Consider the following 288358-nt stretch of genomic DNA (forward strand, 5'->3'; position numbering starts at 1 on the left):
TTTTTTTCCAAATGTAAATATGTCTTCTAAACGATTGTTCGTAGAAGTGTCATAATCTTTTTGGTAGGGAATCTCTAATCTCATACAGCTGCTATTCGATTCAATTGGCTTTGAAAAACTTATCTTTTGATTGCAAAGCGTTATTTCCGGCAGTTTGCAAAATAGGTTTGGTAAACTTTAAAAAGACCGATATTTTCCGCCTTTCAGACATGCTTTTCGTTGCAGACATGGGATTGATGGGGACTTTTCGCAATACAAGGTTTCTACCAATTTATAAAATTTCACAATTATTTCTCCAACACTTTTCTTAATGTAAGAGTTACAGAAACCTACTTTAACTAAACTGATCAAATAGTTGATAACGAAAAACAGTTGCTCCTTTGAAAAAAAAAAAATCAAAGGACAGGAAATATGTAGGACTAAATAATTAAGTCTACGTCATGTTCTGGACGAAAACTTAGAAAGACGTGTAAAACAAGTAAGGGAAATTTTTCTAGGATGTAATAAAATCTATAAATTTGAAAGACTGTTTTTCCAGCTAACTAATCAGAGACTTGAAACTTGACACAAATTTTTAGTTCCACACGTTCTAAATCAAAAGTATGTATATCGTTTTACGAATGCATGGCTTACATACGATTTAGTTGTTCTAATGATGAATTCCAAAAACATTCACAAATATAAAAAAAAAACAGTCACAGATAGATTCTGTGCTGTTTTTTTTTTTTTTTTTGATTCGTAACAAGGCAACTACATGATGTAGGGTAGTACCTAGACCGCAAAACAGACTCAATAATTCGTGTATGACTCATTATATGGGGATCACTTTCACCTCGCAGCGAATTGAGAAAGTTTCTCCTCCCAGTTTGATGTCAGCCGTAGAGTTGCACAAGTTGAATGTCTGGTAGTATACACCGACTGGCAAAAGTAAAAATGTTTTAACTTTTTAAACTCTCCATAGTGAGACCTTTAAACTGAAAAAATACAAAATTACTCAAGACCTCCTTTTTTTTGAAACATTTACAAGTTAAATAATTAATTTTATTTTTTTTTTGTTTTAAAAGTTATTGTACACACTTACATTAGTTTAGTACATTGTACAATTTTTTTTTTTTATTTTTTTGTATATTTATTTATAAATATATACTTTTCAAATACAACTACATCTATATACTTGAATGCTGGAAAAAGTTAAAGAATAAAACAAGAAAAAAAAGGAAAGCAAAAAAAGAATACTTAAAAAGAACAAAAAATTAACAACAAAACAAACGAACAAAATTATGAAATAACCAAAAAAGAAATAAGAAAGTGTTTTTATGTAATAAATTAACACATTTATTTAATTATGGTTCTCAGTGTAAGGGCGAATAATATTTTATCTTGGTTTTTTTTTTTACAAAAAAATAAAAATAAAGTTTTAAAAAATAATAACATATTTCACAAATTTAAGAGAGGAATGCTTATTTTTTTTTTTTTAATTTTTCATAAATTGAGCAAATTCTCTCTTTCGTTTTTTTTCTTTTTCTCTTTGTTTTTTCTCTTTTCTTCTTTCTCAGCTGTGTACAAAAATATTATTATTAAAATAATAGATTAAACTCGAATTTAGGTAATATTTTTAATTTTAAAATGTGCTTATGCTGGTTTCTGTTTTTCTTTTTTTTATATTTTTTAATTTTTTTTTTTTTGCATTTCTTAAACACACACAAAAAGTTAAAAGTAAAAATAAATGAAAAAAAAATTGTATGGTTTTGTTTTCTTTTTTTCGGCTGCTTACATCGCCTACCTCGTCGTCTGTGTTCGGTTTTTGTTGGTATTTTGTTGCGATGGATTCGCTTTTGCGCACCTTATGCATATGTAGTCGTCGTCGGCTTTTATCTGACTTCGATTGAGACCAACGCAATACATGTGGAACCATTCGTTGCAGCCGCCATCACATTGCACCCAATCGACCTCACGGCCGGTGGGCTTGTGACAATTTTCTGCACGACACTCCTCCTCGTCGTCTTCTTGCTGTGCTTGTTGGGCACGTTGTGAGAGCTTTTTGTTGACGGCACGCTTCCGTTTCTTGGTATTGGTGGCACCACCTTTTGTCTGTGTTGGGGTATTGTTTTCTGTGTTGTCCTCTGTCGAAATTGTTGTTGTTGTTGTTTGTTTTGTTGGTTCCGATCGACGTCCGGCAATGGATTTCTTATTATTTGACTGTTGCAATTTATTTGGGGTGGCTGTTTTCTTCCTCGGCACCGGACACAGCGCCGCCGGATCTAGGGAACGCCGTTTTTTGATAGCATTCACCCCACCACTGCCACTACTGCTACTCGAATTATTATTTGTATGCTGGTGGACTAGACTGTCGTTGGATTCTTCTGAGGGGAAATTGAAAGTCTGTTGGTAGCGGGCGGCAAGGTCTGGTGAAGTATGTGGGTATGAGGCTTTTATTAGGCGCCACAGTTCTTGCGACACATCTAGAGAGACTTCGAGTAGATCACCTTCCATCATAAGTTCTTCCATGGCTTCACATTCCATGTCAGTCAATTTGAGGGTGGCGAAATTCTTGGTGTTTTCTTCTTCTCCAAGCAAATTCTGGGAGGAGTCTTCATCGTCACTAAAGCCATCCAAATCGATTCGCAGCCGACCCTCGTCGTCGTCATCATCTTCGTCCTCGTCTTCATGGTCGAGATCTTCACCATCCGAGATGCTGGACTGTTTTTCCGGATGAGCTATTGTTTTTCTTTGTTGTTGTTGCAGGTGGTGATTTCGGCGTACTGGTTTTTCTTGTTTTGACTTTGTTCGTGTTATGGACTCTAGCACCGAGGCAATTTCTGGATTGGACAAGGCTTTTTGAGCGCGATCTTGCCAATGCATTGCACGCTCTGCTAGACATCTCAGTGCTTCATCTTCGGGCAATCGTATTGGTAGTTTCTGTAGTGAAACCAACAATGGCAATATGGTCTCGAGGCGAGGCCTCTTCGATCGCACACACGATGAACACAAGAATTTCGGCTTAGTCAGATTGCCATTCAATGTTGGAGGAGGAGCTGGGCTACCCACTAGCGTTGGAGTGCTAGATGAAGATCTTGATTTTGATGATCCCTCCTTGACACAATCCTCATGAAACCAATCCTTGCACAGTTGACAGTTAAACATTACACCATGGAACTTGCTATTACAAATACAGTAGTCATCTTTCAATGGATTCTTGCCCATATTCAAGCGTCGTAGTTCTCTCATATTTCGTATTTCCTTCTCTTCGGCAATCTTAAACGAATCTAGAATCTGTGTTGGATTCATGTCCTTTAAGAAGTCTGCTTCGAATGGTATTTTGCTATGTGAATCAATAACAACTGGTTCGTCACGAGGCATAAGCACCTCGAGCAGGGTATAATACGTGTTCTTCTTGAGGAATGCCTTAGCTGTATTTTCTTTCCACTCCTTGGCACTCTTTAAATGTCCTTCCATGCGGAAGAGCTCTTCTAGTTGTATGGGAATGTTCCTGCCACGTTGCACAATCTCTTCGAGTGTATGGCAATAGGGAAAATGATCATTTGCCTGCAACGCTTCCACCGATCTTAGCCATTCCTTTGCCTTTTTGATGGCATCTTTGAGAGCTCCATACGAAGCTAGCTGTCCATTGATTTCATCGCCACTTTTTAAGAACATTTCGATTTCTTGCAAATCATGTTGAACACTGCCACGGAAATATTTAGCTGCCATTTTTTCCCATGCATCCACTTGTCCCAAAATCTGTTGCAATAATCTCATTTCGTTATCAACAGCCGGATCACTGTCTAGATCTTGTCCGGTTAGCAAGAGATTCTTAATCTCGGCGCATGTCATCTTGACTGTTGAATCGCGAAGCATTTCTGAGCGTTTGATCCATTTGATGGCCTTCAAACGACTACCCAGTTGAATAAGTTCCTGCATCTCGATCCGGAGTACACATCCGTCGTCAACTAAGGTCTCAATGGCTTTTTCATCAGCCACGTCTAAGGGCTTGGCTAGCATGACCTTGGCTCGTGACACAAAATCTTTACCAATAGCAAGAAGCTCTCGAACACTACGACCTTCTTCGATGATGCAGCAAAGATTGTCGATTTCTTGTGCGAATAATTCAAGCTCCTCCATTGTTAGCTTGTATTGAGCGGCGTCAATTGAGTGGTCAAGTCGAGTTCGAACCTGTTGGAGAACAATAAAAAAAAAAAAAACAAAAAAAAGGAAAAAGAGATTAAATTAAATCAAAAAAGATGCAAGCAAAGGAAATAACAATTAACTTACTTTGTTTATTCCCAATTGCTGTATAACAGTTACACATTTCTCTGCCTCTAAGACGGCAGCATTCAAGCGATCAATCAACATAGAACTAGGGAACTTCTTTAGTTCGGCTTCCTTCGTGAGTTCTTGGAGTTCAGCCAAGGTTACGACTGTTGGTGTATTTGTATCAATGATGTTGCGGCAACGCGATAACCATCTCTCGAAGCTCTGAGCTTTAGCTTTCAGTTTTTGCAACATCAACGGCATCTCATCTAATGTATAGCGATACTGTAGAGTGTGCTTCTCTGCGGCACAGAAACACAAAGCTGTATAATGCCTCAAACAGACAATGGAACTTTTGCATTCGCAAGAGACCGCAGACAAGAAGCAAGTAGTATTGCATTCCAAACAATGGCGTTCATCATCTGGAATTAACTCGAAAGCTTTACGTTCGGCTCTAGTAACACCCCATTCAAGCAATGATTTGCGTAGTTTCTTCTCAGAGTCAACCATTTCGGCCATGTCAATGTAGCAGGCAGTTGCAATGCCAAAAGTAAGCTTATTCGGTTCCAAAGCCATTTTGCAAACCAGTTCGTCATGCGAGAAAACACAGAAACGTCTCAGAATTGAGTAATGATTGACACATTCGCGACCCATTTTCAGCCAATCGGCTGGGGCAAAGTTAACTGCTTCGGCGAAATTGTAGCCTTGATTGAATCCAGCATGATAGGCTCGTGGGAAAGTGATAACAAATTCACCAGCATTTTGATCGGTGCGAAAGACAGGAACACCATTGTTCATTAGAATATTTGGATTCATAATTGTGACCAATTGATGCAGTAAGTCAGGTTGTGAGGCAAATAATTCTGGAGCTGCTTTCTTCATAGTTTCTTCAAAAGCTTCAGCACACGATCCGGGAACTCCATACCAAGTTTTAGGTTCACCCCAATGAAGATAGTTGATGGAGTAACTCCAATGATCTTCATTATGCCAGCAAAAAGCTGCAAAACACATTCCCACATACATCCAGGGGGCATTCATGCCACTGATATCGGCATTGATATGACCAAGTATTGAGTCCTCCAACAAGGGAAGATTATTCAAATTCCATGGTGATTCAGCGTATTCCTGATCACTGGGTAGAAGATATAAAGAACTCTTTGTCGGGAAACCCGATCCATGGTCCATGGTATGGAGATCAGCTCCATATTCAACTGTCACATCTTCATCAATCGACGAGACAATTCGCCAGAATTCTCGTTCAACCAAATCCGTTGACACCATGTGAACCGGTTTGCGGAAATAGTCTGCTTTAAATTGATCAGCCATTTCGCCGAATTGTTGGAGAGTGTACTCTCGCTCGGCTTGTTCAAAACCAAAAGCCTCTGTAGGCTTGCTCACCTCCTCGACCACACAGCGAGGACACAACCATTCGCCTTTGGGAATTGAACCCAATGCAGGAATCAAACAGAATGTGTGATAGCTATCATCACATCCATCACAGAGCAGCATGTTCTCTTCGGAATCACCACGATTGCAAATGTGACAAATGTATTTCATTAGAGGATCGACCAATTCGGTGCCACCTGTTTTTTTGCTTGCTGCTCCACCAGCAGCTATGTCGTTGAATGTGGCCATTAGATTGCGTTTGAAGTCTTCTTTTGTCTCGATATGGCCTGAGCCAGTCGATGATGATGTTGAAGAAGATGTTGTAGCTCCTAAGCCACATACTGCACCTTTGCCCAAGGCAAAACGTTTCGATCGACGAGCTGTTGTCTCATTCGGTGGGGTTATTTGTTGGCGCGATACTATCTCATGCGATTTATAGTCCTTGCCTGGAATTTTATAAATGTTTTCATATATCAATGGAAACGTTTATATGAGCAATATAAAATAAGTCTGATAAAAGTATGAATATAATTGGGAAGTAGGAAAATGAAAGAATGTACAGCAGAAGTCATTTAAACCGTACATGGCAATTGTTTTTTTAAATGTTTTTACATAATAATAGTAGATTTTCATATTTAACCATTCATTAGGCGCATGTACATAACAGGTGATTATTTTTTTTATTTTTAAGTTAAGTAATTAATATTTAAAAATACTTATAATAAACAATTATCAACACAAATATTGTTTTTTACTTTATTCACTTACAATACGACAAGGAGCTTATAATATTTTTTATTGGTAAATTTTGATATCTGAGGCTGAGCGGGCACCGAAAATAAAAAAATAAAAAAAAAAAACAAGTTTTCCAAGTTACATCGCTTTCAGTCTACCTACCTTCGGCACTTACTTACATAGAGTACCAGCACATTAAGATGACGATACAATCCTTTATGGATTTAGAACTCAACCAACCAGGTTCTGCAGCCAGCTACTTCCAGTTTGGCAAAGTAAGTTGATTAAGTTCCCCTTCCCCTTGCGTTCGCCACCTTAGTTCAGGCCTTCCTTTTACTGCGCCATCCCTCTGAGTTGGAGTCGAAAGCTTACCAAGACGGATTTTTGTTGTCTGTGCGCTCCATATCACGTAGCCATCTCAGTAGCTGTACGTCGGTGTTGAGAGTTCTTTTTTGAGGGCATCTATCGTTATGTCCTCATTAACCGTTTTTTGCATCAGAGGTATCGATAAGGTCTTTGCCGACAAAACGGAGCCCCGGGCATACACGAAAACTAAAGCTCGGTCGAAAGAAAGAGTAACCGATCAATTGAAACTTGGAATAATATTCTCTATTCGTAAGAAATGAGATGCTCCGAGTTTTCTTTTGTCTCGATATGCTCCAACCATATACAAAAATAAGTCTTCTCAACATGTCCTATAGATTTTCGTTAGCCATTTTGTGTGAATTGTTCGAATGAACAATGCGACTTATATGCGCAGGACACATAAAGCGTTCGAAAAGTGATGCAACTGCCAAAAGAGCCCTCGAATACAATCCAGATGAATCCGCAGAATTGAACACAAGTTGTAAGAAACTAGGCTGACTTGATAGACTTGTTGAGTAAGGTAAGTAAAACGTAACTAATGCTTTTTACAACATTTACCAAACTCCTTACCTTCCTTTTACCTCACTATCTTCTAGCGCAAAGGACCTACATTTGAATTGGAAATTAACACAAATAAGGTCAACATAGGTATTCCCATCGCAACTTGTAAACAAATGCTAAAACAAGATGCTGCAAGTAAAACAAACCTTGGAATAATATCCCCACATGCATAACGACTAAACAAATCTGGTCAGTACTACGAATCTGAAGCGCTCCAAATTTTTATTATTTCTAAGCTTATCACAAATCGGCTCCTTAATAGGTGTTATAACAGGATACTGTTTGATAGGCAACACGCCTTTAAATCCAAATGGTTCAACGACTTGGAAGAAAAGTCTTAGCGATAGCCAAGTTAACCTATCCTAACCCAATACTTACACAATACTTACTGTCGTAGTTGTTTGGAAGTAGAAAAAAAAAGACAGTCGTTCACTTTCTTTTTCCATGTCCTGCTCTGGGGAGGGAAATTTTCAGTGACATATGTAGATAAGCTCTCAGAATGCAACAAAGTGAATATAAAACTCTGTGAAAAAAATGGCACCATGTAGCATTTTGTACTTATCATACAAATTGCCTTCTTCGCTATTAATGATAACACAACGCAAGTATTTCTATTGCATTCAGTAGCATAATGAACAAAGAAATTTTAAGCCAGAAAGTTGAAGCCACAATACACCATTAAGACAATTAAGCACGGCGGCGCGCGGCGCAAAAATTAACACATGGGGATGTTTTTCATATAATGGTACTGGTCTTATAATATTTTGTAGTAAGCCCATAATGAACGCTCAAATTTATGTTGACATTATGATGGAAGTGCGCTGAATGGAATATGCCTCTCAAGTGGGTCCTGCAGCTGAATAATGATTATAAGCATACGAACAAATTAGCAAAAGATTTTTTCGCTTGAAATAGGGTTCAGGTTATGGAATTCCCGACTGAGTTGCAAGACCCGAACCCCATCGAAAATCTTTGAACAGATGTAAAAAAAAAACCGTATTATAAGCCAAGCCGAAAAACAATTTTTTGAAGTTGTGCAGGCTTCATGGAGAAATATTCCACTTCAGCGATGTCAAGCTTTAGTGGACTCTATGCAACGACGTTGCGCCGCTAGGGTGATAAGACCAAATATTAATCAATTGATATAATTCCAAATCAAAAACTTATTGATTTTACCAAGAAATTTTTTGTTTTTACGAATTTCCAATGCTGGTATTTTTTTTTATTTTGATAAGCATAGCCTATTTAATTTTAGTTATAATAGTAAAGTGTTTACGTTTTTGATTACCTACTTTAACTTCACTTCTGTTATTAATATATAAAATAAAATTCTAATTATTCATTGTTCAAAAAATCTTTTATTTAAAACTACAATAAGTAGTTGGTGCTATTTTTTTCACACAGCTTGTATTGGAAAGCTGGTCCCATTTCAATTTCATCCATTTTTGACTATAAAAAACCATACAACCAAGTTTCGATCCATTGAAGTCGGTTTTTTGTTTTTTTTTTTTTTTATAAAAAAGAATTATTGTTTTTAACCTTCCTTTAATCATACAAATTTTTTTATCACTCAAGGGTTCATGAGTTTCTGTATAAAAACGGCGAATTCCGAACTTATTTAGCCATCAAGTGAGTTGGCATGTGACCACCATTTTACCTATCTTCCTAGAAGTTCCATATGTTTGAACTCACTGCCCCCAATTTAAGCTTGGTTATATACCTACAGTACTACTAAGTAATAGTAGAAACCAAACGTTTGACATCATTATTTTCGATTTGTTAACACTTGTGAGGCAATAGGAGCCAATTCTGTAGAAGTCATCAAGAGTTGTTAGATTTTAGTTTATTTTTTTTGTTTCATAGGCAGATTCTATAGTAGGTATTTCTGTAGGAGCAGAATGTTTTGCTTGTCAAGAAAGACCATAGAAAGACATAAAAAGACGACGACTTTTATTCTGACTAAGTGACTTACGGCCAATTTCTTCACAAAAGTAACAAGTCAGCTTAGTACCCGACCTAGCTAGACCAGGTACTAGTACTAGTACTCGGTCCTAATGAAAAGTTAGGACCCGAGCATTTCTTCACACATATAGGACCCGATCTAAATTCACAAGAGAGTCCTAAGAACTAATACGTATAAAACTGGTCTAACTGTCATTCTGACTATATTTTGATAAATGAAAATTTTTATTTTGAAAAGAAAAAGAATAAAAAAGAAAAAAAGAAAAAAGTATAAAATAATAAAAAAGAAAAAATAATGTGATGAAACTAACAAGAAACCAACAAGAAAAAAAATTCAATGAGTTTTGTCAAGAATACATTCATGAATGCTGAATATCTGGTAAATGTAGACGAGGCTAAGAAACGCGGATCCGTCGATTTTAATGCAGCAGATCCATCTTAAGTTAAAGAGAGTTTTTTTTATAGACTTTTGCAACATAAATGTATTTTAATAAAAATAAAATAAAAAGACAAGTTTAAAAAACGCAGTCTTGTGATTATGTCTTTTTCTATTATAATGCGACTAGCATTATTTTATCATGGCATGTTGGCGAGCACGAGACAGCCGTAGGTTTTCTGACCACACGTTTCAAGACGTTGGTGTAAATTTAATTGTTAATGGCTTTCCGCAATATCCATAAACAGAATTCTTAAAGCAAGCATATTTTGTGCTGGAAGTTGGATGTCGGGTGTCGAGAAATGTAAATGTAGAATGTCTATGTAAAGAGGGCCTTTCCAGATTTAATTGTATTTTTTCGAAAGAATGAGAAATGTAGAAATACTTCTTTACTAAGCAGTGTACATTTGTTTGTTCTTCCCGTTCTGGCATAGCATTTGCCATTTTTGTTAAATATTAAAAAAAAATCAAGTCATTAAAATCTCCCAAAATGCTTGTCAAGCGAAACAACACTCAAAAAATTGAAAAAAAAAACTGCAATACCTCTTAAAAAATGAAATTCATTGCTTTGATTTCAGTATTACTGCCGCTAGACTACCGATTTTGAGGTCCTAAATATTACCGAGTCCTAACTAATACTCGGTACCAATTTGACAGTCCTATAGCTTAGTACTTGTGTGAAGAAATCACTTGGTACCGATTTGAGTACTAACGATTGGTATAATAACCTAATTTTGAGGAGCTAGCTAGTACCGAGTCCTAACTAGTACTCGGTCCTATATTGACAGTTCTAGGATTTAGAACCTGAGTGAAGAAATGAGTTGATACCGATTTGAGTACTAACTTTAGGACTAGGACCGGTATTAGCGCTAGGACTCTGTGAAGAAATCGGCCGTTAAAGAATTTATTTCTAATCTAAGACAAATGATGTCTTGACAGTCTCACTTGACCCAAGCCAATAAATAAAGTTCTCCCAATTCCAATTGAAAATCAACATCACTAGAAGCTTCCATATGTTTGCACTCACGATACCCCCGATAAAAAGAACTACCCAACCAATAAATAATTTATCTATTTACAAATTTATAATCTTGTTTAATTTATTATATAATGTATTATCAAAAAGCATATGGTTTTGTTTTTTGCCTTTTTTTTGTTTAGAAAAAAATAAAAAAAAAACCGCAACAAACAAAAAAAAAATCTAATTATGACGTAATAAAAAAAATTAAAAAAAAAATATATATACATAAAATTTAACTTACAATCATCTTGTCCAGCTGCATCTGCATCCAATTTCATATCAATTATCTTTCCCGATGTATAAACATTATACGGATGCAGCAATCTCTCATAATGCATTCTCAATGTTGCTCCAACACTCTTACTCGACGGATAAGACATTCGATTAGCAACTTTTGCCCATTTTCTTTCCCTAGTTGCTTGTTCCATTCCACCTTCCTCTTGTACAATTCTATGCAATGAATATAAATCCAATGCTTTCCTTTCAACCATTGGAATCTTTAATGAAGCACCTTGTAATTCCCAAAATTTTGCAATTTGATCAAGGAAATTTAATTTAACACGTGTCTTTGCTTCCAACTCATTTAAACGCTGAACGCGCGGAGTAAATTTAAGTTTATCAACATCCACTGCAAATGGTGGACGCCATTCAGCTGGTGGTAAGATTTTAGCTATCCCACATTTCTCAGCTATAGGTCGAATTTTTGAAATGTAAGCTAAAGGATTACGAAATTCGTCGGTAGTCGGACGAAAGACTGGACATTCACGTGGTGTATCAAAGTGAAATTCTTCGTTTTTATTTTGAGAGAAGGTCGACGAGGAATGTGGTTGGGTATGGGAAGAGGGTTTGTTGCTACTGTTTCTAACAAATTGCTGTTTCTTTTTGGAGGATTCTTCAAGATTTGTCGATGCAGATGACGATCCATTTGTGGAAACTATATTTGGATTGTTTGAAAGGGATATATTATTGGAATCGGAGGCAGATGTCATAGTCGTCGCCGAGGTGGTATTTGTCGTAGAGGACAGACGTTCGTTCTTTTTGTCACTGCCACTATTCGATTGGGACGTTCGAGTCCTCAATCGTCTCTGTGGTGTTCCATTTGTGTTTGTTGTTGTTGTTGGGGAGCCCCCCACAAACACATTTACACCACCACCAACTCCTGACGACGCTGTCGCTGAGGAAGTTGATGATGATGAAACTTCTGCTGCTGCTTTGTTAGCTTTCGTCGACATTTTTCTCATTTGGAAATAGTTTTTTAAATATTTTTTTTTTTTACAAAAATTTTCCTTCTAATTTTATTCAAGTTTTTTTTTTTCATTCATTCATTTGACTTAATCTTTCTAGTCTACATAGTTTTTTTTTTATCAATTTGTGTGCAATATTGGTTTTATAATAACTTTGACGACGTAAAATTGTGAGGGCATAATTTTGCCAACAACTTTTTTCCTTGGGAAATGGCCTCTTCGAGTAAAAAATAAAAAAGAAATTTTGTGAAAAACTTGTCTCGTTTTTTTTTTTTTTCTTTTTATTTAATCACACTCAGGTGGACCCAGTGTATTACAGTGGACCGAGAGAGGGTTGTGAAAATTATTTAAAAAAAAATTAGGAAAATCTTAAAAAAATTCTCACTTGATTTTCAACTGTTTTTGGGAAAGTTCTCGTGTCGAGATTTTGATAGTTTTTTTAGGGTTTTTTTTTTTGTGCAATTGCAATTTTCTGTTTTTTTTTTTTTATTTTTCTTCATCAACTTTTTCTTTCTTTTGTTTTACAAAAGGGATATCATCGAGTAGCACTTTGAGAGCTCTTTTTATTTTTTTAAGCCAAGGCGCGAGGGCTGGAGAGATTTTTACTTGACTACGACTTTTTTTTTTGTAAATTATACGAAATTTCTTATTTGATTTTGTGATTTCGTCGATTTCGTAAAGAACCTAATTTTTTTTTTTTTTGTAATAGTATTTTCTTCGTCTTTTTTCTATTTTTGTAAATAAATTCTTCACATATTTTTTCTGTAATTGTTTTTGTTTTTTAAATTCATTGTGGGAATTGGTAGGTTTTTTTGCGATATTTTAAAGTTTTGCTTAATAAATTTATATGTGGATATTATAAAAAAAAAATTATTATTCACATAAAAAATTCACTCCTCCATTCTTCGTCGCGATACAACACCACAAATAAAAATTTATTAAAAAAAAAAAAAAAAACACTCAAAGTATTTTTTTTTTTCGTACAGTAAAAATGGAATTATGGCGCATGTTCGTGGGGTGAGTGCGTTCAGTGAAGGTTTTTGCTATAAAAAAGTGATGGTTTTTTAGTACTTGGAGGGAGAGAGCTTTTTTTTTGGAGCTTTTGGTTTATGGAGATATAGGGTGGCATGAAATTTATTATAATATTCGATAGGGATTTACATTTGGCGATTAAAAAAAATAATCGCCGACGATTTTTGCTATTTTTGAAATTTTTTGTGATTTTTCACTCATCTGCGAAATTCGGTATTTTTTCTGAGACAAGAAAAAAATTGTCATTGACTAAGGGCCAGTTGTACAAATATTTAATCCGTGGTTCAGTAACTTTTATCTTCTGAAATCGGTGGTAAGGTTCCGGTTTAGCACTGGTGCATGGTCCACATATGTAAAAATAGCCACATCCATGCTTGATCCGAGGTTGACCCGCAGCTAATCCACCGAAATCGGTGGGTTAAATTTTTGATCCGAGGCTGAACCACGTTTGTACAACTGGCCCTAAGGGCCAGTTGTACAAATATTTAATCCGTGGTTCAGCAACTCCCAAGAAACAATTTGGCTTGCATAAAGCCATAACTACAATGACCTAAAAAGTGAAAAAGTGGGAAATTTACAAAAGTAAAAAATTTTTATTTCTTTCTAGCGCTATTTGTTTCTGGAAAAAACTACAAAAATTGTTTTTGTAACCAAAAAATAAGCTTTCTGCATCATTGTTTTTAATTTTGTGGTCAGAAAAACTGTCACAAAATGCGTTTGAAAATTTTCACTTTTTGACTTTTTGCAAAAAGTGGCCGTTGTAGTTATACATTAAGGTCCATTTCTTTCGATTCGACAAGCTATAGTTTGTATAGGTTTAGTTTAAGGCTTGATAACGCAAGTCAACCATTTTGAAAAGAAAGGAGATTGAAAAATCACATAAGGTGGCTACACACTGGTTGTGCCCAATCACGTTCCACTTTTACATTTTCTAGGAACAAACGTCAAAAAAAGGAAACATTTAGGAATGGAACTGTACTACCCTCAGAAAATTCAGTTCGCATCGTGAGCATCTTCCCCCTTCACTCCTCATTCCTCTTGCCTACAAACTCACTGCGTAGGCGATTGAAAAATCACCTTGTAGCCAGGCACAAAGAAAATCTTGTGAAATAAATTATTTTTTCTTTTAAATTCATGGCCTTTTCTTCCATACGTCATAGTTCTTCCTCTGCGTCTGAAAATCTATTCTTGTTTCTTTCTCTTTTTGAATAAAGAGAAGGACAAGGATAGTTTTAGTACACCCATTATGATTTTTAGAACACCGAAATAAAGAGCTGAATTGTTTCACTTTTTAGGTTTTGTGTTTTGGATGTGGTTTTTGGCTTTTTTCGCAAAACACCGGTTTTTGTTTGGTGTGAAAAGAGGCTATAAAGAAGATTTTAGAAAAGATTTTTAATAAACCGAAATCTTCTTCCGCATATTTTTTTTAAAGTTTTCCATTAAAAAAGTTTTTTTTTTTTATTTGAAATGACCGAAAAAGTGCCATTGTAAACTAATTCATTTCGTTTGACAGCTTATTTGCTGTTTTCAGGCTCTTTCTTACTCATACGCTTTTTTATTCGTTTCCTAGTGTCATCTCGAGTACGTAGCTCTATGATCAAAATTCAGAGATTATGGAAAGTTTTTACACATTTTCCCTCCAATTTTACTGTCCCGCACATTTTTCTTGGTTGAAAAGAGTATTAATAGCCTGTTTTCACTAGAACACAAATGAAATAATTTAGCAAAAATTAGATCTGTTCAAATTAAAAAAAAAATTCATATAGGCTTAGATATTCGAAATGAGATAATTTGCGAAATTAGCTCATTTGGGCTCTAGTGAAAACAGGCTATAAGACATTTTTTAAATTTTAGTTTCGCTTTCATTGAATTATTTATTAGCACATGCGACCATACCGTATCCGCCATTTTCTCTCATTTTGGAATGATATGCGCAGAACTGAACAAAAATAAAAACAATTTTTTTCGTGTTTTCCCTACATTATTTGTTATGCACATTGAAATAATTTTTTTTTTCGAGAATGTCCCAAAGCCTATTTGATTTTAAACTTCTTTTTGTGTGAAATTTTATTCATATAATTACCTTAGAGGATATAATATATGGAGTGCTTGTGCTGTTAGTTCCGTGAAGCTTTTATAGAGGGCTCTAGTTTCTTTAAGTTTTTCGATGAGTGCATGCCTCCATTTTATTTTCATTAGATGAAACAACAAGCGTGTGCATTTACAGCTGCGGAACCGGACTCGCACTGAAAAACGAAGGCAGCGACCCCTATCCATGTATATGGCGTTACAATGTATTAGGTATAGGAACAAGCACTCCATATATTATATCCTCTAAGTGCCTGGCTACACGGTGATTTTTCAATCGCCTAAGCAGTGAGTTTGTAGGCAAGAGGGATGAGGAGTGAAGGGGGAAGATGCTCACGAAGGGAACTGAATTTTCTGAGGGTAGTACAGTTCCATTGCTAAATTTTTCCTCTTTTTGACGTTTGTTCCTAGAAAATGTAAAAGTGGAACGTGATTGGGCACAACAGTGTGTAGCCACCGCATGTGATTTTTCAATCGATTGAAAAATCACTGTGTAGCCAGGCACTAAGATAATTACCCGTATCGTACCAATATCGCTACTGCAAACCTTTTCGGTGTGGTCAAGCCTTAATATTTTAACACCCCTGACTTTTTGTTTTCTTTTTATAAGCTTTTTTATCATTGTAACTTTTATTGCTGAACTCAGTTCCTATAAAAATCATGGTTTGTGTATTAACTAAACCAAAAAATTAGTAACCAAAGTTTAACACCACAAACAATTCGTTATTTTACACTCCTGCGTTTACATTTGTAGGTAAAAAGAATATTTATTTGTTTGCCAAACTCGAATTTAACAAAAAGGATCTACGTTTTAAATGTTAGAGGGGGATGTTGCATTGTAATATTTATAAGGCAAACATGGCAAAAAATGGGGTCCACAGGAAAAAGTGTAAATATGAGTAGCTAAACCTACTTTCCCTGTTGTTCAATGAATATGTGGAACTATACTGTAAAAAAACTTATTAATTTAATTTTTTAGAGCACCAAATCCTTTAATTAAAGATTTAAAACATACAATTTTGTTTGTCATTTCCAAGGTCATCAAGCCATGTTATTTTTCTTAAATGAAGCAATAACAATCATAGCCAGAACAATAACCACCGTAGTTAGAACCAAGAGTCATGCACGCAGCAGAACACCCGAGGTGATCATTTTGATTCCAATAACAAGGATCTGTGCAACAAAATTATTATCTATTTATTTAAACCAACATTTAATATTTCTTTGCTTTTTCTAACTTACCATACATTCCTTTTCCAGAATTTTTTTGAAGTTTGAAAAATTGAACAGATTTTTTAGGTTCTGATTTGGTTTCACCATTATCTTTAGCATCAACTTCAGCTTCAGCAATAACCTGCTGGCTGAAAATTGCTACAAATACAACAAATAAAGAAAAAACAATAATGAACTTCATTTTAGTGTGGTTTGATATTTGTCTTTCAAAGTTCTTCGCCTTTTATTCAATTTCAAAGTCATTAGTTATTTCCCTTTTGTTTACATATTAATGACGAAGAGGGCTAGAGAAATAATGATAAATTTGTTGATGATTCAAGGCATTAAGATAAAAATAGAATAATGTTAAAGAGATAAAATCAAGTTAGATGGGCTAGGGTTTAAAACAAATTTTAAACGCAAAACAAAATTCAAGAAAAACAATTTTTTGACGTGAAAACGTCTTATAAATCGATGAACCATGGCAGCCACCACAAAAAAGTGACGCCATTTTCTAACGTTACACTCTCGCACTTTTGCAGTGCGGCAAAAAAATTCAATTCAAAATTAAAAATAAACTATTAGAGATACAAAAATCTTCGATAGCTTATTTGAAAGATAATAACCTAAAGCTTAATCCATATGAAGAATTTTTAAAAATTCCGTCATTTAATAGGGTAAACAGGGGTAAAACGGAAAGATGAAATTTGGGCTAAAATCTAAACACGAAGTCGTAGAGAATTGATTTTTTTTGCTATAGATAGATGAGATTAATTTAAGAATTACTGCATTTAAGAAAAAATTATAAAAAAAATTGAAACTAAGCTATAACGTTTTGTTTGAACGTTGTACACGTGTTGGGGCTATGACAAAATGATGATTTTGGGTAAAGGAAATTTTTTTTGACAATTCTAAAGATGCCAGGTGAAAGATGAGGAAAAAAAATTAGCCACCTGATACGGATTTTTTTCCAACATTTTTCGAAATATGAATTTTTGAAAAACACCTTGTTTTTTAGGGGTATTTTTGGGGACATGTAGGTTTTGGCCTTATGCATACATGTGCAAAAAGTGGAATCGTTTCATGAGTTTTGACTGAATAACGGAAGAAACAAGTTTTTAAAAAACACGTTTTTTGACAGTTTTTAACCGATTTTCATCGTTTTTTATTTTTATCTTTTTTTCTTTAATAGATACAGGAATAAAGTATATGGAGTAATGATAGACCATGACTACGACTATATGTGTGCGAAGTTTCAATCATTTTCGTGAATACAATTTTGAGATAACGGTAAAATAAAATTTTAGAATTCAACAGGTTATAACTTTTGACCAAGAGCAGATAGAAATTTCATTAAACTTGTATTAGCATTCTGATACAATTACCTTTCATTTGGTATATCACACATAACGGTAGACTAACTACAAGTTACACAATGTTAAATCAAGAAACTTGCGAAAACCTCAAAACACCAGTGGAGATCTGTTGCCCCCCCAACAGCCACCAGTGTGGGAAGTACCGTAATCTCAATCTGGAAATTCGACATGGTTGACTTTAAAAAATTCTAACTTCTCTTGTAGGAAATGGTAACGGAGTTACGCGCGACAGAGTTACGGCCGTCAAAGTTACGCGAAACCGAAGTTACGAAAAACTAGAGTTACGAATTCTAAAGTTATGTTAAGCTATGACATGTGATTTTTGGGTTGGCAACAATTGCAACAACAGTTCACCACACCAAAATAACGTCTGTAAAAAAAAGGGGTGGTTTGGTTATTATTTTAATATAAATAATAACAAAGTGGGTATTACAAAATACGCTATGAATAATTATATTAATTAATAGAAAAAAAAATACGTATTTGCAATATTAGTTGGACAGATAAGAAGTTAAAGTCAATTATGTCCCCCAAACTTACATAAGTATACTCATGTTTTTTTTTCTATTTGAACGTTTTTGCGATCTTCTCACAAAAACAAAACCATATAATGTATAATATACATATATAATATATAATATATATAATAGTGTCAAAAATTTTACACGGTGTACTATTTAACGCAATTCACACACAGCCTTAGAATTCTGTTAAATGTTTCGTTTTTTTAAATAAAACAGTTTAAAAAAAAAGTTTCATTTTAAATCGAGTTTGCACTTCAGCTCTTTTTGAGGTAAGTACTGAAAATTTAAATTGATGACAAAATTTTTCTTTTTTAGTAAAACGAAGCAAATTTAGCATCTGAATTACGTGTAGCAACACTACCTTTAATTTAATATATAAAAAGTGAAAATAACCCGATTTGTTTGGGAGCTAGAGCTAATTTTCTTGGAAAAACAGTGAAAAAACAGAGATTTTTGATACTTTGAGCGAGTGTCGGCACCATTTAGAGTTATCCAATCGAGCTGAAATTTTGGCTATCTAAAAATCTGCAAAGGCGGAACATTTTATGGGGTTTCCCCGATTAAATTTCGAAAATCGATTTCTTGCGGTCACTCTAATGTATATCTATACCTATCCAATCAAAATTTTACAAGATAATCATTTTTAGCAAAAAACAAAACCGACTTCCATGGATCAAAACTGGGTTTTATGTTTTTAAACTCAGTCCAAAATTATGCGGTAACAAACATAAAAAAAAAAAAAAAAATACAGACGAATTGAATACCTCCTCATTTTTGGAAGTCGGTAATTAAATAACATCCATTTTCGCTTTACTCATTTAGTTCTGACCAATGAGAAAAATGTTAATCTCTTGTTTGTATTCCATAATTCCATGTCGTTCCTCGCAATTGTTGCCAACCCAAAAATCACATGTCATAGCTTAACATAACTTAAGAATTCGTAACTCTAGTTTTTCGTAACTTCGGTTTCGCGTAACTTTGACGCTCGTAACTCTGTCGCCCGTAACTCTGGTATTCGTAACTTCGTCGGTTTCCCCTCTTGTAGGCATCTTTTAAATGAGATTGATATGTCATTATAAAAGGTGAAATAATAAGCTTTCACATTGGGCAGGTTCAGAAACGTTAGGGCCTAAATATTGAGGTAATTTCTCGCTCTCTGATTGGTCAACTGTCAAAAAAAATCCTTCCAATTTAGGTAATTTTATTGGAAAGCTGACTGGAAAGTTAGGCAAGAAAATTTTACCTAAACATTTAGGAAAGTTTTTTTTGTCAACATGACAGGTGATTTTTTTTAATAAATGAATTACATATGTTAGCAAAATTAAATCTATTTCTTTGAAAAACGAGTAAAAAGTGCTTTATCAGTTATAATTAATATTATTTATTTATTTAAGAATAGTGAAATTTGGTGTCGATATTTGACAATAATGAAACATCCAAACAAATTTAGTCAATTTACCTTTATTTCCGTTCAGAAAATGACGTTGCCTAGATATCAAGTCCCTAATATTTCCTGAACGTGCCCATTGTATAAATTTTTGTATAGGTTGTCAAACAAAAAAATTGATTCCATAGCCTGAGAACATACAAATAAATGTTTTGCTTTTTTTAATGAAATTTGATCGAGTTCAAAAACTTCTAGCTCTTTTTGTAGATGTCTCATAGACCTGATCGATATATGTATTTTGAGCTAAGACAATAAGCTTTCAGATGGTATACAATTTTGTTTAGGTAGTTAGGGAAAAAAATAGAATTAATGACGTGAGAAGATAAAAATTCATGTTTTTTTTTGCTTTTTTTGATGAAAATGATTGTTTTCAATAAATTATTTTTATACTTTTTGCGCATTGTAAAAATTTAAAAATGGCTTTATTCTTAAGAAGAAATACTTGGCTTTTTAATTTGTATAATTTTTTTTTGTAAGCTTTTAAAATAAAAAAAATAATATAATGAGAAAATAAAAAAGGTACTTTTTTTTTTAGCTTTTTCTTGTAAATTATGATTGTTTGAAATAAGTAAACGCTTCAATTGACTCATTTTAAACAAAAGCACACAACCTGTTTTCTGTTTTCTTTTTTTGTTGAAATTGGAAATCCAGAAAAATAATTCCTGAATGTTACCGATTGGTATCGATGTAGGATAGTATAGTTCAAAAATTCAAAAAAATTTAGTATCGAATAAACTATCAAATAAACTAACGAATAAAAATGTAACAATTCAGTTATTTTATTTTAATTGAATTATTTTTTCCAGTTTTAATAAGTCTTTGTAGAATAATTAAAAACCTACTTTATTTCAGTTTCTGCAGTTCTTAAAGTATAATCGTTCTTTTCATGATCCTTTATAGTAGATTTTCATAAATTTCTCTGCTCTTAACTGATGTTTTTTTTTCAGAAGTACCTGCTGTGCCAATAGTTTTAAGTAAATAAGTAATAAAAAGTACTGAATTAGATGTCCAATAAAAACTCTTCTCAATTTCTAATAATAAAATTAATAATATGTAATTATTCATAATTATTCATTCATAACTAAATTAAGTTATCAAGGGAAAATATAAAATTATTACTGAATGAAAAAATCAATCGAATAGAATGAATAACTGGCTGGAAAAAAATATTAAAATGAAAAACTATCGAATGAAAAAATCATTCGAATGAAAAAACTTTTGAATAAAAAAAGTTATTCGAATGAAAATAGTAACTAAACTAATGAATGAATGATTTTGAACTATCGAATGAATGAATATTTTGGAACTATCGAGTAATCCTAAATTTGTGTAATGAATTAAAATGGAATTGATTTTCAGATAGTTTATAGGGACGGGCGTTATTTTCGAAATAAAGGTTTGCACTTCCCTATCCTTTATATAAACTACTTAAGTGTTGACTGGTGGAACTATAAAGTGGTGGAGAAACTTTGCGAAATATAAAGAAATTCAGTTTTTTGTATGAATTTCGTTCCGATTCAAAGCGTTTTGCGACAACTATTGACGATGTGAAAATGTGAAAGAGATTCGATACGAATACGGATCGAGTAGATTTTCGGATTTAATAGTTGCGTCTTGGGTAATAGACATTTTTACTTATATAGGTACTATTATATCAAGTTATGCATTCGTAAAAAAAAAAGTTGAGATGACATTTTTCCATGACATTACGATGGTAGAGAATGCCAAAAAAGTGGGTCCCGGAAGTCCGTCTGTCTGTCTGTCAGTCTGTCTGATTATGTTTTGACAGAAAATGGTTCGTTTCTTTGCTAATTTTTAACACTGTTTACAACAACAAAAAGCTATCCGATAGCTTTATGTTAACTGTTTGAACGTGCCCTGTCTGTCTGTATAAGGAGCTACAGCCTAAACGGATGTACCGATTGACTTCAAACTTTGTGTGTAGCATTTTTTGGAGACTCTCCAGAGCGGTTTTTGGAATTAATTTTTTTGGACTAAAAATAACGGTACTTGTCATATACCGATTTTAGTAAAGTTAAAATTGCTCAAAAACGGCTACAACGATTTTGCTTAAAAAATTCAAATGTAAGTTTTAAAACAAGGTCTATCTTCTAATGAAAAAATTTTTTTTTGAAAATCATTATTAACGGTACCTGCCATAGAACCGTTTTTTTTTTTAAATCCGATTATCTCTGAAACTGCTTATTCGATTTCAACGAAACTTTTTGTAAAGAAGCATTTATATAATTTTAATATAAGCCAAAAATAAAATTTCGAAAAAAATAATTTTTGGATTTTTTTTTGAAAAATCAAATTTTCGAAAAAAATTAAAAAAAACGGCTCTAACGATTTTGAATTTTTTTTTTCTAAAAATGCAGCTTAATATAGCAATCAAAACTGCATACTTGTTTTGGAGGGCAATTTTTAAAAAACGAATTTTATTTTTACTTGCGATATAGGTAGGTACTATAGGGCAAGTTTAGGATTCGTAAAAAAATCGAACTCGAGATAACAATTTTACGTGACATTACGATAATGGAGAATGCCAAAAAAGTGGGTCCGGCAATTCTGTCTGTCTGTCTGTCTGTGTGTCTGTCTCTATCTGGAGCTGCAGCCTAAACGAGTGCAGTGATTTTCTTCAAACTTGGTATTTAGCAGTTTTGGGTGATTCCCTAGAGGGGAAATTGGAATTTTATTTTTATGACTAAAACTAACGGTACCTGCCATATAACGCAAATAGAAAAGTTAATTTTTTTCAAAAACGGCTCTAACGATATTGATAAAAATTTTGTGTAAGAGCCAAGTTTTGAAATAAAAAAAATATTGTTTGTACCGTTATTAACGGTACCTGTCATAGAACGGTTTTTTTTGATTTATGAATAACTCGTACAAAACTAATCCGCTTTCAACGGAAATTTTTATAAAAGAGCGTTTTAGGAAAGGTAATATTAAAATTTAAGAAAATTTTCAAAAAACACACTATTGGATTTTTTAAAAATATTTCAAAAATTTTTTTTCGAAAAATCAATTTTTTGAAAACGGTTTGACGAAAAATCTTTAAATTTCGTTTTTATGTGTAAATTAATTATTTCTTCAAAATGTATAAACAACCTTTTTTTTGAAAAATGTTAGAAAATTTTTATTTATAAAAAATTATTTTTTTAAAAAACGGCTCCTACGATTTTCGAAATTTTTTTCTAAAAATACCTTTTTATACAAGAAATAAAATGGCATAGGTACTTGTTTTATTTTTGTAAGAGATCATTTAAAACGGTGTTTAATTAATTATAAAAACAGATTTAATTTTTTTATACTACTTTTGAAATTTCTTCAAAATATCAAATTTTAAATTTCTTGAATAAAAACAAAAAACTTTAACATTAGAGTTACTTTAAGCATAAGAGTACGTGCGACCCCAGTCGTGCAATTTATTTTTTTTTGTTTTGTACCTATGTACATATATAGTAGGTACCTACATTTTCCAAATTTCTATATAAAAAGTCTTAAAAATTTAAGCAACTTGAACTCTAAGAGCAAGTTCGTGCGATCCAGTCGTGCATTTTATTTATGTTCGCTTAGGGACAAGTTCCATTATTGTCTTTAAATAATAATTTAAATAACGCCCTGTTTTCGTGAAACTTGTACAAAGTAAATCAATCTGAATTTTAAGCTTTTTGTATGGATATTTCCATAGTTTCAAATCGTTCTAAAACAATTATCCCAACTCATTTTTATTGGAAGAAAAAAGTTGAAGTAATTTCCCATGTACCCACTTAAGTTTTTATTGTTTGACTCTGATAAATTTTAACTAACTGGTTTCCGAATCTCAAGGAAACAAGCTCCCAGGCAAAACCTTTGGAGTAGAAAAAAACTTCTGATTAAAAATATGAAATCCTTTCTATAACATTACTATCGTACTGATATTTTCCTGACCTTACCTTTCTACAATCTCATTTGACATAGGTTCATTATTTATTATTCAGTGATTCTATTTTTATATTTTTTGCTTGATAATAATCTTGCAACAAAACAGCTAATTGGAATTCTATTTATGTAAATCAACAATTTTGTACCTAATGCGTTTTTATTTTTATCTTAATGTCTTGAGTCATCAATAATTTTATTTATCATTATATTCCACCCCTACTTAATGCCTACCTACATACAATTTGTACATTTTCTGATTACAATGGGGAAGTAACTAATTATTATCAAAATATAAATAAAAGACGAAGAATTATTGAAGGAAAATATCAAACCAAACCAATATGAAGTTCCTTATTGTTCTTACGGTCTTTGTTGTTGTTGTAGCAGTTTTCAGTCAGCAAGTTAATGCTGAAGATGAAGTTGATGGTAAAAGTGAAGTGAAATCATTGGAACCTAAGAAATCTGTTCAATTTGGAAAATTGGACGAAAATGCTGGAAAAGCAAGAGTTTATGGTAAGGCTGCCTTAGTCCCTTACCCATTGTTCACATTCACATTTTCACAAACTTTTTGTTTTACAGATCCATGCAATTACAATCCCTATGATCATGCCGGGTGCTCTACTGCCTGCTGGTCCGTTGGTTATTACTGGGGTGGATTTTGTTCAGGCTATGATTGTTATTGTTACGTTTAAGACAAAAAAAAAGTGGGACAATTTTGGCTCAATGAACTTGGACATGGCAACAAAAATTGTATATTATTAAATTTAAAATAAAGGATATGGTATTGAAAAAAAATTAAATTAATGAGTCTTTCAAAGTAGTTTCACAAGACATATATATTGAAAAAAAAAACAATAAATGCATTCAAAATCTTTTAAAGATTAACATCTTAAATACCTATTTGAGAAAAATTAAGAAGGTAAGGAACACGTCTAATTTTTAAAGTATGAATAAGTGCTAATCTTTAAAACCAGAATAAAGTTAAAACACAATTGAAAACATCGTGAAATGAAAATAAATACGTTCCACAAGATTTACAACCCATCAGTTACTGAAAACGTGACTCAAATAAGAAATTAAACTTTTAAGTTTACATTCCACATAATAAAAATATACTTGATTCGCAAAGATTTAGGCTTCCCATATTATCTAAATTATTTTCTCTCGTGATCACCTCGTAGAAAATGATTTAAAAAGATTGAATCATATTGTGGAATATATTCATTTATCATTTCAGAAGAAGGTAGGTACTAGACCCTTAAGCGTTAAGCCATATTAAATTTAGAACACATTTCAAAACATCGTGAAATGAAAAATGAATGCGTTCCACAAGATTAACAAAACATCAGTGACAGAGTGTGTGAACCCAAAGAAGAAAATTAACATAGGCCGGATAGGAAATCCCTCAGGTGAAACTTTTATGTTTATATTCCACAAACTGCTATTTTGAATAAGATCTAATTGATTTTATTTTCCCTTGAATTACATTGCATAAACAAGCTATAAGGGTCGTAACATATTTTGGAACGGACTTATTTTTTATTTAACAGGAAGGTTTATTGCTCAAAACCAATGCTAGATCTCAGCCTCCAGTTCGGTCCCTATAGCTTACTGTCTCAAGCTGGACACAGTAATTTGGTTGAGGTTTTTCTGCACCACCTAAGAAGAGAAAAAGATTCATTTCATAATTTTGTTCACCTAAAGCTTTAAATTTTTTTTTAAGATCCACAAACTTTTATGTGATGTTTATATTTTAGAAATTTGTGACTTCTTGGAAAAAATGAATAGATTTATTTGTTAAGTTTAAATACATTACACGATATTTTTTCATACGATCATTTTAATTATTCAAAAAATTGGAAAAGAATAGAAAGTAGATAAAATTCGGTACGTTCCACACTATTTTTAGCTTTTTCCAATATCCCCTCCAATCACTTTATCATACATTTGAAATATAGCTTGTTTCATGTTTGGAACGCATTATTTTTTTCTGTTAAACCACAATTTAATATTGTTGTAAAACCGACCGAAATGTAACCTGTGTATGAACAACTTTGACATTTAGAAAACAAAAAAAAAATATATAAAATATGTGGAACGTAAGAAATGTCATTTTCCTTACACGTAAACGTTCTTGAACAAATATGAATTTTTCATTCAAATACTTAAGATTTGACATATTTTTGTCTGCAAAATTTAAGTGTAGCCTTGAAGTGATCTCAATAAAATGGAGACACTTTCTAAAAGAAATCTAGGCTGGCACTCCAATCAACATACTCTCGAGACTTTTCATATCTTTTAAAGAACTTACAACAACAACAACAACAACAAAAAAAAAAACAAACAAACTAAACAAACATTGTAAAAAATTGGATTAATTACAAAACTACTCAATCACTTTTACAGGTTTAAAACAAAAAAAAAATTATATAACTTCGATAAGATAGTTAAATTGAGGGTATTAAGAAATCTCAACAAGGCTATATGGACGTCATAAAATAGAATTGGAGCCAAGTGGCTTGTATTTTATTTTTTAAAACTAAGTCAATGTCGGAAAACTATCGACGAACGATAGGTATATAAACCCTTCATTGGTTTCTATTCGGCCACAAAGTTTCTTACTTCCCTTCACAATGTACCGTTTACTTGTACTCTGTTGCCTGTTGGCTGCTGCCCAAAGTGCTAGGTTTTTGCAAAAACCTATGCTCGATGGACGTATTGTTGGTGGAGAAGAAATCGATATCTCAGAAGCTCCCCATCAAATATCCTTACAACGTTATAGCAGCCACTCATGTGGAGGTTCGTTGATAAAGAAAAATATCGTTCTTACAGCGGCTCATTGTACAAGTGGAGCAAGTGCTTCCTCGCTCAAAGTACGCATTGGTTCATCCTTGTATGCCAGTGGTGGTGTTTTGGTTGCTGTTAAGAAAGTAACAATTCATCCCAAATACAATCCATCAACCATTGACTACGATTTCTCAATTTTGGAATTGGACGACTACGAATCGAAAGGATTAGTTTCAGGTAATGCTAAATTGCCAAAAGCTGGACAAGATGTTGCTGATGGAACTCTATTGAGAGTCACCGGATGGGGTAACACTCAAAATTCACAAGAATCCCGTTCTCGTCTTCGTGGTGCTACAGTTCCAAAGGCTAATCAATCGAAATGTAATAGTTCGTATTCTCGTTATGGTGGTGTTACCGATCGCATGATCTGTGCCGGTCTCGAACAAGGTGGTAAGGATGCTTGTCAAGGAGATTCTGGTGGTCCATTGATGGAGAAGAATGTTTTGATTGGTGTTGTTTCATGGGGATATGGATGTGCTGTACCAAACTATCCAGGTGTTTATTCGCGTGTTGCATCTGTTCGCGATTGGATTAAGACAGTTAGCAGTGTTTAATATAAAAAAACAACAACAACAACAACAACAACAAAATATTAAAATTGGTTGAAATAAAATAGTTTTGTGAAGCAATGTGATGTTTTTTTTTTCGTTTAAATATTGGGGATACCATTTTGAGCTAGAGGCTTAGTCTGCTAACAAGCTTTGGCTCAATTTTGGACCTGTCCATGGTGAATTTAAAAGAATATAAATACGTTCCACAAAAACTTTCCCATTATAGTTTGAGTTTCTTCGACATGTTATGTTCGACTCACCTGAAATTTAAAAACAAACGCATTCCACAACATGATAACACCCATAAAAAAAAACAGTTTTTGACTCATTTTTTGTTGAAGAAATTTCTAATCGAACCTCTTGTATTGAAAATTGAAGATGTGGAACGTAAGGCAGTACTTAGTTCGAATACAAATAAAATATTAATACAAAATCGTTTGCGTTGATAATTCAGTATTATATTAAACATAAATGAAGTTAAAATTCTCAGTTGCAAATTTCAAGTTAAAAAAATGTACGTTGTGGAACGTATTCGCATTTCATTTTAACAGGGGTAGCTGAAAACAGAAAATGTGGAATTTATTTCTGAAATTAACATTGTGGAACGTAAAGCATTACTCATTTCAAGTGCAAATGAAATATTCATACAAAACCGTTTGCGTGTAATTTTCAGTATTACATTCCACAAAGTTCCAATTCTCAGCTTTAGATGTTTTTTGGCAGGTTTTGCATTGAAAACTTTGTGGAACGCATTTTGAACAGAAGTAGCTAAAAACAGAAGTTATGGAATGTATTTCTGAAATTTACATTGTCGAACGTAAAGCATTACTCAGTTCAAGTGCAAATGAATAATATTAATAAAAATCGTTCGCGTGGAAATTTCAATAATTATACATTCCTAAGTTCCAATTCTAAGTAAAAGATGTTTATTTGTCAAATTTAAAGTTCAGAAATTTGTAAAACGGCTTGTTTGACGTTGTGGAACGTATTCATTTTTTATTTCAAGGAAGGGTAGTGAAAATAGAAGCTGTGGAATGTATTAATGAAATATCCACTCAAACTATTTTGTATGAATGTATCATTTTCATTCACACTGATAAGCAAAATAAACTTTTGAAGAAGCTCTCAATGCTGATGGGAGTGAACTCAAGGAGATCCACACACTTTCTAAATAGAATCTTAACTCTCCATTAAGAAACTCTCCCAGACATTTCATATCTTTTGAAGAACTTAAAAAAAAAAAAAAAAAAAATAAACACAAAATCTAGACAAACAATGTTATAAACCGTATTTATGTCAAAGCTACTTAAAATATGAACTCATATAAGAGCTCTATTGTACTTGTATAATATAAATCATAAAAATTCGATAAGATTGTTTTATTGGCAGTCTTAGGAAATCTCAACGAGGAATTTTATAAAGGTAACATAAAAACAAAAATCGATATCAAATGACTTGTATTTTTATTGGCTTGTGTTTGTTTTTTTTTTTTTTTTGTTTTTGTTCTAAATCAATGTCAATGTCGAAGTACAGAATGTCCAAATTATGGATCGATCGTATATAAACCGTTGTTTTGCCTCTGTTTAATCACAGTTTCTAAATTTCTTCTACTATGTACCGTTTGATTGTACTTTCTTGCCTGCTGGCTCTTGCTCAGAGCAGTGCTAGGTTTATGCAAAAACCTATGCTCGATGGACGTATTGTTGGTGGAGAAGCAATAACCATTGACGAAAATCCTATTCAGATTTCTTTACAACGATCCGGCAGCCACTCGTGTGGAGGATCATTGATAAGTGAACGTTACGTTCTTACAGCCGCTCATTGTGCTGTTGGAGTAAAAGCTTCCTCACTGACAATACGCATTGGTTCATCTTTCTATGCTAGCGGTGGTCGTAAGGTTCAAGTTACTAAAACTAATTGCCATCCCCAATACAATGCAGCAACTATTGATTATGATTTCTGCGTTTTGGAATTGGAAGACTGGGATCCCACTGGATTGACATATGGATTTGCTAAACTACCTGAAGCTGGACAAGACGTTGCCGATGGAACTTTATTGAGAGTTACTGGATGGGGAAATACCCAGAATTCATATGAATCTCGTTCTCAGCTTCGTAGCACCATAGTACCCAAGACTAATCAGGATGAATGCAGTAGGGCATATAAGAGTTATGGTGGAGTTACTCCTCGCATGATCTGTGCTGGTCTCAAAGAAGGTGGTAAGGATGCCTGTCAAGGAGATTCTGGTGGTCCATTGATGGAAGACGATATTTTGGTTGGAATTGTTTCATGGGGTTATGGATGTGCTGTAGCTAATTATCCAGGTGTACATTCTCGTGTGGCATCAGTTCGCGATTGGATTAAGTCTGTCAGCGGTATTTAAATCAGTATAAAGTTTTATTCAAATTTGAATAAAATAATTTGATCCATCAATTTGAGTTTTGTTTTTGTTGTTGTGTTTTATCACTAGGTTTTATTTAGTCTTCTACCAGCTTTAAAATTTGCATGTAAATTGAAGAGTTTCATTGTGAATTGAGAATTTCATTGATTTCTTTGAATGTGCATTCCATTCAAAATCGCTCATAGGCAGTCTACTACCTCCAAAGGAACACGGATATTATTTCCTTTCTCCTATCTCCTACGCGTGGATCACAGATGAATCTATTCCAAATCTTTAAAATTGAGGCCGAAACTGGTAAGACGCATTAAGACCTGGAATTTGGTTTTGAGGAGAACTTCATCATAAAAGTATGTTAGAATGGTAGTACTGGATTATCATTTTTATCTGTACTCAAGATTATTTCATAACCTTTAGGATAACGCGGATATAATTGCAAAATAGGAATAGTAATTGTAGGTATTTAGGTTTTCAGAACAATAAAAAGCAAAAACCACAAAAGATTCCTGGTTAAAACTCTTTTAATTCAAATAAATTTTAACAATTTTGTTTGCTAAACACCTGTGATGGACTTAGAAAAAAATTGCATACTTTTAACAAAAAACACTACATACTTACGTACAAGAAGAAAATTTTACATACTTAAAAGATAAAAACATTGCATACTTAAAAGAACCTCTTGGAACAGGTCTTTTAGAGGCCTTCTGTCACTTGAAAATACGAGGCTTCCTTAGAACGGTTCAAAAAGGTCTTGAAAAGGGCTTAAAAAGAGCCTTCTTTAACTAAAATTTACAAGGCTGTAAACACTTCTAGGAAGTCTTAAGACGATCTCTTTCTTTTCCAAAATGGTTGACTTGCGTAATCAATTCTTATACTAAACCAATACAAACTATTTCTTGTCGAATCAGCGGCGGTGTGTAGAGGTTCAAGGGAGTTCGATAAATCCACCAAAAGAACAAATTTTGCAATTGGAAAACTACAACTCGACCGGATTGACTGCGGAATATGCAAAGTTGCCTAAAGTGGGAGAAAATGTTCCCGATGGAATGCCACTGATGGGGATTTATAGGCGACCGGTACACCAGCAAAGTACATACTTTGTACCGTCACAGTTCCCAAGGTCTATCAGGTAAAATGCAAATCTGACTTTGGAAACAGGGCTTGCATCACCGATGACAAGATGTGTGCCGGTGGCAAAGATCCTTGTTTTGGAGATGACGATGGTGCATTAATGTATAAGGATGTCTTGGTCGGAGTTGCTTGGTTTAAAGAAGTGTGTGCTGTACCAAACGAACCAGATATCTACTCGCATGTTGCTTCAGTCTGCGATTGGATTAAGTCTGTCAGCGGTATTTAAATCAGTATAAAGTTTTATTCAAATTTGAATAAAATAATTTTATCCATCAATTTGAGTTTTGTTTTTGTTGTTGTGTTTTATCACTAGGTTTTATTTAGTCTTCTACCAGCTTAAAAATTTGCATGTAAATTGAAGAGTTTCATTGTGAATTGAGAATTTCATTGATTTCTTTGAATGTGCATTCCATTCAAAATCGCTCATAGGCAGTCTACTACCTCCAAAGGAACACGGATATTATTTCCTTTCTAATACCTGCTACGCGTGGATCACAGATGAATCTATTCCAAATCTTTAAAATTAAGGCCGAAACTGGTATGTTAGAATGGTAGTACTGGATTATCATTTTTATCTGTACTCAAGATTATTTCATAACCTTTAGGATAACGCGGGTATAATTGCAAAATAGGAATAGTAATTGTAGGTATTTAGGTTTTCAGAACAATAAAAAGCAAAAACCAAAAAGATTCCTGGTTAAAACTCTTTTAATTCAAATAAATTTTAACAATTTTGTTTGCTAAACACCGATGATGGACTTAGAAAAAAATTGCATACCTACTTTTAACAAAAAACATTACATACTTACAAGAAGAAAATATTACATACTTAAAAGATAAAAACATTGCATACTTAAAAGAACCTCTTGGAACAGGTCTTTTAGAGGCCTTCTGTCACTTGAAAATACGAGGCTTCCTTAGAACGGTTCAAAAAGGTCTTGAAAAGAGCTTAAAAAGGGCCTTCTTTAATAAAAATTTACAAGGCCCTAAACACTTCTAGGAAGTCGTAAGACGATCTCTTTCTTTTCCAAAATGGTTGACTTGCGTAATCAATTCTTATACTAAACCAATACAAACTATTTCTTGTCGAATCAGCGGCGGTGTGTAGAGGTTCAAGGGAGTTCGATAAATCCACCAAAAGAACAAATTTTGCAATTGGAAAACTACAACTCGAAGTGGGAGAAAATGTTCCCGATGGAATGCCACTGATGGGGATTTATAGGCGACCGGTACACCAGCAAAGAACATACTTTGTACCGTCACAGTTCCCAAGGTCTATCAGGTAAAATGCAAATCTGACTTTGGAAACAGGGCTTGCATCACCGATGACAAGATGTGTGCCGGTGGCAAAAATCCTTGTTTTGGAGATGGCAATGGTGCATTGATGTATAAGGATGTCTTGGTCGGAGTTGCTTCGTTTAAAGAAGTGTGTGCTGTACCAAACGAACCAGATATCTACTCGCATGTTGCTTCAATCCGCGATTGGATTAAGTCTATCAGCGATGTTTAATAAAAATAAATCGAAAATTGTTAAAAATTGATTAAAAATAAAATACACTTTTTGATCCAGCAAATTTGTGTTTTCTCACTAAATAATTCAGGAAGCGCTTTATAATGTTGATGGTGTGTTGCTTTCACTCATCGTATATAGTCTTTGTCTTTGATTGACCTCGATTTCATTTGAAAACTCATTCAATTGACCCAAAATCAAATGGCAAATATGACATCGTTTTCTATTTTATATGAGAGACCGAGTTGATAGACCCGCTCACACGAGACTCTATACATATGTGATGCCAAAAACTCATCATACCAGCCATATCAATGTTTATATAGTGCGGTGCATCGGGTCCGGTCCAGGTCTAGGAATTCATGGATCAGAGTTTACTCACAGTCTGTTTACACAAAGTTTGTATTTTTTTTTTATATAGGTACTTTGTTTGATGTTTGACTCCTCCCCCATACATTTTTCCGTGTTTTTTTTTTGGGCGAAAAAGCAGTTGAATCCTTTCAACTGGCAATGCAAGCCTGATGTTTGCAATCTCATATAGGAGGCACTTTTCATTCTTATCATCCCTTTAGCCCTCCACTTTTTTGATATAGCACGAGGTAAAGGTAGTTTGTATTTGCTCATTGAGAGTGGCTTTAATAATAGAAAGTGGATTCATTCTTTCACTCCTTCCATCATGTACAGTATTTAGGTGTAGGTGTATATATATTTACTCGTGCTTGGTCCTTGTGTGTCGGCTTTTATTGGGTCCGAGTGAATGTTTCATCCGTTTAGTTTAAAGCATTTGGATATAATTCAACTTCAACAACGTGTAGTATGCTTGTTGGTTACCTATAGGACTCTCTTCCTGTGGGTAGAAGGTGAGTGCTGATACCTACACACATTTCATCGAACGAAAATTATTGGAATATATTGGCCAACCTTGGTCATGTCTATATGTAGAAGTATCGTTCGTCGTTGACCAAATGTATACGTATAAATGTCAATTCAATGATATGTCTGGGACGAAATGGGATCAGTTTTAAATGGAGCCTTTAAGGCTATTTGTATTCAAAATGTATCGAAAATAATTTTATTTTTTTTTTAAACTTTTAAGCTTGAAGCTTATAATAACATGGTCTTAAGCCATATTATAACTGACAACATTTGTTGTGTGAAAATACCTGACAACTTATTCTTTGGGAAGACAGTTTTGATTTTAAATTTTTAAAAGCTTAAAAAACCTCTTTAACAGGATGAGTCTAATTCGTTTGTCTGTCATTTGTAAAAGTTCGTCTCAAACGGAATCAAAATAAATGTATTTTTATAAAGAATTTAGATTTCTCTTAATTAAAAGTTAAGTAAACAACCTGTTAAGTAGAAGGTTTTTAATAGATAGTTCAAAATTCATGTTAAAAAAAAATACATTTCAAGTTTTTCTTTTGGCTTAACTGTTAAAACATAGCCCCGTTTATTATAAAAGATATTTTGAACAACAAACGAAATTTTACCTCTCACAATACTCCAAATTGAAATCAATTTTATAGAATAAAAATATCCCTACCAACATTTTTTCAGAATAAATTTTATTTTTATAAAGAAAAAATTCAATATCATTTTTATGCATATCATATCTGCTCTGAAGTTTACCATCAAAATGGATGGATGAATGAAGGAAGGCAACGAAAGCCAACGGTGTTATATGCAACCTACCGGCCTTGATACATTACGAGCAATTAAAAGTGATGAATGAAATTTTTAAATGGAATTAAAAAGGTTCAAGATTCAAAATGAAAAGTTTGGTGTGGATGGGATGCCTCTTTGTGTATGGTGTAGGTATAATGCTGATATTTTTGGAAAAAAAAAAATGTTGAATTTAATTATGCACAATGTGTTAAAGGTATCCAGCTATCAGGTTTTTTAGAAGAACAACAAAAATAAAGGGTTCTTTGTTTTGAGCAAACCACTGGCAATGTGTTAAAACAACATGTCGCCTTGTCGTTATGTCACCATGTCGGCTTGTCGCCATTTCGCCTTGTCGCCATGTCGCCATGTCACCTTGTCGCCATGTCGCCAGGTACATTCTATCTATTGAGTTCTAAGGCCCATTTGCTGAAACGAGTCTTAAATATTTATGTGAAACATAAACCCTTAAGTTATACATAGCGGTTTGCACGAACTTCAAATTGTGTCATAAATTCCTCTAAGTTTAACATAACTTAGGGGCAAGAAATAGTAGAACTTAAGGATTTTATGATCAACTTAAAGTATTTAATTGACCAAAAAAGAAAGAACGCGGCTTAAAAAATTGATGTATGTGGGAAAAAAGGAAAAAAATTATCAATTTAATATAAATTCACTCACATTTATTAGCATTAACCATCTTCAAACGGTAAAATTTACGACACACATTTTTGAAACACTGTTCACTTTTTGTTTTTATATATCTCATATTATTTTTTGACAAACAAAAATATTTGCAAAACAAATTCTGTCAAATGAATAATTTTTTTTATTAAATTAAACACATTTTTATTGCCACTTTCACTATTTAACACTTTTTTCTGCAATCAAAATTGCCAAAATAATAAATTTGTTGAATTATTCCCGGTTAATTTCTCAAAAACAATTCAAATACACTGACGTTTGAGTCGTTTGACATTTTAATTTGAAGCTCTCAGCGATTTCTCGCATGAAAGTGAATCGTTGCTAGGTTTAACATAAATATTTTTTAGAAACTTAGAATAAACTAAGTAAAACATTAGAGCTATGTTCGACCTATCTAAGATTAGAATTTATGACTAGTATGAGCAAATGGGCCTAAATGAAATTAGCAATACTTAAAAACCAAAATTTTAAATAATCCAAGTTGTTTGACATGAGCTAATTACACTGGTTAACAAGGTTTTTGTTACAGAAACCAGGGTATACTTTTCTATAGGCTGAGCTCGAATCCGAAGTCAGAAAAATTCTATCACATCACGTTTTGGAGATATTCCCGTTAGAAAATCGAAAATGCCGATTTTTACCAGTTTTCAAAGTTATTTTTTAGCGTTTACTTATTTTTTTTTAAATTAAATTTGTAACAGTTTCTACAAGAATTGTGTCAAAATTTGAAAGCGATTGGTACAGAACTTTTCGATATTTGCTATTAAAAGCAAATAAATATGTGCCCTTGATTATGAAAGTGGACTAAGTCACTTTTTGCATTGTTTAAAGAAAAACTTACATAATAATTTTCTTATAACGATTTAATTATATTTTTTTTATGAAATCACTAGAGGAGCAATAAAGAAGTTTATTTACTGCAATTTCGCGTTCAAATAAACTTTACCCCTTAAATAATAACTATTTTTAGGCTAGATTTGATGCCATTTTTAGGAGTGACTTAGTCCACTTTCATAATTAAGGGCACATATGAGATGCCCCAAACACTTTGATTTCAAGTTATGATTTCTCGAGGAAGAAAATAGATATTTAAAAGATTTAAACGGATTTAGAGAGACAAAACTTAATTCTTTTAGAAACTGGTCCAAATTCAATTTAAAAAAAATAAGTAAACGCTAAAAAATAACCCTGAAAACTGGTAAAAAGCGGCATTTTCGATTTTCTAACGGGAATATCTCAAAAACGTGATGTGATCGAATTTTTCTGACTTCGTTTTCGAGCTCAGCACACAAAAAACCTATAGAAGAGTATACCCTGGTTTCTGTAACAAAAAAGAAGTTTAATTTTGTTGACCAGTGTTATACTTCACTTTGAAATTTAACAATAAACTGAAATTGTTTAATTTTATAATTTGAAACAAAAGAATAACGAAATGTTGTAAATACAGTGCTTTGCAAAAGTATAATCGCACCATATAAAAATGCTATTTATATAAAACCGAGTATTGCAGCGACACTCTACTATTTTTTTTATTAAAGGGGATCAAAAAACAAGAATATTGAGAAGAACAAAATGTCCCGTTACTTTCTCTTATAATTTTTAGAAATAAAAACAAGTTTTTCTTCCATTGCAAAAGTATAATCGCATTTTTTTTATTTTGAGTATGGCCAACAAGGTTTTTAACGAAGAAAAAAATAACAAAAATAATAAAAATTATTTAAATTATTTCTATTTTAAGTGGAGCGATTGAATATAATTCAATTTTAAAGTTCAAGTGACCTCAACTCCAAATTTATAAGGCGAAACGCTTTATAAATTTGGAGTTGAGGTCACTTGAACTTTAAAATTCAACAAGGTTTTTGTTACAGAAACCAAGATATACTTTTCTAAAGGTTTTTTATGTGTTGAGCTCGAATCCGAACTCAGAAAAATCAAAAATCACATCGCGTTTTTGAGATATTCTCGTTAGAAAATCGAAAATCCCGCTTTTTACCAGTTTTCGAGGTTATTTCCTAGCGTTGGTAGGTACTACAGTCTCTGAATAAATCGATACATTTATTTTCGCTTACATACTGGATTTAAGGTTAACATAGAACAAAAGTGGGTAATAAGCAACTGAAGATATCTCGGACAGTAGAAAAGATGCCTGAAAGATTTAAATAGATTTAAGGGTAATATTTCAAAAACGAGATGTGATCGAATAAGTCCGTCTTTGGATTCGAGTTCGGCCACCGAAACCCTTTGAAAAAGCATAGTTTAGTCCCGGCACCAAAAACCCTGCATAAGTACTTGTGGTATTTAAAGGGTTCTTAAAAGAGCATTTTAAGGTGTTAACATAGTGCTTAAGGAAATGGTCAAAGAGATAAAAACTCTTTGTAATGGACCAAACAATTTTTGTTTTCCTTTATACAAACTTCATCGACAGCTTCTGCAACGATGCAAAATTGGTAGTGATTTTAAGGGAGATTTTCGTATAGGTAATCAAATCACTAAAATACAAAAACAAATTATTTAGTGCTGCATATATTAGACTTGTATATGTTTATAATATAGGTATCTTTTGATTTTCTGAAAAAAAATTTCGGGGGGGGGTTAAACACCCAAACCCCCCCCCCCCCCCCTAAATACGGCTATGGTCTCATTCGATGGATTTGGTAGAATTTCTTTAAAATACTTTTTTTTAGACAATCGAAAATCCGAAAAAAATAAATTTTTAGTATATTTACTTTAATAGAAGAGCCTATTCATTGTGAATTTGGATCTCTAAACCAAAACTGGTTTCGAGATTGTAAGAAAAAAAAGTAAAAAAAAAAAAAACATTTCCATTGCAAATGTTTTTTAAATGTCTTTCCTTAGGCAAGGTTTTAACCGAAGGGGATTATAAATTTCGTACCTAAATCAGCTTTACTTACTAACTTATTATCTCTTAACCCCTTGTAGCCCCATGTGACATTTCTGTAACAAACCGAAAAAGATCGCCCAAAAGCTGTAAAAAACATATTTTTATTCTTTTAAAGCTTCTTACATAACCTTTAAGAATTGCTTTATCGAAATAATGCGCCATATTTCTAATAAATAGCACCAATAGTTTTTAATTGGCAGTTAATGTTGAAAGTTCGCCTTTTTTGGAAAACAAGCAAATTTATGTTAAAAGTTAAAACTACGAAATTCAGAAAAAATATTTTTCGTGCATAAACTAACGGGGTTTTATTTTTGGATTTTAGGAATGCGCCTAAAAATAAATATTAGATAGCTTTTTGTTTGAATTTTTGCAATTATATACAAAAATAAATTATTTAAACTTTTTTTTTTACTGCGTAAATTTCGAAATAACTAAGCAAATAATGAATTTATTGAGTTTTTAAAAAATACGTGTTTTATTATAGCTAAAGCCCTTTCGATTGACATTATTAATTTTAAAATTTACGATGTTGGGTTACAAGGGGTTAACATTTCAAAAGCTTTTAACAAACATCATTTTAACTTATCTTAGAAGAAGATCTCAACGTTTTAATTCTAAAACCATTAAATATATAAAATTTTGCTTCCTAGAAACGTTTAATTGCTTCCCTTTTCAAACATTCTAATATTTTACTTCTCAGAAAAGTTTTTTTTTTTGTTTAATAAATAGAAATACCTACTATTTCTATTATTTTTTTTCACATAACTTTTTTAAACTTACTCCTCAATTCGTCCAATTCACATTAAATCATTTCCCCGTATCAGATTTACTGACACAAAAACCAACAAAATCATATCCTTTATATTTCAAATGAGCCGTTATGACTAATGATATTTTGTATAAACCAGAAAAGCATTTTGGTGATAAACAAAGTTAACCCTCAGAGGAAAATGATATTATTGCTCATTATGTTTCAAAAAAAAAAAAAAAATCCACTCTGACTTTTGTCATATTTAATGACTCTACAAAAAAAAGTTTATCAAAATATTTCCATAACTGATGGGATGAATGGATAAATGTACATAATTTAAAAAAAATATAAACAAAAATAAATAAATTCCCATATCCTGCAGGCATTATGATATCAAAATCTACATTGAAATGTTGAATACGACACATAGATTTTTATATAAAAAAAAAAAACGACAGTAGTGAAGGCTGCAGATACAAATGTATTTCTAGATTCGCATGATATGTTTTTCCATCAACGAGAGACAAACGGCATCATGCAGACTTTTTTTTTGTGTTCATTTACAAAAAAAAAATATTTAACACAACCAACAGAAAAATGATACAAGAACAGAAAATAAAATACAAAAAAAAAAACAAATTGGAAACCAAAAGAGAAAGACTCATCCTGTTAATTTTCTAGTCACGTATTCTTTTTAATCCTGACAAGAATATTCCTTCCAACAAATTCCGTGTTCGTTCTAACATCTCTCCTTTGAATCTGTCTTTTTTTTTGTTTGAGTCTATATCTGCTTTTGCTGCTGTTGTGTGTTATCCTTCTGTGTTACCTCTAAACAACCAAGATGAACATAGTTCACATATTTACACACAGCTCCTGGACTGACAGTTTGGACAGAATTGAAACAAAAACAAAAAAAAAAAAAAAAAAACACCAACCACGGAAAAAAATATCCTTTATCCTCTAGTTTTTTGCCTTTTTGATATATTTTAACATCAAAAAAGAAAAAAAAATTATCATACCTACATGTTAGCTATTTATTTTATTCTATTTGCTGATATCATCAGGATATTTTTTTTTTGATATCCTGATGGTTGATGAATCTCAAGACAAGACTATAGACATAAAGCCTACAATTTTCAATAGTTATATCCTACTGTTATACACAAATTGGTTTAAATTTTTGGATCGGCAATATATTGGTCCAAACTCCAAAATCAACAATGTGCCTTTCTACTTCAATGAAAAGGTTCCAATTCACATTTGTTTTAGAATCTTAATATGTCATACCATGTTCTCGTATGTTTACATGACGGTTTTGTGTATTGTTTAAAACATGCCGAGGATAGATAGGGACGGGGTTTAATGCAGAGACTGTCATATCCTTTCTTCATGCACGCCCGATCTCACTCGTATTGAATTGAAGTAAAATATTTTTTTTCTTCGAACTTGTTCGCGATTGTGGATTTTTCGATGTTTTTGAAATAGGTACACGCCTCAGGTATTTTTTCTATCAAACTGTTTTTTTTTAGTGCATACTTGTATGTTTAAATTGATATTTTGGAGTGCAATTTTTGGCACTGCCTCGCTATTAAGTTTGATAGAATGCATCAAATTTCTTAGTTGTTTTTGAAATCTATTATATATATTAAAGTTTGGCTTTGTGTACGTTCGCTAACCGGCCACACCGACTGACTTATTTTCTTAATTTTTTTTTTAAATCAAAGAGACATAAGAGGAGAAGGTTTAAGGCAAAAAAAAATTTAAGATTTTATAGGGTAAAGAGGGGTAACACGACATTGAAAAAAGAGGCTATTTTCTAAACGGTAAGTCGTAAGGAGTTGACTTTTTTTTTTAATGATAGACAAATTTATTCAATAGTTAAAAACGGTATTGAAAAAAAAAATTTCAGAACCAAGTTGTGAAGGTTTTCTTGCACTCATAGACCTTCGACAAAAGACTAATTACAGGTACGCAAAATTTTGTACAGAAATTTGAGTTACACCATTAGAAAGATATTGAAAAAAAAATTAGGGGTCTAAAAGGGATTTTTTTCATAGGCCCTGTATTTTGAAATAAAAATGTTTGAAAAACAACCTAATTTTTAGGGACATTTTTGAGTAGTTTTTTATTTTTTTGGAATTTTTAAAAGTCTGCAAAAAATCTCAAATTTATAGGAAATATAGGTTTTAATCATGCGCATGCATAAGTATTTTGCATAGGCCATTTTTCTAAAAGTTATAAAGTTAACATTTTTAAACTCATTTCATGAATTTTTCAAGTTTTGATCCTCTTTTTCATTTGAAAATTAACTAATTACAGAGTCGAAAATTAGAAATAAATACAAGAAATGGCGGAACGAAGTCCGCCGGGTCAGCTAGTGTTTTAAAAATTTTGTTTGACTGTTTTCATTAAGCTTTTTTGTGATTCAATTTTTGCCTGCATAATGCTAGTTCAAGATGAGTTTTTTTTTTTTATTTTTCAAGTTTAAAAATCACTGATTTTTTTTGTTTGTATGCACCTACAATATACATGCTTAGTAAAATCTATCCAAACATTTTTCAAAAGTAAGAATAAATATAAAATGTTGTGAAGTGATTTTTTTTTACCAATTTTTACCGACTTCCAAAATGGAGGAGGTATTCAATTGGCCTGTATTTTTTTTACCGACTTCCAAAAAGGAGGAGGTATTCAATTGGCCTGTATTTTGTTTTTTTGTTTTTATATTTGTTACCTCATAACTTTGGACTGAGTGAACCAATTTTCATAATTCTTTTTGTCTAGAAAAGCTGGTGGCTGCAATGTGGTCCCTTTTCAATTTCGTTCAGTTATAGCCATAGGAACTATTAGAAAAACCATAAAACCCATGGAAGTCGGTTTTGTTTTTTTTTTTTTTTTGATAAAAAAGATTATTGTCATAATTTTTTTTTTTAAACAACAATGATTTTTACACTTGAAAAAATATTTTAATGTTGTGGTTTTATAGGTAAAATGAAGCAAATCAACTTGAGCTTCTTAACAGGAATGTTATATGGACTATATTCAATCAAGTAAAAATTCTAATAGCCGATTTCATAAACATTTAACAGGCTTTTAAAATTTGAAATGACGGTTTTTGTATGTGGCAAACGTCATTTTAGGATGTAAAAGCCTGATAAATATTTAAAAGGGCTTTATGAAATAGGCTATAAGCCAAATAAATAACATTTGAGGAGCAATGCAAACACCAGTGGATTTAATTTTTCTTAATTATAAATTTAAAAAAAAGGTCACTGTGGTGTATGCGTACTTTTTTTGTGTGGAGAATAAAAAATAATTCTTCTACAATTTTTAAACCAAGCGTAGTATAGGGAAAATAAAAGTTGGGCTATCCTGTGCTAACCTTGGGCGAACAAACCACGGTTTTAAACTAACGATTCTTTTCACAGGAAAAAAATCACAATTTTTTCGGTTTCTGAGTTTTTGAAAAATAGTAAAATAAAGAAAAAAAAAGTTGGGCTATCCTGGGCTAACGTTGGGCAAACGAACCACAGTGCAAAACCAACAATTTGTGCACTAATAATAATAAAAATAATTTTTTGTGATTTTTGAGGTGAAAAAAAAAATAATCCAGTTATAATTTTAGAACTAAGGGTGGGCTACCGAAAACAAATCTTGGGATATCCTGGGCTAACTTTAGGAAACCAGACTAGGTAGGTTTGAGAAAAAAAAAAAAAAATGGTGGTCTAGACCTCTAGAAGACCTGCACAGAAAAGCCAAATTAGTGCTTATTTGCAGTTTTGATGCCATAACTCTTGTGACCTTAATTGTTTGGAAAATTGTTAAGTGTGGTAATGGCTATAAATAAGACAAAAACAAACAAAGATTGAATATCAAATTTGAAATAACATCTACAAGCAGGTGGATTGGATATTTTATAAAAAAATACTCAGATAAGTATTCGAGTGCTAATATCGAGTAGAATCAATAATTTTATATCGATGAAGTGGCATTGATGTTGATTTAAAGTTTTTAAAGATAATTTAGTATAAATTAAAAAGTTATCGTCATTTTAGTAATTATTTAACAATTTAAAAAAGTTACATATCTCTATCTTTAAACAATTGATTTGATTTACCACATTGTGATTGAATTCGAAATAAATAAATAAATAAGTAAGTTACACATTTTGTTGAATTTATTTTTTTCAAATTCACTCTTAAGCAAACAAACCTAAAATAATAAGCAATAAATTATTCCTTTCAAAACATATAAGAAGGAAATATATTCTAAAATAATGATTTAATTACTTTCCTTTGCTGTTGTTTTCCAAAAAAAGGTAATAAAAGAAAACACAAACACATAGGAAATGATAATATGAAAAAAAAAAACATCAAAAACAAAAAAATAATAAAATTACCTATTATAAATTACACGATGGTAAAATAAATTCTTTTTTACAGAAAACCAACCTAATATATTCTATGAATAATAAATTGAACCTCATGCATATTCGCATTTTTGAATTTTAACACAAAACATAGACAAATAATGTGTTTGTTTACCTTTAACAATCTATGAAGGTATGTTGAGTGTATCATCTCTTCATGAACAATGATTTTAAAAATATTTTTGAGGAATTTTAAGACTTTTATTGTATCGAATGAACTTTTTCTTTCAGTGTGCTTACTGTGTTTGTGTCAATTTTTGTTGTAAGTTGTGAATTTTTATAGAGTTTTGAATCTGTAAGAAAAAAAATTGTTGAAAATATAAGTTTTTTTTTTAAGGTATAGAAAAATTATAATAAATTTAAATTATTGAAAAACTATTTTTGTAGTTGATAGTAGGAAATTTAAAAAAAAGTTGGATCTAAGACACAAATGTTATCTATTTTCTGCACAACTTCACTTTCCGAGCAAAAGAAATTAAATAAAAAAAAAAAAAAAATAGACGATTATCTATCAACATTTAATTTTTTACATCGATATTTTGTCAAATATGAATATTATTTCTTCATTCCTGTGCCATTTCTTCAAAATAAAAAAGGGTCACAATATTTAAAACAAAGAGCTTAATTTTTTTTAGCCAATTATTAAATGTTGGATAGTTTTTGAACAACTGGAAGCTGAACAACGAGTGAAATTAAAAAAAAAAAGTAGATTCAACCCCGCTTTATTCACCGAACTAACAATATTGCTTGTATAAGACCTTAAAGATGCTACTATTGATTCTGTGAGGCTTTAAAGAGCAAAGTTGTTAATTGAAACTTGGATTTCACATACCTAATCTAATTAGATGAAAGCTCCAAATACAAACAAATTTTTTGTCCTTCTAATGTCTAATGTCCGTTTGCTTTCAGAAAAAAATATTTGTTCGGTCTGAGCTAAGCCCCACCGAAACGAAATTATAGCTACTGGCTATGTAGTTTTGAGTAAAAACAATTGAAAAATAAATACATTTTTTTGCACAATACTGTTTGGCTACAGATAATAACAATTTAAAGATAATTTTACAACTAAAAAATTATCTCCTTGCTAAACAAAACCTATCTTATCAGAGTAAGAACATTTTTTCAATTGATTTACTTTCCTAACCCTTTGTGATTGAGTTTAAGAGAAATAAAGTAGTCATGTCCACATTAGGAGTATTTTGAATTTCGGGGATTTTTTATTTGAAAAAAAAAAAAAAAAATTCCTCTTTTATGTTTCAATAAAATGTCAAATGACTTTTATGATATGGATTTGAAATGATGACAGTAACCTAAAGCACAATGCACTTGTTAACGAATTGTAAAATGTGAATGGTTGCATATTTTGACTTATCATTTATATGAGTTAAAATTTCTATTCGCAGACCCAGGGATTGTAGTAGAATTCAATTAATTTTTTAAAAAGTGAGACTATTATTTGTCTATAGGACTTGACATTATGTAAATTCCTCACTTTTCAATACTTCAAACAAAATTTATTTTTAATATAATCTATCCTTGGTGCTTCTTATTCCAAACGAAAACAAAATACAGGAATGATATAATTTTTTGCAACTGAAAAATATTTGCATTAAAAAAATATTTATTGCAACTAAAAATATTTTGCATTGAGAAAAAAAATGTTACTGCAACAGAAAAATTTTTGCATTGAAAAAAAAAAAAATTAAAATCAATGCAAAATGTGTGCATTAAATATTTTTTTTTAATATTCGTCAAAATTCTTACAGTTTTGACTATTTCGCCTATTTTCAATGTTATAGTTAGTCAAATTTAGTCAAAATTGTAAGAAATTCGACAAATATTTAAAAAAAAAAAATATATTAAATGCTCACATTTTGCATTGATATTTTTTATTCAATGCAGAAAAATTTTTTTTGCATTTTTTTTTAATATTTTAGGTTGGAATAAATATTTTTCAGTTGCAACAAAGTTTTTTTTTAATGCATTTTTTTTTTTTTTTTCAGTTGCAAACAATATTTTATTTTCTAATGCAATTTTATTTTATTTGCATTATTTATTGTTTTTTACTTGCGATATAGGTACTATAGGGCAAGTTTAGGATTCGTAAAAAAAATCGAACTCGAGATAACAATTTTACATGACATAACGATGATGGAGAATGCCAAAAAAGTGGGTCCGGCAATTCTGTCTGTCTGTCTGTCTGTCTGTCTGTCTGTGTGTCTGTCTCTATCTGGAGCTGCAGCCTAAACGAGTGAAGTGATTTTCTTCAAACTTGGTAGTTAGCAGTTTTTGGTGATTCCCTAGAGGGGAAATTGAAATTTTTTTTTATGACCAAAACTAACGGTACCTGCCATATAACGGAAATAGAAAAGGTAATTTTTTTCAAAAACGGCTCTAACGATTTTGATTAAAATTTTTGTGTGTAGTACTACACATAAGGGCCAACTTTCTAAATAAAAAAATATTTTTTGTACCGTTATTATTGGTACCTGTCATAGAACGGTTTTTTTCGTTTCTGAATATCTCGTACAAAATTATCCCGATTTAAATGAAAATTTTTATACAAAAGTGTGTAAGTAAAGATAATATGTATTAAAATTTTAGAAAATTTTCAAAAAACGCATTTTTGGTTTTTTTAAAAATATTTCAAAATTTTTTTTTGAAAAATCAATTTTTTGAAAACGGATCAATGAAAAATTTTGAAATTTAGTTTTTATGTGTAAATTAATTATTTCTTCAAAATGGCATACCAACTTTTTTTTTTAAAAATGTTAAAAAAATTTTATATATAAAAAATTATTTTTTTAAAAAACGGCTCCTACAATTTTCAAAATTTTTTTTCTAAAAATACCTTTTTATACGAGAAATAAAATGACATATTTGTTTTTTTTTTTAAGATATTTTAAAACGGAGTTTTATTAATTATAAAAACAGATTTAATTTTTTTATACTCCTTATGAAATTTCTTCAAAATATCAAATTTTAAATTTCTTGAATAAAAAGCTTTAACATTATAGTTACTTTAAGCATAAGAGCAAGTACGTGCGACCCCAGTCGTGCAATTTATTTTTTTATGTATTTTATGTGGAAAGTAGAGCTCTTGAAACCCGGGTACCCGAAGACCCGCCCGGGTACCCGGGTACTCGAATATCCGGGTATTACCCGGGTAGCACCCGGGTACCCGAAATACCCGAGTACCCGGGTCCTTAAAATACTCGGGTACCCGGGTACCCGAGTGTTTTCAACAGCTAGTGGAACCAAGTAAATTCGCGTAAAACAAAACTTTTTTTTGTGTTTTTTTTTATTTTGCTATAATTTATTAACCTGGTTGACACTTTTTGGGAATTTGTTTGGCATTTAAAGAGTTTCCTGGTTGAACCAAAGTACAAAGATATGACCAATTTGGTCATGTACCAATTTTATAAAAGTTCCAATTTTAAAAGTGGCAGCCCTATATTTTTCATTATAGTTATCAACTAACAATTCCAAACAATCTTCTTAAAAGTGTCAACTAGGTTAATAAATTATAGCAAAATATGAAAAAATAAGAAAAAACAAAAAACTAAATTTTTTATTTGCGTATCTACTTGGTTACACGAGCTGTTGAATACACTCGGGTACTCGGGAACCCGGGTACCCGGGTATTTTCAGGACCCGGGTATTTCGAGTACCCGGGTGCTACCCGGGTAATACCCGGGTATTTTGGTACCCGGGTACCCGGGTAGCATTGGACCCGGGTATTACCCGGGTAGAATCAAGAGCCCTAGTGGAAAGCGACAATTCGTAACAAACACACTGAAATTCTTTACTACGAAATTCGTTACAACAAAATTGTTTTTACAAAATTATTTATTTTTTTATAGAGCTAAATCCAAATTTTGGTATCAATAAAAACCAATCTTATAATTTGTATCAGCTCGTCCACGAAAAAAAAAAAAACACCTTAAAACAAACAGACTCCCGATTTAAATTAAACGGAAATATCTTCTTAATATAATGAATGTGCTAATTGAAAAAAAAAATCCACTTAATTTAAGAGAAAAATCTTCTTATTTTTATCTGGAGACATTTTATTTAAAAAAAATTAGTAAAAAGTTCTAAATTTGTTTGATTTGTTTCAGAAAATTTCCACATTAATTTTTAAATGGTTTCCTTTTTTGTTTAAAAATCTTTTAACATTAACATATAACTACGATGGAATTCTTTTATTTTTAGTCTGTATTTTTAACATGAAAATTTTTATTAAAATTAAATGAAGTTCACTTTAAATTTAACAGAATTTAAGTGAATTCCACTTATTTGAAGCGGAAATCGTATTGTTGAAAAAGGGTAAGATTTAAAATGGGCATCAACTAATAAAGGTGCCCTTTTTCTTCTCCGTGTAGGAATAATCTATGTTAACTTTTTTAAAGTACTCCAGAGTATACCATGGTAATTCTGATTTACCAGAAATAAGTTACATACAAAATACTACATCACATCTTTAAATTTATTTTACCTACGCCCTTGGCTTATACCAACAAATTAATGCCACTTTCATCGATAAAAATTATCGACTCTGCTTGTTGTAGGTACTCGAACTCTTATCTAAGTTAACATACTTTGTATAAAATCCCAATCTACCTGTTTGCACAATGTTATTTTAAGTTCGATATTAAATCTAACAGGTTGTGTGGTTAAACATAAAAAAATACATAAATTATGTTCGTGAACATTTTTGGAACATTACTGCTGTTAGGATTCTTTTCCATTCAATTAAGTTAATATAAAATAATTCTTATTTGTGATCATTAATTAACAAAAAACAAAAAAAAAATTATCTTAAAGGTAACTCATTGGAATGCTACAGCTGTAATTCTCCACAAAGTTGCAGGTCTCCAGGCAAAACAACTTGCTCCAATTCTACAGCTAACGCAACAATTGCTCACTTGCAACAGAATTTCGTTGGAAATTTTAATAACCAAACTTCGCGAGATTATAAATGCATAAGCCAAAATTATACCTCTCGTAAGTTTGTATTCTTTAATTGAAGTTAAAACAAAAATGTGATAGATTATTTTGTATATAATTTCAGTTTATTCCAATATCACATACAAAGGTTGCGTATATAATCGCGTTGAAGTATGTAATCTATCACCAAAGAACACTGCCCTCAAAAGACAAAAATGTGTTCAATGTAGTTCAAAATTGTGCAATCCAGCAGGAACTTTCTCTTCCAGTGTACTTACCGTGTTTGTATCACTTTTTGTAGTGACTGTGTATAAAGTTTTAAATTTGTAAGCAAAAAAAAAAAAAAATTGTGTCGAAAATTCAAATTTAGTTTTAAAATTTAGAAAATTGTTAATAAATTTAAATTATAAAAAAATTTATATTGCATTTTTTTTTATTTTAAGTATGTTGTTGGGATTTTTAAGGTGTCCATTATCAAGGATAGTGGAATTTTGGATTTTATTCAGGTTTGCTACAGCTTTGCAAGATTTTTGGTATTTAAAGCATAAAGGTATTCAATATAAAAAAAATTTGAAATATTGGTTCACTTTGGATTCCATTCGGAAGATACAAGAGTTTTTCTGTATGGCAAATGTTTTGTTGCATTTGAAATTACATAAAATGAAACATATTAAGGTACTCATATGATACATTATTTCGAGGTATTTTTTAACACTTAATCTAATAAAATCAAAATTAAAATAATTTGTCATCATGTAAATACTAATTGGCCTTTTTTATAAATAGTCTTTTACTTTACGAAAAACAGTCAGAATATTACCATAAATCTTTTTTAAGTATTCCCTGAAAATTGAAAATAATGTGAAGGATGACTAATTTATTTGTTTTGAATTCAATCACAGAAAATGATAAAATAATTATTGTGTTGCGCAATAAATTATTTCCAAGAATGGACTAACTCTGATAAGATAGAATTTTTTTTTATCAAGCTAAGATGGAGATAACTTTTTAGTTAAAAAATTATTTATTAAACTCTATTGTCTTTAGGTAAACAGTATTGTGGAAAATACGAGTAGGTACTCTGAATTTACTTTGGAAATTTAGTGCCAAAATGTCAATTGTTTAGTTAGCAGTAGTGCAAGTTATTTTAACTGGAGACTTGGAGACTTTGTAAGAGTTACAGCTGTAGAATTCCAATGAGTTTCTTTAATACATTAAAAATATTTTGTTTGTGTTTGGTTACTTTTATGAACACATGGAAACTATTTGGTATTAACTTTGTTGAAGGGAAAAGAATCCTAAAAGCAGTAGGGTTCCAAAAATGTTCATAAACATAATTGAAGTTGTTTTTTTAATTTTTACCACAAAACTCTTAAGATTAAATTTCGAACTTGAAATAACATCTACAAACAGGTAGAATAAGATTTTATACAAAGTATGTTACCGCAGATAAGAGTATATCTGGTAGATCGATCATTTTTTTATCGATAATAGTGGTATTGATAGTTATATCTTTATTCAAAAAATTGAACAGTACACTAAGTCATTGAGGAAAAACTTGCATATTTTTAAGCATTAAATAATTATATTCTGTTTCAGTGGAAAAATTTCATAAATTTCACTTACAATCTTTTTTTTTGAGTGCGTAGATACAAAGTTCAATATATTAAGAAATTTCATACTTTAATCCAAGTAAAATAAAAAAGAATTTAATTTGATCAATTTGATCAGGTGACATCTGATTTTTAAAAAAATAGCGGCTATTGAACTCATTTAGATTTACATTAAAGATAATTAAGTATATTTAAATGTCCATCCATAGTAAAGAATACCTTTTGACTACTTCTAATGTTCTCCAAATTTTTATTTTTGTTTTTAAGTTTGTAAGTCTACCGAAGGGATATTAGAGTTTTTAAAAGTAATAGTGTTTAGTGAAAGTCCTTTTTTTAACACAAAATTTCTTTTAACATTTTTGGCCAGAAAAAGAAAATGTTTGTGGACAAAAGAGCACTTTTCATTATGAATTTAACCAAAACTATCTTAAATCCAGACCACAAATTTATTCAAACTTTTAATTTTTAAATTTGAGAGTATGTTATTTGATTTCTTCTATAACAAAGAAGTTTTGGATTTACTTCAAATTTCTTGAGCGGTTTCTTGAAAGTTTTTTTTTTTTATTCAAAAATTTTTTTTGTGTACAGAAATTTTTAAACATAAAAATTGGTATACCGTTGATTATGTTGATATTTTTAACTCATAAATAACTTTTTTGAAATGTTTCTTATGCCAAATTAGTTTTTGGTATTTCTATATTTGTCTTAAAAGACATAATATGCACAATATGGCTCTTATCAGGGACATGCAGTTGGATAGCCATTATCCGGTTGAAACAATTTCCCTAATGTTTTAAGATTTCCTTCCACTCCCGGATTTAACTTGAATTAACCATTTAATTAACCGTACTGCAGAAAATTTGTTTTTTCTTCTTCTTTTTAGAAAATGATTTTTTTGATTTATTTTTTTCGTTATATTGTTTAGTAGATTGTTTAAAATCAATTTTTTTTTTCTATTTAAACAATAGACGAGCAAGATCCGCTGATAGTTTTAAAAATATAATTCACACGATGCGGGATTTTGTCCACTATTGTCAAATGTACCCCTTTCAAAGTCAAATGTGACCCAGTCCCGGTGCACTTTTGACAAAATGACTTTTTTAGAAAACATTATTTTTTTTTAATGTTGAAATTTACTGTTAGTATAATCTTGAATAGTCAATAAATCATATACAAAACAAAACATTGGAAAACATTAACAGTTTCCGAAAATACAGACCTTTAAAAACTAAATGTACCCCCTTCTCCCCTACTGACGATATTCATGTCAAATAGTTCCTTTAATTTTTAAAAGTTATTTTAAATGGGGTATTCCATTGGACTCGTAGAAGACTAGGTAGTTGAAATAATAATCCGTCGCTATTTATAATTTATAATTGTCGCTATTTAGAACTAATTGAATTCCCTCCACTGTGGACCTAACCTTGCGCACAGAGGCACTGTCAATTTTTATTTCATGGATCGATAGGGGTATATTTATTTAGTTTAATAAAAAAATAATGTGCACCAAATCGATAGAAAATGTTGTACCTAATGAACAATTAATAGCTTTATTTTTTGTCGTGGGACATTCTGAAGCCGAGTTATTCCCAAAAGACGATATTTTTAGGTGGTTTCGCACCGTTTTTTTCGTGCGTTCATTTATCAATTGCTCGGTCATCTTTGGTGATAAAGAGTTGATTTTTTCTGTAAAATGCAGGAAATTAGGAGGGCTACAAAGTAGATTAGAAAAATGTTAGCTATAATATAAGCTTTTTTCGAAATAAAAACGAAAATGTGTTTTTTAACAACTAGAATTTGACTTTAACTGGCTGCCATTTTGTAGTAACTCACTTTAATAAAATGAAATTACATACAACGATAGAAAATATTATAAGGAAGAGAATGTATGTTTATTTTTTGGTCTACGACAAACTGGAGCAAAGATATTAGCTTAGAAGTAAAATATCCCAAAAAAATGCATTTTTGTGAATAACTCCGCTAAAAAGAATGATCAGGTGGTGAGAAATTGGATTTAAGCCTTTTATATATACCCCTATCAATCAATGAAATAAAAACTGACAGTTCCCTTGTGCGCAAGGTCAAATGACGCTTTAACTGGAGTATTTAAGTGTTTTAAATTTTTAGCTGACTTTATAGAAAATTGTACCCCCAGCCAAAAAGCGGGAGATAGACTACTCTACCATAACGTTTGTTTCCTTGATGATGCCTATTGATACGAATAATATTTTGTTTGTTTCTAAGTAGTATTAATACATGTAGGTTTTGGCCTTATGCATGCATGTGCAAGAACTTGGAATCGTTTAGTGAGTTTTGACTGAATAACGGAAGAAACAAGTTTTAAAAAAACACGTTTTTTTTACCGTTTTTAACCGATTTTCATCGCTTTTTATTTTTATCTTTTTTTCTTTAATAGATACAGAAATAAAATATGAAAAGTAATGATAGACCATGACTACGACTATATGTGTGCTAAGTTTAAATTATTTTCGTAAACGGTAAAATAAAATTTTAGAATTCAACAGGTTATAACTTTTGACCAAGACATTTTATTAAACTTTTATGAGCATCCTGATACAATTACCTTACATTTGGTATATCACACATAACGGTAGACTAACTACAAGCTACACAATGTTAAATCAAGAAACTTGAAAAAAACCTCAAAACACCAGTGGAAATCTGTTGCCACCAGTGTCGGAAGTACCGTAATCTCAGTCTGGAAATTCGACATGGTTGACTTTAAAAAATTCTAACTTCTCTTGTAGGCGTCTGAAATGAGATTGATACGTCATATGAAAGGTGAAATAAAAAGCTTTCACATGGTATGTATTTTTGTATAGGTTGTGAAACAAAAAAATTGATTTCATAGCCTGAGAACATAAAAAGAAATGTTTTTTTTTGCTTTTTTAAGGAAATTTGATCGAGTTCAAAAAATTCTAGCACTTTTTGTAGATGTCTCATAGACCTGATCGATATATATATTTTGAGCTAAGACAATAAGCTTATGGAATAAATGACGTTAAAAGATAAAAATTCATGTTATTTTTGCTTTTTTGATGAAAATGATTGTTTTCAATAAATTATTTTTATACTTTTTGCACATTGCAAAAATTTAAAAATGATTTTATTCTTAAGAAGAAATACTTGGCTTTTAAATTGCATAACTTTTTTTTGTTAGCTTTAAAAATAAAAAAATTAATATAATGAGAAAATAAAAAATGTATTTTTTTTTAGCTTTTTCTTGCAAATTATAATTGTTTGAAAAAAGTAAACGCCTCAATTGACTCATTTTAAACAAAAGCATACAACCTGTTTTCTGACGACGCACTGATTGTATGGAGATGTTGGAAAAAAATCAAATTTTTTAAAAAAAGTTGAGTTTGGAAAAAAAATTGTTTTTAAATGTAATAACAACACGTTTTACAAACTTTAGCGAAATTTCCACGCCCCCTGCCACGCCCACTTCTGAGTGTGCATATTTATATCTAGAAAACGGCTTGCACAATTTGAATAAAATTGAAGAAATTTGATTATCTAGGCGAGTTCAAAAATACAAAATAGTGTCGACCCTATTCGCCCCCTGCCACGCCTACTTTTGTATACATGATTCGATCCAGGAACTTGTATGTATGGGAATTCGGGAAAAAAATAAAAAAACAAGTGTTTTGCTAAGATTTCTTGATTTTCAGGCTCTAAATTTGATTGCATATTTAGTTTTGACTTCATTAACTGCAAAACACCACGCAATCGGGCTGTTGGGTTGGAAAAACAAACATCAAAAAGCTCCCTAGCTGAACACATTATGTAAAAAATACTCGTAAACAAACACTTGTTGCAAGAGAAAGCGCAAGTTTCTGCAGACAAAACTTACTTTTTTTAAAAGATATAATTGTTTTCTTTCTTTAAATAAAAACACTTTTTTCCCATCTGACCCCTCTCAAAATATATGGCTTATCACAGTTAGTACTTACCACGAACAAAGAAGCTTTGATTTGGACTCTCAAAAAAAATTTAAATGTAGAAAAAAAAATATGCAGTTAGAATAATTATATTTTCTCTCCTGAATGTGAACCTAGCAAAAAAAATATCATATGTTCCTTTTTTCTTCAGTAAATGGTCTTTTAACCGGTAACTACAAATCTTACTCTAATTGTTTTTACTTGCGATATAGGTACTATAGGGCAAGTTTAGGATTCGTAAAAAAAATCGAACTCGAGATAACAATTTTACATGACATTACGATGATAGAGAATGCCAAAAAAGTGGGTCCGGCAATTCTGTCTGTCTGTCTGTCTGTCTGTCTGTATGTCTGTCTGTCTGTCTGTCTGTCTGTCTGTCTGTCTGTCTGTCTGTCTGTCTGTCTGTGTGTGTGTCTGTCTCTATCTGGAGCTGCAGCCTAAACAAGTGAAGTGATTTTCTTCAAACTTGGTAGTTAGCAGTTTTTGGTGATTCCCTAGAGGGGAAATTGAAATTTTTTTTTATGACCAAAACTAACGGTACCTGCCATATAACGGAAATAGAAAAGTTAATTTTTTTCAAAAACGGCTCTAACGATTTTGATTAAAATTTTTGTGTGTAGTACTACACATAAGAGCCAACTTTTTAAATTAAAAAAAATATTTTTTGTACCGTTATTAACGGTACCTGTCATAGAACGGTTTTTTTCGTTTCTGAATATCTCGTACAACATTTACCCGATTTAAATGAAAATTTTTATACAAAAGTGTGTAAGTAAAGATAATATTAAAATTTTAGAAAATTTTCAAAAAACGCATTTTTGGTTTTTTAAAAAATATTTCAAAATTTTTTTTTGAAAAATCAATTTTTTTGAAAACGGATCAATGAAAAATTTTGGAATTTAGTTTTTATGTGTAAATTAATTATTTCTTCAAAATGGCATACCAACTTTTTTTTTGAAAAATGTTAAAAAATTTTTATACATAAAAAATTATTTTTTTAAAAAACGGCTCCTACAATTTTCGAAAATTTTTTTCTAAAAATACCTTTTTATACAAGAAATAAAATTTCATATTTATTTTTTTTTTAAGATAATTTAAAACGGAGTTTTATTAATTAATAAAACAGATTTAATTTTTTTATACTACTTATGAAATTTCTTCAAAATATCAAATTTTAAATTTCTTGTATAAAAAGCTTTAACATTCTAGTTACTTTAAGCATAAGAGCAAGTACGTGCGACCCCAGTCGTGCAATTTATTTTTTTTTTATTGATCTTCTGAGGATCTCTGACAACAGAAAATTGAACTTTATCATAAATTAATTGTCGATTTATTCATTCAGACTTATTACCTTGAATTTGGCAAACTTGCTTCACATTTTTGGCAAATTCTTTTTTTTGATTTTTTTCCACTTGTCGCCGCACTGTGCGACCTTATAACGTAAAATCATCATCCATAAACCGGCTTTACAGACAACTTCTTTTTTTTTTTGTATTAGCCTGAGTATAGGCAAAAAATTTCTTTGTTATAGGAAACCAATTCATATCAATACTGTAAGCAGGTCAATTTATATACTAAGCAAATTATTAAATATTGGTTCAAAAGGTGTTAAGGTTTGCGTCCTTAAAAAAAAACCATATTCACCCGAGTTAAAATGGAATTCTGAGTGCGGCGTTGGTGCGGCAGCCAAGAATTTTTTTTTTGTCTAAAAATTCAATTTCTATTTTTACTCGTGCAACTTGTAAAAATTTATAATGTATTTAGTATTAAGAAATAGATCAACATTGATGTTCTCCAACGATCGATTTTAGGGTCAATATTATTCTAAGTCTATGTTAATTCTCTTTTTTTGCAACCTCTAAAGGTTAAACTATAACAGCGTTTGTCGACGAAACTGCTTTGTCTTACAGTTGTATAAAGTCTTTTAATCTATTTTTGACTTTAACCCATGATTTGGAATTGCAGCGTGGTTGGTTTTGACTGCATAAATTGGGTTAAAAGTGGTATAAAACAAAATTCATAAGTGTCAATATTTAAGACAAAAGTTTAGAATTTATAAATTAAGATATTCGATTTTATTGGTTTTTCAAATTTTACACAGTTTCGATAAATATATATGAATTTTGAATAAAATCATTTCTACAAATTGAAAGAGACCATGTGCTGCCTATTATGTGTCCTAGCATTGCAAAAACTTTGTGTTGCAGAAACAAAAACCCATATGGTACACCAGATAAGAGAGAGTTTGCTATATAGGAAATTGAAATGCAAAGAAGGATATGATGTTTACAAAACTCATTATGTGGTTTGGTGATTTAATTTTTTTAGTTTGTTTCTATATTTTCAACAACACAACAACATTCTGTCAAAAGTTATAATGGTCATGTGTGTTATGTCATATTATATAGTAGGGTTATCGTTGCTTTGGTCCTTACTCTACACATATCATCTATCGTGTCGTCCTTATGCTATGCAGAAGAAGAAGAAAAAGTGCTTGAGATAATATTATGTAAGTGTTGTGTATGAATGCAATATGACATATTATGTGCCGACAGAAAAGGAACTAAATCTATGTATGAAGGAAGGAAACTATCAAAAGCATAGATTAAATTTGTCACACTAAAAGCTCCGGTTTGCTGTTGATGCTGCTGCATTCCATCCTTGTGGTGATGGGGATAGTAGTTTTGTGTTGGATTGTTGGATGCGGATGTGCGGAGATACAATTTGGATAGTGTGTATAGGGACAAATTATGCAGTAGACACTTAAGGGATTCCGTACCGTCGTCGTTGTCGTCATCATCGTTTGGTTTGGTCTAAGAAAGAGGATGATTTAGTGCATGATATTTAGATCAAAACGTCTCAACACATAAATTGGTCATGATTCTAAGGAATTTTCTATAATATCCTGCAGATGTACACACACACATAGATTTGTCTACATTTATAAACAAAATCTTTTGAAATTGTCTACATAAGCACTAGTGTCGTTGGGATGCATTATGAAGTGGATTTGATGACTTGATTTAGCAACAGAATGATTTATTTATTTTATTAGTTTGGCATCACTTTTATTATTTATTTCTGATACAAAAATGAAGTAAAGATAAGGACATAGTTTGGAGGTTCTTATTTGCTCTGGTTATGGTTTATGGACTATTAAGCTGGGTTCGAAACTAAATACTTTTTTTATTGCGATAGGTATAGGTAGGTAAAAAAAAATCGATCTCGAGGTATCAATCAAACAAAACATTAAGATGTTAGTGAACGCAAAAAAAAGGAGGTCTCGCAATTCTGTCTACTGTCGGTCTCTATATCGAACTGCACCCTAAACGACTTAGGCGATTTGCTTCAAACTTGATAGATAAAAGTTTTGGGTGATTCCCTAGAGGGGAATTTTTTAGGACCAAAATTAAAGTTAGGTCCTTCTTGCCATAGGTATGGCCAAAAAGAAAAAGTTTGCTTTTCTCAAAAACTACTGTAACGATTTTGATTACAAAAAATAAGTGTACATTAGGCAATAAAATAAAACGTTTGAAATAGAAAACATATTTTTGAACCGTTATTAACGGTAGGTACCTGCCGTGGTCATAAACGACCAAACCGATTTAAAAGATAATTTTTGTACAAAATAGTTTTATATAGCCTTAATGTTAAAACTAAGAAAAATTTTCAAAATTTCTTTTTTGTATTTTAAAAAAAAAGTTTAAAATTTTTGTTTTTTGAAAAATCAATTTTTTGAAAACGGGGAGATAATTTTTTTTTAAATTTTGTTTTAATGTGTTGAATAATAATTTTATTAGATGAGCATATCAATGTTTTTTTTGTTCTTATTTTTAAAAATTTTAATTAGGTACCTACCTAGTAGGTACTACCTACTAAAAACAATTTTTTTCAAACGGTTCATATAATTAAAAAAAAAATCCAAAGTTTCATAAAACCACTTAAAAGGGGGTTTTCGTTATTTAAAAAAAAACTATTCTTATTTCTTTTTTACATTTCTTATAAAATTAAAAAAAAAATTAAATTCAAGTTTTTATTACATTAATTCTATAAAAAAACTTGTAGGTACATTTAAAAAAAAACTATAAGAGCTAGTACGTTAGACCCAGTCGTGCGTTTTATTTATTCAAAGGAACTGCCTTTTACGAGGACTTTACGAAGCCATTTTCTGTATAATTTATATAAAAAAGTGCGCCTGCAAATAGCTATAAATTGTATAAGTCCTTTCCATTCTTGCGAATTAATTACACGTTAAAAGAATGGTTGACAGTTGTTAGTCACTATTCCTTGTTCCTTCTTGAGGTGCCGCTTCTTCAATTTTTTTTTTTTTTTATGAAACACCATAACTAAGTGAAGGTGCACTTTTTTTAACTGAGTTCTCAATAAACAATAAAAATAACAATCGATAATATTCCAAGAATTTTCGATAAATACCTAAATTGAAAAAAATGTCAATTCATAATGTAACACGATTGTTTTTGTAATCTATTTAGAATTTGATAGCTACTCGTAGATAAATTGATAAAGGTAATTAACTTTGTTTCACAATAGATTACAAATTGTTAATAATTAAGAATACGGAAATAGTTATTGGGTCGTGCGTCTCCCAAAACTCTTATGAGAACACTCTTATCAAATAAGTTAAACACTTTGATAAAAATTATTGAATTCTTTAGTATTTAAAACCTTATCTTAATAACAAAACTAATGACCGTGATTTTTTGTTTTAATTCTCAAGAATTTTCTAAGTTTAAAAAAATAAAATCAATAATTTTGATCGATAGGTAATTGAAATTAAGTACGAAATATAAATAATTTTAGATAAGGATTGTCAGAAGTAGGACATAGTAAAGATTTTGATGAGAAAATTCGATTAGATGGACTGTAAATTTAATTAAGATCGCGGTTCGGGAGCAATCAGACATTGAGACGCTGCTGGCTAAAAATGTTCCTTTGACGTAGGTAATTGTTTAAAAATATTTTTTTTTCAAAATATGAACAAAGTTTTGGTGAAGCAAGTAACTGCTGAAATGCTTTAATGCTTAAGTGTTGGTAGTTTCGTCAAGCTTTAATGTCTTTCTAATCTAGTACAAAATTTAACCAATTTAAAAGAAATTTTTTGTACAAAAACGTGTTGAAAAAATTTAATTTAAAAATTCAGAAAAAACTTCAAAAATATTAATTTTGGATTTTTAATAATTATTTTTTTTTAAATACATTTTTTATAAACGGATTATTGAATTTTCTTAAAATTTTGGTTCAATATATTCCAACTACTAACACTGGTCAACAAAATTTTGTTTTATGAAGATTCCTTACTTCTAAATTTTTACTAATTTAGCATCGCTGATTTAAAATCTGCCCTCAGTTTTTTTTCTAGCAGCTCTAGTTTTGGTAATACAGGTACTAGGGAAATGCTTAAAAAGTAGCAAATAACACGGTGTTACAAAAATGAGGTTTTAAAATATACGCGGGCGGAGACCTATCACGTTTTGTAGTGCTAGTCGCACTGATTACGAAACGGTATTTAAAACAGTCCCTAACACACCCAAAATCTGGAGTTAGGGGCAAAAAACGGTTTTTTTGACCTTCGCCCATCGAATTTTTTTTACAGTTTCTGATAGGAGATAAATATACCTTTTGAACAATGTATAAAACATGTAACTCGGTTAAACCACCTAGAATTTATAAGCTGTCAAAGTTCAAAAATTTCATTTTTTTCGTCATTTACCCAACTTCGACATCAAATTAAAGTATATATTTTCACAACAACATGCTATTTTAAAAATTTATTCTAAAATAGTATTTATTTCCAAATTAAACGAGGTATGAAAATCAGTTTAAAATTGGCTTAAAAAAAAATTTACGATTTCAACCCAGATACAGAAATTCGAACTTTTAGGGATAGAACAAAAATGTTGTTTTGACACGTAGTAGGATAACTTGGGCGCCAGGATTTGTTAAAGGGTTTTTGTAGAGGAGTTGAATACAAACATTTTTTTCTTTGGGAGGGGGCTCTATCTCCCCCTGTTTAGGTGGGAGCGGCAGTTTTCAAAAAAAAAAATTATCAAAATAAAAAAAAATTATTAAAAAACAACGGCAACACTTACAGTAATAAATGATACCATTACCGAAAGGCAAAATTGTACATTTAATTTTTAAATCAATATATTATAACCAATTGTTTTTGAAATAATCGAATTCAAAGTTAAAAATAGGCGAACAAAAATTTTTAAAAACTCATTTTATACTATTTTTTCCAGATTTGAATTTTAATAAAAAAAATTACTCACAGAGAAAACTGCCTCAATTGATTCCTTATCGAACCGTGAAAACTATATGTTTCTATGTCTTCTAGTTTTTGAGAAAATTGAAAAATTATTATATCAGATTTTTCTTGTTTCAAATTTTTTTTTTGTTTTTATTTGTTTTTATTTTTCCATTTTACTCAAAAATTTATAATCGATTATTGAGATTTTATAACAGGAGCACTCGTATTTTGAAAACGAAAGGTGATAGAAAAATTCTGATTTCCGATTCGAGTTAAGAACACTCAAAACCTTTAGAAAAGTATAAATTGGTTTCTGAAACAAGACGACTGTACCTATACTAAAAACCACTGTAGCCTAAAAAGTAGTAAAAAATCGATAATTTAGGCTTTATAACGGGAATATCTTGGAAATGAGAGCTGATAGATCATTTTTGACTTCGGATTTGAGTTCAGCATCACAAAAACCTTTGAAAAATTCAATCAAACATAACTTTTGTTACCCAGTGTAATATCTAACCGAGCAGTGCGACCCATTCATGCATTTTAATTTCAAAATTAAGTGCATTGATAGTTAATTTTTTTTTTTTTTAGATAACGATGATACCTAAAAACACTTTTGACTACCAAAACATGGTTTATGTAGATAGGAACTCTAAAAAATGGAGTTAGTACATTTTGTTCCTCCTTGAAAAATGTTTTTTTTTTTTCAAATGTGCTCTATTTTCAAAATAACTTTTCTATAAAAAATGTTATTTATTTCTAAGATTCTTTTAAACCAAATCCTTTCTTAAGATGTGGCTTCATTTTAGATATCGAATTTTTTTTAAGGTAGGCATCTTCAAACTTCGGCAATCTTAATATCAAGTCTCTTTAAAAGTAGGACAAAAAACAAAAAAAAAAGTGACAGGCAAATGTTTAATATAGGGTAGGATGGTATAAGAGTGCGCGGTTGATAAGAGTGCCTAAAGCGATTTTCTACGGTTTGAAAGGGAATATAAGACTGAATGCACTTATTTTGGAAAGATCTAAATGAGTTTGATCTGCTCTCAAAATTTTATGCAAATTTTTTTCCAATTTTTCTTGCCAAACAAATTAAATTTTCCGCTTAACAACAAAAAATAACAATAAACAAAGTATGGGACATTGAAAAGTGGACAAAAAGAAACATTTGAGGAACACGTAAGATTGGTCATAAAGTGCATTGTGAAATACATATATATTCTTCGATTACATGTCTGAACGTGTAAGAGTGCGCACCATGATGATGTATAAGAGTGCGCGGGTTATAAGAGCAGTAAATGCTATCCAAGGCTTAAAAATAACTGGTATTGTCCATATACCAGCAAACAGCAGCTAGAAAAAGCAATTCCAACCAAAAAGAAACCAAATACAAGTTTTACAAAAAACAAGCGAATGAAAGTAACTAGGAAATATTGAAATTTTCTGTTTATTTAAAAATAGGCAGTTTTATTTGCGACTTTTGTGCGAACTTACACCTGTGCGCAGCTGCGCACTCTTACAAACTAACTCTTACACAATAGTGTGTATAAGAGTGCGCAAATGACCTAATGTGGTATTTTGTTTATAACTATTGAATTAATACATTTTTGTTACCAGTTTTAAGTTTTTGTCGTTGCTTTGATTATAAACTAAAAACTTTTTATAAAAAAAGTAGTTAAATTCTTTTAGTTATTGTTTTATTTGGTGTTTTGTCTAAAATGCGCACTCTTATACCACATTACCCTACTATAAATATGTATACCAAATATATTAATCCACTAGTTTTTTAACTTTCCATTCTTCACTATAAAAATTACTCACAACTCCGAAAAATCTTACAGCAAAAATAAATCACATTCAATTTTTCCAACAATTTAATTACAGAGATAAAGTTACTTTTCTTCTATCACCTGAGTCACTAAAAAACATATTATTTATGTCAATTGATACAATATATTCCTTTTTACAACAATCAAACTTTCATTTTAATGTTATAAAGAAACTTAAATGAAGATATTCATCATTTCAATTCGAACTTCTTATAATTTACTGCTAAAACATCAATTCAAGGATGATAACCTTCATTTAAAAAAAAATCACCTATCCCAAGTTTTAAATGATTATAAAAGTCTCTACTCGTTCTCATTCGAATTTACTCATACTCATTCGACTGAATTATTTTGGAGAAAGTTTTTCTTTATTTTTTTTTTTTTCAAAAACAAAATTACTCATTTTCAGTTGATCCTTTTCAAGTCATAACCTTATCTAGTAGCATAAAATTTATGCAAAGGATAGCAAACGCATAAATCATCACTTTGAAACAGAAGAAATTTTTGTTTCAAATTTCAACACACAAGAATAGACAGTGTTGCCACACAAGGAAAATATTTTTACTAAATACAATTTAAAGGGATCCAGCATCAACCTAAGGATTTGCAGGAAATTTTTGAAAATATTTTTTTTTTTTTTAATCAAGGGATGTACCCCTGGTATTTTTTTTGAAAATCTTACAAAAAAAAAATGGAATAAAATGGGACTGCACTGGAAGCAGCAGCTTTGAAATAGAAATCATCAAAATCGTTTCACCTAGTCGAAAATTCTGAAATTACAAACATAAAAAAATACAATAAAATTGAGAATTTTCTTCTTTTTGAAAACCAATCACCCTCTTATAAATTTTAAGATAAGACCCAATCAAAAAAGTTTAGACTACTTCCATTTTCTGTTTGACCAATAACATATTCATTCTAACTGTCACCAGATCAATAGCTATAGCTACACATAGCAATGAGATTGCACAAAATTTTTATCACATATCGTTTTTATTCATATAATTCGGGGTTACTATTTTTAACTGACTACGGCAGAGCCAAAAAGGTGTTTTTAACCGGTATGTATGTATGTTCATCTGTGATATCATATCTCCTAAACTATTTATCGCAGTTTGGTAAATGAGGTATCGTTGTTAGCGTCTTGCTTGTTTGCTAGTTATTAGCTATGAAAGGTTGCACAAAATTGTCCTTATGGTGTCCTTAGAGGCAAAAGTTATAAACAATTTTGTTTTTTATTTTTTGTTTTGGAAAAATGATTTATATTATTGCAATGACTGATCAAGTGCATCTATTCTATCTAGGAAAACTTTCTTCGTCACAAGGAATTAAACTCAACTTAATTACAGTTGCATTAAAATAAATTAAAGTGGCATCACTGCAAAACAAAAAGACTTTCACCTCCTTATACGCACATGTTTCGAATATCTATACGAACGACGACGACGTGTACACTCTCTCAGGTGGAACACATTTTCGTGTACACATTTGTTAAGCAATTTGTAACACTAGACATAGACAGAGGTAAAACTTCTTCGGCTACATCATCAGCACTTTAGGTTTAAGAAAATTTCCAGGAATGAGGTTGTGAGAAGGGCGAGGATAGGTATACAGAAAATTGGATGCTAAGAGATGGGGTTTTCAAGATTATTGTCGAAAATTATCTCAAAAACGACAACAACTACTAGATACAACTTTCCAAAAATGGCAAACGGCAGCATGCCTAGGATACGAATAACGATATACTCAAAAAACATCTTATGGTGGTGGCAAAAAAGGGGTAAATTATTATGAAATCACTCGAGAGACTATAAGAAAGTTTTGTCACCGTTAACGTCATCACAACTTGTTTTAAAACTCATATATACCTGATCTGGGTACGACAACACCAGTGATAAAAAAATGAGTAGGGATACAGATTTTCCCCATGGTAAACCGCAATATACTCTAGGATATTTTTTTTTATATAAAAAAAAAACAAACTTCTTGACAAGAATAGGATGAAAAAAAAAAGAAGAAGTATAGTGGCGCAAACAGTGGCGCCTTGTGTCGTTATCAACTTGTGTGTGCTAAAGCTAACAACATGATCCTTAGAAGAAACTAATTAAATCTTTTGAGAGATTCTTTCGTAATTAGTTTCTGTTTGCAACTGTGAACGGAGAGAGAAATAAAGATGAGAGAGAGAGAGAGCGACTTTTCTAAGAAGAAGGTAAGTGACGGCGAATTTTGCCAGGATATATGTGTGTATGTGAAAACTATGATAAAAAGTGCATATATCCTTCTGCATCCTTTGGATATAAAATAAACTTTAAGATGAAAAAAAAAAACAGGTATTGAAAGATGTGACATAGTCACACATATTCGAAGGTATGAGTATGTAGTATCTATGTGTTAAGAAAGACTTCAGTGAAAGTCTAGAATGAGTTTTATTTATACATTTTTTTTTTATCTCTGATATTATATAATAATCTTGGATAAACATTTTATAAGTGTGTGTGTGTGAATTGATAAAATAATGTAGGGTAACTTGATAACTTGATTTTATGAAGAAAATTAATCTTCAGAGTCATCTTCTTCGTAATATAAATTGAATTGGATCATATGAAAGTTCATATACAAAAAGGTTTTCACAAGTTTAAGTGAGTTCATTGGAATTTAAAAGTAGGAAATTGATTTTATAGTGAGATTGGTAATTAAATAAGACGTTTTATTTAACTTGAACTTCTCACAATTTTAATATTGGACGAAATGCTTAACATTTCAAGCACAGGATTTTCTATAAATATTCTGTATTTTGCCTTACTTTTCATTTCTTGAAATGATAAAGTACATTCTGCCAATATTAAAATTACTTTGGCATTGGAATAAATTTATAAAAAACAAAGGCATTCAGGTCAAGTTTTTTTTAATTTAAAATCTCATTACTTTAATTTCAAATGATCAATAATTAAAAACATCATTTAATAGATCAGCGATACCGTCCTATAATAACTGCTAAAGTTTTTGACGTGATAACGTCTTATAAATCGATGAACCATGGCAGCCACCACAAAAAAGTGACGCCATTTTCTAACGTTACACTCTCGCACTTTCGCAGTGCGTCAAAAAATTTCAATTAAAAATTAAAAATAAACTATTAGAGATATAAAATTCTTCTATAGCTTATTTAAAAGATAATAACCTAAAGCTTAATCCAAATCATTTAATAGGGTAAACAGGGGTAAAACGGAAAGATGAAATTTGGGCTAAAATCTAAATGCGAAGTCGTAGAGAATTGATTTTTTTTTGCTATAGATAGATGAGATTAATTTAAGAATAACTGCATTTAAGAAAAAATTATAAAAAATTTTGAAACTAAGCTATAACGTTTTGTTTGAACGTTGTACACGTGTTGGGGCTGTGACAAATGATGATTTTGGGTAAAGGAAATTTTTTTTTTTTAACCGATTTTCATCGTTTTTTATTTTTATCTTTTTTTCTTTAATAGATACAGGAATAAAGTATATGCAGTAATGATAGACCATGACTACGACTATATGTGTGCGAAGTTTCAATCATTTTTGTAAATACAATTTTGAGATAACGGTAAATTAAATTTTAGAATTCAACAGGTTATAACTTTTGACCAAGAGCAGATAGAAATTTTATTAAACTTTTATGAGCATCCTGATACAATTACCTTTCATTTAGTATATCACACATAACGGTAGACTAACTACAAGCTACACAATGTTAAATCAAGAAACTTGCGATAAACCTTAAATCACCAGTGGAGATCTGTTGCCCCCCGAACAGCCACCAGTGTGGGAAGTACCGTAATCTCATTCTGGAAATTCGACATGGTTGACTTTAAAAAATTCTAACTTCTCTTGTAGGCATCTTTGAAATGAGATTGATACTTCATATGAAAGGTGAAATAATAAGCTTTCACTTGTTATAGGTTGTCACACAAAAAAATTGATTCCATAGCGTAAGAACATAAAAATAAATGTTTTTTTTTGCTTTTTTTAATGAAATTTGATCGAGTTCAAAAAATTCTAGCTCTTTTTGTAGATGTCTCATAGGCCTGATCGATATATGTATTTTGAGCTAAGACAATAAGCTTTCAGATGGTATAAAATTTTTATAGGTTGTTAGGGGGAAAAAATGAAATTAATGACGTGAGAAGATAAAAATTCATGTTTTTTTTTTGATGAAAACGATTGTTTTCAATAAATTATTTTTATACTTTTTGCGCATTGTAAAAATTAAAAAATAGTTTTATTCTTAAGAAGAAATACTTTTAATTTGTATAATTTTTTTTGTAAGCTTTTAAAATAAAAAAATTAATATAATGAGAAAATAAAAAAGCTATTTTTTTTTTTTTTTAGCTTTTTCTTGTAAATTATGATTGTTTGAAAAAAGTAAACGCTTCAATTGACTCATTTGAAACAAAAGCTTACAACCTGTTTTCTGACGACGTTATCACGTAAAATCATCGTCCGTAAACCGGCTTTACAGATAACCTCTTTTTTCTACTGAAAAAGGTTACGCATACAACTCAGTGAACCCTTCTAATATGTACAATAGAATGAAATTGAAACATCTTAAGCCTTCGATCTGCTCTAATTAAGCTGGCTTAATACAAGCATTCGTGTTAACAATTATTTAAAATTTCAATAAGGGCATATAAAAGTCCATTGTAGAATCTGAGACATGATTTTTACGGGTAATCTAAGTTTTGGCAGAATGTAAGTAATTTATCAGAAAATGATGTCATTTGTTATTTCAAAATTTTGAATATAAATTAAATATTAAATTATCGTTTGTATATTTAATTTCCATCTATCTTATCTCTTTACAGGCAATCAGTTTAATTTAATAGAAAACAAGAACATAATTTTTTAAGAAATTTGTTAAATTAAATAAAAAAAAATCTGATAGTCAAAATCCTGTCAATATGAATTAGAACATTAATACCAAACAAATTAAATGCTGGTATCTGTGATGATTTCTCAAACAATTTTGGTTAATGTTTCCTAGAAACTCTTGTCGGATTACTTTCATTACACCGGCACACAAAATAAAAAAAGTGTCATGTACCAGGAACCAGACCTATCTTTCTATATGTTTTTGGGCATGCTGAATCCGAATTTCAAGTCCGTTTGGCCCGGTCACCCTCCAGTTTTGAGCTGTGACTGCATTTTGTTTGGATTTTTATGACTTTTTTGGAGTTTTTTGCATTTTTCTCAAAACGGACTTCAAATTCGAATTCAGCGGGTCCAAAAACATATAGAAAGATGGGTCTTGTTCCTGGTACATACAACTTTTTTTTTGGTGTGCCGGGGATGAAAGCGACATTTCGCGACAGTGTCAGCACACCAAAAAAAAAGTTGTATGTACCAGGAACAAGACCCATCTTTCTATATGTTTTTGGACCCGCTGAATTTGAATTTGAAGTCCGTTTTGCCCGGTCACCCTCCAGTTTTGAGAAAAATGTAAAAAAGACCCAAAAAAAGGCAAAAAACTTCCTTTTTTTGAGTTTTTTGCATTTTACTCAAAACTGGAGGGTGACAGGGTCAAACGAACTTGAAATTCGGATTCAGCGTGCCCGAAAATATAAAGAAAGATAGGTCTTGTTCCTGGTACATGACACTTTTTTTATTTTGTGTGCCGGTGTTATTATTTAAGAGATAGCCCCCAAGTTATATTCAATAACATTTTAATCGAAAAAATTACCTCATAAGTTTTTCGACTTAAAATTACCTCATTAACCGATTTGTCGGATATTCAAGATTAAGGTCTTCAAGCTTAGAGAAAGGATAAATTTTGGTTATCTCGTAAATAAAGAGAAGTAATCTTTACCCACCTTATAAACACGAGTTTCTAGAAAAGATTGGCTTTAATTTATTATTTGTAAAATTATCAGGGATATCAGGATTTTTAAGGACATTAATGTTTTAATTAATAAAATTTACTTTCTTTTTTGCTTATTTTAATTCAATTTTGCGTTTTGCATTGCTTAATTTCAAATGAAAGCACAAATGTAAAATTAGACTTTTTTCATAAAAAAAAGACATACACTAGCCCAAAAAATTAAACGCACAAAAAAAAAAACATAAACTGCTTGACAAGAATAGGATGAAAAAAAAAAAGAAGTATAGTGCCGCAAACAGTGGCGCTTTGTGTCGTTATCAAAATCGTGATTTTTTTAGTGATTTTCGATAGGCTGTATCTCAGTAAAAAAATTAAGTTGCAGGATTTTAGTACTTAATATTTTATTCCAAATGGTAAAATATCTAAATCATTGGAACTGTTCAAAAACTAATATTTTCCAATTTTTTTTTAAAAAGTGGGAACATTTTTCTCTGATAAAATGATTATTAGAAAAATTTTTTACTAAGCTTCAAGATTCTTTTTGTTTCAAACTACTAAAAATTTTTTTAGACTGCAATATCAGTCATTTTGATCAAGAACACATTTATGATTTTCTTTTCTGAGGGTTTGAGATTTTGAGATGAAATAAAACACCACTTTTTTGCAGCTGTTAATGACTTAATTCTAATGACTTTTTTATGAGAAAAATCAAAACCTTTTGAGTTAATTTCAAAAATTTATTAATAAGTATCGTTTAAATTCTAGATTAACCAAAGAAAAATGAAAATTTTTTTTTTTTTTCAAAATTTAACTTTTTTTGAAAACTTTTAATTTAACCGATAAAATGTTCAAATAAACTCAAAATAATTTGATTTTGCTCATAAAAAAATGATAAGAATTTTTTTTTTATTTTTTTTTCATATAAATTTGATAAATTTCTGTATAAAAAGACATCAAAATTTTAGCAACTTGAACTTTAAGAGCAAGTTCGTGCCACCCAGTCATGCATTTTATTCGGATTGCTTTGATTTTTTGACATATAATTGACTAAATTTTTTTTAACATACAAAATACTCTCAAAACAGTGTTAACATTTTATAGTTTTTGGTAATATGTTTATCTTATGTTAAACTAAATAATATTAATATTATCCTCCTCCTCCGCCCCCTCCTTCACAATCTATAATTTTTAAAGCAAAGTTATTCCATCTGCTACGGACAACATTGATTTCCGACAAAATACCATTTAACTTAAAAAAAAAAAAAACGCGCCATTTCAATTTGTATTTTGAATTCGTGGAGAAAAGTCCGCACAAAATGCAAATCAAATATATATATTTCCTGTGACTCTTCTCTATTTCTATATAAAATAAATGTATCTCAAGCTTTGTTGAGATAAACGAAAAATGAAAATTTGTGTCTCCATTTTCGCATTCAAAGCAGGCACACACTCTATCGAAGAGGAGAGCTTTCTCGTGGTCAGACACTCTGTGAGACTGAGCCACCACAGAAAAGGGTCATTGGGATGCACAGACTGACAACTTAGTAGATGCCACCCATTTATCCTATCTCCCCTTCACTTTTCCTCACACCCAAAATCTCTCTCTATATCGACAAAAGTTTTCTAATTAAATTTTCCAATTTTCCTTGCGTTTTGCCTCAGCTGCTCTTACACTTTTTCCTATGACTATAGTACTCGAGTCGACTCGACTTGACTCAAACCCCCAGTTGTCCAATGTTATTACCGCACAAGAATACTCAGAGTAGTGAAATTGCAATCGAAATACACTTTTGGAAAACCCATGTTTTTTAACAATTTTTTTTTGTTTTTGATTTTGTTATTTTTTTTTTTTGAATTTTTTTTATAGATAGTTGGTCCTTATTCCATTTTCCAGATCGTTCCGGGTCGAATGGTTATGGTTTTGTGCATCCATTAGACATGAATGTCGATAAAAATGAAAAAGATTGTTGGTAGAGCCCCGTCCACCATCACGTAACGTAGGCCAAATTTTGACTTTTTTCTTTTTTTTTTATTTTTTTTTTCAAAAAAAAAAAAAAAACAAAAACTTTAGCCAGTTATGGTATTTTTCTTGCTTAGAAGTTGCGGTACTCTGCAAATAGCGAAAGTTGTCCTTTTACCAAGAAGAAAAAATATATGTATATATTTTTTTTGGATATAGAAAAATCCTCTTGCATGGGACATGTTTACATTCGCTTTCGAATAGACGCTGCCAACTGCCATTTCCTTGCTATATAGTTGTACCCCACAAAGAGAGGTCCATTCCAAGATGACATCGAGTTTATTTTCTTTCGTAAAGTAAAGCTAGTTACGGTCAAAGTATCTTAAGTTAGTTAAGAATTGAAAAATATTTGTCAAGAAGTTTTAGTTTTTTTTTTCCTATCTTTTTTTTTTTTTAGTTTTAAGACGAAAAGTTTTTAATTTTGTTTTTTTTTTTTTTTTTTGGTTCGTTATTTTGAAAGAATAACTTAAATGAAATTGCAGTAATATTGAAATGGTCCATCTTTTTGGTTGAGAAAATTTATATTCGTTTGATTAAGAAAAATATGCATGCATGCATTTAAAGTTTGTTTGTTTTGTTAAGAAAATAAAAATATATTGGGACACTGTGGCGTATGTGTAACAATTTTTTTTTTCGAAGAAAGTTTTAAATTTGAAGATTTTGTATGGGGTTGTGAAATTTTTAGGTTAAATAGAGCATGTAAAGCAGTAGCACAGGGAGAAAATGTAGAAAAAAATTAAAGTTAAAAAAAAAAATTTCAAAAACTTCCGAAATGAACATTTTTTTTTGTGGAATATAATGATACGACACATGTTTTCAAGGTATTATTTGATGCTGAATCTAATGACATAAAAATGAAGCCAATACGATTGGTTTTAGAAAAGTTGAAAACAAGGATGCTTGTCTATTATTGTCTTCAACAGGTAAAATATAACCGAAACCCATGTGAAAAACGTGATACACTTATGAAATTCGGTATAAAGGTTTAAGAGAAAGCAGAGACAAAGTACCCATGAAGTTCTTAAAAATATTTTTGAGTTATGTTTGAGAAATTAATCATAACAGCTGACATAAATTTTGCTCATTTTTTAAACTTGGTAAAAAAGTTTTATTTGTTATAAGAACTAAGAATCTCTAGAGTTTACAAAATTATCCTCAGTTTTTACTTGCGATATAGGTACTTGGTACTATATATCAAGTTATGCATTCGTACAAAAAAAAAAGTTGAGATAACATTTTTCCATGACATTACGATGGTAGAGAATGCCAAAAAATGTGTCCCGGAAGTCCGTCTGTCAGTCTGTATAAGGAGATACAGCGGATGAACCGATTGATGTCAAACTTGGTATGTAGCATTATTTGGCTACTCTCCAGAGGAGTTTTTGGAATTAATTTTTTTTGCACCAAAAATAACAGTACTTGTCATATACCGATTTTAGTAAAATTGAAATTGCTCAAAAATGGCTATAACGATTTTTTTTAAAAATATAAATGTTAGTTTTAAGACAAGGTCTATCTTTTAGTGAAAAATTTTTTTTTTTTTGAAAATCATTATTAACGATACCTGCCATAGAACCGTTTTTTTCAAATCCGATTATCTCCGAAACCGCTTATTCGATTTCAACTAAACTTTTTGTGAAGAAGCATTTATATAATTTAAATATAAGCCAAAAATAAAATTTTGAAAAAATAATTTTTGGATTTTTAAAAAAATTTTGAAAATTTTTTTTCAAAAATCAAATTTTCGAAAACGGGATGTTAAATTTTTTTTGGAATTTTGTGTTTAGATGTTGATCAGTTATTTCTAAAAAATGGCATACCAATTTTATTTTAAAACTTTTTTTCCCAAAAATGATTTATAAAAAACTAGTTTTTTAAAAAACGGCTCTAACGATTTTGATTTTTTTCTAAAAATGCATTTTAATATATCAATCAAAACTGAATATTTTTTTTTGGGGGGCAATTTGGTTTCAGATTTTATATTATTTTTTTAAAAAACGAATTTTATTTTTTTTTATTTATTTTTTTTTCTGTACCCATATAATAGTAGGTACCTACATTTTCCAAATCTATTATATATATTAAAGTTTGGTTTTGTGTACGTTCGCTAACCGGCCACACAGACTGACTCATTTTCTTAATTTTTTTTTGAAATCAAAGAGGCATAAGAGGAGAAGGTTTAAGGCAAAAAAAATTCAAGATTTTATAGGGTAAATAGGGGTAACACGACATTGAAAAAAGAGGCTATTTTCTAAACGGTAAGTCGTAAAGAGTTGACTTTTTTTTTTAAAGATAGACAAATTTATTCAATAGTTAAAAAAGGTATTGAAAAAATTCAAAAAAATTTCAAAACCAAGTTGTGAGGGTTTTTTTGCAGTCATAGACCTTCGACAAGAGACTAATTAGAGGTACGCAAAATTTTGCACAGAAATTTGAGTTACACCATGAGAAAGATATTTAAAAAAAAAAAATTAGGGGTCTAAAACGGATTTTTTTCATAGGCCCTGTATTTTGAAATAAAAATTTTTTAAAAACAACCTAATTTTTAGGGACATTTTTGAGTAGTCTTTTATTTTTTTGGAATTTTTAAAAGTCTGCAAAAAATCTCAAATTTATAGGAAATATAGGTTTTAATCATGCGCATGCATGTACAAACTTTTTAAATCGATTTTTGACCGAATAACGGGAAAAACAATTTTTTTTGTCCCAAGTTTTTTGGCCGTTTTTAACAGTTTTTTATTTTTATCTTTTTTTCTTCAATAGATAAATGAATGAAATTTACAGTGTAGATAGATAATGGGCAAGACTATATTTGTACAAAGTTTCAATTAATTTTGTAATGACAAATTTGAAATAACTGTAAAATAAAACTCTATTTTTCAACACGTTACATCTTTTGATCTGGAGCTTACAAAAATTTGATTTATCTTTATTGAGCATCCTGATAATATTACCTTTCATTTAATATATCACACATAACGCTACATTAACTACAAGCTTTACAATGGTAAATTAAAAAACTTAAAAAACGTTTTTAACATAGGCCACTTTTTTTTAAATTATAAAAGTGAATATTTTTAAATTAATTGGACGAACTTTTCAAGTTTTGATTTCCTTTTTGTATTGGGAATTATGACAAATTACAAAGTCGAAAATAGAAATAAATACAAGAAATGGCGGAACAAAGTCCGCCGGGTCAGCTAGTTTCTATATAAAAAGTCTTTAAAATTTAAGCAACTTGAACTCTAAGAGCAAGTTCGTGCGACCCAGTCGTGCATTTTATTTTTTAAAGAAATTATTGTAGGCTTTAATTTATGTAACCGAAGTGTTACTTTGGTTAAAAGTTATTTTATAACATCTTTTATTTATTTATCGTATGTATTAATGTTTTAATGTATTAATGTATGTATTAGTATTAGTGTATTTTCTAAATATTACAGTATGCCCTTTAATGTACTACGCTAGTTAAGCTTGACAATGTAATCTTTAAGAAAAATAAAAGTCAGTTCTTGTCTATCGTCTGAAGCGATAACATCGTGTTTTCTTTTAATTATGCAATATGTTTGGCCGTTTTACATTATGAAATTTGGAACTAGTACCACAAAAATGGGACAAAAATGTTACCCCAATAAAAATTGGAACAAATGTTTCATTTATAACAGAAATCAAGGATCTAAGCAGTCTATAAAAATATTTTAGGTGAAAGGGTGTTTTTTTTTTTTTTTGGCAAATAAGGAAAATCTGCGATATTTCCGATAAAAAAGAGGTTTATTAAAAATGTTGTCTTTCCAATGGGAATTACGGAAAAAAAAAAATAAGTCTAGGTATACATTTTTTTCATGTGAAAGGGTGTTGTTTTTATAGTTAATGTGGACATATTGGAAAAACTATGTAATAATAATGGTATCCTATTTAAATTCTGCAATTATGCTACTTTAAAGATTGGAAACAAGAATCTAAAGAGTCTACAAGAATATAACGGTTAAAAGGATATTTTTTTTGATGATTTTGTAAAATACGTTGCGTTTAAAAAGCAAGAAAAAAAAGTTTTCATAAAAAAAAATTAGGAACTATGTAGATTTTGCATGAAGGTTTTCATATCCATTATTAATAAGAATCAAAACAATGCAATGAAAAAAACATTCATATCTATGAAAAAATGGTATTTTTTGAGAAAAGGGAACATTTTGGTTTTTCGGTAGTAAGTTTGCAACTGTTATAATAATATAGGTTGACAGATGAAAAACAGTTACAACTTTTTTCAGAGACGTCAGATTGCTTTTTGATTTTTTGTACTCAGCATTAAAAATACCTTGACATCATGTATCATATGTGTTATAATACAATCATCTATTTTTGGAAATTTTGAAAATCTCCACGCTTCGCGCTTTGGCCTTGAAAATCGCGACTTGCGGACATGAGATTTTTCTAGACTTTTGAGGTATGTTATAGAATGCCAAAACGAAGGTATTGAGCAAAAAAATTCTATTAGCATTCAATCCGAGGTTTACCCCTTTTTTCACCTTATTTGACTGTATTAAAATTGAATTTAACACATTTCAAATATAGACCAGTGCCGAAGCCTTCAAAAACATTAAAAAGTAAAAAAAAAAATCATAGTAGAATGAAACCGATTGGAAAAGGAGGTGAATATGATACAAGTGAAAGGAAAAATAAATTAGGGGCGAGCCGAGTTCGGGAAGTGGGTGGGTTGAGTTTTTTATGGTAAAAAATGGTATATCTCGATTTCCGGCAAAACTACAAGTCCTATGGAAAAAAGTTGTCTGGCAAAGTTGTAGGTAATAAAAAGATCTATTACTTTTGTATCAACAATTTTTTCACATAACCTTAAAATTTAGGTGAAAAATTAAAAAAACCGAGTTTTTGGATTTTTATTTTTATCTTTTTCAAAAAAAAAGTTTTTTTTCTACGAAATTTGGTGACATCGTACCTTATTTAAAATATTTATTTATTCACCTTATTTTGACTAAATATCAAAAAAACACCCTAATTTTCAATCGAAAATTCACGTGTCAAAATATCAACTTTCTTCAAAAAGTCGATGGGCATTTTGTTCGTTGAAATATCTACTTTCGGATGATGAAAGAAAAAATTTACATTTGTACACTATAGTACATTTTATCGGAAAATGCAAAAAATTAAAAAAGCTTTAATTCGAAAATTTTTTTTTATCATTATTTAAAATTTTGGCCTATTTATTAAAATTAACACCTTAATTACTCAAAAACCATATAAAATTTTAAACGCAACATAAAATCTTACGGGTTTTCAGTAACTAAAGTGTAAATTATCGACCCTGGGCTAGTAAGAAGTTTCTGTATAACTTTGTAAATCTACATTCCACACAGTAACTTTTTCAAGACAAATTTTTTAATTTCCTTATAAAATTATTGAACTTGATTTAATTTATATACGAAATTTATAATATCATTACCTCTATGGATAAATTGTGAAATTTTATTTAGAAGAAAAATTGATTTCAAATGCGCCCTGTATGACAATATCATAAAAGTATCGACATCAATATAGCTATGAAAAATATTATAATAGACTCTCACCTAATTTGCATCCCATCATCATGCTACACTTACGTGATGCCATTTTGTTTTAAGGATATTATTCATCATATAAGAAAAAAAAAAAAAAAAACAAGAAAAAAAACATCACGACGAAGAAGCTATCGCAGGACGAGAAAACTCAGAACTTGCTTCGCGACAACGACGGGACATTTTCAATTTTGTATGCAATGTGAATACATTATATGATGATGAGATGCAAATTTCCTTGAGCAAATAATAATAATAAAACAAAAGGAACAAAACATAAAATCATGAGAGAGAAAAAAAAAATAGCAAAACAAAACAAAAATAGAAATGAAACAAAATTAATTAGCCTGCCACGATTTTATAGAAAAGCGCAACATGATGACTATGTCTTTTGTATCGAACAGCTGGAAAATTCTGATTTGTTTGATGGAAATAAGGAAATTGCATTCGCATTCTGTATATGTCAATTGTTTGATTTTCAATTCCCAGGGCCCTTACCGAAATGGTAAAGAAATAATAAAATTTGTTCTATTTCAATTGCAAATAATTCAGCAACCAGACCTCCAATAAAATTTTGGTTTTCACCTATGAATAGAGCTTAGAGAGACCTTTCTTTTGATATCTCACTCGATAGGTCTGTTCATAGTGAACTCATATCTGTAAACCAAAACTTGTTTCGAGACTTTGGTCCGCAGATATCCTCCTCCGAATGTAAAAAAATAAATTTTTGGATGCAAATATCTGAGCAACCAGAACTCCAATAAACTTTTGGTTTTCCCCTATGAATAGAGCTTAAATAGACTTTTCTTTTTATGATCACTCGATGGATTTGGAGGAATAACATTTTTAAGGCACCTTTAAATTACCTTCCAAATGAAAAAAAAAAAAATAAAAAAAATATGAAAATCTTTTTGCGTTTAACTTTTTATGCCTTTATAAACATCCAAAAAGATTTACAAATTTTTTAAACATAAAAATGTTAAATTGTTTTCATTCCACATGAACTAATTGTAATTGTTTTCTATTTTTATTTTTGTCATATTGTATCATTATCAGCTTCATAAAGTTAAAAAAATTAAATAAAAATCAAGACCCACCCTACCCCAGATCCATCGATAAATCCATTTATTTGCCATTCATCTCAATTTCATGTCAAAAAATTATTGAATAACAACCAACAAAAGGCTCACGAGATAACCCAACAATGATTCATTATGTCACTCTTCATACAATAATAGTATAACGTACCTATATCTATCTGTGTTTGTATGAGTATACTATATATATGTTAAAGCCATCAAAAGCCAAGCAACAACTCTAGAGCAATGTTAAATTACCCAAAGGACATCCAATGCGGGACTTATCCGATGGCAAATTTTAATTGATGGCATCGCCACAGAATTCGCACAGTGAAAAATATTGCTTCCGAACCCCGAAAAGCGTGTTGACTCAAAACCAACAATATGCACAATGGTATACACAAGCATCCACTCCACTGTATAGCAGCCAGCTTCTCTAAATATACATACATATATATGGAACCTGCATCCTTTCCCATCCAACCAACATACAGTAGCGAGCAAAAAAAATGCAAACGAAAAAGGTTAAAAGAGTTTTACATGATAACTAAGTCATTTTACATCGTTATGCTACCAAATTTGGCACACAATATTGAAAATGTTTTATTTTCACGAAACAGAGTCGATTTGTGGAATATCTTACTTCAAGACAATTATTTGGTCAAAAGTCTGCCTAAATATGCGTTTTTAGCCGAGCAAAAAAAATGCAAATGTGTAAAAAACAATAAAGTATAATGATTTATTCATATTTTTTGTTTATGTTTTTGGTTTTTTAGGTTCATATTTTATTAATATTTTGTTGGGAACTCTTTATTTAAAACAAAGGCGCGGATTTTTTTGGTATTGAGTCTATTAAAGACTATCATACATTTTATGGTATTTGTTCACATTCTGATCAAATTTGCTCCATCAGAACTTTGCAATTTGAATGCTTTCGCTTTCTAATCACCCGATCTACAAGATCCTACAAATTTTCTGTGGTATTGGGGTCTGAAGATCGCGTTAGACACTTCAGAACAGCGAAATTGGTCATTTTCAAAAAGCTTTTTTCTAACCGGCTGGTGTTTTTGGGGTCATTATCTTGTGTAAACAAGCTATTTTTGAGGCCAAACTTTGCGCAAGACGACCGGAAAAAAAAACCTTACAAAGTTTCAATTAATAGCAGAAAGCGGTTTGATTTCGCGAAGTGCCATATGCATTGGACAAGTGAAAAAGTGAGGTAGGATTTTTTTGAGCAATGAGAGCAAGTTCAACTTGTTCTTGTCAGATGGCTTTCACTGTCTGTGAAGGCCTCTAGGATACGATATAACCCTATTTATCAAGTTCCTGCTATTAAACACGGAGGAGGTGTGGGTTAAGTATAAAATACTCATGAAAAGAAATTAATAGTAAGTTTTTGTTTAGGGTTTGTTTTCTCGAGAAGTGTGTCACTTGTGCCAAATGAAAAGAATAAATCGGATGAATGCAGAAATGTGCAAGGACATTGTGGAAACCCATATGTTCCACATTTTTAGTCCAATATCCCCGAAAATAGCTTGTTTACACAAGATAATGACCCCAAAAACACCAGCCGGTTAGAAAAAAGCTTTTTGAAAATGACCAATTTCGCTGTTCTGAAGTGTCTAACGCGATCTTCAGACCCCAATACCACAGAAAATTTGTAGGATCTTGTAGATCGGGTGATTAGAAAGCGAAAGCATTCAAATTGCAAAGTTCTGATGGAGCAAATTTGATCAGAATGTGAACAAATACCATAAAATGTATGATAGTCTTTAATAGACTCAATACCAAAAAAATCCGCGCCTTTGTTTTAAATAAAGAGTTCCCAACAAAATATTAATAAAATATGAACCTAAAAAACCAAAAACATAAACAAAAAATATGAATAAATCATTATACTTTATTGTTTTTTACACATTTGCATTTTTTTTGCTCGACTAAAAACGCATATTTAGGCAGACTTTTGACCAAATAATTGTCTTGAAGTAAGATATTCCACAAATCGACTCTGTTTCGTGAAAATAAAACATTTTCAATATTGTGTGCCAAATTTGGTAGCATAACGATGTAAAATGACTTAGTTATCATGTAAAACTCTTTTAACCTTTTTCGTTTGCATTTTTTTTGCTCGCTACTGTATATGTATATAATACCGAAATTGTATTAATTCCACGGAAACACCGAATGTTATAAGCGTGATGCGAAGCCATCCGCATGGTTCCTGAAACAAACATACACACACACATATAAACAGGAATTCCTTTCTTGATTCTGTGTGATCCTGTGATGATGATGCCGGAAGATATGACATTGGTGGCGCTATAATCACGGATTTGTGCAACAACTTCATTAAAAATAATTTTTCGCTCTGAATCGAAATTGTATATCACATAACAACGCACTACCCCACTCTTGACTCTGGAGTCGCGTTCAGCAGGGTTCGCCAATGGATATTTGACATTTTGACAGCTCACCTTTCGCGATATATTGACAGCTGGTGATAATTGCATCTTTTATATGTGCAAAAATATGGTCTATATGGATGACATCGAAGATTGGTAACTCCAAAAAGTCCAAGGACATCCCACAGGAGGACTTAATTTTTGGTTGCATCGAGTTAAGATATTTTGGATTAAATGGATTTTTGTACGGGAATGAAAGATGAAGATGGAATAATTTCAAGATACGATTTTTTCTTGTTGAAATTTTGGTACACGGAGAAAAAAAGGGCAATTTTAAATAAGATGATGTCCACTTTAAATTCCGCAACCCGTTTAATTGCCGCTTAAAATAAGTGGTATCCACTTAAATTCTCTTAAATTTAAGGTGAACTTAATTTTAATGTGAATTTTTATATTAAAAAATCGACTAAAAATTAAAATGGCTACCAGTTTTTTTTTATTTTTTAAATGTTTTCACATAAAAATAGTATGATTTTCCTCTTAAATCAAGTGAAATTCTTTTAAATTAACGCATTCAAGAAATTAAGATGATTTGTCTACTTAATTTAAGATGGAAGTCATCTTGGCAAAAAATCATGCGGAAATCCGCTTGATTCAATGTGTAATCCGCTTGTTTTAAGGCAGTTTATCATACTTATTCCCAACGGTGAGATGGTCTGATGGTAAAGCATTCGCTTAGTTAGTTAGTTAGTGGCTGCCAGTTTGTTTTTTTTTTATTTAAATGTTTCCACGTAAAAATAAGATGATTTTCCGCTTAAATTAAGAGGATTCCTTTTAATTTTACGCATTCAAGGAATAAAGATGATTTGTCCGCTGAATTTAAGACGGAAGTCATCTAGGCGAAAACCATGCAGAAATCCGCTTAATTTAATGTGGAATCCGTTTGTTTTAAGGTATTTTATCATTCTTATTCCCAACGGTGAGATGGTCTGAGGGTAAAGTACTAGCCTAGTGACCCAACAGTTTTAGATTCGATCCTCAGTGGCTGCCAGTTTTTTTTTTTTTTAAATTAAAATGTTTCCACATAAAAATAAGATGATTTTCCGCTTAAATTAAGAGGATTCCTTTTAATTTTACGCATTCAAGGAATAAAGATGATTTGTCCGCTGAATTTAAGACGGAAGTCATCTAGGCGAAAACCATGCAGAAATCCGCTTAATTTAATGTGGAATCCGTTTGTTTTAAGGTATTTTATCATTCTTATTCCCAACGGTGAGATGGTCTGAGGGTAAAGTACTAGCCTAGTGACCCAACAGTTTTAGATTCGATCCTCAGTGGCTGCCAGTTTTTTTTTTTTTTTAATTAAAATGTTTCCACACAAAAATAAGATGATTTTCCGCTTGAATTAAGGGTATTTCTTTTAATTTTACTCATTCAAGAATAAATGATGATATGTCCGCTCAGTTTAAGAAGGAAGTCATCTTGGAAAAAAAATTAAGCAGAAATCCGCTTTATTTAATTTGGAATCCGCTTGTTTTTATGTGGTCTTTTTTCTCGTGCATGCTATAGAGACGTCTCAAATTCCGTTGATAATAAACAAACAAAACTATTCAGAAGCTCCAATGTTAACATATCATCCTTACCCCATTCTGTCGTGCGTCGCGTCGCCTTCATCGTCTGCAAGTAATTCAAACTACCAAGTTCTCTGGATGTGAACTTTCCCAGACGTGTACTTGCATTCGAGTAAAAATTATTTTAATTGGATGGAATTTTTTGTTGTTTTAAACACTTTGACGCAGAAAAAGCAATCAATTAGCAGAAGATAATAAATCACATTTTTAATTTCTTAATTTTTTTTTTCATATTAAATGTAAATTTTTGCAGCGTCTCTACTTTGTGTTTACATGAAGCGATAACGCAATTTCATTACTTAGAATTTTGTTACAAGAAACCAAACTATGTGACATTTGAATTTCCAGAAGTCGTAGAATGGGATTACAAGATCTAAGGAATCATTCGAGAATAGAACACTTGGAATTAATTAATTACGTATCCTTTATTCCTTTCACTTGAAAGTAAGTTTGCTCTAGATAAGGAATATCGCAAACGAAAAACACAAAAAACAAAAAACCTCTTGCTGACACTTAAAAAAATTTTCATAATTTTTTTGAAAAAAAAAACACCAACTTTTGGTTTATAATTGGTTGAACAAATAAAATCAAAGAAGAGTAGAAAAAAAAAACTTTTCTTCTGTTTTCTGAATCATATACCTTTCCAGGGTTAAAGTTCCTTTTTTTTATATTTTGTTTCATTTTATTTTTTTTTTAAGAGCCTGGGTAAGTAGAAGATTGTACATCTTCAGAATGGCAAACAAGATTCTTGGTGTAGATTTTAATATGCAAATGGATTTTCCAAACACAACCCGAAACAAGCAAAACCTCTTGACTATTTAGTAGCAGCCAGTAGAGTCATTCGTGGTGATTATGATGATGGTGATGGTAGCATTCAGCCATTCAGCAAATACATCGCAAAACCTCATCATTCATCATCTTTAACGGGTGCGACTTTCATGGTTTTTGTAGCGTTTTTTTTTTTCCTTCAACTTTTGTTATTCATTTTTATTTTATATACAAAATAAAAGAAGGAAAATGATAAGAGAAAAATTTCATAAATCCTTTAATAGAAATCCGTGCTCGTGAGTTTTTTTTTGTTTTTGTTGCCCTCTTCAAACTGGTGGAATAGAGTGTGAACAAGTCAGGGTTGGATGTGGATTAAGTGCCCTGAGAATTGTGAATAGTAACAAAACTAAGAGAAATTACATTAAAATTGTAAAGTTTAATGAAAATCCTAAGTGTGGATATTTATTAGTGCGGATGTACTATTTAAAACGAGAAGTGTAAACAGAACATAAAATGAACAAAAAACTAAAATAATATCTTTACCGTCGAAACAAACTGAGAAGCTCTCAAAACAACACAAACTTTTAAGAACAGTAGAAATCTCACAAGTTATAGCTTCTTATAGAAGTAATAACTTCTATAAAGCTTTCCTCAGATAAAATTTGCTTCTGGAAGTTATAACTTCGTTAAAAGCTTTTTTGAAGTTATTTTAAGAGGTTTTTCAAAAAGTTTTTGGAAATTTGGATAATCGTTACCCCTTAGTTAACTTAGGTGAAAAACTATTTTAAGAATCTTTTTTAACAGACTTACAAAATTCGAGTGATTTATGTTTTTGTTTTCTTAAAGATAGGTGCTCACGTTTCATTTCTGAGCATGTTTTCAAGAGCAAAAGTGCATAGCTTTTTAATAACCGCTGAAGCATCGCACAGCGATCAAAAATATTATGCTCGTTTAACGATCGAAACACCATTACCCAACTTACATACATTTCAGTTTCGGTTAAGGTATTACCGAAGCTACATTTCAGATTCTGGTAAGATTTAGTAAGGTTGTTGGGCATGGCAAAAACAGAATGTTATGCAAGTTGGAGCCTTTATAACAATGTCCTTAAAAGATCTATAAGAAGCTTTAAAGAAGCTTTACCGAAGTTGTAAGATTTGACATATTACTTGTTTAGTTCTTTAATACAAGGCTTATCAAAATTATAGAAACAAATACAACAAATAAAATTGTTGCTAGCGTCGTCAGTTTCTAAAACATCGGTACAGCCGGCAGTTAAAGAAATTGGCTAACAAAGTCTTTTCGAAGATCAAACTTCCCCTGGGGGGGGGGGGGGTCCGGTATCCAAATTATTTTGGGGGCCCCTCCCATCTTTATATAATTTTTTGGAAAAAAAAGTTTAAAGCTGTAATTTTTTAGCACGTGTTAATCAACTTCTAAAATAATAATTATCCCACTTTTAAAAATTTCATAGTTCAAAAAAATTTTTTTTTCCAAAATTTAATTTTTAATTTATATTAAAGCTATATAGTAAATACTCTTGTAATTAAAACTTCATTGAAATTGAATTTGTGGCTTGTAGCCACGTGAAAATAATTTTTGAAAAAAAATATTATTGGAAAATTCGATATCTTGGCAAGATAGGGGCAGTGTAGTGCTTGATTCAAATTCAGAATCCCAAAGACCATTAGAAAAGTAGATATAATTGAGTTTCTGTGTAAAATTTTTTCTCTCCAATATTACTGTCATTTATGGAAAAATCGATCCTAAAAATCGTATTTTTATTTTTTTTTTTATTTTTCTCAATGTTTTCTGAAATAAAAGTGTAATTTTTATACGTAACCTCAAAAAATATTTTAATCTAAATAACGAAATTCTAAACATTTCAAAGATCAAAAAATTTTTCGGTAACTTCTTTGATTGATAAATAATATTTTGATAAAACAACATTTAAAATAAATAAAAAACAATAAACCCAATAAATCTCATTTTTTAATTTTTCTCAATAATTCTGAGGTTATTTAAAAAAAGGTTAAAATTTTAGATCTTTTTACTACCCCGCAATTTGTTTGTGGGCAATTTATTTTTCCCTTTCAAATACCATTTATTCAAAATTTTCCCACCACCCTTATGTTGATAATAATTTTTTTCAACTTTAGTTCCTTATACAGACAGATAGACGAACTTGCGAGACCTACTTTTGTCCTGATTTGCGTGTCTTCAAATTGAAAAAAGTGATTACAATGTTGAAGTTGTCGTAGGGAAAAAAAAACTATCGATGCGAAGAAATATAGACGCGTCACGCGTGCACAAAAAACAATTATCTTAACAATTTTAATAATAAAATATTTTAAGTTTATAGTTTTTAGTGAATGTTTTTGCACGCGTCTTGTGCTCTGTATCTTTGGGGGCCCCTATATCCCGGGGGCCTTGTTACATGGATACAGCTGATACAGCGGTAGCTACGCCACTGAGGTTAACTAACCGAAGCTTATCCAAAAAACAAGCTTTCTTCTGTTTAAATTTTTAACAGTATGTATTTTAACAACTTCTAAGAAGTTGTTAAACAAGTTCGAACTTCTATAAGCAATTTGTTTCTGAAGAAAGCCTTATACAAGCTTCTACCTGCTGCGAGATCGTGTAAGTTATGTAAACTCTTGTATTTATCTGCAGTCACAGTCACTTTTTAAGCTTTTTATCAAACCAGGAGTTTCGTTGCAGTAACCTCTGACCTCTAATGGCCACTGGATTTCTATACTTGCTACTGACTACGTGGAATTTAAGAGGTTATTCCAGACGCGATGGGAAAAAGACGAAAATTGATAAATTAATTTTAATAGAATTACGTTCCACAATTTCTTCTTCTTCATTCTTATTGATCTACTTGAGAATTTCCAATAAAAAAACTGTGGAATATAGATTTCTGTTTGACAATTTTCCATAAAAGTTACTCTCTCAAAATTAAATCCCTTTTTATCCCTCAAAAAGAACTCCATGTACAATTTCATATGAATAGACATCCACTTTATTGCCCTTCAGATCAATTTCTATAGCCATTATTAATCCCTTCTGACTGACCAAACCAGACCAGACCAGACCAGACCAAAAAGCCTAACAGTCTTTCCTCATTTCATTATCTCAAAGTCTAAAGATGTTGATTACTCTGCAAATTTTCAACACAACCTCAAAATTCAAATTCAACCCACACCCTATAGCAGCCATACCATCCACAACATCCATCAATATTCCATCTCCTCTCTCTCTCTCTCTCTAAAAAAAAAAGCTAGAAAAGATTTGTTGCCTCATATGGTAGTGCTGATAGTGCCAAATCAAAGGTGTGGAAAAGATGAATTCATGTGTTGTGTGCTATCTAGTTTGGTGTTCCACAAATCTTTCCTGATGCTCTATGGCTATTATTTCCCTTCTTTTAGTAGAAAACTTCTATATAAACTTAGAGTGTTGGTTAGACCCTTGCCAACAACAACAACTGACACTTCCAACCACACCAACAACACCGCCAAGCAGATCTCAATTTCGGTTTGGTTTTCAACTCAGTGTTTCGTATGAATAATGAGCAACACCATAACTTCCCCGCATAAAAGAGGGGCGATGGTGGAAGTGTTGGTTTCCCTACAAAAAGTGCAGTGCAAAACAAATGAGGATACCCAAAGGAGTCAGGAATCAACTCACATAAATAAACCCAAAGTACAGAGAAGAGGTGTATTTTCTACGAAACAAAACGAACACTAGGTAACCTTAGAAGAATGGTTAGCATTACATTCACAATATGAAGGTGTACTGTTTGGTATATATGGATTTTTGTTCAGATTCCCAGAATTCCTGTTGAATCTCAAGTGCAAGGGCATCCTTTTGGGTTGAAAGTATAGGGATATGGCTTTGGTTTTTTGTTCTCCTTGTACATTGGAAAATATCCTAGAAGCAATGGAAGTGAGAGGTGAAGCTGAAGGTTGAGGTAATAAAGAACAAAGTACATTACCAATGCACTAGGACAGCATCCATATAAGACCAACCAACGCCAAACGACGACTACAAGGACGACGAGGAACCACTTTATTTTATTTAAATCGCGATTGAATACGGATTTATGGCTGCTACATGGAATGTTATAGCAACTTGTGGTTTTGAATTTATGCCTTTGGAATGCGTTTTTCACAGTTTTCATACAGTAGTTATTGCTGAATAAAAAAGTAATATGCATCAAGCACACATCCACACCTTTTGCCCGTCAATATGGTATCCGTTTTTATTATGTGCTTTTCATACGAATTTGAAAATTATTGTGTTGGCTGAGTTTTGGAATTTTGGACTTTGAAACTTATGGGGAAAAATGCAGCTGAGTATATTTTTAGTAACAGAAAATGATGGTCGAGGTCATCGTGGAATTTATCCATCAACTTTTTACACTCCACACAACCTAAGGTCAAGCATTATCTATACTTCTGAAATTCAGTTCTTCCAAGGTTCTAGGTACAAAAGTCCCAAACGTGTCCCGAACGTATTCCGAATGTGTCCTGAACGTGTCCCGAACATATCCCGACTGTGTCCCGAATTTGTCCCGAATGTGTCCCAAACGTGTCCCGAATGTGTCCCGAACGTGTCCCGAAAGTGTCCCGAACGCGTCCCGAACGTGTCCCGAATGTGTCCCGAATGTGTCTCTAACGTATCCTGAATGTGTCCCGAATGTGTCCCGAATGTATCCCGAATGTGTCCCGAACGTGTACCGAATGTGTCCCAAACGTGTCCCGAATGTGTCCCAAACGTGTCCCGAATGTGTCCCGAATGCGTTCCGAATGTGTTTAATCGCATTCTTCGTAGCAGTCCTGTTGAGAAAGAACAGTACCCTCACCTTTCGTGGCTGGGCTGTCCTCCCGCTCTCTATTTACCAAGTACGCTCACTATACCACTAAAAATATTTACGGTCATGGTTACATGGATTTTTTATCCTTTTCAAATTCCTATGTAATTTGACGAAACAGAATACTTTTTTTATTAGAATATCCTAATATACTTCTTCCAAAAATCCAAATCATATCATAATTGCATCAATTTAAATGCAAAAATAATAATAAAAACAAAAAAACAAAATTACAAATCATCTTTTTACATCCAAAAAATAGTCTCAAGAGGAATTTATATAAAGTGCAAGAAACACAGAGTCGAGAGAGAGAGATTACTGCAGCAAGATATCCTTAAACAATCAACGCAAAGTCTCATCCTAGAACCCAATTGACTGTGCGCCCTCAAGTGGAAATCGATATATTCAAAAGCTCCTCCAAGCAAAAATGCCTCTAGAAATGAAAGGATAAGGAATTTATGCAAAGTCTCGTCCTTTCAAACATCCTATCTATGTGTACGATGAGTATCTATATAACACCAAAAACAAAATCAAAATGTGTGTGGTATAAAATAGTATATATAGAAGTGTGGTATAGACGACCATCAAGGAAAATGAATGAAGAATATAGCAAATGTGCGTCAAGAGGATTGAAAAGAAGAACAAGAAGTTGAAGAGGAAGAAGTAATCATTCAAAGCCACTTCATCTATCATGATGATGGTAATTCAATGCGATAGATGCGGCTTTAAGCTTCGAATTTTGTGCATTTCAGCCGATTATAGCTTTTCATCTTGATTTGAAAATTTGCAATCTTCATTCGATTTGGTATTATGATTTTGAGATGAGCAATGTTGTTCTTTTAAAAGGATTTAAATGGATGTTTTTTTTTTTTTTTTTTTTTTTTTTTTTTTTTTTTTTTTGATTTCTCATATTAAAAAAGAAGCATCTTAAATGGTTGAAGAACTTTTATCTTCCATAATTATCAATCAAGAAAGGGAACAGGGAAAATTCCTTTTGTATTAGTATTTATCATTAAGGACGAAGAGAAAAATTCTTTTCTTATTTTTTCCTTCATAAAAAAAATTGTATCCGATCAATTTATGTTTGTTTTTTGTTGTTTGCTGAATAGCTGAATTGTTATATAAGACGGTCTCTTTTCTTCCCTTTTTAAACTATACAACAAGCCAAGTGTATTTCTTGATTGTTCAACATGGAGTTTTCACAGTGCATCCTTTATTTTTTGTCATTGAAGTTGTTAAATCATCCATTCATTGTCATTATATATAATGTGCTGCAACACAAAAGATGAATAGATCGTAGTTTGTTTTTTTTGCTGACTTATTTTTTGTTTTTTCTCTTGGAAGTTGTTTACATTCGAAGGATAATTTTATGCAGAGTAAAAAAATTGTATTGAAATGGAAGAATATTTTGTTTTTCTACAGTAAAATGCAACGAAATAAGATTTATGTATGCGCTGAATAGAGTGTTTGGCAGAATTAAGCTGGCATGTGGAAACTAATTTGCCATCAAACTTGAATGGTACAAGAATTCTTTTGTCTTGTAATGAAAATATCTTCAATCAAGCGATGCAGATGCAGTTCAATCTAGCGTTAAGGTCATTATGGTGGGTGAATGAGAAAACAATTTGATATTCTAATTAATGTAAATGTTATTGGTGAAAATATAAGCTTTGAGCATGAATAGATACGTTTGAAGTATTCTGCAGCTTATGATGAGAAATAATAATTACATAAAATTCGAGATAATCTTTAATTAGTAACGCGCTGAATGTAGCTGAATATAAGCTTTAATGTTCGAAATTTCCATTTGATATTACATGTGGTTACAATAGTGATCGTCTAAGTGATAACCTAAAAAAACTGGGACATAATATAACCAGCAACTGAATAATGCTGAATTGGGTCACTTATTAATCAGAAATGCTTTAAGTTTTGCTGAATATAGATGGAGATGGTTAGATTAGCCAACTGGTAGCTCGTGAAATGAAAATCAACTGATTAATCACCTTATTACTAAGTAATTCAGAACACTTCAAACTAGCAATGCGCTGAATACATTCTTAAATGATTAAATTTGTCAACTCACAACTTGTTTTACTCAAATCGTGATGAATCAAATGTTTTAAACAATATTTAAGCAGCAACTAACTGAATCCAAATCAAAATTGCTACAAACGCAATTTCCCCTTCTTGTAACTTGAAAACTTGAGACGTTGAATAATTCGAAAATGGCTGAATATGGACTGAAATTTACGGAAAAGAAAAGTGAAAGCTTTTGTGATTAAAGTCGTGATAACGCCCGTAGTCATTAAAAATTATGGACACTTTTTATTTAGCAACACGCTGAATATTGAATTAAATGGTCCAAATTGACAACCGATTACTCATGTAATAACTAACGAGTTAAACAAAGTGTTTGAATATTTGAAAATTCGTTATACTTTTTGATCATTAGTAAAAGTCGGTACATAGAAAATTTGTGTCATCATTTAATCAGCAATGTGCTGAATATAGGCTTAAATAATCAAAACTCATATTTTCATAATGTAAAAAACTTAGTGGAACATTATTGATTCGGAATTTCGGTTGACATTAAATCTTATGTAAATATTATCAACTGTGGAACGTATTTAATTTTGTTAAAACTAAATTCTTAATAGCGAAATTAAGTCAAATAAAAAATGAATATAGTGGATTGTATATATCGTAATTTGACATTGAATTGTGCAGTGATTCTTAAGTAAAGAGCTGAAATTGTGGATCGTATTCGTATGCATTCATATTTTTGAAAAAGTTAAAAAAAATAATATAATTATAAAATTCTCAAATAAATATTTCGCCGGTCTCATAAGAAAACCTCATAACTTTTTTTCAAAAATGACTTTTGAATGCCATTCTTTAGAAAATATGTCAGCTGAGCAACCCAGAAAATTTGGGGTCATTCCGAAAACTCAAAATAGACTAAAATTCAAATTTTGCACAGCCCGTTTCTTCCCAACTACTCTGTTGTTTATTTACTCTTTCGTCTCTCCTGTAAAATTTTGATTTTGGGAGTTACGAGGTTTTCTCATGAGACCGACGATTTGTAATAATTGTGCAACGTATCTACTTCTCATACAAATTATATGTTTAACGTGTTTATTTAGTGAAAAGCTCAAAATTGTGAATGAAGCCTTAGTTCCTTTGGATATTGAAGGGAGGTGGTAACGATAAACGTCTGCAGCCGCTTTCATCTGGAATTTCTCTAAGTTAGCGTTGGGCGCCATTTGATGCAAGAGGTTAATGGTAAGGAATGGGTAAGAAATAGAACAAGCCCTAATAGATACCAGAACATTATGGGGTTGGGTTCGATATCCCGCTTTTTATATTCCCGTTTTTTTAAATCCCGCTTTTAAAATCCCGTTTTTCATTATCCCGCTTTTTCTAATCCCGCTTTTTAAAATCCCGATTTTTATAATCCCGATTTTTTAAAATAAAACAACTAGTTTTGCTTGCAAAATCGGGATACTAAAACAAATTAAATAAATTGCACGACTGGGGTTGCACGTACTTGCTCTTATGCTTAAAGTAACTCTAATGTTAAAGTTTTTTGTTTTTATTCAAGAAATTTAAAATTTGATATTTTGAAGAAATTTCAAAAGTAGTATACAAAAATTAAATCTGTTTTTATAATTAATTAAACACCATTTTAAATGATCTCTTACAAAAAAAAAACAAGCATGCCATTTTATTTCTTATAAAAAGGTATTTTTAGAAAAAAAAATTTGAAAATCGTAGGAGCCGTAAAAAAATAATTTTTAATAAATAAAAATTTTCTAACATTTTTCAAAAAAAAGGTTGTTTAGCCATTTTGAAGAAATAATTAATTTACACATAAAAACGAAATTTAAAGATTTTTCGTCAAACCGTTTTCAAAAAATTGATTTTTCGAAAAAAAATTTTGAAATATTTTTAAAAAATCCAAAAGTTTGTTTTTTGAAAATTGTCTTAAATTTTAATATTACTTTTACTAAAACGCTCTTGTATAAAAATTTTCGTTGAAAGCGGATTAGTTTTGTACGAGTTATTCATAAATAAAAAAAAAAACCGTTCTATGACAGGTACCGTTAATAACGGTACAAACAATATTTTTTTTATTTCAAAACTTGGCTCTTATGTGTAATACTACACACAAAAATTTTAATCAATATCGTTAGAGCCGTTTTTGAAAAAAATTAACTTTTCTTTTTGCGTTATATGGCAGGTACCGTTAGTTTTAGTCATATAAATAAAATTCCAATTTCCCCTCTAGGGAATCACCCAAAACTGCTAAATACCAAGCTAAATACTGCACTCGTTAAGGCTGCAGCTCCAGATAGAGACAGACACACAGACAGACAGACAGACAGACAGACAGACAGCCAGAATTGCCGGACCCACTTTTTTGGCATTCTCCATTATCGTAATGTCACGTAAAATTGTTATCTCGAGTTCGATTTTTTTTACGCATCCTAAACTTGCCCTATAGTACCTTTATCGCAAGTAAAAATGAGAGATTGTTCTCAACGCATTTAATTAAAACCTTTAACAAAAAATATAATATATAAAAAAATAAGTAAAAGTAAGGAATGTGATATTAAAAAGAAATCAATTAACAAACTAATATTTACTTTAAAGTTTCAGAAGAACAATCAAATCGTGATAATCCCATAGATTAATAATAACATAAAATGATCACAACAACTTAAATTAAGTACACACTACATAATCAAAAGAAATTTAATTTAAATATATTTCAACTTATTTTTGGATGCATTTCAACAATTTTGATATTTAAATAAATGAAATTTCTTTTACTTGTGAACTCAATTTAAGGCTTTAATCATTTTATGTTTTTATATAAAAGAAATAGCGTTTTCATAATGTGTTGAAGGTACATATTGTGTACTGTGTAGGCTTTACAACGCAAAAAATCAGTTTTACTAATTTTTTGTCTATTTCTCATGATTTTTTTATTTGTGAATTAAGCATGTATTTTGTAAAAAAATCGGGATTTTCGGGATTTGAGGGGATTTTAAAATGCGGGATTTCAGAAAACGGGATTTTAAAACTTTTTTTTCGGGATTTTCGAAAAACGGGATTTTAAAAAGCGGGATTCCGATAGGCTCCCAACATTATGATCTCAGTCGATGAAGCATGGGACTTTTAATCTAACGATTGTATGATTAGATCATTTGTTGAGCGCCATTTATTTAAAATCAATAAATGAATAGCAAAAATGATTACACCAATATGCGAGATCAAAATAATTCTTCATTTCTAAAAACAGCGCATTCAGAAACAAATCATTTAATGAGTAGTATTTTTAGAAATATATCATTGAAAATAGAAAGAACCCAATAAGAAAGTTCCACTATTTCTATTCACCTACAGGCTAAACCTCATACAAACAAGCTTTCAATTTACCATATAAGACATAGTCTCTCCGGTCTCTTTACAATTAAATTCTAATCAGCCTGAAGAATATTACACACATATCCTAAATAATAATGCCCGCACAATATAGAACGTGTATTACAAAGTAAATGGCTCGTGAACTTGAACACAGAATTAATTAATAGAATCCTCCTCCATACAAAATTCCGCATCCCAACACCCACATCTACCCAAATTAGAGTTTCTCTCTCACATATTTATATCCTCTGTGCATATATATGTTGCCATCGTCCACCCCCACTGCCACCTCCAACCATCTTCACGTTCTTCCCCTAGCCTGCGGCTATAAAGTACAATATAGTCCAAGGTAAGCCATGATTACTTTGAACATGGACCGCGGCGCTACCATCGCATCGCACACACACAAGTTACACAAGTTAGCAAGAACTGCTGGAACGGCTGGATTTCCATTCGAAACCAAACAAGGACAACGAGATGATGCGATATCCCCAGATAAGATTGCATCTGGAAAATTTTTATATAAAACTGTTTGAAAAACGTGTGCAGGCAGGAGGACGGACGACATGCGAATGGAACCTGGGCGATGCTTTTGGTCATGGTCAAACCGATCTCCATATGTGTATATAGCCCACCACATGTGTTATCTGTTTTTGGGTTTTTGTTCGTGAGAGAGCGCTCGACGAGCTCTGTGCTGTGTTGAAATGCGACAGGACCTCCATTTGCACAATTTGGTGAGTTGCCCACGGGAACACAAATTTTTCACACTTTATCCTTGGAATTCTTTTGTCAGCTAGGAGCCAGAAATAGCAAAACATTCACATTTAGTATCCTTTTTACTCTCTCTCTCTCTCTTTCGCAGTTCAAATTTTAGGGGGATTCAGGATTTGGGTATAGAATAAATTCTATTGCCTTCGAGGCATGTGTGTGCAATGAGGGTTTTTCATTACACGCTAAACACACACAGACTGGCAACGATGAATAGCACAAAACTCAATCTCAGAACACACATTTGCCCCGCACATCACCAAAAAAAAAAAAAAAAAACGTATATACGGATCCTTTAGAGATGAGGAAATGATGATGATGACGACGGTGATTTACATGTAGAATTAACGAGTTTTCGTTAACTTAAGTAGATTTGCACTTATTATTCAAAGTTTGTCTACTACACAACGACGACGATGATGACGACAACGACAAGGACGAACAAAACTTACACTTTTACACACTATGCACAAGAAGATGGAGATAAACTTCTGCAGCACTTTTCATATCTTTGTGCAGTCGTGTAAACTCTACACACTCATCTCGTCTATGGTAAGATAGATATGTGTGGATCACGGTTAAGTGTGGTTGTCCGATTTCGTTCAAAGCAGCATGTTACCTATCTCTTTTTATACGTGTAGATTATATACAACTTTTGAAGAAGGTAGAAGAAGAAGGATAACTCAACAACACTGCTCAGTACGATGACGATGGCCAGTTTGCTTTTGCAATTTCACTATATACCAAAAGGTACCACGACGATATCCTTGTTAGACGACATCAGTCTTTTTTTTTTTTTTACCTCTCTCTATTCAAGAAGAAATTCAAAAAAAAGAACGACAAAAAAATAACCAAACTAAAAGCATAAAAAGGTTGACGATTAAAGAGATGAGAAATGCATTTTGTAGCTTGAGTTCAATGGTGAAGTGAGTTAGTACTACTCGACACTTGAGTGATGTTCTCACTAACAAGATTTACACACAAAAAGTGGTGGTACTTCAAAGGCAAAAAAGAACGACATAGAGAGAGAGAGAGAAAAGTGCAAGAGTGATATACAAATGGAGTCGTTAACATTGGTTCTTGGGTTCTTGAAGAAAACTTCGATGGTTTCTTTTTTTTTTTGTTGTGTCTTGTGTTCTTGTTAGCAGAGATAAGATGGGAATTTCTTGAAGGACAAGTTCTCTTGAAGAAAAGTCAAGCGTTTTAATGAGCTCAGAAGGAATATCAGATTTGTTCCTTATCACCTCACACATTTTATGAAGATTGTATTTAGGATTTTTGAGATTGGGATTGATTCATATGGTTGAGAGATTTTGATGTTAATTTGTTTCGAGATTCATATTACTGTAAAATATTTTCTCATTCTTATTGCTTTACTGTCAGTTTACTGACTTTTATTAAATGGCGCCCAACGTGGGACTTTAATCTGCGATAGTTAGAAGGTCCAATGTTTCATCGGTTCTGGTATCTTGTCGGAATTGTTCCATTCCTCATATCAGATGTACCTTTTACCTCCCACATCAAATGGCCCCAACGAAGGATCCGACCGAAGTTTAAGAGTGTCTTGTCTCATCAATTAAAATAGTTGGGTTAACCTATAGGTAGTCAAATTAAATATAAACACGCTTGAGAAATGCCAGATAAAAGATGGCATTGCTAATGTAAAGCATTCCTGAGTTCTTCAAAGGGTAGGTACTATAAGGCTTAGTTCGCAATTTTCAGCTTGCCTTCCTTCTTTAAATGCAAAAATAGCCTTTGTCCAATATAATCTGAGTTTCCAAAGCCTATTACCAATTCATAACTGTTTACCTTCATTTTATTGGTTTATATCAAATGGCGCCCAACGTGAGAGTGGGACCTATGATCCGCAGATAAATAGCAATTTACCATGAAGTAACATTAGAATTTAAATCGATTGCCACATTCCAGACAAGAACTACTTAAGCACTGTCTTTTGTGTTTAAAATAGCCTCTAACTTTTATTCGTGCCAAATACTTTTTTTTATTATCTACTGCTTCCAAATAAGGTATGCCGAATGTAATTTTCGGAGCAGTTCCATTCCTACTACATAAACTTAATTTGGTTGCCTTGAATGAAATGGCGCCCAATGTGGAATGAGAACCTTCGATCCCCAGTTAAGAGCCTTATAGATTTTACCAATAAAGATACCAGTCATCATTAATAACGATACTGAGATCACATCAAAAGTTGAAAAAGTGAAGGTTTTGGCCAACAACTTCGAAGAAAACTTCACACCTAACCCATCTACAGATCCGTGCGTCTCACTGATCCAATTTAGATCCCTTCATCTTCAACTCCCTTCGCCATTAACAAAAATCATTTTTTCTTTTCTGTCTTCCAGAAAATTGTCCGTTCAACTTGAAAACTGAAAGTCCACAGTTAGATCCATTGTCGCTCAAGGTTTGAAGCTAAGGCTAATCTTCTGTGATCAAACTGAGCAAACTTAGTGCCAGAGCCTCCTTTTTTAGCACGATTCACTAGCATTCACTTCATCAACACAGCGCCAACCTAAGCTGCCCAGCTAGTCAAACCCTGTAAAAATCTGTTCATAGGTCATGTAATAGCAGCTAAATACACCAAGATCTACCGTGTATTCACTTACAACGAGTTGTTCCAATCCATGCCGCGCTTAAAGATAGTGTTAGAGAGGGCTTACTTTGCTTTCCATCGATTATATTCTCTACTCAAGAAATGAAACTGCTTATCACAGATGCAATCACCTTAAAGATTTCGTTAAACCTTCTTTCAAGTTACAAGAAGTATTAGTGAGATTCGATAAAACTTTTTTAAGTGAAGAAGAAAAAACAGACTTCGGAATAGCTTCGAGCAGTTTATATATGAATGATTAACCTTTTTTTTTAGCTTCTTTAAGATTTTATAGGGACCTTCCTAAACAAAAATTGATTTGTTACAGGTTCTTGAAAAACATAACCGAAGAAGCTTTACCGAAGTTTAAATGGAGCTTCTGTAGCTCTGTATACTCAAACTTTTATGTTTCTGGAAGAAAAGCATTTAAAAAACCTTTTTTTTAGCAATTTCCTCAAGGAATTCGTTTAAGCTTCTTTAAAGTTGTTGACAAGAAGTTTAAGTCAGCTTCAATAAAACTTTTTTATGTGAGCTTATAGAAGAAAAATAACTTCAGAATAGCTTCAAACAATTTATTTATGAAAATCATTAAAACTGTGAAGCTTTCTCTAAGTTTTTAAAGACTTTAAAGGGACTTTGTTTAAAAGAAGTCAACATTTATCATTAGTAACTATTTATAGATCATACTCAAATACCGGAACGTCTCTTCGTTTAATTAAAACAAAACCACATAATGTTTATATATATTTTTTGTTAATTTTTATTTAATTTATATTCTATTATTTATATAAGGCTAAATTTAGTGTTTACATTGTGTGTGTGTCGTTTTGTTAATGTATTTTTTCCTTATTCCTTCGTTATTTTTGAAACATTTTTTTCTTTTCCTTAAAAAAAAAAAAAAAAATTAATATAAACGCAAATTAATTTATACTATTTTTTGTATATATATATTTAATTTTTTTTATTATTTTATTTATTTTTAAATATTAAACTTAATAAAAATCAACAAGCTTTTTTTTCATTTATTTTTTTTTCTTTGTTTTTGTCAAATCACTGATGGGTTTAAATAAATATACGACCCTTTTTATGATGTAGTTTTCCACTTTGCTTTAAAAATTTTTGTTTTTTTATTTTTCAGCTTAAAAATATTTAATTTTTTTATTTGTTTTAATTTATATATTTTACATTATTTCTGTTTTTTTTTTTTTTGTTGTTTCTTTTAAATTAATTTAAATTTTCTTTTGTTTTTTGTTTTCTTTCTTTGTTTTTTGAACCCTGCATGATTTCTTTTTGTGTTTTTTTTTATCTTTTTTTAAATTTTTAATACATAATTGAAATTTTTTTTATTTATTTAAAACTTTATTTTCAAATAACTATACAATGTTTTTTTTTTTTTTTTTTAATTTATTTATATAAATTGATTTTTTATTTTTGTAGATATATATAATTGTTTTTTGTTTTAATTTAAATTTCTCGGATATGTTAAAGAATCTTCCATTTTTCTCTGTTTTTTTTTTATGCATTTTATTTGGCAGGCGAGGCAAATTAAGGGGGCGCGTTGGGGGCGTATAGAGAGAAATGTTTGCCTTTAGAGCGATTTAATCAAATTAAGCGCAGCAATAACACCAAAAAGCAGTCCATAATAAAAATTAAGCCTTCGAATTGATGATGCTATTCCAGTACCCAGTTCGTCATCGCCTTGGGCGGGCCATCCAAAGCCAGTGCCAGTGCCAGTCTTATCTGGGGAGGATTTTTGCTCAGATAAACCAATGTCGTTTAGGTTGGATTGGTATCTAGTGTCTTTGGATGGTGAAATGGATTTTGAAAAAAAAATTTTTTTTTTGAAAAAAAAAACAACAAAAAATAATGATGAGAGAGAGATAGAGAAGGGTGGGGGTCTACAGATACCTAACCTAAAAAAAAAAATTTAAAAAAACTTACTTTTATCCATGCCAGTGCCTAGATAATTAGACCGAGATGGATCCTGATTTTGTCCATAATGATCCCATCGTGCCTCTGTTGTTTGAATACCAGAGGACACTGTTGTCGGTGGATACGACACTGCAAAATAGGAAAAAAGAAAGAGACAAAAAATATCCCAATTAAAATAAATGCAATCAATTTATGGTGCCCGCCAGTGTGGTTGCAACAAAAATATAAAAAAAAAAAATACATATACACACTTTTGTGCGGGAAAGCCACATTGCGTGAATAATTAAAATTTGATTATTGGTCTGGAAATTATGTAAAATGCTAATTAACAACCAAATAATTGTGTGTCTACTCTCCATATCCACCAGAGATATTACCACATTAAAAAAGGATGTTGCAGAGAGAGATGACTAACTATTTCTCTCTCTTTCTTGAATGTTTTTTTTTTTAATTTTGTTGGAGGGCACAAAATCAATGTTTCACACACGTGGTGAATGCAGGCATATATTTTGTCCCTAGATGCTACCACGCATTCGCCATTGCCACCACACCGCCATCATTGATTGATGCCATTTGCATGTTCCATTGTCCCGTATCTAGGATATAGTGGAGACAATCATGTGTGTTATCCTTTTGTGCAATGTATGTGGATGGATGTGGCTGGCATTCGTGTGGATCAACATTTTACGTTTCATTGACTTTGTTGTGTGTTGTGATAGTGGAAAGTGGATATAAGCGTATTGGTTGAATGCTCAATCTGAATGCAATGTGTGTAACAGGTAGACGACTGTCAAATGTCTGGTAGTGCCTATGAATCTAGTTCGACTCTAGATATTGTCAATGCAATGTCAATTGTATTATAAATTTTCATGTAAATTGAATAGTGTGAGTTAGGAAATGATAGAAAATATGTAAAGTTTTTTATATTTTTTTTTTTTGTTCAGAAGTGGGATATATTGGTGTTAAAAGGGTTTTAAAATTGATATAGTGTTGAGACAGATAGAGAGGTTAGGATTTAGAGATGATTGTATAGGGTTTTATTTTGATATCAGTTATTAAATTGCATTGCAATTTATTTGAAATGGAATTAGAAGGACAGAGTGTTATGAATTGTGTTTGATTAAAATTAATAGTATTTTGCAACCAGTTGGTTGTGAACATTTTGTGACATTTTATTTTTTCCTCTGAATATAACAGTTGCTTACACTATCACAGTCAAATTTCAAATTCAAGTAAATATCCACATTCGAATAATAAGGGTGCGAATTAAGAAAAAAAATATAAAAACAAAATTTGGAGACTGTAATTAGAATGGTTGGGACTTGAAGACAATAGCTGTTAAAGGTACTTCTCGTATAGACTTCAACTCAGAAAACTTGAAAATAAAAACTAAATAAATGTTTATTGATTCGTTTTCGAGATACCGATGATTTTTCAAAGTTTTTTTGTCGTTGTTTTTCCAAGAATTTTTAGCATTCGGGCTATATCTTGAATAATAAATAACCAATCTGAACACAAAAACTGGCACCTGGATATATAGCCGTATTTAGGGGGGGGGGGGGGGTTAGGTGTTTAACCCCCCCCGAAATTTTTTTTCAGAAAATCAAAAGATACCTATATTATAAACATATACAAGTCTAATATATGCAGCACTAAATAATTTGTTTTTGTATTTTAGTGATTTGATTACCTATACGAGAATCTCCCTTAAAATCACTACCAATTTTGCATCGTTGCAGAAGCTGTCGATGAAGTTTGTATAAAGGAAAACAAAAATTGTTTGGTCCATTACAAAGAGTTTTTATCTCTTTGACCATTTCCTTAAGCACTATGTTAACACCTTAAAATGCTCTTTTAAGAACCCTTTAAATACCACAAGTATCTACTTATGCAGGGTTTTTGGTGCCGGGACTAAACTATGCTTTTTCAAAGGGTTTCGGTGGCCGAACTCGAATCCAAAGACGGACTTATTCGATCACATCTCGTTTTTGAAATATTACCCTTAAATCTATTTAAATCTTTCAGACAACTTTTCTACTGTCCGAGATATCTTCAGTTGCTTATTACCCACTTTTGTTCTATGTTAACCTTAAATCCAGTATGTAAGCGAAAATAAATGTATCGATTTATTCAGAGACTGTAGTACCTACCAACGCTAGGAAATAACCTCGAAAACTGGTAAAAAGCGGGATTTTCGATTTTCTAACGGGAATATCTCAAAAACGCGATGTGATAGAGCTCAGCCTATAGAAAAGTATACCCTGGTTTCTGTAACAAAAACCTTGTTGACCAGTGTAATTAGCTCATGTGAAACAACTTGGATTATTTAAAATTTTGGTTTTTAAGTATTGCTAATTTCATTTAGAACTCAAAAGATAGAATGTACCTGTCAATTTTCTGCTACAAAATTTCAGTGCAATGTTTTCAATGTTTTATATATTAAATTGTACGAAATAATTTTTTTTATAAAGCCTTAGAATGGTTAAAATTTGTTTCTTAAAAAAAATTTTCTTGCTCGCTAACGCTCGCAATTTATATCAACCAACTTATCACTCTTTGTACCTATAAAACTAGAGATGCCGCTGAATATTCGGCCATTTTTAAATTCGTTTACGGTAAGCAGGGCTTTTTTAAACTTTTAACTACGAATTCCTCTCCTAAGATATACTTAAAAAGGATATTGGCAAATTTTTAGCTTCTACACAGTTCAAATGACTATTTGATTTAGCGGGATTTAGAATCGACTGCAGTTACATATAGTTGATACAAAGTATTGTGATTTCTAAAAAAAAAATTTGTTTGGTCTGAGCTAACCCCCCCCCGAAATGAAATCCTAGCTACGGCTATGCCTGGATAAATAAATAAATAAGCAAGAAACACTAGAATAATATTTCTGGATTACTTGAAATGTTTAAGTCCATTCCAATGAGTCAAAACATTTTTAGAAAAATTGATTTTTAAAGGAATTTTTTGACAAAAAAGATTTCTTACTCAAAGAAAAAAAAAATAAAAATTTCACGACTGGGGTTGCACTTACTTGCTCTTATGCTAAAGGTAATTACAAAGCTTAAAGCTTTTTAAGTATAAGTAGGTAGTGTAAAAAAATAAAATCTATATTTTTATAATATTAATTAAAAACATTTCTAAAAGATCTTTTACGCCAAACCAGTTATGCCATCTGATTTCTTGTTTAAAAAAGAATTTTAAGAAAAAAATTTCGAAAATCGTTAATCGTTATGTACATATACAAACATTCTAACATTTTTCAAAAATAAAGTTGATATGCCGTTTTTAAGAAAAAATTATTCACCACATAAAACGAAATTTTGAAAAAATTCATCAATCCGTTTTCAAAAAATTGATTTTCCAACAAAAAATTTGAAATATTTTTAAAAAACCCAAAAATGTATTTTATGAATTTTTTTTTAATTTTATAAATTTTTGAAAAACATTTATTTATTACATAAATTAAAAAAAAACGGCAAATGGCAAATACCTACCGTTAAAAACGATACAAAAAATATGTTTTTGTCTGTAACACTACACACAACAATTTTAATCAAAATCGTTTGAAAAGTTAACTCTTTTATTTCCGTTATATGTAAGGTTCGGTTAGTTTTGGTCCTAAAATAAAATTTCACTTTGTCTTCTAGGGAAACACCGAAAACTGTCTACTACCAAGTTTGAAAAAAATCCCTCTACTAGTTTAGGCTGTAGCTCGAGGTACTTACATACATACGATTATTTTTCCGAATCCTAAACTTGCTTTATAGTACCTACATATCGTCGGCGTAAAGCAAAATTGTTCTAAATCCAGTTTTACTAATTTGAGGGTGCTCTTTCCGAATTTGAAAAGAGTTTTTGTCTAAAAAATTTCTTTTCAGCAGATAATATAATTTAATGGGACATAGAACAATAAACACAGTTAAGAAGCCTTCTGAAAATGAGACCCGAGTATTCTTGATTTTTCTAAGTCCCATCATATTTGGTTCTAAGTCCACTTTTTATTTATGGAAAATGCGTACTTGTATGGGAATTGTTCTATGTCCAATTTTGGGTTTTTATTTTTAAAAAAATATTTAAAAATAGTATGCACCTACTAATGAGGTAAACTTGTATGGTTTATTCAAGAGAAAAGAACAAACTTTATAAAAACTATAACTTGAATGGCGAACGAACAGAAAAATGTTGCTTTACACCAATTTGAAACTTAAAAATCGTACCCTGTAAAATTTGCTTTTTGTGACTTTGAACAATTTTGCTTTACACCGACACGCGACACGATATATCGGAGGTAAAAAATCAAAATCTTTCGAATCCTCAGTTTTTTTGTTTTGTATAGCCAAATACAAAATTCGACTCTTTTTGTTAGTTTTCGAGTTTTTGCCTAAAACTTGAAAAGCAAGCCGAATTTCAAAATTTATATTTCGGACTTTTTGTAGAAAATTGAATTTCTTATCTATATGTATACTTTTTTTAAATTTATTTTAAATTTTATAAACTGATTTTTGTTTGGTCTTTTTGATTTATTTTTCTTCAACACATTTCCTAAAAAATGGTGATTTATCAGTAGTTGAATTGTATGTACTTTTTATTTAAAGTAGGTACTTCTTTAATATAAAATCAAATCATAATAGCACTCAATGCAAGAAATAGTCTCAAATATAATAAAATATTAAACATATTAAAACATATAAATCTATTTTCATTTGAAACATTTGTAAAATCGTAAATATTAGGGTTTTCTTTATTTAGCGGTTTTTCGAGTAAATTTCCTAAGTAAACAAACAATATTTCGAAATAATAAAAAAAAATCTCTTAATTTGTATTTTAACGCTAGAGGGTTTATGTGAACGAGTTTTTGTTTCTTATTTAAAAAAGGAATAGGTTTATTTGTTGACTTATGAGGTCATCTTTTAAGATATAGCTTTAAGAGAAAAAAGTTTGATGAGCTACTTGCCTGCATTAAACTCCGTTTTCAAAAAGGTATAACCTATCTTTCTATAGGACATGAGGTTCAGTTAGGACGTGAATGCTTTATTGAGTTTTATTTTATTTTGTATGCTTTTAAATATTCTTTTTATTTTTATAAAATATGCATGCCCTGAGGTCAAAATACGTTAGAAAAAAAGGGTTATTGAGTGCCTATGTAAATACATTGTTCCTTATTAATTCTTCCACCACTCTAAAACTTTAAAAAAGATTTATGATTCATTTTCAATCATTTTGATTTTTATCTCAAAATTTCATTTTTTTTTTCTCACAATTTAACCAAAACGACTTATTTTCGTCACTTCGTACGACCTCTCATAAACCCACAAAAAGTTCACAAACCCACCACGTCAAAAAGTCAAAAATGTCAATTCTCAATAAAGTCAATAAACTATTTATACCCCAAGCTTAAATTACCAAAGAATCTTTTTGTTTATTATATAAAAATAAGATCGAAAAACTTCCACCCAAGTTGCATTTCAATAAAAAATTTAATGTTTCTCTTTTCAAATTAAAATAAATTAAAACTTTTCCCTTCTACTTCGTTCATGGTTGTCGTATTTTTCATCGTGTTTTTCATCGCGCCGCCCAAGTCAAAGAGTCAAAAAGTTAACTTTTATAACCTACCCACCATAATATTTATACCTCATTCTTTCTCCGCCTTCTCATTTCAATAATTGTCTGTCGTCCTTTTCTGATGTCCAAGTAAACAAAAGACAATTCAATTTAATGAGCTTATATCCATCATTTCATTATCTTCATTGAACTCCTAATTATAGTCAGTTGCTCTTTCATCCCCCAGGAAAACAAACCCCAAAACCCCCCAACCATAAAACTGTAAAGTCACTCACAACCAACAAACGAAGCTACTAACCAACGCATTCCATTCCAGAAAACACCCTAAGGTGTCTGTTGTAATTTATGTCAAGGCAGCCGCCAAACGCCATAAAACTTATCTATGAGTTTGAGATGAGAGTGTTGTGTCCTTGAATGAAATAGACTCTCTCGTTGTACTATCACGCTGATACATCTTCTTGCTTTTGTTTTTTTTTTTATTTTTATTTCTTATTTTTTAACTTTCGTTTGCATAAGAAATTTAAAATACCCAAAGGCGGCAGGACGATAATTTAAAATAGGATATCAGATTCTCTTGTCTCTCACACTTACACTCTCTCTCTTTTTTTCTCTTTTCTTCTTTCTGGTTTTTTTTTTTTATTTTTATACGTTTTTTATTTGATTTCTTTTTCGCGACAAGATCGAAGATTCTTTTTCACGTTTTATGTTTTTTTTTTTCTTATATATTTTGTTACTCATTCAACTTGTCGCCTTGAGCAATTTACAAAGGAAGACAAGTAGCAGCAGGAGTATAGGATAGACAGGTTGAGGGGGAATCCAATATAGGAAGTTGCACAGAGAGGATACAGAGGAAAAAAGTATTCGTCACATTAAAATTCGTTTGTCGCACAACACACCCTGACATCAACCCACACCGCACCACAGACCCATCGCACTTTTTGAACACCCCCACTAACGCCAACGTTGTTCGTTCGGTTCTAAACTTAACAGGAGGAAGCTTTTTTTTTTTTGCTATTTTAAGTTGATGCCGAAAGAAATATCAGACAGCATCTTTCAAAAAGCAGAGGATAATGCACAAACACACACACACTCACACAAATAAGGACACTTTTATCCAAAAGGATCTGGCTTTTTAACGCAAAGAAGTAGAAAGAAAGTAGACAACAACAAGAAAAAAAAAAAAAATTAAAAAAAAAGATAACATGAAAGGAAAGTTGCAAAATCGAATACAACCAATAAAAGACAAGTCGCGTACTAAACCGTTTGGCTTGAAGAAACATTACTCTGTTTGGTACTTTTTTTCTTTCTTTTATTTTTAAATAAAAACAAGGAAGAAATATATGCAGCACAAGAAACAAACGAAAAAAAAAACAAAAAACAAAAATAAGATTCAGATCTAAGAGTATTTTTTGATACGACATATGTGTGGCAGAAGGCAAAGCAAGCAGACATCAGGAACGAACCAAAATGTAATACCCTTCAAGCCCGGCAAGTAAGAGAATTTGTCACACACATTCTCTAACTTTTAATATTCATCACGTTAGTAAGTGTGAATGTATTATGTAATGACATCAATCTGCATGGAATTTGAATTACACATGAACATAATATTGTTTGTTTTGGGTTATATTATATAGTTCTGCTCTTCCTTCAGGATAAATGGCAAGGACATTTTTATAAGGAAACAGTAGTTGCTGTTCTGTGGTGACCAAATAAATTCTTTTAAATTCTTATACTTTTAAAGGAGTATAATGCAAATTGAGGTTATCCTGAGACGTATATTCTTTTTCCAATATATCCTGTTGTCTTTTAATGTGTGAAGAAGTTATTGATTTTCCATATAATACATATATAATACATAATATGTATAATTTATACGTTTATTATATGTAAATATCACTTCTAAAGCAGTCTAATTTTTCGATGTTAAAAATATCAAATTTGTGATTGTGACGTGCTCTTTTTTAACATCTTTTATGTTTCACCGCAGTGGCGTATTGAGGGGGGGGCTCAGGGGGCTCAAGCCCCCCCCAAGTCTTCAAGATCACGTTTTTATTTAGCTGATTTCATCATAATGTACATGATTAACTAAAACTTGTTCGTAAATCTTAGAGATTTAGAGGCAGCACAGATGCTCGAGCCCCCTCCAAATTCTGAAATGGCTGTTTGGGTTTGTTTGAGTAAGAGCCTTAGCTGACGATGAGGATTGTGATAATTTTTTTTTTTCGGATTTCAGTCCAATTCTGAAATGGCTGTTTGGGTTTGTTTGAGTAAGAGCCTTAGCTGACGATGAGGATTGTGATAATTTTTTTTTTTCGGATTTCAGTCCAATTCTGAAATGGCTGTTTGGGTTTGTTTGAGTAAGAGCCTTAGCTGACGATGAGGATTGTGATAATTTTTTTTTTTCGGATTTCAGTCCAATTCTGAAATGGCTGTTTGGGTTTGTTTGAGTAAGAGCCTTAGCTGACGATGAGGATTGTGATAATTTTTTTTTTCGGATTTCAGTCCAATTCCGAATTTTATAATTTTGATAATTTTTTTTAGTATTTTGACGTCCAATTACATCACCGTTAAATTTTTGCAAAACTTCTTATGCAATCTCAAAACGCCGTATTTGATCAAATATTTACTTTTTTTTAATAATATTTTTCTCAAAGATATTGGAAATAGAAATTTTTGATATCTCAAAATCTAAGTGGTCAACAGGTTTCTTTAAGAAAATTGCAGTATTGCGCTTCCGATTTGGATTAAAGAGCAACATATTACGAAAAAGCATATATATTTCGCATCAAAAAGAATTTCATTTAAAATTAGTTTTTGTGACTTTCACGTTCTGCATTTCACTTGCCGAAAGTGAAATAGGTGTTCCGCATTTTTTCACTCATTTAGATTTTCAATTCAGTTTAGAATTCAATTCACTATGTTTCTGTTCGTGAATTTGGGGGCCTTTTCCAATGAATTGCAGTAATTTCACTTAAGAAACAAAATAAAAATGGAAGATCCTTCAGTTTTGACAGTTAGAAGCAATTTCGAAGTTTTCGAAACCGATCGAAATGAAGAATATTGATATTTCATTTCACGTGAAATTGAAAAGTGATTTGAATTCCCTTTCGTTCGAATTGCGGAACATGGTCGTATATAACGAAAATATTGATAAGTATAGCCCAAAAACTCTTGACGTGATATAAATTAATCTGTAAACAGTTTTGGATTCAGCACATGACAAAGTTCGAACGAAATAAAGAGTTTTTTTTTAAGGATGACTCAACTCCTTGCTGTTTGTGTAAAATGTTTGCGACACAAGAACTTTGAAAAAACACTAGGTACTCTGAATGTGAAAGGAGGAGACAGTAGTACGAATCTGTCGAGAGCACTATAATGCAACTAGGTATACCACTTTCAGTACCGCAGCACAGCGTTTAACTCTCGATCAAAGATTAATAAAAAGAAATGAAAATTTTTTCGCTCATTTACCTTTTAAAAAAATTTTGAAAAATTTTCCAGCCCCCTCCAAAATTTTTTCTGGATACGCCACTGTTTCACCGCATATGCAAAAGTTTCCTTATAATTAACTAGGACAAGCTCCATTCTCTCTGAGGCTTTTTATATGTAAAAAAATCGAACTTGAGATATTAACTTTATATGACATTAGGATGATAGAGAATGCCAAAAAAACGGGTCCGGCAATTCTGTCAGTTAAGTGATTTTCTTCAAACTTGGTAGTTAGCAGTTGAAATTTTTTTTTGTATGACTAAAACTAACGGTAACTGTCATATAAGATATAACGGAAATAGAAAAGTTATTTTTTTTTTTCAAAAACGGCTCTAAGGGCACATAAGCCAGCTTTTGAAAAAAAAAAAAATGTTTTGTACCGTTATTAATGGTACCTGCCATATAACGTAATATTTTTTGTACCGTTATTAATGGTACCTGCCATATAACGTTTTTTTTTTTTTTGCTTTCTGAATACCTCATAGGTACAAGATTAACACGTTGATTTTAGTTAAATTAATTTTAATGAATTAAAAAATAAAAACACCATTGAATTTAAGTCAACTAAATGTATTTATTTGAATGCATTTCGACCGATGTATCGGTCATCATTTCAACGAAATTTTTCTTTGCAAAAGCCTTTAGGTAAAATCCTTGAAAATTAAAAAAAAAACATGTTGTTGGATTTTTAAAAAATATTAAAATTTTTTTTTTTTGAAAAATCAATTATATTTTAATAACGGGGTGGGGAAAAATTTATTTTTATGTGTAAATTAATTCTTTCTTCAAAATCGCATGCCAACTTTTTTTTTTGAAAAATGTTAGAACATTTTTATATATAAAAATTTAAAACACAAAACGGCTCAAACAATTTTCGTATTTTGTTTTTTTAAAAATTCTTTTTTTTTTTTACAGGAAATAAAATGGCAAACTTTTAAAACGTGTTTAGACAATTATTATAACAGATTTTATTTATTTTGTTCACTTCTTATGAGATTCCTTAAAAATATCAAATTTTTCCTAATTTCATTCAATAAAAAGCTTAAACATTAGAGTATCTTTTACCAAAAGAGCAAGAGTACGTGCGACCCCTGTCGTGCATTTTATTTTAGTAAAAAATCGGTATCACACTTCTCTTAACTATAAAATAAATCAATGTAAATATTCAATACCAAAATTAAAAAAAAAATCAATTACCCTTTTTCGAAAATTTGATTTAAAAAAATGTCCTACTTTTTTTTTAAATCCAAAATCTTATTTTTTTTCTGGTTTTTTTTTTTTGTTTTGTTATTTATGTGTAAATTATATGATGATTTTTAGTATTTTTCTTTGTAATTGAACCAGTTGCAGGGAGAAAAAATTCACACGGAGAAAAAAGGGCGCCTTTAAAAATAAGATGATGCCCATTTTAAAGCCCATTCTCTTAAAACAATACGATTTCCGCTTAAAATAAGTGGAATTCGCTTAAATTCTGTTGAATATCATTTTAATAGAAATTTTCATCTTGAAAAGATTTTCTTAACAAAATAAAATCATTCAAAACTAATTTGGAAATCGTCTCAATATTTATCAATTAGGTATACCAATTTTCAACTGCAGTTAATCAAACCTAAGAGTTGTGGAATCAATATCCAGTGGCTTCCACTTATTTTTTTTTTTTTGTTAAAATGTCTTCACGTAAAAATAAGAGGATTTCCATCTTAAATAAAGTAGATTTAATTTTAATTAGTACAAACAAGAAATTAAGAAGATTTGTCCGCTTAATTTAAGATGGAAGTCATCTTGGTGAAAAATCAAGCAGAAATCCGCTTAATTTAATGTGGAATCCGCTTGTTTTTAGGTGGCATTTTTTCTCCGTGCAGAAATTAAAAAAAAAAAAACGGTTCATTGGTAGGTGCCTATCAAATTGACAATTTCAAAAAAAACACAAACAAAAATCAAAACCAAAATCCGTTATTTACTACATGAACCCATTTATATAGTAGGTAGTTACCTAATTAATAGGTCATTATGGTTGTATCAGTATAAACTCCTTTAAAATTTGTCTTTTTGTTTAAAGATTTTTCCATTCATTAAATTGAAGACTTAATTGTCCCACAAAAAAAATTAGGAATACCTTTCTTTAACAAGTACAACAACAACAATTACTGATGCATTAATGTCACGTGCTAAGCAATCTTCCTTGGAGTATAACAAGGATATTAGTTAAAGGGAGAGAGTGTACCTTTCTTAGTAGTAAAACTTTAGCAATTTCATTCCATAGTTTGAAATCTTTGTCTTTGGCTAAAAGATATAAAGGTTGATGGTCGCGATGAAGTTAAAAAGTTCCCTCCTGAGTCCCTGAGTGATGTTTTTTTTTTTTTTTTCTTATAGCTAATCTATTTTCTTTGGTCCACAGAATATATTCCAAAGTTTAATGAGTCGTATCTTGCGGTAATTACGTGACTCCATTGGTTTTAATATTTTTGACATAGAATTATAGTCCAATAAATGAAGCTAAAAAAAAGGGGGTTACCCTACAAAAGGTCCGGTAGTTCTAAATTTTTGATATGTTGTTAGGTATGGTTAGTAGATAAAAAAACCAAATTTCCACAACCACGCCCCCTCCGCCCCCTTCAGCATCACCGAAAAACCATAGAAATCTGGCACTTTTTTCACTTTTATGCCCATAACTTTCTTCTGGTGCATTTTATTGAAAAAAAGTTGTTGGTAGACTTGTAGAAAACATAATTTCCTACGAAAATGACCTTGGTAGTATGTTTATACACCCAAAAACAACGAAGTTATGAAGCTTTCAAAAACATATAAAATTTTGGATTTTGCAATATTTTCAGTTTCTTGTCACTTAACAGTTCTATAACTCTTTAACAATTGACTTTTACGCAAAAGTCTCTAAAAGCAATCTTACAGGCAATTTAATTACCTAAAATAAAATGTACACCACTTTGATTTTGTGAATCAAATAACCGAGTTAGGGCTAAAATAGTAAAAAAGTATTTTTTATAGTTTTCGACACTTTTTGAATTATTCATTAAATGAAGGATTTGTATCCCACAAAAGGTCGGGTGGTTCTTATTTTATATTTAATCAGGTTTTGATGGTAGATTTAAAAATAGCCACGCCCCCTCCGCCCCCTTAACCATACTCCAAAAACCAATTCTGCATTTTTTCAGTTTTATGTCCATAGTTTCCTTCTGGTCATTTAAATGTGCAAAATTGTAGAACACAAAATTTTCTACAACTTGCACATCCAATATCCACCAAACTAAGAATTTTTCAAAAAAGTTACAATTTCCGATTTTTTTTATTTTCAGTTTCTTACCTGTTTACAGCGCTATAACTTCCTAATTTTTAATTTTTAGCCAAAAATCCTTTTGAAGGGAATTCATTTTCATGAATACAACTTTTATCTTTCGATAAGAACCAGGTAATAGTAAGTATTTTTATTTAATAAAAGTCATATTTCTTAATAACCTAGTTTAATATCTCATGCGCTTATAAAGTGGTGGGATATGAGTGGACGAAGGTAAAAGAATTGGGTTATGAGGGGCAGGGGTAGCAGGTGGGGAAATATAGGAGTAATAGGTGGAGTTGAAGATGGTGAATTATGAGAAAAGTTGGCTTTGTTGAATTTTTCTTCAAATTGATCGATGATATCTGATCTTCTTCGTCGTCATCTTCATACAAAATTCATGTGGACGATTTTGACAGGATTGTCCACAGCAAAACTTACAGAATGTGAACATTTAAGTCCCTCTTTCATGCATCTGCCAGCTCCCATGCATCTAGACACATACATAGGTATTTGCATGACAAAGCTTTCATCAATTTTTGGGGAGCGAATCTTGCACAGTTTTAATGGGTTGCAATACGTGGCATCCTCTCGTCCAGCCCCATTCCAGAGGATTTTTCTCAATACCCATCCACGCCATGATCTGGTGATAAGTCCGGAGGAAATGAAAGTGTGCCGCATCTGTTGTAGGCGGTAGTTTGCACAAATTAGATTTTTCTTGAACTGCTCATAAATTTGAAATATCGAAGAGAGCTTAGAGATATACCACTGTCCTCTCCATATAAAGCCAACAAGATATGTTTTTCCGCCTCCGATATTTTCTGAACTCTGGCATTTAGGTCCTTAACTTCACTGCAGCTTCAAGTGCAGAGGGGTTTTTGAAACATTTTGCAAAATTTGTTTTTTTCCGAAACCAAAAATGTTTGAGGTGGTGTCACATTCCCTTATGGCATGAATGAGTAATACGTTCTCCATAGAATTGAATGTGAAAAATGAGAATTCATCAGATAAATTGATCCCCCCAGGTTTTCGAAGGTACACGTTCTGGGCCTTAGGTATAGAAAGTCGATGTCTTCCTCAAAAATCTTTGAAGCTCTATGGTACCTCCTTTAGATACTAATTCTGGCGCAACTGGAAGAAAGCATCCGTACGTTTGAGTTGAATCAGGGGTGGTTGTGGTTGCATGATAGTAGAAACTTCAAGTAGCTGCACCTCGTGGTGACTTGATGAAAAGCCAAGGGATGTAATCATTTCAATGAGAAGCTTAGGACCTTCCTATACATATACACTTATTCCTGTTAGAAGGGGGGAAAGGAAGGATCGGGGACGAGCAGCAGCTATAACAGTATTACAGTTTAAAAAAATAGAGGAGGGTACTCATCTGTATTGTAAACTTTAGACCGAATGACTTCCAAAACTGTGCCTGCAGCTGCTTTGACTACTCTCAACCTTTTAACCTTCTCTATACTTCTTAGGCAAACAGGATTTGACTGTTCTATTATCAATTTTATAATCACCCGTATTGTGATTTACAACTGTCAATCGATTGTTGATAAATACTGAAATTTGGGATTTTTAAACCAAAATTATAGGAAAACTGGTCAACTGGAATTTTGTAATTAGATTTCTTTATAACGACTAGGACCATTCTCTGCTCTCAAAACTTTTTTTAATTAAGTAGTAAGATATTAAATTTTAATTTGTATCAACTATCGATTGATAGTTGTATATTAAGGTGGTCCTTATTTTACTCTTTTTCGAAAATTGAGTGCGACGCCCCCAAGATTGGTTCCAAATCAGGAAAAAAATACACTATTTTTTTCAAATTTTTATCTCTGACCCTTCCGGGGCGATATTCTGTGTCCAGTGTTGGGTAAATGGCGGATTTTTGATATAAACTTCCTAATGAAATATGGTCAGGAAGTGTTAGGAATAAAAATTTGAAAAAATTAGGGCTTTTTTTTTTCCTGATTTGGAACCATTCTAGGGGGCGTCCCCAATTTTTTGTTCCTAAGGACCACCTTATTCTATGTAGCAATAAGGCTGAACCTCCTTCAATCGTACTTGTCAACTCATCAACTCATGTATGAAACTTCATAAAACTGAAAAAATGCAGAATTGGTTTTTGGAGTATGGTTAAGGGGGCGGAGGGGGCGTGTCTATTTTTCAATCTACCATCAAAACCTGATTAAATATAAAATAAGAACCACCCGACCTTTTGTGGGATACAAATCCTTCATTTAATGAATAATTCAAAAAGTGTCGAAAACTATCAAAAATACTTTTTTACTATTTTAGCCCTAACTCGGTTATTTGATTCACAAAATCAAAGTGGTGTACATTTTATTTTAGGTAATTAAATTGCCTGTAAGATTGCTTTTAGAGACTTTTGCGTAAAAGTCAATTGTTAAAGAGTTATAGCACTGTTAAGTGACAAGAAACTGAAAATATTGCAAAATCCAAAATTTTATATGTTTTTGAAAGCTTCATAACTTCGTTGTTTTTGGGTGTATAAACATACTACCAAGGTCATTTTCGTAGGAAATTATGTTTTCTACAAGTCTACCAACAACTTTTTTTCAATAAAATGCACCAGAAGAAAGTTATGGGCATAAAAGTGAAAAAAGTGCCAGATTTCTATGGTTTTTCGGTGATGCTGAAGGGGGCGGAGGGGGCGTGGTTGTGGAAATTTGGTTTTTTTATCTACTAACCATACCTAACAACATATCAAAAAATTAGAACTACCGGACCTTTTGTAGGGTAAAACTCCTTTATTTACTGGACTATTAAAGAGGATAGGACTTATATACCTAGTCAATGGAAGGATTTAATGTAAGGGGAAATTTTAGTAGGCACCTTGTGAAGATATGTGATTTTTGGGCCACAAGAATTGATTGTGAATTTTTGTGCCACAAATGAGTTATAAAAAAAAAATTTGGCACTTTTATCACAGAAATGAAGTTTCTTTCTTTTCAATAGGACATAAGTCCCATATTACTTTGAGATGGGGTCATAAGAAAATTGTTAACAAAATTTTATATCCCTTTAAACGAGCACATTTCATATTCGGAACACTTTGGCAGACACAATTTAACTCATCACTTTAAGACTTTTAAATTGATAATGTTTTCGGTATGAAATTACATAATCACTTTGGGAGTCCTTAAATTACACTGGTCAACAACATTTAACTTTTTTTTTGCCACAAGAACCAAAATATACTTTTCTAGTAGTTTTTGGGGTGCTGAATCCGAATCTGAAATCAGAAAAATTTGATTGGCCTTCGTTTTTGAAATATTACCGTTAGAAAATGTCAAAAAAACGTAATTTTTGCTGTTTTCGAGGTTCTGTTTTTATGTTGGGTAATTCATTGTAAACAAATTTGTAACGGTTATTTTAAGAACAAATATTCTTCTTTCAAAAACTTTTTAAATTTTCCCGATATCTCTTTTATTGCTCGAGATATCTTAAGTTTCATTTAATAAGTCAAAGAGAAACTAAACTTAATATAAAGTTTAAGTCACTGGTCACAGAATTTTTGCCACAAGAACCAAAATATACTTTTCTGAAGGTTTTCGAGTTGCTGAACTCAAATCCGCAATCGGAAAAATTCTATTAGCCTCCGGTCTTGAAATATAACCGTTATAAAAAAAAACCCTTTTTTGCATTTTATAACGGTAATATTTCAAGAATGAAGGCTAATAGAATTTTTCTGATTGTGGATTCAAGTTCAGCAACCCAAAAACCTTCAGAAAAATATATTTTGATTCTTGTGGCAAAAAAAAGTGTAATTTGGTTGGCCAATGTTGTTTCTGATTCAAAGACCGCTGCTTAAATTTTAAATATCTCGGGCAATAAAAGAGATATCGGAAAGATTTAAACATTTTTTAAAAGAATAAAACTAGCTCTTATAGGCACCGTTACAAATGTATTCACAATTAATTACTCCACATAACCTCGAAAACAGCCAAAATTACGTTTTTTGACATTTTCTTACGGTAATATTTCAAAAACGAAGGCCAATCAAATTTTTCTGACTTCAGATTCTGATTCAGCACCTCAAAAACTACTAGAAAAGTATATTTTGGTTCTTGTGGCAAAAACCTTGTTGACCAGTGTTACATACTTAAGGGCATAGAACCTTAAGGAGATTTTTATGAGTTTCATTTACTTTGGGACTTAAGTCCCACATAACTTTCGAGGTCCAAATCGTTCTTGGAAATGAATTCTAAATTAGTTTGTGACATAATTCCCAAAAAATTTGTAATAAAACCAAAAACACTTGGAACTTAAGACCAAAATATCTTTGAATTATAAGTTGCAAATTAAATTGGGTCTTAAGCTCCGCATCATCTGCGAAACCCCAATCTATTTAAGTCAAAAGTCCCAGATGATTTGGAATCTTAAATAACTTAAAAGTATATATCCGAAATTAGACATAATTCCCAATAACTTTGGAATACGGGACGGGACCTAAGTCCCAAACCACTTTTGAAACTCATATCAGAATATAAGTTCCAAATAAATTCGTGACATAAATCCCTAATTATTTCGGAACATAAGACCCCCACTTAAGACCACACTAAGACCACTTTTGGGACCTAGAAGTCCCAAATCATTTTGGGACCTAAGCCCAAATAGCTTCTATGCATTAGTTCATCATTTTGGGATGTAAGCTCTTAATCACTTTGGGACCTTAACTGCAAACCAGTTTTCGGCTTGGACCCCAAACAAGTGATCTGAGTCTCAAAAAACTTTGGGTTTCAAGTCTATAAACTCTTTTGGACATAAATCCATAAAGTACCAAATCACTTTGGGACTTGCAAATCAAAAATAATTTTGGGACCTAAGCCCGATAATCATTTTGAGACACAAATCACATTTGGACATAATGGTTATCATTTTTCTACGAAAGCTTTAAATCACTCTTTAGTTAAATAGGTTCCATAGATAAAATTGGAGTACAATATAACTTGGGGTCCTTAATCAAAGAAACCCTTTTTGACATAAGATCGTCATTCCGAGGCACAAGTTCCAAACTAATCGAAATAAAAGTCACCAGATCACTTCGAAATATTATTGGCAAGGATTTTTGGGACATAAAATCCCAGTGGAGCATAAGTTTCAAAACACTTTGTACATTTGGTAATATTGACCTTATTGTCGCCGGTGGATTAAAAATCGCGCTTCTCAGAGACATAAGTTCCAAATCGAATTATAGAACTTCTGATGACTTACTTTTTTGTTTGAAGAGCAAGGGCACAACTCCATGATTCTTTTACGGGACATAAAACCCAAACACGATTTTTTCGTAATAATCCATCCAAATTTTACTAAAAACCGACACATTTGTTTTCTTTGAATTTTTTTTGTTTTGTTCCAAGGAAAGTCCTTAATTCAATCGAAGAATCCTGCTAACAAGTCAACATAATATTTTTTCTTTTTAATTTTCTTTAAAACAAAAAAAAAATAGAGAATAAAACAAAAATCTCTCTATGTGAAAGTCCATCGTGTGTTGTAAATTAAAAGTTTTCACTCAGGAGAACTCTCACTCTATATACGTGGCATGGCATTGCTGGCAGCAAGGATTTATGAACTCAATAGCATCCGCGGTCCTTTTGTTATTCCTTAGAGTGGCAATACGTTTTCTGCATTTTATAAACCAAAAACCAGTGCTATTGTTCATTTCGCTAAGAAAATAAAAACAACAATCACCAAGAATCCCCCCGCCCGCCACTCTCCACAGTGCTATTCACTTGTTTAGTGTATTTATCAAGGATAATTGCCAATAAATCAATTGTTCTCCTATAGCAGTAATCGTTGCTTGAAATCGCGTTTCTCCATATAAAGCTTTTTTGCGCTACTATACGAGTACTACTACTCGCTCTCTTTGGCTGTCTAGAGACTCGAAATTGGGAAACCCTACAAAAAAGGTGTTGAAATTCTTCTACCCACAATCTAGTCGAACTGTCGAAAATATACAAAAACCCACCCGCATCAACCCACTCAAACGACAACCGAGACGTACGAGTAGCTCTAATATCCTAGAGCGGGAGTCCTTATTTGGCATTGAAATTGAGTTAAGGCAAACAATTTAGAGAAGAAGGAGAATATGTGTGTTCTGAGCTGGTTGTGGGTTGTTCATGATGGAGAAAATGTTTTTTTTTTGTCCCTTTATAGAAATCCCCTAAAGTATTCAAACGGTTGATTTGCTTTATCGATAAGGACGACGAAATTGTTGTTATCCTTTTTATGGATGGATTTTCATTGGACGGGGAATTACATTTTTTGTTTAGTGTGTTTGTGTTGTCACACTTTTTCTTGACGTTAACGCACTTATATTGGTCTACATTAACAGACAACAGCAGTCAGGAAGCTACACAGGACGAAAAGGAAGAAGAAACTTTTTTATGAGATGTTCATTTAATGGAAAATCCCATCCATTTTATCCTTTTTTTTGCCAGGATGCCAACAAAACAAATCGCTAAAATGTAGTCCCAAATCGTTTTATATACACAAACTTTGACTATGCACACACACTCCATCACACACACAGTTTTTGGGGGGACACTGACGATATTTTAGGGTCGATCTAATCCTTTTTTACAACCCAATCCCCAAAACCAACCCAATTCAACATCTATACAAATCCTTGTAACCAATTTTGTGCCTGGTGCGTTGTGTCTGAATAATGCTGCTTCTGCTGCGGCAATTATTTTATATGCATTGCACTAATTTTCAATTTAGATTTTGGCAATGCGCATGAGACATTTAAGCATGAGTTAACATCATTCGAAATAATCATCATCATCATCATCATCCCATCGTCACCAACAGACACAATATGAGTCAAATCCTTCCTTCTTTTCACTTCCACAACTTCCTATTGCATCAGGGTGGTCCTTTCCAAAAAATATAACACAACAAACAAACAGAGAGAGCCCGCACCCGCATCCGCACACACGACCCACCAGCCACCACCTTCCAACAACATCAAGTTCAATTTAATTATTTACGACAACAATTTCGTGAATTTCATTAAAATCACTCACTGAAACAAGCATAAGATATATTTTCACGAAGCTAGTATAGCAGTGTGGTTGGATCGTGAGGCTTTTGGAGCAAGCAGAAAAAGGATAAAAGGACGAAACAAAAATATAATAGTAAACTGTGGGAAATTTATACATCTCTTCATAAGGATAATATTTTCATTGCTTATCGTTGGGTGGCGTTGTTGTCGTCGGTCGTAGTTGGCGTTGGAAACCAGTGTCTGTATAGTTATTTGGTAGTTTGTTTCGGTTTTTGTTTGTTTGTACAACAACATAACACTCATAATGTTATTTGTATCCTTTCGCACATCATCGTATGAGGAGGTGGAACGAAAAACGGTATAACGGCATAGTAAAGTGGTTGCTATTAACCCGTTACTATAACATATAACATACACATATTCTATATTTTGATCCTTTCTACTTTCATTTTAGTTGCAATATATACATAACAACGTAACGTAGCTGCGTGATAAATGAATGAGTTGATTTACACAGTCTGTCTTGGAAGAAAAGTGTATGCATGTGTTTTTTTCAATATTTGACATTCAGAATTAATTGACGTCAAAGATACCAGTAATAATAACACATAAATGTTCAACCTAATTAATAGAAAAAAACAAAACTATAATTATTCATACAATTTTGTACTTCGTCTCATATATAGTTCACATCTACTTTTGCAGAAAATATTAAGAAAATTGGCCTTCCCACCCCCCAAAAGGAGAGCAAGAGAACCCCTCTCCTCAGTCAAATTTTGTTCTTGAACCGATGCCACCTACCTAAATGCTTTGGCATTTTTTTCATATTTCATGTTGACCAACAAAAGGAACAAATTTTCTAAAAACGGTGGCAACCCGTGGCAACCGTTGCACATAGGAGTATTTGCAGTAAAAACCTGGTCATAAGTCGATTTTCTGAGAATCAAAATTGACACCAAAAAGTTTGGCAAAGTGGGTGCAAAATAAACATGTGTCAATATGCTGCATTCATTTTTTTGTTTTTCGATCGTGTCTTGTTAAAAATTGAGTTCAAAGTTAACTATTACATCTATTTCATTTTTATATGAATGCGAACTATTTTGGTAAGTGTTATTCTATATGCGATATCGAAGTGTTGTGATAGAAATCTAAAAAAATTTAATTGGAGAATTCTTCTTCCAGTGGCGTACGTTGAGTCGCCGGGGCCCCGGGGTAAGACTAAATTTTGGGTCCCCTTTGATATTTGGGGGCCCCTTAGTTACAAAAAAAATACGTATACTCCATAGGTTTTTTTTTTTTGTATGGCTTATTTATTTTTAGGTTTATTTTAATGTTTTAATATGTTTGTAATGCACTTTGCTATACTGACTTAAAATGTCTCTCATAAAAGTAGTAAACACTTGTACTAAGGGCCCCCAAAATTAAATATTTAGAGACCCCTAAAATAAAAATTTTCTTGGGGCCGCTGAAAAATTATTTTTAGAGCCTCAAATTTAATTGCTTAGAGGCCCCTAAAATATAATATAATTTTTTTCGAGCCAAGAATTAATACATAGGTATTGGGGCCTCTGTTCGGAAGTAATATTCGGAATGCCACCAATAACGTAATGTTTTTATTTTGGGCCCTGATGTATTTATGTTGGGGCCCCTAAATTTATATTTAATTTTCCATTTGATTGTTTTGAACCACTTTTGAAGATCCTCAAATAATATTTTTTTGCTTTTTTGGGGCCCCTAATGTATTATTTGTGGTGGCAAAGATTTTTCAAGTAATATTTTTTGGGGCCCTAAGATAAAATTATAATTTTTCTTTTAAAAAAGCAGTTTATTTTTTTTTTGGGTCTCCTGGGGTAACTTTTTTTAAAATCAATATACATATATTGTGTGGCTACCAATGCATTATACATTACACTGAATGACATAATTTGTCTCCCTGGTTACTTTGTAACTCAATTTATGCTAACAGTTTCCTTCTCTGCATTGTCTCCAGTGGGGGCCCTGGGGCGGTCGGGGGCCCCGGGGCACCGCCCCGCTTGCCCCAAGGGAGTGTACGCCCCTGTCTTCTTCAGTTATTTATTAACAATATTAATAAAGTTTTGAAAATGTTAGATGGTGTTTTCTATTTTAATTCGGGCTTAGAACTAGTATCTAAAAACTTGATATTTTTGGTAAGTTATTATTTGAACTTTAATGATTTTGTTTAAGTATACCCCGTTATTCTGCGATGAATTGAAACTTATGAGTTAGTTTATATATTCTTTTACACAATGCAACAAAAATTGGGTGCTCTTACGTGCTCTTTAGAGAATCGAGGGTCAATTAGTTTTTCACTTTCTGATAGAAAATACTCCTTACTTTATGCAATGTTTTTTACTTTAAAATTAAATTTACTGATGTTATTATTGTATTTTATTTTGGGTGATCTTTATTAAGGTTGGGGAACAGAGTCATCAACCTTGACTCATTGTAGGCAATAAAGCTAAAATAAAACCTGATGAAGAACTTACCTTAAAATTGGTTAGAATGCATGAATATTTTTTTTTTTGATTTGATTTATTGAGCAAATAATTATAATAATAATAAAAATAAATGTATATAAAGAATAGATAGCAAAATTAAATTTCTAATTTACAAAATGAATGAAAAATCTAATTTTAACCCTCTACTGCATACGAAGCCAAATATGGTTTTGTCTGTTTGTATGCACTTTTCTCTTCTCTGTCACAAAAAAATGGTAAAGATTAAATACAATCCTCTTCTTTGTGTTTCTGAGAACCCATAGAGATAGTTTTTTCGTGTGTCCGACACAAAATAAAGGTGTATTTTATGATCACAGGTGAGTCGATCAGTCGTGTGCATTGAAATCGAAAGCGTTAGAATATATTCATACTTTAAGTGTTAATTACGTATGCTATGAACCAATTTTTATTGAAAAAAAAATATTGGCCTGTTCTTGGGAGGGCAAAAAGTACGGAAGCCATATTTGGCTTCGTATGCATTAAGGGGTTTTAAATCTACACAATTTGTTAAATTTTTTTGTTGAAAAATGTTGTTCCTTTACATTTTTATTTTGCTTTTAAGCTATGTTTTACTTCAGAAATGGAGCCCCTTCGCTTTTAGAGATATTTTTTTTTGTTAACCCCATTTCCAGGGGCGTAACCACAAAAAATTAAGGGGGAGGGAGGCTCACCTATAATATTTTTCAATCATTTTATTACTTTTAAGTTTTTTTAAGATCTGGGAGTGGGTGAAAATGTTGGACCAAGACTTACTTTGACAATGGAAAGAAAGTGAACCAGAAAAAATATATACAACGGAAAAAACAAATTGCTTTTCTCGGTTCCATGGCTTAAAATGAGCCAAATTTGAATTAATTCTTAACCTTTTGTAATGCAATGTATTTATTTTACTTTATTTTGTTTTTAAATGATAAATATTTATCTCTTGATATTTTTAATTTTATTCTTTACATAATCTGAATAAATAGAATTAGTAAAATTTCTTACCCCTTAATGCATACGAAGCCAAATTTGGCTTATAAACAAATTTTTTTAAACAAATTAATTTAAACAAATTTTTTTAATGAAAACCGTTTTGAAACAACCAAGAGAATTCATGTAAAGCATTTTTTAATTTTTTCGTCCGCTAATATTAATTCATGCAGTAGAGGGTTAAACTGTTTTGTTTATTTATTGAAAATATTAATCCTATAATTCCTTCTGCTAAAACTGTGTATTATTGGCAATCTAGTTCTTAACCCGACACGGGCCACTTTAGAGTTCAAACGACCCAAAACTGAGAAGGAGGAAATAGAACCATTCATTAATCCAACGATGAAGCAAAGCTGTAAAAACTCTCTATGAGTAGAAAATATTAATTTTCTTAATAATAATAATTATTTTGTTAAGATTAGAAGATGAAAATAACTCTCTTAAAAGCTTTTATTATTATAATGAAAAAAAAAAAACTCCCATATTACAAATATATGGTTGCCAAAAATCACTAAATTTTAAATTTTTTTAAATGTAAAAAAAAAATAAACCCGTTAAGAAAATAGGTATAAAATTTTTCCTCTTATCGACTTTATAAACTTTTTAGAAGAAAATAAACCGGCGGAAGCAGAGATGGTGATGCCATAGGGATACCAAAGTTTATTATATTATTTTTTTTTTTTTAATATGGCATACAAAGGACTCGGAGGTAAATTGTAGGTCCCCTCCATTCTAGCAAATGAAATAAATTTCGATCGAAATCGAAGAAATAGTGGAGTAACTAAAGCTCAAAAAATGGCAATATGTATTAGGGAACCCGGCCGTGCAGCTCTGATTTTGATGATCTTTTTTTCAAAAATTAAAAATACTTTAAGGTTCATAGATTAAAAATTGCCGCTGTTGCCGTTTTGATTTTTTATATTTAGGTAATTGAAGATTTTTGTAAACAAAAATGTTTTCAAAAATTTTCCTTAATTTCATAAATTTACTAATTGTCTAGGCAATAAAAGGAAAAAAAACTATATAGAACTGAAGGACAATCTTCCATTGTTTAAGCGATAAATGCAATTTTCTCACAAATTGACTTCAAACACAAAAAAAAAACATATTTGAACACAACGGCAACACCTACAATATTTAAATATACATTTTTTAAAAAGCTAGAAGCTTATTTATATTTGTAAAATTAAAATTAAGTAAATTGAGTGAAGGGTTTTTGAAAAAATGGTAATTAATTTCAGATTTATGAAAAAAGATTATGGAAAAAATTTATTTTTCCAATTTTTTTGGCCACATTTATTATGATTTGAAATTATAAAAGAAAATCTCAATATGTATTACAGTTTATGAAAAAAATTAAAAAGTATTTCATTTTCGAAGAACTTTTTTTAATAGAAGCTTTGAAAAAAAATTTTAACTAATTGTTTTTTTAAGATCAACATTTAAATATAAAGTTATTTTTTATTCATTCAATAGCCTTTATTGTTGAAAGTTAAATAGCAAAAGTTTAAAGTTCTTATTTGCCAAAGTCTTTGAGAAAATCAATTATTTCAATGCAAAAATTCAGTTTTTTATCAAATCCCATGAAATTGAAGTAATTTTTAATTTTTATTCAACTGATAATATTTATGGCCAAAAATTTTGTTTTACATAAATTCATATTTTACTGCGAAAAAATTTGAAAAAAAGTCATTTAAAAATTTTTAATAACATTTTTTTTCCAAAATTCTGAGTTGAGGACCATTCTTTCAAAAACTCTTTATTAAATTAAGTGGATTTAAATTTTACAGATAAATGTAAATGAGATTCTGGCCTTATAAAAACGTGTATGAAAATATTGCAGGTTATGTCGTGAGAAAATTGCACTTATCGCTTAAACGATGGAAGATTGTCTTTTACTCCCAAATATTTTTTGTTTTTCCTTAAATTACCTAGAGAATCTTTTGGTGTCATTTATTTTATGAAATTTAATATAAAAAAATGGTTTTGTTCAAAAAAATTTAATTTTAATTTTAAAAAACAATACGGAAACATCGACAATTTTTAACCCATAGAACGTTTGAAAAACAAATTATCAAAATCAGAGCTGTTCGGCCGAGTTCCCTATAATAATTTGCTTTAGTTACTCCACTAAAATTCAAGAACTATTTACAACTTATTTCTGATAAAAACAATTATGCTTAATTAAAAAAGCTGGGAAAATATGTCACGGTACCAGGGATGTAAAAAATAATTTTTTTGTATCATTTTTTTGCTACAATAAATATTTTTTATGCAAAGTTTTTTTAATTCAAATAAATATTTTCTTTTATTGCAAATATTTTTCAGTATTAATAAATATTTTTTTTATGGAAATTTTGTTTATGTGCCATAAATATTTTATATTATATTATTGACAATTTTTTTCAGTTGCAATAAATATTTTATTAATGCAATAAATTTTTATTTGCAATAAATACTTTTTTTTATTGCAAATATTTTTAAGCTGCAAGTTCATTTTTTTAATGCAAATTTTTGTCTGTTGCAATAAATACTTTTTTTTTAATGCAATTTTTTTTTATTAGCAATAAATATGTTTTTTATGCAATTTTTTTTTGTATTTGCAATAAATACTTTTTTTTTAATTGCAAATATTTTTCAGTTGCAATACATTTTTTTTAATGCAAATTTCTTTCAGTATTAATAAATATTTTTTTTATGGAAATTTTGTTTATGTGCCATAAATATTTTATATTATATTATTGACAATTTTTTTCAGTTGCAATAAATATTTTATTAATGCAATAAATTTTTATTTGCAATAAATACTTTTTTTTTATTGCAAATATTTTTAAGCTGCAAGTTCATTTTTTTAATGCAAATTTTTGTCTGTTGCAATAAATACTTTTTTTTAATGCAAAGTTTTTTTATTAGCAATAAATATGTTTTTTTATGCAATTTTTTTTGTCTGTTGCAATAAATACTTATTTTTTTTATTGCAAATATTTTTCAGCTGCAATAATTTTTTTTTCAATTTCAATAAATATTTTTTGTTTGTGCAATTTTTTTTTATTTGCAATAAATATTTTTTCAATTTATAATTATTCAACTTCTTTTCATAAAAAAGTGAAAAAATAATTTTAATAAGGATTTCCGGAAAAAAAAACATTTTGAAAAAAGGCAAGGTTTGATTTCGAAAAATACAAAGATAACGTCACGATAATGATATTTTGAAATTTTTTCAATCTGAAACGAGTTTTGATTGAAATTGACGAAATTCTGAGGAAAAAAATATATTTTCTTGTTAGCAATAATGTGTTTTTTTTTTGATGAAATTATAGCATCTTGCATGCACACGCTCTCATCCATTCACTCAGTGTTTTGTGGATTTGTTAGAATTGTCTAACACGTCGGCAAACTAAATTGGAAAATTTAATAGTAAAACTAACCACTGAACACTCCCACATAACATAAATGTAGAGTCTTCCTCCCTCCTGTATTCTACACATACTCTCCATCTCATACTCGTCATTTCAACAAACAGACAACCAACATGAACGTGCTTCCGCCAGAATTATGATTATTATTACTTCTCTGTGTTTGAAATTGTTTGCATCATGTGTGTCTGTGTATGTGTGTGTGTGTGTGTGTATGTGGATGCGTTTAATTTAGTTATATTCCTCCTGTCTGTCTGCCACTTTTTTCACTCAGAAAAAAAAAAAAAGAAAATAAACATTTGAGTTGTGGGAATGGTTAGATTTAGCAAGGACATAGAAGAGGTACAGAAAAAGGAAGGGAAGGAAATAAAAGTTTATATAACTGTGAAACGTTCATTTTAGTGGTCATAATGTGGCAGCATTTTGTGGCATAATTCAACTATAACCTAACCTCACATACACACAAAAACTACTCACCATAAAGTCTGATAATTCCATCGGTTTCACCCCGCGGATTCTTTGCTACGCATTTGTAAATTCCATCATCTCCACTACTCACACTTAAAATGGTCAGTTTCATGTGAGTCTTGTAAACGGGGAATCCGATGCTGGATTCAACTCTATAAAAAAAAAAAATCAGACAAAAAAAAAGAAGAAAAATTACATAACGAAACGGAGAAAAAAACGGATGTCAGGATCAGGAAATCACAAACACATACAGGTAAAAGGAAAATGACACTGATTCAATTTACACAACGTTAATGAGCATCAGAGAGCCACTGTCTGACTGACTGACTGACCAACTGACTGGACTATGGAACTCGGCTTACTTGTATTTTTGTGAATCGTGTATGATTGGTCCCTCGCCACGTGTCCAATAATTCAGTGATGTTGGATGGGCTTCGGTAAAGCACTCGATGGTCACGTTGAAACCTTCGGGAGCACCAACAAGTTGATGTGGTATAAGCAGCATTGGTGGAACTGTAGACAAACAAAAAATAATATAAAAACACATAAAAGTCAATGTGGCACAATTTTAATCAAATTAAATTGATAATTATAATTAATTAGCCCGAAAGCAAAATGAAAGTGGTGATGGTGGTTTGACCAAAGGATTCTTCTGTTTTTTTTTTTTCGTTCCAAAAACCTCAGCATGTCCTTTTTGCAAGTAAATAAATGAATTTAGTGGTTTTATAAAAGTTGAAATAGGTTTTTAATAATAATAATAAAAAAAATCAAAACCAAAAAGGATCAAAAGTTTTTTGAGGTAGAAAAAAAGGACATTTTTTCATCTTAATTCAAAAACAAACAAAAGGAAAAAAAAAGAGGCCAACTCTTCTATTGTCATCATCATTAATGATTCTCCAGAAACTTGCGATGCTTATTTAACATAAATCTTCCACTTATCATTTATTCTTTTCCTTGGGATTTCTTTCAAGGACTTGATATCACACAGAACTCCTACTGTTGGGTTCGTTCTGGTTGGACTTGTGGACAGAAGAAGAAGTAGCAGGAAATCTTCTTCAGTCAAGTTGAGAGGGATAATTTAAAAGTCAAACACTTTCTTCTTTTCGTCTTGTTGTACAAAATACTTGAGAATTCAAGTTGTTGTTCCCGCCAATTTTTTTTTTTATATTTTTTTTTAATTCAAGTACCGAAATGAGCAAAAGGTCCTGAATAAGGACCATGGACGATGATGATGATGCTGATGATGGTTCGTGCGTGTGGTTAAGTCAAGAACTTGAACATCAAGTACCAACCCCGTAACATTTTTCGTAGCATTTCATACAGGACCAAATGTCCATCCATGCGCTCGTCGGGGTTTTGTTGGTTTTTCGATTTTTCTTCTTAGCAAGGGTTTTTTTTTGTGTCCTTAACTCGGACAGACGATAACGATGTGGAAATATAATAGAACACTTCTTCTTTTGCTCTCCTTTTCATTTTTTTTCCAACTGAAGTGCATGAGTTGGAAGAGAAAAAAAAGAAGAAGAAATTAAATATTTGCACTATAGAGGGCGTCATTTTCAAGAGGACTGACATCAGCTTTATAAAATAAACCAGCTAATATCCTTTAGGAATTCCAAGTAGGCAGAAAATGAACAAAAAAAAAAAAAGATTCCCCATCACTATCATCACCCGAGAAAGAAATGTTGACACAGAGCATTGAATTTGGTGACACTTGATGGAAGAATTGTCTTATGTTTCCGAAGTACAAATTAGCAAATTGAAGTGGAAAAATTGACAGCACTAGGATATCTGGGATGTAAGGGATATAACTACTCAAAGGACAAGATAAGAAACATCAACAAAAAAATAGATGAACAAAAGTGAAAAATTAATTTTTTATTGCTCAACACTAAAGGAATTTTCGTTTGGCAACATCCGATTGTGTTTACAAATTCAAGGAGTCACTCCTTTTTTTTTCTTGCTTTTTCTTGTTGAACGTTCTTTTTTGTCATCTTGGTTGTCAGTTAGTCAGTGTTCGTTAATTGAGTGAGGGTAGGGCTGTTTTTTTTTTTTTTGTGTTTAAGAATAGGGTTGAATTGGAGGGATTTTTGGTCCTTTTATGCTCTTTCAAAAAAATAAATAAATTTTCTATGATTTTTTTTCATTTCGGCAGATTTGTTCATTTATAGCCACTTGAATAAGAACCTATTCGGAGGGTAGATTGCCCAAAATTTGTCGCTTATTGGTGAAAAAAATTTCAATTATGTCGCTGTTTTTTGGATTCTTTTTTATTCTAATAACTGCACAAAGAAACGTACAATTTTTGTATTAATTAACTAGACCAAAATTTTTAACCAATTAAATTAAATTTTAATATATTTTCAAAATTCTTCACTTCTTTTTGTGCGAAAGAAATATTTTTTTAAAGATTTGTATAAAACGATGATACGTGTGGTTGATGCATTTCTACGCCTACAGAAAATTTTTCTGTAGAAACGCCATGTTTTTAAGGATTTTTTTTTTCAAAAATAACACTTAAATATCTGCCTAGTATCACGTTCCTGCCTTCCACTTTTCCTTCAATTAATAATAAAAAAAAAAACTTAAAAAAAACAAAATTGTAAGAAACATTTTAGAATTACACATATTTGAAAGCAAGTGTATGGCGTATACGTAACTTTTTTTTCGAAAAGAAAACAATTTCCTAAACATATTATTTATTTTATTCTGCATAATAATTGATTGGGACACTTTTGAACACGGGGCACATTTAAACACTGCATTTTTTGTTTTTTAGTTTATCAATCTGTTTTAGAAGTTATTCGATATTTAAACCCGTCTACACCACATCGATAAATGTCAATGACTTTCCTTGGTTATCTCAGCTGGCTTTTAGATTTATAAGTGGAAGGTGGTTTTGTATTATTTCAGTTTTTTTTAGTTGTATGAGTTTAAATAAAAATTGGTGCGTGATTTCAAAACGCAATACAATTTTTGTTAATGTTTAATAAATTTTAAACTAAATCACGGTGAATTTTTGAATGAATATATTAATTCAACATTTTATGTCGTTGAAATAGTTGGGGCAATTTTGAACATTATATATTTTTTTGAAGCCAATCATACATTTAAGATTCTTCGCATGCTTTCAAAAATTCCTAAAAATAACAAACCAAAAAAATAACTCAAAACAAAAATAATAACTCAGTATTATAAGTTTTAAGACTTTTTTCAAAACTTTTTTCATTTTTCTATCGATTAAGAAAATTCGTTGTTAACGGTACCTGCATTGAACCATTTTTTTTTTAGTTTCTTAATGACTCGTATACGACGAAGTTGATTTCAACGAAAATTTTTATAATAAATCGTTTAAGTAACCGTAGTATTAAAATTTTACAAAATTCTCAAAAACCTCATTTTTGGTTTTGTAAAAAATATTTCAAATATTTTTTTTTTTTTTTTGGAAAATCAAAAAAATGGAATAGTGAAATATTTTAAAATTTCGTTTTTATATCTTCGTTATTGTTCCGTTTTTTACGTGTAAGTTAATTATTTCTTCACATGGCATTCCAATTTTTTTTTTTGAAAAATGTTAGAAATATTTTATTCAAAAACGGCTCTAATTTTTTTCAATTTTTTTTTTTCTAAAAATTCCTTTTCAAACAAGAAATCATAGCGCATACTTCGTTTTGTGATCAAGATGGTGTTACATTTATTATGAAAACAGATTTTAAATAATGTATTTTTGTATATTTTTAGAAATGCTGTGATAAAATCAAATTATAATTTTCTCTAAGAAGCTTTTACGATAAGATTAACTAAGTGGGACCCAGTAGTGCATTTTATTTTCGTAGCTAAAAACATATTTTTACTTCAGAACTTTGGCCTGGGTCAATTGATTTTGATGATTTTTTTTGTATTAGATGCTTGTGATTGTGATCCTATTTCAAATCCAACCATTTCTGTCTATGACGTCCATAAAAAATAAATCTAATTTTCGATCTGTTTTTTTTTTTTTTTTTTTGATAATTACACGGCTTGGCAAAAAAACATAATTTTAAAATTATTTTTTCGCGATTTTTGAATATATTCGCAGTAATCGTAGTTAAAGTATAGATACTTTGTTTTTTTTTTTTATTAAATTAAAAAAAAAGTTTAAATAAATATTTTTTTATTGCAAATTTTTGGTGATTTTTTTCTCAAACATCCTATTAAACTTATCCTTAAAAGGTTTTTGTCATTCCCAATAGAACTAATATTTTTCAATTGAATAAATAGAATTCCAAATCAATTCTTTTTATCCAGGACTATTTTTTTGTGATTTTTGCTCAGTTTTTATTTTTGTTTTTATCTTGAAATAAAAAACTAAGCATGTGCCCAAACAAAAACATTGCATTCTTCTGCATGAATATCCCAATAAACAATAAAAACATATCTTTTTATTTCAAACATGTCAATTTGTTTCTTCTTCTTCTGAAAAAAAAAGTTTTGTTTGTTTTAGAAGTTTTGCCAATGTTGATTTTTGTCCGAAAAATATTGAAAAGTCAAATAAAATGTATATATCCATCCAAATTCAATGCATACATGATGATGATTTTTCAATACAATTTTATGCAATTTATTGAAACAGAAGATGGCCCTTTTCTTCCACAGAGATACATTGAAATCCACATATATAACAAACGAAGGATAAGGAGTAAAAGAAAAAAAAAATATATAAAGAAACGGATACGAATCATTATAAAATCAATATTAATTGTTATGGATATTCCATATTCCAAAAGAGTCCAATCCCAAAAAAAAAAAAAAATATCCAACTTTCTCCATTTCGAAAGTATAAGAAAACTTCTTCCGTTCACCGGTTTGTCTGTCTTTTTGTGTTAGTGTATTCGAATTCGTGTCCGTGACGTTGTGTGTCATCCATGGGAAAGTTTCCTCTCTCATCTGCTAATTTAAAATCAAGAAACGTTCAATCACAGAAAACATCTGTTCGGAATACATAACCCTTTCCCTTAAACTTTTACTACCCCCCACCCCTCCTCACAAAAAAAAAAAAAAAAAAAAAAAAAAAAAAATTGAACCAAAAGCACCAATGCCAAAATAAAACCACCGAAGATTGTACCATTTTTACTAGCAATGAGCAAGTCACTCTTTTCTGAATGTCCTGGTTCTGTTCTGTTGGTCCTTCAGGACACACACAGCTCATATAACGATGACAACCAGAGCATCCAATGTTGACTTAAACAGAAATCAGTATTCTTTGTCGGTTCGTTTTTTTTTTTTTTTTTTTGTATTCGAAATGCAGTAGCATATTTCACAGAAAAAAAATGATATGAAATAAAAATAAACATCCTTACACGATACCAAAACGAAAGGACGAATAACGACCATCAAAACGGACGACAGACATATACAATTTTTGTTTGGTTTAGTATAGTTGTAGGTGGACACTCTGTACAACAACAACAACAACAACAATAATAACACACAAATATTCGTCTTCCTTTTTTTATACTTGTGACAAACTGTTCTTCCTGTGTTGCAGCAAGCAATATTCACATGACAGGACTTCGAGATACAGAACAGAAAGGACCTCTTTCTTCGTGGGATAATAATAAACATAAATAAGAATGCAAAAGTACAAACGACAAAAAAAAAAAAAAGTTCAAAGAATCCTTGCAGAATGTTAACAAGAATTTGAAACAGATGTGACAGATGTGTAAAAAGTTTGTAATGTTTGGTATTCTCCCGGGCGCCATTTACACACAAGATAAAAGTCTATATCCTAACTATAGAGACCATCAGCAGGGTGTCACAAGTATTGTATCTAATCTGTCTTTTCTGTATATATCTAAGTTGGTTCGGACAGCAAATAAGGATAACAATAACAAAAAAAAAAATTTTTTTTTTATAGAAAATCAAAAAGACATCAAAGAGGACCCTCTCTGTTTAGGGAGAGATTATAGTGTCCTTGCGGCGATACAACCCACGACACAAGTTCGTCACAAAATATTTTTTTTGCTGATGATATGTGATGTTTTTTTTTTTTTTTTTTTGGTTTGTGTTGGTTTTGCTCTGTGACGTGACAAAAAGGTGCTCTGTGTTGTTTCATTAGCATTTTTATTCATAGCTTCGAGGGAGACTATACTACAAAAGGACATATACAATACCAAACAAAGCCGTTTTTACAAGCTTAGGATAGCACCTAATATATCGGAGTTAACAATAAGCCCGCTAGGCTTTTGTGGGGACAGGATTAAAAAATAACCTTCCCTTAGAATTGTGTATGTGTTATTTATTTTTCCGCTTCAGTATGTCCTGGCTGTATAGATCCTTTATCTTAAATTCTTATAACAAACATCACACAAAATAAAAAAAAAGAAAAAAAAAACAACATTTACTCATCTACTCAAGCGAGAAAAAGATCCAACACTACACCTGATGGGAGTGTGATGAAAGAGACGGGGGGAGAGAGAATATAAGACAACCATAATTGACACAGCATATCCTTTGTCCTTTTTATATGTCCACCATCACAATCACTTTGTATGTCATAAAAACAAACCAACAAAGCCTACTTACAGTCCACACTAACTTTTATCCGTTTTGAAACTGTTGGCGGTACACCGTTTGATGCGATGCATAAATAAGCTCCCATGTCGAGTCGGGATATTCTGGTGATTTCCAGGGTGTTGCCTTCCCATTCATTGACTAACAAAAAAAAAAAAAAAAAAAAAAATGAAAAAAAAAAAAAACAAAATGAAATATATTATGAATGACATAAAAATGTTGCAATTTTTTTTTTTTTTTGCTCTCTTACCAACATAATTTTTGTTAATTGCAATTTTCGAGTTGTCATCTCGTTTCCATTTGATGATGGGCGTGGGGCTCCCCGATGCACGACATCTAAGCGAAATATTCGAACCCTCACGGACTATAACATCACTCGAACTCAATGAATCATCGATGTTTGGTGGTACTGCAATGAAACATAAAAACAAAAATTAAAGAGATAAAAATTTAAAAATTGAAAAAAAAAAATTGATATAAATCAAAAAATCGAAATTAAAAAAAAAAAAAAATAATGGTCTATAAAATTAAAATCAATAAATTTATTGAATTATTATTTAATTAGGTTTTGTCGTGGCCTGCTGAACAATTCAATCGAATTTTGTCCGGGTCCACAGGACAATCACCACCGGTGTTTTGAATACTAATTTGCTATAGGAAATATACAACACACATAAATACAAAAAAAAAAAAAAAAAAAAAAATATCCTTCATAATCCTTTTGGAATATTTTTGGTTTTTTTTTTTTTTTGATAGAGAAAAGTTATATGATTGCAACTTGTTTAATCAGTTTTATCTATGTTTTTCCATTGGTTGTATAAATGTATTTCGTAAAATCGTAAAAATAACGAGGCAGTTTTTGGTGTGTAGGGATAAGGATTAAATATACATTTATGGCAAGAGGAGTGAAATCATATAATGATTCTGTGAAACTAAATACGAATTGATTTTATAGAACTAAAAAAAAAAAAAAAAAAAATATACAACAGATTACTACAAAATTGTTGTGGTTTTGAAGTAATAGAGAGATATTTTGATATTTTTTTTTTATTTCGTTGTTGTGTGGAAAATTGTTATTGAAAATACTTTGATTGAAAATTGAATTTAGGTTTTGTATTTCTATGTTTGTTAAATGATTTTACAATTTTGTACCAAATTTAAGAGGAAAAAAAAACAAAATATTTTTGTGCGTTGAAATTTATTTTGAAGAGTTTTCAAAACATACCGATATGTAAAATTGTTTTTGATGTTTTTGAAAATTAAGTTTTGTTAACAGTTATTTTATTATTTCAATTTTTTTTTTTAAATAATTTTAGCTCATTTAGATCTAAATTAATAAGCGAGGCACGTATTGTTGACTATGACATAGATAATTTGCTAATAAATTGGAATGTGTTGAAAACCTATTATTTTTGTTTTTTTTTTTAGAAAAAAAAAACTTTTCAAAACCCATTGAGTAAGGTTCTTTAAACTCTATTCAAAGGTGAAACGCAAAATTTCCTTCGAGGAAGTAGGAATTGGCTAAGGAATGTCCAAAATATTGTTTTTGTTTTATTTTTTCCAACTTTGAAAAAAAAAAAATTTTTTTTGAAAAAAAAAAAAAATGTTAAGATGGAAATAACTCAGCAACTAGACCTGTGAGAATTTGTTGGTTTTCACCCATGAATAGACCTTAAAGTGACCTTTCTTTTGATGTCTTACACGATGGATTTGAACGAAATTTTTTAAAAACTTTTTTTATCGGCAAGGGGTTAAACCTTGATTTTTTTTCGAAAATTTGAAAAAAATAAATTTTTATTTTTTTTTGCATAAAAAGATAGGGTTCTGTTCATTGTGAGATCGTATCTGTAAACCTAAACTTTTTTCGAGATTTTGATCCGAAAATATCTTCCTCCGAATGTAAGAAAAAAAATATTTTCGAATGTAACAAATAAAAAATAATATTTCGATTTCAAGTACATAATTCAGCAACCAGACCTCCAACAGTCTTTTAGTTTTCACCTTTGTGTAGAGCTCAAAGAGGCCTTTCATTTGATGTCTCAATTGATGAATTTGGGAGAAATTTCTTAAAATTCATTTTTTTCGGCAATGATTTTTTTGAAAATACGAAAAAAATACTTTATAATTGTTTTTAAATAAAGCGATAGGCCTGTTCATTGTGAACTCGTATCTGCAAACTTAAACTTGTTTCAAGACTTTCATCCGAAAATGTTTGTTTCCAAATGTGAGAAAAAAAAAATTCCGAATGTAAAAAAAAAAAAAATTTTCCGAATGTAAAAAAAAAAAAATTCGATAGCAAATAATTCAGCAACCAGACCCCCAATAAACTTTTGGTTAGAGCTTACAGAGACCTTTCTTTTGATGTCTCACTCGATGGATTTGGGAGAAATTTTTTAAAATGTCTGCTCCCGAATGTAAGAAAAGAAAAATGTTTGTGAAAATTTTAAATTTTTAAGCTTTTTAAAAAAAACACAATCAGAGTTTTCAATATTTTGAAAATTCGAGATTTTGGGTTTTTGATCCCAATTAATGAACCACGAGAATACTAAGGACCTTACAAAATATTTATTTTTAAGGTTTAAAAATCATTTTAAACCTTCAGCTTTGATTTGTTTTTATTCTTCACCTGCACGTGACCCTACCAGAGTCTCTTATATAGCTACTTTTATAAAAACATTATTGATTTTATTATCAAAGCAAAACTACCCCAAACTTTGTATAAACTTTAAAGTTTCAAAATATTCTTCCGTCACGTTAAACTTAAACACACCACACAAGCATCACAAGCCAGCTCCTGAGAATGCTTCCGTCTATCAACTCCAGCCACAACCGGAGCCCATAAATAATGCAAGTAGCTAAACATTTTGGGAAATTTTCATTCAATATTTGCTTACAAAATGAATCATCAATTTTATAATGCATCATAGAAGTATTTCTTCAATATACAACCGATATACACACACATGAAAAATGAAGGTACCTTCTATCGTATGTGAATGTTTGCTCATCTCATTGCACATAGAAAAGCAAATTTTACTTTTACCTTAGATTCCAAACATAATCATCTTCATACAAAACTAGTTAACTTTCAACTTAACAAGGGGGGAACTCTCTCTGAGTTAGAAGCTCAAAAAAAAAAAAAAAAAAAACAAGAAAAATAAAACTTGGAAAGATAATTTGAGAGCATCCTTGGAATCCTTGGCACATAAAAAGCATACAAAAATATACTAACAAGATCGACTAACCATCATAATCATCTTCATCATGATTTATCATCGAATGAAAATGAAACGATGAATTCATGTTTCGATGATAAGTTTGAAGGAAAAAAAAAAATAATTTTTTTTTCATTTTTTTTTTTTTTTTATTTAATCCTGCACCTCTTCTTTTTTTTAAGGGGACAAGTGGTGGTGAAAAATGGGAATAAGGCAACTTCATCTATGGATTGCAAAAATTTCTGCTCCATAGCCGGGATAATCCACTTGCATATATACCAAAGAACACTATACGTACAGTAGTTATCCTCGGCAAATTCACCTCAAATAGCTTTAGAAAGCAAGAGAACTTGTATATAATATAGAGATGAATCCTTAGGGAAGGACCAAACATCATCATACCCAATGGCAGCAGCCAGCATCATAACGTATAACAAGTAAATGAAAAGACTCCAAGATAGAGTTTCTTCTCTGGTTTTTTTTTTTTTTTTTTTTTGTTTGCCAAAGTCTAAATGAGTTCTATTCCCATCATCATCTTCTTCAAAGATGATAGAGAAGGATACAAACAAAAGAGAAAAAGTGAGAGAAAGAGAACTGGATGGATTAAGGAGCTTTCCAGTTTTCAGCAAGTTTTGTACCCAGCGACACTTTTAAATTGAATAAATACAATTTTGAATAAATTTCTGCCCGGATCAAAGGACATTACAGGAAAATATACACAAAACTTGGTAAAACCTTCATTCACTTCTCCACTAGACCCTCTTTTGGTTATATAACTTTTGCGGTCGTCATGGTTCTTGACTTGCTTTTTTGCCTACAATATTATAATATAGTAGAGAGGTAGCACCACGAACTACAACAACAACAACACTTTGTTTTTCTCACAATTTTATAATGAAGAAATAATTACCAAATTTTCAACCATGACTGGTCGTAGATAATGACTAAAAGGACCTATCCTATCCAACGAGCAGGAATTTATACAAAATTTCTGAATTCAATTTTGCCCACAGCAGCAGTAGTAGCAGGATCAACAAGGACTCTCCAACAACAAACGAAAAATTCGCTTTTCAACCTTTGCTACCTAAACTTATTGCTGTGCTGTGAGCTGTGCGGTGCGACGCGATGCGATGGTTGTGGTGTTATGACTAAAAATAATGAATAGTAGCTTCTGAGCAATATAATAATTTCGATGATTATGATGGTGATGGTATATCCTTTTGATACTATTCATTCTACTTTAACTCTCTCTATTGCCCACTCCAGTATCTAGAAACTTATAGAATTCCAAGTTTTTGAAAACAAAACGAAAATTCAGATAACTCTTCACCTGATGAGCGTGATAGAAATATAATTTTGTAAAAGTCCTTTCTTGTGAAATTAGTATTATATTTTATTTCATTCAGATTTATAGGAATTCTTATAAAATAGTAGATAAATAATTCTCTTTTTCGTTTTTGTATTTTATATTCCTACTTACCAACAACATTCAAATAACCAAATTGGGTCTTTGCAGTGACCGTATTTATCTGACACATATAACGTCCTTTATCCTCTTCATGGACATTGTTGATATGGAGATACCATGTCCTGTGGCGGTCATGTTTGTCGTGGGTAACACTAATTCTCGGATTTCTCGTTATGACGTGATTGTGTACTGTCAAAATTGCTGATTGCTCAAAGTGCATCCAGGCGACCTGCAAATAAAAAAAACACATGAAAATAAAATAAAATTGAAATAAGGATATATATATGAGGAAAAATGGAAGCGAGACAATTTTGTTGTGTGTGTTGTTTGATAGGAATTTATTTATGAATGAAAAAATTAATAAAGGATACCAAATTGGTTGGATAGAAATGGTTTTTCAAACACAACAGATTATGTATAAAAATGACAAAATTGGTGGGATTTTGTTTTTGTTTAAAAAAGAAATTCGAAAACTGACAAAGTTCAAAACTTTAAAAATATAACCTCAAAAAATCTTAATCAAGGATTTTAAAAATATTTGGCATTTTAATGAACCCAGAAATCGAAAACACATAATTTATGAAATTTTTAAAACCAAAGTTACAAAAAATCGAACAAAGCGAAAACTGCTTAAAGGTTAAGCCAAAACATGAATTTCCATAATTTCAGGATAAATAAATTGAAAAATGTTATGGTCCAAGTCTCAAAAACGAGCACTTAAGCAGTAATCTTATCACTTTAATTAAAAATTCCATCTCGAAAACTCTAGTTTCTAAAACTTTTATTTTCTATAATTCAAACTTGCATCTAAAAAGATTTTTAAATCAAAATCTCAAAAAAAAGAAACAAATTAAGAATTCCGATATCCTTAAAATCAAAAATTTATGAAAATACAAGATTTTGAAAACTTACCTAGTGATTAAAAATCAAAAAAAAAAAAAAAATCTCAAAGACTTCACACATAAAGTTATAAAAGTCTTAGATACAAAATTTTAGAATACTAAATGCACTTAAAACAGAAATTTAAAAATACTTAAAATTCTCGCAAAAAAATCGCCCAAAACCATAAAACTCAGAATTATGATAACAATTATTTAAATTAACACGAAATTCTACAACTGAAAAAAATATCTAAATCTCGAGATTTCTTCTGAAACTTTTCCAAATAAAAATTTTCGAAGACTTAAATTATAAATTAGATTATTTCTGGAATGGGGTTCTTTTAGTAGGTGTCTTGTTACTCTGCGTGAATGTTTTCGAATTTTTGAAGTTTTGAGATTTTTTTAGTTTTCAAATTTTTACAGTTCTTTGATTGGGACTGAAGAATTATGTTGTATTGTTTTTCGAGGAAGTTTTCCCGATTTTGAGTGATCGTGTTCTTGGATTTTCTGTTTGCGTGTGGTATATTTGGATTTCACAGTGGCCAAGTTTCTTATTGCTTTTGGTTCTGATTTTTTTTTTTTTTTATTTTAAGAATTTGCGTTTTCAAATTTGGTTTGTTTGTGAGCTTGTGTTGTTAGGATTTTTAAAATTGTGGGTTAGCCTCTTTTTATATTTATTGTGAATGAAAATTTTCGTAATTTTGAATTCTGAATTTGATAATGTGTAAGCGGAGTTTCTTAAAACTTAACATTTTGGATTTTCGAATGTGTTTAGATACTTAAAAATTTTGGTTGAAAGCATTGAGTGGCTGCAAGAGAAAGTTGGTTGAAATGACGCAATAATAAACCAGAAAAAAAACTTATAATTCAAACATTTTAAAAGCATTTTGTGATATTTACTTCGAAACATAGGATTTTTGGCATACTGGAAACTTTGGTTGGTCCTGGGTTTTCAAGTTTTTGATTTTATGGATTATAAACTACCTAGATTTTGGAGTTTTTTGTGCGTCTGGATATTTTTGTATTTCGTTATAATTTTTAATAAAGTTTTGGATTGCAAATTTTGAGATTTTTGAATGTTTGGAATTTGGATCTTAGTAATCTTGAGGAGTCTGGAATTTTTATCCAAATTTTCATTTTTTGTTTGGTTTTCATTTTAATTTAGGTACTGAGGACTTTTTGGATTATGATTTCGTGTTTTCGAGTTTTTTGAGACTTTGGGTAATTTTATTTGTATTTTCGTTACTTCTATCGTGTTTCCCAGGATCAGTGTTTGGGCTTTGTTTTCCACATCTGCTGAATTTTCGGATTTTTTATTTTATAAATTTTTAATTTAATATTTTTGGCTACGAAAATTGATCAGAAATAACGAAGAAAAATAACAAAAATAATAAAAAAAAATATTAAAATTATTTTTTATTTTAAGTGGAGTGATTGAATATAATTCAATATAAGTTCAAGTGACCTCAACGAAACGCTTTATAAATTTTTGGAGTTGAGGTCACTTGAACTTATATTGAATTGATCAGAAATGTTCATTATTGTTTTGGAACTTTTGAGATATCGTAATGTCGAATTCTGGGCTTTCTTAAGTTTATTTAATCCGTAAAATTTTGTGTAGAAAATTATCACGTTTTGAAATATGGATTTTTTAAATTTTTTGTCGTCCTGTATTTTGTTTTTTTTTTTTTTGTGATTTTCAGCTTTCTGGTACCTATTTCGTTTACTGTATTTGTTTCCAGCTTTTCGAGTATTGTAATAGAATTTTCGAATTTTGTGGGTTCTTGCGATTTGCTTCTAATTTTCGAGATTTTAAGTTTCTGTCTTTGAAATTGTAGTTTACTTTGTTGTGTTAATTTTTAGTTCAAAATTTGTTTGAATTTCGCTTTTTCATAAGTTTGCATTTTTTTTAATAACTCAAAAATTTTGAGATTTGGTTTTTATGGTATCAATGTTTATAGAATTAATGTGCCTTTTTTACATATTTAAAAAAACAAAAATTTACTTTAACATCAGCCAATTCAAACAGTTAAACCTTAATTATTTATTAAAAAAAACTTGATTGTAAGATGTTTTTATAAAAATTTAAATAGATTCTATTTTTTTTTTTTTTATAAACTTTAAATCCAACCTTAATAATAATACGAGGATGACTAAAATGCAGGTAAAAATTGAACCAATATTTGCAAAGAAGCGCAGAAAATTTTCACATACACTCTGATGGCAAAATGAACACAAAAAAAGAGGAGGATAAAGCTAATATTTGAAATTTTCATCCATATTCATCCAAATATAATATGCGAGATGGTAATGGTTGGTGATGTCATACAAAATAGGGGGTTAGTTGGGGATTAATTCACATTTATTCATTCACTATGTGTATGAAATGACGCTATGATAGAAATAGGTAAGGATATGGCTTAGCTAGTGTAAACAAGCACCACGCCGTTTAAGTGATTAGAAATTTCATTTTATAAAATAAATGGAACAAACACACAAAATTTTCAAAATTTAATTAGATAATGAAAATAAAATGAAATGTGAGGTGTGTTTTAAATTTTTCGACTTTTTTTTGCGTCAAAATAATGTCCTATTGGATTGGTAAAATATAATTGCATTGTGAAATCAGAGTGAAGTTAGTGATAGCTTATAAACGTTAAATCCTATATTGGTACATGATTTTGCAATTTGATTTGTTTTATATTTTTTTTTTTCGTTTCATAATTCATAAATTTTATATAATTTTCAAATATAATTATTTGTCATTTAAATAGATATATAAAGTGGGACAGAAAAAAAAATGGATGAATTAAATTTTGATTTATTGACTTAATAATCGGTTGTGGTCAATTATGTATGTGAATTATATTAAATCAATTTTAAATTCACTTTAAATTGGTCAATTTTGTTGCAGTTTTATGTGAATTTAATAGCAGAAAGAAAAGTGTTTTTAAATTATTTAAATTACAAAAATTTTCGTCATTTCAAAAAAAAAAAAAAAAAAAAAAATAATTTACATTAGCTGTGTTTTATTTTCCTTGTGATCCAGATCAGATCATTGATTTGCGAAACAATAATAAAACAAAATCCTGCTTTTGTTGTAAATCTAATAAAAACAATGATCGGATCACGAGGAAAATAAAACACAGCTATTGTTAAAGCCTGTGTTAGTCTTGGTGTAAATATTTTTAAGGGGGTGGAGAAACCAACAAACTATCCCTCAAGATGACGCAATAAATGAGGTTTGTGTAGAAATTTACTTCAATCAATCCAATCAACACCACTTTACATAATTGCCCACCTAACAAACAATTTACCCCACAAAAGTTATTGTACCAATATAGCTTGAACTAACGCTAATAGGGCTTTAAGAGAATGCATTCATATACACCTTTGTTTACAGCTTCAATTATTTAGTAACTATATTTGGATGCTTTATCAATTTTCAAATTCTTACAGTACACTGTGGCGTATGAGTAACTTTTTTTTGTAAATGTAATTTTTGATGGAATAAACATATTAAATTTAATTCTGTTAAATAATTTATTTTTTTCAGCTCAACAGTTATTATTTCTTCCTTTGAATATTTATGGTAAGAATATTTTTCAAATAAATGTATATTTGTTTCAGAGTATTCCCGAGCAAAAATATGAAATCAATCCTTTTTTTCTTGATATAAAAAAAATAATTCCCATGGTTACAGAAGTACTTCGGCTGAAATATTTTTGAGGGCGAAAATATAAAAAAAACTTTGCATTTTTCTTGCTATTATGACGGATATTTCAAAAAATTCAAAATTTTTTTAAATAAAGCTGATACAAGAAGGATATATGAAAAGGCAATTAAAGCATCATTTATAAACTATAAATGATGCTTTGTTCATTTCTTTTCTGTTAAAGATGAACTTTGATATGATTCGGTTTATGAAAAGGTAATTTTAAAATTATTAAAAAAAAAAATTAAAACTTGTACCTATTTAAAATTATATAAAAAAAACAAATACTTGACCATCTAACAAAGTAATAATTACTACAGCAAAAAATGTTTGAAAGGAAAATTTTTCTAAATTGTTAGAACAATTTTTAATTTTTTTTTAAACAAAACTCCAAACATTTTTCAAAAAATAAATAGGTACTAATAGTCATACAAATACATTGTTTCAAAAATGTTCTTTGGTTTGTTTGAAAAACAATGATTTTTCGAAAAAACTTGAATATTTTTCTGTATTGTTTTGAAAAAATTTCTAAATTTTTAAGGTTACTAAATCATTTTTGTACAATAACTTGCATTGAAATTGGTTTCAAAAAGCGGTTTTGTGGAAATTTTTTTCAAATTTCCTTTTAAGGGAATCAACCAAAAACCTTAAATATGAAATTTTGAAAAAAAGTCGCTTCAGTATGTTTCAGCTCTACCTAGTTGAAAATAGATAAAGCCAAATTGACAGACTGAATTTAGGGACCCACTTTTTTTGGCTTCTATCACTGTGCTGTCTTGTCTGATTGCACTGGTAATAAAACTATACTTTTCTAAAGAATTTTCGTATGCTGATTCCAAATCCGAAGTCAGAGTTGACCTAACACGTCACGTTTTTTTTAGATATTCCCGTTATAAAATCTCAAAAACCCATTTTTTTTTTGTTGTTTTCGAAGAAATGTAAAGAAACTGATCTCTTAAAATTCATATATCTTTCTTCCCAGAACAAAAGTATACTATTCTAATGGATTTTAGTGTGTTGATTTTGAATCCGAACTCAAAAAATTTCGGCCAGCTCTGGTTTTAGAGATATAGTTGTTTTTTGAGATTTTCTAAAAAAAAACTTGACTTTGTGATTATTCAATGCGAATGTCTCAAAATCCTGACGTGGTAGAATTTTTTTGACTTCGGATTCTAACTCAGCACATCAAAAGCTATAAGAAAAGTATACTTTTATTTCTAGGAGAAACAAATCTGAAGCTTTATAAGGCAGTTTATCGAATATATAAGATATTTCTAAATAGAAAAATTGTATATAAAATTACAAAACACGTAAAAATTTTGTTTAATGTATTTTATTATGGTTTTCTTTACATATTTGACTTTTTAAATATAATGGTCCTTGATATTTTACATTTTCCTTAATTTAGGTGTTTGTTTCATGTGGGATTTACTAAAAACTAATTTCGATATTTTTGCTGTTCTTTTTTTTCAATTAGTATCTTAAAATGTGTTTAAACTTTTCTTAATAACTGCAAATTTGAGCTTAATATGAATAATAGTTTTATTTTAGATTCGGTCAACCGAATCTGAAAGGGTTATTTTCTACAATCTTCCCATATTTATAAAAAAATCATTTAAAAAAAAATGGCCTAAACCAGATTTAGATTCAGGAAAGAACTAGAAAAAAAAGATAAATTTTGCAGACCAGTGTTGTTACATTCAGAATTCGGAAGCAAGATTTTCGGACCAAAGTCTGGAAAGAAGTTTTTATTAAAAGACATGAGTTCATAGTGAACAGGACTACCCAAATTTTTATTTTTCAGATTTTCAAATAAATTCTAGGTTGACTCCTGCATTGGGAAATGCTGAAAAAGATATTATTGATTTTGCCTCTAGAGGGCGCCATAAACAATTTCATGCCTAGTTCATTTTCATCGGTTAAATAAGACGCTTTCAACGATACCTCATTTGTCAAATTAACGTACATAGTTTAACAGCTATTTATATCGAGTTCTAAAGTCTAGCCCATTGCAAAATTTGAAAGAGAACAAGCCTCAGATTTAAAAAAATTGCCTTGCAGCTTAAAAGATGATCTTTAATTTTTATACAAATTATAATAAATTTAATCCTAGATTGAAAAAAAAAAATAAATAAAAATATTACATAATAATTTTCTATGATTTAATCCTGGGTATTAAATTTTGAATACATCCTTCTGAAAAAAAAAAAAAATAGATCCTTCCCCCCAACAAAGCACCATCATCGGTATGCATTTAAGTGATTTAACCACGACAAAGGAAAAATATAAAAAAAAAAAATCTCCTCATCTCTTTTTCCAACAATCAATTAGTGGATTTATCTTTATCTGTCTTTCTCTACAACACAGAAAAACCAACTTCATCTCCTCAAAAAAAAAAAAAAAAGTGCAAAACAAAAACAGATCCCATTCAATTGAAAATCTAGCTCAAAACTTGCAAAAAAAAGTCACTTTTTTTTAACCAAAGCAAAATGCTACTGAAGTAACAACACAGAACACACACACAAAAAACGCAGGATCAACAGGATACAAAGCTGCGCCATCATTCCAGTCGTTATTTTTTGTATTTTTGTTTGTGATTTTGTTTTTATGCAAGAGACTAGATAGACATGGGAGTTGACATGTGTGTTACATACGAGTTGTACCAAATGACGACGACACATCATCGCGACTTAGTTTGTTTTTTTTTTTTTTATTTTTTTGAACAGAAAAATACCCATCATTCTCAGCCAACCACCTCCTCTACAAGCTACTACAATTTTGTTGGATGGAATCTACTGTAAAAGTCATTCAAGCGTGTGATTTACTTTTAGTCCTGCAGGATGCACAAACTTTTATAGAATGGATTCATAAGCTTCAGCAAAATGCAAACACAAAATTCACCCGCGTGGAAAATATGTATGGGAAAGCAAAAGCATATAAAAAGGGAGAGGGAAAGGGACAAAAGGACAACAAAAAAAAATGTTTATAGAGAAACTGATGTATTATTGTGTAGGTATTCCCTTCTTGGAAGCGCGCCCCCTCCATTTCAGGGATTCCATTACAAATTGCAAATCATTTGGAATATTTTAAGTTTTTTTTTTTCTTCTCTCATTTTCAACTTGATACACAAGGACCCTTAACTAAGCATGTGTCAAGTGTCATTCTAAATTTGTTTCCGCTCCCAAGTAAACAACAGCAACAGCAAAAAAAAAAGGACACACCAGGACCACGAAGCAAACAAAAAACAAAAAAAAAAAAAAAAAAATTGGTAAAAGAAGACGAATATTTAGCGAAACGGATAGTGGTTGATTTATTCAGTTCTAAACATATCCGCTTATAGGACTCGTACACAAAAGGACGAAGGATGAAAAAAAAAAAAAAAAATAACGGACATAATTTGAATATTAAGTTACCAATGACATAGAGCATGTTGACTTTTTGTGCTATCAGAATACTGATGATGTTCCTGAGGCTGAAGCTTCTAGTGTGGTGATGGTGTGGTTGGCCAGTATACGGTGCGGCTTGGAAATGGTGCACTTTAGAATGAAGAGTCTCTGCTTACCCCGATTCCTGACATAGTCCTACCTGTCACTTTGTTATTTATGACCACAAAATTAAGGCTCATTCTCATGTATATTACTCTTGTTCTGTTATGGAGGAGGAGACCAACCAACCGACTCCACTGGCATTGTGAATATGTGGCCAGGACGAAAAAGGAGACGAGAGTGAATGTTTTGGTGGTGCCTTTAAGCAGGACAAATTAGTGGGCTTTATGATGAGGTAAACAAACATACACACACACACAAATACACATACCTATATAAATTTACCTGTGTGGATGCGGTGTATAATGGTAAACAGGACAAATTACGTAAATGGCATATCCTCTCTGGAGAAGGATTTTAGAGGGGAAGGAGAAATATGGCTGGCAGGCACATTCTCGCACCATTATCAGTCTGATGGACTTTAATTGCTCGATAAATGTTTGGCTACTGCCAACACCAGACAAACCAAGCCACCCAAGAACCGGTGAAAAGGATAACAATAAAGTGGCAAACAATGAGGTAGGTCGCTCTCTGATGTTACATAGCTTGAAGCAAAAATGGGGCGTCGTTGCTCATTTGTGTGGCCCCTTCTCCATTCAGTCAGGGGAACATTAATCTTACTTACTGAATTTTTCTTTTTATAAATTTTTCATTTTAAACCCAATAAAATGTCTCTTCGTTTTGGTGCTCTTGTCGTTGAAGCTACATATATTGATAAATGACATCACGAAGGACCTTTTGAAAAAATAAAATTCCTCTTCAGAGGATATGTTGGTATGTGTGTAGATGGAAAGTTATATGTATTTTTTTATTGAAGAATAAAAGATGTATATTGTAAATTTTTGTAATTAACACAGGCTAATTGAAAACGCATTCTCAGAAAAGATATTTAATTAGTCGTGAATTCCATCAAGAACAAAAATAATTAATTTGGACAAAGTTCAGAAGTGGGATATTGGACATTTTTTTTTTTTTTTTTAATTTTTATTTGAAGAGGTATCTATTTGAAGATACATTTAATAAAAGAATTTTTTTTACAATAATATTAAAAAGAAAACAAATTCCCGACGCATTAAAACTGAAATTAAAAAAATTCTTCGACACTGCCGTTCTTTCTGAAGAAACTCCTTAAATTCAATAAGGGGCCAAGAAATTCTATAAATACCTCTACTTATATTTTAGCTTCGAAATAATATTGAAATGATTGTCTTGAAGAGACGCACACATGAAAAATGCAAGCGTACCTATTCTGGGAATATTTTTAAAGGCTTGTTTCTTTCTTCTTTTAAATACAATTTGAAGAATTTTTTTCAAGACCTAGAAAGTTTTGTTCAAAAGCTGTCAATTAGAAAAAAATTGGTTTTGATATTTTTTATATAGGTACATTACTCGACGAGCAAAGTCTGTTATCTTTTCATATCTATTTGACAAAAAAAAAAAATTAAGACTCCTCTAAAAAAAAAAATTGTTTAGGAGTTGGTCACTTGGATATAAATTTGTTTTGAAAAATACAAAGTTCCACTTGATTTAGTGAGTCTATTCTATGAAATTTGAACAAATTTGTTAGGACCTCAAAAAAATTTTTTTTTTAGAAAATTAAATCGGTTTGAATTGTTATATATAAAACTCATGTCAAGTTCAAGTTGAAAAATTAGAAATTATCCTAATAGTCGGAGAGGCGACCGTCGAGTTACTTAGCTCATAAGGTTAGAGGTTAAAATTGGTGTCAAATGAAAGATAAGTTGATACTGAAAATAAAAAAATAGGGTTGCCACTTCTAAAATGGGAACTTCCATGTGGCAACCCTATTTGAAAGGAAAAATTGTCACATAACTAATACATTCATATCTTTGTTGTTTGGCCAGATAAAAAAAAAATTTGAAAAGCCAACCGAAAGCCAAAATAGTAAAAAAAAATAATAAAATAATACACTAGCCCAAAAAATTAAAGGAACAAAAAAAAATCGTGATTTTTTTTAGTGATTTTCGATAGGCTGTATCTCAGTAAAAAATAGCCGCATCATGATAAAATAAAAAGGATGTGAAAGCTCTATTCTTCTAGTTTTAGGATTAAATATTAAAATATTTTATTTCTAACGGTAAAATAGCAAAATTGTTGCAAATGTTCAAAAACCAAAATTTTCTAATTTTTTTTTGTTTTTACTTCTCTCATAAGGAAGTGGGAAAATTTTTTCTGATAAAATGATTATTATTTTTAGAAAGGCTTTTTATTAGGCTTTAGAATTCCGTTTGTTTCAAACTTCTACGATTTTTTTTACACTGCAATATCAGTCATCAAACCAAAAACCATACTTTTGACTTTGACTATCAATATCTCAACAACGGATCACTAAAGAGAAAATTTAAGGACACATTTAAAAACTTCATTCAATTCTCTACAAAGAATATAAGTTTGCTTTGTAAAAAAAAGGTTTTCTTATTTTTGAGATTAATTTATGAAAGCTATCAAAATAGGCATTTTTACGGTTTTTTAGAAAATGTACCGCTATTTAATTTCTATGGGTGTAAAGATTAAACTGAGGCTTAATTATTGAAGCTTAATATGCCTGAAATTGATATGCAAAGTTTCAGGCTTATTCATCAAGCAGTTTTTCTGTTGTGATGGTTTGAACTTTTGAGATGAAGTAAAACACCATATTTCTGCAGTTCTAAATGACTTACTTCTTGTAACTTTTTTATGAGCAAAATCAATTTTTTTTTAGTTTATTTGAACATTTTATTGATAAATATCGTTTAAATTTAAAATTAACCAAGTAAAAATTTAAAGTTTTCAAAAAAAACTTAAATTTTGAAAAAAAAGCTTTTTATACCATTTTTGGATATTTTTCCTAATTTTGAAATTTTTTTGTTTTTCTTTGGTTTATCTATAATTTAAACGATATTTATCAATAAAATGTTCAAATAAACTAAAAAAAAATTGATTTTGCTCATAAAAAAGTTACAAGAAGTAAGTCATTTAGAACTGCAGAAATATGGTGTTTTACTTCATCTCAAAAGTTCAAACCATCACAACAGAAAAACTGCTTGATGAATAAGCCTGAAACTTTGCATATCAATTTCAGGCATATTAAGCTTCAATAATTAAGCCTCAGTTTAATCTTTACACCCATAGAAATTAAATAGCGGTACATTTTCTAAAAAACCGTAAAAATGCCTATTTTGATAGCTTTCATAAATTAATCTCAAAAATAAGAAAACCTTTTTTTTTACAAAGCAAACTTATATTCTTTGTAGAGAATTGAATGAAGTTTTTAAATGTGTCCTTAAATTTTCTCTTTAGTGATCCGTTGTTGAGATATTGATAGTCAAAGTCAAAAGTATGGTTTTTGGTTTGATGACTGATATTGCAGTGTAAAAAAAATCGTAGAAGTTTGAAACAAACGGAATTCTAAAGCCTAATAAAAAGCCTTTCTAAAAATAATAATCATTTTATCAGAAAAAATTTTCCCACTTCCTTATGAGAGAAGCAAAAACAAAAAAAAAATTGGAAAATTTTGGTTTTTGAACATTTGCAACAATTTTGCTATTTTACCGTTAGAAATAAAATATTTTAATATTTAATCCTAAAACTAGAAGAATAGAGCTTTCACATCCTTTTTATTTTATCATGATGCGGTTATTTTTTACTGAGATACAGCCTATCGAAAATCACTAAAAAAATCACGATTTTTTTTTGTTCCTTTAATTTTTTGGGCTAGTGTATAAAGAACGTAACCCTACAAATGTGGCAACCCCATCCAAATTAAAACAACACTGACAAAAATCTTCTTTGAACAAAACAGTATAACTTTTTATGCACTAGAAAGCTAATCTATACGCCATATTTTAGATAATACTCCCTTCTATCTAAAAAATGTCGGGTGCCACCTCGCAAATGCAGACAAGTACTCGGCAACCCTACTCAAATGCTAAAAAACGCAAAAATCACTGGTTTTTTGGCCAAAGTGTATAATATTTGATAGAGTTAAAGGCTGTAAAATACATCCTGTATAGCTTAGACTCCCTTCTTTCTAAAAAATGTCGGGTGCCACCCCGCAAATGCAGACAAGTACTCGGCAACCCTATCCAAATGCTAAGAAACCCAAAAATCACTTGTTTTTTTGGCCAAAGTGTATAACATTAACATTAACGAAAATAAAAATTAACTTGAGACTCTTATCTTAGGTACATTTGTAACACCGTATTTTTTAAATTTCGATATAATTACAGAAACTTTTTTTTCCGCACTTAAAAATCAGAAACATTTTGTAAGATCTTTCGTGATAAAAGAGTTCAACACAAGTTAAAGAAGTCATATTTTTTGACCCCCTTCAAAAAATGTTTTTCAATTAAAAAATATTAAGAAACATTTATGAAGCATTTTTTTTCCAAGCAAAAAATATTCTTCATCATATAAATAGTGAAAAGTAAAATTAATCAATTCGGACCTAAATAATAAATTAATTTGTGTTTTTCTAGAGACCCCTGGAATCAACATAAGACTTAAAAAAAAAACCTTATTGAAGCATTGTTATGACATCATTTTAGGTTAGAAGGAATCTGTTATTAGCTCTTAAAGAAGTTTTAAGTATTGTCATACAAAATTAAGACCTTATGCCTTAACAAAAAAAAAAACTTCTATATTGATCAACATAAAGGGATTGATTTAAAAGAGGTTTTCACTATCAAGAAAATAAAACTCTGTTTCAATTTTCTGAGAGGTTGAAATAACATTTTGGGACCTCAAAAGAAAATTACTTATAAACAACTTAAATTCGTTTTTTTTTTGTAAGAGCATTTTCATTCCAAAACAAAAGTTAGTAGAGTTAAATTATAGTCGTTTGGACCTTAATTTTTGGGAACCCTTTGTAAAATAATAGGAAAAGGACTACTTAAAATATATTTGCGAAAAATTCTCCTACAAAGGAACCTGTCTATTTTTTTTTCGAAAATCGGATCAGGATCCTAGAGATTTGATCTTAGAACATCACTAAATATTCAAAAGATATTTTTAAAAATCTAAGGACTTTGCAACGTACTGAAATACGGAAAAAACTTATTTTTAAAACTACAAAAATCTTACAAATATTTGTATCTAGTTATTTCATATTTAATTTTAAACTTTCGCAAAACAAAAGGAAAAGAATTTCTATTCTGCACAACAATTTGTATTCAAGTTAACTATAATAAATATTACTCTTTTAAAAAATTCCAAACATAAATCCTTTTGTTTTTCATTTTTTTTTCTGTTTGTTTTGTATTTTTAAATGAAATAAATATTCAATTTAATTTATAAAATTACAAAAGAACAAAAAAAAAAAAAACAGAAACAACAGATAGTAAAGCACTTTCCATTGCTGAGAGAGCAAAGCAAAGTACTTTTTGGTAATTGTGTGCAAAAGCAGGAATCAAATTACATAAATAGCATGCAAAGGACTTGAAATGAGATACGCTGGAGGGCAAATGTATAAGTAAGAGTATAGAGAGAAGTGAAAGGATAAAGATTATATTTTAACCATAATTTTTCTCCTCCTTTTTCAAAAAAAAAAAAAAAAAAAAAAATCAATTTAAGCAATGAGAGAAAGGCAAATCGAGACAGAAAGAGATAGAGAGAGAGTGAAAAGGAAATATTTTTGGAATTTTTGGGAAACATTTTTGTTTAAAGTTGAGAAATTTTTTACTTTATGTAAATTTATGCAAAATCAGCCGTGTTGGCGGTCGGGTTAAAGAATATCAATTTTTTTTCTACATTTTTTTAGAAAAAGCAAAAAAAATTTTTACTGCGTGGGAAGAATCAGGACTCTTGCAGGCGGTCGGTGTATAGGCATAGAGAAAATCAATGTAGTACCTACCTATACATTTCTGTATCAACCAAGGCAACCCTTTTATGATGAAAAGGCAACATCACTACTTGTTGGCCCTAAAGATTTTTGCTGTTAGTTTTTGGGAATTGGTATTTGCTTTGCGGTGGGAATTTGCACCACAAAAACCAACCAACTCACTATGATCCTAGAGACAATCCTTTTGAAAGATGTGAACTTCAAAGAGGGATTCACAAGAAAGATATAGACTCACTTCGAATGACTTTACACTCAACAAACACTGAAGCGTGCCTGAATTTATTTTTATCCAATGGAATTTTTGCTTAGGGTAGATGAATATTTTTTTTTGTTCTGAGGAAAAGAATTTCATGAAAATGGAGGAGGGTTTACAGGGTTTTCGTACGTGTCAATTGATTTTGAAAATATTGAACACATGAGATGGGATATTGTATTTTTTTGTTTAACAAGATAGGAAGTACATTTACGCATTCCAAATTGTGTGGGAGAGGGCTTTAAAGTTTTTGAATTTGTCAACTAAAGTTCAAGGCAATGGAAGTAAATTCTTGAAAATTCACTTAAATTTAGTAAGGCAGAAAATTGGTTCCTAAATTTCTATAAAGGGTCGCAAACTTTAATTTTTAGTTTTAAAATTCCTTTTATAGATCTCTTGCAGATTATGTTTTTTTAGAAAGCCTTGATTTTTTTTTTTAATTTTCTACTAGAATGACCGCCAGTTTTTTTTTGTTTCATATCTGTCAATTTCTCAAAATTGAAACATTAGCAAGGTCTATAAAGTTTTTTGTTCAGACGTTGGATGTTCTAAATTATTTACGTACTCTGTTTTGTTTCTTGCCATAAGAGGAACAAAGATAACATCATTTTCTAAAGCGTTGAACAACTAAAAAAATTTTAGTACAGTCCTCTTTCTATTTTTTTGGAAATGGTTCTCAAATATAGAGGTCCAAAAGACTACCATATTACTTTCCTAAGGTGTTGTGTCAGAAAAAACAAGATGTTTTTATTTGCAGGAAATCAAACCTGTTTTATTCTTAAGTGAATTTCGTTTGAAAAGATTTTTTTTTTTTGAGGAGGTCCTAAAGTCTCAATTTTGTCAACCTCTTTTGGAAAAGTTCCAAAACATTGGAAGAGAATTTTTACTTTGATTATTACGGAAACTTAAACTCACCTAATGGTGATCAAAAGCGAAATATTTTATTTTTGTATAGGGTCTTAATTTGTTGTCATTATCTTCAAAACTTCTTTTGAAGCTTACGAAAGATTTAATGGCAAATTCCTTACATCCTAAAATGATGTCACCTAAAGTGCTGATCAAAGGGTTATTTATTCAAAATTAATGTTGATACAAGAGACCTCTAAGAAAACTATTTTAGGACTATCTTTTAGTAACTTTATCAACGTATGCCATTGAAAAAAAAGCGTAAAGGGATGCGGTGTTTTAACTCTTTTAAATAAATCTTACATAGAGATATTTTGTATTTTCAAAGGAAGAATGATGCGATCAATGATTCAGAGAACAAAACTCATAAAAATAATGAACATAATTTTTTTGGGACCCCCTAGCGGAAATAAGAGTTTGTTTCAATCTGCAACTTAAAGCATTCATTACCTTTTTGGACCCCATTTTAGTATTTGCTTTTATTTCAGAAATGCAACTGAAATTTAGGACCCTATACAAAAAATCTTATTAAGAGATAAACTTAAAAAAAAAAATCAAAATTAGAAGTGAATTAATGGAATCGTGGAAAAGAACAACAACATACAAAATAATTTATTTTTGGGACCTTTTTTCGGAAAATTCATAAAAAGAGAATAAAATCAGTTACTTTATGGATTAAAAAAAAATATATATTATGAAACAAACTAAGACCCTAAAAATATTTAAACCTTAACTGTAGTGAGAGAGAAGAATAAAGCCTATGAAAACAAAATTGACTTCATATTCATAATTATTATCCAAAAAATGACTAAACCAAATCCTAAACCTTACAATCCAAATAGACAACTCAAGAACAAAAAAAAAATTAATATTCCAAAAAGTCTTCCAATCAATTGTAAATTGCATTCCACTCTGCAAGCCAAAACAAAAATTCAAACAACAAAAAAATTTCTTCATTTTGAATTTGACTTTTACTGTATATCTGCCTAGCATCGACAAAATTAAAATTCCAATCGAACTTCTGTCGTATTTAGCTGAATTTATCGGCACGAGTTTGACTTTTTTGTATACTCGTCGTACATTTATTCTTAACTTTTGCTTCATCGAATGAAAATGAAGATGAAAACTTTTTTTATTTCTTTATTTTTTTTTTCGAAAAAAGATGAACACCGAGAAAAATCCTTTATATAATTCTGCGTCAAAAATCCGCAGGAGAGATTTCATCATCAACAGAATCAGAAGTAGTAGCATAGCAAAACAAGAACAAACGGAATAGGAATTTCCAATGCGAACGAACGTGTGAAAAACTTTTCCCCCAATTCTACCATATTTGTGAAAAACTTGGTCTTCACTCCTATTTTGGGGGTGTTGTTGTTGTTATTGTCAAACAGCATTTTTGCGCTTCCTCTAAAATAGAATAATGAGAGACGTGCAACATTTCTCATCTTATAAGAAGAAGAAGAAGCAGAAATTTCGCGAAAATCTCCAAAAACTCTATAGACCTTTGCAATTATATTTGCCAAAGTCTATCAAGTTTAGCGCATCACATCCTCTTGAAACTTTAACCTTGTTTAAGCTGTTTTTGTTTGTGTGTGTCAGTTGTATCTCTCAACATATTAATAAAGATAGTTTATTATTATTTTTTTTTATATTTGATTTTTATTCAAAGAAGAACTTAAAACTTTACCTTGACGAAGATTTTTGAAAAAAGATTTTTAAATTAAATTTTGTTTCTTATATTTTTTTTTTGTTATCTTCTCAAAATGTCTTCCAATTAGTGTATGTGTGTTAATTGGAACATTAAATTGGCATTGCATTTCTCTCACGTCGTCGTCTTCGTCGTTGTTGATTAAAATATGAACTTAAATGTCTTATCTTGTCAAGGACTCTCTCAGTGTTTTGGTTTGAAAAGTTGAAGAAACTATGTTTTAATTGTTTTGACATACTTTTGCCAGCGAGAAATCAAAATTATACAAATTAGTAAAGTTTAAATTTTGATTTATTGTCTTATGTCTTGTCTTATCCCACTTCTGATTTTTGCGTTATTTAAAAATGAATCGGAACTATTTTAAGGTCTACTATTATTATACATTTTTTATAGATTTTTCTAAGTTTCTTCCTTAAGTAGATCTTTAAAATTTATACTTCCCGTATTGCCTGAAAGGTTCCATAACAGATGACATTAATTTTATTTATTGTTTAAATCAGGGTTGTTAAAAATTATTTTTTTTTTAGTGCATTTGTTTTCCATTAACAAAAAAAAAAAATATTTTTTGCAAATAAAAAATGTTTGCATTACCTAATAAAAATATGTATAATGTACATTATAGGTACATAGATTTCAAGTGATAAAAATTTGCATAGAAAAAAAATTTTTGTCTTCAACTGAAAAGAATATTCATTAAAAAAAATATTCATTATAATAAAAATCAATGCAAAATGTTGCATTAAATATTTTTTTTTTAATATTGGTCAAATTGCTTACAGTTTTCTCCTCGACCATAAACTATACATATATTGATTCTAATTTATGGTCAAACAGCCAAAATTGTAAGAAATTCGACGAATATTAAAAAAAATATTTAATGCACATATTTTGCGTTGAATATTTTTTTTTTTCAATTCAGAAAATTTTTTATTTGCAATAATTTTTTTTTTTGATGAAAACATTTTAATTTGCAATCAAAATTTTATTTTCAATGCAGGTAAATATTTTTAGTTGCATTAACATTTTTTTTTTAGTTGCAACAAATATTTTTTTTTAATGCAATTATTTGTAGTAAAAATTTTTTTTAATGCAATTTTTTTCAATTGTAACAAATATTTTTTTTTTTGGTTGCAATAAATTTTTTTTTTTTAAATTTCAAATGCATTTTTTTTTTCCAATTGATATTTTAACCACTCTGGATGAAAAAGGTGCAAATGTTTCCTTTCTATTAGAATTCAGAATTTTTACAGCCTACAAAATTATCTTGAATGAAAGGGTGTTTTTTTTTGAAAAAAAAAGAAAATCTGCGATATGGTCATAAAAGGTGAAATTTCCAAAATTTTTAAAATTGTTGTCTTTTATATAAGAATTACGAATAAAATAATTGGAAATTTATTCATCTGAAAGGGTGTAGAGAAAATGTGGGTTTATTGTAAAAACTATGGTACCCTATTAAATTTCAACAATTGTGTTACTTATGCGATTGAAAGCAATAATCTGAAGTGTTTTTCAGAATATCTTGTTTTACAGTGTGCTATTTTGATATAGAAACCAATAATAAAGACATTTCATAAAATAATTTTGGGTGATAGGGTGTTTTTTTTCGAGAAGATTCTGTAATAAGGAAGCCCCAAAAAGCCAATGATTCGTATAGACTTTTTATTTGTAATGAGAATAAATAAAAATGAGTCTTTCGACGGCAGAGTGTTTTATTTAAATGAATGACACAAAAATACTTCATAATACAAATTCTGTTCAAAATCTCTACTTTTTACTTGATCGAAAAAAACACCCTTTCATCTATTCTTCCATTGATACTTGACTATTACATAAGGATTTGTAACTTTATTCTTGAGTTTCAATAGGTTGCCAATTTTAAAACAGATTTTCACCAAAAAAAAAAACACCCTTTCATTTAAAAAATCATGTTTTTTTGGTACCGATGACAAATTGAGCATTTATTAGACATTTTACACGAATCATTAGCATTGAGGGACTTATAATAGAATTTTCTCACTCAAAAATGTTCTCTTTCTCTTCGATCCTTGGTCCTTATTGCAAAAGGATACTTTTTGCCAAGTTTCATGAGATTACCAAGTTTTTGTTTTTTATTTTACCTGTACTTTGAAAATCTAAACCTTTGCTTCCTAGTGGTTTCAATCATCAAAATTTGAAAATTAGTGCATTAGCCATTCCATTATGAGTACTACAACTAACAAAAAATTTAATATCCGTATAAAAGTTAATATTAAGTTAAAAAAAATGCAGGATTTGTGAGGGTTTTCTCAATTTTTCAAGTAGCCTTAGGCTTAGAGCTACAAAATTAAATGGTTCTTCAATCAATGGAATATGTAAACATGTTTTTAAACAGAAAATTTGCTTTTCCCATCTAAATACTAGTTTAATAAGGTCCATTTTCTTCACTCGGAGTTGAACAAAACTTGAGAATTTTTATATTAAAAATTCGCAAGTTATGTTCAACTCCGAGTGAAGAAAATGGACCTAAGACTTTTTGGTTTTTTATTAATTAACTATATTTTTTAGTTCAACGCCAAATCTAAATTTTAAGGTTTTTTGAAAGAAATTATCGTTAAGCTTCCTGACAGTTGACTTTTTTTTCAAAAGAAAGCAAATGCAAAAAAATGTTTAATCCAAACTAATATTTTTACTATTTTTAACATCAATGAAAGTGAAAAAAAAAAATAATAAAAATGCTTTCAATAAAATTTCCATTAACTCCTTGATCCAAATTGATTTACTCTTAGTCTTTCAAGCTTTTCTACATCAAATAAAACAAATAAAAAAAAAAACACAAAAGTAAAAATCAATTAATTAAGATTACAAAAAATCAAAGCAATTACAAGTAATCAAAGAGGTTTTTTTTTTTAAGCTATGTTTTCATATCGGACTTTTCTAGAATCATTTCCTTATGGTCCTCCCAAAGCTACAATTATATTCCCGTGTTAACTAATGGATTTGTATGTTTTTTTTTTTGTTAAAACAAAAGACCTGGAATAACACTTTTTTCTGCTTTATTTTTTTTCTGTTCATATCTCTGACTTGGTTGTCATGTTGCTGAAGGGATTCCGCACTCACAGAGGTGCAACATTCATTCCCATGTCAGCTTTACAGAACTCATATTGAAAAACAAAAAAAAAAAAAAATAGTGGAATTGCAGTTTCTAGAAAAGTTTTTAGTTTTATACATTTTTTTCGTTGCTTTTTTTTCGATTTTAACTTCCATCAAGAGAAGAGAGAGAGAATGAAGAGGCGCCATCTACATAATGCGGTTGCAAACCAATTCACACTGCAGCAGTATAGAAGCAAAAGTAAAACTGCGAATTTCTAACAGTCAGCGAGCTTGTATGTATGTAGGTACCATTTTTAATGGCACCTCTGCACTTTTAGTAAAAATGTGCCACAACCATCTGCTCCTGATTCTCTGCCATTGCCAAGCCATTGCTGGGTGATGGTTGCTTCTTCAATTCCTGGTTCATATGTAGCAAATAGCATTGCCAATGTAATCTTTGTGTATAGTTCATATTCTTTCCAGTCAGTCAGTTCAATGGTTTCACGTTTACGTGTCAACGAATGGGGGGTGTGATGAGATATGGGGGAAATTGGGGAGGGGGTGGTAATTTAAGCCAATACGACACACAGAATTATTACTACAAAACTTTCACGCTACATAGTTAGATAGAAATTGCCTTTCTTGACAGATAGATGGAGCATGCATTCTATATCCCCACTCCCTGATTTAGCATCACCGACAAAAAAGACGCAGTTGAAATAGAGAAATATCAAAAAATATATTAAAGGACGAGTAGATACAAAAAAAAAAAAAAAAAAAAAAAATTGGAAACACGGTATAGAAGATGCCGCTTTTATATAAGGCAACAGAGCATCACCAGCAAATAAATATAAAGGAACTGAGGTGTAAATGTTTTCATTTTGTAACTCATAGAAAGAAAGGAGAGCTCAGGACGTGCACCGAATGCAAGAAAAGGCTTCTTTAGTTTGACTTTAGCCTTGGCTCTGTTTCTACCCCCTACTCTCTTACATTTTTTTTGTTGTACATTTTTTTTTCTATAAATATATAGAAGAGAGATGTTTTCTGATACGAGGTATTATTTTAATGGGAACCTTTGACACCTTTCTTCGTCTTCGTCTTCGTCTTCGTCTTCGTCTTCTTTTTTTTTTTTTTTTTTCTATACCATAACCAACCTGGAATCTTTTCACTCTTCTCTACTTCTCATCGACTTATAGTCCACTTTTTTTTTTTTTTTTTTCTTAAGACAAGTCATATAGAAGAAAAGATTCCTCTCGCTAAAAGTTAACGAAACGAACATTTTCTCCTCCTCATCACATCATCTTATTCACTTTTCACCATAAATGTGAGGTAAATGTGTAAGATGTATACGTTAGGTTGGCATGGTTACCAATGGTTGATTTTGTACCAGTTAGTTGACACATAGTGATTTAAAGCTTTTGTGCACATTATACCAGTTTGTCGACAAGTCTACACAGACAATTTTTTTTTTTTCAAATTTAAAGCACCATTTATGTGTCTTAAAATCATTTTATCTATAATGCCTTTTGAAGGCAAAATTATTAATTTTTAAGAACTTCATCTTAGTTTATACCAATCAGTATTTTTAAGTTTTCGACTAGTTACTAGTTTTTCTTGCGAATTAAAACACTTTTATTAAGAATTTCATCATAATACAGTCGATTTATAATTCCTGATTTTTTTTTTATTGTCGTAAGATAAACAGAATATATTATACCAAATTATACTAACTGGCCAAACAAATTTTTGCAGAGAACATGAAGTTCCAATTCAATTGAAAGTGGCATTGCTGAATTGAAACTAATCAAAAGACATTATAAGGAAATTACTCATTTTATACCAGTTTATACCAATTGTTTTACCATTAATAATACTAATTTTTCATCAATTTCTCAGCCTAATGTGGAACTTATAACAAAATCAGATGGTCCGTGTTAGTTATGCACTTTATTCATATTTATACCAATCAGCTCATAAGTTCCAAAATATCTGGCAAGTAGAGCGAATTGTAAAGTAAAACCTATAAGTTTACAACTTCTGTAATTTTTATCAGTTTATACCAATTAACTATATTAGCAAAAACTTGGAAATTGACACTAACCAATAATTTTTTTTTTTAAAGAAAATATCATTTTATATGCCTTTTATACCAGTTAAGAATAAAATTCCGACGAAAATTACTGGAAATAATAATAAATTTTCATGTATTTGTTATTGGTTTAAAGGAAAACGTATTAATACGAAACATGATCGTATTCACAACAATCTTTATACCAGTTTATACCAATCAATTGATTAATATTTGAAAGCAAAAACTTGTCCTATCACATAATTCACTTGTAAATATTGAAACCAACCAATATAAAAAAAATATCAATTTATATGCCTTTTATACCAGTTAAAAATAAAATTCCGGGAAAAACTACCGAAAATATTAATAAATTTTCATATATTTATTGGTTTAAGGGAATACTTATTAAAATGACACATGATTATTCACTATAATTTTTATACCAGTTTATACCAATAATTTGATAAAATAAATAAAGTAGGTATTATTCTCAAAATCAAATATAAGAAAAAGAGAAAAATAATTAAAAAAAAAAACGATTCGATAAGTTAAAGTCATATTCACTATGCAAAATATATCAATTTTTTCAAATCAATTGAAAAATTATTAAATTAAATTATTTATTATATGTTTTTTTTTTTGGTAATAAGAAAAAAAAAATAATTTAAATTCCAATTTCAAAATTTTTTTTTCGAGTAAACATTTATATTTTAGTTTGTAATATTAATTTTCCCCATGGTGGCAACCATTCAAATCGTTTGTTCTTGTTCTTTAACTCCAAACTAACCATTCCCCCATCCTAATAAAGGTGGACTCCTTATATTTCTCGTTTGGAAATGGCATGTTTTACAAGAAAAGTGTTGGGTTTTCGTTAGCATCGTTGATCGGTGAAGACAGTTGATTCAGGCAATGAGAAAAAATATATATATATAAAGAGGAATGTTATATGATGATGGGGTACCCGTTTCACAGCTTCTTCCGCATCTCTAAGAAAACCAGGACGACGACGTGACTTTGGTTTTTATTATTTTTACTATTGCTTTTCCAGCAGTGTCTGATTGTTGGGTTGGAATTCGAATGATTTTTATATGGGAAAAAGTTGAGGGGTAAGATTGGGGGTATAGAGTAAAATATAAAGAATGGGGGTACATTTTGAAGTCGGTTAAGAAGAATCCCATAAGATAAAAAAAAACCAAAGGGATGTTACTTAATGCTTGGACATTGATTAAGCAATTCACAAGGTTCCACGTTATGAAACGTTCTTACAATTTGCTTTAACAGTCTTGAGATAAGAAAAAAAAAAAAAGTACTCAATGCAGGGTTGATCAATAATGAGAGTTAACCTACCCCAAACTTACCCAACTGTATTTTTCATAAAGGGTAAAAAGAAGCAGGTGTACAAGAATTTTTGAAGTTATACTTCTTATGGGAGGGTGGGTATAAAAATTTACTTTTTGACAAGAATGTCAAAGGGATTATGACGCGATCACTCTGGGTAGCAGGGCTGTCGTTTCACCTTTAGAGTATGCAGTACTTTAGTATTTAAAAATGCAGTACGCCGCAGTACGGCAAACATAAAACACACAACACGTTGCAAGTTACATGTGGCAAGTTGCATGTGGCATGTGGCAAGTACCATGTGGTATGAAACATGGTGCAAATGCATGTTGCATGTGGCAAGTAGCACAAGGCATGTGGCATTCAGTATGCAACATGTGGAAGTGTATGTGGCATTTGGCAAGTTGCATGTGGCAAGTTGCATGTGGCAAGTTGCGTGTGGCAAGTTGCATGTGGCAAGTTGCATGTGGCAAGTTGCGTGTGGAAAGTTGCATGTGGCAAGTTACATGTGGCAAGTTGCATGTGGCAAGTTGCATGTGGCAAGTTGAATATGTTTCCACGTGGCAAGTTGCCAGGGTTGCAAAAAGCTCACATTTCAGCTCAGCTCACAGCTCAAATTTTGAGCTAGCTCACTTTTGAGCTAGGTACCATAGCTCAGCTCATTTGAGCTGAGCTGAAAGTGAGCGCCCTCAACTTCCTACGCCTATATCTCGGAATTTTGAAGAAAATGAAAAATTTTTTGATGCCAAAAGGTCTAACCTACATTTGGGTACAACTCCCATCCCTGTAGGTCCACGCGTTCTCAAACCGGGAGAACTTAAAAGCAAAAAAAAAATGGGCACGATTCTTAAAAAATAGGCATGATGTGGCGGTTTAACATGGAAGGCGATTTTTTAAAAATCTGACAATGTGTAAAGCGTAGGCCCATGACACAAGCTATCATTTGGCATCACTCCCAAAAATTGTTCTCAAGCGGTTAAGCTTCCAGGAGCGTTTAAGGATTCGGGGATTTTTCAAGAAAAAATTTTACCCCAACTTTCAAACTCGATTTTCTCGGAATTTTGAAAAAAGTCGAAAAACCGGATTATATATGAAATTCATTTACATAATACCATTGAATAATTACAAATAGAAGTGACACCGCAGATTACTCTGCAACTACAAGAGTACCGGAAGATAGATGAACTACATGTTTGCGCCTCAACTATTATGTATTTTCGAGTTGAGTCTTAACTAATAATTTTTTTAAACCTTCATAAAAAAATTAATAATTATTATTATACATTTCAAAGAGCTTATATTGATATAAGTTTTCGTATATTGAAAAGTCATATTAGTCTAGAGAACAAGGACGATGCCTTTTACTCCTACTGGCCTAGGTTCGAATACCGGTAAAATTTTAAATTGTTTTTTTTTTCGGAGATTTTTTTTTGAGAAATTTAATTAATTTTTATTCTAGTAATTAAAAAAAAAAAAAACAATCTCAATTTCCCGTCAGATTCGAACCTAGGCAGGTAAACTTAACAGACATTCACCTTATCCTCTAGGCTATCTCCACGTTTTGTATTGCGAAAACTTTTATCTATATGTATAAGCTGTTTAGGATTTGATTTTGGGTTGCTGGATTTGCTTTTGGATTGTTGGCTTTGCTTTTGGATTGTTGGATTTGCTTTTTTAATTCAACTCACGATACAAGCGACAGCAACTTTACAGCGGAAGTTTCCCTAAGTGTCCACTTCTATTTGTAATTATTCAATGATAATACTGAATGAGAAGTATAACTTCAGTCGCGTGTACATGTGTACACGCACTCTTTTTTTTTTTTTGTTTTTGTTACATTAAGAATATATTTTTTTTTTACTTTTACAATGCTTCAGAAGTGGGATGTTCATTTCATGTAAGTAAAAGTATTTTGTGGGAAACACGAAGTATGGACGCGTTTTCTTAGCTCCTTTAGGGCTTTCGCATGTTCTCTGCCAACGAAGAAGAAGGTGAAGACGATATAGGTACCTTTTTCTATTTCTATAGGTAAAAGTTTTATTCGAAAAATGCATTTGTTCTACGGGATTATGAAGTTAGGTGAAGGAACAGGTGAACTTTTGCATAAGATTAAAATGAAAAGGATATCGTTCGTTTGCATATACACATACTTTTACATGGATTTTTATATATGTAGGTATAATGTAGTTATGTGCCGACGACGATGACGACGGCAAAACGTTTAAAGGGTTACACATTCAGCACGATGACTATTCCAATTTAAGCCAGCATCACGAATTGGAATGGAAATTATTGTAAGATGAACTTTTGCGAAACATGAAAACGATAAAATTACATTTATACAACTTTGCGGTAGCTGGAAAATATGAAAATACAGAAGTTTTAAAGGAATCGGTTTCTATATAGATAAATTATTTGATGCAGCTGGAAGCGGGTGTCCTTAAGATTGAACAGGTGTTTTTTTGGAACAAAGTTTGACCCTCGGTGATGATGGTAAGTTCATGTTTACGATTTATTGGAAGAATTTATGAACTTATTCTTTTCTGGAATGATGCATAGATATAGGTTGAAAGAATTTCGTCTCACTTGACCCCATATTTCTTTTATTAAGAACAAATTTATACTTCCATTACATACTTAAACTGTTCTGGGGTAAATTTATTTGAATTTGAGTGTGCGAAGTTTGCACATCAACTCTTTTGTTTGGTAAAAGTTTTGCTTTCGATTCTTCAGCAACCAGACCTCTATATAACTTTTGGTTTTCAGCTATGAATAGAGCTTTAAGAGACCTTTCTTTTGATGTCTCATTCAATGGATTTGGATGAATTTTTTGAAATTGTACTTTTTTTTAGACTTTTTTAGATTTTTTCTCGAAAATCCGAAAAAATAAAATTTAATTTTTGCTACCTAAATCCATACGCCTGGTTACTGTCAACTGATATCTGCAAACCAAATCTTATTTCGAGACTTTTATCTGAAAATATTTGCTTTCGAATGTAAAAAAAAAAATATTTTCATTGAAATAAAATTAAATTTTAATTATTCATGTATCCATATAAAAAACAAATATTTCATTCCATGGAACTTTCATCCAGTGCTGTATTTAATTAATTCTCTGTGAATGAAATTTTTACCCCATTCATTCATTACAAATGTCATTCATCAATATTAAAAGAAAAATTACAAAATTTGTTGAATTTCCCAAATTTTTGTTTATTTTCATTTTTGATTGCAAACCACAAACAAACTCCCTTGAGTACTTAAAATGATAAATCGATTAGTTTACCAAACAAATTTAAATTTCTCCCAAGTTTGATATACTATTTAGGTATATTAACAACTCAAAGACTTGCAAAATAAAATAAAATCCCAATAGTCTTTTTTCTACTAGAATTTCCCTCCTTTTCTATCAATTCAAAGAAGGTCACACACATTTTTGGTACAACGAATTCAACTCTAGTTGTTGCCACATCCTGTTACAGAAAAAGATAGCTATAGTTCAAGGAACAAATAAAAAAAAAAAAACAGTATTCATTCATCGATATCAGACACACACCTCAAGGGAAATAATATACAGTCAGAAAATCCTTTTTCAAATCAATCCCCAGGACCAAAGAAAAAAAAAATGAAATAGGTATAAACAAATATTTTTGTATAACCAAAAAGTGTATACAGCTACTCCCTGTCACTGTATCGGTTGCACTGAGTCTCTCTTTTTTAAAATTCACGGACCAACAGACACAATATGGGAATTGGGGGAACATCCTTATCTTTAGGTAGTTTTATGATGCACACTGATATTTTACACAAACACAATAGTAAAGTTGGGATATTTTAGTTTTTTTTCTCTCCAAAAACTGTGACCTTCTTTCCCACAGGAGAGAAATGAACTTTCAGAGAGAAAAACCCAATGCAATTCATTTTTTTTGGTCAACTTTTCTATACACTTTTTGTCGGTTGGTGGCCGGGTTATGATAAGATATGACAAGGTTCTGAGAACTACTGTAAGCAAGATTTCATAGAAACTAAGAAAACAGGTAATACACATGAACCTTTGAAGCGGGGAATTTTATTCTTATTTTTTTTTTTTCTATTTTATTTGTATTTTTTTCTGTCGAAAGGTATGAAGTACTTCTAAGGAAGAAAATTTACTTCACAATATATGAACTTATCACTCCTGGTCTTGGTCTAGGTCCTCGGTGATGTATATCTTGTATCTCTCTGAAGGAGGAAATTGCATTATGGCATCGTACACACATATTGCCATCCATCTTGTTGGATGGTTTTTAGTTGGCAGTTTTTGACTTTTCGGTTGAGTTATTTCCTTTCGACTGACTTTTTCTAAAAAAAAAAGAAGCTAAATGGGTGTCTGACGAAGATGGAAGTGGATTCAAATTTTTTTTAGATCTCATGGTGATTCCAGAAAATTGAGTTTTTTTTTTTTTGTTCTATTATAAAAAAAAATATCCTTAAAAGTCGACAGTACAAAAATTAGACCAATATATAGAAGACCTCATACAAGTAACCATCATCGTCATCACACTATCATCGCTTATATTCTTGCTCTCTTTTTTCTTTGGAAATAAAAATATTTATATTCCCTTTGGCAGTAAATTCAGAAAGTAAGCCTGATATGCATATTAAAGAATTTATCCGAAAGGAAAAACTTTTGTGGTTGCGCAGTTGTGAATGCACTTAATGCGGTTCTTCTTTGAGAAACACACAAGAAATATAAAAAAAAAAAAAAAAACGAAAAAAAAAAAATAAACTTAGCTAGAGGTTTTTTGGAATTATAAGAAAGGATCTTCATCCTCCAGGCACATCTTTTACTGTTTACCCAAATATCCTTATAGAGTTTGGCTCTTTTAGCCAAAAACTAAAGAAAAAAAAAACTTAACATCAAGTATACCCAAGGATTAAAAAAAAAAACTGAATTAAATATTCCTGGCATGACTTTGCAGCCTTTCTGCATGGATCCACCATCGTTTCTTTCATCTTATATACGCCTGCTGCTGAGACAACGACGACTGTTACTCCCTCTGGTGGTGTTGCTTTCCCACTTTCCCAATTTTTTTTTTTTTTGCTTAACACACAAAGGAAACATGAGTTACATACACAAAAGTAAAAAAAAAATTTTATGAAGTAAAATGAAAGGTGTTGGTTTGGTTGTGTTTGTGTGTGTGGCTATGGTGTTTTAGGGATGCGACGATCATCATGCCCCGCTTTCCGCCGGATGTTTTGAAATACGATTAGCTTTGTGATAGTCGTTGCATTGTTTTGCAAAAGATTGCATTATGTGAATAACGCGGAAAAATGGAATTTAATATTTTTTTTTCAGATTTTTTTTTGTTAATTTTTACTTTTTTGTTTGAAGTTGTTTTTTTGAATGGCTTAAAAAAGGTAAGAGAAGAGGGTTGGTTTTCTGTATGAGACAATGAACTTTATTGGGTAAAGTAGAAGTTTTTTGTTTGGAGTTCTAACTAAAAAAAAAAAAAAAAAAAACACACAAAGAGATAAAATTGTGTGGTCGTAATTTAATTGTTTTAGTTGTGATATAAGACAATAGAGTTATTTTTTCATGTTTTATTTCTAAATTAAATTTTTAAAACAAATATTTTTTGAAAAGAAAAAGAAATTTGAATCTTAGATTGAAATCACAGAATTCGTTTGTTGAGATTAAAAATCATAACTGAAATAAAAAGTTAGAGTTTATAAACATTGATATTTGGTCTTTTTTTTCTTCAAAGTTGAAGATTTTTTGCAGGTTTTCAGTTCGTGAATATTTTAATTTAATTACAATTTAAGTTACAAAATATTGCGTTTCAAATACGTATTTCTGTTAAAAAAAAAACTACAGCGCTGTAATATTCAAAAAAGTTCATGGCAGCAATTTACTGCAAGTAATTAATTTTCTTAGGAACTAAATTAACGGTTCTTGTTTCATGACCAACATTTTTTGTTGAAAAGCGTTTTATGTACATAATTTTAAAATTTGAAAATATTTTCAAAACAATAATTTTTGGATTTTAAAAATTGAATTTTTTGTTTTTGAAAAATCATTATTTTCTGGAAATTTTGTTTTTATGTGTGAATTAATAATAATTTCTTTGAATAAATAAATTAATTTGCACTAGGTTAGGCTAGGTATTTTGTAGCTTGAACCCAAAAAAGTATATTGAAGTAGAAATACACCAGAACCGTTAATTTTCTGGAAGCCTCTTGTGTATCTATTTGGAAACCAGTATTGAATTGTACTCCATAAGGGTTATACACTTTTTTCATTAATCTTATTTTGAAAAAAATAAGTAGGCAACGTTTTGCCTTACGTTTTCGAAGTTTTACCTCGAATATTAAATAGTTAGAATATGTAATGAAAGAAGTAGGTATAGAAGATCTTTTTTAAGAACAATTTATTTCCTATATGAAAACATCTTGCTCATTAAATTGTAGTGATCTAATAAAATCAAGTTCAACGTTAACAACGTGACATTCTATCAGAATAAGTTTCAATAGTTATAACAAAAACGAATAGGTATTTCTCCTATGAAATTTTTAGCCGAATGACGCCAGTAGAAAAAAACTATTTGCTCGTCAATGGATAAAGAGCCCTAAACTGCATAAATAGTTCGTTAAGTACATTGTTAATAACTGAAAATTAAGTAAACTTTTCGCTAGGATCGATTTTATCCTTATGTAATATTAACATTTAAATAGAACTTTCAGACTTTTGAAAAGGTCACAAGTGAAAGAGCATCTTTGAATTTTTCTCAAAAAACAAAAAAATACTGGCTGTTTAGAAAAATATAAATATAGAACTTGTGTTTAGAAAAAAAAACATGATTGGGATTGGGAATCCTGCATTAATTTTTTTTTCAACAGCATACACATTTATATAAAAATTTATTTCGCCAATTAGGCACTTCTAAGAGTACCAACCTACGCATTTATGGCTTGGTATCCTTTTTTATTGCTCACTTTCACTCGCTTTTTTTGGGGCAGTGGCATCCTATTTAGGTACGAATTACTTCTGCTAATTGTTTCTAGGAATACAATTCACGAGTTGAAATGGATTTACTGTTGTACTCTATTTTTGAGATTTTTGTTTTCGGTTCTTAGGATTTTTTGTACGGGTACCTACCAAAAAGTCAAAGTAGGTAAGTACTCGTAATCTAACTGGATTACAAGTACCTACTGCATTTGATTTTTAGAAAAATCGATTTTTTTTCTTGGGTCATCAAGCGAGTGGGCCTGATACCGCCCTATCATCTTTACCTACCTACCAACATATTCAGTAAACGTTGACGTATTGCCTTAACTTTAAATCACAAGTATTTAAGCGAATCTAATAAATTCAAATAAAGCTTACATTTCATTTCTTTTAATTACGATTTTTAAAGAAAAATTCGAAACCTTTACTCGAATTTGAAATATTGTTGGTTTTTTCAAAATGCTCAAAAATTATGAAAATGAAATTTTGAAAGAAATCTAAAAATGCGTTTCGTTTTGGCAACGTTAGTCGGAGTCCCTTGAAATTGAAGGATTTGTCCCTTTGAGAATAAAATTTTTTTCGATTTTTGTTTTATGAGATAAATACTGTATTAATCTTCCCATAAACATGGTAAAATTGTCTTCTTTGAGTTCAATGCAAAGGGTACTTTTGCTAACAAAGTTTTTGATGAAAGAATGGCATTTCCAAATTCAGACTTTTTGGAGTCAATCCGCGATAAAGTGAATTCTTCAAAATGCTTCAATTTTTTTTAGTGCATTTTTTGTCCATTTGTGGTAAATTTTGAATAGTATAATTATATTTTTGTGTTTGTATATTTGGTAATTTTTAGTTTCCCGCGATAAATTCAGTTCTCCACAGATTTTTTAACAGACACACAGAAGTTATGACTTGCAACAGAAGATGCACTAATTTCAATGTTAAGTTAAGCCGTTTTGCCCAATTTTTTACAAATCGGGGCCTTAACAAGTCTGTCAGTTGTATACGTGCTTGAAACACGTAAAATGCATTGCCTTACCTTACCAACGTTGGAAAAGAACGTTTGTCAAAATACTTTTTTCCCTCAAAAATTAATACTTTTTATACAAAAAATGCAGCCACGAAGCATAATACCAACTATATGACTGACATTGACCATCGTAAGATTCACCATAATATACTTAATAAATAACCGTCAACTTCCTTATTTTATGTTTAACCGTTACAGATTATTCTCATCAGTTAGAAAAATGTTCATTTTATCAAAATACTTTTTCCGACTGTTGTACATACAAAACTTAAAAAAAAAAAAAAAAACAGATTAAAAATGTTCATGCCTTTTTAACCAACTGTAGATATTTTTTGGTTAGTTTTTTTTTTTAATAATAATATATATAATATAATAAAAAAAAATTTCTTGTTGCCCAAGATATCAAAATAAACCAAAAACTCTCAGTAGAATTTTTAAGAAATAATGTTTTGCTATTTTAATTATTACTCAAGTTTGTTGCTCAGCTCTTTTGTTTTAGTAGAAAACATTTTATTTTAATACATAAAAGACGTATATTATTCACATATGTATATTGTATTTGTCAAAGATATAATTTATCTTTGACGAATACAAATAAAAAAAAACAAATCCTTGCTTAATTTTGTTAATTAATACAAAAAATGTCTATTTTATTTGTTTTTTATGTTGAACTTTTTAATTATATTATTTATTACCTTATTTGTTTTGCTTCTTTTAAGTTCAGATTAAACTAAAACGCATCTTTTTATTTTAGAATATTTATTTATTTTTGGCCTATATATTTCGAGGTCTTAATTAGTGATGGGTACTATCGATTAAAAACTATCAAACTATCGATAGTTGTAAAATATTCATTCATTCAATAGTTTTAAACTATTTATTTATTAATTTAGTTACTATTTTCATCCGAATAGTTTTTTAGTCGATAGTTTTTTCATTCGAATAGTTTTTTTATTCGATAATTTTTTCATTCGAATCCTTTTTTTTATTCGATAGTTTTTTCATCCGAATAGTTTTTTTACATGATAGTTTTTTTATTCGAATAGTTTTTTATTCGATAATTTTTTTATTTGATTAGTTTTTTGATAGTTTTTTTATGTGATAGTTTTTTCATTCGAATAGCTTTTTTTATACGATTTTTTTTTATTCGAATACTTTTTTTATTCGATAGTTTTTTCATCCGAATAGTTTTTTAGTCGACCGTTTTTCATTCGAATAGTTTTCTTATCCGATAATTTTTTCATTCGAATAGTGTTTTATACGATAATTTTTTTTTATATGATAGATTTTCCATTCGAATAGTTATTTTTTAAATAACTGAATATTTAATAGTTTTTATACGATAGTTAATCCGATAGTTTTTATTCGATTTTTTACTTTTATTCGATAGTTTTCATTCGAATGAATAAATGAATGAAATATTCGAAAGTTCAAATCATTCAGTTACTAATTATCGATAGTTTCAATCATTCGATAGTTCCCATAACTAGTCTTAATTGCCTCATCTTCAGGGTTTTAAAAAATAATTACAATGCGTTTTAATAAATTATATTAACAAATAATAATAATAAAAGATGCGTTTTAGTTTAATCTGAACTAAAAAGAAGCAAAACAAATAAGGAAATACACAAAAAATGTCATTTGTAATGTCAAAAACTGTCAATAACGGAAAAAAATTCAAAAATGCATTCAGATTATTTTGATTATAATCCAATTTCAGTCAAACAGCACTGTGGTCGTATAAAATATTGTATTAATTTGCGATATTATAACCCCGCCCGGGATACTCCTCAATTCACAAATATTCAGTTTTTAAACTTTAAAATATTGCTGCTTTTTGCTTAATAAATAACCAGCATGTGATGAGAGGTAGATCCAATTCTGCCGACCGACGTGTCGCGTCGTTAATGGAGTTTGAGTAAGACCAATTAAGTCAAGTTCAATAACTCATTTTCTAAATATGTATTCATACATAGAAACAAAAATCGACAAAGTCTAAATTTCTAAAATATATCCCTGCAAACTGTCTAAATGACTTTCCACTAAATCATCCAAACAAAAAATAAATGTATAAAAATATTCAAAATTAACGTATACTCGCCTTCTTCACATACAGTTTCACCTACCCTTGTATCCTTTCACCTCATCAAAATATTGAACTAAAAACCATAGAAAATATGTTATCGACAACTTAATGCTTAGCAATCAATCGCATCCATTATCGTTATTTTGTCTGATTTTTTTTTTTGTCCTGTCGCTTTATGAACATATTATACATAAATCCAACGGATCCCTTCTTTTTTGTTATACATTTTTGTCGCTATTTTCTTCCTTTTTTTTTTTTTTGTTATCTCATCTCTATTGTTATCCTTTGAAATAGAAAAAAGCAAAAAAAAAAAAAAACACAAGCCATTTATGATTAAAACGATGTCGACTAATGATGATGACTTGGTGATTATAATAACGATGATTACCAGCTATTGAGTGCGTGCACTTCAGTGGAAGAGACTTTTTTTTTTACTTTGTTGCTTTTTTTCTTGTTTTTTCTTTTATAAAATTGACGGATTTATCGTCTTATCCTCGTCGTGGAAATGTCTTCTATCTTGTCGCTGTCGTTGTCATATTTTGCCAAAGCTAATATAGGGAAAATATAAATTCACCCTCCTCTACTACCACCCCCTACTTTGCATATAGAGTGACTTGGTCGTGTATCCTAATATTTTATCCTGTCTTTGCATTTGAACAATGACTCTTTGGCCGTCGCGAACGCGTCGTGCAATATAATGCCAATATTGTTAGATACATATAAACATATAAGCTCTAAGCCCCAGATGATGCGATATTTTGACAAGTCTAATGACAGGGACATCAATTTGTAACTCTCTCATAGAGAATATATATGAGATTTTATTCTATTGACTTGATTTTCAAATCTAATATTTTGGCAACACAAACTGTTCTTGATTTGATTTCAAGGAATATAAGGAGCCAGATGCAGGTGGAACTAAAACCAACCAATATGCAATTTTACTCATCAAATCAAAAAAAAAAAAAACTAAAAAAATACTTCTTCTTATGAACCATATGCTACGATGAAGTGGTATGAAAATGAAAGAATGATCCTTGGGTGATTCACCATATCGTGAAGAAGAATTGGGAAGATGAAGACGACGAAGACGATGACTACAAGGACGACTCGATATACGCGCTCATGTGTTGCTTTGCCACTTTGTCATCGTCATCATAGCATGTAGCGGGTATGTAAAAGGACAGAACATGAAGCTAAAATCAAAATATGCCTTAAATTACACCCGGAGTCTTTTGTAAAAAAAAACATGGTTGCCAACTTTTTTTTTTTTTTTTAATATTTTTTAGATATAAAACAAAAGATAAGAAAACGAGGATTTAATCACGTGAGTATTTTAAAACAAACGATGATTTCTATTTTCGATCCCGAATCACAAGAAATTAAGGATCTTGCATCAAAATTGCATATTTTCACATTTTTTTTAAAATCAAGTTTTAGGTTAAATACTTGCTCTTATGGTTAAAGTAGCTTAGAATGCTAAAGCTTTTCATAAACTTCGTAAAGAGTAATTTTTATTAAATTGTATCATACATTTTATGAGAAATGTTAAAAAAAAGTATTAAAAGTTGATTTTAAAATTACGAAAACACCTTTTTAAATGGTCTTAATCTCCAAATGAGGTATGCCATTTGAAGGGTCCAGGGGAAAAACGGCACATGTCCACTTTTTGCCAAAAATAAACTAATGATGAGGTCTTGTAGTATTATTTACTGATTTACTGGGATCCTTACTTTTTTAAAACAAATTTAAGCCTTTTATGGAAAACAAAATTTTAAAATACGTTTTTCTCGAAATGAGTTGAAATGGACTTATGCTATTTTTACTATGGACCCTTCATTTGTTTTCTTGCATATCAAAGTATTTTTGAATTTTTTTTTTTGAAAATTGTTGTAAAATTTTTCGAAAACTTTTTCAAAAAAAAAATTTAGATGCCATTTGAAATGAAATTATTTTCCATACATTCAAAACAAAATTTAAAGTGAAATTATTATTGATTCGTTTTGAAAAAAATAGATTTTTGAAAAAACAAAATTTGAGTTATTATTATTAAAAATCCAAAATTTAAATTAAGAGGCAATACAAAATTGCAACAATAGCCAATTTTTCATTAGCCAGATAAGCCCCAGTTAAGGCTTATTCCTAAGAATAACAGTTTTTACTTGCGATATAGGTACTATACATTTATCAAGTTATGCAATCGTACAAAAAAAAAAGTTGAGATAACATTTTTCCATGACATTACGATGGTAGACAATGCCAAAAAAGTGGGTCCCGGAAGTCCGTCTGTCTGTCTGTCAGTCAGTCTGTCTGTCTGTGTGTATAAGGAGCTACAGCCTAAACGGATGGACCGATTAATGTCAAACTTGGCACGTAGCGTTATTTGGCGACTCTCCAGAGGGGTTTTTGGAATTAATTTTTTTGGACCAAAAATAACGGTACTTGTCATATCGTCGCCTGAGAATTGTTTTGTCGTATACGCCAATTTTGGAATTTTGGGAAATCGCATTTTAAGGTTTGAGCTTTTATAAAAAAAAAACTGGCCGATAGATTTTTTTCAATTTTTAATAGAATATTTTGTGCGATATCTTCTTTATATTTATGTTGTCAAAATTGTCACATCTATTTTAGTTTTCAAATTATCAAGGTTTTTATCCAAAATCAGTTTGTCGTAAACGCCACCAAAATCAACTTTTTTTTCTATCCCGAACACGTACGACAAAGTAGGCGCACGTACAACATTCCAATACTAAAAAATAAATAAAAAAATTTTCACAGTTCGTTTTTATTTATTAATTAAATATTTAAAAAATAGTTTCTGATTACATAGAAGTAGTATTGGTTTGACTTAGAGGCTCAATTATTAAAATAAATATATCTAAAATAAAGAAAAACCAAAAAATATGACCATAAACATAAAAAAAATTTAAAAAATGTCTTAACAAAAAATAAAAGTCATCCTATGGCTATGAAATATGAAAGAAATAAAATAAAAATAAACCAAGTTTGGTTAAATTAATATATGGTCATAAATAAAAGTAAATTAAATAAATATCAAACTAAAGAATTTATTCTAATTTTTTGATTTGACGCTTCATAATATTCTTGGTCTGATTTAGGCATAAATATGAAAAGGCTTTTAATATCAATAATCTTATCCTTAGTTATCGAGTTAGATTTTTTAGTAATTTGAAGACATTGGCTGAACAAATTTACAGGAGTTGCTATGGTAGACTTTTTATATGTTTTAAATATTGATGAGCTTTTATATTCCACTTTTCTACCGCTCGCTTTATAATATAGTGTAAAAGTATCATCAGTATCATCAATTTGCAAAACAATAACGCAAATTTAGCGAAGAACAATGGCGCCTTAAAAAAATAATTTTCGACCAGCAGGTGTGTTTTGCGAGCGGGTGCAATAACAAAACTCACAGCAACCCTTTTTCGCTTCGTTCACGAAAACGCGCGTGAACGAAGAGGCGCCACGGGCTCGTCGCCCACGACTACAGTCGACTTGTTGATCTTGTGTGTTCGATACAAGATCAATAGAATACAGCAATAAAACAGCAACCTTTTTTTCACTTTACTTCGTTGAAGACAGCAATAAAACAATAAAACTGCGACCTTTTTTCACTTCGCTCAAGACAACGCACTTGAACGAAGCGGCGCCCGCGACCGACGGTCGACTTCTTGATCTTGTGTTCGATAGAAGATCAACAAGTGTACATATTTATAAGCGGTACTTGTGACCGAGGATGAGGTCAAGTATCTAGCGGCAGGAACAAACGACAAGAACCATGACAAAATTAAATACAACATTTGAGATGTCTCTCAGATGCACATTTTTCTTCCTTGCACCTCTAGGAATAGTGCAAAACCTCAAGTAGCGCAAAGCTTAATGCAGCCCTTAGTTTTTAAATTCATTGTCCTTATAGCACATGAAGTCCTTATTTTCAATAAATACTTTTCTAGTAGGTGTATTAAATTTTCTACCCTATCTGTTTTGTACGACGTACGACAAACCAATACTGAAGAAAAAAAAGCTAAAAAATACATAGAATTTTTGTCGTAAACGCCAAAAGTTGGCGCTTACGACAAACCAACGCTAATCCGATGCTTATTTTGTGGATATACGACAAAATGCACACTAATTATCTCAGTAACGGTAAACGATAGGACAAATCTGATAACAGAAATGAAAAGAGAACGTTCTAAAACCTATTACTACATATCCAGTTTAAAAAAGTGCATTTTGGCGTTTACGACAAAACAACTCTCGGGCGACGATATAGCGATTTCAGTAAAATTGAAATATCTCGAAAACGGCTCTAACGATTTTGTTTAAAAAATTCAAATGTTAGTTTCAAGTTAAGGTCTATCTTTCAATGAAAAATTTTTTTTTTGAAAATCATTATTAACGGTACCTGCCATAGAACCGTTTTTTTTTTTTTAAATCCGATTATCTCCGAAAGTGCTTATTCGATTTCAACGAAACTTTTTGTGATGAAGCATTTACATAATTTAAATATAAGCAAAAAAAAATTTTGCAAACAATAATTTTTGGATTTTTAAAATTTTTGAAATTTTTTTTTTGAAAAATCAAATTTTCGAAAACGGGACATTGAATTTTTTTGAAATGTTGTTTTAAGATGTGATTAGTGATTTCTACAAAATGGCATACCAATTTTATTTTAAAACTTTTTTTCCAAAAAATTATTTATAAAAAATTGTTTTTTTAAAAAACGGCTCTAACGATTTTGAAAATTTTTTTTCTAAAAATGCACGTTAATATATGTATCAAAACTGCATACTTGTTTTGGAGGGCAATTTAATTTCAGATTTTATTTTATTTTTTTTTTAGACGAATTTTATTTTTTTTTTACAAATTTCTATATAAAAAGTCTTAAAAATTTAAGCAACTTTAACTCCAAGAGCAAGTTCGTGCGACCCAGTCGTGCATTTTATTTTCAAACAAAAAAATACATTGATGTAAGTTACATAGAACTTTTTTACACAAATTTTTCAAAATGAAATCTTATGGAAATTATCTTTTTTTTAACTAAAGTTAAAATGAAATATCTTTTGATGTTTTTGCTGGTATTGAACAACAAAGATGGAGTCGGCTTACTTGATAGTCAATAGTTGACAGTCAAAAACGACGATTTTGCTCCATAATTCGTCGTTTTTGACTATCAACTATCGACTATCAAGTTAGCAGATTTCACTCCGTTCTGTACTCTTTAAACCAAAATATGTACTATCCAACCTTAACTTTTGCAATAATTCATTCGGGTTACCTAGTTAGGTACTATGTTTTTCATAGTTCGTATTAATAAACCAAAAGTTAAAGAAACACTTAGATTCCTTAACTTTAAATAAAAGAAGTCACCTTAGTACCCAAAAAACAAAAATATTAAACTCGTATTTAGTTTGAAAATTGAGTATTTTTTTTTCAAAGGTCAAGATTTTACTCTACTAATCGAAGTGAACTCTTCGTTATTCATCTTCACAATTATATTAGTTTATTTCTATTAATAGTTTCAACGAATAAAACTTTTTTTTAACTTGAAGCAAATTTACTTACGTTATACATGGAGACAAATAAGGCAATTAGAATCAAGATGATACTCCTCTAAAATCCAATCCTCTTAAATTAATAAGATTTCTAATAAAATTAAGTAAAATTTGTTCAAACTTTTTTAAAATCAAAGTAAACTTTATTTTAATAAGATTTTTCTTCTTAAGAAAATTTAAGTGTAGATACCTGCTAAGATTGAAATGATTTTTCATTAATTTTATGTGCATTCTTATTAAAATTAAAATATTAAATAAACTTTAAATTTTGTTTTGCATACATTTTGCACCGTAGATGATTGTTTTAAGACGACTGTCTTTTGGTAAAATACCATGCAAAAATCCGATTGATTTAATACAAATTCTAATTGTTTTTAGCATGTCTTTTTTCTGTATTCAAAATTCAACAAAAGCAGGAATTGTGATTTGTGGTATTTTTTTCTGTTATTTAAAATAGAATTTGACTGTTTTGTGCAAAATTTGAATAAAATTAAATTAAATCAAAGCCTATTTCACGATGAAGTCACTTTTTTTCATATTAAATCCATTTATTACATGTAAGCTCTTTATAACTATAAGGTTCTATGTTAAACATAGAACCTTTTTCAAATTTTTTTACAAACTTTTTCATAAAAAGGTTCTATGTCCTTTTTTAAAAATGCTCATAGAATCCTTTTTTGTGGTGAAATTAATGTTTTTTTCATGGTTTTATGATTTTGTTAGGGTCCTTTATAAGATTGCATCAATACTTTACTGCTATGTAACTATTTTATCCAAAAAACCAGCCTTAAAAAACTTTTAGATCGATTTTCTCAAAACTAAGGTGAGTTGACATACAACCCTATAATTCTCAGTTTGATAGTCTAAATGACGATTGAAAAATCAGGGCTAAGGATAATAGATGTTTTATAGCACAAAAATTTTCACCGTAATCGGTTCAATGGTTTACGAGAAAGTCAGAAATCCAGAAAACGGTTCTTTGGCAAGTTGGCAGGTACCGTTAATAACGGTCAAAAAATTATTTTTCCTATATCAAATGTAGAACCTTATATGCCACAGGACACGTATTTTCTGAAATCAAAATAGTTAGATCTTTTTTTGAGAAAAACAATGTTTACCATTTTGTTAAAAATGCAAGTACCGTTAATTTTGGTTCTAATAATAAAATTTCAATTTCGCCTCTTGAGAATCTTTTAAAACTCATATCACCAAGTTTAAAGTAAATCGCATGAGTAATTTAGGCTGTACATCAAGTTAGATACAAATAGACAGACAGACAGACGGACGGACAGAATGGCGTGACTCACTTTTTTGGATTCTCTATTATCGTAAGGTTATTTCGATTTTCATCTCAAGTTCCATTTTTTTTTTAAGAATCCTAAACTTGCCCTATAGTTACAGCTATTGTACCTATATCGCAAAAAAAAAATACTAGTAATAAGTGCGATTTTTTAAAGTTTGGATCAACCTAAATTTAAAAAATGTAGCTGCGAACGTTTTGATGCAAATTATTTGATAGTTTGGTTTTTAACATTTTATAGCCTGGAGAAGGTATCAATATTAATATTGTTATGAAAAAGAATTCCGAACATTGCCCTCATCATCGAGTCCTTGGTTATTATATAAGGTAACATTAACATCTACATGAAGAGATTTAAAGATTTCCTCGGCTACTCGATAGAAAAGCAACCATCATAACATTGAAGTTTAAACAACAATAAGTTAGCCAGACAACGACAAAACTATGTTCATTTGTTCTATCGCAATTTCTAAACTAACTTAGCAATTTAATAAATGAGGTATCGTTCGAAGTTTCTTGCTTGTCCGTTTGATAAAGGCTATGTGACGTCTTATTAAATTGCTATTTATATTCCGGCAGCACAAAGCTATTACTATTACCGTTAAACATACATGCCACCAGTTTTCATTTATTAGCGAAGCTTAAAGTTACTCCGGTCCGTCATCATGGACTACTCCGTTAAGTATGACAGCTTTGTTTGGGAATTATCACAGATTTTTTACATGTGTAATAGATTGCTTAGTTCACTATTAAAAAACTCTAATAAGTTTTATAGATTTCTTGGTTAAATATCACGGATTTCTACGTAAGTATCACAGCTTTCTTTGGGAAATATGAGGCAGTAATTTGTAAACTATTTAAAATGTTTCCCGTTACTATTACGGACTACTCCGGTGAGTATTAGGGATTTGTGTCGATAAAAATCAGTCACTTCTTCGAGAGGTATTCAAAATTTCTTTGATTGGTAACACGGACTAAGCTGAAAAGTATCACAGATTTTTCTAGTAGTATCACGGTTAAGTTAAGTATTAAAGACTTTTGCCGTTGCGATTATTGGGTACTCTGGTGATTCCTAGGGATTTGCTTCAATAAATATCAAGAACTACTTTGACAAAAATTAAAGCATTACGGCCTACTCTGTTAAGTATCACAGACTTTTCTGGTTAAGTGTAGCAAATATTCCACTGATACTATTGCTTCTATAAAGCTTTAAAGGTTATTCTGTAGCTCTTGTAAATCTTTATTGAAGCAAATTTGTATCAAGGACTTGTCTGGTAACTGGTTCGGTATGTATCATGGATTGCAGGGCTGAAAGCAAAATACTCAAGTATGTATAATAGACTTTTCCGGTAAGTATCACAGAGTTACAAGGAAATATTAAAGATTACTCTGATAATACTGGTCGGCAACGAAAATGGAGCATGAACCAAACCATACTTTTCTAAAGGAATTTTGTGTGCTGATTCTGAATCCGAAGTCAAAATTTCACTGGCACGTCAAGTTTTCGAAATATTTGAATATTGACAGGTCAAAAACGCGTTTTTTTTAGTACTTTTGGCGTTCAATTTCATCATCGTTAAATTTTTTTTCGGAAAACTAATTATGCAATATTCAAAAGCTATATTTTATCGTCTTAAATACGTTTATTTTTTTTTTTTAAACTATGTATTTTTTTCTAAAAGATATTTGGTACAGAAAAATATGATATCTCAAAATCTTGGTGGTTAAGTAAACTTATGGTTTTTGAAGCAGATTTGAAATAAATTCCAGTTTTCGACTCCTGATTCGGATGAAAATTTTTAGATCAAATGTCTAAAAACATATCATTTAAAATTAGTTTTTAAGACTTTATAGCTAAAAGTGTGATGAGCAGACCTCAAAAACTAGACGTGATGGAAAAAAACTGTGAACTGTTTTGAATTCAGCACACTCAAGTTTATTAAAATCACCTTACAGAGTTCTTGCTCCCGACTTTTTTTTGTTTTTTTGCCGACCAGTGTAATGATAAAAATTCACTATATTAAATATTGTGGATTATCCAGAAAGACCGAACAGTAACAAAAAAAAAAAAATCGACCTTCGTTGGCAATATTGTAATAAAATTGGAGCAGTCATAAACCGCTATACAATATAATATGTCCCCCCCCTAAGAAAGTGGGTGTTGTTGCGGTTGTCGAGCGAGTGCTCCCACGACTAGCTGCTACATGTAGCAGAAGCAGCAAGTAAGCAACACAAAAACGGAAGGAAGCAGGATGCCGGAATATATTATTATGATTATGTGGTGGTGGCTGCAGCGGCATGGCCGTGGCAATCGTATACACAGTACACACATATAGAGGTGGTGTGGCGCTTGAAATTCTCGCCAAGGGAAATTTATATTCATAACGAATATATGACAGGATAATATTGGTTGCTGGGACTTGTTCTTCATTTTTTGTTGCCATTGCCGCTCGAGTCTACTATATGGATGGCTTGACTATGCCACGACGACATATAATAACTCTTGAGTTCCTTCATATTTATACTGCCTGTGCGCTCGCAGGAGGTGTCTCCGCATATATCGCCTGCGATACATTACCAACACGAGGAGATCTCCTCTAACAGACTCTCATTCTTCATAACAAAAAAAAGATATGGAATGATTTTATGTGTGCTGGATTTTGAGCCTTTTGCTTTGGTGTATATTGAATCTGTCGACGCCGTTTAAAGTGATTGCCGCATAGACATCATTTAAGTAATCCTTCTCCCCAAAATAAAAAATATATGTAAAATGGCATACTTGTACAATATAGAAGGGCAAAACATATGACTATTTGTTCGAAATTATATTTGGCTTATTTTGGGGGGACTGACAGGAGCAGAGAAAGCGGAAGAAAGAACTGAAAAAAAAATTGGGAATGTAAAAAAAAAAAAAAGGATTTCATCTCAAGAACCCCGTGGGGAATTGAAAGTGATTCCTTGATGTTACTGATGCCGTCGTTGTTGTTGTTGTGTTGTTGTTGTCGTATGATGGCATATTGCTGAATGACGAAGTTGAATTTTTATTCGAGGTAATAAAATTTCGTCACACAATTGCAATTAATTTGTGACGCGTCAAATTTGATGGTAATATTTTTAACGACACTACGCGCCCGCCCGTCCGACGGAAGCACTTTGGGGGCTTTTGTATAAGGCGATACAATATGCCAAATCATCATCATATTTGTGTGTGGTGGTGGTGTATAAGAGATAAACATCGATTTAAGGATATTTTATGAATAGAATATTGTAATTTCATGTGATAACCATTTGTTAGGGTTTAATGGTACACAAGATGATATTCACAAGTCAGTATTGTGTGCGTAAAGATTTTTGGGAATTGAGTAGGGAATTCGAAAATCAAACAAGGAGGTGAATAGGGACATTATTTGATTTCAAGTGACAACATTTACAAAAGTTAGCAAACATACCTATTTTAGCTTATTTTTCTAAGAAATCGTCAACTTTTGTAATTTGGAGCTTAGAGTTCTTAAACGGGATATAATTCCAAGAAACTCCAATTAACTTTTAAACTTAAATGTCAATTTATTTTTTGAATAACGAAGGTAGGTATTTTTAAACAATTTACATTGATTGGATTTCAGACTAAAACCTTCAAGGTTAATCATTCGGCTCGAGTGCTCATGTGTTTTTTTTTTTTGTTCAACTTAACTTTTAGACTTGAATTTTAGTGTGTTTTCCACTAAACCATGCAAAACTTTGGAAACTAAAGACTATAAAGATTGTATTTTTAAGAAATTTGAGTTTTTATGGCTATCCGGCTCAAAGGACCAGCTTTTTATATCTTTTTAAATTGCTTGAAAGTGTTAACACGCGTCCTATTAAAAATTCGAAAATCAAAAAGTAACTGTTTGGGGATTTTATTATAGCTTGATCTATTGGTGGGACTTTATCTTGACGTAAAGCTTTCTTGCCTTTATAATGATTATTCAACACTTTTTTTATGAGTTAAAGCATTCAAAAGTCTTATCCGGCTGGTGTGTTATTTGCGAGATTTGTTCATGAGTTCAACAACTAACAATGTTAGTTCATCTACATGTATTCAAATAAAATTTTAATAACGTTAATCATGTTTATCCGAAGTCTTTTTCATGACTTGAAGCATTCAAAAGTCTTATCCGGCCAATCTATTCCGTTTGTTGAACCATATTTTTTCATTTTCCGCAACTATTATGAGCCTTTAGTTCCATGTTGGGGGTTAATTTTGTGCTTACGACGTTGTAATTGCTTAAGAAATATTTGAAGCAGCTTATCCGGCTCGAGAAACTATTTCCCAAAATATTTTAAATGGCGTGCATTATTCACAAACTTATCCATTTTTAAATTGCTTTTGACGCCTTAAACGTTTTTGTTTAAGACTTACTAAAGAACATGTCTATCCGGCTTAAATGAACATTAAAAAAAAAAAATTCAAATCTTATACAGAGCATTTATCCGGCACACTTTGTGTATTTTGCAGAATTTTTGAAAGTATGCTACTTGTTCCTGACATAAGATCAGATGACTTTCTGCACATTTTTAAGACTTGAAAATTACCTTAATTGTGTTTATCCGACGTGTAGGAAAATTCTTAAAATTGATATCCGGTGTGAAGGACTTTTGTTTTCCATAAGTTGATTAATGGGCCAAGACCTAGATTATTTGTGTACGTTAAAAGTTCAGAAATTGCTTCTTAATTTTTTGCTTTGTTTCTTTATCCATATTTATCCAGCAATTTTTTAGTGACTTTTCAAGATTTATACAGCGTTTGCAGGTTTATTTTAGTTTTTTGTGAGGTTATCCACCATATCTATCATTAAAGGAACAATTTTTATCCGGCATAGTACTTTACTTAAAATTTTTGTTTAAATGGAATGAACCTTAAATTTATATAATTCTTTCTATTTCTATATCCGGGCTTGAAACTACTTCTTGGGTGTTTGACTTTTAAATAACTGAATTTTACTTAAACCATTTATCCGGCTCGATGGATAATTGTTTATTGATTCAGAAATCTTCCCTTTTCTTTTCTTTTTCTATTCATATGTTTCTACGTATCTTTTTATAACTTAAGCTTTGTTTATCCGGAATTTGTTTGAAAGTCTTTCCTGAATTTTTATTATTTTATCCGGTCTTGAGGAGTTTTCCTACCCAGAGATTATTTCATGACTGGACCACTCTTCTTCTTTTTTTTTTTGAATATACATCATTTTTGTTACCCATGAAGACATGCTTAACCATGACGAATGACCTGAGACTTTTCCCAAAACAATGTGTTGAATATTAAAGTGATAAAATCTCTAATTATCCCGCCTTAATGGTCAAAGATGCCATTCTTATCCGACTCGGTATACTATTTTTCCAGAAACTTTTTCATGACGTAAATCAACCTATAGACTCTTTGCCTAAGGATCTTAATGTTTTTTTTTTTTAATATTCTCATTAATACATGTTCATCCGGCTCGAAGGACCAAATTTTTATTATTTCTGAAAGAAACTTTCCTGCTGTCGTTAAGCTTCAAACAAAAATTAGTTTTTATCAAGTAGATTTTGCCTGTAACTAATCATTGGTCATAAAATGGCAACCCTTATTTAAAGAAATTTCAAGGAATCTCCTGAAATATTTTCTTATAAATTATACCTCAGATAAGAAAAAACCACTCCTATTTCTGAAAATTTGCAAAAGACAATAAATCATAAAACTCCCAGGTATCATCGTCAAACCACAAAGATCAACTGAATCAACCTTAATGCCAGCTATTTATCCCATAGCTTAACCAAAGAAAGTCATGCTCTAAAGCCATCATCATCATCATCATCATAATCATCATCATCCAGAATCCAGTAATTTGTTATTTCGGGTTATTAAGCTTTTGCTTTCTCGAGGTCACTCTTCTAGTGTCTCTCTGCAATTTTCAATATGAATTCATCGTCAATTACCCGAAACATAATATTTCTTCTGGGGAAACAAAAAAACCCTATTCTACATAAGATTTCTAACGATAATAATTATGAATTCAGTCAACCATGAATCTCTTCTGTTCAATCTTTGAATACAATTAAGCAAAAAACATTCCACTAGAGAGAGGTACTTTCAAAATCCCTTCTTTTCCCACATTAATCGATGTTTTCCACTTTTCCTTTACACACACACATAGAACGAAGACAAGGACGATGAAACTGATGATGATGATGGCACCTACTTTCTACCTGGAACAGCTTCAATCACTCTTCTTGTTTATTTCCATTGTTTTTTTTTTTGTTTTTTTTTATTAAAGAAGGAAAATTATGAAAAATCCCTTCGGTGATGTACTACAACAATTAATCACAAAAATCCCCACTTCAGGGAGCTAATTACATGCTTATCGCAAGCACTTTTTTTATTACCATTATCTGAAGTCTTTTTTTTTTTGTTGTTGTTGTTGTTGATGTTGGGTTATTTTTTTTTTTTTTTTAGATTTCTATTTTTATTCTCAAAGTGCTTCCTGGAATTCTTCCCGTAACCAGCGGCAGTAGAAAAGAGAAGCTTTCTCTCTCTGGTCGTCATTGACAACTAGCTGCCAATGGCTTGCTTATGGCTTGGTTTTGGCTTGGCAGTCGACTGCGACTAGTTGCCTTTATCCTTTTACCCTTTTCAATTCCACAAATGACTGCTTGATGAGATCAGAGCCGCTTGAGATTTTTTTTTCTCTCACTCAGTTTTTCATGGATGATTGAAATTTTCCGACTGTCAAAAAGGATGGTTGGAAAAAAAAGCAAGGCGAGACACTAAGCCCACCGACCCGTACCATCGAACGGACTTGCTGCCGCCAGCTATATTGCCAACAAGCCCCTGCCCCACAGCAGAAATGATTTTGCAAAGGATAGCTTTTTTTTCTGCGGTCGCTTTTTTTCTTCTTCTCCTCTCTCTCTCTCTCTCTCTCTTCTTTCTCGTCCTCTCAAATGTCTATATTTTTGTTGTGGGATGTAGAAATTTATGGACGATGGGTGAAGATGAATTGCGAGCGTTCAGTAATTTGCCTCAATAACCGATGATGATGACGATAAAGATGCTCGATAGACGTTGATGATGATGATGATTTTACCCTTGGGATTCTATACAAATACCTCCTCATTGCCCCAAATAAATAAAAAAAAAAAAAAAAAACAAGTAGTCCTTGAAGGTATATAATGGCAGTATCAGCGGATTATTATGTTATGGTAGATTCGCTTGTTGGCAGCTATATTGGTAGATTACAATAAATTTTGTAGAAGGACAACAATAAAACGGAACCCGGAATATGATATTTCTTTATTTGTCTGTTTAAGTCTGAGTTGTGGTGGTTCGTGGTTGGGTGGTTGGTTGTGTTGGATTGAATGAGGAAATGAAGCAGCAGCTGGGATTCTTGGAATAAAATTTCGACCAATGCCGGTTTTACCAGGAGCGGTTTTCGTGGAAGAAAATAAGATGTTTTAAGCTTAAAAAAAATCATGTGTGCAATTCACACGCGGTAGAAGTGAAACCTTAAAAAATATTTTTTTCTTGAAAAAAAACCGAAAATATTTAACTTTTTTTGTTTTATCACCTTTAAATCCATTTTTTATAACAACTTTTAATAAAATTAATATCATCCAAAAGCTTATTTTTTCAGCTCAAAATATTTATATCGACCATGTCCATACAACATCTACAAAAAGAGATCGAATTTTTTGGAACTCAATCAGTTTTCTCAAAAAAAAAAAAACTCATTCTTATTTCTCTTCTAACACCATTAAATCCATTTTTTTTAAAATGACAACCTATAGTAAATTTTATATTATAAAAGCTTATTATTTCACCTTTTAAAATGACGCTTTAATCATATTTCGACGATGCCTACAAAAAAAGTAAGAGTATTTTAAGGCCAACCTTGTGAAACTGAGTGATAAGAAAAAGAGCATCTATTCACCGTTATCTCAGGAGTTTTTTTATATAAAATTAATTGAAATTTTGTAAAATTATAGTTTATTGAATTACCTATCTACAGTATAAATTTCATTCATCTGTATATTAAAACAAAAAAGTTATAATCAGTTGATTTTTCGTGTCGCTTTTTCATTTCATCTTGTTTAAAATCACTACGATACTAAAGAAGTTTTCACTTCAAAAATAATTAAATGTTGTTTAAGTTGTTAATAAATTGGGGCCCAGTGTTGGTATTTATTGAACATTAATCATTTTCTGTGTAAGTTTTTTTTTATTAAGTGGCGCCCAATGCCAACGTTTATTAAACTAAAATTCTTCAATAATTTCGAGATATTGAGAATGTATTCTGTTAACCTTTAAAAACTTTATTTCAAATAACTTTCCACGATCTCCTGCATTTTATAAAAATATAAAAAAAAAAAACTAATTTACCTAAGTGGCGCCCAATGTGAATACTAACTATTTTTAGTTAGCTATTTGTGGTAAGTTGTATAAATTTATAGTATTGCAATTCTGTGATAAATTACACTGGTTAATAAAATTAAACTTTTTTTTGATGCTGAAACAAAAATATACCTACTTTTCTGAAGGTTTTCGGTGTGCTGAACTCGAATCCGAAGTCAATAAAAATTAATTAGCTCCCGTTTTTGAAATATTTCCATTAGAAAATGCAGCACTTCGGACCTTATTCTTTTAGCATATTTAGTAACGGTTTTCATAAGAACTATTTCAAACCTTTTTAAATCTGTTTAATTCTTTCCGATATCTTTTTTATTGCCCGAGATATCCTCAGTTGTTTGGTATTTTTATAAATTTTATAACGTCATTTTCTCCTTTATCATATATGAAGCCAAACCCACTTACTTCAATTTAAGATATCTCGGGCAATGCAAAAGATATTGAAAAGATTTAAACAGGTATCGAAAACAGTTCTTATATATAAACCGTTACTAAATATGCTCAAACAATTTTCCTTATACAAAAGAATAAGGTCCGAAGATTAAAAAAAAAACGTTTTTTTTTTTGCATTTTCTAACGGTAATATCTCAAAAATGGGAGCTGGATTAGTTGTTTCTGACTTTCAATTCGAGTTTAGCACACCAAAAACCTTCAGAAAATTATATTTTTGTTTCGGCAACAAAACCCTTGTAAACCAGTGTTATAAGAAACCAGTTTCCTTTTATGAAAATAAATTGCGCCCAATGTTAGTAACCCAGTGAAAGGAATTTTTATGAATGTGTCTCTGGGGTGTTCTGATGTAAATTATTGAAGGCGAAAACTTAGTTTTACATCACCCAAAAGAAAGATGATTGCCTTTTTTTATAAAATTTTTAGAAAAAGTAACCTGGCTAATTTGCGCCCAATGTGACTGAACACTCTTTACTACTAGTGAAGTTTTTGTAATAAGTAATGTGGACTTTTAGTGTTGCTTATGGATTTTTAGATATTTCCTAGTGGAACTTGTTTTGTTTTTGAAAATAAATGGCGCCCAATGCAAGTCCGGAGTGCATCGAATTTATTTCAGTACGTTTGTATCGTGTTGTGTTATTATTTTAGGCAAAAACTTTAGTTTATAACTAACCAAAAATAAAAATACTGTGGCAATTTCCTCTTTTTTAACGACTTCCAAAAAGGAGGAAGTATACAATACGTCTGTTTGTTACCTCATAACTTTGGACTGAGCGAACCAATTTCGATAATTCTTTTTGGTCAGTTCTGGATATAGAAACTATGAGAAAAACTATAAAACCCAGTTTTGATCCACGAAAGTTGTTTTTTTTTTTTTTTTATAAAAATGATTACTCATATAAAAATGTCTGAAAAACTAATTTGCCTAGGTTGCACATTGCACTATTCAGAGGAAAAAGTTTAGACTAAGCTCTTACTCTTGTGGATATTTGCAAAAGCCCGTAAAAGAATTACAACTTTAGAAAATTTGTTCTTTTAAGCCCACTGTTAAATTTCACGCCCATAGGAATGATACTCTGTGAGTTCGTCACAGCACATATTTTTTTAAATTGTTTTAAATAATATTGATGAAGTTTTAAAACCTACCAGATTTAATTGAGTAAATTCCCAATTACATCTTTCAATAAAGAAATTATGATGTCTGGTTAAATGGCGCCCAATGCAAACCTTAACACTGTTCTGTTTAACTAAATAATTTGAATTCAGTCTTACTCAGGTTAAAAACAAATAATGAGCATCATTAAATAGAAAATAAAGTCTTCGAACTTGACTAAAATGGCGCCCTACGCGAACCTTCATTTTCCCTAGATTTGCAGTTTAAATAATAAATGGTTTTTATTTTTCTCTCACTGAAAGTCATTGAAAGCTTTAAGATTTATCGCATGTTAAATGTAAACTTATTTTGAAGTATCTATCTAACTAAGTGGCGCCCAATGTAAACTTCAAACTCTAGGGGAATACACTGCATGGGATAGTACATAGTTAAAATTCAAATACAATCTGTATTATTATTTACCGGAGAAGCAAAAATCCATGTATGTATGTATTTTACTTAAACAAATGGCGCCCAATGTTAACTCTGAGTTTTGTAAATTAATAAAAAAAAAAATGTATTTTACATTATTCTTTTTGGCTACTTTCCTATTTTCTTACGAGTAACAGTTTACTTACCATCTGAAGCCCTGAACATTTCCAATATTTTATTTAGAAAGATTTTCATGTTGTTTTTCTTTTTTAAGTGAAATAGTACCCAATCTGGGATCTTATTGCACCACGAAATCGAAATAGATGTAGAAACAATTAAAATACTCTCTAATTATTAATTTTGCGTCACTAAAGAAACAAAACGGGTCCCTGGATGACTTTAATCTATTGAAATGGCGCCCAGTATGAGGCGTGTACAGCGATTGGAACAAATGCAATTTATTTAGCAAATTTTGAATAAATTGACCAAGTTTATTCAATTAAAATCTTGAATCCTTGTGAAACTATTTTGAATTCATAACAAAACTTGAATGGCGCCCAATGGGAGACTTAAGTACTGGATAGTTTTACTAAATTTTACTTTAAAAATTTCTATACAATCCGTATGAGAACAATAATTTCTGTATACAAAAATGTTACTAACGAAAATTCATGCTTTTGACTGAAATGGCGCCCAACGTGAAATATTATTCTTTATTTTCAGTATAGCCAGTACCATTAAATAGATTGTTTTTTTTTTCTAAGTTCCCTATTTATATCACAAAAAAAGCTACAGCTATTCTAAATTAAATGTCGCCCAACACCAAATGGAGCCTCAAAATCAACTTAGAAGTCATATTTTTTTTTTTTTCAAGTTAAAAGGTAATTACTCAACAATATTATCTACAATCCATATGAAAACAATCCGTATGAGGATATGGCGCCCAACGTCAGCTATATCAAATTTTTTTAAAAATTCAAATCACAGAAAATGTTTCCTCTTCTTAAGCATATTTCTCGGAAAATCAATCTAAATCTAAAATACCTATTGTTTCCAATTCTCGTAAATTTGTTATAAATGGCGCCCAACACAAATTGCGGCCCCGCCAACATCCATTAAAAACCAGCGCAATTAATTGAAATCTATATACTTCATCTTCATCTCTGTAAAGTAGGATGAGTAGCTGATGGAAAATCTCGAGATGCTGTTGCTGTTCCTGACAATTAAGATGCCAATTTACTTGTGATTCGAAAAGGGAGGATATACTCGTATTTAAATGGATAACTTAATTGAAGGATAATAATATTTTTTTTTTCTGTTTGTGTTTGTGTATAAAATTATTTCAGAATGACTTACTTTGTAAGATCCCAGATTCTTCACGGAACATCCAAGTTTGATATTTCGTCCTGCAGGTACTGTAACATTTTCGATGTGTTCTGTAAATTCGGGTTCCTCTGTTACAACTGTAATGAAATCAAAAAAGAAGAATACAAAAACAATAGTATGAGAGATCGTTCAACATGAAATAGGTAAATTGTATGTGTGTATGTTAGAATTACTAATGAATAATCAAATCACGTTTTGCAATGCAATTGCACGAAGAATCGAGACTCCTAGAAACGAACCACACAAACCATTTATACAAAAGCAAGCGACTACTGCAAGATTGTTCGAAATTATATTCTAAAAGACAATTCATAACTAAAAAGAGGATGAATTTTTGGCATATGTGTGGCAGCAATCACCCACATCCAGCAGCCAGGATGTGTTTCATCTTCTTTAACGACAGACCACAAAACATATGTGTGTGTCTGTATTTTGACCGGATAATTCAATTTGAAATGGGCCATCCTCTTCGTGTTAAACTATTACTCCCAGGAAGTAATATGGATTCTGTTGGATGATGCCAAATTCTAGTTAGACAACCGACCGACACAAAGCAAGACAAGGCCTAGGAGAGGACATTCACTTTGTTAATGCTATTGCCATTCCATTTTCATTCAAGGCATACAAATTTTAGATTGAATCTTCTCCCCTCTCTCTCAAAAAAAAAAAAACAGAGACAAAAAAAAAAAGCTAGTGTGTGTAAAGCTAGTATCTCTCTCTGAAGTGAACTGAAGGTGTATCTACCTACTATGGCAGGGATAAAATTTGATTTTGCTCCTTCCGAAATGGTACTCCTGGGAATTAGGTTTGTACCGAATTAGTAGTACACACACATAGGATTTACAATAAAAGGCAAAAAAAAAAAAAAAAAAAAATAGGGAGCAAAAAAAAAAAAAAACGGAAGGAAGTTTAAGGCTGGAAGTTCGTTTGGCTTTGGATACCATCAGGGTCAGTTGATTGAGAATAAGGTCGAGTTATTTTTTTTATTTTTTTTGTTGCTTGTTTCTTGTGATGTTGTTGCGTCCTTTTATTGCTATTCGTTTGATATAACCAGACCGCATCAGGCGACGAGGTGTATCGGGACAAAATATCTTTATATAAAAAAAAAAAAAAAAAAAAATATGGAAACAACATTCTTCAAGAAGTGAACTCTGTTGTGGAGAGTGTCCTTTTTTTTTCTATTCATTCATTCATGTCCTTAGGATTAATACGGTAATCACTCTGATAGCTGATGATATCATCATCGTTTGGAGTTTTATCGTTTTACATCGTCGTCGTCGTCGTCTTCATCTTTGTCCATTTTCAGCGCTGGTGAATAGAGGAGTTTGTGTTCCTTATGGGAATCGTGTCTTCACATTCGACAACGACGACCGACGAAAGGACGAAGAACAATTTGCTTTTAAATTCGAATTTTATGACGGCCATCAATTTATTGAAGCCGATTTTTCTTATCTGTTTTTTTTTTTTCTTATTCGTCTTTGTTCAAAATCATTGTATATTCTTCTTTTTTGATTCGTTTTTTTTTTTATTTAAACTTTGATTTAAATTCAAAGAAGATCACATCACGTTGAATGATACAAATGCAAATAAATTATCATTTCCTTTAGGGAGTTTTTTTTTTTTTTTTGTTATTTTTTTGAATAAAAGGCATACAAATTTTATTTTAAATTGGTTATTTGATTTTTTTAAGAGTTTTTAAGTTAGTTTTTTGAAGATTATTTTGTGAAGAGTATAATATTGGGTCGTATTAAAAGTTTTTAAATTGGCACAGTAAAGTTTATTCATAGTTTTGTGCTTTCTGGTAAATGGCGCCCAATGCGAATGGAGAGTAAATAATACACCAAGAATTTTGAGAAAGAAAAGTAATGTTTGTTTAAGGTTTTTTTTTTGACAGAATTAATAACTTCATGAATTTTATGACATGTTGTAAAATGGCGCCCAATGCAGGTGTTCGTATAGAAACCATGCAATTTTTTACTTGCGATATACATAGGTACAATAGGACAAGTTTAGGATTCGTAAAAAAATCTAACTAGAGATAACAATTTTACATGATATTACGATGATGGGGAATGCCAAAAAAGTAGGTCCGGCAACTCTGTCTGTCTTTGTGTACCTCGAGCTACAGCCTAAGCTAATGGACCGCCTTTTTTCAAACTTGTTAGTTAACAGTTTTTGGTGATTCCATTCAGGAAAAATTGATTTTCTTTTTTGTTTGGTCAAAAACTAACGGTACCTGTCATTATAACGGAAATAGAAAAGTTATATTTTTCAAAAACGGCTCTAACGGTTTTGATCCAAATTTTTGTGTGTTGTGTAACTTATAAAAGCTTTCTTTGGAAATAAAAAAAAAATATTTTTTGTACCGTTATTAACGGTATCTGCCATAGAAAGTTTTTTTTTATGAATTTCTCATAAGCCAAAAAGCAGATTTCGACCAAATGACAGACCAAAAGACAGAAACAATAATTATATAAAAATTAGAAAAAATTAGAAAAAAACACATTTTTGGATTTAAAAAAAATATTTTTTTTTTTTTATTAATTTTTTGAAAACGGGTTGGTGAATTTTGTCAAAATTTTGTTTTTATGTGTTGAAAAATATTTTCTTTAAAATGGCATACCAATTCTTTTTTTTGACAAAAAAAAAAAAAAATAAAAAAATTGTATATATATAAAAAACTATTTTTTTTTAAACGGCTTTAACGATTTTCGAATTTTGTTTTCTAAAAATTCTTTTTCATACAAGAAATCAAATAGCATACCTACTTGGTTTTATGTTAAATATCTTTAAAACGGTGTTTAGTTAATTATAAAAACATGAAATTCTTTAGCATTAGAGTAACTTTTAGCATTAGAGCAAGTACGAGCGACCCCAGTCGTGCATTTTATTTATTGCTAGAATCTGTGTATCGCTTAATTGAATGGGCCGAAATAAAATTAATTTGTCTTAGTAGGAGTTTATGTCAATCCCGGATTATCGTGAAATTGCTTAAACCCAAATAAAATTTCTCGCCCAATGCGAGATTTTGCCATGCGATGAAAATAAAGTGAATTTTAACAATACACCAAGTATTTTGAGAAAGAAAAAAATACATTTTTTAAAAGTTTGACAAAATTGAAAAGTTCTTGAATTTTTCAACATTTAGTTAAATGGCGCCCAATGCAAGATAAAGTCCATATTTTAATACAGATATGCTCTCCATCCAAACTTTTGCATTGGGCGCCATTTATCTAAATTTCAAAAAATTCAAGAAGATTTAAATTTTGATTTAAATAAATTGTTACTTGAACGTCTTCCCTCATACTTAAATATGTCGTCTTGAAAAAATTGCGTATTGAGTTAAATGGCACCCATTAAATGAAATCGTCGTTGTTTTAGAAAACCAGCATAACTCAAAAAATTTGGTTTTTAAGTAGTTATTAATGCCAATATACTGGAAACAATACATTCTTAATTTTTGTAAACTTATGTAGTATAAATTAAAAGGATTTGTATCCTATCACACAGCTGATTCTTTTTTGTTTTCAATTTATGAAAATAGTATGGAAAATTGATAAACTTGGATATTTAAAATAGCTTTTCTGAAGGATTAAAATATTTGAGTTATATGCCAGTTTTCCAAAATAGCGACGAAATGTAATTTCGCGTTAAAATTATTTTTTTCTGGTTAAGTTTGTTGTTCTAGTTGAGTAGGACCACACGCAATTAAAAAAGCTTGCCAATCTAAAATGGTTATGAAATCGCTTGACCATATTAACAAAATTTGTGAATGGCGCCCAATGCGGGATTTTGCTAAGCGACGAAAATAAAGTGAATGTAACACATCATACCAAAAGGATTTAAGAAAGCAAAACAATGAGTTTTTTTTTAGAAAAAGAAATACATATAACATTCCCAAATACATTGACAAAATTTTGAATGGCGCCCAACACAGGTATTTATACGGCCACCTGCTTTGAATCACTGCAAATCGTGATCACAAAAGAATGCTTAAAATTATATTTGAATTGCTTACTAATTGAAGATATATGTAGTTCTACTTTAATGTTCAATTATAAAAAAAAAATTAAATGAAGCTTTTAAATTTTAAATATTATTAAATTTAAGAATTGCCACCGAATTTCCTTCAAAATCGATTAAATGATTGATATTTTAAGGTTTTGCGCCTAAAGGTATACATCAACTAAATTTCATATACTTATCTATAACAAACTCAATCCACTATCGTCCTTCCCCACAACACACTTTTAATACTTTTATCATTACAAATCAATCGAATACAAAGTTTACATTTAAACAGCAGCCGGTGTTATGTTGCCGCTAGCAAAGGCGATTGTATCTTTGCCATAACCGCGAGCTGTATATTCGCAGAGGTATTATTCAAAGTCCACACATACGACTGTAACCACACTTTAACAAGCCAATATCCTTTTACAAAAAGGACGTACTTTTACCTTGCACAATATTGATAGTGGGTGGATGGATGGCGGTGATGGTAACCAACTCTTCACAATGCAATACTACTGAATAGACAGACAAGAGTTAGAGGGAGAAAAGTGCGATGTGGGTGAGAGAAAGTTGGTGGAATAAGTGATGAAGTATAGACTTTATATACCTCTTTTGTTTGTTTGTTGAAGGAATTTTCTCATGTGACTAGAATTTCCAATTAAAATTTTCGATATTCACATCCATGACAAAATACGAGACGATGAAGAACGCCCGGCGACGACGAGTACTACTGCGTTCTGGTTGAATGTAGCCGACGGCTAAAATTATGCAATAGATTTTGACATGAGAGAGAGAGAGGTGGGTATTTAATAGTGACGGTGCGGTGGCCACCTTTATCCTCTAGGTACACCCTTAAACAGGGAGCAATAACATATCAATCTGTCAGGCATGCATATTGGAAAATACAGCCGGAGAAAATCCCACGAGGGGATAACGGTAGGTATTTGGAATAATAATGATAAAATAAGGATACTTCTTCGCCAAAGTTGCAAACAGTACACAACACTCATGTCAAGCAAGCATAATTTTAGTGTCCGAATAATGAGGACATTTTGATGATGATGATCTCTCTCTCTGTCTCTCTCTCTTGATGATAGAGGCAGCTCTGTGTCTATGCTAAACGTGTTCATCCTCTTTTATTCATTAATTCATATGCATTTATTCGAAACTTATGGCCTGTAATATCCAACCAAGCAGTGGTTAATTTTGTTGTCCCCCGTGTGTTTGAGAATTTCGTCGAGAATGCAGCAATCTCTCTCTCACTAGCCTCGAATTAGGATAATTACATTTTCCGTGGGTAATTTTGTTAGCATTTAATGCTTAAGTGATTGTAAGGCGAAATGCAATATTTCGGTAGCTGGCTGGCTGTAGTAGAGAGGAGCGATTATCAAAGGAGTATATAGCATTGTCGTCCAGGCAACCGCATTAATTTCCTCTCATCGCCCACTCTTAACCATGTAATCAGTAGTAGTAGTTTTGAAACTGTGCTATGGGGCACTTTGCCTTGCATACTTGTAGGCTGATGGAATTTGTATTTGCCAAAGGACAACGAAACGAACCAACCAGCCAACGAATTGGATGAACGAATGACCTGATGTATGGGAAAGCAGGCAGGACATTCCCACATATAGCGAGTGACGCGATGATGCAAATTGACCAGTTCGTCTAATTGAATAATGTTTGTATTAATGTGGCAGATGGTCGTTCTGTGTATTGTTGCAAAGTCCTTTACTTATACAGACAGCCGAGAGATATGTTGTACAAATGAGTTTTCGTTTAGTCATCAGGAGCAGCACAAGAGGAGCAGTAACATCGATTGACCCCGAGAGACTTGTTAATGTGGGTTAAATTATGCAAAGGAAATTTTATCTCTCTCTCTTTCTCTATCTGTTTATCGGTAATTCTATTCATGTGTATTATGGTTTTGTACAGCAGCAAGAAATAAATGAAAAATTCATTTAAAACTAACAAACAAACCTGTTAACTTAAAATAATGATTGATTTATTTAAATTGATGAGTTTTTGTTGGGCGACATTTAAATATACTAATTTGACCAACCGTAGCAAAAGAATTATAAGAATTCCATGAATTTATCACATTTTCAGTCATATATTAAAATCTCGCATTGGGCGCCATTTAACTATTTAACGACAATGTGTGAAAAAGACTTATTCTAGAAGAGTAAAAAGGGTTTTTGTATTGAGGCAGTAAATATATTTAACAAATTTATAGCATTTGTTACATTTTGAGGCACAAATCTGGCATTGGGCGCCATTGAACTTTGTAACGAGAAGGTGTGAAATGGACTGATTCTACAAGATTAAAAAGGCTTTTTTTGCCTAACATAGAAAATCTAAATATATATACAAATTTATTGCATTTGCTACATTTTGAACCACATATTGAAATCTGGCATTGGGCACCATCTAGTTTTTTTTTAACGAGAATGTTTGAGAAAGATTTATTCCTGAATAGTAATAAGGATTTTTGTGCTGAAGCAGTAAATACATTATATAAGTTCATTGCATTTGTTACATTTTGAGGCATATATTGAAATCTCGCATTGGGCGCCACTTAAATTTTCAAGGAAAATGTATGAAAAAGATTAATTCAGGGGGAGTAATAAGGCTTTATTGTGCAGCACAGTAAATTAATTATTCAAATTAGTTGCATTCGTTACAATTGAGCAACATATCGAAATCTCGCATTGGGCGCCATTTATTTTTTTTAAGAAAATGTGTAGAAAAAATTTATTCTATAGAAGTAAAAGGGCTTTTTAACATAGCGCGGTAAATATTATAAACAAATTCATTGCATTTGTTACATTTTGAGTTACCTATTGAAATCTCGCATTGGGCGCCAATTAACTTTTCAACGAAATTGTGTAAAAAAGACTTTTTCTAGAGGAAAAAATATGCCTTTTTACCTAACGCAGTATATTCTTCGCACAAATTCACAGCATTTATTACATTTTGAGTCGCATTATTGAAATCTCTCATTGGGCGCCATTTAAAGTTGGCATCCTCAAAAATTATGGACAAATACGGCGAACATTTTCCTCTTCATATCAAATTACAAAGATTACCTATTATAATCAGAACTAAAAGTTTAACACCGAGTCCAATTTCCAGTTTAAGGACTTTGATGTTGAAAAATTTTTTAACATCGTTTCCAATTGTTTGTTTATATTTTTCTTTTTTTTAAGTTTCCCACCTTTTTTTTATTAAAAAAAAAATAATAGATTCTAAACGATAGGACAATCAAAACTTTAAATAAAAACAAACAAAAAAACTCTGCATAAAAATACACAACATTCAACCCTATACCTTTTCTACAAACAACCCACCCCCGCCACGACCGCAACTTTTCATCACATCTTTCCGAATGCAATTTTTCAAAACAGTTATTTTTAGAAGCTTGCATAAATTAGCAAAAAAGGTAAAAAAAATTGCTGGAAATAGCAACTCATAATAAAACGAACAAGACACCAACGCCATCGCGCACTTCAACGGGAAAACACAACAACATCGGCCAACTGACAAAACGTCCATAAATTGTTCAATGTGTAGGAAGGTAGAGGTGGTTAGACTTTTTTGTCCAGGTGGTGGATTTGGTCATGTTCAAAAATGGATACATTAACAAGGCCCAGGTAAATTTTTCATTAAAGTTGCATATCTGATCGAGTGTGGAAAAAAGTATTAAAATATTGAAGGACATTTACAAATAAACGAATGGGCCTGTTATCTATAGCTTTCAAGACTCTTGTAAATTTTTCAAATTATAATTAAAACATAAAAAGATATTAAATATCTACCACAACCATTACATTTAGACCTATTTAAACAAAAACAATTTGGGCCCCCTAACAAACAATGTGCCTTTTTTACTGGAAAAATAAATCCGGCCCAGTTTTTTTTTTTCATTTTGAACGTGGCAAGAGAGTTCACCCTGCTTGCTATCCTTTCGAATTTCAATAAATGCCTGTGCCACCGACAAAAAAAAAAACAACGTAGAAAAACAATTTCGTTCTTACAGTGCAATGAGCAATCAGAGCACACGGTGAGGCGATGGTGATGTCGGTGGCGGCGGCCTGAAGTTGTTGGCGTGGCGTTGCCCAAACAATACTCGATTTTTTTTTTCCTGAAAGTCCTGAAAGGCTTCGAGGATACATGAACAAAAAAAAAAAAAAAAAACAGCATCTGTTTTGCGGCTGCCTTTTTGCATTTTTTTTAAGTTCTCGGACAGTTGCCGGTAGGATTGCAAAATGAAACGATGAATCTATACAAAAAAAAAAAAACCTTAAACGGTGCAATAAGTTGAAAAAAATCCTTTTTTTTTTTGTTGAATAAGAAAACACAAAATATTCATAAAATTGCATTTTAATTTCAATGCCGAAACCCTCTCCCTTTTCTTCGTTTCGTTCTCTTTATTCTCTTGCTCTCCAAAAAAAAAGGATACACTCATGCCAAAATGAAAGAGAGATGCTACTTTGTCTTTGTTGATATACATCTCTACTTGTGTGTAAGGATGCTGAAATGGAGTAGCATCCGGATGCATTACAAATGAAAATATTAAATTACAATTAAATCGTTGGCACGACCATGATTTTATATGAGGAGAGAGAGAAAATGTTTTTCATGCCTCAATTACGAAATTACTGTTATGGATATGATTTTTTTTTTTTTTTTAATTTTTTTGGTTTTGTGCAAAAGACTTTTTGTGTTATGGTCAAAGGATCATCATAATAATAAGATGGCCAGATTTTTTTTCCAGTGAAAGAAAAACAAGAAAATGAAAACTTTACGATGTTTAGCCTTCGGGAAAAAAATTATTTTATATTAAATTGAGCATATTTTTGAGTTTTTGTAGATCCTTGTCAATGTTCTTTTAACAATTCGGCCACTTGAATAAAATGGATCAAATAAAAAGTATTAAAAAAGATGCACATTGATATTATTTCTGAGTAAGTTATTAAAAAACCACTTAAAGTATTCTTCCAAAAACAACTTCAGTTTTTTATTGAAATTCAGTTTGACCTACCAAAATTAACGACTGGAAACTTCCAAAAACAATTTAATTGAATTTCGTTTTAATATGAATTTTAGTACCTGCGCTGGCTGGTAATGTTGAGTAACGTTCATTTAGTCAAAAATGCAGTCAAGCTCAGAAAAAGAACTACAACTAATAAACTAACAAACTAACAAATCAACAAACCAAAAAACCAACAAACTAACAAACTAACAAACTAACAAACTAAAACTAACAAACTAACAAACTAACAAACTAACAAATCAACAAACCAAAAAACCAACAAACTAACAAACTAACAAACTAACAAACTAACAAACTAACAAACTAACAAACTAACAAACTAACAAACTAACAAACTAACAAACTAACAAACTAACAAACTTACATATTTTTTAAATAATATTGCTATTATGGTAATATATTTGGTAAAACCTATAAATGAACAATATTTTGCTTTAAACTAGTCTGAAACTAGTCAAACTGATTTTCCTAAAAATCAATATTTTCATTGAGTTATGCAATTTTTTTTACAAAAAAAGTATTTGTGGAACAATTCCTTTCACAAATACTAAGAATTTGTTAGTTTTTGAGAATAAAGGTACCTATTGGTGGTTTACCAAATGAAAACACTATTTTCCATTATTTTTCTTCTGAAAACGGGTTTGGAGGAATCAAATTTTTGAAAATATTTACTGAAGAATTCTTCTCTTTGAGGTGATCTTAATCTGAAGCAAAACATTGATCTAAGTTCCACTAATTTATAAGAAACAATCATTTTACAATTTTTCAAAATATCCCATTTTTGACCTTGTATTTCTTAAAAAAAATAATTGTTTTGCTTATTTTAGTCTAGTCTCAACTTTTTTTGAGTTGTTTTTTAGCAACAGGAAATCCAACAAAAAGGTTTTTCCTCTTTTCCACCTCAGATTGAATGGCATCTTCATTAAATCTAATTAAAAAAAAAACTTTAACCTTTGAATACCCGACATCATAAACTGTTGCGTCCCACAAAAACAAAATCACATGCAAATTAAATGCAAACTCAAAGCACCTCGTCTATATAAATCATAAGTATCTCGATAAGTCTACTCGTTGAAAATGAAGAAATAAAAAAAAAATCATTTTTTTTTTGTATTAAAAGAAAAAAAAAAAAAACACTTACCATTTGATGAGGATGATGGCAACCCTCCGCCCATTCCATTAATAAGAATTCCTCCACCAATTGCACCACTACCTCCTCCAACACTACCTCCGCCGCCACCTGATGCTATTGCTCCACCGCCGCCTCCAACTCCGCCGCCTGTCGACAAGGACGAAGACCCTGATGATAATGATGATGACGAAGTCAACGACAATGATGATAATGAAGAGAGCGGTATGATGCCGCCGCTACCACCATACGACGATCCGGAGGAGATTTTATTTGTGGAGTCCCCCGCTGTTGCCGACAGCAGTAGGAGGGCCCCAATTAAACACCAGGGGCCCATCAGCTTAACACTTTACTACACTTCATTGTTTCTTATAGAAAAACACAAAGCAGAATAAGGGAAAGGGATGTGGTGGATAGGTTTGGCGCACGGAGAATGCCGCCTTCCCGTTTCCCGGCGTGTTTCTCGTATTTCCTGATGATGTGTTGAAAGCCCCCAAACGAATTCTTCACTTTTTGAACTTTTAAGAGGGTGTTAACGACGACGACGACGAACAACGATGATGATGATGATGATGATGGGCGAATTGTGTCTTGAATCCCGACGTCAACAACGTTTCGTATAGGTTATTCCTTGTCGTCGTTCGCTCGTTGTGGTGGTTCTTCCTTGGGTGGTTGATGGCTTGTGGTTCCTTTGCTCCTGAACGAGAGAATAGTGTCGAGATTTTCGATTACATTTTATTAGAAGTTTGCAAGAAGCAGCAGTACGAAAACCTCAAGTACTATAAGGAGCGTGTGTCAGAGTTTCAATAGTGTTTGCTAAGGGTACCTACACTCTTTGTATATATGGATGGATGGATGGATGGATGGATGGTGGTTAAAATGGGTCTTGGGTCTTGGCTATGGCAGCAGCATCCACACACATGTTCAAGCCATGAATGTATCGGCTGCTGGCCGAAGATGAAATAAACTTTTGTCTATATTCGAGGGTAAATTTTATTAACGCGTTCTCTCTTAAGACTTTTCGTTTTCTTCTTCTTCGTTCTTGGTTGAAAAGTTCTTTCCCCCGATTGAATTATGAAAGTTCTATAACTTCTTCTTCCTACTTTTTGTGTTGATGGGTCTCATTTCTCGAAACTAAGTGGCAGTGAAGTCTAAAAGTTACCCCAAAAAGGCTTTAAATTCTTACTAACTCTAAAAGTTTGTTTTCACAATTTTTTACCATTAAGACTTATTTGGTTTAATGTATGGACATATATAAAATGGTAGTTGGTCAGAAATAAAGATTTTAGTAATAAGTAATAACTATGAAAAATTATAACGGTAAATAAGTTGTAAGATTTTTTGCACTACTTAAGCACTTTCATATTTTTGGGGGAAATTCGACTGTTGGAATATATTTTCTTGTTTTATATTAGTTTTAAGGGTTTTTAGACTTTTTTTTAACGAGATTTCACTAAATGCTTCAAACAATTACCCAGTTTGAATTTTATAATGTAAATAAATAGTTCTTGAGAAATAAAGTTTTTTTACGAGTTAGAGATTCAACGATAAAATTATTTTTCTTTACAAAGTTGTGGATTCTACAGATTTAAAAAGTTTTTTGGGACAAGTTTTTTTGATGTTTGCAATCTTGAAGTGATTGTTTTGGATTTTATTTTTTTGAAAATCAACACTTTTTTACTATTTTTTTTTTTCAATTCCATTAACGATTTTATGTTTTTTCTCTCAAATTATTTTGAAAGATTAGGGATTATGGTTTTGCCATTTCATGAATTTGAGGAATTTTGTTCAAAACTCTTATGATTTGTATTGTTTTTGAGATTATTTTTTGCATTACTGACTGGGACTAGAATTTCTGCTCTTTAACGATATAATGTGGGAGCGGTACGATTGATCGCAAACTAAAATCTCTTATAACAAAATCTCGCATTTTTGCAAAAATTACGCAAAGCAAAATTTCGCATTTTTAACATCTCACATAACAAAATCTCGCACTTTCAAAATCCTGCATATTAAAATCTCGCAAGTTCATTAAATTCTTGCTATATCAAAATCTCGCATTAGAAGAATTAGTTTAGAGCGTAAAGTATATTAAATTTAAATTGCTTTTTTGGCAGCAAAATGTATAAGCAACAGATTAAATGAAAAGAGAAGGTCGAATACAACAAATTCACATGCATTAAGTCCTTTTGACTCCAACATTCAACAGTTGACCCTGAACACTATAAAAAACTGGCATAGGCGCCTGACAGTTAACAAACCTTTTCCTTTTCTATTTATCTCTTCAAAACAAAACGAAAAACCAGAAGAGGGAGGTTCTGGGCTTTCCTAAGCTAGCAATATCATGTAGGTTTATAATCTCGCATTGAAATAAAATATTTATTAATTCGCGCGCGCGAATTAATAAAGGGTTGGGTACGATTGACCGCATTTTAAAATCTTGTTCTTAAAACCTCGCATCTTAAAATCTCGCATTATGAAATCTTTTTTATCGAAATCTCGCAATTTCAAAATCTCGTTTACCAAAATCTCGCAACATTAAAATCTCGCAAACTAAAATCTCGAAATTTATAATCTCGCATTGAAATAAAATATTTATTAATTCGCGCGCGCGAATTAATAAATATTTTATTTCAATGCGAGGTTATAAACCTACATGATATTGCTAGCTTAGGAAAGCCCAGAACCTCCCTCTTCTGTTTTTTCGTTTTGTTTTGAAGAGATAAATAGAAAAGGAAAGGGTTTGTTAACTGTCAGGCGCCTATGCTAGTTTTTTATAGTGTTCAGGGTCAACTGTTGAATGTTGGAGTCAAAAGGACTTGATGCATGTGAATTTGTTGTATTCGACCTTTTCTTTTCATTTAATCTGTTGCTTAAACATTTTGCTAAGATACTTTACGCTCTAAACTAATTCTTCTAATGCGAGATTTTGATATATCAAGAATTTAATGAACTTGCGAGATTTTTTCTAAAATGCGAGATTTTAATATGCAGGATTTTGAAAATGCGAGATTTTGTTATGTGAGATGTTAAAAATGCGAAATTTAGCTTTGCGTGATTTTTGCAAAAATGCGAGATGTTGTTATAAGAGATTTTAGTTTGCGATCAATCGTACCGCTCCCATTAATAAATATTTTATTTCAATGCGAGATTATAAATTTCGAGATTTTAGCTTGCGAGATTTTAATGTTGCGAGATTTTGGTAAACGAGATTTTGAAATTGCGAGATTTCGATAAAAAAGATTTCATAATGCGAGATTTTAAGATGCGAGGTTTTAAGAACAAGATTTTAAAATGCGGTCAATCGTACCCAACCCGAGAAGGTCGAATACAACAAATTCACATGCATTAAGTCCTTTTGACTCCAACATTCAACAGTTGACCCTGAACACTATAAAAAACTGGCATAGGCGCCTGACAGTTAACAAACCTTTTCCTTTTCTATTTATCTCTTCAAAACAAAACGAAAAACCAGAAGAGGGAGGTTCTGGGCTTTCCTAAGCTAGCAATATCATGTAGGTTTATAATCTCGCATTGAAATAAAATATTTATTAATTCGCGCGCGCGAATTAATAAATATTTTATTTCAATGCGAGATTATAAATTTCGAGATTTTAGCTTGCGAGATTTTAATGTTGCGAGATTTTGGTAAACGAGATTTTGAAATTGCGAGATTTCGATAAAAAAGATTTCATAATGCGAGATTTTAAGATGCGAGGTTTTAAGAACAAGATTTTAAAATGCGGTCAATCGTACCCAACCCAATGTGGGAGCGGTACGATTGATCGCAAACTAAAATCTCTTATAACAAAATCTCGCATTTTTGCAAAAATTACGCAAAGCAAAATTTCGCATTTTTAACATCTCACATAACAAAATCTCGCACTTTCAAAATCCTGCATATTAAAATCTCGCAAGTTCATTAAATTCTTGCTATATCAAAATCTCGCATTAGAAGAATTAGTTTAGAGCGTAAAGTATATTAAATTTAAATTGCTTTTTTGGCAGCAAAATGTATAAGCAACAGATTAAATGAAAAGAGAAGGTCGAATACAACAAATTCACATGCATTAAGTCCTTTTGACTCCAACATTCAACAGTTGACCCTGAACACTATAAAAAACTGGCATAGGCGCCTGACAGTTAACAAACCTTTTCCTTTTCTATTTATCTCTTCAAAACAAAACGAAAAACCAGAAGAGGGAGGTTCTGGGCTTTCCTAAGCTAGCAATATCATGTAGGTTTATAATCTCGCATTGAAATAAAATATTTATTAATTCGCGCGCGCGAATTAATAAAGGGTTGGGTACGATTGACCGCATTTTAAAATCTTGTTCTTAAAACCTCGCATCTTAAAATCTCGCATTATGAAATCTTTTTTATCGAAATCTCGCAATTTCAAAATCTCGTTTACCAAAATCTCGCAACATTAAAATCTCGCAAACTAAAATCTCGAAATTTATAATCTCGCATTGAAATAAAATATTTATTAATTCGCGCGCGCGAATTAATAAATATTTTATTTCAATGCGAGGTTATAAACCTACATGATATTGCTAGCTTAGGAAAGCCCAGAACCTCCCTCTTCTGTTTTTTCGTTTTGTTTTGAAGAGATAAATAGAAAAGGAAAGGGTTTGTTAACTGTCAGGCGCCTATGCTAGTTTTTTATAGTGTTCAGGGTCAACTGTTGAATGTTGGAGTCAAAAGGACTTGATGCATGTGAATTTGTTGTATTCGACCTTTTCTTTTCATTTAATCTGTTGCTTAAACATTTTGCTAAGATACTTTACGCTCTAAACTAATTCTTCTAATGCGAGATTTTGATATATCAAGAATTTAATGAACTTGCGAGATTTTTTCTAAAATGCGAGATTTTAATATGCAGGATTTTGAAAATGCGAGATTTTGTTATGTGAGATGTTAAAAATGCGAAATTTAGCTTTGCGTGATTTTTGCAAAAATGCGAGATGTTGTTATAAGAGATTTTAGTTTGCGATCAATCGTACCGCTCCCATTAATAAATATTTTATTTCAATGCGAGATTATAAATTTCGAGATTTTAGCTTGCGAGATTTTAATGTTGCGAGATTTTGGTAAACGAGATTTTGAAATTGCGAGATTTCGATAAAAAAGATTTCATAATGCGAGATTTTAAGATGCGAGGTTTTAAGAACAAGATTTTAAAATGCGGTCAATCGTACCCAACCCGAGAAGGTCGAATACAACAAATTCACATGCATTAAGTCCTTTTGACTCCAACATTCAACAGTTGACCCTGAACACTATAAAAAACTGGCATAGGCGCCTGACAGTTAACAAACCTTTTCCTTTTCTATTTATCTCTTCAAAACAAAACGAAAAACCAGAAGAGGGAGGTTCTGGGCTTTCCTAAGCTAGCAATATCATGTAGGTTTATAATCTCGCATTGAAATAAAATATTTATTAATTCGCGCGCGCGAATTAATAAATATTTTATTTCAATGCGAGATTATAAATTTCGAGATTTTAGCTTGCGAGATTTTAATGTTGCGAGATTTTGGTAAACGAGATTTTGAAATTGCGAGATTTCGATAAAAAAGATTTCATAATGCGAGATTTTAAGATGCGAGGTTTTAAGAACAAGATTTTAAAATGCGGTCAATCGTACCCAACCCGACCTTCTCTTTTCATTTAATCTGTTGCTTATACATTTTGCTGCCAAAAAAGCAATTTAAATTTAATATACTTTACGCTCTAAACTAATTCTTCTGGGTTGGGTACGATTGACCGCATTTTAAAATCTTGTTCTTAAAACCTCGCATCTTAAAATCTCGCATTATGAAATCTTTTTTATCGAAATCTCGCAATTTCAAAATCTCGTTTACCAAAATCTCGCAACATTAAAATCTCGCAAGCTAAAATCTCGAAATTTATAATCTCGCATTGAAATAAAATATTTATTAATTCGCGCGCGCGAATTAATAAATATTTTATTTCAATGCGAGATTATAAATTTCGAGATTTTAGTTTGCGAGATTTTAATGTTGCGAGATTTTGGTAAACGAGATTTTGAAATTGCGAGATTTCGATAAAAAAGATTTCATAATGCGAGATTTTAAGATGCGAGGTTTTAAGAACAAGATTTTAAAATGCGGTCAATCGTACCCAACCCGAGAAGGTCGAATACAACAAATTCACATGCATTAAGTCCTTTTGACTCCAACATTCAACAGTTGACCCTGAACACTATAAAAAACTGGCATAGGCGCCTGACAGTTAACAAACCTTTTCCTTTTCTATTTATCTCTTCAAAACAAAACGAAAAACCAGAAGAGGGAGGTTCTGGGCTTTCCTAAGCTAGCAATATCATGTAGGTTTATAATCTCGCATTGAAATAAAATATTTATTAATTCGCGCGCGCGAATTAATAAATATTTTATTTCAATGCGAGATTATAAATTTCGAGATTTTAGCTTGCGAGATTTTAATGTTGCGAGATTTTGGTAAACGAGATTTTGAAATTGCGAGATTTCGATAAAAAAGATTTCATAATGCGAGATTTTAAGATGCGAGGTTTTAAGAACAAGATTTTAAAATGCGGTCAATCGTACCCAACCCAATGTGGGAGCGGTACGATTGATCGCAAACTAAAATCTCTTATAACAAAATCTCGCATTTTTGCAAAAATTACGCAAAGCAAAATTTCGCATTTTTAACATCTCACATAACAAAATCTCGCACTTTCAAAATCCTGCATATTAAAATCTCGCAAGTTCATTAAATTCTTGCTATATCAAAATCTCGCATTAGAAGAATTAGTTTAGAGCGTAAAGTATATTAAATTTAAATTGCTTTTTTGGCAGCAAAATGTATAAGCAACAGATTAAATGAAAAGAGAAGGTCGAATACAACAAATTCACATGCATTAAGTCCTTTTGACTCCAACATTCAACAGTTGACCCTGAACACTATAAAAAACTGGCATAGGCGCCTGACAGTTAACAAACCTTTTCCTTTTCTATTTATCTCTTCAAAACAAAACGAAAAACCAGAAGAGGGAGGTTCTGGGCTTTCCTAAGCTAGCAATATCATGTAGGTTTATAATCTCGCATTGAAATAAAATATTTATTAATTCGCGCGCGCGAATCAATAAATATTTTATTTCAATGCGAGATTATAAATTTCGAGATTTTAGCTTGCGAGATTTTAATGTTGCGAGATTTTGGTAAACGAGATTTTGAAATTGCGAGATTTCGATAAAAAAGATTTCATAATGCGAGATTTTAAGATGCGAGGTTTTAAGAACAAGATTTTAAAATGCGGTCAATCGTACCCAACCCATATAATGTTATGGAATCAACAAATTTTGAATTTTTGGATTTTGGTCAATTTCTTTGGATTATTTTTTTTGAACTCTATAAAGAACCCTCAGAAAATAAAACCCACGTCGTAAGGATATTCAGGGTTTTGTCAGAGGGGAAATTCAATTTTTTTTCAGGACCAAAATCAAGGTAGGAACTTGTCATAAAACCGTTTTCTTGGTGTCTGATTTTCTTGAAAACGGCACAAATGATTTGAATGAAAATTTTTTTATAAAAAGGTTTTCGTCCAAATGAATTTTATGGAAAATGGCATACCAAATTTTAGTTTGAAAAATTATTGAAATTGTGTATGTTAAATAAAAACTATTTAAAAGAAACGTCTCTAACGATTTTCAAACATTTTTTTCTAAAAAGTCTTTTTTCTAAGGAATTAAATCATTTTGTTTGAAGATCAAAACCATTTAAAGGGATGTTTTTGAAACCTTTAAAAAAATTTAATATTATTATTTAATACTATTATTTTTTAAACTTTTTTATCGTCAAATTTTCTTTAAATTTTTTTTTATGAAATTTTCAAAAATCTTTAATATTCCAAGCAACTTTTAACATAAAAGCTTTAACAAAATGCATTAGAAATTTTACTGGTTTTCGTTTAAACATTGTCTTGAATTATTAGAATTTCATGTAGTTTAATATAGTTCCTTAAAATTTTGAATTTTAATTTTTTTTGATATTTTAGACACCTACTAACGTTTCGAAATTTTAATATATTTTAAGGGTTTTGGAGACTTTAATCCAAAAACTTCTTTGTATTTAATTTTTCTAAATTTTGGACTCTGCGGCCGTTGCATTAATGGTTTTGAGTTTAGCTTAAACTAGTTATTTTTTTACCTTTGCAGTTTTTTGATCTATACATAGAATATTTTGTTTACCCTGGTTATTTTAAAAAGTTTTACGTTTTCAATTTTATGAACTTTTTGTAAGCCAGTTACTGGTGACTTTAAGTTTATAGAATTCTTAACTTTTGGCACTTTTTTCCATTTTAAACTTTAGGATTTTTAATTTTGATGTAGTAGGTAGGTATTGTTTTTTTTTTTTTTTTATTTTTTTTTTAAATCAAAAGAACTTAATCCTTTCTCTAAATAAATAAAAAATAAAAGGAATAAAGGTGGCTAAAGTTGTCTTATTTTTTACCTCAATCCTCGAGCTACAGACTAAATTACTCAAGCTATGTTCATCAATCTTGGTAGTTTAATGATTTGGGTAATCCATTAGCGGAGAAATTTAATTTTTTTAATTTTCATTAAAATTTTTATGTGTAGTAAGATCCAATTTATAAAAAGTTATAAATGGTATCTACTGTTAGAAACAGAATAAAAATTAATAAATCTATGTAAATAATGGTCTGTTTCAATAAATTATTTATATATTTTTGATTTATCTTTTCGAATATTATATATTTAATATTTTTAAATTCATCCGGGCTTCTTCCTTTTCAATTTAATAATAATTTTTGATTTTTAGTTTTGTAAACATTTTAAATATCAGCTACTATATTTGTTTGCAAAGTTTTGAGTTATTCGTTCTCATTCTTCAAGTAAAACCTCTTGTGGTGCTATTTCAATTGATCCTCTTCTTTTTAATGGATATACATATCTAATACGGCCAACCTGACAAGGATGACGTTCTCGGCACCTTCAATCCTGTCTTCTGATCTAAAAATTAATAAGTTATTATAAGTTTGGTGAGACCGCAGCCAACACCTGGCTCCAACACTAACGGTATAGAGACCAATAATCATTCACAAAACTGGTGTGATCGCAACCAACACCTGGCTCCAACACTAACGGTATAGAGACCAATAATCATTCACAACACTGGTGTGATCGCAACCAACACCTGGCTCCAACACTAACGGTATAGAGACCAATCATCATTTATATAACTGGTGTGATCGCAACCAACACCTGGCTCCAACACTAACGGTATAGAGTCCAATCATCATTCACAAAACTGGTGTGACCGCAGCCAACACCTGGCTCCAACACTAACGGTATAGAGACCAATCATCATTTATAAAACTGGTGTGATCGCAACCAACACCTGGCTCCAACACTAACGGTATGGAGACCACAAAATTTGGTGAACTTACCTCAGTTATCACAGAATCTTAAAATCTTAAAATACAACACAAATTCCAAATGTTCAATATTTAAATTTCAAAAATCCAACGTTTTCTTTTTATCAAATTTGTGAGGATCATCATGTTTGTTTAGTGTCAAAACAATTTTCTGATATACTTTTTGCTTTTCATTAAATAATTCAGATTTCAAAAACTTCAAAAAATGTTTAATCATCGATAAGGTTTGTAAAAGCATAACCCGTTCGAGGTGAATTGATAACATGCTAAAGAAGATAGTATTTAAAATTTAAATTTAGTATAAAGTTTTCTTAAACCATTCGGCCATTCTGTTAATATTCATGTTTTTATCCTCAATAAATTAATTACTTATCGTTTTCATACCTATTTCTTTGAATCAAATACTTTGTTTTAAATTTTGTTTTTATTTAAAAAAATGCAGAAAATACGTTTTCTTAATTTATAATATCATTTGATATTAAAAATGGATCAAATATATCCATATTTTTAATGGTGGATTCAATTTTTCATGTTTTTTTATTTTTAACTTTGAAGCTACTAATACAGATTTTAACACAGACTTTGTAAATTTTCCTATCGTGGAAAACAAGAATATTTAACAAGCAATTAATGCCTATGTATTTCGGTATATTGAAGTGATAGTGCTCATCGATAAAAAAAAAAATTTTAATAATTTTTTTTTTTTTTTTTGAATTAATATATAAAATTTGGATTTTCAACATATTTATAAGCGTCAATGTTATTTAATTCTAGTTCTTTCATTACAGTAAAGTTCATTTCATTTTTATTAATTCATCTGCACTTATAAGCAATAAAAAATTAACACAGTTTTTATTTTGAATAATTTACTGCAATGTGTTCAAAGTGTTACTCTGACGTTTGATTTCATAAGATGATAGTTGAGGTTAGGTGTACCAAAATTTAAGATTAGTTATGTAAAATTTCACTATAACTTTCTCTATGCCAATTCGGTAAAAAGTGCAAAAAAAAAACTTTTTGTTATTTGAGACTAATACTAATGACTATAATCTTTTATTATCCTTCAGTTGTAACTTTAAAATTTCTTGAATGTATTTGAAACTTTGTGGTCGCATTATAGATAGTCAAAAGATTTATATCTTTTAAGAAAATATTACATTTCATAAGTATATTTGGGAAAAATTTTGACTTTGAAGGAACAAATCTGCGCCCTTTAATCGTTCTAAAATTCTCGAAAGTAATTTCATCTAAATAAGTTGCACTTGCTTTTAACAAAATAACAAATTATCCCTCTGTAGAATCGTGACATTTTCTACCTTTCGATTTTCTTTTTGAAGTGAAAACTTCTTTAGTATCGTAGTGATTTGAAACACGATGAAACAAAAAAGCGACAGGAAAAATCTTATGATTATAACCTTCAACTTTTGTACAATCAAAATTTCAATTAATTTCATATTCAAAATTCTGAGATAACGGTGAAAAGATGTTCTTTTTCTAAAGACGTTATATCTTTTGTTCTAGAACACATACAAATTTGATTTAACTTTAATACGCATGCTGGTAATATTACCTTTCATTTGATATATACATATAACATATAACGGTACGTGCTCTATTTATTAGACAATCTTAAATTGAAAAACTTGAAAGAAAAAAAAAAAAAAATCTCAAAACACCTGTGGAGCTCTGTTGTCGATGACTAGCCACCAGTGTAGGAAATACTGTAATCTCAGTTTGAAATTTCGATATGGTTGGCTTTAAATTGTAACTTTTTTCTAGATGTCATACATATATGATTAAAAAATCATATTAAAACTTAAATAATAAGGTTACAGATGATATAAATTTTATTATAGGTTGTCATATTAAAAATCTTGGATTTAAATCCAAGATGGAAGAAAAAAAAAAAAAAAAAATTAGATTTTTTTTTTTTTTTTAAAGAAAAATTTTTTTTTTTAAGGTTTCACTTCTACCACATATGACTTGCACACATGATTTTTTTTTAACATTAACGATAATTCTTAATACCTATTATTGAAATCATAATGAAATCATACATGAAGGATTGTCAAGTGAATGACAACAGAAGTATTAATAGTTTTAAATAGTTATGTATTTTTTTTAAAATTTTTTTTTTTAATTTTTTTTTTTATTTAAATACTCAAACTTTGAACTGCCATGAATAACTAATTTCGAAATTTCTTCTTCACAATAGTTACTACCACAAACATTTCTGAGCACTGTAATTTTCTTATGCTGACATATTGCATTAGTGCTAGCTTAAGAATCTCAATATATCAATAAGAGTCTTCAAGATCGCTTACAAAATGTAACCAAATCAATATCTGGCGCCCTGACGCCAAAGTATAGACCGGCATAGAGCATTATTCGATAAAAAATTAATCTGCCAATTTAAATCCATTGTCTGCACATCTGATCGACCCAATTCATATTAAAAAAAAATTTACTTAACTCACCCATTAAGCCAGTTCATTACTTTTAAGAATAAATAAAAAAAGTAAATCCTCATCACAAACTCATCCATGGGATTCAAAGGCTTGAATTAAACTTTTTAAATTCTTCGATTTTCATATCTCTATATCTCTTGCTTCATCATCATTCGAAATGTTTGGCTTGTTTAGTTCTTCAGTTCTTTTTTTTTAACAAAAATATCCTTTTGATCATTTTTATGCTCTTTTTTTTTTTTATTTATATTCTTCCGTCAGTTTATTCTGGAATGGTAAGGCCAGTAAAAATGCAAACCATAATAAAAATTTATTTTTAAATGATTGCACAGAGTCCTATCCCACTTCTGATGTTAGAAACAGAATAAAAATTAATAAATCTATGTAAATAATGGTCTGTTTCAATAAATGATTTATATATTTTTGATTTATCTTTTCGAATATTATATATTTAATATTTTTAAATTCATCCGGGCTTCTTCCTTTTCAATTTAATAATAATTTTTGATTTTTAGTTTTGTAAACATTTTAAATATCAGCTACTATATTTGTTTGCAAAGTTTTGAGTTATTCGTTCTCATTCTTCAAGTAAAACCTCTTGTGGTGCTATTTCAATTGATCCTCTTCTTTTTAATGGATATACATATCTAATAGAATTTAAAAATAATTTTTGATTTTTAGTTTTGTAAACATTTTAAATATCAGCTACTATATTTGTTTGCAAAGTTTTGAGTTATTCGTTCTCATTCTTCAAGTAAAACCTCTTGTGGTGCTATTTCAATTGATCCTCTTCTTTTTAATGGATATACATATCTAATACTACCATTCTTTTATTTCTGACTCTAATATACAAATTTTTCAAAAACATAATGTTTTTTAATATGTACCTACATTTTTTTAATTAAAAAATATTTTTTCTGAAAACGGGCTGATGAATTATTTTGAAATTACGTTTTTTTTAAATCGTTTTTTTTTTTTTACCTACACAAGTGCCTTCAAAAATCGAAATAATTGTCAGAAAAACTTGATTCCTTTCGATCATTTCGTGGAAAAATTATCTTAAACATCATGTGAAAATTTCAGCCTGATCTGTCTAGCCGTTTCGGAGAAATTTCCCTCAGCGATTTTAAAAACACTGCTTCGAGAAAAACACATTTCAAGTTTTGGGAAACATTTAAACTAAAATGAGAGTAGTTATACAAATACAAATATTTAAAAAAAAAAAAATTGGAAGCGGATACAACCCCTTAAGTCAACTTAACTATCGTGTAATAGCCAATATTTTATTATTCATATTTTTAAAGCTGAACTAAAAAGGTTTGTACGTGATTTTTTATAAACCATTGTTGGAATCGGCTAACTAGAGTTGATAGTCAAAATCGACGATTTTTTGATTTTCTGCTATAGATAGATGAGACTAATTTAAGAATAACTGCGTTCAAGAAAAAATTCTTTAAAAAATTTGAAACTAAGCTATAACGTTTTGTTTGAACGTTGTACACGTGTTGGGGCTATGACAAAATGATGATTTTGGGTAGGGAAAATTATTTTTGACAATTCTAAAGGTGCCAGGTGAAAGATGAATGAAAAAAAGTAGGCGTCTGATACGGATTTTTTTCCAAATATGAATTTTTGAAAAACACCTTGTTTTTTAGGGGTATTTTTTGGGTAATTTTTGATTTTTAGCTTTGGAGAGTTCAAACTTATAGGACATGTAGGTTTTGCATACGTGTGAAAAAACTTGGAATCGTTTAGTGAGTTTTGACTGAATAACGGAAGAAACAAGTTTTAAAAAAACACGTTTTTTGACCGTTTTAAATCGATTTTCATCGTTTTTTATTTTTATCTTTTTTTTCTTTAATAGATACAGGAATAAAGTATATCGAGTAATGATAGAGCAGGACCACGACTAAATGTGTGCGATCAATCATTTTCGTAAACACAATTTTGAGATAACGTTAAAATAAAATTTTAGAATTCAACAGGTTATAACTCTTGACCAAGAGTAGATGGAAATTTTATTAAACTTTTATGAGCATCCTGATACAATTACCTTTCATTTGGTATATAACACATAACGGTAGACTAACTACAAGCTACACAATGTTAAATCAAGAAACTTGCGAAAAACCTCAAACCACCAGTGGAGATCTGTAGTTGCCCCCCGAACAGCCACCAGTGTGGGAAGTAAAAAATTCTAACTTCTCTTGTAGGTATCTTTGAAACGAGATTGATACGTCATATGAAAGGTGAAATAATAAGCTTTCACATTTTATAGGTTGTCAAAAAAAAAATTGATTCCATAGCCTGAGAACATAAAAATAAATGTTTTTTTTTTGCTTTTTTTAATGAAATTTGATCGAGTTCAAAAAATTCTAGCTCTTTTTGTAGATGTCTCATAGACCTGATCGATGTATATATTTTGAGCTAAGACAATAAGCTTTAAATGGTTTTATTCTTAAGAATGGCTCTTAAATTGCATAATTTTTTTTGTAATAAAAAAATTAATTTAATTCAACAATTTTTTCACATAACCTCAAAATTTATGTGAAAAATTCAAAAAACCGAGTTTTTGGTTTTTTATTTTTATCTTTTTCAAAAACAAAAATTTTTCGATTGAAAATTAGGATGTTTTTTTGGTATTAAGTCAAAATAAGGTAAACAAATTAATATTTTAAATCCAATAAATTACAGTGTATTTGGGACATAATAAGATATGTTTTCACCAAATTTTGTAGAAAAATTTTTGTTTTTGAAAAAGATAAAAATAAAAAACCAAAAACTCGGTTTTTTGAATTTTTCACATAAATTTTGAGGTTATGTGAAAAAATTGTTGATACAAAAGTTGTAGATCTTTTTATTACCTACAACTTTGGCATACAACTTTTTTCTATAGGATTTGTAGTTTTGCCGGAAATCGAGATATACCATTTTTTACCATTAAAAACTCAACCCACCCACTTCCCGAACTCGGCTCGCCCGTAATTTATTTTTCCTTTAATTTTCATCATATTCACCTCCTTTTCCAATGGGTTTCATTCTACTATGATTTTTTTTGGTTTTAAAAATTATCGACCCTGGTCTATTTTGAGATTCTATGGTTTTGAAATTTGACTATTATTATTTTGATTTATTTTAGATCATGATTTTTGGCCTTTTTCAAAATTTTATATTTTTGCATCAAATTTTCATATTCCAATTTTCGATATTCTCGGGAATTTGTAATTCAGAACAGAAGTTTCTGGGTTATTGTTTATCTATTAATCTAGTTTTCAACCGCGTCAATATGTACGATATAATTATTTATTTTCAGTCTTCAAGCTTGCGAATCTTAGATTTTCATTGCCCTGTCAATGAAGTATCAGCGAAAATACAAGTATCTTCCTTAAACATCCTTTTTTTTTGCAACAAACTGACCAACAAGAGCTAAATTATAATAATTGAAGGGTGAAGGAGGGAGAAGAAGGAAGTTGGATTGAGTAAAATTTCTCAACCAAACACCCACCGACATTAAGGAATTGTGTCAACCTAATTGTAAGTACGGTCCAGCCAATTAAGACCACAAAAACATTGATAAAGTTTCATTGTTATATGCTTGTGGGCTGTCATGTTCGGCGGCGGAATGGGATAAGGATATGCGACAAGTGTTCTCGTCCTGGTTTTGGTTTAGAAATATATACATTTTTTGTGTTGTTTTAATTTTTTTATTTTGTTTCTTGTTTCATTTGCAATCCACACTCCTTATCCATACCGAATTCCAGAAGCTCTATTCTCTGGCTATAGTATAGAAAAGCAAAGCGGGAACATGTTTTGAATACAAGAGCTGATTTCTTCTTCTTCATCTTCTCGGTCGTGTCGTCCTCAAGTTCTATCGTTGTCGGTTGTGTCGGTCTTGTTGTGTTGAGTTGAGTCGAGACTGCAATTGTGAAATTAAGTATTCTTAGAACGTACACACCTTGGATTGCCTCAATTCCTAATTAAAAGGATTTATGTTGAGGCAAAATTAAATATATAGGACACAAGAGTTGAGTTGAGTTGGAGTTGGAGAGGATTGGAGTTTGCTTGCTTGCTTGCTGTTGTTGGTTGGTCCTTGTTGGTATTATTATTTTGTTTGTGTACATAAAGTTGTTATATGCGGAATTCCGTAAGGATAAACAAGCTTGTTTCGAGGTTAGGTTGATTCGAGGCGAGATTCGAGGTTGCTGTTTTGGTTGGTTTGCTTTTGGTTGGTTGGTTGGTTGGTTGGCTAGTCGGTCTTGGTTGAGTAATGTGATTATTTCTTTTGAGGGCTTGAATTTTATTTGTATTATTTTTTTTTTTTTTGTATTCTGTTTATTTTATTTTATGCTGATGTCCTTAATTTAATGTTGTTTTTGTATTTTTTTTTTTTTTTTTGTATTTGTATGGGAAAACAAATGCTTCTCGCTCTCTTTTTGATGTTGTCTTTGGGGTTTACAACAATTGTGGACTTTTTTTGTGGTTTTTTGTTTGAGCATTTGAATTTTTTAAGAGGCAAAAGATTCTGTTTTTTTTCGCGATTTAAAGTTGTCATTTTGTGTAGGTTTTGAAAGAGATTCAAGAAAAAGGGGGGAGAGTTGGATTAAGAATTGCATTAATTATGAGGGTAAGTGGGATTTAAATTGGATTCGACAGAAGAAGAAGAGGTAGAGGCAAATTAAAAAAAAAAAAACATGGTAAAAAAATGAGAGAAGTTGGTTTATAATTAAGTACTAACGATAGAGTTATGTTGAAAATGAAAAGATTGGTAAGGGGAAAATTTCAATGTGAAAATTGTTGAAAATTTGTGTCGGATTGAGAGGTTGTTTTTTTTCTTTCTTTCTTAAAGTAGAACACATGATTGAAGTGTGATATCTTTATTTCTATTTTATAGACGAAGATAATTTATTGAAACAAAATAAATTAAATTATGTTAATATTGAACTTTCGATATTTAATAGTCAATCGAGTTATTATGCGGATATTAATTTAAATGGATTTTTGATGGATTTTCAAATGCACTAAATTTAATAGGTATAACTGGTTAACAAAATGTAACTTTTTTTTGCCACAAGAAGCAAAATCTACTTAATATCTAAAAGTTTTAACGCTGAACTTGAATCCGAAGTCTGAGTCATTCAATTTGCATATAAATTACAAATTTTTTTTGTTTTTATTTTTTTTTTAATTTCCTCTAAATCCATCGAGTGAGACATCAAAAGGAAGGTCTATTTAAGCTCTATTCACAACTGAAAACAAAAAGTTTCTTGGAGGTCTGATTGTTAAGTTATTCGAAAACAAACTTATTTTATTTTTATACATTTAAACTTTTGAAGCAAATATCTTTGAAGTAAAGTCTCTAAACAAGTTTTATTTAACAGATACGAGTTCACAATGAAGAGGCTTATCTACTTATGTAAAAAAATTACAAATATATTTTTTTTCGGATTTTCGAAAGTTTTAAGTCTAAAAAAATGCATTTTTAAGAAAGTCCTCCAAATCCATCGAGTGAGACATCAAAAGAAAGGTCTCTCTAAGCCCTATTCATAACTGAAAACCAAAAGGTTGCTGGATGTTCGGTTGCTGAGTTATTTGCACCCAAACATACAAATATTTTCTTACCTTCGGATGCAGATATCTGCGGACCAAAGTCTCGAAACAAGTCTTAATTTACAGATATGACACAGTGAATAGGTCTATGCACTTTATAAACAAAAAAATAATCCTTAAAATAAAAGGTTTTTCAAAAATTTACTTCAAATTCAATTTTTTGAAAACTAACCAAAGCATTATTTTGAAATTTTTTTTTTACTTTCATGTGTAGATTTATGAGTTCTTTTTAATGGCATTACCAATATTGGTTTCTTCTTTTTTGGAAAATATAAATGTAGATGGCGCATTCCATCGTCACCGCACCGGTGGGACAATTAATTTAATGTTTCACTTTCCAATTCTACCAATCAATTGACAAAATTTGCATTGTCTTTCATCATTGTCAGGCTAGAAAAGAGATGTAAAAGCAAAATAACATAAAAAGGATTATGTCTACACTCTACACATATGAAAAAGGGAAAATCATGCTAAAAATAAGAAAATTCTGTATTAAATTAAGAAGTTTTCTAGTAGACATCCGTCTTAAATTAAACGGGCACAACTTCTTATTGTTTTAAGAAGATGGGATTTAATGTGACTATCATTTTATTTCAAAGTGCCTTATTGCCTTCACACCCTTGTTTCAATATTTTAAACTTTCTCTGTACAAATTTGTGTAAATGTATGTATGTGAAAAGAAAAACTAGAAAAGTACATAAAAGTCATTCTTCAAAGTAAAAAAGAACATCTTAACTATTATAGCTCCAAATAAGCTATGCAATTTGATTTACCTATGTAAGTAATTTTTTTTCTCAAATATGTACTTATCAATTTTGTTATATGTTTTTAATGTGATAAAGTTGGTTTGCCATTGCGAACTGTAATTAGACTCGGCAGTAAGGGTTTTGTTTTACTAAGTTCGGTGTGTTTTTGGGGGCTTGAGTTCGAATCCGAAGTCAAAAATTTTCTATCATCTCGCTTTTTTTTTTTAGATATTCCCGTTAAAAAATCTCAATAATCGATTTTGTGCTACATCTGAAGCTACAGTGGTTTTGTTTCAGAAAGAAAACAATACTTTTCTTTAAGTTTTATGAGTGTTGAACTTGAATCTGAAATCACCTTGCGTTCTCGAGATATGTCCGTTATAACATACCAATAACCATGTATTTGCTACTTTTTAAGGATTTTTCTAGTACCTGTATCACCCAAACTAAAGGTGCTGGAAAAAAATTGAGGGCAGATTTCAAATCAGCGATGCCAAATTAGTAAAAAACAATTAAGAAATTATATAACACAAAAAAAAAAATAACAGTAGACTGATAACAAAATTTCAAAGTTTGAATAAGAAATCTTAATTTTTTAAAAATTCAAAAAAAATTTTTTTTTTTTTAATTTTATTTCGGATTCTTATGAAAGCTTTATAAATGCTTTTGTTTAAAATGTTTCATTGAAATATAATTAGTCGTTAGAGAAAAACAAAATTATAGACCCGTTTTCAAAATTTTTTGTATTTAAAAATTTTGCTAAACCTTAATACTAAGCGTACTAAAACTTTTTTGGATTAAAATTGACATGCAATCGAATAAGTTGGTAACCAGAAAATATTTAAAACTAAGAAAAACGTTTCTAAGATAATTTTGAGTAAAACAAAATTCAACATTCTAGTATTCTAGGAAAACACTCAAAATCCGTAACTACAAAGTTGTGGAGTAGGTTGAGATAGAACAAGGTGGACAGACAGACATTATACCAGCACACACTGGTAGACGCACAGACAAAAATTTGGAACACATTTTTGACATCGTAATGTCGTGATTTGTCCTAAACTTGCTAAACAAATATAAATCACATGTAAAAATGTTTGCATTTTTCAAGAACTTATCTGCATTGTTAAGCCTTAACTACATTGGCCTAAAAAGTACATAAGAAGTCAAAATTTTTAATTTTTTGATGGTTTTTCGTTGTTTTGTTTAAAATAAATTTCTACTTTTTTCCACAACCAATTGAAAAAAATATTTTTAATTTTGTACATTTTGCCAAAAATGGCCAATGTAGGTATTGTTTGGCCTTTGGAATCAACAATATTTAATTTAAAAGATATTTTATAAACCGTAAAATGTGTTTTAAAATTTGTTTAGGGAAATAATATTGAAGCCTCTTAAAAATTTGATAGATACACAAAAGCCACAAAAGCCTAAATGTTGTTAAAGACATGGTAAACGTTGTTAAAAGCAAAAAGTGCTTTCTTAACAAAAGACCTTTTCTGCAATGTTGCACATCAAAGGTAGAAGCACTCTTAAAGAGCCTTGTAAAAATTTTAATTAAAAAAAGGACTTTTTCAAATTATATGTAATTCTTAAAAATGCTGTTAAAATTAAATACAAACATATTTACTTTTCTAGTAAAAGAAAGAAAAAATTAAATAGGAGCTTTAAGAAGAATGTCATTTTTTAGAAAACTTTCTACTCAATTTTGTGAAAATATATTTTGAACAACAGGTATATTGTAGGTGCCTCCAAGTAATATAAAGCCCCGATAGAAATATCGGAACAAAACTGAAAACAATTAAATATCTACTTTTACCAATCAAAAGGTGGTATCTACGTGAAAAAATAAACTCACGTAAAACATTTATAATGTGAAGTGAAAACCAAATCTCCATACTTTAATTTCACAGTTCTCAGGTTTACATTTTGTAAAAAAAAAAGGCAAATAGGTACTCAACCTAAAAATTTTTATTCTCTTATGATTAAACACGTGGGATTATTGTGGAACGTATATTCATTTTTCAATCCACATTAAGGTAAGTTATTTTTAAATTTTTCATATTTTCTTCCAATTTAAAAATTTCCGGAAAAACGACTCTAACCTATTTTTTTTTCTTTTGAATGACAGAACAAAAACTCATGTAAAAAACTAAACTAAATAATATCCTTAAATTCAACTAGTCAGTGACACAGACACCGATGTTCACTTGAGACTTTTCTTCCAATTTTTTTTTTTTTTTTTTGTAAATTGACCACAAAGTTTTGAGTAAAATTACGGCGTTTCTTAAATGAAATTGAAAACTCTCTGTGGAAAATTGCATTTGTATTTTTTTCATTCTCGCCTTCTCTTTTAACCACCTCCAACCATCTCCCAACCCCTTGGCCTTTTTGTGATACCTCGCAACGTCAAGCCATCGCAGCATCAACCAAACCAGACAGACACAACCATGCGGCAAAGTAATGGTAAAATTTTCTATCTTTCTCTCGACACAGTCTCGACAGACAAAGGTTGGCGAAATGTAGATTTTCATAAAACAATTTTTTTTTTTTTTTTTACTTTCTATCTTATTTCAGGATAATAATGGTTGAAGGAATGGAACATCACATCCTTATACAGTTTGCTGGGCTGAAGCTGATACTCAAAAGCTAAAATCAGGGAATATCAAGTAGGTGAGTTAACTTTTCGTTATCTTTTGCTGTTTTTTTTTTTTTATTTTTTTTTTCTGTTCAACATTCATTTGTGGTTTTTGCCAAGGAAAATTCGAAATGTAAATTTTGTGCTTAACAAATGTCCCCCGAGGCAGCAATGGTTCTTACGAATGGTTTAAGGACACGACTAAGAATTCAAAAGTAGAAGCCCAGAAAGAGAAGAAGAACAAAAAAAAATAAGTGAAAAATTCCAATGCAAAAGTTCGACTCTAAAACAATTCAAATCAAGAGTTTTTTTTGTTTCTTTTTGTTGTTTCTATTTTTCCTTACTTGAAAGGCAAGGATGCGGGTGTAAACATTTTATAACACTTTCAAACTACTTTAGCCATTTGTTATCCTTTATTTGATTTGATAGTTTTTGTGGGGATACAAAAAAAAACTTTGACACACACTCCTCTTACCAAAAACAAAATTAAACCAATTATCATCCCCTGATGCACAGCAAGGATATAAATTGGATCACTTACGCCCAGACACAGTAGTATTGTTGTCGTACAACACACCAAAATACTCGTACAATAACAAAAAACAGCAAAAAAAATCACCAGGACACTTTCCCACTGATTAGTCAATTTAGACGCGATTCATCCTTGTCGCAGGATCCATCTAGCGCGACAGAGTAAAATAGTAGTGTGACGATGGAAGCTGTGTGATGAACGTAAACAAAACGCGATGACAAAAATTCAACCGACATACAGGACACACAAGGACTCTCACATTTAAGGATGAAGGATATTTTTTTGATACACAACGAAAAATCCACAAAAAAAAAAAAAAAAAAACAAACAAAAATAAATTGAATACTAAAAAAACCGGCGAAATGTCAGACAGAAAAAAGGACCGTAAATCCTTAAAATCTCTCGAATGTTTTCATACAAAATTTTCAAATCACAAATCAACTACAGGAGAGCGGGTCGAGAGAAACAGATGCGACCGTATCCTGCAGAATCCTTAGAGTAACTGGAGCTTTGTCAGCATAGAGTTTTCTAATAAACCTTTTTGTGCCAGCTGGAAGCCAACAAATGTGACAGAACAGACACAGGACTAACGGCACACACACAAACATGATGGGAGACTAAAGTGATAACAGGCAAGGATTTTCATTCATAGAAGAGTTTTGTTGTCCTGTGGAACTTACAGTTCTTGCTACAGCAAGTCACACGATAACCCGGTACACACCACAATCACTGGTTTGAGGATGTCGAGTATCGAGTACTACGACCACGACGACGGAACATCGTACAACACAACATCCCACAAAAATGGTCCGTTTTTTTTTTGTCTGTGGGATTTGGAGGCTGCTTAACATGACCACCGTTATAGCAGACTTGGAGACTGGTTGGATGGGGGCGCCACAGGCGAGTTAAAGCTTTGGTCGTAAATGAGCTCCTTATCATTGACTACTTGGTTTGATCTGGTTTGATGAGGTTTGATATGGGTTTGATGAGGTTTGACGAGGTTTTGTAGTTCGATGGAGCAAAGCTTTTTGAATAAGCTGAAAAATTCTTGGAGATTGGGGATTCTTGTTGCTCGTCGACTATTTCAGTGTGAATAGAAATTTTTAACTTGGCAGACCGGTTTGGTTTGGAAGAGAGTTCCGTTATAACATTTTTATATTTTTTTTCCGGCCCCAAGAGTCCCCAAATACTAAATTTCCCATAGGACTGACACAACCCCGTCGTGTTGTGTAGGGTTTCTTTTCAAAGCCATCACATCACACATAGGCATATAAATCGTGCATTGGTGGAGCTTGGTTTTTCTTCTTTTGGGGGGATGATTTTTTTTTTTTTTTTTTTTGTGTATTTTTTTGTATTTTTTTATTTTCTCTGTGTTATGTTTCTTCTAACCTATAGTGAGGTTTGTTGTTGTTGTTAAGGCATATAAACTTTGGTTGGTGGTGAAACCAGCAAAGCTTTGACTTGGATGTGCGGTGATATGGTGATGGTGCTGATGATAATGATAATGATGATGATGAACACCTATGCGCATTGTGGGCTGTGTTTTTGCAGCCAATCATTTCATTACTAAAAGTTTTCTATAGAAAAAAAAAAATATATATATATATATGTGATGTCCTTGAAGGTGATTTTCTTCATTAAAAATGCAGTTATTTTGCTGATTTTGGGGGGTTGGCTTATGGAGTGTATAGGGTCCTATATAGTGTCTAATGGAGGGAGACTTTTTTGTGTTTGTTTTTCTTGTTGGTTTATTTTTATGTGTGTTTTGTGGGAAACATTTTTGCGGACACGTGCTGAGGTTTTATTTCTTTTTTTTCTACGGGTTGTATAAAAGATTGGTTGATGATGTGTTAAGTCATGAAAAGGATTGCGGTGGGTTGAGTCGTAAGCGTGGCAAATAAATGTTTGCCACGCTTATTACTATGCTATTTTTAAGAAACAAAAAAGGAATTTACTAAAGGTTCTCAGACAAAAATACGTAAATATCAAAATTAAAATCATTAATCAGTGATAAAATATTTTTTTTTTTTAATTTCTTTTAGAAATGTATTTTTATGGAAAATAACAGTACCTACCTAATATAGGAGAAAATATAAAGAAAATTACATTTTATTTCAATAAGTTTCATGGCTTTTTTTTAAATACCCACTATTAAATATGCTTTTTTTAAATTCAGTACGGTGTGTACTATATTTATTTTATATTTAAGAGTAATTTTTGGCAATTTTGATATAATTGAATTTTCCAAAAAAAACATTTATTGTTACTTTTCACTTTTATTGTTACTTTTTTTTTATCAAATGGAAGGTACATCTAATAAAGACGGAGGATTTGTTTACATCTTAATATCATTATTATCGTTTAAGTCATCTTGGTTGGACTCTAGGAACCACTATTTTCAAATTAATAAAAAAATAATAATAAATACAAAATCAAACTAAAAAAAAATAAAACAAAATTTTAATTATAACACAATTTCCTAACTAATACAATCAATCAATTCTCTGCTGTTTCAAAAAAAAAAACTGAAACTAAATTCATTATAATTCATCCTTGGAATCATCCTCTTCCAACTGGTAATCCTCCTGAATTGGTGCATCTTTACAAATGTTTGTCATCTGCGAGCATATTCTAATATCCAAATCACTTTCTAAAGTTTCACTCATGAAAGCTTTAAGGAAAACCTCTTCTTGATCTTCTAACAATTCAAGGCAATAATGCGGCAGACTTTTATTCAAGTCACCATCTTGAATAAAGTCGACTTCTGACATCATCGTATTCATACTTCCGTCTTCTGCGGTCATCTTCAGAAGATCCAATTTGACGGTCTTCTTTATTGTCACTTTAACATAGTTGTCCATTGTCGAACAAACTGTTTCCATTAGTTCGGTGAGATATGTCTCTGATTTGCTGTATTTGGCAGTTTTGGTAATGAGATTGCCTTGATCATCGATTCGAAAGCCGTTAACTTCAACGACTCTTTTTGGATCGATTTTGGAAATGGCATCTTCCATTTCTTGGACAGTATTTTTGCATACAAGACATTTGACTATTTTATGATCAACTTGTTGTAATGAAGCTAATCCAATAATTGACGTGGAAACAACGATGAAAATCAATAGATTTTTCATTGTTGATTATAACAAAAATGCAGATGTTTTGAAGGAATAATGAGGTATGATTAATTGATATTTAATTGGATAGTGGAAGACCTCGGATTAAGTCGGTATTTTGAGTTTGAATAAATAAACCTTGTTCAAGCACACGTATTAAAATTCTATTGGTTTTTGAAAAATGAATGAAAAATGAACATCAAATATGTTGTTGGAAGCGCTTATAATTCATAATTATTTTGACAAAAATCCAAGGATCTCTGAGTTTTGCAGCTTATATATAACAATTGTGATAAAAATCAATTAAAGAATTAAAAAAACAACCATTAAATATCAATAATTCGAAAAATTGTTAATGTTATTTATTAAAAAATAAATATCACGCATACGCCACAGAGAACAACTGTTACATAAAAAGATGTAGGTAGATGAAAAAATCCTTTTAAACAGCTTGGAGAAGGTCTCTTTAAGAAACTAAAAGGAATTATTGAAAAAGACTTTCATAGAATTTATGTCTTCGTTTTATTTAAGAAAAAAAAAATAAATAAAAAAATAAAAAAAATATGAGAACTTAAACATCCAATTAATAAGCCAGAAATATTGCTGAAAGTCTCATATATAAACATATTTTCGTGGGCACAACGCCAAAACCACGAATCTGCAAAATTGTAGTTTTGAGAAAAACGGTTTCAAAGTTTTGGAAATGCATGCAATCTTATGGGAACTCGTGCTACGGAAATTGATATTTTAGGCTTTTAGGCAACAGATGGATGATTGGGGTCGAAGCAGTGGATAGAGGGACTGATAACAAGTTAAATGACGCATTAAATTGAAAATGTCCAAAAATGCAGATTCGCGGTTTTGGCTTTGTGCCGACGTTTTATTAATGGTATTATAAATCATGGAATACTATATTTGATACAAATTCAATTTTATTCTCAAAAAATTAAATATACATATCCTTATTTGGAGTCCATTTATTAAAAAAAAAAAACACTATTGATTTGGGGAACATATTTTTTCATAAGTCCCTTTATTTTTTAACAGACCTTCTCAAAGCAATTTCCTTGTTTTATATAAAATCCTATAAATCTAAAAAATCAAAGAATTTTTACATCTACATGTTTATGAAAGGTGGTCACTGTGGTGTATGCGTGACATTTTTTTTTAAATGGAAAACCCTAAATACTTAAAGCAAAATTTCTATTGTTTATAATATACCATGTTATTCGAATTATTGATATTTTATGACCATTCTCATTTTTTTTTTTTAAATAATTTTCATTACTGATTGTCAAAAATGTTAGATGTTAGATTAAGAGACGGTAGAGCTAGTTTTGAATGTTTTATTTAAAACACTTTGTTTCTACCAAAGCAAACGAAACTATTTCTAATACAAACATCAATATTTTAATGAGATAATTATCACCTCATTATCTTTATATCCAAAGCTTAATTCATAAAATATACGTAGGTGTGAAATATGTCATTACAAATTTGAAATTTGTATGGAAAATTGTCACATTTGCCTTAGTTGAAAAAAGAGGATACTAATATATATAGATCAGAAATTCTTGGAATCGAATGCAGCTTCTCTAATTTATTGTAATAGAGGAAACTTAAATACAATTATTTTAAATAGGTATTCTAAAAATTAAAAATTATTTCATGAAAATTAAAAAAAATATCATCTGAATACCATAGTTTTAAAGTTATAGAAATAAATGGCTCGCATACTAGACAGTGAAACACTTTTTTTTTATATAAAATATACACTTTAGACCAGGGTCGATAATTTTTGAAACCAAAAAAAATCATAGTAGAATGAAACCCATTGGAAAAGGAGGGGAATATGATAAAAATGAAAGGAAAAATAAATTACGGGCGAGCCGAGTTCAGGAAGTGGGTGGGTTGAGTTTTTAATGGTAAAAAATGGTATATCCCGATTTCCGGCAAAACTACAAATCTTATAGAAAAAAGTTGTATGGCAAAGTTGTAGGTAATAAAAAGATCTACAACTTTTGTATCAACAATTTTTTCGCATAACCTCAAAATTTATGTGAAAAATTCAAAAAACCGAGTTTTTGGTTTTTTATTTTTATCTTTTTCAAAAACAAAAATTTTTCTACTAAATTTGGTGAAAACTTACCTTATTATGTCCCAAACACACTGTAATTTATTTGATTTAAAATATTAATTTGTTTACCTTATTTTGACTCAATACCAAAAAAACACCCTTATTTTCAATCGAAGATTCACGTGTCAAAATATCAGCTTTTTTCAAAAAGTCGGTAGGAATTTCCTTCGTTAAAGTGTCTGTTTTCTGAGGGTGTAAAAACAAATTTACATTAGTATACTATAGAACATGTTCTCGTAAAATTCAAAAAATGAAAAAAGCTTGAATTCGAAAAAAAATTTTTACATTGGTTACAATTTTGGCCTATTTATTCAAATTTACACTTTAATTACTCAAAAAACGTATAATTTATCAATGTTACCTGAAATCTTACGTTTTTTGAGTAATTAAAGTGTAAATTTGAATAAATAGGCCAAAATTGTAAACAATGATAAAAAATTTTTTTCGAATTTTCATTTTTTGAATTTTACGAGAACATGTTCTATAGTATACTAATGTAAATTTTTACTTGCGATATAGGTACTATAGGGCAAGTTTAGGATTCGTAAAAAAAATCGAACTAGAGATAACAATTTTACATGACATTACGATGATGGAGAATGCCAAAAAAGTGGGTCCGGCAATTCTGTCTGTCTGTCTGTCTGTCTGTCTCTATCTGGAGCTGCAGCCTAAACGAGTGAAGTGATTTTCTTCAAACTTGGTAGTTAGCAGTTTTTGGTGATTCCCTAGAGGGGAAATTGAAATTTTTTTTTTATGACCAAAACTAACGGTACCTGCCATATAACGGAAATAGAAAAGTTAATTTTTTTCAAAAACGGCTCTAACGACTTTGATTAAAATTTTTGTGTGTAATACTACACATAAGGGCCAACTTTTTAAATAAAAAAAATATTTTTTGTACCGTTATTAACGGTACCTGTCATAGAACGGTTTTTTTCGTTTCTGAATATCTCGTACAAAATTAACCCGATTTAAATGAAAATTTTTATACAAAAGTGTGTTAGTAAAGATAATATTAAAATTTTAGAAAATTTTCAAAAAACGCATTTTTGGTTTTTTAAAAAATATTTCGAAATTTTTTTTTGAAAAATCAATTTTTTGAAAACGGATCAATGAAAAATTTTGAAATTTAGTTTTTATGTGTAAATTAATTATTTCTTCAAAATGGCATACCAACTTTTTTTTTGAAAAATGTTAAAAAAATTTTATATATAAAAAATTATTTTTTTAAAAAACGGCTCCTACAATTTTCAAATTTTTTTTTCTAAAAATACCTTTTTATACGAGAAATAAAATGGCATATTTGTTTTTTTTTTAAGATATTTTAAAACGGAGTTTTATTAATTTTAAAAACAGATTTAATTTTTTTATACTACTTATGAAATTTCTTCAAAATATCGAATTTTAAATTTCTTGAATAAAAAGCTTTAACATTATAGTTACTTTAAGCATAAGAGCAAGTACGTGCGACCCCAGTCGTGCAATTTATTTTTTTACACCATCAGAAAATAGACATTTTAACGAAGGAAATTCCTACCGACTTTTTGAAAAAAGCTGATATTTTGACACGTGAATTTTCGATTGAAAATTAGGGTGTTTTTTTGGTATTGAGTCAAAATAAGGTAAACAAATTAATATTTTAAATCAAATAAATTACAGTGTGTTTGGGACATAATAAAGTAAGTTTTCACCAAATTTAGTAGAAAAATTTTTGTTTTTGAAAAAGATAAAAATAAAAAACCAAAAACTCGGTTTTTTGAATTTTTCACATAAATTTTGAGGTTATGCGAAAAAATTGTTGATACAAAAGTTGTAGATCTTTTTATTACCTACAACTTTGCCATACAACTTTTTTCTATAAGATTTGTAGTTTTGCCGGAAATCGGGATATACCATTTTTTACCATTAAAAAATTAACCCACCCACTTCCCGAACTTGGTTCGCAGGTAATTTATTTTTCCTTTCATTTTTATCATATTCACCTCCTTTTCCAATGGGTTTCATTCTACTATGATTTTTTTTGTACTTTTTAATGTTTTTGAAGGCATCGGCACTGGTCTATTGTACACATTCATATACATTTTTTTACATTTTTGAATAGAAATATATTATTTTTCAAAGAGGTTTTTGTTTGTCATATTTATACGTCCATTAATGCTGCTTTTTTGTAATCAAATTATATTGAAGGTTTTGAATGAACAACACAGAGGGGCCAACCCGATCATCAGACTAATTTTTTTGTGGTGCTATGTCACTTTATTTTAAAATTTTAGAATTTGAAAATATATTTTTTTTTATTTAAAAAAAAAATTCTCACGAACACGGATTCGTGTTCAAAGTATAAATTTAAGATCGCGTTCATTTAAATCTGTTTTATTTTTAAAGCTTACATGTAATTTATAGGCCAACCAGATATGAAAGTTATTTATAAATTCAGAACATGATCAGGAAATATCAATGATTCGAATGACATACATTTTAAAGAGATAGACAAAAATGTTACGCATACGCCATAGTGAACCATCACTTTTATATATGAATATCTCCATTTCGAGTGCCGCAATAATTTTTTTTTGGCAACATACATATGGTTGAGCAAACGTGAGCTATTTTTAATAAACATAATTATTAAAAAATATTTTAAAAAAAATTGCGTTTGAAAATACATACTATGGAAAATATTTCAGTATTAAACAAATATTCTAAAATGTTATAAGAATTTCCAAAAAGTGTTTTTTTTTGTCATAGTGTCCGTCGGTCTGATGGATCTATGGATTTTTTGAAACTTTATCAATAACAGTATTCGCACCCTTCTAAATTCCATTTCACTTTGAAAAGTTTGCCTGCTCATTCTTTATAAGTTCTTAAGAGTCTCCTTCATAAGTCCTCTTATCTAATTCAATAAATTGAATTGAAAAATACCAGACCATAGGCAAATATTAGAAATATTTTATCTAATCAAATAAAACAAATTTTACAAAACAATCTCATTTTATATAGAATTTAAAACTTACAAAAAGCCTATCAGCTATTATTGTAGCCTCAAAACCTTCACATAAAATATTTCTTCAAAATTCCTTTAAATGTCCTAACGTTATTTATATAGTTTTCCAGCCTTGTTAAAGTGACCATGACCAATTCATTGTATTTCTGTTTTTCTCTTCTTTTTTTGTTGTTGTTGTTGGGTGTTTGGTGTATTTCCAGGTAAAAATAATGTTCTATCTCAACAATAATGTTATTTCAATAAAATAATAAATTCCCTTAAGTCAAATACAATAAAACTTAATACACAACACAAGAGAGAGAGAGAGAGAACAAGGAATCTAAATTATTTATTTATTAAAGGCTACAGCGTGATTCAACTACATACCACTTTGGTTTAAGGATTTTACCTTTTTAGGTTTATGGTGAAAAGAAGAGGGAAGAGAAAGGATACCCTCAGGATGTTATTCTTCATATACACATACATATAGATGAAGTTTCATCATCGACGTCTGCTTCAATATTTACTTTTGGCAAACGAGAAGTGGATTCGAATTTGCAAAGTTTGGAAAGAGAAACACTTCCTCTTGAACCACAAGAACAACCCAGACAATTGTCAACTCTCTTTCCGGGGGGTTACCACTTTCATATGTCAACAAATGTAGGTAATCCTGTTTATGATCCTTGATTTGGAGAACATGTTTTTTTTTTTTTTTTTAATTTTTTGGAAAAAGAGGGTTTCAAAGAGGAAACAGGATTCACACAACATTAAGGCAGCGCAAGGACTCTTCTCATTAGGACCCCCTTCAAAGTGAAAATGCGATTATGGAACTCAATATGCGTTTAAAGTAATTAGCAAACACATTATCACCGCATTGTCATCATCCTGTCTCTGTGTAAAATGGCAAGAGAACACAAAAGTACAAGCTAAGTGTCCTCCTTTGTCTAATTAGAGCACATTTTATACAAAAACCTCTTCAAGCCATTATCCTTCGAGAGCAGAAATTGTGTGGGTGTGTGGGAAGCAACAAGTTATTTATGTCTGATGACAACCAGGAGCTATAGAAAGAGAGGCACCAAGAGAAAGAGAGAGAGAGGGAGAGAAAATCCTCATGGAGTGTGTTACTTCTTTTGTTTCTTGTGTTTTTTTTGCCACTCACTTGCTTGCTTGTTGGTGCCATTTAATGCTTCAGAGCCTGTTGATGATATTCTTTTTCTAACATACCTACATGTGTACCTACATTTTTATCCAACAAAGCAACACTCTCTGTGTTGCTGCTGCTCCTTTGGTTGTTGCCCATTTTTCATTAGATATCCTGCCTGCCTGCCTGCCCTGCCTGACAATACACTGAACACAATGGAATGTGTGGTGTGTGGTTAAGGATGAGGATGAGAGAGTGTTGCTTTGATATGGTGTAGAAAATGGTGAGTGAAAAATGTCAGGGCGGATTGCAGGAATTTCCTTAACATGAACATTGAACAAACACACACAACATCATACTGACACGGGGATGACTTTTATTTAGTTATGTGGAAAGATAGGGGGGGGGGGGGGGGGCGGCTTGGTGTTTGCTTTTTTTTTCTGGGAAAAAAAAATATTCTGCTGCTGCAGCAACACGTGCAAGTGCATTTTCATTCTTCTATTTAATATCAAACTCAAGCTAAGTAGAGTTCACTTAAGTGTGTGAAATTCCTGCACTGGGAATTTTAAACATCCAACAGGTCTACTTAAGCATTTCTTATAGACTCTATATACCTAAAGGGCCATGGATAATATTTATTCTTCCGCTTTGCTTTAACGAACAGAAACTTCAACAATGGAGATATGGCCCTTATCCAAGAGTTGAATTATCAAGAGATAATTTTACAGTGAGGACTAAAAAAAATTGACATTGAGGTACATAGATAAGCTAAGTATGTATCACGGGTGACCCCGGTGAATTTCTACGGTTTTTTTTTTAAAAATATCACAGATAAATATCACAAAATTCTCACTTAATATCAATGGCAGCGCTGTATATCATAGAAATATAAACCAAGTATCATGGATTACCTCGGTAAAGGCTTGTCTCAATAAGTTTGTATAGTCTAATATCACACCAAAAAAAAAATCACAGATAAATATCACGAAATTCCCATTTATTATCAAGTGCAGCGCTGTATATCACAGAAATATTAACCAAATATCATAGATTAATTCGTAATGTATCAAGGCTTCTCTCGGTAAACCCTTATAATCAAGTATCACCCCAATAATATCACAGATAAATATCACGAAATTCCCACTTAGTATCAATGGCCGCGCTGTATATCACAGATTAACAAAGTATCATAGATTACCTCGATTTTTATCAAAGCTTATCACGATTCTCCATTATAATTAAATAGATTTCTCTGGTAAGTATCATGGATAGCATCAGTATCACAGATATTTGCAGAATGTATCACAGATTTCTACCATACAAACGCTTTTTACCCTAATAAGAATTTCGGATTTTCCCAGTACAACAGACTGGTCCATTTAGTTTCGCTGGTTGTTTACACAAGTATCACAGGTCTGGTGGTTTGGCACACTTCTTCAGAAGCATCCCAGAATGCTACAATTTGTGTCAAGGGTTACTCTCGAAGGTATCACAGATAAATATCACAAAATTCCCACATACTATCATGGGATATCTACTGGTAAGTATCACGGGTAGCCTCGGTTCATTATAATAGATAAATTTGTTGTAATAATCGTGGATTACCCAGAAAGATACCATGGGTAGAACCGGGATGCTTTAAAAATCACCATAGACTGGTTGTTAATGTCAGTATCACAAACTGCTAAATATGGATTTATCCGGATCATGTAAGATTATGATAATTATCATGAGTTTCCCAAGAATAAAACACAGATTTCTACTAAAAGTATTTCAGCTCACCCCGGTATGTATCATAAGTATCACAGATTGTTCTCGTAAGTATCACATAAAAAATGTCGTAAGCTTCCAGAAAAAATGTCATTGATTTCTTTCAAAAATATCACAGGTCCGCCTCGGGAATTTCATTAAGATTTTTGCAATTCCTTGACATCTTATTTACCTATTTGCAGTAAGAGAGTGTGAATTATGTGTGAATTTGATATGAATCTTGACATCTAATTTCATTGTTCTAATATCGGGTGAATTATAAGAAACAAACTGAAAAATACATGGAACTTTAACATATCGTGGTCACAAAGCCAAAACCACGAAATCGCAAAATTGTAGTTTTGAGAAAAACGGCTTCAAAGTTTTGGAAACACATGCAATCTTATGGAAACTCGTGGAACAAAAAATGATATTTTAGGCTTCTAGGCAACAGATGGAGGATTGGGATTGACGCAGTGAATAGAGTAACCGATAACAAGTAAAATGAAACATTAAAGTCAAAATGTCCAAAAATGCAGATTCGCGGTTTTGGCTTTGTGCCGACGATATTTAATGTAGTATTTAAAAATCTTCCAATGTTATAGTAAGTCAAAATTTTATAGGTCTTGTAGAAGATAACATTTGAAGGGTCCAGGAGAAAAACGCCACATGTCCACTTTTTGTCAAAAATAAACTTATAATGAGGTCTTGTAGCATTTACTGAGCACTATCTGATGGCATCCTTACTTTTATAAAACAAATTTAAGCCTAGCTGCCTAGCTGAAAAAAAAAATAAATAAATTGTGTGCTTTTAGTACTAAAGTTGTATCTAGAACAAAATTTAAAATTGCGTTTTTCTCGAAATGAGTTGGATTGGACTTGTGCTGTTTTTATCCTGGACCCTTCTATATTTAATAAAGAAAGGTCACGGAATAATGAAAAATTTTTATATTATTTTCAATAAGAGACTGTGAATTATAAAAAATAAAAAAACATGGAACATAATTTAAAATAATAGTTTCGCATAGGCTTGTATAGTAGGTTCGGTTTGTACTCCGAAATCGATTGGTAGGTCCTCCGCTTCGCAATTTTCCATTTAAACATCAAGCTTCTACTAAGAAAAAAATATTTTTTTTTGTAAAAGACTTTTTTGCAAATTTCTTTACGTATTCTTGTAGAAAATTGAAAGCTCTACAAAAAAGGCTCTAAACACTTTTTTCAATTATCTTACCATTTAGTAGATATTTGAGGTCCAAAAATTGAGTAAATCTTTTAAAATTCGTTTTTGGTTCTTAATTTTGTAACAAATTGAAAAATTATAATAATCAAACGTGCATGAAATATTCTTATAGGAAACAGATTGTTCCACAAAAAAGGTCTTAATAACTTTTTTCATTAATCTAACCATTTTAAAGATATTTGAGGTCAAAGTTAAAAAGAAATATAAAAACAATTTTTACTTTTAAAAATTTTACAATTCACTGAAACTTCATTATTTTCAAATTAACAAGATGTATTACACTGGTCAACAAGGTTTTTGCCACAACAACCAAAATATACTTTTCTAGTAGTTTTTGATGTGCTGAACTCGAATCTGAAGTCAGAAAATTGTTATTGGCCTCCGTTTTTTAAATATTACCGTTAGAAAATGTCAAAAAACGTTTTGGCTGCTTTCGAGGTTATGTTTTTATGTGGGGTAATACATTGTGAATAAATTTGTACCGGTGGCTATAAGAACTGATTTTATTCTTTCAAAAAATGTTTAAATCTTTCCGATATCTCTTTTACTGCCCGAGATATTTAAAATTTAAATAGCGGTCTTTGAATCAGAAACAACACTGGCCAACCAAATTAAACTTTTTTTGCCACAAGAACCAAAATATACTTTTCTGAAGGTCTTTGGGTTGCTGAGCTCGAATCCGCAATCAGAAAAATTTTATTAGCCTTAGTTCTTGAAATATTACCGTTATAAAATGCAAAATAAAGGTTTTTCTTATAACGGTTATATTTCAAGAACGGAGGCTAATAGAATTTTTCTGATTGCGGATTCGAGCTCAGCAACCCAAAAACCTTCAGAAAAGTATATTTTAGTTCTTGTGACAAAAATTCTGTGACCAGTGACTTAATCTTTAAATTAAGTTTAGTTTGTCTTTGGCCTATTAACTAAAACTTAAGATTTCTCGAACAATAAAAGAGATATCGGGAAAATTTAAACAGTTTTTGAAAGTAGAATATCAGTTCTTATAAAAACCGTTACAAATTTGTTTATAATGAATTACCCCACATAAAAACAGAACCTCGAAAACAGCCAAAATGACGTTTTTTAGCATTTTATAACGGTAATATTTCAAAAACGGTGGCCAATAAAATTTTTCTGACTTCAGATTCGGATTCAGCACCCCGAAAAATACTTGAAAAGTATATTTTGCTTCTTGTGGCAAAAAAAAAGTCAAATTTTGTTGACCAGTGTTATTGAAGGGGCTTATAGTGGAGTAACTAAAGCTCAAAAATTGGCAATATTAGGGAACCCGGCCGAACAGCTTAGATTTTGATGATCTTTTTTTTTTAAACGTCGGTAATTAAAAATACTTCAAAGTCTATAGATTAAAAATTGCCGGTGTTGCCGTTTTGATTTTTTAAATTTAATTGAAGATTTTTGTGAACAAAAACAAATTTTTTTCAAAAATTTTTCTTAAATTTCATAAATTAATTGATGCCAAAAGATTGTCTAGGAAATTCAAGGAAAAAAAAATATATGGGAGTGAGGGACAATCTTCCATAGTTCAAGCGATAGATGCAATTTTCTTATTAATTGACTTCAAACACAAAAAAAAATATTTGAACACAACGGCAACACTTACAATATTCAAATATAAATTTTTTAAAAGCTAGAAGCTTAGTCATATATGTAAAATTAAAATTAAGTTAATTGAATAAACGGCTTTTGAAAGAATATTAATTGAACTCAGATTCTTGAAAAAAAAATTATTGAAAAAATTTGAACATGTCGTTTTTTAAACTTGGTCGTAATATAAAATGCATTTATTTTCAAATTTTTTTGGCCGCATTTATTATGATTTCAAATTATAAAAGGAAAATGTCAATATGTATTACGGTTTATGAACAGAATTAAAAAGTTTTTCATTTTCGAAGAACTTTTTTTAATAAAAGTTTTGAAAAAAAATGTAACTTATTTTTTTTTAAAGTTCAACATCTAAACATAAAATTATTTTTTATTCGTTTAATAACCCTTTCTGTTGAAAGTTAAATAGCAAAGAAGTAATTTTTCATTTTTTTTTCAAAAGTGTGATATATTTTACCTTTTTTGCTTCGAAATTCAACTGATAATATTTATGGCCAAAAATTTTTTTTAAATAAATTCATATTTTATTAGAAAAAGTTTGGAAAAAAGTCATTTTAAATTTTTCTAATAACATTTTTTTTTCAATTCTGAGTTTGAGGACCATTTTTTCAAAAAGTCTTGATTGAATTTAGTGGATTTAAATTTAAGAGATAAGAATGAGCTTCTGGCTTTTTTAAAATGTATTTTAAAATATTGTAGGTGTTGCCGTTGTTTTCAAAATATTTTTTTTGTGTTTGAGGTCAGAATGTTAGAAAATTGCATTTATCGCTTAAACGATTGAAGATTGTCCCTTACTGCCTTTTATATATTTTCCTTAAATTACCTAGAGAATCTTTTGCTATCATTTCTTTTATGAAATTTAAGCAAACAAAAAATGGTTTTGTTAAAAAAAATTTAATTTTAATTTTAAAAAACAATACGGCAACACCGGCAATTTTTAATCTATAGACTTTAAAGTATTTTTAATTACCTACGTTTGAAAAAAAAATCGTCAAAATCAGAGCTGTTCGGCCGGGTTCCCTAATAATTTGCTTTAGTTACCTACTCTACTATTAAACGTTCTACAAAATATTTCTTGCTATCAAATTGATTGCTTCAACCGTTTAGAAGATATTCGTATCCAAACCAATGCCCACTGATTTCAATAGTTTTCTTATGACCCGTATGCATTGCGATCACCATACTATACAATGTATATAGTTATGATGTAGTTAAAATTAATTTTCGGTTGGTTGTATAAAAACTTTTCACATCCCCTGTCTCATCTGCATGCAACACTTTTCGACTTCTTAACTAAAAGCGACTTGCTTTGGCAAAATTTTTGTTAGCTTATTAGCTTCTCCTGGTAACGGTGGTTATATCTTAGTTTTTTAGTTTTTTTTTTTGGCCAAAAGTCAAATCCTCATTCCAATTTAACATTGTTTAACCCCCCCCCTACCTCTTTTCCCCCTCTTTTCATCAAAAAACCCACATGCATTGCGCGTATAAACAATGAATATACTCCCCTGTGTGTGTGTGTTGAATTAACCATTAATGCTCACTTGGTTATGTCGGAGGAAACAAAGCCCTAGACCCAAATTACTTGGTTAGCATGTGTGTAACCATCTCTAGCTTCATCTATCCACACAGGTTTCACAACTCTCCATGTTGTATAGTTTGTTAGTAAGTTGGTACTAGGTATATATTGTGGACAAACGGACGATACCGACCCAAGGACGACCAAGACCAAAACCAACTATAAGGATGGAGCTAGGTTCTTTTAAATTATGTGTGCATGAATGCTTGTTTGTGTTTGCTTAACTCCGTTAGAGTGTTGTTATACTTGTGTGATGTTTATAAAATATCCTTTTGTCTACACCATCACCATCAGAATTCTTGGCTAGAGTATGACAGAGTTGGGGGGAAATCTGTGGCAAGTAAAAAATAATGCTTAGAATATATAGAAAAAGCCTTCAACACTCTCTTTCTTCTAAGCTATCCTTTTTAGTTTAGAAGTAGTTTTTTGGCAGAATGTGATTTTGTGTGTGTGGTGTGTGTCCTAAGGAAAAGTTTGTTTATTTTTTAGTTTTTTTTTTATGTGTGTTCTTCTTTATTTAGGAGGAAAAAACATCCTTATTGTCCTTTTTTTGTTAAGTCCACATAACACAAGGATGGGATGATATTGTTTATGCAAGCTACTGACCAGAAGAAGAAGTATATTCTTTGAACTATGACGACGTTGTCTTTGTTTTCGTTTTCACAAACATTAGAATGTTTATTATGAAAATTAAGCTATTTTGCTCTTTTGTGTGTCTGGTTGTAAAAGGATGTAAAATGATAATAAAATAAAAGTCAGTGGTTTGGACATTAATTGAATATAATAAAACATCATCACAAAATTATGAGAAATGATTCTTATTGCTTACTTTTTTCTTTGATGTCCTTTTCGTCCTTAAAATTTAAAATCTCTCAAAAACACAAAAATATAAATGTTTCTCATCCTCCAAAAAAAAAAGGAACAGTAAAACACAAAACAATAACCATATAAATTGACACTATGTGATAATCGTAAACATAAAAATCTTTCATTGTTCGAAAAAGAGGATTCCCACCAAAGAGAGTCTGTGTGTACTGGATCATGGGACTATTGGGGACTATGGTCTGGGATGGACCATTTTCTATCCGAAATGAGGCAATTGTAAATATAAAAAAGCACTAAAGTTACAAAAACAGATTGTCTGGGAGAGAGAAAAAGAGGAGGGAATAGTACTTTCTGACTTTTTCAAATGACTCATATCAAACACTTAAAAAGCCACAAAAATGACATAAAAACTTCCGGAATTTTCTGTGTCCTTCCTTTTCCTTCCTTTTTGCCTCCTACCCCAATCCATTATTTTTTTTTTAACATTCCACAATCCTAGTAGTAGTCCTTTTCTGGTTATTATTGGGGCCGACACTGACTTACCCAAGACGAAGAACGAAAATAAAACCAAAGTAAATTTATGAGAAAGTTATGGTGTGGTTTGCTTTGAGTCTTGAGATGAGACGACTACTGTTCCCAAATCTACCCTTAAACTCTCCATAAGGCAGTTGTTGAAAATAGAAACATTGCAATTGGATGTTATTGAAGAGATTTTCTTGTTTTATTCATTTTTTTTTTTTGCTAAGAATGAGGGTTGGATATATCTGGACTCATTTTTTTGATTTGTATCAATTTTGACATGACGAAATCAAATCAAAGGCAAAATTTTTGTCGAAGGAAGGAAAAAAGGGAGGTGTGGATTGGATATGTCCTAGTAATTTAATGGAATTAGTAATAACATAACATAATGCTCAAACAATTTGAGAGGAAACTGATGTTTGATTGTGGTATCCTCCCATTTTATTGATATATATTGGGAAGGATGAGTAGGATTTTGGGTATAAACTGTGACGCCATTTAATCTGGCAATTCATGTTTTCTATTGATTGAGTGATTGATTAAGTGAAGGGTGAAATTAGCAATAAATTTATGTTGATTGAAGATTTAGATATGAATTTATATGAATGAATTGAATTTGTTCGTGTTTTCCGGAACAAAATATTAGAAAGTTATTTTTTGTTGTAGATTTAAAGTCGATAGCCTACTTTTTTGATTGCATTATTGCCCTATAAACAGCCACCAGTATGGGAAGTACCGTAATCTGAGTTTGGAATTTCAACATGGTTGGCTTTAAAAAATTCTTACTTTTCTTGTAGGCATCACAGAAATAAGATTGAAACGTCATGTGAAAGGTGAAACAATAAACTTTCACATGATGTAAAATTTAATGTAGGTTGTCATTGAAAACAATTGATTCCATAGCATGAGAACATAAAAATACATGTTTTTTTTTTTTTTGCTTTTTTTGATGAAAATAGATTGAGTTCAAAAAATTCTAACTCTTTTTGTAGATTACTCATAGACCTAATATATACATTTATTTTGAGCTTTCGGATGGTATAAAATTTTCTGTAGGTTGCCATTGAAAAAAAATTGATTCAATAGCGTGGGAAGATAAAATTATAAGTTTTTTTTTTGCTTTTTTGATATATCACACATAACGGTAAGTGCTCTACAAGTTACACAATCTTAAATTGAAAAACTTGAAAAATACCTCAAAACATCTGTGAAGATCTGTTGCTGATGACCAGCCATCAGTGTAGGAAGTACCGTAATCTCAGTTTGAAATTTCGACATGGTTGGCTTTAAAAAATTCTTACTTTTTTTGTAGACATCGTAGAAATATGATTGAAGTGTTAATAGCCCAGGGAAATTAGTAATTTAAATCGCATTTTTCGCGGGACAAAATTTTTTTCATGGAATGTGTTCGGGTGGTTGTCCTTATCATAAAAGTCAATTTGTTGGGATAATTGGAGGTTGGGAACAGCCGCCATCTTGGAAAAGAGATTGGTATCGTTTTTATTGAATAGCTCCATTGTTATTCATTTTAACAAAAAATGACAAAGGTAAGACTTATTAACAATAAAATTATCTAAGAAATGATATACAAAACAATTCCGTGAGTTGATTAAATAAAATTTTATAGTTGGTCAAAGCGCGGGTTTGTATCGCAAGGTTGGGACAAAATGACATTTTTTCATATATCTGACGAACTTTTGATTTGTTTGGATAATTCTTCAAGAATGAATTGTAGTAGGTACTTATAATTACCTATAAAATGAGCCCACAATCGTTATTGTCACCATCGTATTGTAGAAGTAATCTAAATTCGAAACTCTCCATGTACTAGTCAAAAGTAAGGAAAAAGCTCTTTTTTTGCTAGTAGGCCGAGAAAATTTTGGGAGTAGAGGTATAACCAAAATATAAGTACGCAGTTTTGCAGCCATACGCGTGTTAATGTCGATTTCGAAGGTCTGACAACTCTAATTTTGTGCTTTATACGATTTTTGGGGGGTTAAATAACGTAAGTTTTCCAGTTGATGTGAATGGGCTAAATTTATACTATTTGAAATTATAAATAGACAAGCTGATGCTCTTTTATTTTTCCTAAATCTGGACACCTCAATCTTGGCTATGGGGTTAATAGAACTCACGGTATAAGCTTTTTTAACTAACCATATCAGGCTTTTCAATTCAAATAAACAAACAAAAATCTAAACAAAAAAAGCTTCTAAAACATAATCGTATAAAAGGCTTATATATAGTTCTATTGGTCACATCCTCAAGATTGGGGTGTTCAGATTTAGGAAAAATAATAGAGCATAAGCTTGTATATTTATAATTTCAAATAGTATAAATTTAGCCCATTCAAATTAACTGGAAAACTTACGTTGTTTAAGCCCCCAAAAACCGTATAAAGCACAAAATTAGAGTTGTCAGACCTTCGAAATCGACATTAACACGCGTATGGCTGCAAAACTGCGTACTTATATTTTGGTTATACCTCTACTCCCAAAATTTTCTCGGCCTACTAGCAAAAAAAGAGCTTTTTCCTTACTTTTGACTAGTACATGGAGAGTTTCGAAGTTAGATTACTTCTACAATACGATGGTGACAATAACGATTGTGGGCTCATTTTATAGGTAATTATAAGTACTACAATTCATTCTTGAAGAATTATCCAAACAAATCAAAAGTTCGTCAGATATATGAAAAAATGTCATTTTGTCCCAACCTTGCGATACAAACCCGCGCTTTGACCAACTATAAAATTTTATTTAATCAACTCACGGAATTGTTTTGTATATCATTTCTTAGATAATTTTATTGTTAATAAGTCTTACCTTTGTCATTTTTTGTTAAAATGAATAACAATGGAGCTATTCAATAAAAACGATACCAATCTCTTTTCCAAGATGGCGGCTGTTCCCAACCTCCAATTATCCCAACAAATTGACTTTTATGATAAGGACAACCACCCGAACACATTCCATGAAAAAAATTTTGTCCCGCGAAAAATGCGATTTCATGCCCATATTTTGACTAATTTCCCTGAGCTATAAATAAAAGGAGAAATAATAAGCTTTCAGATGATATAATATTTATTATAGGTTGTCATTTAAAAAAAAACAAAATGGATTTAATGGTGTTAGAAAAAAAAGAATTTTGTTTGCTTTTTTAATGAAAAATTATTGTATTGAATAAAAAAAATATTTTTATACTTTTCGCGCATTGTAAAAAGTTAAGTATGGCTTTATTCTTTAGGGAAACTTGTAAGCTTTTTAGTGGTGTAACATTTTTTTCGAGAAAAATGATTTTTTAAGGTTTCACTTCTACCACGTTCGAATTGCACACATGATTTTTTGTTTTTTATCCAACTTTTTCAAAACGTATCAATGAATTTATTTGCAATTTGTTTGAATATGTGGAAAAATAATTTCATCAAAATAGCATTCCAATTTTTTTTTTTTGTTTTGACAAATTTTCGAAATTTGTGCTCAAACGTTATGTGCTAAGTTACTCGACGATAGCCTCTTTGACTATTAGTCAACAAATTCAATAAAATAATCTATTTTATCAAAAAAAAACAAAACCGACTTCCAATGATCAAAACTGGGTTTGATGGTTTTTCTCATAGTTTTTATAGCCATAAGTGGACGAAATTGAAATGAGACCACACTGCAGGCACCGGCTTTCCAATACAAAAAGAATTATCAAAATTGATTCACTTAGTACAAAGTTATGAGGTAACAAACATAAAAAAAAAATACAGACGAATTGAATACATCCTCCGTTTTGGAAGTCGGTAAAAACTATGTTTTTTTTTAATCTTCAACATTTTATTTCGAAAAAATTTTTTTTTTTTTGTAAAACGGGTACATGAATTTTTTGGAAATAGGTACCATTTAAAAATGCTAATTTTTTTTTTTTTTTAATTCAAAAATCTATTTTTGTACAACAAATCAAATAGCATCATAATTTATTTAGTAGTCAAAATTATTTGATATGTTATTTATTAGTAATAAAAATTAAATTTTATATATTTTCTCACATTTGTTATGAAATTCCTTAAAAAATCAAATTTCAATAATAATTATAATTATTCCTTTAACTTTTTCTTTAAAAGATTCCGAGCAACTTTAACATAAGGTGCTAAAAAGGCGTAGGTCCTAAAAAAATCATATCAGAGAGGGGCTATATTTTTCCACATTAAGACATGTTTAAATTAGTAACAACAAATAAAAAACACAAGAGCAACACTTAAATTACTGTGTTAAAACCTTTTTAATGAGCCGGAAATCCATCAAATATTTTTTTTTTTTTTCAAAACTATGTAAATTGTTAGACTTAAAAATATAACCCTTCGACGCACAGTGGGTCACCTCCCATACAAAGTGCGGTCAAAAATATAATGACCACTTTTTTTTTAATGAAACACTTGTATTATCATTTTATATGATTTATTATTGCAAAAAAATGCATCAAGTCAGTTTTTTAAAATTTTGGTTATTTTCAAGAAAAATAAAAAAGGTAAACATTTTTTTTTTGAAAATAGGTATAAAAAAAAAAATGGTTAATGCCGGAAATGGACCTGCCTGTCAGTCGAGCACTTTACCCTTACCCTCTAGTTCAGTCTTTTATAAAAATAATAGTGCCAAAAAGAAATTTTTTTAGTTTTACGTTGTAATTTTTTTTCTCCGTGTATCGTCATTTAAACTCGTATTACTCGAAAAGGGGAAAAAAGGCGAAAAAACGGTGCTATTATTTCGAAAGGTAGGAAGGTATTCTTCATTTGAGAACCTATAATTGTAGAGGGCACTCGAAGGCAAACCAACTAAATCTCTAATTTAATGAAAATTGAGCTAAATAAAAATGATTAAAATTGCTTCGCTAAAGAGCCCCATTACAATTAGCCTTAATGTTATTTAACAATATAATTTATGTTTTTAGAAAGTGTTAACCTTCTCGTTTAATATCCATAACAATTTTTACTGTTCGCAATTTTTAACACCCGCTATCACTATCGCAAGTTCACACCTTATAACTGCAGCGATTATAAAAACTGTACCTTTTTTTATGTACCGACTTTGAATGGCTATTAAGAAATGAAAAAAAGGGTAACCGTCAAATTTTTTTTGGTTTTGGTTCGATGGGAGATTGTAGAACGTTGTTTAATCATTGGATTTTTGGATTTTAAAAAATTAACATTTACTTTTTTATTTTTGACCTATGGCGGGACCCACTGTGCGACGGTAAGATAGAAATTCAAATGTGTGCTGAAATATTTTAATAAGTTTTCATGCATCAGCAATATTATGTTAACCTTTTTCAAATATTAACATTTTTTGATGGAATTATTTTCATGAACCAACAGTGTTTTAAAGTTCATATCCTTTCACTGTCAGTCATTCTCATCACATTTTCCGCAATGACCTTAAAAATAACAATTCCAATTCATAGAAATTTCCATTTAAAGTTGTTTTTTCCTTAGAAGCATTCATTTTCAAAGGTTAACTTTCACTACACCAGAATATGTGAATTTGTGAATGTTCTCGACATCCCAGTGCCGAGTACCAAGTATCCAGTACCCAGACTCAGAATCCCAGTTATCTAAGTTGCTTACTCACCTCTAAAATTTGAGATTTTCAAATTGTTCACTTGAAACGCTCAACTTACCAAACGGATGCACTCCAAGAAACTCTGCATATCCTTAAATCATTTTCCAGACAAGAACTGAAAAAAAAAAACACCAACTCGGAGTGTTCAAAAGGAGACACAATTTATTTTCAAGTTTTTTTTTTGTTTTCTTTTTGGTTTAATATAAAAAAAAAAGAGGAGGATTCTTTTTTTCGGCGAATAAAGGACAGCAAATCCTTCGTGTTTATAGAGGTGGAAAATTATACTCTTATACGCTTATTATCCTTGCCGAATTAAAACCAGTGCATCAGCATGATGATGTCCTTTTATACCGAGTCAAATAAAAAAGGAAACAAAAATTAAAAAAAAAAAAAAAAAAAAATTATATAAAATCGCTAAGGATGACATCCTTAAATATTTTTCCCCAAAAAATATACCACACTTTCTTCTTGTTTAAGTTTAAAATTATGAAGGAAGGAGAAAAAAGGTAATAAACTGAATGCGGTAAGAAGAAAACCAAAACACGGGAACTCTACCTAAAGCTTAAAAGGCTAAAAACCTTTAAAATGGCCCATTAACAGGAGACTCATCAAATTTTTTGACGTGGTTTGGACAAATCCTTCGCTGATGGAAATGATGTGATTGCTATTTTCTTCTTCGATCTACATTGTACAAATTTTTACCCTCTTCCACATTTCGTCTTTAAAAAAATAAAAATATTTAAAAAAAAAATCTAAGAAGCGCGACCGTCTTCAAATAGAGGACAACACTAGGACGAAGTGCAAAAATATAAAAAGAAAGCAAAAAAAAAAAAAATAGATGACAAAGATGATGATAACAAATTTTTTTACGTTAACCTCCGACTTTTGGAGCTTTCACGGTAAAATGACTTGCCGAAGTGACTTGTTGGCAGCGGAGAATGAGTTTCTTATCCCCTTTTTACCCCAAAAGACTAGCTACTCCACCAAATATCTTCCGGAAAGACGACAACGACGATGATGACGACAATTTCCATTCTTTTCCATTTTTTTTTTCTTTCTTTTTTATGAATTTTCATGACTTCCTCTTCGTGTGAGATTTTTATGGGTAATGTCGGTGTTATAATTTTTCTTTTCAGTGTGATTTATTAAAGTGCAATTTGTCAGCGTGATGCCAAGTCACCGCGTAGGGACATTCGCTTCTTTCAACTTCTGTTGTAAGCCCCCAAACTTCCCTGTCAAACAATCAAAATTCGATTTTTATTTCTCGTCCTTTGGGGGAGAAGAAGAGTAGGTATTAAGGATGTTTAAAGAGTGAAAGAGAGACAGAAAAAAAACATGCGTTATCCAATTTGGCAAATCATACATAACAAGATGAACAATCAAGAGATAAAATCAAATCCTTTTTCTTGTATGTTTTTTTTCTCACACTCTTACTGATATAATTTTTGTGTGTCCTTTTAGGACAAATTTTCACTCATTTATCACTGCAAACACATCAGAACAGAAACAGACAAAACTAAAGTAAAGAGTAACCCTATATTCTGTATAAGTTTTTTTTTTTTTTTGTATTATAACCTTCGTCGTCATACATCTTAAAACGCATTTATATCCTTTTATGCTTAACTTTTGGATCTGCTTTTACTGTAACTGTGTGAAATGAATGGATTCCTTTTTTTTATTTGCTTCAACTTTTCTTTCTTTTGACTTAGTTTTTGTCCAAGAAAATTGTGTGCGTATAGAGATATGAATATAAGTATAATCCTGAAAATGAAAGTTTCATTGAGAAATATCTATGGGAAAAGTTAGCTTAAGAAAGTTTCGATATTCGTTAAGCCGCATTTAATGAAAACAAAGGAATATTATATATAGGTACAGTGGGGAGAAAGGGAGGGTAAATACAAAAGGAAAGATCTAGCTTTTAACTTTGAAAACCATAGAAACTATCCCTTTCGGATGGTGGCGTTGGAAAATTATATGAATGTTCTGGAATGGAGTGTGGTAGAAGCCTGGTTATAGTTTTTGGTTAAGATGGTTGTTTAGTCTTTTGTTTATTTTGACTTTAAGGATATTTATAAATAACAAGAAATAGACAACATTTTGTATGGAGTAGGTATTTTCTGCAAATTTTTAAAGTTATGTTAAAGTTAGTTCCAATGAAGGTGAACAATTTATTAAAAATCGTTTTCTTGAAATTTTAAAATTTAAATTTCACGGCTTTTATTATTGGAAAATGTTTAGTGTTCACATATTATTATCTTTAACTTTTTTTCGATTTCATTAGAAATTAATTTTTAGTTCCGAATAATTTTGTGGAACGCCTTCGTTTTTTTATCACACAAGAGTTCACTACTACCTATGTCCTATATGCACATGACTTGTATTCAGTTGGAGTTAAAAACTATATTTTCGTAGTGATTTGCTTCTTTATAATCATTCCATATTTAGGGTAGTGGAACGGTGTGGAACATATTCATTTTTAATTTAAAAATAATAAAAATTCATAAAATATGCCTAAAGTACAATTCTTTCACAAATAGAAATGCACATTTAATATGAATATGTGAGAATGTGGAACATATTTACATATGTTCACAGATCAGTTACAAATTTAACAAGTTGTGAAAAATACAATACAGTCTTAAGTAGTCAAAGAATATTGAAGTTGACTTTATATTTTTAAAATAAAAATAAACTAAGATATGTTCTAAAATATATAAATAAAATGCACGACTGGGTCGATCGTACTTGCTCTTATGGTTTATGTTGCTTAGAATGTTAAAGGTTTTTTAAAGCTTCGTTAAAGAATAATCTTAACTCAATTTTTTTACTAATCTTAAAAGAAATTAGACCAGTGCCGATGCCTTCAAAAACATTAAAAAGTACAAAAAAATCATAGTAGAATGAAACCCATTGGAAAAGGAGGTGAATATGATGAAAATTAAAGGAAAAATAAATTACGGGCGAGCCGAGTTCGGGAAGTGGGTGGGTTGAGTTTTTAATGGTAAAAAATGGTATATCTCGATTTCCGGCAAAACTACAAATCCTATAGAAAAAAGTTGTATGGCAAAGTTGTAGGTAATAAAAAGATCTACAACTTTTTTATCAACAATTTTTTCACATAACCTCAAAATTTATGTGAAAAATTAAAAAAACCTAGTTTTTGGTTTTTTATTTTTATCTTTTTCAAAATCAAAAATTTTTCTACGAAATTTGGTGAAAACATATCTTATTATGTCCCAAATACACTGTAATTTATTGGATTTAAAATATTAATTTGTTTAACTTATTTTGACTTAATACCAAAAAAACACCCTAATTTTCAATCGAAAATTCACGTGTCAAAATATCAGCTTTTTTCAAAAAGTCGGTGGGCATTTCGTTCGTTAAAGTGTCTATTTTTTGATGGTGTAAAAAAAAATTTACATTAGTATACTATAGAACATGTTCTCGTAAAATTAAAAAAATGAAAAAAGCTTGAATTCGAAAAAAATTTTTTATCATTGTTTACAATTTTGGCCTATTTATTCAAATTTACACTTTAATTACTCAAAAAACGTAAGATTTATCAATGTTACATGAAATCTTACGTTTTCGATTGAAAATTAGGGTGTTTTTTTGGTATTAAGTCAAAATAAGTTAAACAAATTAATATTTTAAATCCAATAAATTACAGTGTATTTGGGACATAATAAGATATGTTTTCACCAAATTTCGTAGAAAAATTTTTGATTTTGAAAAAGATAAAAATAAAAAACCAAAAACTAGGTTTTTTTAATTTTTCACATAAATTTTGAGGTTATGTGAAAAAATTGTTGATACAAAAGTGGAAGATCTTTTTATTACCTACAACTTTGCAATACAACTTTTTTCTATAGGATTTGTAGTTTTGCCGGAAATCGAGATATACCATTTTTTACCATTAAAAACTCAACCCACCCACTTCCCGAACTCGGCTCGCCCGTAATTTATTTTTCCTTTAATTTTCATCATATTCACCTCCTTTTCCAATGGGTTTCATTCTACTATGATTTTTTTTGGTTTTAAAAATTATCGACCCTGGTCTAAATGTATAAAAAGCGGATTTTAAAATTTTGAAAACAGCTTTTTAAATGATTTTTAATTTCCAAATGATGTGTGCCAAGACATTTCTTATAGAACAAAGAATTTTTGGAATTTTTTTTGAAAATTTTTAGTGCGTTTCTTATAAAAATAATTTTTTTTAAATTTTTCAAACAAAAATTTGTTAGACATAGGTATGCCATTTTGAAGAAATTATTTGTCCACATATTCAAACAAAATTTCAAGTATATTCATTAATCAGTTTAAAAAAATTGATTTTTCAAAAAAAAAAAAAAAAAAAATTTAATATTTTGTAAAAATCGAAAATTTGAAATTTTTTGTTTATTTTTAAATAATTTTTTTTTAATTTTTGAAACACCTTTTTAAATGGTTTAAACAAAGAATTTTTTTTTTGGAAATTGTTAGAGCAGTCTTTTTTTTATTTAAAATTTTTTGTGCCTGCCTATATAAAATTTTCAACATTTTTCAAATAAAATTTGTAATAGAATTTTGAAAAATAATTATTCTAAACAAGTAATTCATTGATCAATTTGAAAAAAATAGATTTAAAAAAAAAAAAAAAGTTTAAATATTTTTAAAAACTCGAAAACTGAATTTTTTGATTTTTTTTTGCTTATTTTTGTTTTTTTTTTTTTTTTAACAAAAAATTTTGTTTAAATTGGTTAAGTTATTTACGAAAAAGTCAATAATCATAAAAAAAATTCTAAGTCAGGTACCATTAATAACGGCCCCAAAAATTTTTCTTATATCAAAAGTAGCACGTTTCATACCAGAGTACATATATTTTTTTTCCTTTTCTATTTACTTCATATCGCAAGTACCGTTATTTTTGGTCCAAAGAATAAAATAGGTACATACGTACCTAACAGGAAAGGTCTCTTTAAGAACTATTCACAACTGTTTAAGCTTCAGTTTTTCTACAAAAAAAAAGTTACGCATACGCCATAGTGACCCTAACAGCGTTGGAATTGTAACTAAAAACACCTGCCTACACAAAGTTATGTGTTCGTAAAAAAAATTAATCATGAAAAAACAAACGGCTTATTCAATTTAACCGAATTATTTTCATACAAAAGCATTTATTTAGATAGGGAGAATCTTTGGATTTTTTTAAAATAATAAGATATTTTAAAAACGTCCTATTCTTCGATTTTAAAATATATTTCTTGACTTTTATATAATCTTAAGATTCTGAATTGATTAAAAACAAGAAAAAAAATATCTTTAAATTCTCATCAAACATTATATTTACAAAAAAAAATTAGGTAATTCATTAATTTTTTAAAAAACCAAAAGAAACAAGTAGTAGCAACTCTATAAATATCTCACTTCCTTCAAGATTATGTCCTTCAATCGCTTCTTAAAATAACTACACAATCTAAACCCTAAAATAGGTTAAAAAAAGGAAGACAAAAAAAAACCAACACAGACCACCAAAATGTCGGGAAATTGCTAAAATAAATTACATTCTCACATTTTCAGCAATTTTTTAATTTAAAATCCTCCCCCTAAATATCCATCCTGGAGTGTCCGTTTGGTTCCTTTTCATTGTTTCACCTGTCTTTCTGACTTTCATTTTCTAAAAATGAAAAAAAAAAAAACGAATACCTTCCCTATTGCTGCAAGCCTCTCGGAAACTTGATACTTACATTTATTTGGGTTTGTGTGTTGGCGTTGGGCAACATTTTAAAAGAGAATGTGAATGAAAAAGCCACAATAATAGAAGTAGTGCCAGAAACCACAAAAAAAAGGACACACAAAAAAAGTAACCATACCTTGACATGGAGAACAAGAAGAATTGCGTCTATCTTCTATTCATCTACTATCCAAGTTGAGAAGGTGTGAATTGAAAATTCCTTTTTCACTTATGTGAAATTGAGAAAAAATGAATTAAAAAAAAAAAAAAAAAAAAATGGAAAAAATTCTCACACAAAAAAAAAAGGATTACGAGTATGTATGAACAGGGTTTGAATAATTGAAACTGAATGCCGCTTGTGAGTGAAATTCAATTCCTAATCCTTCCCAAAAGTCGACTTGACAAGAAACAAAAAAGAGATCGAAACAAAAAGAACTTAAAAATGTCATGTGAAATATTTCACTTTTCATTTATGATCTCGAATTTTTGACAAAGATGACAAAAAACGTAAAACAAAACTAAAACAATAAAAAAGTCACAAAAGATTGTGTTAACGACGATGGATATAATATAAATGATTGACAAGATTTTCTATAAGATTTTAATATTATTTGTCCTTCTTTGTTGTATCCTTTTTGACAGCAAATAAAAAAATCAACAATATTGTGAAGAAATTTTCAACAAACGAAAACTTAAAACGGAAAAAATCCTACCTACACTTTTCTTTCGAAAACATAATTGTATTAGGCATCCACATTCACATCAAATTCTCCGTGTTGAAGCATGTGTCCTTATTTTCATGGCACATCACAACATGAACATGAAAACGACTATACACTGGCTTCTTCTTCTACTTTTTTTTTTAGCTTCTACTGAGTTATTGCTTGCGATAGATTTGATTATCACTTCTTGAAGAAGGATGACGTTTTTTATGGATGTGTTTTTCTTTTTAAATTTTGTTTCATAAAATTACACTCACAAAATGAAAATAGAGGACGAAGTTTTTATGAAGAGAAAAATGGATAAATTGCTGAAAATGAAAATATAGGTAAATAGTAAACTCTTTATATATGAATCTTGGTTGGGTGATATATACTGGACTTAAAAGTTTAAAAAATTAAACCTTGTTGTCTAAAAACCTAAAACAAATTAATTTTATACTATCTAAAATCTTATTATTTCCGCCAAAAGTATTTACCACAATCATGTCTATACAACATCTATGAAAAGATCTAAAATTTTTTGAATGCAATCATTTTTCTTAAAAAAACAACAAAAAAAAAAAACAAACTTATTTACTTTCCATCAACCTTTTTCACCATTTTTTATACAACAACCTATAAAATGTTTTATATCACTGGAAAGCATATTTTTTTACCTTTAATTATGTGCCTAAATCATATATTTAGTATTTTTTTAAGGTTAAGATTTTCTTGATGCTTCTCAAAAATAAAAAAACACAAAAAAAAATATTTCAAAATCAAGTATCACTCGCTTAAATTTGCTTACTAACTTTCTAATTGCTGATAACTCAAATGCTGCTTGAAAAAATTCTCTATGCATAATAACTACTTTGTTGAAGGCTTACCACATGCTTTCGTTTGAAAAAACCTTTCGTAACTCAGTTTGAAATTTTTAAGAATTTTTTCAACACTCATGCCATTCTTGTATAAAATTTATTTGTCGATTAAAAAAATATTCAGCTGTCAACGACCTACCCTTTAGAAAATAATTTTTTTTACCAACTCAATTTTTTTGGTGTTTTTGGCGTTTTTTGGCCATAATTTTTTTGTTAAGACATTACAAAAAAAAAAAAAATAAAAATATCACCCCTAGATTGTTACGGATTACCTAATAAAAGTAGGTAGGGGGAAGTGGTCACCCTTCGTACAGTTTTTACTTATTTATTTTTAGTTATTTATTTACTCACTCCAGCTTCGAGAAAATGGACTTTATTTGTAATATGTATATTATTACACTTTACAAAAAAATTTGACACTTCTAAGTCAAAGGCTTAAATATAGTTATAGCCATTTTACTGGGATTAGATTTTTGTACGAATCCTCCCCACCCGTGGGGTACATTCGTACAGGATATTTAAAACGTTAATTTGACTAACTTTTGATTTGTCAAATGCCAAATTTGAGTTTTAAAACATTTAATTACTTATTAATTTATTAATTAATTGAACTTGACTCAGAAAAGAACAAAAACAAATAAAAAACTCAATTTTTCACTATTCGACGATTCTGAAACAAATTATTATTTACATATATAAAAATACTATAACCTTAATTTACTATAGAATGCGAAAAACTTATTATAGAGGTTTAAATTTCATTTCAATAAAACTGTAACTCCGTGTTTTGATTGTTATCTGCTCAAGAAAATTTACTGGCGGGCATACGTATTAGGGTGGTCGTTATTTTCCAAAAATTGGAATTTCTATGCTCCCAAGGGCTTATATGGTTGGAAATAAATAAAAAAAAATATTCCCCAAGTTTCAAGTCTCTAAATTAATTTTAACCCGTGCCGAAAAGCGGTTGAAGTTTCTTATGGGAATAACATGGGGTTTTTGACCTTGTCCCATCAAATTTAAATTCCAGCCAAACTATTCGTTCTAAAAATCTGAAACTTGGCAGACTTATACCTTATAGTTGTAGCAATCATGTGGATTTTTTTCAGATTTTTAACTATTATAGTTTCGGATATTGAGCTCGGTAAAGAAAACCATTTTTTCAGACTTTTTTCATAAAAAAAAAAAAATAATAATAATAATAATAAATTCCTTATTCGTTTATGAGTAATTCCATGTGAAAAGAATATAGGAAAAATACCTATGTCATAAAATCTTGTTGTGTCATTTTTTAACGGTTCCTTAGGTCAAAATATGAACTTCTGTATATAAATAATCCCCCAAAAAAATTAGCAAGTAGAATGAATTAATTCCTTAAGTCACTCAATTTTTGAGAGTAAAAAAAAAACATGATCTTTAAGTACTTTTTTGCATATTTCTTGCGACTTTATGCATAATTGAATTAATGTTTTTTTTTTTGCATTTGTAGGGTGATATTTAGACCTTTCCAAAACCGTTATTAAAAATGAAATTAGTTCATTTTAAGCTGATCTATTACAAAAAAGGTGAAAAACACATTTTTTTTCTAAAAAACCTATTTTTTAATTTTTTTTTTTCAAAACTATTTTTGAAGTAAAAAATTATGATCTTTTCAATAGAAATAGTTTCGTAATGAGTTTTTCACTTTTAAGCTGTTTTTTTGCAATTTTTTATTTTGATGATTCAAATTTTTACATAAAACGATAATAAGGCTCGGCACGAGTACGATAACTTAGGCGACAAGAATTGATAACGGTATTTTGTAGAGGAGTTCAATACGATAATTTTTTACTATGGGAGAGGCATTATTAAAAATCAACGGCAACAGTTACAGTCATAATTGATATTTTTCTGAAAAGCCGGAATTGTATTATTAATTCATTCTACTCACTATGTCATTTTATTTTTTATTTTTCCTATATTCTTTTCACATGGAATTACTCATAAACGAGTTTTATCCGATATCACTTGTGCGCCTCCACAATAAATTAAAACAAAATAGCGAGACATAAACAAATAAACAATACAACATTGTATCGATCTACAATGATGGATCATAGCATAATACCCTTCTGGTGTATTCTAATATTTATCTTGTAATAATAAACTGCGACATCCAAGCATCCACTGTTAGATGCTGTGTCATCATTTTAAGTAGTAATAAACTTCGACACCCAAGCATCCGCTAGAGCAACTGTAAGATGCTGTGTCATCATTTTTAAACAAAGAACATTGTAACGATTCCCAGTTGGATCATTCCAAATATCAAAATTATAATTTAATCTTAAGTTGGCTGTCGCAGAACATACATCAAATCTTAAGTCGACCATCGAACAAGATACTTCGTATCTTTAGAAAACCTTTGAGATTCAAACTAATAAATTTATTTCTTTTTTAAAAAATATTTTAAAGAAGTTTAATTTAAAATTAACGAATAAAGGAATTTATTATTATTAATTGAAAAAAGTCTGAAAAAATGGTTTTCTTTACCGAGCTCAATATCCGAAACTATAATAGTTAAAAATCTGAAAAAAATCCACATGATTGCTACAACTATAAGGTATAAGTCTGCCAAGTTTCAGATTTTTAGAACGAATAGTTTGGCTGGAATTTAAATTTGATGGGACAAGGTCAAAAACCCCATGTTATTCCCATAAGAAACTTCAACCGCTTTTCGGCACGGGTTAAAATTAATTTAGAGACTTGAAACTTGGGGAATATTTTTTTTTATTTATTTCCAACCATATAAGCCCTTGGGAGCATAGAAATTCCAATTTTTGGAAAATAACGACCACCCTAATACGTATGCGTACGAATGTGCCCCATGTTTGACTGTACGAATGCTCCCCAAACTGTACATAATGCAGAAAAATCGATTTTTGAAAAAATGTACTGAGATTTTGCAATATTTATAATTAAAACACAAATTTTACACTTTAATCAACAATTCTTCATTACTGTTTAGCCAAAAAATACTTAACTTAAAAACAACATGACATCAAATGTACATAAAAAAAATTACTCAGAGCACTAAAAAACACTAAAAGTCTTGTGGCGACTGAATCCGTTGCACTTAGGATTCAAAATTTATCTAGCAGCTCGGCGCCTACTATGTCTATGCACACTAGTAAGCACGTGTTTGAATACCGTTTAGTTTTTGTTTTAAGCTCACTGTACGAAGGATGACCGTGTACGAAGGGTGACCACTTCCCCCTATTCTTAGAAACCATTTTTTTTATTTTATTATTTTTTTTTTTTAATCCACTATTTTGTTTTGAGCAGTGTGTTTATATCCATAACCATCATCTCAAGCATTTAAATATCGATTTCTTCTTTTGTCTTTCAATTGAAATAACACCCTTTAAGTTCCTTGTTTGTGGTTTCAATTTTTTTTTTTTTTTTTTTTGAATAATTTCAACAAGAAGGGGATAAAAACAAAAAAAATTCAAAGACGATTTGTTAAAGTTTTGTTTCAAATCCAAAAGTACACAAAAAAACACAACCCAGCCAAGAAGTTTAACTGATATTTTGAGAGATTATTTAAGACATAATACCAAATCGATTCGATGGATATGTGTTGTGTATCCTTTATTTAGATTTGTTTCCGCTCCATATAATGTCCTTGTCATGTACCTATTTTTTTTTTTGTATTTTGTTTTGTATTTTTTTTTTTTGTCCTTAAACACAACACATGAATCCTTAGACAAAAGCTCACATTCGATTTTAACGACAAGTAGACGAGTACCCATATGTGTAACACATTTGAAAGAAAAAAAAAAAAAAAAAAAAAAACAAAAATTGCAAACAACATTAAATATAAAAAGCAACACACTAGCACGAATACATACATACACACGTCACAAAAAAGGACGATCGTTATCCTTGTGTCGTTTGTAGTTGCAATAATTCAATTGGACGGAATGCATTAGCAACTCTAATAACAATCTCTCAGTTAAATCTCAAAGAGCATATACGAAAGGTTTTTTTTTCTTCTACTTTTCATGTAGAGTTCTAGTCCTTTGCGAAGGACGAAAGTCAACAACGCGACGAACTCCTAAGAAGAAGAAGACATTTTTTTTTATCAAGTTTCTTGCAAGACGTGTGTCAGTCAGTCTTCTAACATAAACCTTCAAATGCTGTAATTCAAAAGGCGTGTGTGCACTTCCACAATTCATTGGTCTCTCTCTCTTTTTCCCTCTTCAGCATCTCTATATCCCTTATAGTCGTCCTTTAGGGCATTATTGGCAAAAACTAACATACAACAACACATCATACATACATTCCCAATAGAGATATCCCTGGGAGGTTGTTCTTTTTTGGTCAACTTAGACGAATGTTACCAGTTTTATCTAATTTATGTATCTCTTCAAGCTTAAACAAAAGTACTTCCTCTTGAAAAGCAGAAGGCAAAACACACACTTACACACACAAACAAACACACAAAATCGAATCGAAAGCTACCAAAACGGAACTATCATGATAGAGTCGAAGAAGTATCTTACAGATGTGGAACATATAGGTTTTACGAATTGAATAACAAATCGGGTGAGCATATGTTTCGACATATGTTTAGACTTACAACAACACACACTATCGTTCTGTCTCGAAAACAAAACAAACACACAATCAAACAATAGGACTATAGTATCAAAAAAAAAAAAACTAAAAACAAAAAAATAACTTCTCAGGTCGGCAGCAAAATGACCAAAAGTCAGAGCTGTCGACAGTTTGTTCTAAATCTAGCTGTTTAAAAAAAAAATGCTTTGGATAAGAATGTACTTAAGAGCGATTTTTGAAAAACAGTGATAGCAGAGAGCAGCTTAAAAAAAAAGAACAGTTATTAATAGTGGCTATTGTATCACTCTTTAAATTAAAATTAACAACGCAAATTACTCATTTAATTTCTTTCTGCTTAGAAATATTAAAAATATGGAAACCAAAATAACAAAAAAAAAACAGTGATCATTTTCGTTTTTGACGTGATAACGTCTTATAAATCGATGAACCATGGCAGCCACCACAAAAAAAGTGACGCCATTTTCTAGCGTTACACTCTCGCACTTTCGCAGTGCGGCAAAAAATTTAAATTCAAAATTAAAAATAAACTATTAGAGATACAAAAATCTCCTACAGCTTATTTGAAAGATAATAATCTAAAGCCTAATCCAAATGAAGGATTTTTAAAAATTCCGTCATTTAATAGGGTAAACAGGGGTAAAACGGAAAGATGAAATTTGGGCTAAAATCTAACGCGTGGTCGTAAAGAGTTGATTCTTTTTGTTATAGATAATGGAGACTGATTTAAGGACAACTGCATTTAAGAAAAAATTCTACAAAATTCTGAAACTCCGCTATAACGTTTTGTTTGAACGGTGATCAGGTGTTGTGGGTAGGGCTGTAAAAGTAACGACAAAATGAGTACCCGCATGTATACGTTACTTTTGATACTAGTACCCGCATCAATAATATCGTTACTCGTTACTTTCGTATGTTTCGCATATTTCGTATGTTTCGTATGTTTCGCATGTTTCGTTACTTTCGTTACTTTCGCATGCTCCGTGTGTTTCGTACATTTCATATATTTCATGTATTTGATACGTTTCGTATGTTTGGTATTTTGAGTATGTTTCGTACATTGGTATAAGGGTGTAAAAAATTTTTTTTGGAAAAAAACCAATAACAATTTCTATAATCTAAGCTACATTTTAAGGTCATAAACATTAAAATTAGTTGCGGCATTCTCATGTAATAAGAGTTTAAAGGTAGCTATATTGAATTTTATTCGTTTTTTTTTTAATCAAACGTGGAAACTTTTTTGATTTTTTTCCAAATTTTTAGACAAAACTTTGGTAATTTTTTGTTTATATTCTTTCAGTAATCTTATCACAATTCTTTAGAGACCTTTATTTCAAAAGTGCAACGCGCAGATCTCGAAATATTAACACTTTAATACAACCATGTCGAACAATTTTTCATTTATTTTTTCTATTGAGAGTGATTTTCAAACCTCGTTTTCTCTGCTTTTTTTTGTGTTGAAAATTTTGCACAGAGAATTAACAAATTTTTTGAAAAACCAAAAAACTTTTGTACATTCTTAAGCTTAATATCAATACCATTAACACCAAGGCCATAAACAGATTGGTTGCGTCGTGGATATACATATTTCGGCCAAATAGAGAAAATACAAAAACGTCTCTTTTGATATTTCTGTATAAATTATCGATAACACAATGATTACACTGGGCTACAAAATTTAATTTTTTTTTTTGTGCGGGCACTTAAATATACTTTTCTATAGGTTTTTGTTCCCGTTCAAAAACGGGAGCTGATAGGATGTTTTTGACTTCAGATTCGAGTTCAGCACAACAAAAACCTTTAGAAAAGTATATCTTAGTCTCGGCACCAAAAACGTTTTTGACTTGTGTTATTGAACCTTGGCACTACTGTTTTAATCGAGACAAAAGTAAACTCCAGATAATTATCTGCAGTTAGCATTCTGACTATGGTTACGATACCGACACGAGATGCGAAATGCGACAAATTGAGTGTATCACTTCATTTCATATCTCTTACATCGGATTTAGTATTGAAACTGGAATCGCGTCGTTACTCGTATGTTTCGTATCTCGTACGTTTCGTATGTTTCGTTACTTCAGTACCCAGTAACGAAACATACGAGTAATGATACTGTTTAGAAAGTAACGTTTCGTTACTCGTTACTGAAGTGAATACCCGCATTTTAGTAACGAATACATACGATTTGCTACAGCTCTAGTTGTGGGTATGACAAAATGTTGATCATGGGTAGGGGAAATTTTTTTTTGACAATTCTAAAGGTGCCAGTTAAAAGATGGAGGAAAAAAAAATTAAGCGTCTCATACGGATTTTTTTTCCAACACTCTGCGTTTCGAAATATGAATTTTTGAAAAATACCTACTTTTTTAGGGGTATTTTTGGGTAGTTTTTGATTATTAGCTTTTTTTATATGGGACATGTAGGGCTGATAAATGCGCATACCTGTGAAAAAAATTGGAATCGTTAAAAGAGTTTTGACTGAATACGGAGAAAAATAAGTTTTTAAAAAACAGGTTTTTTGGCCGTTTTTAACCGATTTTCATCGTTTTTTATTTTTACCTTTTTTTCTTTAATAGATAGAGGAATATTATATATGGAGTAATGATAGACCATGACTACGACTATACACTCACCGAAATAATTATAAAGGCAGTCGATTTTTTTCGTTTTTAAACAATATAAAGGATATTTAATTTTTACTCCTTGCACGAATTAGACGACAAGTATATACTGGATTGTTTGCCACCCTTTATTTTTATTTAATTCGTTAAACTTAATTTTAAAAATTATTTTTTGATTTTCTGGTGCGAAATAATTATAAAGGCACAGCTGATTTTCACATTAAAAGTGTGGTTAAGCGAGATCAAATGTAACCAAAAGTAAGCAAAACAGTTGGAAAATGAATTTAACCCATTGTGAACATTTTATAAGTAAAATTTGTCGGTTATTTTTAAATAAGGCGTGAAAAACCCTTGACACAGGCAGAAATGGGCAAAATCAAGGCTTACCATGAAAATTGATTGTCCAACCGCGAAAAATCTGGAGGAGAAGGAAGGTTCGATTGTGTAATTGATAATTTAGTTTACAAAGATGACAAGTATGGTTACCTAAAACGATCAGGAAGGAAGCTTTTGGTCGAAGAGAGAGCCAAAAGTGACAAAAAATGAAGTAATTTTCGTGAGAATTTGACAGCAAGAGAAGTTTACGAGAAAATAAACTTGGTAGTGGAAGTACGACAAATGCAGCAAATAATTAAGGTGGAATTAAGTCATTCCTACGAAAGAAAATGTGGAAAACCGGCGCTCTTGCCAAGACATAAACTTTCTCGCCTTCGCCTCGGTAAAAAGCATAGATTCTTTGATGAAAAATGGAAAAAATTTTAAGTTAACCAATGAGAGAAAGTTTAATTTGGATAGCCTAGATGGTGTAAACATCGGTTTTTCCATTTTTCATCCCAGAATCTATGCTTTTTACCGAGGCGAAGGCGAGAAAGTTTATGTCTTGGCAAGAGCGCCGGTTTTCCACATTTTCTTTCGTAGGAATGACTTAATTCCACCTTAATTATTTTTTATAGGTTGTTAGGGAAAAAATTCATTTAATAGCATGAGAACATAAAAATAAATGTTTTTTTGCTTTTTTTGATGAAATTTCATCGAGTTTAAAAAATTCTAGCTCTTTTTGTAGATGTCTCATAGACTTGATCTATATATATTTTTAGCTAAGACAATAAGCTTTCAGATGGGGTAAAAATGTTTATAGATTGTTAAAAAAATGGAATTAATAGCGTGAGAAGATAAATTTACATGTTTTCTTTGCTTTTTTTGATGAAAATGATTGTTTTAAATAAATTATTTTAATACTTTTTGCTCATTGTAAAAATTTAAAAATGGTTTTATTATTTAGAAGAAATATTTGGCTTTTTAATGGTATAATTTTTTTTGTGAGCTTTTAAAATAAAAAAAAATTAATATAATGAGAAAAGAAAAAAGGTATTTTTTTTTTTAGCTTTTTCTTGTAAATTATGATTGTTTGAAATAAATAAACCCTTCAAATGGCTTATTTTAAAAGCACACAACCTGTTTTCTTACGACGTTATCACATAAAATCATCGTCCGTAAACCGGCTTTACAGACAACCTCTTTTTTTAACTTCTTATCTCATTTGGAAATATTTTGATCCTTCGAGCCGGATTAGATACTACATTTCGCAGTTGACAGCCCTGCTTTTTCCAAATAAGTCTTCAGTCCAGTATAGCCAGATGAATATAAAGCTGTTTCTGTCAGCCTTTTGTTTTGTCATATAGATCTACCAGAGAACATACTCTATACTTTCAACAAAAGGAAAGGGGTATGGTGGATTTGTAGAAGAAGTAAAATTGAGCAATACATACGAATCCATGCATCACATGACAATATCCTAATTGAAGGAGTCGAAGTCTGCTATAATGTGACTATGTCCATTGTTTTTGATGAGAAGTGTTGATATTTCATCAAGGGTAATTGTTGTTGAAGCTAGAAAGCCTTTATTTATTACTCAAAGTTGAACAAGAAGAACTAAAGAAACATCCAACAGAAGTCAGAGATGATGTTTTCTAAATTACAATAATTTTGAATGCTATTTGATGCTTTAGAAATTGATATTGTTTTCTATAGGTTTTGAAGTATTTTTTTTTTTTTTTATTTTTATGAAAATGCACTAGAGTTAAAATAAGGTTAAAAATTTTACAAATAATTGAGATAATTTTATCTTCAAAACCAAAACCTGAAACCATATTGAGATATTGTTGAGGTATCAATCTGGATTGTCCTCTCTGATTTAAATATATATATTTACTGTTCCGTTACTCATGTACCTATCCTAAGAGTATCAGTATACTATGTTAAGTAAAGCTGTCCGATATTTTGATTTATTAATCTTTGTGTCAGTAGGTCAGAATGCGCATCACAATATTCCAAGGCACTGGGGATAAATGGTATGGAGATGGATGGTGCTTATCTTCTCATTTTGAAAACTGTTTTCAAATACCTACAACATGATGCATCTTAAGACACGTAAATTAGATAAATTTATATTGAGAAACTATACAACGTGCAATACGGGACTGATGAGAAATAAGAAGGCTGATGTGAGTAAAAATCGATAAGGGCTTGAAGGTTTATTAAATTCTAATGTGGATTTCTTGAAAATTGAATTTTTGTTTTGAGTTAGGTTTTATGGAGTTTTTTATTATGAAAATGTGAATTTTACAAAATAATTTCAGTAAAAATAAAACAATTTTTTTTTTAGATTTACGAAAAAACAAAAAACCACTTGCTTAAAAAAGTAGGTATTTTGGAAATTCTAATTTACAGAGTGAGGTATCAAAAGAAAGGTCTATTTAAGCTCTATCCATAAAAGAAAACCGGGAGTTTCTTTGAGGTCTAGTTGTTGAGTTATTCGAAAACAAACATATTTAATTTTTATACATTTAAACTTTGGAAGCAGATATCTTTGGATCAAAGTCTCGAAACAAGTTTTTGTTTACAGATCTGAGTTCACAAAGAACAGGCCTATCCATTTATTTTAAAAAATTACAAATTTATTTTTTCGGATTTTTGAGAAAAAATCAACCCTTGCCTAAAAAAAAGCATTTTTAAAAAATTCCTCCAAATCCAACGAGTGAGACATCAAAAGAAAGGTCTCTTCAGACTCTATTCATAGATGAAAACCAAAACATCTTTTGAGGCTTGGTTGCTGAGTTATCTGACAACAAACATACTTTTTTCCTTATAATTTTAAACTTTGGAAGCAGATATCTTTGGATCAAAGTCGCGAAACAAATTTTGGTTAACAGATACGAGTTCACAAAAAACAGGCCTATTTATTAAAAGTAAAAAATAGAAATTTATTTTTTTAGATTTTTGAGAAAAAATCTGAAATAAAAGCATTTTCAAAAAATTCCTCCAAATCCATCGAGTGAGACATCAAAAGAAAGGTCTCTTCAGACTCTACTCATAGGTGAAAACCAAAAGTTAATGTAAAATCTGGTTGCTGGGTTATTTGAAAACAAATATGTATAATTTTTTTTTCAAAATAATTTTAAATTCATCTGATTTTTCACTTTCGTAAAGAATCAAACGAAATTCTTCAGTTTATTGATATTTTGCCTGCTTTTAAGCAATCATTTTCAAATGGCGCCCAATGTGTACTCAAAACACATTTCTTCAATGAATGTGCCTCAAGAATATGAAACTATCATAATGTTTTGAAAGTTTCAATGATAATTATTATTCAAGAGCGTCATAAATCATCTTGAATAGGTAGGTACCTTACTTGATATTTCAAAAATTAAATTCATTGAACTTTTCATACTTTTTAATCTAACAAAATTTGAATAACTTTATGATACGAACATAAAACATAACAAACAAGTGCCTAATTTTTCACTAAAATTAGTTTACAAAAACGACTCAATCACATTTCACTATATACTGCCCCCACTGGCGTTGTGATTCCTTGAAGTGTGCGGTTCAACTTTAAAACATCACCTAAATCACAATCCCAAATAAATGGTCCATTAAAAAACAAAAAAAAAAAACTTCTTATCTATCTACTCATCAATTTAGCTTATCATACACTTTTAGAATATTCAAACTTCTTCACCCTCTTTAACCCAAAGCAGATATTCAACCCAAATGGTCAAATTTTCGACTTTCAACTAATGAGGGTTATTTTATTATTTTTGTTTTTCTCTTTTTTTTTTTTGTTATTCTTCTTATATCCTTACAGCATCCTTTAGATTTTGACTTGAATAATAGTTAAACTTTTCATTCTTCGTAGCTTCCATCAATATTCAAAAATCCTCCGGCTAAACAAAAATTCAAAATTCAAATTGTACTAGCTACAGCACCATGATAGTCCCTAGTACACCTTTTTAGCATATAAGAACTTCTTTGGCGAAAAATATCATCTAATCTTAATTACTTTTGTTTAATTACTTTCGCGATGACTTTTTCTCCTCCTCCCGCTTAGATATACAATATTCACCCTCTCTCTCTGTTGAGATAGGACGACGCGACGTCGACAACGCACGGCAAGGTTCCATGAAAATATAGAACAAATGAAAGCGGAAGAGTTTGTCTAAACACCCGATGGCGTTTTTTTTTGGTTAGTTTGGCTAGATTCTTTCTTTCCCCTCGAACACAGAGAATCATATCGAAAGTCGTATTTATATTTCCGGAAATACCTGCTGGTGTTATTCTTCTTTCAAAATAAAAAAGAAATATCCAGAAAAAACTCAATTTAGCTGGTCTTTGGGTTGGCTTTCATATCCATTTTATAGAATGGCGCCCAACGTGAAGCCAAAACACTTTTCCATTAACAAATATGCCCCAATGGTGATGCTGGAACACGGTATAATTGACTTGGTTGGCAATGATAACGACCTGAAGATTATGATCTTCTATTTATACACCGCAAAACAATATCCTCCAAAAATTGTAACTTCTGCTTTTTTAGTGAAGGAATCAAAGTAAGAGGTCTCCCATTCAAAAATCTGTTTCTCACAACTTTTTTGTTTCTTGTTCCTGTTGTTTTTCTTTCAAGGAAGGTGGGTGAGCAACATTGGCTGCTCTTTAAAAAAAATGCGTGTGTAATGTGAGGATTGTAACTTAGTTACAAGAAATTTGCTTCAAGGAGCTCTTTTGAGTGAGTGTTTTGTACCTTAGGGGCTTTTGGCGTGTAGAATGTAGAATGATGGAGGCTGGAGTGGTGTCCTGACAAATTTGCATAATAATAATAATAATAATAATTTTTATGATGTAAACTTTTGTCGTTTTAATATGGCCTTTCTTGTTTCGTTTTTTTTTTCAACTTCATCTTCGAATACACCGAACCGTCCCGAACGAAGGTACACAAAAAAAAAAAGGTGAAAATCAGTAAAATTGCCGTTAGGCTATTAAACAGACTTTTCTTGATTGGTCGTGCATTTACGTGTGGATATCATCTTTTTTGATGTGGGACTACCTACAACAACAACAAGAAATTGGCACATCTTAACGTAGAAAAGGGTTGTAAGATATTAAAAAATGCCTCGAGGTTGAGTGGTATAAAAGGGGCTTAAATACGCCATAAATTTAAATTGCTATCTGGGGAATTATATGAATATCTGCAGCAATGATAATAACAATATCAATTTATTATTATTAATTATTCCAATGAATAAAGTTTTAATAAATAGGAAAGAGGAGTAAAGGTCTTAATGACCTGGAGGGTCCAGAAAGGTGAAGAACTTATTTTATTTATAGACTTATGGGGAGATAGGGTTTATTTTTAAGTTTTTTTCTTTTTTGTTATATTTCGTTGGAAGAAATGCAGAAGAAAATTATAATTATTGTAAAGTTTATTCAATTCGTACCTCTCAAAAAGCTTGTTGTTTTTTTGAAAAAAATGCTAGAATTCAACTAGAAAATATTTGTGATCTGATGGGCACCCTTGAAATAGCTATAAGTTTAACCTTAAATCTGGGTAGAATCACCTTCCAGTTTTTGTTGTTGTTGCTGTCTCACTTGTCTGTCTTTTAGGTCTTAAAGATCTTAAAGGTCTTAAAGGCTTTAAAGTTCTTAAAGGTCTTAAAGGCCTTAAAATTCGTAAAGGTCTTAAGGGCCTTAAAGATCTTAAAGGCCTTAAAGTTCTTAAAGGTCTTAAAGGTGTTTAAGGTCTTAAAGGTGTTTAAGGTCTTAAAGGTCCTAAAGGTCTTTAAGGTCTTTAAGGTATTAAGGTCAGTGTTGTCAGTGTTGTCAATCTTGTCAGTCTTTCTTGTCAGTCTTGTCAGTCTTGTCAGTCTTGTCAGTCTTGTCAATCTTGTCAATCTTGTCAATCTTGTCAGTCTTGTCAGTCTTGTCAGTCTTGTCAGTCTTGTCAGTCTTGTCAGTCTTGTCAGTCTTGTCAGTCTTGTCAGTCTTGTCAGCCTTGTCAGCCTTGTCAGTCTTGTCAGTCTTGTCAGTCTTGTCAGTCTTGTCAGTCTTGTCAGTCTTGTCAGTCTTGTCAGTCTTGTCAGTCTTGTCAGTCTTGTCAGTCTTGTCAGTCTTGTCAGCCTTGTCAGTCTTGTCAGTCTTGTCAGTCTTGTCAGTCTTGTCAGTCTTGTCAGTCTTGTCAGTCTTGTCAGTCTTGTCAGTCTTGTCAGTCTTGTCAGTCTTGTCAGTCTTGTCAGTCTTGTCAGTCTTGTCAGTCTTGTCAGTCTTGTCAGTCTTGTCAGTCTTGTCAGTCTTGTCAGTCTTGTCAGTCTTGTCAGTCTTGTCAGTCTTGTCAGTCTTGTCAGTCTTGTCAGTCTTGTCAGTCTTGTCAGTCTTGTCAGTCTTGTCAGTCTTGTCAGTCTTGTCAGTCTTGTCAGTCTTGTCAGTCTTGTCAGTCTTGTCAGCCTTGTCAGCCTTGTCAGTCTTGTCAGTCTTGTCAGTCTTGTCAGTCTTGTCAGTCTTGTCAGTCTAGTCAGTCTTGTCAGTCTTGTCAGTCTTGTCAGTCTTGTCAGTCTTGTCAGTCTTGTCAGCCTTGTCAGCCTTGTCAGTCTTGTCAGTCTTGTCAGTCTTGTCAGTCTTGTCAGTCTTGTCAGTCTAGTCAGTCTTGTCAGTCTTGTCAGTCTTGTCAGTCTTGTCAGTCTTGTCAGTCTTGTCAGTCTTGTCAGTCTTGTCAGTCTTGTCAGCCTTGTCAGCCTTGTCAGTCTTGTCAGTCTTGTCAGTCTTGTCAGTCTTGTCAGTCTTGTCAGTCCAGTCAGTCTTGTCAGTCTTGTCAGTCTTGTCAGTCTTGTCAGCCTTGTCAGCCTTGTCAGTCTTGTCAGTCTTGTCAGTCTTGTCAGTCTTGTCAGTCTTGTCAGTCTTGTCAGTCTTGTCAGTCTTGTCAGTCTTGTCAGTCTTGTCAGTCTTGTCAGTCTTGTCAGTCTTGTCAGTCTTGTCAGTCTTGTCAGCCTTGTCAGTCTTGTCAGTCTTGTCAGTCTTGTCAGTCTTGTCAGTCTTGTCAGTCTTGTCAGTCTTGTCAGTCTTGTCAGTCTTGTCAGTCTTGTCAGTCTTGTCAGTCTTGTCAGTCTTGTCAGTCTTGTCAGTCTTGTCAGTCTTGTCAGTCTTGTCAGTCTTGTCAGTCTTGTCAGTCTTGTCAGTCTTGTCAGTCTTGTCAGTCTTGTCAGTCTTGTCAGTCTTGTCAGCCTTGTCAGTCTTGTCAGTCTTGTCAGTCTTGTCAGTCTTGTCAGTCTTGTCAGTCTTGTCAGTCTTGTCAGTCTTGTCAGCCTTGTCAGCCTTGTCAGTCTTGTCAGTCTTGTCAGTCTTGTCAGTCTTGTCAGTCTTGTCAGTCTTGTCAGTCCAGTCAGTCTTGTCAGTCTTGTCAGTCTTGTCAGTCTTGTCAGTCTTGTCAGTCTTGTCAGCCTTGTCAGCCTTGTCAGTCTTGTCAGTCTTGTCAGTCTTGTCAGTCTTGTCAGTCTTGTCAGTCTTGTCAGTCTTGTCAGTCTTGTCAGTCTTGTCAGTCTTGTCAGTCTTGTCAGTCTTGTCAGTCTTGTCAGTCTTGTCAGTCTTGTCAGTCTTGTCAGTCTTGTCAGTCTTGTCAGTCTTGTCAGTCTTGTCAGTCTTGTCAGTCTTGTCAGTCTTGTCAGTCTTGTCAGTCTTGTCAGCCTTGTCAGTCTTGTCAGTCTTGTCAGTCTTGTCAGTCTTGTCAGTCTTGTCAGTCTTGTCAGTCTTGTCAGTCTTGTCAGTCTTGTCAGTCTTGTCAGTCTTGTCAGTCTTGTCAGTCTTGTCAGTCTTGTCAGTCTTGTCAGTCTTGTCAGTCTTGTCAGTCTTGTCAGTCTTGTCAGTCTTGTCAGTCTTGTCAGTCTTGTCAGTCTTGTCAGTCTTGTCAGCCTTGTCAGCCTTGTCAGTCTTGTCAGTCTTGTCAGTCTTGTCAGTCTTGTCAGTCTTGTCAGTCTAGTCAGTCTTGTCAGTCTTGTCAGTCTTGTCAGTCTTGTCAGTCTTGTCAGTCTTGTCAGTCTTGTCAGTCTTGTCAGTCTTGTCAGCCTTGTCAGCCTTGTCAGTCTTGTCAGTCTTGTCAGTCTTGTCAGTCTTGTCAGTCTTGTCAGTCTTGTCAGTCCAGTCAGTCTTGTCAGTCTTGTCAGTCTTGTCAGTCTTGTCAGTCTTGTCAGTCTTGTCAGCCTTGTCAGCCTTGTCAGTCTTGTCAGTCTTGTCAGTCTTGTCAGTCTTGTCAGTCTTGTCAGTCTAGTCAGTCTTGTCAGTCTTGTCAGTCTTGTCAGTCTTGTCAGTCTTGTCAGTCTTGTCAGTCTTGTCAGTCTTGTCAGTCTTGTCAGTCTTGTCAGTCTTGTCAGTCTTGTCAGTCTTGTCAGTCTTGTCAGTCTTGTCAGTCTTGTCAGTCTTGTCAGTCTTGTCAGTCTTGTCAGTCTTGTCAGTCTTGTCAGTCTTGTCAGTCTTGTCAGTCTTGTCAGTCTTGTCAGTCTTGTCAGTCTTGTCGGTCTTGTCGGTCATTCTGTTAAGATTATATTGCTTCACTTATTTTTTAAATAATATAGAAAACAAAGACAAATCTAGACAAATTACATCAATTGCTTGCAAGACTGTGATCTTAACTTCTGCTACCACAAAACCAAAATAAAATAAAATTTAAATGAACCTCTTCTTTTATCAATTTATTAAATTTTTTCCTGCACACAATATTGTGTTACACCAAATCATTTCCATTTAACTATAATTTTGGTCCTTGAAAATCACATCCTTCCGCTTCCTTATTGTGCCTTTTTAAGTTTTTTATTCATATTTTATAAATTTTTTTTCTTTTGTTGTATGTCCTTATTTTTCAATTTTTTTGAACTTATTTTTTTATCCATCAATGACATATGACGCGAAAATTTGAAAACTTTCAAAAAAAATTCATCGATTCATTGGTTAATATATGAAAAAAAGGTACATTTACAAGACAATTTTGAAAGACGACGGCAAAGTTTTATATTCCTTGTTTTGTCTTTTTTTTGTATTCTTTATTTTTTCATTAAGGCAGTAGACAGACTGATACTTTACATCAATTCAAGAGAACAAAAGGAAGTTACCAGTGACGGAATTGGCTTTAAGAGCCTAAAGTTAAAAAAAAAATATCAAATGCGGTATTTTTAAATAGCCTAGTTAAGGGTCTTAAGGAATAAAAAACTTTGCTATTAGTCAATTTATTGAAACTGGTTCAAAAAGTATGTCTAAATATAATATGTTAAACATTGCGTAACTAAGACCTGTTAAATAAGTACGAGTAATCAGAATCATTTTCTTCTAACAAAACACCTTTGTAATCAAAAACAGAAAAAAGTACACGTTGTTAATGACTATTGAAACAAAGTCATAGGGTCTTAAATATTTCTTAACAAATGGGTGTGGTAAATGTATGAAATAAAATTCCTACCTTCATTTTTCTTAAGAATTTTTCTCCTTTCCATTTTTAATAAAAAAACTTAAAAAAAACTAGAGTGCTAAATTAAAAAAAAAAAAAAAAAATTTAGGACAACTCAATTCACAAAGAGAAAACTAAACTCGTTGAAAAAAAAATTGTTCATGGAAAAAAAAGAATCTAGTTACATTATTATTCAATTATTTTTAAGAACTATGGGGTCATAATTTACATGCATATAAAGAACCTATTTTCCGTTCAGAAAGAGTGAACAAAAACAAAGGACTTAAAAAATCTTATGAAAGGAATGACATGAATGAGTGTTTAACACTTACAAATAAAACCTTTTTTAAATGTAGCTATTAAAAAAATATTAGGACCTCAAAAATTAAAAAGAAAGTTTTGTGAAGTCAGATATCAGAGCAATATTGGACTTCAACTTTTTTTTGCAAAAAGAAAAGAAAAGTAAATTAATTTCCTAAGGTACTGCATAAATTTTTTTAAGACCCTTGTAGATATATGTAAACGAAGCTACAGAGACCCAAAACCATTCGTCCTCATAATATATTATAGAAAATTTCAAGCAAAGTTTTGGTTTTTAGGTATCTAATTAAATTTATTGTTTTAAGGTCCTAAATATTTTTTTTATAAAGTAAAGAAATTGGAAGTAAGTCTTTCAGATATCTTATGATTTTCTTAAAAAAAAAGTTAAAAGAAAACAGTTAAGGAACGTAGGCACAAAGACCTCAGAAAAATAGATAATAAGCTTGGGCCCTTAAGTCATTTTTAAGGAAAAAGATATTTGGGGAAAGCTGTTTTGAAAAAAGAAATTTTAAAGAATCAGAACTAAATCATTTCTTTTTTTTTTCAAACAATACTTCTTTTTTCTTTCATAATAATTTGAGGGCCCACCAAATTTTCTGGGGTCTCTATAAGTAGGTTCTCGATTGTATAAGTTTTCCATGATATCTTTCTTTTGGAAAACAGACGCATTAAAATTTTTCATTCATATTTATTTATTTTTTTTTTACTGTTAAACATTTCCACAAGGAAGAACCATATAAAAAGAGTCGTAAAATATTGAATGTATTAAAACTTTCTAAAATGTTTTATAAGAAAAAGAGAAGAAAAATATTTGTCCTAAAAAAAATAAATTTTAGCCCATCGCATTCTATGTTACGTTACGTTGCATTACGTTAAGTTGCGTTACGTTACGATAAATTAAATTAAAGAATATAAAAATCCGAATGTTTAGGGCACACAACAAGACATTTAGCGTATACCTACGTAAATTCGCTCCTGATATGATGTTATTGTTTTCCTTGTTACATAAATTTGTTTATTTTTTTTTTGTCTTTCTTTCCATTTTCAATGTCGACAAAAAGAAGTATACCTTTCTTACATCATATTTCGGGCTGCATGTGGCTTCTGTTCTTCCAACACAATGTTTATTAGCAACAACTTTGTGTATCTTAAAGGACTTAAAGTGAATGAATAAATCAACTTGGTTTTTTCTGTATTTTACCATCTTAAGAAACAAGTCAAAATAAAAAAAAAAAAAAACAAATACAGGAGAAGAAAAAAAAACAACAACATAATTTAGTGGGGGCCCAAAACAAGTAACCGCAAAAATAAAGCAATTTACTTTTAATTCGATTGGGAGGCACAAAAGGGCTTCCCTTTCCATCAATCCCCCTTGTCACATTTTTGTTTTTCTTTATCCTGTGTCGCGACTTTTGTTTCTTGTTTATCTGAAACACAAGACAACCATCACGCATATAGACTTTTCCTTTTATTGTATTTGATCGGAATCTCTCTCTTATAGGTCAAAGACTTTACCGGGTCGGGTATATAATGAAAAACGTGTTGATACAATTTTTACGGCTGCAGGCATCAATTGAATAAAAAAAAAAAAGTATTTATTTTTTTTTTTATTTTTCCATTCGTTTCCCAATTTGTATGATGATGATGTTGATGATTGACGAAGCGTAAACATCTCTCCCAAGAAGTCGTTTCCCCATCCATCATTATAATGAGGTGAACCATGAGTTTGAGGATGAGAAAATGAGGTATGGTGGCACAGGTGCCATGGCAATTAAATGGGAATTGAAATGCTTAAAGCTGTTTATAGGACAAGAGTCCTTAAAAAAAAGAAAAAAAAATTCTTCACAAAAAAGAAAAAGAAAACAAATTTTTTTTTTGCAAGAGTTATTTAAGAAATTTCTCAAGGATGTTGTGATGCAGCAAGAGACTCGAGGTAAGAAAAGAGTGGAGACATCCTTTTTTTTCCTTGTACTTCTGTCAAACCTTTTAGAGCTTCTACAGTAATGAACTACTGCATGAGAGTTTGAGATAACTTTGTTACAGAAAGTCAACAAGAGGGTTTCATTGGCTTCTTTCTATGCTCTGTAATGTAGGTCCTTCTTGTATACCTATTTACATATATTTCTGTATCGGTCCTGTGAAAAGAATTACGTAGGATGACGACAATTTGATGACTACGAGACACGAAATTGTCATATACGAGTTGAATCAGGATATAAATACTTTTTTTGTATCATTTTATTGGGTAGATTGTTAGGTTCTAAGGGATAAAAATCAGGATCAAAGAAGTCAACAAAATGAGGTGTCAGAAAAAGTGAGAAAAGAAAAATTTTATATCACAACATACAAATATGTTTGATAAGAGGTATTAATTCAATTTTTGGACATTTTTAAATATTTCAGTAGGCAATATCTATTTATGTAGGTGTTAATGATTGATTGTAAGTAAAAAAGTAGGTTCATTACAAATTAGGAAGAGACGTTACACGACACGACACAACGAGGAACAGCGCAACACATCGCAACACAACGCCTTACAAAGCGACATAAGTCGACACAACGAAACACAACCAAACTCTAAACAACGAAACACATCACCACACAAAGCCATACAATGACACACACAACCCCACCCAATCCCTCACAACGCCACACAATACCAAACATCGCCACACAATGCCACACAATGCCAAACATCGCCATACAACGCCACACAATACCAAACATCGCCACACAAAGCCACACAATGACACACAACGCCACACAACGTCACACAATGCCAAACATCGCCACACAACGCCACACAATACCAAACATCGCCACACAAAGCCACACAATGACACACAAAACTCCACACAACGCCACACAATCCCACACAACGCCACACAATCCCACACAACGCCACACAATGCCAAACATCTCCACAAAACGCCACACAATGTCAAACATAGCCACACAATGCCACACATCGCAACACAACGCCTCACAATCTAAAACGACGCAATACGATGCAAAATAACGTGACACAAGGCAACCCATCGCCATTGTTAAAAATTCCAAACAGAGTTACCAGATAAGTTAAAACTTTCCCCTCTAAAAAAACATGTAAAGTTTCATTAAAATTCATTCCCAATCAAACTGAGCACACAATAAAATTGAATGAAAATTTCTAATAATTAATAAACTCAAATACCCTGCACTAAGTATCCTTGATACCCGCAAAGCATCATGACCACAAATATACACATCATAATCATCATTACAGACATAACAAGGGGATATCCACACACAAATCGTCACACACAAAAAGTTACAGTGGGGTAGAGTATAGAGGAGGAAACAATCAAGTTCATTAGAAAATGTTGTACTACATACATGAATGTATGTCCAACCAAACAACCATTGATGTGGTATACGACGATAGCAATTTTTCTACATTTCTTTCCACTCAATCGTCCTTTTTGGTCGTTTGGGTAGCAAATATACAAAAAAAAAAAATTTAAAGGGACCGCATCTACCCTTTTGGGGTTTTTTTTTTTTGGGTATGGCCTCGAGTATCATTATATGAAGCTTGCTGCAGTTTTGATGCTACTGCTGCTGCTATACCACTTCAAATTGTGAATGCTAGTTTCTGTTGTAGTTGTTGTTGTTAGAAGGGAACTGCTATATCAACCATTAGATCCAAATGCTTGGTCCTGGGGCTGGCTAGTCCGCCGCAAAAGGATAGTGTTTAAATTTTTTAACACATGTTTCTATCGTTCTCATTCTCCCTCTGTGTGTGTGTGTGTCAATTTGTGGACAAGCTTCATCTATCTGTTTCTTCATTCTATACCCTATTCAGGATACAATAATTTCCAAAACCCCTCCCATCCTCCTTCCTGCCTTCATATAATAACATAGGTTATAGCATGGGGTCTGTATGTGGTTTTTTGGGGATTATTGTCTGATGCAGACAAAAAATAAGGGAAACAAAGCAGATATAGAAACGGTGAACGAAACGGGAAGGGCAAAAATGATCGGCATTATGGAATAGCGGAAGCTACATACATATGTGACGTGAACAAGGATGCAGCACAGCAAAAGCACAGTACCAACAACACAGCAAACACACGAAATAGTCAGGGATTAGCAATATAAGCGGACGTGAGCAATTTAGATAAAATTCGCTTCGGAAAAGCCACTCACCAACTTCACACAAAAACCCCCCCAAAAACTAGGGGATTCAAAATGAAGGCAGGTTATTTCAAACCCAACCAAAGAAGAAAGAATCGAATTTTCAAGCCAAGGGGTCTGTGGTCTCCCATAAAACTCATTTTACTCAACAAAACGGGGGTACTTCTTGTCGAAGACGGTCACTGACAAAACACAAAACGATGAAAACTGACGATGGAATAAAAAGGACTAGCGGGGGAATGGGGGATGTCTCAATTTCTATATCTTATCCCAAGGATTCGAATTATATAAAAATGCCCTTGGCTGTGTGCATCATCAGCAGCCAGTACCAACCAGAAACAGCAGTAGTCTATAATTCAAGTTTATGTGCAGTGCACATTTAGCTGTGTTTTGTGTTGATGGCTAATTGCACGAACGGAATTCATTTGGCCATCTAATGAGAGTAATTCTTACTTTTCTAGCAAGAAACGAGATGAAAATTAAAACCGATCTCTCCTCGTTTTTGGCGAAAATACTGCAAGGTTATGAACCTTCAATATGTATTGCAGGCACAGCATCATGATACAACCTACTCGTATACACAAGACCATAATTTGGTCCTTCGAGCCGGATAAATTGATGACTGCATTGGTCTGGCAGGTCGTGATGTCCCATCATCATCGTGTATAGACATTTATATTGTCGTTGGATAGAATAGGTTTTTTTTTTAAAACTCGTTGTCTAATTCCGGTGCAGTTCCTGTGGACTTCCGGGTGATTTGATTAAAAATTTCCAACTCAACATCCTTTTTCTATTTTTTTTGTTGTTTTTTTTTTTTTTGAAAAAAAAAACCATAAATTGTCAATTGGTATTCATTTCCAATTTTGTTGGTTTTGCCTTTTTATATTGCCTGATACTAGTTCTCGCTCTCACCTTCTCTGGTGTGTTAATTGTTTCTCATAGATTTAGCTCTAATGGGAAAGGGTGGTGGGTTTGGGAGGGAGGGAGAGAGATTCGAAAATTGATGGTATCCTTTGGAATTTCTATTTTTTCTCTTCTCGTTTTTTTTTTCTGTGTATGTGTGTGTTTTTTTGTTGGTATGAAAATATTCGTGTCGAAGAGATAAACGGTGTACGATATAGCACACTGTGGGACTTGGTTAACTATATTTCACGGAAGTGATTATGGCAGTGATTTGGAACCTAATTAGGGTGATAATTAGCGGTGATTAAATTTTGGGGACACTGTGTAATTGGATAATTTTATAAGCCATTCAAGGATTAAAGCTTAATTGTTGGTGGGGTTTTAAGTTTTGCTTGCGTTTGCAAAATATAGGAGAAAATTGTGGGGAGAAATTGTTAGTAATAGGTTGAACGTTACTTGATGGAGTGAGGCTCTTAATTTTATTTTTTTGAACCAATTTTTCATGAGTTACTGTTTTTTGTCGTAGAAATGAATGGTTTGGGAACTTTTGTCCCAAAGAGGCATACTTGTATCTTTTTTCCAAATTTCTATTGGAAAAAAGACAAGTATTAAGGGAACTTAACTTTTCGAGACAAATTTTCTGGATACTTAAAAAAACAATTGCCCCAAAGGCATATGTTTTGGAGACTTTTGGGAATAATTTGCTGGTGTTATTTGTAGTGAGCAATATTCTTAAAATGTTTGTATCAGTAAAAAAATTTTTGGAGACTTTTTAAAAAAATGTTGTAGGAATGGCTGTTTTCAAAATTTTCGGAGACTTTTTTCTAGATTCAAATGTTTTGAAAAATTTCACCACACAATTTCACCTTACATGCACAACTTGTGGAGACTTTTGTCCACAATTACTGGGATTACTTGGGATTTTTGAGTTTCCAATTGTTAGGCTTATGTTCTAGAATCAATTTTTTTTAAATTCAAAATTCGAAATTTTTTTGTCGCGTTATAAATAGATATACTTGGAAATGTTTGTCCCAGAGAAAAATGTATTCTGGAGACTAGACTGGGCCAAAAAAAAAAAATATTTTTTTTTTTGAAATTAATATCGAAAATCTTGTTCAGGACGATGAAAAAAAAATTTGGTGAAAATTTGAGCCGTTAAAAAAAATTTTAAGAGGTCTATCATCGGTGTTTTTTATTTTTATACATGATATGACGTTTTACAACAGAACTGCTAGACGATCAAAGTAAAAAAAATTTCTGTTCATTTTTTCTTATATAAAATTAAATTTCCTACAAAAAAGATCTTATTGAAAATTTTCGTCAGACGAGCCGTATTCGAGTAATTAAGCTTTTTAAATCGAAGTGTTTTTTCAATTTGACTGTTTCACTTTGGAATTTTGTGATGAGCAAATAAGTGAATAAAAAAATAAAATCACGACAGATTCTTATAGGAAATTTAATTCTCTACAAAAAAGGTCTTGTAGTAATTTTCCCTAAATTGAAATCTAAAAAAGTTATTCACGATTTAAATCGAGAAAAAAATTAAAAAATCAATTTTCAATTTAAAAATTTTCTAATTCACTGAAAATTCAATATTTTCATATTAGCAAGATGTTTTCTTGTAGGGAATTAAACGTTCTATAAAAAGTTCCTTGGCAGCAAATTAATTGCTATAACCGTTTAGAAGATAATCGTATTCAAATCGCAAATGCATACTTGTCATAAGAAAACTATTGAAATCAGTGGGCATTGGTTTTGATACGAATATCTTCTTAACGGTTAAAGCAATTAATTTGCTGCCAAGGAACTTTTTATAGAACGTTTAATTCCCTACAAGAAAACATCTTGCTAATTTGAAAATATTGAATTTTCAGTGAATTAGAAAATTTTTAAATTGAAAATTGATTTTTTAATTTTTTTCTCGATTTAAATCGTGAATAACTTTTTTAGATTTCAATTTAGGGAAAATTACTACAAGACCTTTTTTGTAGAGAATTAAATTTCCTATAAGAATCTGTCGTGATTTTATTTTTTTATTCACTTATTTGCTCATCACAAAATTCCAAAGTGAAACAGTCAAATTGAAAAAACACTTCGATTTAAAAAGCTTAGTTACTCGAATACGGCTCGTCTGACGAAAATTTTCAATAAGATCTTTTTTGTAGGAAATTTAATTTTATATAAGAAAAAATGAACAGAAATTTTTTTTACTTTGATCGTCTAGCAGTTCTGTTGTAAAACGTCATATCATGTATAAAAATAAAAAACACCGATGATAGACCTCTTAAAATTTTTTTTAACGGCTCAAATTTTCACCAAATTTTTTTTTCATCGTCCTGAACAAGATTTTCGATATTAATTTCAAAAAAAAAAATATTTTTTTTTTTTTGGCCCAGTCTACTGGAGACCAGATATAATTACACTACCCAAAAACAAAATATTTGGAGACTTATGTCTCAAAGAGAAAAAATACTAGAACTTGTTTTATAAAAAAAATTCAACATAAATGTTTTTGAAACTTTTTTCCCTGTCCTAATTTTATGGAGACTTTTCTCCTAACGTCAAAACTTTTGCAGACTTTTGTAACACAGAGAAAAATTTTGTCAACTATTTTTTTTTACAGAAAAAAAATCTTGTGATTTGTAACTTTCAAATCCAAGAGGAAATTTTTTTTTCAAAAATTTTTTACTTCTTCAAAACATTATGAAATTTCTTATTCCCAGTACAAATTTAATACATTATTGTGAAATTTTTGTCCCAGTACAAATTTAAAAAAGACAATTGTCCGAGATAATTTTTTTTGTAAACTTTTGGCCGAATAACTAGTCTTCTGGAATCTCTTGTTGCAAGATCCACTCTTCTGAGAAATTTTCTCTAACAGATTTTTTTTGAAAAAAAAAAAAAAAACAATTTTGCCACACAGACAAACTTTCAGTAAAGTTTTAGTTCAGAAAAATTTTTCCATGTGTCATAAGATACATATTATATTAAAAAGAAAAGTTATCTTGCGAAAAGTGTTGAGAGCACTTCGGTCTCATAGCTCAAAATTTTGTGAAAAGATTTGAACATTCGTCTTTGAGGAAAAGTCTTTCGAAAATTTGTTCCTCTAAAAAGTTTTTGGAACATTTTTCTCGATACGAACTGGAACATTTTTCTTCACAAAAATTGATGGCCAATTTATTTTCCTAGAAACTTATGTTACAAACTTTTATGTCCAGTACATTTGTGTTCCACACATTTGTGTTAAACACATTTGTGTTCCACACATTTGTGTTCCACACATTTATGTTCCACACATTTGTGTTCCACACATTTGTATTCCACACATTTGTGTTCCACACATTTGTGTTCCACACATTTATGTTCCACACATTTGTGTTCCACACATTTGTGTTCCACACATTTTTTTTCCACACATTTGTGTGCCAAACATTCGGGAGCTACAAATTTGCATTCCAGACATAAAAGTTATTATGCCCCAACCACTGGATATTAGCACAAAATTATACAAAGAATTACAAATCGTATCAGAATCAAATTATAGTTTCCCCAGGATAAAGTAAAAGAGGATTTACATAGGCACCTGCCTCTAAGGACATCATCATCATCATCTGGTTTTATAAACCATCAAGTTGTTAATTACTGTTTGGGTTTTTGAAATTAAACGCAAATTCGTGGTCTACCGCAGATGAAAGCAGAACTTCAAATTAGCCCAGAGTCCTTTTTGTCTAGAGAGGATGATGATGATATACACGTTCACTACACACATATACACACACACAAATAAACAAACACAAGAATCCTTCCGACCATTAACCCTATTTTAAAGTCGATTTCAAGTGTTGTACGAGAGTTCGTATACAGATGAAACCCTTTTTCCCCCCATCCTCTTTTCTGTTCCAACCTCATCATGAATTCCAAATATTTTCACACCAAATTTTGGGCGAAAGGATATGAATGTAGGTAAAACAAAAGGATTTATCTATCTCTCATACCCACATCCATTGGACCGAACCGAGGCAAAAACACCGAACTACGATCAAGTCTATCTAAGCTTTCGAGAACAAATTTTACAAAAACAACAAAAAAAAAGTAGTAGAAGAAGAACAAACACACAAATCAGTTTAGAGAGAAAGTGAAATCATAGAAGCACACAATAACCAAGCTTTTTCTCATGTGTTTGTCTGTTTGTGTGTGTGTGGCTATGATACAATGAAGGTGTATATTTTCTGTGAGTGTGGTTGTCGTCGGTGTATGAAGAGATTTAAATGCCGCTGGATATCACAGTGAGGAAATTATGTTTGGAGTTAAAATTTATACGACTGTTTGGGGGGCCAGAGTGAGGGTTGAGGAGACGGCATAGGGTTTGTGTTTATCGAGGCTGAAGTGACACAATCTATGAGTATGTATCTAGAACTAGATATGAAATTTCGGTATAAGGATAACACACAGAGGAACAAAGAGAGGAGAGAGAATAGAGGACGTTTAGCTTATGCTTATTTTCAGCTCAATGAATATTTTAATTGTGGTGGAAAGAGGATTTTCTATACCATCCACATATCTATTTATATGACTATTATGATGCTGGCTGTCTGCTAAAGTTTTCTGGTATGGACCTTAATTTAATTGGATCTAATGGGTGCTTTGTGGGGGTAAATAAAATCGTAACCTTGTGTTAAGTGGCTCTTGTTATGCAATCAACTAATTAATTTATACTCTATTTATATAAAATGTACTAAAATTTAAATATGTAGAGATGGAAATTTAGAGATACGAATTAGTATATAGGTATTCATCTCTTTAATTGTATTCATTGAATTTAAAAGTAAGATGAGCATTTATATTTATTTGAGTTTATATATAGTTTATTTTGTTTTTGTGTTGTGTTGTGTTTGATGATGATTTGATTATGGTTTAAAAGTTCTTTTAGATTGGTTTTACTCTGGAGGGCATTGACTTTGAATCAATTTTAGGTATAATATACTTCAAATTTGAGTTTGTCTAACTTGTGTGGTTTGTTGGTTTTTGGTTATATTGATAAATTATCAAATATTATCCAATAAAAGCTTATTATTGAGGAATAAACATAGACATAAATTTAAATATGTATCAAGATACTGGAGTTGTATGTGCTGGAGTGTTTGCAAAATAAAGTGGAAATCAGAAATCATTATATGGGTTTTGTTATTTGTGAGTTAATAACATTCTGAACTGTAAAGATCGATATAGGTAGGTACTATAGGGCAAGTTTAGGATTCGAAAAAAAAATCGAACTCGAGATAAAAATTTTACATGACATTAGGATGATGGAGAATGCCAAAAAAGTGAGTCCGGCAATTCTGTCTGTCTGTCTGTCTGTCCGTGTGTATGCACCTCGAGCTAGAGCCTAAACAACTGGAGCAATTCTCTTCAAACTTGGTAGTTAACAGTCTTGGGCGATTCTCTAGAGGGGAAATTGACATTTTTTTTTTTAAGACCAAAACTAACGGTATCTGTCATATAACGGAAATAGAAAAGCTAATTTTTTTCGAAAATGGCTCTAACGATTTTGCTTCAAAATTTTGTGTATAGTATTACATATAAGAGCCAACTTTCGAAATAAAAAAAAATATTTGTTGTACCGTTATTAACGGTACCTCTCATCCCAACTAACAATTTTACTTCCACAAGGTTAGGATCTTTAATTTCTTGCAGCTTATATCTCTACAGGGCTTGTATTTAGTTTGTGAATCGAAAATTCAAACTTCCGAGGCTTAACTTTCGTTAACCGCTTCCTTGAAACCTAGTGCAAGTGGAATTTAAAAATTTCTACAAGCATTAAGAAAACATTTCGTTTAAATTTAGATATGGCCACATGAATTTCCATTGTAGAAGCACAAGAAATAAAAGCCAATAACTGACTTCTTTTAAATGGCTTTGCAAAAGAAATTGTATTAGAACTGCTTACAAAATCTTTATGAATGCTATGTATTTTTTTTTTTATCCAATTCGAAAATTATCAGACTCAAAAATTACTTAGGTAGGTTTTTTAGTATGGTAGAAGTACCTACAACTTATACAATTGCCTTAAATGCATTTATTATTATAGTTCTATATTACCAAAATTATGTCAATAGTATGAGTCGTGATATTCATTTAAAAAAAAATATTACGTTGAATTTCAAATAAACCGCAGTTAAACGGTTTTGCCTTTTTAAACAAATATTCCACAAAATAAATGTGTTATAGTTACTCCATTCTAATATTTGAATTAAAAAATTGTTGAATCATTGTTTTTGATTGAAAATTATGTTTAATATCACTTTCAAATATAACGACTTACATAATTGTATGTTTTGCATCTCTGTGTGAGAAAAAAAGAAGTTCAATTTCCGGCGCATGCGCGAATAGCTTTTAGTTTTATATGTTTGCCTTAGCGAAGTTAGGGGATACCTATTTATTTATATTTGTAGAAGTCCTTTAAGTACAAGCAAAACATTGTAAAAAGCATTTCATTTTATAAGTTTGCCTAAGCGAAGTTAGGCTCCCTAATTTTATTTCTAGAAGCCCTGTGAAAGTGAGTACAAGCTAAATTTTTTAAACTGTCAGGCAAACTCATGAGAATAAGAAATATTTGGATAAGTGCCATTATGGTGACCATTTTTGGTTTTTTTCTTCATTGTTATAAAGAAATAAATGAAAAAGTGAATCTTTTCATATCGGTAATTGGTTTAAAATAGTGATATTAAAAATGGTTTACTGACCAATTCGCAGTTCATATTCAAGTAAGTGGAGAAGAAAGGAAAACAAGATTTTAATCTTCTCCACTTATTTAAATATAAAATAGTGATGGAAATTTTAGATTTTGTATCTAAGTTCAAAACAAAGTTAATTCTCTAATTTTTAAGAAAAAGCCAAAAGCCCAAAAAAATTAAAGATTTTTTTTCTGCTTCGGAAAAATGGGGCTTGATGGCATCCGGGTGAAACCTCTAAAGTCTAAAAAAAACCGAATTTTTCAGATATTCCAGAAAAAATTGTTCTTGAGTAACAAGTTATTCTCTTTCATCTTCTCAATAATGACATGGTTTGACAATCAGTATATAATATTATTTAGTCATTATTAAATAATTTTTTACAAGATAAAAAAAAAAAAAACAGAAAATAACCAAAAATAATAACTTTGAAAAAAAAAACACAAATGGTCACCATTTTAAGATAGTGCAACTCATCAGGAAGTTAAATCGAAGCCCTAAGGAAGCTCTGGTTTCAACTAGTCCAAATTTGAAACTCTTTTATTATATACCTCGATGGGTAAGGTACCGGACTATCAATCAGGATGTACGTGGTTCAAATCCAGCAAAATGCGTCAAGTAAGTAAGAAGTTTTTTTCTTAATATAATTGTGTTTGGAAATTTAATTTCAGAAGAAAAACTTGTCTGGATCGAAAACAAAGAAGAAAATGAAAATATAAAATGTAATAGGTACAAAAAAAAAAATAAAATGAAAAAAAAATATTTTTTTTTTCTTTATTCTATTTGGGATATACCTCGTTTAGACTTTCACAATCCTTCGACAAGTCTACTCAGAGCTTCTAAATAAAAATAAAAGCCTGCAACAATAATACACATTTTCAAATTTCAAATGTTGGTTGTTTCTATAAGGCATTAAAGACATGTTATGAGTCTCTCCAATCAACTTGCATATGACTCTTCTAAGGGCTATCAAGCTTCTCGGGTGGGCCAAATGGGCTTCTCTGTGGTCGTATACAAGCAATATTTCTAAAATCGAAACAGCTTCGTTAGACCCTTGTGGAAGTAAAATTGTTAGTTGGGTAGTTAGTCTACCGTTATGTGTGATATACCAAATGAAAGGTAATTGTATCAGAATAAAAGTTTAATCAAATTTCTATCTGCTCTAGATCAAAATTTATAACCTGTTGAATTTGAAAATTTTATTTTACCGTTATCTCAAAATTGTGTTTACAAAAATGATTGAAATTTTGTACACATATAGTCCTGGTGATCTATCATTGCTCCGTATACTTTATTTCTATAACTGTTGAAGAAAAAAAGATAAAAATCAAAAACGATGAAAATCGGTTAAAAACGGGTAAAAAAAACTATTTTTTAAAAACTTGTTTCTTCCGTTATTCAGTCAAAAATCAATCAATCACTCACACGTATTCTTATAGCCAAGCCCTTCATGCCTTATAACTTTGAGATTTTTTGAACGCTCCAAAAAAGAGCTAAAAATCAAAAATTTCCCAAAAATACCCCTTACAAACAAGGTGTTTTTCAAAAATTCTTATTTCGAAACGCAGATTGTTGGAAAAAAATCCGTATCAGATGCTTAATTAATCTTTAGAATTGTCAAAAAAAAATTTCCTTTATACCCAAAATCATCATTTTGTCATAGCCCCAACACAAATTCCAAAAAAAAAATACGTTTGAAATAATACTCGTAAATTATGATAATTTAATTTTATTTCATAAAAAAGCCTCCCAATTATAATTTCTATTTTTACATGCTCTATAGGGCAAGTATCGGTCTCTTGTCTAAAAATTATTTGAGGTTTAAATCAAAACCAACATTATATTATAATGATGGAGATGTTAAAAAAAACTTCAAAAATGCCTCCGTCCGTCCTTTAGTGCCTTTATTTGTTCATCGAGCTAGTGCCTCAAGAGATTGGTTGGATCTGCGAAACAAGAGAGGAATCGGCTAACGCGATACTCGATAATATAATTGATTTATCAAAATCCACTAATTATGGAGCAAAATTGTCGTTTTTTTACTATCAACTATCGACTATCGCGTTAGCCGATTCCACCCCAGGTGTTTTTTTAAATATTCCAACCAAATGGAACTAGCTATTAAATTTGGCGTTTTCAAGTTCTATAAATGTTTTTTTTTTTTGTTTAAAAAAATCTAAAAACAAAAAAAAAAAATGTCCCACCGAAAGAAAATGTCGTCCACATGGTTTATGTTTATTATTTAACTGTATACATTTTAAAATTAAACTGTATACAAATTAAAATTATTTGAAAACTTGAAAAGTGTTGTTTCAGCTTTTTGATTTTGTTTTTCGATGTTTTAGTTAATATTTTTGCCATAAATTATTTAGTTTTTAAAATCGTTATCTATTTCGATAAGAAACTAATTGAGAACCAGAGTTAAATTTTTATTTTAGATTGAATTTTTGAATTATTTCATCATCATCAAAAATTGACAAACATTAAATTAAATACGTTTAAAAAAAAAAAAACACTTGAGCCCAATTGTTTCTCGATAAAAGCTACATTCACTTGCATGTAAATAAAAATATTACATAAATAATGCAAGTACAAATTAAATTTTATAATATTTTTTTTATTATTCTATTTAAATTTCAAATTAAAATTCACACATGAACTCCGCCCATACACCACTTGACTTGGAATTGCATAGCGAACTGAAAAAAAGCTCTATATTAATTTGCTATGAAGATAACAGTAAAAACTTCATAACAATAAGTTATTAAAGAGGGGAAAAAATATTCATTCTCCTGTGAAAGTAAATTTCCCATTATTCGAAAGGGGAAATTCCGAATTTCGAATTGGAGAAATGAAAGCTTTTGATGTTCTCTTAAAATTGAACACGTTATAGAAGGTAGAAAAATTCTTTCTTACTGAGGTAACTTTAAGACTGTTTCATGTGCTAAAAAATGATATGTTAACATTTCGTACGTTGCCCTACTTCCAATGGCTTATCGTCACAATATAAGTAGTCTATTGAAATAGCTAATTACTCAGAGTTAATTAGTTTATCATTCATTTTTATCTTTTAACTTGAATTGAATCATTTTTTTTTATGATCCATGAATATTATGACCTATCTTTTTAAATAGTCTTTGAAATTTGTATGGATTTCAGTATAAAACAGCTGAAATAACCTTTTTTTATTTATATTATTCTAAATTGTTTATTTTTCAGAATAAAAAGGTTAAAAAAAAGCTATAAATAAATTTAAAGGGGGAATAATTTTCCACGTTTTTGTTCGTTACGTTTCAAATAAGGTAATGCGAGATTTTGATGATGTGAATCTGAATATTCCGATCACTTGAAGTTTTGAAGTGAAAACTTCTTTAGCATCGTAGTTATTTGAAAGAAGATGAAACGAAGCGACACGAAAAATCAATTGATCATAACTTTTTTGTTTTAATAGATAGATGAATGAAATTTATACAGTAGATAGGTAATTAAATAAATTATAATTAATTTCATATTCAAAATTCTGAGATACACTCCTTTTCATCAGAATAGGTACACAACTTTTCAAATGTTCATTCACCGTTTGTCCCCAATAGTGGTACGTGACCTAACAAGGTATTATTGTTTTTTGATAGTTTAAGATGTTGGGAAAAGCAACAGTTAAAATTATTTTAAAATGGACCATAATTTTCGCATTGTTTTTCTTGTAAAGTATTTTTTGAGGAAAAATCAACTTATTTTTTTCTTCATCAGAATAGGTACACCCTTGTTGTCTTTAATGTTTTTGTGGATTTCAAGCAAATTTACCATTAAAACCAATAACTGGACTTTCCTAAGTGTAATTTAATAATCATACTACCATTTTGAAAAACATGTGTGGATTAAAATCGCGAAATTTTGGCGAAAACACCTTAATAAATAAAATAAAGAATGAAGGATCCACCAGAAATGGTATGATTAAAAAAATTACTAAGTGTGAATATGCTCTATCCAGACTTCAGATACAAACATTTTGGGGGTAAAAAAATTTAATGGTGGTAAAAAAAATGCAAAAAAAAACACTCTTAGAAGAGTAAATTTTTACATGTGCTACCAGTTTTGGTGGATTAACGACAAGAATAAAAGTGAAAAGCAGTTGTTTTTTGTAATTTTCGGACAGTAAATAGAATGGTCATTAGTCCCAATCTTCTAAAATGGCTGAATTTTGAAAAGACACCATTACTACACCAAGAACAGAATTGTATGCGTTTAATGTTTTTGAAATCCTTTACCACATGAAAAGTTGAGTGGTATTTCTTGTTATTTTTGGATCAACGAACATTTAATTTTGATGTCCTTGGTGAGTTAAACTATCAGTTTAACATTCTGCGAAAGGAGAAACCATTTTGAGACCAACTTCATTGTTAAAAAAGAAGTGTTAAGGCATGGAAGAAAGCAATCTTCTACGATAATACAAATAATGAATTTCAAACGTGAAGAATGGTCACAATTATTTGTAAATGCATATTCAAGAAACTTTTCCTTATTTCTCTAGTATTTGTGAATCAGTATTCTGAATTTTCTAACAGGACCGCTCCTCCTACCACAAAAAATGCTCTGTAAAATATTGGGAGGAAGTGCAAATTTAGAAAGTACTTGAGTATCTACCATAGAAAACAACCCTGAACCTTGTTGAAAATGTTTGGAAATGGCTAGCCCGTACTGATAAAATTTGTGATAGTCGATTTTAAGACAAAAATATTTCCTAACCCACCATTTAACAATTTAGGGAAGAGATTCAGATAGATTGCATAAAGAGATTTAACAATGCAATTCCTGGACAGTTTTGTTATTTTTTTTATGAATAAAAACGCCACTATACAAAAAATAAAATAAGTAAAATACATTTTTAGGAAGAACTTGGTTTAAATTCATTTCATGGACCACTTTGACATCATTCTTTATGTGTACCTATTCTGATGAAACAAAAAAATAACTCAGTTTTTCGATGTGAAATGCTTTGCCATAGAGAAACAAGAAAAATAACCACACGTTTTGAATTATTTTTTTTTTTGCTGATTCTGCTAACATCTTAAACAATGACTTGACATCAAAAAATTATTATTTTTCCTACACTGTGAGGAAAAAATGAATACTGAACATTTGAAAAGTTGTGTACCTATTCTGATGAAAAGGAGTGTATCTGTGAAAAGATCAAGGGGCACGGTAGTGCCCAGCCAAGTTCTCTAGCAACTTTGGCACTACACCCTTATTTACAGGAAACAACTCAGGCCATTTTCGACCCCCCTCTAACTTCCACACCAAAGATGCTAGAAATTTCAAACTCACTACATTTGTTGAGCTCGTAAAAACCAAACTCCTCACAAAATTTCAGCCTCCTACGATGAGTAGTTTCTGAGATATAGGGCTTCAAAAATCGCAAAAACCGTAACTGACTCACTGACTCACTGACTCACTGACTCACTGACTCACTGACTCACTGACTCACTGACAGATCATCAAAATTATGGAGAACTTCCCGATATCGTAGAAACTTGAAATTTTACACGGTGATAGGACTTGTGGTGTATACAAAGGAAAAAATCGAAAATTTGAGATTTTCAATTCAGGGGGCGTGGCATCCGCCCATTTCCGCTGAATTTTCATCATATATTATAGAGCACTTCTGATTATCGTAGAATCTTGAAATTTGGTAGAATAGTAGAGCTGGTAGTTAATACAAAGGAAAAAATTTAAAACTTGAGAATTTCAGCCAGGGGGCGTGGCAACCGCCCATTTCCGCTGAATTTTCATAAATTATTATAGAGCACTTCTGAATGTCGTAGAATCTTGAAATTTGGTAAAATAGTAGAGCTAGTAGTTTATACAAAGGAAAAAATTTAAAACTTGAGAATTTTAGCCAGGGGGCGTGGCAACCGCCCATTTCCGCTGAATTTTTATAAATTATTATAGAGCACTTCTGATTGTCGTAGAATCTTGAAATTTGGTAGAATAGTAGAGCTGGTAGTTTATACAAAGGAAAAAATTTTAAATTTGAGAATTTCAGCCAGGGGGCGTGGCAACCGCCCATTTCCGCTGAATTTTCATAAATTATTATAGAGCACTTCTGATTGTCGTAGAATCTTGAAATTTGGTAGAATAGTAGAGCTGGTAGTTTATACAAAGGAATAAATTTAAAATTTGAGAATTTCAGCCAGGGGGCGTGGCAACCGCCCATTTCCGCTGAATTTTCATAAATTATTATAGAGCACTTCTGATTGTCGTAGAATCTTGAAATTTGGTAGAATAGTAGAGCTGGTAGTTCATACAAAGGAAAAAATTTAAAACTTGAGAATTTCAGCCAGGGGGCGTGGCAACCGCCCATTTCCGCTGAGTTTTCATAAATTATTATAGAGCACTTCTGATTGTCGTAGAATCTTGAAATTTGGTAGAATGGTAGAGCTGGTAGTTTATACAAAGGAAAAAATTTTAAATTTGAGAATTTCAGCCAGGGGGCGTGGCAACCGGCATTCCCGCTGAATTTTCATCAAATATTATAGAGCACTTCTGATTGTCGTAGAATCTTGAAATTTGGTAGAATGGTGGAGCTGGTAGTTTACACAAAGGAAAAAATTTAAAGTTTGAGAATTTCAGGCAGGGGGCGTGGCAACCACCCATTTTCACTGAATTTTCATCAAATATAGAGATTTTATATTCTACAGCCATACCTTGCAAAAAGTAGTGAAATCACAACAAAAACATTACTGTTAAAAAAAGAGCCAAGTTCTCTTACATTGAAATTATGCTGGCACAAAAAGTACTGAGATGTAAAAGTGTACCAAGTTCTAAGGTTTGGGTTCAAATTCGTATCAATAAAATTTTGATTGTTTACTTGGCAATTTTTGAAATAACTTTAAAAATCGATAATTAAGAAAAATTGTCAAGAGAACAATCAAAATTTTATTGATACGAATTTGAACCCAAACTTTAGAACTTGGTACACTTTTACATCTCAGTACTTTTTGTGCCAGCATAATTTCAATATAAGAGAACTTGGCTCTTTTTTTAACAGTAATGTTTTTGTTGTGATGTTCTTTTTCTAAACACGTTATATCTTTTGATCTAGAGCACATAACAAATTTATTTAACTTTAATAAGCATGCTGATAATATTACCTTTCATTTAATATATCACGCATAACGGTACGTGCTCTACAAGTTATATAATCTTTAATTGAAAAACTTGAAAAATACCTCAAAACACCTGTGAAGATTTGTTGCTGATGGACCAGCCAGCAGTAGAGGAAGTACCGTCATCTAAGTTTGAAATTTCGACATGGTTGGTTTTAAAAAATTCTTACTTTTTTTGTAGACATGGTAGAAATATGATTGAAGCGTCATATAAAAGGTGAAATAATAATGATATAAAATTTATTTAAGGTTGTCTTTTAAAAAATGGATTTAATGGCGTTAATGATTGAATGTTTTGCTTTTTTTATGAAAACTAATTGGAAAAAAAAAATCTAGCTCTTTTAGTAGATGTTGTATAGACATGGTCGATATAAATATTTTCAGCTGAAACAATAAGCTTTCAGATGATATAAAATTTATTATAGGTTGTCATATATAAAAAGTGATCGAATAAAAAAAAGTTATATTTTTTCGATTTTTTTTAAATGATTTTTAAGGTTTCACTTCAACCACGTGTGAATTGCACACATGATTTTTTTTAAGACTTGAAGTATTAATCAGTTTAGAAGTAACATTTCTAAGATATATAAATGTGACATTGAAAAAATCATTTTTTGTGAAAGCTAAGCGATGAAGAAATATTAAGCATTTGAACCCGCAATTTTTTTTTATTTTTATTAATATTTTATTTTTTTACTTACACTCAGTGGCGTACGTTGAATCGCCGGGGCCCCGGGGTAAGACTAAATTTTGGGGCCCCTTTGATATTTGGGGGCCCTTTAGTTACAAAAAAAAATTACGTATACACCATAGGTTTTTTTTTTTTGTATGGCTTATTTATTTTTAGGTTTATTTTAATGTTTTAATATGTTCGTAATGCACTTTTCTATACTTACATAAAATGTGCCTCATTAAAGTAGTAAGCACTTGTACTAGGGGCCCCCAAAATTAAATATTTAGAGACCCCTAAAATAAATTTTTTTTTAGCTTAAGATTGATAGTTCTTGGGGCCTCTGTTCTGAAGTAATAAAAACATATTTTATTTTCCATCATCAGACATATTTTTTTTTATTTTGGGGCCCCTGAAAAATTATTTTTAGAGCCTCAAAATTAAGTGCTTAGAGGCCCCTAAAATATAATATAATTTTCTTGGAGCTAAGAATTAATAGGTATTGGGGCCTCTGTTCTGAAGTAATATTCGGAATGCCACCAATAACATAATGTTTTTATTTTGGGTTCTGATGTATTTATGTTGGGCCCCCTGAATTTATATTTAATTTTCCATTTGATTGTTTTGAACCACTTTTGAGGATCCTCAAATAATATTTTTGTATTATTTGTGGTGGCAAAGATTTTTCAAGTAATATTTTTTAGGGCCCTAAGATATAATTATAATTTTTCTTTTAAATAAGCAGTTTTTTTTTTAGGGCCCCTGGGGTAAAGTTTTTTTAAAATCAATATACATATATTGTGTGGCTACTAATGCATTATACATTACACTGAATGACATAATTTGTCTGCCTGGTTACTTCGTAACTCAATTTATGCTAACAGTTTCCTTCTCTGCATTGTCTCCAGTGGGGGCTCTGGGGTCGGTCGGGGGCCCCGGGGCAATGCCCCGCTTGCCCCAAGGGAGTGTACGCCCCTGCTTACACTGAGGAGTATCGAAATTCAATTAGCCTTATCTCTAGGTTTAAATAATTTGTTCCTTCGTGACTTTTTTTTCTATTATCTATTAACTAAAAAATACATTATATTATTTTCACTTTAATGAAATTTGTTTATAAAATCTAAAGCATTCTCAGCACATATAACCAATCTAGTTTAAACTTTAGCTTTGGAATTTTTCTATTACTTTAGTTTTACTTTTAGATAATATTCATACAAAACAAAATTTCAATATGAATAGTAAAACTTTGATTATTCTATTTGTTGTTGTTATATGTATCGCTTCAGGATTAGCACAAGGACAAGAATCATTCGCATTGAAATGCCAAACTAATTGCTGGTTTAACGATTGGAGAGCTCGCGATGAAATCTGTGGTAATGGACCTAAGTATTCGTATCCTGGACCAATTAATGGAAGATGCTATTGTTGTACTAGTTAAAATAAAAAAAAAAACAAAAAACAAAATAGTAGTTCAATATATTTAGTGTTAACAATTCTTTAAAATAATGTAAATAAACGATAAAAAAAATGAAAACAAATCAAATGACAAAGCCTGGAAGTACCGGTTTTTTTTTATTTCAAAAATTAAAGCAACTTAAATAAAAAAAAAATTAAGTTTGAGTTAAAAAATTGTTTATTTCTTGTAAAAAAAAAAATTTAAATTCGATGTGAATGGTTTTCGTTTAGAGTTACCTACAAAGCACTTAAAAAAAGTAGTATAGTTAACAGAAAAAACTCACAATATATGTATATTGAGGTAATTAGATTTTAACATTTTTTTCACATTAAATAAGTTAACTCTGCTCCACAACAATAGGAGTGAATTTGGAAGTTTCTTCTTCTTTCTTGATTATCCAATTGTTTAATCCACAATCTTGTCTACAAAGACCAAATGTTTGAGTGATTGATATAATTACAAAAAATAGTAAAAATTTGAACATAAAATTCATAATTTCGAATCGAACAAAAATTTTAGTAATTTACTGCTAAAACTTAAAAAAAAGGTGACTTGCAGTCCGCTCAGACCAACTTTCCCAACGTTGCGAGTACTTCAAGGGAAGAAATTTTTAATTTTTTTGGTTTGTGCTATAAAAAGAAACAAATTAAAGGCTGATTAAGAAATCAGACGCTTTTGAATTTTGTCAATATTGAAACAATTGCATTCAAAAACAATACAATTGTTGTGTACCTACCTAATTAAATTCAGGTTTTTCCCCCGAAACGCTTTAGTTGGTTGAGCAAATATTTTCGCAATTATTGAAAGTATTAACATCCTTTTGTTCATTTCTGTTATCTGTTATGAATAAATACAACTTCTGAACTGATTTACATGAAGTTATACAAACAGATAAAAAAACAATTCGAAAAAGACATAAGATTCTTTCAGATGTAAGGAAATATTAATTCATATAGTCTAGGTCATACAAACACAAGTTATGAAGTCTTCTTTAGGGAAGATATTCATTCAACCAGTTTTCGAGTCTATTTTTCTCAAAAGACCAATAGCTCACAATTTATTGAACCATCATCAAGGGTGATTATATCACATATCAGAAATTCTAATTCATAAGACCCCAATGTACAAATAAGAAACAAACAACTCGGAACCTAATATCGCTTGTACTTGCTCAAGAAAATTAAGAAAATTTAAAATTTGATATTTTTGAGAAATTAAAAAAAAAAATCTGTTTTTATAATTAATTAAATACCGTTTTAAATGATCTTTCACAAAAAACCAAGTATGCCAGAAAAAAATTTTGGAAAATCGTTAGGGCCGTTTTTTAAAAAAATAATTTTTTATATATAAAAAATTTCTAACATTTTTTCAAAAAACAGTTGGTATGCTATTTTGAAGAAATAATTTATTTACGCATAAAAACGAAATTTCAAAATTTTTAATAAACCCATTTTCAAAAAATTGATTTTTCAAAAAAAAAATTTTGAAATATTTTTAAAAAAATCCAAAAATGAATTTTTTGAAAACTTTCTAAAATTTCAATATCACCTTCACCTAAACGCTTTTGTATAAAAATGTACGTTGAAATCGGGGTGGTCTTGAACGAGATATTCATAAATCAAAAAAACCGTTCTATGACACGTAAGGTTAAAGTTGGCTCTTATGTGTAATGCTACACTCAAAAATTTTAATCAAAATCGTTAGAGCCGTTTTTGAAAAAAATGAACTTTTTTATTTCCGTTATATGACAGGTACCGTTAGTTTTGGTCCTAAAAAAAAATGTCAATTTGTCCTCTAGGGAATCATTCAAAACTGTTAACTACCAAGTTTGAACAAAATCACTCGAATAGTTTAGGCTGTAGCTCGAGGTAAATACAGACAGGCAGACAGACAGACAGACACACAGACAGAATTGCCGGACCCACTTTTTTGGCATTCTCAATCATCGTAATGTCATGTAAAATTGTTATCTCGAGTTCGATGATAATTATATTTTTACAATATAAGTCTTGCGTATTTTTTAACATAATTTTAATGATTATACATCTTGAGAGTTTGGGACTTTTTGGTATTTGAAGCTGTCGGGTGTCAAGGCTATCGATTTTTTTTGGGTTTAGGATTTTTGAGAATACAGGTTCTAAAAATTAATTATTAGGTACCTATACGGTTTTTGAGATAAAAAAATAAAATGCACGACTGTGTCGGACGTTCTTGTTTTGTAGTTATGGATTTAAAGAAAAATAAAAAAAAGAGTATATGTATATATTTTTAATTTTAATAACGTTTTTTCCTCATCCTTAAAAAATTATAAGAAATGTCTATTTGCCAGAAAAAGCAAGGTACTTAAAATCAAAATGATACCCTTCTTAAATGTATCTCTTTAAAATGAAGTCATTTGCGGATGATTAACGTATAATAAAATAATAAAATAAA

The 288358-nt window shown here is 30.8% G+C and overlaps 6 protein-coding genes across 9 annotated transcripts; 3 read left to right on the plus strand and 3 right to left on the minus strand.

Moving 5' to 3' along the window:
• Positions 1 to 1175: 1175 nt before the first annotated feature.
• Positions 1176 to 12888, minus strand: LOC129913065 (lysine-specific demethylase lid). Its single transcript, XM_055991479.1, has 3 exons — positions 10960 to 12888; positions 4273 to 6083; positions 1176 to 4173 (listed from the first exon to the last, which is right to left on the minus strand). Exons 1-3 carry the CDS (start codon positions 11957 to 11959, stop codon positions 1780 to 1782), a joined length of 5205 nt encoding a protein of 1734 aa, XP_055847454.1. The 5' UTR covers positions 11960 to 12888; the 3' UTR covers positions 1176 to 1779.
• Positions 12889 to 26168: 13280 nt separating this feature from the next.
• On the plus strand, positions 26169 to 27044 carry LOC129916254 (trypsin-1-like). Its single transcript, XM_055996102.1, has one exon. The coding sequence runs from the start codon at positions 26202 to 26204 to the stop codon at positions 26967 to 26969; it is 768 nt and encodes a 255-aa protein (XP_055852077.1). The 5' UTR covers positions 26169 to 26201; the 3' UTR covers positions 26970 to 27044.
• An 890-nt stretch (positions 27045 to 27934) lies between these two features.
• On the plus strand, positions 27935 to 29383 carry LOC129914669 (trypsin 5G1-like). 2 transcript variants are annotated; one of them, XM_055994001.1, is made up of 2 exons: positions 27935 to 28388; positions 28624 to 29383. In XM_055994001.1, the coding sequence occupies exon 2, from the start codon at positions 28639 to 28641 to the stop codon at positions 29347 to 29349; it is 711 nt and encodes a 236-aa protein (XP_055849976.1). In that variant the 5' UTR covers positions 27935 to 28388; positions 28624 to 28638; the 3' UTR covers positions 29350 to 29383. The 2 variants fall into 2 exon arrangements, with proteins under 2 accessions (XP_055849976.1, XP_055849975.1); XM_055994000.1 differs by lacking the exon at positions 27935 to 28388 and having other exon boundaries at positions 28494 to 29383.
• Positions 29384 to 47074: 17691 nt separating this feature from the next.
• LOC129916356 (uncharacterized) lies at positions 47075 to 47820 on the plus strand. Its single transcript, XM_055996231.1, has 3 exons — positions 47075 to 47210; positions 47279 to 47458; positions 47526 to 47820. Exons 1-3 carry the CDS (start codon positions 47153 to 47155, stop codon positions 47729 to 47731), a joined length of 444 nt encoding a protein of 147 aa, XP_055852206.1. The 5' UTR covers positions 47075 to 47152; the 3' UTR covers positions 47732 to 47820.
• Positions 47821 to 95464: 47644 nt separating this feature from the next.
• Positions 95465 to 197514, minus strand: LOC129913577 (lachesin). Of its 3 annotated transcripts, none has more exons than XM_055992325.1 (9): positions 196296 to 197513; positions 186061 to 186167; positions 134018 to 134234; positions 129573 to 129731; positions 129335 to 129463; positions 123136 to 123286; positions 122783 to 122925; positions 96026 to 96145; positions 95465 to 95884 (listed from the first exon to the last, which is right to left on the minus strand). In XM_055992325.1, exons 1-9 carry the CDS (start codon positions 196618 to 196620, stop codon positions 95673 to 95675), a joined length of 1563 nt encoding a protein of 520 aa, XP_055848300.1. In that variant the 5' UTR covers positions 196621 to 197513; the 3' UTR covers positions 95465 to 95672. The 3 variants fall into 3 exon arrangements, with proteins under 3 accessions (XP_055848300.1, XP_055848301.1, XP_055848302.1); XM_055992326.1 differs by having other exon boundaries at positions 95465 to 95824; positions 196296 to 197512; XM_055992327.1 differs by lacking the exons at positions 95465 to 95884; positions 96026 to 96145 and adding an exon at positions 119070 to 119255 and having other exon boundaries at positions 196296 to 197514.
• A 22738-nt stretch (positions 197515 to 220252) lies between these two features.
• LOC129915202 (protein seele-like) lies at positions 220253 to 220843 on the minus strand. The gene has a single exon (XM_055994681.1). It carries the CDS (start codon positions 220841 to 220843, stop codon positions 220253 to 220255), a length of 591 nt encoding a protein of 196 aa, XP_055850656.1.
• Positions 220844 to 288358: the final 67515 nt, after the last annotated feature.

This window comes from Episyrphus balteatus, chromosome 3 (assembly GCF_945859705.1).
Source record: "Episyrphus balteatus chromosome 3, idEpiBalt1.1, whole genome shotgun sequence".
NCBI lineage: Eukaryota > Metazoa > Arthropoda > Insecta > Diptera > Syrphidae > Episyrphus > Episyrphus balteatus.

Bases quoted from the DNA above. Each gene is read 5' to 3' on its own strand.
- LOC129913065 (XM_055991479.1), bottom strand. From the start codon at position 11,959: ATGAGAAAAATGTCGACGAAAGCTAACAAAGCAGCAGCAGAAGTTTCA. The intron at 6,084-10,959 runs GTAAGTTAAATT...ATAAAATTCCAG, and splicing joins TGCAGCTGGACAAGATGATT to GCAAGGACTATAAATCGCAT. The intron at 4,174-4,272 runs GTAAGTTAATTG...GTTCTCCAACAG, and splicing joins AGCAATTGGGAATAAACAAA to GTTCGAACTCGACTTGACCA.
- LOC129916254 (XM_055996102.1), top strand. From the start codon at position 26,202: ATGTACCGTTTACTTGTACTCTGTTGCCTGTTGGCTGCTGCCCAAAGT.
- LOC129913577 (XM_055992325.1), bottom strand. From the start codon at position 196,620: ATGGGCCCCTGGTGTTTAATTGGGGCCCTCCTACTGCTGTCGGCAACA. The intron at 186,168-196,295 runs GTAAGTGTTTTT...ATTTCATTACAG, and splicing joins GCCATCATCCTCATCAAATG to TTGTAACAGAGGAACCCGAA. The intron at 129,464-129,572 runs GTAAGAGAGCAA...TTTTTTTGTTAG, and splicing joins AATTAACAAAAATTATGTTG to TCAATGAATGGGAAGGCAAC.
- LOC129915202 (XM_055994681.1), bottom strand. From the start codon at position 220,843: ATGAAAAATCTATTGATTTTCATCGTTGTTTCCACGTCAATTATTGGA.
- LOC129914669 (XM_055994000.1), top strand. From the start codon at position 28,579: ATGTACCGTTTGATTGTACTTTCTTGCCTGCTGGCTCTTGCTCAGAGC.
- LOC129916356 (XM_055996231.1), top strand. From the start codon at position 47,153: ATGTTCGTGAACATTTTTGGAACATTACTGCTGTTAGGATTCTTTTCC. The intron at 47,211-47,278 runs GTTAATATAAAA...ATTATCTTAAAG, and splicing joins ATTCTTTTCCATTCAATTAA to GTAACTCATTGGAATGCTAC. The intron at 47,459-47,525 runs GTAAGTTTGTAT...ATATAATTTCAG, and splicing joins AAGCCAAAATTATACCTCTC to TTTATTCCAATATCACATAC.